This window comes from Plectropomus leopardus, chromosome 13 (genome assembly GCF_026936395.1).
Source record: "Plectropomus leopardus strain MGB_pleo_1.0 chromosome 13, ASM2693639v1, whole genome shotgun sequence".
Taxonomy (NCBI): Eukaryota; Metazoa; Chordata; class Actinopteri; order Perciformes; family Serranidae; genus Plectropomus; species Plectropomus leopardus.
In genome coordinates, this window is record NC_142188.1 from 4,952,754 (window position 1) to 5,207,414 (window position 254,661).

The 254,661-nt window shown below is 39.0% G+C and overlaps 17 protein-coding genes and 1 pseudogene across 22 annotated transcripts; 14 read left to right on the forward strand and 4 right to left on the reverse strand.

Moving 5' to 3' along the window:
- Positions 1–1,114: 1,114 nt before the first annotated feature.
- Positions 1,115–57,138, reverse strand: kif20ba (kinesin family member 20Ba). 2 transcript variants are annotated; one of them, XM_042502713.2, is made up of 35 exons: positions 57,010–57,138; positions 55,425–55,533; positions 54,952–55,041; positions 53,800–53,922; positions 53,492–53,630; positions 51,523–51,707; positions 50,141–50,195; positions 49,636–49,842; positions 48,485–48,596; positions 47,913–47,984; positions 47,567–47,713; positions 46,983–47,145; positions 46,032–46,184; positions 45,753–45,878; positions 44,448–44,587; positions 44,208–44,328; positions 43,448–43,637; positions 42,633–42,805; positions 40,641–41,117; positions 38,806–39,950; positions 37,669–37,807; positions 36,350–36,472; positions 36,176–36,230; positions 35,099–35,224; positions 34,510–34,643; positions 33,943–34,098; positions 33,074–33,250; positions 28,949–29,083; positions 27,348–27,455; positions 25,816–26,025; positions 15,101–15,142; positions 9,281–9,355; positions 8,298–8,415; positions 5,239–5,384; positions 1,115–3,197 (listed from the first exon to the last, which is right to left on the reverse strand). In XM_042502713.2, the coding sequence occupies exons 2-35, from the start codon at positions 55,530–55,532 to the stop codon at positions 3,117–3,119; spliced, it is 5,751 nt and encodes a 1,916-aa protein (XP_042358647.2). In that variant the 5' UTR covers position 55,533; positions 57,010–57,138; the 3' UTR covers positions 1,115–3,116. The 2 variants fall into 2 exon arrangements, with proteins under 2 accessions (XP_042358647.2, XP_042358648.2); XM_042502714.2 differs by lacking the exon at positions 15,101–15,142.
- A 1,691-nt stretch (positions 57,139–58,829) lies between these two features.
- Positions 58,830–68,815, forward strand: LOC121954796 (high-affinity choline transporter 1-like). Its single transcript, XM_088086797.1, has 8 exons — positions 58,830–59,029; positions 61,673–61,789; positions 62,139–62,294; positions 65,174–65,322; positions 65,449–65,592; positions 65,944–66,097; positions 66,943–67,160; positions 67,426–68,815. The coding sequence occupies exons 1-8, from the start codon at positions 58,846–58,848 to the stop codon at positions 67,981–67,983; spliced, it is 1,680 nt and encodes a 559-aa protein (XP_087942923.1). The 5' UTR covers positions 58,830–58,845; the 3' UTR covers positions 67,984–68,815.
- Positions 68,816–70,697: 1,882 nt separating this feature from the next.
- LOC148187633 (high-affinity choline transporter 1-like) lies at positions 70,698–78,163 on the forward strand. Its single transcript, XM_088086381.1, has 8 exons — positions 70,698–71,412; positions 72,900–73,016; positions 73,297–73,452; positions 74,169–74,317; positions 74,460–74,603; positions 74,718–74,871; positions 75,741–75,958; positions 76,216–78,163. The coding sequence occupies exons 1-8, from the start codon at positions 71,229–71,231 to the stop codon at positions 76,771–76,773; spliced, it is 1,680 nt and encodes a 559-aa protein (XP_087942507.1). The 5' UTR covers positions 70,698–71,228; the 3' UTR covers positions 76,774–78,163.
- Positions 78,164–79,277: 1,114 nt separating this feature from the next.
- On the forward strand, positions 79,278–85,619 carry LOC148187634 (high-affinity choline transporter 1-like). Its single transcript, XM_088086390.1, has 8 exons — positions 79,278–79,734; positions 81,025–81,141; positions 81,422–81,577; positions 82,302–82,450; positions 82,593–82,736; positions 82,851–83,004; positions 83,875–84,092; positions 84,350–85,619. The coding sequence occupies exons 1-8, from the start codon at positions 79,551–79,553 to the stop codon at positions 84,905–84,907; spliced, it is 1,680 nt and encodes a 559-aa protein (XP_087942516.1). The 5' UTR covers positions 79,278–79,550; the 3' UTR covers positions 84,908–85,619.
- A 2,942-nt stretch (positions 85,620–88,561) lies between these two features.
- Positions 88,562–91,404, forward strand: LOC148187635 (high-affinity choline transporter 1 pseudogene; annotated as a pseudogene).
- Positions 91,405–92,475: 1,071 nt separating this feature from the next.
- On the forward strand, positions 92,476–100,707 carry LOC148187636 (high-affinity choline transporter 1-like). The gene is made up of 8 exons (XM_088086394.1): positions 92,476–92,678; positions 95,616–95,732; positions 96,767–96,922; positions 97,250–97,398; positions 97,538–97,681; positions 97,803–97,956; positions 98,814–99,031; positions 99,210–100,707. The coding sequence occupies exons 1-8, from the start codon at positions 92,495–92,497 to the stop codon at positions 99,768–99,770; spliced, it is 1,683 nt and encodes a 560-aa protein (XP_087942520.1). The 5' UTR covers positions 92,476–92,494; the 3' UTR covers positions 99,771–100,707.
- A 5,931-nt stretch (positions 100,708–106,638) lies between these two features.
- On the forward strand, positions 106,639–112,182 carry LOC148187637 (high-affinity choline transporter 1-like). The gene is made up of 4 exons (XM_088086395.1): positions 106,639–107,688; positions 109,785–109,901; positions 110,565–110,720; positions 111,764–112,182. Exons 1-4 carry the CDS (start codon positions 107,505–107,507, stop codon positions 111,940–111,942), a joined length of 636 nt encoding a protein of 211 aa, XP_087942521.1. The 5' UTR covers positions 106,639–107,504; the 3' UTR covers positions 111,943–112,182.
- LOC121939355 (high-affinity choline transporter 1-like) lies at positions 112,089–115,388 on the forward strand. Its single transcript, XM_088086880.1, has 4 exons — positions 112,089–112,208; positions 112,321–112,474; positions 113,521–113,738; positions 113,973–115,388. Exons 1-4 carry the CDS (start codon positions 112,089–112,091, stop codon positions 114,525–114,527), a joined length of 1,047 nt encoding a protein of 348 aa, XP_087943006.1. The 3' UTR covers positions 114,528–115,388.
- Positions 115,389–118,785: 3,397 nt separating this feature from the next.
- On the forward strand, positions 118,786–126,877 carry LOC148187638 (high-affinity choline transporter 1-like). Its single transcript, XM_088086600.1, has 8 exons — positions 118,786–119,038; positions 121,623–121,739; positions 122,817–122,972; positions 123,350–123,498; positions 123,641–123,784; positions 123,905–124,058; positions 124,911–125,128; positions 125,306–126,877. The coding sequence occupies exons 1-8, from the start codon at positions 118,855–118,857 to the stop codon at positions 125,864–125,866; spliced, it is 1,683 nt and encodes a 560-aa protein (XP_087942726.1). The 5' UTR covers positions 118,786–118,854; the 3' UTR covers positions 125,867–126,877.
- A 576-nt stretch (positions 126,878–127,453) lies between these two features.
- Positions 127,454–136,347, forward strand: LOC148187639 (high-affinity choline transporter 1-like). Its single transcript, XM_088086601.1, has 8 exons — positions 127,454–129,138; positions 131,220–131,336; positions 132,010–132,165; positions 133,209–133,357; positions 133,510–133,653; positions 133,766–133,919; positions 134,951–135,168; positions 135,403–136,347. The coding sequence occupies exons 1-8, from the start codon at positions 128,955–128,957 to the stop codon at positions 135,955–135,957; spliced, it is 1,677 nt and encodes a 558-aa protein (XP_087942727.1). The 5' UTR covers positions 127,454–128,954; the 3' UTR covers positions 135,958–136,347.
- A 2,030-nt stretch (positions 136,348–138,377) lies between these two features.
- On the forward strand, positions 138,378–142,517 carry LOC148187640 (high-affinity choline transporter 1-like). The gene is made up of 3 exons (XM_088086602.1): positions 138,378–138,528; positions 140,353–140,576; positions 140,755–142,517. The coding sequence occupies exons 1-3, from the start codon at positions 138,393–138,395 to the stop codon at positions 141,313–141,315; spliced, it is 921 nt and encodes a 306-aa protein (XP_087942728.1). The 5' UTR covers positions 138,378–138,392; the 3' UTR covers positions 141,316–142,517.
- A 592-nt stretch (positions 142,518–143,109) lies between these two features.
- Positions 143,110–150,148, forward strand: LOC121954797 (high-affinity choline transporter 1-like). Its single transcript, XM_042502502.2, has 8 exons — positions 143,110–143,632; positions 144,233–144,349; positions 145,408–145,563; positions 147,091–147,239; positions 147,377–147,520; positions 147,636–147,789; positions 148,701–148,918; positions 149,163–150,148. The coding sequence occupies exons 1-8, from the start codon at positions 143,449–143,451 to the stop codon at positions 149,721–149,723; spliced, it is 1,683 nt and encodes a 560-aa protein (XP_042358436.2). The 5' UTR covers positions 143,110–143,448; the 3' UTR covers positions 149,724–150,148.
- A 1,278-nt stretch (positions 150,149–151,426) lies between these two features.
- Positions 151,427–157,339, forward strand: LOC121954795 (high-affinity choline transporter 1-like). Its single transcript, XM_042502500.2, has 8 exons — positions 151,427–151,700; positions 152,817–152,933; positions 153,475–153,630; positions 154,642–154,790; positions 154,880–155,023; positions 155,139–155,292; positions 156,434–156,651; positions 156,777–157,339. Exons 1-8 carry the CDS (start codon positions 151,517–151,519, stop codon positions 157,335–157,337), a joined length of 1,683 nt encoding a protein of 560 aa, XP_042358434.2. The 5' UTR covers positions 151,427–151,516; the 3' UTR covers positions 157,338–157,339.
- Positions 157,340–159,571: 2,232 nt separating this feature from the next.
- Positions 159,572–168,902, forward strand: LOC121954578 (high-affinity choline transporter 1-like). Of its 2 annotated transcripts, none has more exons than XM_088086598.1 (8): positions 159,572–159,666; positions 163,921–164,037; positions 165,421–165,576; positions 166,165–166,313; positions 166,455–166,598; positions 166,719–166,872; positions 167,621–167,838; positions 168,015–168,902. In XM_088086598.1, exons 1-8 carry the CDS (start codon positions 159,603–159,605, stop codon positions 168,573–168,575), a joined length of 1,563 nt encoding a protein of 520 aa, XP_087942724.1. In that variant the 5' UTR covers positions 159,572–159,602; the 3' UTR covers positions 168,576–168,902. The 2 variants fall into 2 exon arrangements, with proteins under 2 accessions (XP_087942724.1, XP_087942723.1); XM_088086597.1 differs by lacking the exon at positions 159,572–159,666 and adding an exon at positions 161,199–161,511.
- Positions 168,903–170,528: 1,626 nt separating this feature from the next.
- LOC121954750 (high-affinity choline transporter 1-like) lies at positions 170,529–180,425 on the reverse strand. 3 transcript variants are annotated; one of them, XM_042502443.2, is made up of 9 exons: positions 179,818–180,425; positions 177,207–177,397; positions 176,388–176,504; positions 175,760–175,915; positions 175,472–175,620; positions 174,021–174,164; positions 173,533–173,686; positions 172,244–172,461; positions 170,529–172,022 (listed from the first exon to the last, which is right to left on the reverse strand). In XM_042502443.2, exons 2-9 carry the CDS (start codon positions 177,388–177,390, stop codon positions 171,471–171,473), a joined length of 1,674 nt encoding a protein of 557 aa, XP_042358377.1. In that variant the 5' UTR covers positions 177,391–177,397; positions 179,818–180,425; the 3' UTR covers positions 170,529–171,470. The 3 variants fall into 3 exon arrangements, with proteins under 3 accessions (XP_042358377.1, XP_042358376.1, XP_087942725.1); XM_042502442.2 differs by lacking the exon at positions 179,818–180,425 and adding an exon at positions 178,266–179,668; XM_088086599.1 differs by lacking the exon at positions 179,818–180,425 and having other exon boundaries at positions 177,207–177,869.
- Positions 180,426–180,488: 63 nt separating this feature from the next.
- Positions 180,489–186,923, reverse strand: LOC121954831 (high-affinity choline transporter 1-like). Its single transcript, XM_088086881.1, has 9 exons — positions 186,816–186,923; positions 185,837–186,122; positions 185,017–185,145; positions 183,839–183,994; positions 183,325–183,473; positions 182,860–183,003; positions 182,527–182,680; positions 182,196–182,413; positions 180,489–181,788 (listed from the first exon to the last, which is right to left on the reverse strand). Exons 2-9 carry the CDS (start codon positions 186,021–186,023, stop codon positions 181,246–181,248), a joined length of 1,680 nt encoding a protein of 559 aa, XP_087943007.1. The 5' UTR covers positions 186,024–186,122; positions 186,816–186,923; the 3' UTR covers positions 180,489–181,245.
- A 3,342-nt stretch (positions 186,924–190,265) lies between these two features.
- On the reverse strand, positions 190,266–198,294 carry ankrd1a (ankyrin repeat domain 1a (cardiac muscle)). Its single transcript, XM_042502504.2, has 9 exons — positions 198,073–198,294; positions 196,399–196,581; positions 195,056–195,184; positions 194,763–194,870; positions 194,379–194,477; positions 193,781–193,879; positions 193,381–193,479; positions 192,826–192,924; positions 190,266–192,474 (listed from the first exon to the last, which is right to left on the reverse strand). The coding sequence occupies exons 1-9, from the start codon at positions 198,097–198,099 to the stop codon at positions 192,382–192,384; spliced, it is 936 nt and encodes a 311-aa protein (XP_042358438.2). The 5' UTR covers positions 198,100–198,294; the 3' UTR covers positions 190,266–192,381.
- Positions 198,295–218,367: 20,073 nt separating this feature from the next.
- LOC121954463 (polycomb group RING finger protein 5-B-like) lies at positions 218,368–240,749 on the forward strand. 2 transcript variants are annotated; one of them, XM_042501963.2, is made up of 9 exons: positions 218,368–218,608; positions 223,430–224,257; positions 225,015–225,111; positions 225,761–225,816; positions 228,452–228,511; positions 228,944–229,128; positions 229,432–229,530; positions 230,911–231,000; positions 240,343–240,749. In XM_042501963.2, exons 2-9 carry the CDS (start codon positions 224,143–224,145, stop codon positions 240,388–240,390), a joined length of 750 nt encoding a protein of 249 aa, XP_042357897.1. In that variant the 5' UTR covers positions 218,368–218,608; positions 223,430–224,142; the 3' UTR covers positions 240,391–240,749. The 2 variants fall into 2 exon arrangements, with proteins under 2 accessions (XP_042357897.1, XP_042357896.1); XM_042501962.2 differs by having other exon boundaries at positions 218,372–218,608; positions 228,941–229,128.
- Positions 240,750–254,661: the final 13,912 nt, after the last annotated feature.

Here is a 254,661-nt window from a genome sequence, read left to right on the forward strand (position 1 = left end):
GACGGCACACGTAATAACTCAAACAGTGTTCCTGGAAAGTAAAGAGGGCACCAGTTCAGACAGTAATACAGATAATTTGCTTACTGTGAAAGAGTGCTCGTCTGAGAATTACAGCCCACACTAAAAGCAGCTGCGCGGCGAGGGAGGGTTGTGTGAGGTGACAGCAGCACAAAATACTAATTCACAAAACGACGAGAATTAGAGCTTTGCTTGCATGAGCTGGAACAGTCTTAGGCCTATTCTTCGATACTTGTTTTGATCTGCAGTTTAGGGATTTTTTCAGTTAAGTGAGCGGCTTCTGATTTAAAGGGTACAAGTCAAGTTGTTTCAGGTTTTTTTTAATTTATCATGATGATATGATATGATATGATATTTTTGCTCACTGTGATGTCATTTTTTGGGGTATCTTCAAATGATTTATTCTTCTGAGGAAGCACTTCAACACTTAATGTAACATCATGCTATAGTGGTTTTTTTTTTTTAATGTTAAAGTATTTTGACCCTTAAGACCACTGTACATAATGACTGATATAAGTATTAAAAGTGTCATTAAAAAAAAAGATATGACAAAATAAACAAAAACATACTGATCGAACAGATTTCTGAATAACAAATAACAAACAACAACATATTTCCTAACGAGTTATTTGAACTATGAAGGTTGCTAAGTTTTGTGTAGAGCGAGGACTGGCCTACTTTAAGACACAAAATATGCACTAATATATAATATTTAAATATCAAAAATGCAACTTCGGGTGTTGAGCATGTATAGCAACCAAAAACCATTTTCCAATTTTGGCACTCTCAAATGTTGAAAAAGTAAACAAATATAAGTGGTATTTTCAGGGTCACAGGACGTTTCTGTTCAACAGCAATATCTGTGCAATAGGTATTTCATGATTATACTTTTAAAAAAATAGCAGCTAAATGAAACTTCTGTAAAAAGTAGTTTTAAACTGTGTTGGAATGTTTTATATAAAGCCAAACTTGATCTTATCCATTGTTTCATATTGTTCAGCTCACTTGAGGTGCAACTTTTCTATGATCAGCATTAAAAACCTTAAAGATATTTGGTCTGAAAATATGAATTAAGGAAAAACAGCAGATCTCTATATATGAGAAGCAAATGTTTGTATTTTTAATTGTCAAATGACTAATAAGACCTATTGAACAAAAGTATGCAAAAAGAGAAGAAAACATGATGATATGACAGAAACTGATGCTTTTGATGCTTTTCATAAATGAGTGAAATATAGAAAGGTGCAAAATTTCAGAAAAACAAGAAACAAAACATCAACACTTATTGCTCTTCTTAAGCAGTTTTAAAATTTTACTGTACAAAGAAAAAAACAATAAGCAATCTTTGATCTACAACAGAATAATGATCTCAGGAGCTCGACATCGAGGTCACTCGTTTATCAGTCAGAGAACAAACCTTCAACTGTCACAAGAAGTCTGCATGAAGGTGTTTCACCAACAAGTACACAGTCGAACCATTGATCATTTTGGCCTGCCTTATCGAGCTTTAGTGTACGATCACATTTTGATCTTAAGTTTGTTCAAGGCAAAAGATAAAGTGCAGTAGGAGTTTAGTGAATGTGTAGTGGATGTTTTACAGCTGAATACAGAGAATACTCGGAGGCACTGAACGTTTAAATATCCCAACCATTATGGAAATAGAAGAAAAAAGTTGCTAAGAACAATAACTGATGCTTTTAACACCCCCTTAGCAGCTTTGTTGAAATCACTTTTAGAAAATAAGATAGTTTGCGAAAAAAGGTAATTTGCATCTGCTGATAATAAACAGCAAAACAAAAGTTTGAAAAATGAGACTAAATTTTAACTGTTGGATCCAACTCACATGAAGTAAAAATAAACTGCCACACTCCAGCCCAGCCCAGATATTTCAGTGAAAAAATTGCACATCAAGGTTAAGAAAAAAAAAGTCAGCATCTTTTGTGTATAAAATAAAAACTGAGAGTGCTTACTGTTTAATAGAATATATGCGGTCATTTGATCATAAATGTGGACAACATAGCATAACTCAAAGAGAAAAAAACTTTCTGTTAGACAGAAGTAGATTTGATCGTTTGTCAGTATTTTGAGGAATAGCTCAACATTTTGGGGAACATGTCTGATGGTCACTCAGTGCTCATACACCAAGTTAGCATCCAGCTATAATGCCTCCTCATGTTAGGTCGGATGCTCTCTGGCAACGCTCATTTTGCTTAATAAGGAACGGTTCAGCCTAAACAAAACATCTATCAGCTGTGCGCTCAGAGACGGAAGAGCACTTGTTCCCTACATTTATATATTTTCTTTAACAGAAAACATGTTTTTTATTTTGATATTTAGCGGAAATGAAACACAATATAGCCAACAAAAGGTAGTTTTTTTTCAGCACTCAGCTCCCTGATGATCTCCTTCCAGACAGCTGACACCTTATTTAGTGAAATAAGTAGATATTGTATGAATAACTCCTCATTTCCGCCTCATAAATCAGCTGCACACAAGCAACAAGAATTAAATAGAAACCGTATGTTGGTTGAAAGTTCAGCTCAAAACGGCGTGCCGTGTCGCTCGGCCAGCTAGGACAGCCATAGAAAACCGTGTGATTAAACTGATTTAGTCGCTGACGCTCGTTTGTGTCGTATCCAGGTACGACACAGTGTGAAATGACATGATCTATCTTATTCATACCACTTTTAACAGCATTCATTAAAACCGCACGTCTGTTTGTATTAAACTAACAAAAGCAAGTTAGTGAGCTTTAGAGGTGCTGGGAGGTGATTTCACACTGAGCTCACAGATTTGAGTGATAACGAGCTTTTCTCTGAGCGAATAAGTGTGCTTTCCAAAATCTTAAACTATTCTTTAACTGTCATGTTATCAGCTGTATATTAGTGATTTTGCTCTACTTTAGTATTTAACTATTCAAATAGATTTTAAGATTAAATAGGATAACTTAAAAGGTATATTATGGAACTTTTCAGCCATTGTAACATAGTAATAGGGGATACATGTATAAGCAGCTAAATGCTCCCTTCATTTTAAGATAGTGTTAATTAAAAAAAGAAGAGGAAAAAAGATGGTGTACAGTACTGTAATTGGGTTAATTATTTAGCCATCCTGGAGCGAAGGCGCCTCTTAATGATCTGATGGTCACTTTCTTTCTCCTCTGGCTCTCTGCTGATGATCTACAAGAAAAGAACAAATATTTTACAATGTGTGTGTAAGTTTTAGCTCATAGACGCATAGACCCATTTTTTAACCTCCTATCCAAAGGCGGAGAACATAGTCATATTAATTACATGAGTTAGTTATTATTACATGAACGAGCGCATCATCTTCTCACACTTACGTGAAATGACAGTAAAAGGTTCCCCACTGATCCGATGTTATCTACATGAACAATGTTAAAAAGCGACTTGTTTTTGTTGAGATTCATAAATATCAACCATCTAACATGTGAGATGCACTCAACACGGCGCAGCCTGAGAAGAGGCTTGCTGCTTTTTGTTTTATTTGGGATGTCAGTGAATCCCCTCAAGGCTGCGGGGATAAATGGCATGGCACTGACAAGAAAGAGGTTAAAAGTTGAAAACGTAAACAATGAGGATAACCTTTTTCAGATGCGTAGAGACATCGTATGAAAAAAGTATGTCCCCCGCCCCAGATATTACCGAAACAAGCAAAACCTACTACTTTGCAAAAAGTTTTATAAATTGTTAAAGAATGTGCAAGCTGCTTAAGAACAACCCACCGGCGTGGAAGGAATACTTCACCCCATAAATCACCCCTAATTACTCACCCACTGTTACACTGAAGAAAACTTCTTTTTTCAGATGCCTCCAGTGAACAAAGAATCCAAAAATAGTAAAAATTCTTGAATTCAAGTCCAAGTTTAACAACTCCAAAACTATACAAACACATCCGTTTACACACTCCAACACAACTCATGCATGACAATCCCAGTCTCACTTATCCTTAAACAGAGGGGCGGGGAACTGCTTCATCAGTTTCAGATATTTTGTGATTTCAGTAATTCAGAAATGACGCTTTAAAACACTGAAGTCACACAATAACGCAAACAAACGACCGCTCGAGGCAGTGGTAATCCAGCAGCTCTTGTGATCAGTGAGGTAAAATGTCAATGGAGTCTGGCTTGAAAAAGAGCATAAGTTAAATTTCGTTCTCCCCGCAGGTAAGGGCCATCTGTTTGGGAAGTCCTGAGCATATAACTGGGTAAATGAAACTTAGATTATACTGAATTAATAGTGTGGAAGTGTGTAAATGGCTGTTTTATTATGTTTTTTTGAATTGTTTAACACAGTTACCTATGACTTTTCATCAAAACCTTTATGGATTCTTTATGGAAGTAACAGAATGAGTAATTAATATGCAACTTGTCATTTGCGTTTTAAAAGGTGTTACATAAATAAATTTTTTGTTCCTGTTCAAAGCGCTCAAGAAATTCTTTGAAAAAGTCTGGAGACTTTACATTAGGTGCCTCCCTGAGGTCAGATTTAACTGTATTATTGTAAGCTGTTATCTGAAAGCTGTTCCTGCTGTAGTTTTAGTTACTTTACTGCTCTCTAGTTTCTCATTCCTCATCACAGGCGACACCTTCGGATTTAAAAATGGACACATTTTGCTGCTAAGACTGTCCTGTAATGCAGTCCAATTTAACCTGAGTGTAAATCAGTAAGTGTTCTGATTTCTCAAACAACAAATCTGTTTCCATAAAGGATAGTTTTAAAGAAAAAGAAAGTTTATCAAACCTGTTTGGGTGATGCTTATTTGTATAGGGCTTGGTATTCTTTACACTTTCATGTGTCAGAGAGAATAGGAAACATATCATAAAATCACATATATCTCCGTACATTGCACGCTGCTGCTAGATGGCCATCTTTGTATATGTGCAGACTAATAAGTTTTAGTTATAGATCTCTCCTCAGGTTGGAGAAATGTTCGGAGGGACCTAACATTGTTTGAGCTCCAGGTGGATTTAAGTCAGCTTTAAAGCAGGACTGAGAAAACAGCACCCTCTCTGGTTGTTTTAGGAAATTGTGCCCGTTTATGTATTATACCAGTGTTTTGTATCGTTTTTTAACTGGATTTTGTGTTTCTTTATTTGTGACAGTTGGATTTTTCTGTCCTGGTTAAATAAAGAGTGTGTTTGTGTGCAAACAGGACTGTATGTGTCTGTGTAATGAGCTCATGTAAGAAGACACTTACTGGATGCGAGGGCATGTCCATGGGCGAGGAGATCTCAGGCCTGTAGAGTTTCCTTTTGTTCTTCTTGGCTCTCAGACTGAGCGACGAAGAGGAGGCTGCTGAGTCTGCATCACCCCGACCGCTCACCAGACTCATCATCTTCTTGGCTGAAGAGGCCGAGACAAGAACATGCTGAATAGAGACTTTAGACAGATTTAGTTCCTTTAATTGACTGCTTAATTTTTATGTTGGTGAACCATTTAAAGGTTATTAAATGTGCTTTCTGTATTAATCTGACTACGAATAAATCATTTTTAAAAGCAGAAACACAGCATTAGTATAATGACTGTACAGCGTTTCCACATTTTTTTTTACTAATGAATTTTCAAAACTTTTCCATAATTTTGATTTTAACATGGGGGGGGGTTTAAGTCCTACTTTACTAAAACACGCACTTCCCAGGCATTTGTGAAAAAGCAAAATGCTAGCCCCTCTGAATTTTACTTTCTCATTGGACAATCTGCAATCAAACCTGCTGCCAAATAGCAGCTCATGCCAATAGACCAAACTGCCGCATATGATCACAAAACATCAAGAGGGCCTCTTTTGGGGTGTCGAAATTGAAGATCCTATAGATAGATATCATTGAAATTTAAGGTGTGATCGGACTGTAATTTTGACAAGTTTGTAGCGTATGCATTTATTTCTTGTTAAACGGTTTTATCTACATGTCTTATAATTGTTTTGCAACCTTGCCTGAAACAAACATTTGTGAGCAGTTCTTCAAATTCTACTGTGTTCTTACTTCCTTTTTCAATGTTATTTTAAAACATTTTTAAAAAATTATTTTTAGGTAATCTCCTTGTACTTTTTACAAATTTCTTGCTAAATTTTTAGCTTTTTATCTCTCCTTTAGTTGCTAATTGCCTTCTTACCACATTCAAAGGGTTAATCAATGACATGCATATCTTTAAAAGATTCTCGCATCTGTCACATTGTTATGCTTGTAATTTACTGTTCAGGTGTTAAAAGAAATCAAAGGAAGAGTGCAATGTAAAAGGAGGAGAGAATGGAGGAAGGAGAAAGATCAGTGATGAAAGGATGGAGGAGGGAAAGGACAGAGGAAGATGGTGAGAAGGAATGAGCGATGGAAAGAGAGACGAGATTAGGAAAGAAAAGAGTGAGGTGTTGGAGGAAGTAAAATAATGAAAATAAAAGATGTTGAGGGACAGGAGGGAACTCCAAGCAGCGGAAAGAGAGAAAGAGGGAGATGGAGGGAGGATCAGATGGTGGCTGACGACTGTACCCTTGTGTTGGAACCCCGGGGCGACAATTAATTGACCGAGTGAAACTGCCGGTCCCTGAGGACAAAACTCCGAGATGACTCTGGTTGATTCCAATATGTTCCCTGTCTTAACTCCCTCCTCTAAGCCATCATTAGTGTCCAAAACTCGCCGCCCTTGCCCGGTTACTTTGTCAAACCTGTGTTATCTTTGCCAAATAACTCCGGCAGGGACTCGGAGCTTTGTCCTTGTGTGTCCTTACCTTGTTTTTCTGCACACAGGTTTTCAAGTGTGAGATTTAAACATTTCTGAGAGCCCATCTGGGCTGTGCGCTTGCCTCCTGGACTCTATCAGTAAATGACTGGAGGTGAGTGAATATAATATAATGCATCACAAAGCAGTAGGGAGGATATATTGTATATATAAGCACGCTTTGGTGTGTGTTTGTGTGTGTGGATGTGAAAAGCCCTGAGCCAGTAACCTTGGTGTTCTTTTTGATCACAGTCTGAATATTGAAGCTCATTTTAAATATCACCAAAAGTGATTTTTAGTCTCAGTAATATTGCATCAGTAAAGCGATTTCTGGAAAGGGCACGTAGTGATAGACTGACGCACACTTTTTTCATTAACAGGCTTGATTACTGCAGTGCTCACATTTTTTCCAAGATGCCTTTAGATAATTTGCAGGTCATTTAAAATGCAGCATATCGTGTGCTCACCAAGATTAAAAGAGCAGAATGCAGTAAACTTGCTTTAATAGTCGCCTGTTGGTTATAAAATAGACTTTAACTTGTGTTACTGGTCTTCAAAAGTTTCTACCGCCTGACGAGCACCCTCTAAAGAAAATATTTGTTGTCAACAAAAAGAAACAAGTCCAGAAACAACAGTGATTATCTGTCGCTAAATACTGTCTGGTCTGCTTTGTAGGTGGCACTCATGTTATTAACCCCTTAGGACCTGCTTTACACTCATATCGCTCTGCGCATAGATTGAGCTTTTCAAAATCAAGCTTTGAAAAATATTCTAAATTATTTTTTAAATACCAGGTTTTTGTCATGATGCCACTATATTTTTAGATGTAAAACACACACACACACACACACACACACACAAAGAATTATTTTCAATGTACTATTTGCAAAGTAGATTTTTCTTTTCTGATTATCACAGCCTTGGATATGTCAGTGATTTGCAGCCACATCAGGTGCACAATGTCATTGTGACAGAGCACCTTGTGGAAATAGCATATATTTTCTCCATGTGCAAAATAAGGTAAAAACAACCCCATCAGGTGAAAATAGTTAAAATTAAAAATTTCAATTTTTTTTGTGATTGATCCCAGACATTCAATGGTTTATTAAGCTATTTTTTTCATCTTGTTTTTTATTATTGTTTTCTTTTTTTAAAAATTTTTTCTTGTAACTTGTTTTTTTGGACATTGTTCTACAAACTATAATCAATAAATACAGTATATCCATAGCTTCTGAGACAGGTTATACTTAGTTTATCTAATGAGTTTGTCTTTGGTTGATCTTCTGTCTTTAATCTTTACTACATTTTAATGAACTGAATGATAAATGCACGTACTTTGGCCTGCTCAGGATTGTCATCAGCTGATGAAAAACTGTTCAAACCCTCCACTGGAGTGTGGTGTCATTTTGCGGCTTCATCGTATTTAAGCTCTTTAAGTTTGAATAAAAAGATACTCACTCTGTAGTCTCATAAATCTTCAGAGAGAAGAACCAGATAAAAGTTAAGTGTCTCCCACAGTGAGGCATCACACACTGACACACTAACCTTTGCTGCCGAGCAGCGTCGGGGAGCTCTGCAGGAAGTCTCCGATTTTCTGCAGGGTTCCCTCCTTTCTGCTGTGGATGCTGCTCTGGGAGTTATGGCGACCCGCTGAGGAAGAGATCTGATCACAGATGATAGTGAACCGTGATTACTCTGCTAGCATGTACATTATAAAAAGCAGCATGTGGTATACAGTACAAACATACTGAAAAAAGAAAAGACTTCTGTTCCTGATTTATGATGTTGAGCAAAAGTGTTTTTTGCAACACTATGACGTCACAATAAAGTTGACTTTTGACTTTTTGGGTATAAAATGTCATCACTTCATCAGTATATCTTTTTTAAAAAATGTGTGAAATGCTGTCATAATTAGCATATAAATTCTTGAGTTTTGGCCCAAAATGTGTTTGTTTTGTCATTTTTTTTTTTTTAAATTTGAAGACATTTCCACAAGACATTTTTAAGATATTGTGTTCACAAAAATGAGAGTCAAGGTCACACTGACTTTTGACCACCAAAATCGGTTCATCCTTGAGTCAAAGTTAAAGTCTGTGCCAAATTTGAAGAAATGTGCTCAATGAGTTCCTGAAATATCACATTCAAAAGAATGAGGGGCGTTTTGGACTTTCACGCTAATTTTTGGAGGCTGCGGACATGCTTGCAGCGCATACACAGCAGCACAGAGGAGGCTTTTGTTTGACATCCAGCGTCGGCAAAAAACGTTCTTTCACACTACGACCCATTGTTTCCTATCTGACATTAATGCTGCAGTCACACTGAGGCTCCTGCGGACACCTGTTAAACTTTAAAATGTGTATGGAAAACACAATCAGTCATTGAATATTTGTAGGGAAGAGCCAAATCGACTGGCATACTTCTGAGTCGGGTACAGCTCTAATCAATACATATATAGATGAATTAGAGCACATTTTTATGGTTATGCATGTGTCTGAATGTCTGTGCGTGTGTGTTTATCAGGTTGTCACCTCCTCTTGGTGTGGGGTCAGCTTTGGTGTCATTTTGGTCCGCGTATTCCTTCTGTTCTCTGCCTCCACCTCTTCCTACCAACACACAGGAGGGAGGGATACGCACAAGGACACACACAATAAGGACACACAAACAAACCAAGTATTAAAGCACTGAGTGTGGTCTGAGTCATCTGTACCAGAGGATTAGTAAGAGGCTGACGAGTAGAGAGGTTAGAAGGAGGCAAAGAGCTAAAAACAACCACAAAATGTTTCATAATGACAGGACGGTTTGGACAAAATGGGGCAGGTCATTTAGTTGACGTAGACATCAGGAGAAAAACATTCAGACACGTGCGCCGGCCTTAGTGGTTGCTCAATTCCACTTTTACCATTTTACCAGCTGGAATAATTTTCAGGGAGCAAAAACTAGCTCCAATTTAGGGTTATTTACCTGCCACAGGGGCTCGGAGAGTTGACAAGCTTAACTGCTACCAGTCAAAATATCTTGTCTGGGTGTCTCAGAAACACCCAATTAAGCTTCAGCTTTCACTTTCAAGCAAGGTTCCAACGACAGTGACAAGCTCTATTGTCAACCACGTGGAAAAAAGCCTTTCATTAAAGCTAAACGAAGAAACAAATATGAGTATATGTTATGTTTTCTGCAGTTCCTAGTCAAAACAGTTTTGAAGGGAAGCCTTTGGCTTTCAGGAAGAAAGTAAAAGAAAATCTTTAACGTTTCAAAATGCTTCTTTTTTTTCTCCTTTCATATCCCTGGCATGCCAAGGATAACTAGCTCGCCTGCAGGTATTTTTCATCAAGTGAAGCGTCTGACATTTTTCTCCCTGGTCTGCTGTCTGAGAGGTGATGAGTTGAATGACATGGTGGTGTATGAGTAAATGGAGAATGATTACACAAAAAATCTAAATTGGGACCTTTACATTTTTCACCTTGACACATTTTTCATAGCACCCTTCACTTTACAGATAAAACTTCACAGATCGTTTCACGTGTTACTTGTCTGCTCTTGCTTAAGTGTTATTATTAGATTTGCGTTTTGAGTTACAATGTTACACTCTACTGCAATGTATCAGTGAAGAACGTTTCATTGATGAATTAACCTCTTCATGACATATACCATCTTTTCAGTACGCCTCTACTGTGGTTTCACTTAAGGCATTCAGCAGAAACAGAAGAAAATCATTCAGACATCACAACTGTTACAAAGTTGGGAAGCCAGTGAGGAATTGGGAAGGCTAATAGTGGGATTCAGGGGTAACTAAAACCACAGGGGAACAGTCCACCAAAAAATAAAAGGACAAAAGTGTCAAAAATACATCTGAAATTAATTTAACAAAATACAAACTTGATAAAACCCTTTGTTAGAAATGTGATCTGTGTGTACATTGGTGCATCACTAAACAAATCCCTGGACCAATTTTGCTACTCCTGAAAATGAAGCGATTCTGACTCACAACAAGCCGATGGGGCTGAGGCTGACCTGAGAGGGTGGCTCACCAATAGGGCAGTGGTGTGGGCATGGTGGATGCCGCAAACATGCTCCACTTTAAAAAACCGAAAAAGAGTCATCAGTGACTCAGTGTATGTTTTTAAAAATAATCTGAGGAAGGAAGACAGAAGGTAACGGAGAGAGAAGTGTGGAAGTAGAGATTGATAAAGATAAAAAAAAAATGTAAAGAAAGTACACAGTGGAGCTGATGTGTGTGTGTGTGTGTGTGAGAGAGTGAGGAAGAAAGAAGTGGAAAGATACAAATGAGTAGTGATAAGTGATAGCGATAAACCGTAATTGGAGTGTGTGGAGAAAGTAAACAAGATAATATGTGCGTGTGTGCGTGCTTGTGTGTGTAAGAGACAGATGAGATGAGATGATAGAGGGAGCGTGTGGGGAAAGTAAATGAGACATGGGATAACGTGAATCAAGACTGGAGACAAAGAAAGATGCAGAGAGGATAGTGAGCAGCAGTGATGTGCTGCCACTGCAAGTTGATGGTTTTTTTCCAAATTTCAAAGAACTGATATAAATACACTCTGAGTCATGTAATTCACACTTCTGTGACCAGTGCAGCCTGTAAGTGTTGCAACGCAGCTGCTCTTTACCACAGTTTCAAGATTTTGCATGTTAACTATCATTAACGAAGAGAAGTGTACAAAACATTAAGGTAGCAGCGCCAAGGATCACTTTCCTTGGTTTAAAACACAATTGTTGCCAGGGGAAGATCACATCAGCTATTGCTAATTAATGTTAATTCCATGAATAACCTGATGACAGCAGACTAAACTTGTTTAGTTAAGTGTACTCTGTATGTGGCGACTGCACTTGTCTTAAGATTGTTTGTGACGGAAGACACTCCGCTGTGCAAGTGTGAGTGTTTCTGTAGTTACAACAAATCCAACAGGAGATGTACTCGCTTAGCATTTTTGTGAACCTTTCATTCACATCATGTTAATTATTTAATCTTACGCTCCTTTTCCAACAAATTAGCTTGTGTAAACGGGATTTTTGTAAATACGGATAAAATAATGCATTGAAAATAGGCTTTAGACTGCTCTTCAATTGCCAGTAGACCAGAGCTGTGTACACGGCTTCTTCTTCTCGAGCCAATTTAGAACAAAATTTAACTTATTGCTCAACACATTTATCTGCAATAAGCTATTACCAGCCAATACAATGAGCTAAAACAAGTACAAAAAATTTCAAACAATACCCATCTCTCTACACTTGCAGCCAAGCATGTGCTATTTATTTAAGAATAAAGTGAAATAACTGAGAGCAGATTCTTGTTTTGACAGCCACAGTCATTATCTTGGAATAACTGATGACAGACTAATCTTTATACACAGAGAACAAAAAGGGAAACAACTACAAGCTGTACTGTAGGGAAATAACTCCTATACAGTATATCAGCGTGTATGATAGGTCGACTCCGCGGTGCACTGGGCCACACCGACATCAGAATCACGAAAGCTAAAAATTCAGATAAAGATTTTCTGGGACAGAGGCGAGGTCTCTTCTAAAGAACAGCCACAACATCGTCAATAAATCATTAAGAACTCATCTGCTGAACAGACAGACATGTCTGGCTGGGAGAGTTGCAGCATCATGAGAAGGAGAACGGAGGATGGAGAGTTGGAGGAATGCCTGAAAGATGTTAAAGGACAGAAAGACATGAAGAGAGAGAGAAAAATGCAAGGCCAAAATGCAGGAGGACAAATGAGAAAACGACTGTGTGCAAAGAGTGAAAGCTGGAGCACTTTATTCGCTCGTGTTTCCACGTTGTGCCAGTTTACATGTCCTAGCCTGCCAAAACTCCAGTATGGTGCACGAGTCTGGATGGCTGATGAAATCGGTTGCTGTATCGCTGCTGGGTCACTGCCTACAGATGTCAAACTCATCAGATAAGAACCCACTTTACCATGCAATTCTCCGCCTCGGTGTCACAAGGATGAAATACGAGCACTCTGCTTAAGAGGTGGCAATTAAATTTAGATTATTCCATTGACTTTGACTATATAATTACTTTGAAAAACAAGACAATTGGCAGGAAGACTGGAACCATCTACTTTGCATTTTTTTTAATGTTTTTAAAGCATGAAGCAGAAAGAGGAACTCTTCTAATGTGACAAGCATTTGGCAAGTACTCCCTATTATTACAGTTTTATTAATGATGAATTAGAAAAAAACAAATACATAAGATCTGACTCCTGAATTAATCAAAAAGGAAATATGGATAAAATACAGCCTGTCCATTTGCGCACAAAAATGCTGACACAACTGTGTACATGACGTCTTCATGACGTTACACAACAGTAACGTCATTAAGCAGAAGATCTCCTTGAATAACCTGAGCATAAAAAGCTGTCACTCTGACCATTCTTGAGATAAGAGCTTTCATACAAAACCCGCTTGTAGACAGAGGGGGGAGCATAATGGCCTTATTTTTAAGAGGAAAAGAATGTGTTATGAATATAAAAGGTTCAGTGTGTAGGATTTAGGGGGATATACCAGCAGAAATGGAATTAAATATTCATAACCTTGTTTAGATTAGTGCATATTCACCTGAAATTAAAAGTGGCACTAGACAGGCCCATTTGGCCACTCTGATCATGCCCGTTGTACACAACACCGGCAAAAGAAACTGGCATATGCCAGCTAACATTAACCCTACACTAGACCTTTAAATTGTTTCATTTAAAGGTATTCTCCATTGAAAAATTATATGCATAGCATTATCTAGACAGCTGTGGGAATTACATGTTCAGCTTGGACTACAGTGGAACCTAATTATTACATTTCATGAGGGCGTAATTGGCAAGAGCATGTTTGTATATGCAGTAGTATAGGACAAAGTAATTCCAGCAGTGACTCCACACTCAGCTGGGAGTAGTGCAGCCTTGTGGTCTTACAAGCGACCCCGTGATAATAATTTTACACTTTGACCCAAAGTTATCAGCCTAAGTGTCCTTGAACAAGGAACAGCATCCCAACTTCCAGAAGCACTGCCCTGCGGCTCAACCTCCACTCTGACCTCCCTGTAGCAGAGAGGGGAAAGCCACAGCTAGATTGTATTCCCCCAAAGGCATCAAGAGTCTGTATCAACAACAGCACGCAAAGCTCCACTTCATTTAGTCCCCCCAAATACACTCAGCTTAACATGGTGCAAATAGAGAGAGAAAAGCTGTTTAAAAAGAGAATCGATAGAACACTTAAGAGACTGACTCCACTCTCAGTGGCTACATGTTCACGCATACCAACAATCAGGGTTCATGTACATTTTTACCGATACATTTCCATGACTTTGACATCAGATCATACATTCTCTGAAATGTACATCAATAGTCCTTATTGGTTCTTTTTTATTACTAAACAATAGGTGAAGAAAAGTGCAATTAAATGTTAATGTGATTCATGTAATAGTTACAATGGGCATGATCAGAGTGAGATATGTATTATATTTTAATGCATTTTGCTACGTACAGCAATCCAGCTGCTACACATAAGTTCTGCAAATCTCTTTTGAAAAAAAAAATATAAATAAATAAAAATCTGCTTCCCATCTCAGAGGAAAAATAAGTTTGGACAGCAGCCCTATTCTATACCACATTAGCATCATTGATGTGTTTCTGAGGGTGAACACTGGAGGGAATCTCTGACATTAAAAAATAAAGTACCGGGTGTGTCTTCAGGCATTAGTGACTTTATTATGTAGCATGGAAACGGCTAAATTAATGGAATTCTCCAACAAGCGACCCATGTAAACATCCTCATTGGTGTGATGCCTTACTCTGGTTATTGGCTATAATCACATGATGTGTGAGGAAATGTAGTCTCTCTTTCTCTCTCCCTACTGAAAAAAGCTCAGGAGACAGAGCAAGACAGTTATGCCATCTGTTTTCAAATTTTTACCGATGTGGGGAGGGTTGGATGAACACAGGCAGTGTTCTGCTTCATATCCTCATCGTTACTCATTCATTCCTGCTTCAACTGTTGGCCAGGATCCAGTGAAGAAACTGGAGGTGAAAAAACTCTAAAACGGACAAAAACTCAGGTGTCTCTTCAGAGAATGGTTTTCCCAGTGCCCTTGGCAGATTTGTGAGGAAAATTAGGGATTGAGACCTTAAACTTGCTGTACAAAATTCTTTACAAAGTGGTGTAACATATTTATGACGAGTAATGATTTGGTAGCACTGCATGTTTTGGCCTAAAAGTGAAAACTATACTGATGAGGTAAATGATGATGAACAATGTGATGAGCAATGTTTGTCTTGGGTTTACAAGTATGTAAGGATGAGAACATGACGCTGTTATAAAAAAAAAAGTACCTCATGTGTCGTTCGTCTTTTACTCCTCCTAAAAATATGAGACTTCAGAAAAGAAAAGAACTTGGTTAAAAACAAGACTGTAATGCATTCTGTTGTTGAACAATACAGTAGACCATCAAAGATCAAACTGATGATTAAATTGTTTATGAAACCATGTTTCAGGTGTGTTGTGACAATGGTGAATGCAGATATATTGCTTGAGCTCGAATGATAATTGTAACTATTACACACAGTCACACCTACGGACTGCAAAGCCCCTTTTACACTGCCTGTTCAAGTTGGATTATTGGGCTGTTGTGCCGCCTTGCCGTTTTCTGTAAAAGGTACGATTGCAGAGTGGGTGGGTGCGGGGGTTTGGGGGGTGTCTCATCTTTAAGATGGCAGCAAAAGTAGGAACAGTGCCGAAACAGTGTCTGTATCAACGGGGGCAGCCAGCAGGATGAGACAATGAGCAGGATGGGTGTGATGTTTTGACGAGGTGTTATGTGCGTGGTCCCACCGCAGGAGATGTAAAAAGCAGGCAGCGGCTAACTCAACGAACTAGAACAGCAGTCGAAAATGTCTGCAAATTGGGAAAATTATGAGATTCGGGAGCTCCTTACCCACTGTGAAGAGGATGAGATCAGCTGCCATATAACGAGGACAATAAATGATTGTTATTGCCATATTGTACCATTGTTATTGTTTATGAAATGCTGCATATAGGTATGTTATGTTGTCACAACCACAATGTTGTGTCAAATGTCATGCCTCTCTTGGTTTCATGATACCCGAATGCTGTCTAATATAACATACTCAAGTATCAGGATGCTGCCGTTGTTTGGTACCATGGAAGCACTGACATGGTAAATGTTTCATGCCCTTTTGAAAGGAAGCATTAAAAGTTTATATAGTTCATGTCCTCATGGGATTGAATCTTAAGTACCACCACAGGGTGCAGAGTCTCTTTATTGAGGCACTATTGGACCCCAAGTGTCCCACTACTCCTGCTGCATTCATGTTTAATGCTCAAAACCAGTAGGCTCTGTGTATTTGGAGATGCATATTTATCGTATATATTCTATGTTGTTTACGTTGTGTCATCACTTTCAGTGAAAAAAGGCAAAAAACAGCCACTTAAATGCCATGAGGAACATACCAAAAGAATAAAAAAAAACATTTAAAACCTAGATGGAAACAGTGGAAGCATTATTTAAGATTTAAGAGCTGATTGGTTTTCCAGGATAATTAAGGTCTATGTTCTTTAGGGCCACAAGACTTTTCTGGTGGCTTTAAAGAGAGCAAATAAGAATATAACAGCTTTAGTTAGGTCTTTATGTCTGCAAGGTAAATAGGCAAAAATATACACAATTTTGTGTATATTTTCATGGTGGTAGAAATCATGATAACAGTTAAGTTACCTGATGTGTGTGCTCTTTATTGTGATGTGTCTGAAATGAGGCGTGACATCCTCTCCACAGAAGTTTGTATTGTTGCTGTACACATGCTTCGCAATAAAAATATTTTAAATCATGGAAATCGTGGTGTTGCATGACATTTTCTCTATGTGGGGCTACAGTAAAGGTAGCTTTGTGTATTTCAGCCATTTTCTTATTTTTAAATAGTATTTTCATAGTATTTCTCATGTCAGAGAGCAAAACTTATGTTTTGGAAGTATAATCATACTGTCAGTGATGTGTTTGTGTTTTGTCCCAGCGCTATGCACAGATCTGACACCTGTACGCCTGCCTGCTCGTCTCTCTGAAGCTCTGTGCACTGCCTTTGCCAGGCACTGGCGTTGGCGTCACAGAGCTCCCTGGAGAGCGCCAGTAGACAATAACCATATATTTTTAAATGCCCCCAAATACACAAATATGTAGGATGTTACTACAGACATTCCTGTATTCATACATTGCAACGTCTGCTGTGACAGTTGTGAAAATATAAGTGTCTTTGCTCAGCCTGACACCTGTTCACTGCACCTTGCAGCTTTGATTTTGGCTATTGAGGTGCTCCCATTTGTTGAGACCAAACAAAGTTTGTCCTAGATTGGCCACCTACTTGATGTAACATGGTGCACAGCCCATATGGTCTCAAATATAAAAAACTCATATAATTTATCAAGAATCACCAATGCAGCAGCAAACAAAACTAAAAGTGAGAAACTTGTTTCATCAAAGGTACTGAAGCAAATCCATTCAAGCTCCATAAATCCTGAAGTTTATACGCAATATATTCTTATCTCCTTTCCATATTTGGGTTGATGCATCACAACCACAGCCACACAGAAACACACACACCATAAATAGTCACCTACTCTATTCAATTAATGAAGAGCTAAAGAGCGGAACAGAGAGAGATGGATGGGTTGTTGTTTTTGGTTGAGTGACCTGAAAAAATGCAAATCTGGTATTCTGGTTGAAAGCTCCGAGGACTTCACTATTTGTCTGCGTCTGTCTGTGCGCTCTCCTACTCTCACTCTCTCCCTGACCTCTGTGAGGCCCTATTAAGTGTTGCCCCATTAATCAGTGGTGAACCTGTTCTCTGCCTGTGTTTTCACCGACTCTCTGCTGGATCAAGGATAGGCCAATATCCCGCTGGCTGACAGACACAGAGCGAGAGATTGAGTGGACAGATGAGACATAGACATACTGCAAGAATCATTTTCAGGTAGGGCTGGGCGATATCGACTAAAGTCTCATCACAGTATTTTTTTCATATCAGTCGATATTGATTTATATCACGATAAACATCTAATCACTAAGTCACTAAACCTTAAAGGTTCCCTTTGTGAAGTGAGATATGAACATGGACATTAGTCCATTTAGTTGGACATTAGTCCAACTAAATGGCCTAATCAAGCTATGAGCGTAGCTCGACTAAACTGTGCATGTAAACATACTGACTGTGATGCAGGTCATAAGGCGCTACCCCCGGGTGAATACCAAATTTTATAGGAGTCAATATTTAACTATCTGAAATCCATTTTTTGTTTACCAATTAATCTTATACTTTATCTGCATAGACTTAAGTTATCATTCAGCGTTTCTGATTTGATGAAAAATATCACTTGATAGGCTTTATAGATATTCTGAGACTTCATGCAATTGTCAAAAATACTGTTTTCAAAAATCAAACACAGTTAAATGTTAAACCATTAGTCACTGAGTTACAAAATCACCAAAATCTGTGCATGCATTTTACAGTGAAAACTTAACCAACCAAAATGATCTTGGCAAGGTCTCAGGAAGATTCTTACTCTGTCAAAATGCTCCACCACAACTGGTGACGCAAGTTAAATTTCCAAACACAAGACCTCCCTGGGTGAATCTAATGCCACCACAATAGTTTATTTTTCCTGCCTGACGATCACAGTGTATATTTAGCAGTTTTTTCCATGCCCTTATTTCTCTGGCAATCCTCTGTAATGACAACTGACGCAGTTGGTAGGAGTTTTGTGATGGAAGTAGAAAGCCTCTATTAGAGGCGGTGTAGCTGGAGTGGGAGAGGGACAGTGAGAGCTGGCTGTGATCAATTACATGCTGTATGAATGGGAAACAGTACATTTCACTAAGTATAGACTGCGACTTTATACTGAGTGGTTTGGAGTACACTGACGCAAGCATGTAACCTATGCATTTGAAGACTTTGTGCACGAACTATAGGCAGTGTCACTTTAAAGAGTGTATGAATATGTGACCGAGCAATGCGGTGAGGCACTATCATGTTTGTTGGGTGTATTACAAGTTAATTAGCGCATCCTATGTCTTTTTTTGGTAATGGTGAGGTAACTTAAACCCACTGCACCATGTGTCTGAGAGTTAATAATTAGTTGCTTTCTTTTCGTTGGTATGGTAAGTATACACATCTTCATTTCAGAATGTGTAAATAAAGCGACAATGTGCCCGAGATGTCTTGTTAATGGATGTGTACATTAAATACAGGCTTTGCAGTTAGACTGCGCTCAGATCTCAACTCTCAGCAGCAACTGTCACCGCTGTGTCTGCTTCTTGTGCTCTCTTTTTACCCTTCTCTTCTGCTTTTTATTGTTTCTGCTCCTATCTAACCACCCAACCCACAATCCCCCCTCTTTCATCTTGCCATCTAACTTCCCTCTACCAACGCCCTCCCCTCCTCCTCCATCTCTGCTTGCCTGACACTTTTATCTTCCCCCTTCTCTTCTTTCCACCCTAAATTCTCCCTTTTTTCTCCTCCTAGCCTCTCCTCTCCACTGCTGTATTCCCTCTGCCGTCTTTCTCCATCTGTCCTTCCTCCCAGTCTTGTTTAATTTCACTTTCTTCCTCCCTGGCTGGCACCCCCCCAACCCTTAACCAATCTCTCTCAATTTATTCTTCCTGTGCTGCATGCACCTCCCTTTGCACCCTTTTCCACCAATTTATTTTGGCCCATTTTTCTCTTGGTTTAAAGCTCACCTTCCCGCTTCTTTTTCACTGCACCTTATACTCTCGTTTTTTCCAAATTTGGGAACTAAACGTTTCTTCATCCTTCTTTATCGGCCGCCTATTGTACGATTCACAAGACCCTTGACACTTCAACCCCCCTGTATAATATCCTCGTTAAGATAAAGTAGACTCCATTGCTTGTGAAACAACAAGAAACAACAACAAACAAAGAGAAACAAAACAAAAAGACTATCTCTATCAGGCTAATATGATTCTTTTATGATTAAAAAATATGCACGAGTGGCAATCCAAATTTTTAGGTCTAATGATTTTTTTTTTTTTTCAGTTACAGCCAAAATAAATCCTTATACCCACAGAGAATTTGTCTGGGTCTCCCGTCTTTTCTCAGTCTACTTTAATGTTTTTTTATGGAGATGTGTTCATCTTCATAAATGTTGACTGAAGTGCCCCAGATTCCCAGAATAAAGTCTGATTTAATGTCACATAACTTTAGATGATCTCCTCCTCAACACAAACACCTACATCATTTTGTGGGCTTTTTTTCACCTCACTCTACTCTTGTGTCCGTTCCAGCTCTCTCCCTTGAACCCCGGTCAGTCAGCAGAACCGCAGTCATTAGTGGAATTACTTTGGGGTTTCATCGCCGAGCTTTCACTGCTGTATAAATACTTACACTGCTGGTGTCAAAAGAGGAAATGTCATCATACCAGCAGGATACAAGGAGTCATAAGAGCCTGGCCACATCGAAGGAGTACTTGTTACATGAATACAGCCTAATATGTTCCAGCTAATGAGCTTTTGCGGGAGTGTGTAGGAAACATGCCTTCACACAGTTCTTACTACTGATGGGTTTAAATTATTGAGGAGGGAAGATATACAATATTGAGTGTCCTTATTCCCACTGCTCAAGGTCTGCTGAGAAGGAGGAAAATAAACCAAACTACCACTATGGCAAACTTATAAAACTGTTTTAATTAATATACTTTTTGCTATTTTGTTACCAAGCAATAAAAGTGACATTATTCCTCATTGCATCACAAGTTCGACTCATTCTGGTTTTTGATTTCTTTTCAGTACCACCTTAAAAATATTTCACACAAAAAAGGAATTCAAAACTACATTTTTTAACACAATTATTAGTTTTTAAGGGCATAAAATGTCTAGTCATGTTATTTAGTTATTCTTCTAGCAGATATGCAGTTAAAACAGTTTTGCTGATTTAAATCTTGATATAACTGCATAAGTTCTCGTACAGTGTTTGCATTTAAGCAATATTTAAGATAAGGGAATGTTGGCTTCTGCTTGCTTTTATTTTTTGTAAATTAAAAGACTGTGTTTGTACAAAAGCTATGTTATTTGTTAAAAGTAAATAAATATAGATAAAAATAATATATAAAAATAATGTTATGTAAAAAACTTCTTTCTTTTGCCTCTAATTGTCAAGCTTTTAATCACAAAGTTTCTGCTTCACAAAGTTGACTCATCCATTTTTTGAATTGCTGTCCTCTTGGTGCCATCTTTAAACAATCTTCATCTTTTATAGAGCAAAGTTCACTTTGCGTGGAAAGAAGATGACTGCAGTGTCAAGATGCGTCTCTGTGTCTCAAGCACATTTACATAAAGTCCTTAATTGTGAGTCTGGTTACTTACAGTCACAGAAATACCAAAGCAGCAGCTGACTACTGCAATCAAAATGCCAATCTTTCACTACTTGTACACTCTAATGTGCAAACTAGCGTTAATTTATTTCTACTGTAGTTAGTTTATTTTAATGAACAATGATCAACAACAAATTGGTAAGAGGACCTCTATTCAAAATACATCGTATTTAGGGACATTTAGTAAAGAAATAGAATGTAGGTTTGTGTTAAATTTGTGCCAGATTTTTCCCTATAATATGATGACATTTGTGACCTTTTTTTCTTTTACTCATGGTCTTTTTGCAGTTTATCTGTTAAATCACTGCAAACCAAAATAAATTTTATGAGAAAAAGTAGATTTCAAATAGACTAAAAGCTTTGTCAGTTTTATTATTTTCAACATGATAAAAACCCACACTTATTCTGTTTTGCATAGCATTCATACCCTTGCCCTTAGTTACAAAATGTTATTCAGGGAAGCTTGTTGTTGTCACTGAAGGTGTGAAAATTGCTGTCAAAATACAGCCAACAAGTCTCTGAGCAAGGCTGTCAAACTGATTTATATCTGCCAACCTGGCTGCACTAAGAGGGGATGGCACCATTACCATCGTCATCCCCAACATAGGTGGGGTTTATGCTGCATTCATGTGATGTTGGAAGGCTGTAGTTTCTGAGTTGTGAAGTCAATTTTCCGACTTTGAGGCCGTAAAGTGGCGACAAAATGTAAGTTAGAAGATCTAAGAAGATGTATTTTAATGCCATTTTAATGCCAAGAGCATTTAAACAAGAGGTCCAGTTTATTTATAATTTATATATACATATATATATATATATATATATATATATATATATATATATATATATATATATATATATATATATATATATATATATAATCTATTTTTATATCTAATGACTTTATCAGGCCTATAAAATGTGACTGTGAAATTCCAAGACTTCTCCAGGTTTTCCATGACCATGGGAACCCTACATGCAGCACGTTACTGCATGCAAATGTGTTTTGAGTGCTTCTCATGATGCTATATCACACAGGAATAACTATGAAAATCAAAGACTTGTTTGCAGGTTAAGTGTTTGCAGCTGTTAATTTAGACCTGATGAAATGAAAATATGTGGCCTGTTGAGATTGCACCATTTATCAAGTCACCACTTGAAAGCTGTTCCACTCAAAGTTTATCTCGACCATGACTATCAAGGAAAAACATGGTCTCCTTTATTTGTCCTTTTGATGTTATCGTTATGCTGTCATTCCGTCACTCTGGTTTGTCATGCACGAAATTGGCTGCTCCAAAAATGGCTTATATTGCTGTTGTTATTAAAGTAACTTTATCAGTTGTAAACTTAAAACATTGAGCACGTGCAAGTATGAATTAATCGGCATACGGTGTTTTCATGACTAAGAACTCAGAATAAACCTCCCAAGCTCACTGCCACTTGGGATTATGTGGAAACAAGGGAAATTCAGTGTTTACAAGATTAGAAACAAGAAAAATAACAGCGGAAAACTGCAATAATGATTATTTTTAATATCACTGGGCCTCACTGTGCAGCAATATGGAATCAAATACAATATTTGCAAGGCCTTTAATTGCTCTTGTATAGTTCATATTACTAATTCTACTCTTATACTAGTTGTACATCTCATGCATCTTATTTTATTTTTACTTCCTTTTTAACTCTCTATTTAAATCTCTATTTTTCTATCTTTTTGCTGTTGCAACACCTGAATTCCTCCTCTAGAGATCAATAAACCCTTATCTATCTTAATAAAAGTCAATGAAATGAAATAAGTACAATTAAGGGCGTAAAATTATTGTTGCCTTTGCAGTCATACTTTACATGTGTCGACACGGTTATTATTTTTGGTATTGTATGTTTTCAAGAGGGTTGTCAAAGTGATAAAAAGAACGGGGAAAACAGTGAAGGATTTCTAAAACAGAGGAGTCGTACAAGCTGCAACCAGCGTTAACCTTTGCAGACAGTGACAGAGGAACAGTGATGTGACAAGTGAACTGTACCCGACCTTGTGTTTCTCCGAGTGGGATGCTTGTTTAATATCTGGGGGGAGTGTATGTACATGCTATCTCTAAAGTGAGTGTGTTTCTCTTTATCAGTGGTATTTATGATTAATGAGGTTGTTTTCTCACACCCATATATGAATGGAGCATGAATATGAGTGTTTTTAATACACTGCATGCTCTACATCTACAGGAATAACATGTGTTGTGTGAACACCACTCAACATAAGTTTTTTTTTTTTCAAGAGCAAAAGAAAACTACTTTGAAAATATTCTGTCAAAAATAAGGACACATATGCATATGATACGCCTGTGTAAATATACATAAATCATAAATGTTTTATCGACAAATTTACAAATTTTGCTGTCGACATAAAGGTCTGAAAAGGTCTCTGTTGTCTTTTTATTTAGAAAACTGTATGTGCAGCTTTCTGGATCTGCTTTATAATAATTTGTGTTGTCATGTCAACCCATGCATTGCAAATGTGTATATACATGTGTCACATGCCTTCGGGGGCCAAATGTAACAGAGGCATTAGCCCACTTCCCTTGCATTAGTCTGAACAAACAAATTAACATAAGTGCAGCTCCTCTGCTGCGTTTGATCAAATTCCAGTGAGGCGGTGTCCTGAAAAAAACCTCAACCCGGCTCACCCTCCAGTGTGGCTTCACTTTTCTACAGAGTCTGTCTCATAGTCTGGGATCGTTTCTGCAGAGCCTCTTTGGTTTGTTCTGGGATCTGTTCTCAAGAAAAGGTGTGATTTGTGATTGGTTTCACAGAGCATCCATAATATCGACAAGTTCATTGGGTGAAAACTTAGTAATCCGTTTACAAATGGTGCGGGTGGGATTGGCTTGTTGACCTTGTTACTTGTACTCATCACTCATTGCCTACACTGTATGCACACTGCATTCATTGAGCTTCTGGCAACTGCACAACACTGATGAGGCCAATACCCAAAGACGACACTGAATTTTTCTCTATTTTTCTCCGCTTGTACACTAGCTCATATTTACTAAAATAAAGGTTTTCCACTGCACATGTTTTGTATGTGTTTTACTATATGTGTGACAGGGAGATCAATTTCTAAACAAACTAATTTCTCTATAACTTTTTTCAACAATGACAATTGTGCACTGCATTGTAGAATCTGCTCTGTCCAGGAAATCTTCAGCACAAAATCTCTGTCAATGACCAGTAAAACAACTAGCAGAGTATTAAAAAGACTAAAGGCTAGGGCTGCAACTAACAATTATTTTCTTTATTGGTTAACCTGCTGAATTTTTTCACAATGAATCAATTAGTCTATAGAATGTCAAAAGGTTGTTGAAATGCTCATCACAGTTTCCCTGAGCCCAAAGTAACATCTTCAAATTGACATTTTTTCATCAAATTGACAGTCCAAAACCCGAAGAATCTTTCAAAAATCTAACATCATCGATGTAAAGGACACCTCCTTCCTAAACATCCAAACAGCGCTTACAGCCTATCGGCAGACAAACAAAAGAAAATTAAGCTGTTTACTGAATCTGACTTAAGATTCCTGAACTGAATTGAAAACAAATCTCAACAGAGTTAATATATCAGCAAATATTGTATCCAAGGAACAGAATATTGCATGTGATGAAACTGCGGGGGTTTTGAGGACAGATCAAACATTGTAAAAGCAGTCTCCTGCTCCTAGTTGGACTTGTGTTGTGTTTTGGGGCACAGGCGAGCTGCGTATTAGCTACAGTTTTTTTTTTATTAAACACACTTAGTGTCAATACACTAAGTCCTTGAATGATATGGGTCATGTATTAAAAAAAAAAGCCCTCTGTCCATACCAGAAGCTACCGATCACTGCCCATATGAAGACTATGGGTTGCAATAAATATGTTTTCATTAAAAAAAACTTCCATAAAATAAGTTGTGTTTGATCACATGTACAACATGAGAGGGGAACAGATAAAGAGAAATGGGGGTAGCAAGAAATGAGGGTCTCACACCAGATTCAAAACCAAAAGTTTTGCAATCACACAATGACAACCCCATTACACAATACCTCAATTTCCCAAACCACTGTATCATTTCAAAACCAGTGCACACAAGTTCAGGGGAAACTTTCTGAGTTTGCTGTGCTCTGGTGTAGAACTTCAAAATTTATGACTGCCATTACATTTGCTGTTGCTCCATTCTCAGAAGTAACTGTTAAAGCAAACCTGCACTACCAGTGCTAGATTGATAGCAGCTAAGGGAAAGGTTTTATAGTGACATTTTCTCCACAGAACATGTGTGAAAAATGAACTATCATCTCTGAAAATAACAGAAAAAAGCCCATCTCTTAGGCTCATGCTGCACAGTTGTTTTTCAGTTATCAAGGGAGCATTTATTTTTAGGAAACAGAGAGGAACGTGGTGTACAGATGCAGGCTCATAAAGTGGGATGTTTTCATGTGCACCATGTTTTGTTGTTGGCCATAGATAGTAAGTGTGTATCCACAAAGGAAAAAAACAAGAATGTTCAATCAATTTTAAACTTGAACCACCAAAATGATTAACTCACTAATTTCCAAAATTGAGTAATATATATGGATATGTTTCAATGCCTAATGAATGTGTGGACAAGCTGCTTGTGTTTGACTGGATCTTACCTTCTCCATCTCTCCGCTCTTTCTCTTGCGTGCTGAGCGGGTGATTTTGACAGTGACAGCGCTCTCCTCTCCCTGGCGTCGCAGAGCCATGCGGTTTGGCTGCAGAGGGCTGAAGGAGATCTCCAGCTCCGGCCGCGGGAAGCGGCTCGTCCTGCCGTTCTCTGTGGAAATCTCAGAGGACTCCAGCACGGATGGATAGCCAGCTGAGCCCTGTGGGACCACACATGATTTTAAGATGAAAGGTCAGTTCATGGTCACTCAAGAGATAAATTTGTCTGGGTCTGAGGATGTAGGCTGGTCTGTTTCTTTACTACAAGGTGTCGAGGTCAGCCGCCACAACAGCCAAACTATCCACACCTGCAGATTGTTGCCGAGCAAGATGGCATCTAAAAAAGTTTCAGGCTGCTAAATGTTAAATGCCCACTTATCACTGGCAACCTCTAAAATGTTTGTACGTGTGTTTTGAATAGGTGTAAAATAAAAGCTGATGTAGAAAACAAAATCAAAACATACTGATGCCTCTGGAAGAAATGGAAATTATAGTCTCTTGCAAATAATGAAACTTTAATGGATATGAGGTTAACTGGCTCCATTATTGTCTTCTCCTGGCGTATGCTTAAAGGGGGTTATGTGTTTGGTCATCTGTTTTTGCATGTGTGAATCAGCCTGTCTGCAGCTAATCTCGCAAACTACTGGCCCAATCAGCCTCACAGTGTGTGCATATTATTGACTGTAAGCTAACTGCTGACTCTTCACTCCTCTTAAGTGGCCGGTAAGGGTTTTGTTTGCCTTACAGCTTGTTGCAGGTCACGCTTTGGCCTTTGTCTCAAAAACTGATACCCATAGAAAAGTCTGCAGATTAATTTCATACACGATTATGTTGTGATCCACTTTAGTTAGAAGCACAATACAAGATTAACTGTTTTTGTTATCTTCACCACTATCCGAACTGTAAGGTATCAGAGAGGCGAAATTCCAAAGGGCGCAGCTTTGGCGAGTTACAGCTGCCATAACTGCAAACTGGTTTTTGTTAATGTATTTATATTTCACACACAGTGCCTGTGAGCAGATATACTTACTGTGCTCTGCAGCTCTGTTAGAAAGTTGTGCATCTGCTGGAACAGAATCACTTAAATATCTGCCACCACATGATTTGTTGAGTAAGCTAATGTGCAAACAAAAATGTCAGTACCTGTGACTTCCTAAGACCACCTTATGTCAACAATTTGAAGCATTACTTTGAATAGGATGCTTGTTGTTTTTCTTTTTAGCAGGTGAAGTGATTGTAATGCATGCTAAGTGTGTGGGGGAAAAAAAAGAAAAAAGAAACCAAGCAGTAAGTTCAATTCAATCACAATGATGTGATGTTTTAAATTTAGACTAGACTGTAAAACACTGTAAAAAAATGCAAACCTCTGATCTAATTATTTGTTTAACGTGTCTGCAAACTGCATTTTAAAGTTTTTGACTTGATTCATGAAGTTTACCACAGACGCATCTTTTCCACATTCATGTCAGCTCATGAGCTTTACCTGACTGCTGACGGATGCTCTGGCGTCCCTCCTTCCACCTGACTTCCTTTTAATGGTTTCACTCTGGGGTTTCCCAGCCAATGTAGCAGGACTCTCATTTCTTTCAGTCTATTAGAAGCAGATTGAGAAATTAAAAATACTGTAAATTATGATTTCAAAAATAACATCTGGAACATGTCGATACATTCAATGTGTTATTTACTGCTCTTTCATCCTACATTCGTTTGTCCAGTGCAACCACGGCCTCTATGGTGGATTTCGAATTGACAAAGCTTTACAGATACCAGAGAACACTAACCTATGAATCTGAAAGTGAGTCACTGTTTCTGGAGTAGAGGCATCTCACATACAGATGCTGTAAAATCCATCACACAGGGAGTCAAAAAAGGTCATGAGCAACAAATCCTTGCCGCACTTTGCTGTACTAAAGTTCAAATTAAAAAAGATCAAAGTCAAAACCGTCTGTGATCTGTGCTCCACATTTCTGTTCACTTTGAGTTGGAGAGCACCCGAGGACAATCTATGAATAAACGAAGTACAAAGGTGATACCACAGCAGGCAAAGACAATTCCCTTGTCGCTGAGAAGCAACTTTGTGTTTTGAGTCTAATCCATTAATTCTGCTCTTGTCTTTTATTATATTCACATTCTCAACAAAGTGTAATTGCACCTCACAAATATTTGGAGAAGAAAATGACAGGGAATTCAAGCTAGACCACTAAGCAAACAACCAAATGCAATCATCTACCCTCCCCGGCTGTGACTGTTTCTCTATCTTGTGTGCTCTCACCTGTTCACTTCTGACTTGAGCACAAATATAAAGGCAATCAGTAAATAAAAACAAACAAACAAAAAAAAAACTATGCCACTGAAAACCCAAAGCACCTTTGGCTTCAGCTACAAAATAACTATAAAGTCCTGTATTATAAAACTTAATTTAAAGTTCCAACATGTCACTTTTTATCTTAAAGTAAAAATCCAATCATCTTCAGTATATGGTGATCTTTGATGTTGTTTGAAACATTGGATGGACAGCCTAGAAATGTATTATGATGCAGGTGTGCGTCAAGACACCTCTCCAGTTTTAAAAGATTCCTTATTAAGCATAAGTCTTAGTCGGGTGCAGCCCTAGTAGAATCCAAAACAGATCCAGGAAAACTATAAAAACAACACAGAATAACACACACAATACAAAATAACAATAATAATAATAATGATAATAAAAGAAGAATAAATAAATAAATACCACAGGGAAAAACAGAGACAATATAAACAATGCAGTAGAAACACAAAGACAAAAGGACAATAATATAGAAAGGCAACACTCATAAAAGCTAGCGAATAAAAATGTGTTTTAATACAGAAATTAAAAGCAGGCAGTACAGGGGTCACATTAATTTGTAGACTCGTTCCAGAGTTTTGGGGCCTCAACCAAAAAGATGCGGTCTCCCCAATCCCAAAACCCAGGGAGAGCCGGTGAAGGGAGGCTAGTATGGGGGAAATTTGCTCTCGGCCTTGTGTAAGGGAGGCCTGGCTAACCCCAAAATAAAGATTATTGCTGCAGTCCAGAGGGGTCGAGATAAAAGCATGTGTAAGACTCACCTGTGTGACCGTGTCGTCCTGTTTGGCTGTTGAGGCCTTGAGCTCTTCCTTCAGTCGTAGGATCTCTGCTTCCTTTTCAGACAGAGCAGCCTGCAGCTCAGCCAAACTAACGCCACCATCACCACCATCACCATCCTGTAACAGGAAGTTCATGAACACTGAGAATGTTTTCTGTCCCCACAGCCTTCGATTTCACGCTTTCCACCAAAAATGTAACCCACAGCTCGGAACTATTAATGCAATAGGAAATTAGATTAAAACAAGTAAAACTGAAACTTTACAAGCAACCAATAAGGAATCACAAAGGATTTTTTTAAACTAGGAAGCAGGTTACAGAACTGTTACTTATTGGTACGCATCAACACAATTAGAAATTTTCATCTCAAAATTCCACCAGTATGACAAAATGGTAGGCATCACACTTTGCTCAAATATAACTTGCATTTAGGGATGCATGACATTATCTGCATGTCATCAGCATCGGCAGATAATGGCTTTAAACTGAAATATCAGAATTGGTTAACATACTTATTTTATGCTGATAAGAAAAAAAAAGAAATCATTGTTTCTTATGTCTGCATCTCCATCACGATAAGAGTATGCATGATATGATGTTAACTCCTCTACAGAAGAGACTTGATCATCCTTAGAATTAGGTGGAGGGAAAAAAGGTTTGACATCGATATCAGTTATCAGTCAAAAGAGTTCTTATACATCAGCATATTGAATATTGGCAAACAATCCAATGTCCTACTTGCATCTCAGACTTTATAGAAAATACGCTCTTAAAGATGAGGCACTAGTAATTCCTTTCTATTGCATATTAGATACACAAACACACACAAATCAAAAATTGAAGGATATACAGCTCCTATTCAAGGAGATACAAAAAAAAAAAATCTACACAGACCTACACAGGCATGACAAACGTTCCCAAGCAAATGCACAAGACAGCAATCCGTGGAAAAATCCAGAAAGATTGAGCTACATGTGAAACTACATGTGAAACGATGGAATTGCCAATGCACCATGACTGTGGTCCCTAACGCTGGTCTCACCCTGAAACATGAAATGCTTTAGTTTTGACAGAAAACGGTGCGACCCTGGAGCAAAATATAAGCTAGTTTTGGCATGTAGTGATGTGTGGTTAAAGTAAGTGGCAAAAACAAAACAGAAATGTCTTTAAAATGTATGAACAATGAGACAACTCTGCTGTAGTTGTTATAAAACTCTGACATATATCTAAGTGTCTAAGCACGAGCGTTAACTCTTATCAAATGTGCACATGGGCAACAGTGCATGCTTCTCTTGCAAAATTAGCTTCTGGCCTTGAACCTGTGATGCTGTAATAATAAAGTTACCACTCTAAAACAAGTCAATAAAATATTCTGCAGTTTATACCATTTTTTCAAAGCTCATATAGATCCAATTTTTTTTGTCCTGGTTTTGTCCTGCGTGAATTTTTTGTTCATTTTTTTAGGTCACATCTACTATTACTTTGTAGTTTTGAATTACGTTTTACTGTATCAGTGCCCACACGTGATAACATCATCAAAAACAATACTTTTTTTAGTGATTTATTTTGTTGGAGACAATTTTTTTATCCTGGGGAGCTGTCTGCTCACAATGAAAAAAATTATGTTATTTTGAAAACCAAACAAAAGCTCACTGAGGACAAAACGTGAGAGAATAAAGTCCAAATAGTGAACTGCAACACGTGGAACAGAGATATAGTTTCACGTTAAAAATTCCGATTTACCTGTAAAACCTCCTGCAATTTGCAAAAGAAGGTTAAAAAGTTGGAACTAGTCTAGTCTTGAGGCTCAACTGTAGCCAGCAGATAAGCAGATAATGTATTTCCTGGCCAGGAATTCCTCTTTTGTGCAGCGGTCATAGTTTTCAGTCTGATTAGCAAGCTGACCTGCTTTACGCACACAGTCACGATACTCTATAAAGAGATACACAAATCTGTCCCCGGCAGCACAGAGGATCTATAATATCAGCACAGTGTCAAGGGGGGCACCCAAGATTAGTGTCACCAATTCAGTATCTGACCAAATGTCTCCCCTTCTGTTCCTGAGTTATCGAGTTGATCGATGGCCATAGAAGTTTTTTTTTGCAAAACAACATTATGACAAAGTGGTATCAGCCTTTGACTGTTTGAATCTACAATGTCATCACTTCATCATTTTATCCTATTATACATCAGTGTGAAATTCTGCGTACGTATTCTTGAGTAATGGCTAAAACCATGTTTAGTGAGGTCACAGTGACCATGACCCTTGACCACCAAATTTTTCAAGTCCAAGTAGGCGTTTGCACCAAATTTGAGGAAAATTCCCTCAAGGTGTACTTGAAATACTGAGTTCATGAGAATGAGACGCACGCACAGTCACAGCGACCATGACCTTTGACCTATGACCATCAAGGTCTAATAAGTTATTCTGTGACCCAAAGTAACATTTGTGCAAAATTTGAAGAAAATTCCTTCAAGGTGATCTTAAGATATCACATTCACGACATTGAGAGGGATGCAAGGTCACAATTACCTTAACCTTTGACCACCAAAATGTAATCAATTAAGCATTGAGTCCAAGTGGATGTTTGTACCAGATCTGAAGAAATTCCCTACATGGTTCTTGAGATATCGCATTAAAAGGAATGGGGACAGACAACCCGATAGCATAATGCCTCCGTCCTCCTCTATTGCCAGAGCTGAGGCCTAAAAAGCTAATAAAACTCAAAATTGTCAGATAGCCGATGGGTTTGGAGGCTGCATTTGGGGCCGGTACATTTTGCCCCTTTTGCTATTCAAATGTACTGTTTACCTACATGCAACCAAATCTGCTCAATTGTGATTTGTTAATACAACTCCGGCTACAAACAGAAGCCAGAATGTTTCCAGTACCATAATCTTGTGTTGTTGCCTACAGACTCTTCATACATATGCAGATATCCTTCTATAGAAATATGAACTCGTCACTAGTGACCCAAAAATGGATAAGAAGCAATAGTAATTGTGAATAAACAGGAAGGAAATCCAGGCACTCCAAAAATGTGGAAAATATGTTTCGGCCACTAGCAGTGGGCTTTCAAAGGGTTTTTTGGTTGTTTTTTTTTAAACCGTGATGAAGACCACTAGTGGTTGAAACATGCTGGCTTTTTTAACAATTTGGCCACTATAATAACTATGTAATTTAATATAATTCCTCTTTGTTTTCACATTTTTGGAGTGCCTGGATTTCCTTCCCGTTTATCCTGTTGGTTCTCAATTTCCATGAGAACCCAAAACAAGTTTTTGACCTGTTTGATTATAGCCGACAGAGCAACCAGTCAACTCTCTCTTTTTCTGATTAATTGTGAGTAAATCTTGTCTGTCTCTTTTTGTTTAATTTTCTCACAAGAAAAATCTATTTTTATTCTTTTTCATATCACTGTGTTCTTATTTGATCTCTTTGTGAAGCACTTTGGTCTACATTTGTCGTTTTTAAGTGTCCTGTATAAATAAACTTGACAAACTAGGTTCCGACGCTGCCCTTCCGCCCCTTGCTTTTATCGGGTGTTATTAAAGTCGCTGGCAGAGCGATTTTTTGCCCTCTGTTTTCCTGCACAACATCGGGGTCTGCTCTCCCAGTAAATCCCGTCTAAAAGTTGAATCAATGCTGCATGATATGGGGCAGAAAACTGTTGATGCATTTCAAACTTTCAGTGAAGTTTCACCTCTGGCTAAACCCCGATCGATGATTCCACAGCAGGTGTTTTACTTTGATGGATGATGAGAACAAACTGCTTTGACATCACTGGAGTGTGTCCAGAGATAAAACATACTAGGTAGTTTCAAAAATACGAGGGCCGCTACTTGTGTTAACTTTTTACTGACACTTCACTGACACTTGAATAATCAATGAAAAAGGCTCAAGAGGGATGTTATTTGACTGAGAGATGTGAGACACTAAAACTGCATATCCTTCTTCCTCTTCATCCCCATCTCCACTTTAACTGAAGCAGAACTTACATTTTAAGATATTTCACCCAAATTCTTGTGTTTTCCCTCTTTGGTGTAAAAAGTAGCCTGTTTTCAGTGTGTGGTCCTTGTATCTGTTATCATCTTTATGTTATACTGACCTCTTGTGGTGGCTGTGGGTGATTTTGGCGCAGCTGTTGGATGAGTTTGTCCTTCTCTGCTTGGCCGGTGAGGAGCTTCTGCAGCTGGACCTCCAGAGCTGCGACCAGAGTGTCTCTCTCCTTCCTCCACTTCTCCATGGCCTGCTCTTTCTCAGACAGCTGGGAGGACAAGGACTCCTGAAAAAGAAAGAAATGTACATGAATGATACATGCCAGGAAATACTGGTTTTGTACTTCATGTGTGTGAGTGAGAAATACATGGTTCCTGCAGCTTAAGGCTATTAAGAAGATTAAAGACTTTTCATGACTTTTTTTAATGCCACTTGGAATGAAATTTAAGATAAATTCAACAGAATCCAATACTAGGGGAAAAAAACAACATATGCTGATATTCATTAGTTAACATTAAGGGGGAGAACAGTATTATTTTACAAATTTATTGTAACATAAAACATGACCCCTTGGTGATGTTAATACAAGAGGCATTTGGGAAATTATCATTATTATTTTAAAGTTACCCATTATTTTGAGTTTTTTCAATGCAATGTCAGAAAAAAAAAGATTCATAAAATTTCCACCTCCAATTTTTAAGCACTTTTAAGACATCTGAGAGATTTATTTAAGACATTTTAATGGCAATTAAGGCCTTAATTTTAGATTGACATCACAAGTTTGAGACTTATGCTTGTCATCTTTGGCTTTGAGAGAGTGTAGCTCACGTTCACAAATATCGATTTACCTTCCCGTGGCCACAGAAATAACGAACTGGAATTTGTAATTAAAATTTTCCCCTTTAAGATTCTAACAAAGTGGCATGTTTACTTGTTGAAGTTAGTGTTTAGTGTGTTTGCACTTCATCCCTAGCCTACCAGCTGGCTCTGCTGTCGAGTGAATCGCTCTCTGTCTTCTGCGAACTTCCTCATTTCCTGGTTCCTCTTGTCCTCCGCCTCCTTAGCTTGGCCGATTAGGGACAGCTTCTCCTCCAGCCACTTTTTGCGTTCGGCTTGGTGTTTCTCGTTACACAGCTGTAAACAAAATGTACATTGTTATTTTAGTAATTCTTTCAGAGGATGTCTGTTTAAGTACTATATGGAACAAGTTTTTGCCCAAATCAACAAAACGGTGGTACTTGCAATTGACAGCATAAAACAAGATACCCGAATCTTACAAAAAACATCAGTCTTTGTAGGTCTTATGCAAAGGAGGTGTGTAGGAATGCTGTTGCCCAAACTTTGTGGATGACTGAGTCTTCACAAGCCCGTTTTACACAGAGATCATGCTATACGATGGCGGCACCATTTCACTTCCATATTTTCGACGGTATTTCGAGATCATGGAACCAAAACAGGCATGACACTTCTTATGTTGCAGTCGAGAACACATATTTCTGGTCCGACCATCTAATACAGCATTTGAAACTAACTTCCACTCAATACCTTCAAGCTTTCCTGAGCCTGGGCAGCTTCCAGTTTGGCCAGTTTGAGGTCATCTGATGGGCTGTCAACTTGACGCTGTGTGTCATTCCCACGTCTGTCCTGCTGCAACAGCATCCCTTTCAATGTCTCGACCTCTGAAATGATTAAAACCAAAGACCAAGACACAGAAGATGTAGTTTTAACAAATTAATACTTTCCTGAGCCTGAGATATTGCCTGGCGGTGTTTCTTTCTCCTGTCTTTGTTTGCAAGTTTTTTTGAGGTGGGGTGTGCTATACTTTGGCAACCTTTGAGTCTGTCTTCATAACGTCCAACACCCAGCTGACTCAGTGAATTGACTTTCCTATCGAATTTAAAGGTGTTGTTCCTATAAGAAAATACAAGTTTACTCTAGTCTCAGTATCCATTCAGTTTCACTTTGTGTCTTTCATGGACATTCTTGTTTCTCTGCAGTTTGCAGGGATAAGAGGATTACACTAAGCTGCCCACGAGCCAAACCCCTTTTTAATTCAGAACAATAAAATCCACATTCTTTTTTCACAATGTCTGTTTGCTTTTCATGTCCTCTCATTGATTTATCAGATTCTTACCGCTGGAGAGCTCCTGGATGACGTTAAGTTTGTCCTCCAACACCTGCTCCATCTGGTCCTGTGTCTCCTCCTGCTCCGTCAGAGCCAAACGCATATCCTCCATCACACGCTCCTTGGCTTCAAGGTCTACAAATCAACAAAAAGGTAAGGTACAGGTTTACACAGAGAATCTGTGCAGACATCTGTAACACATTGCTCCCACACAGCCATAAATGTACTTTTAAATGTTGAATCCTGAGGGAGGTGTTCTCCTTTTTACTGCCGCTCCATAGAACAGGTCAAAGATCAGCCTCACTTTAACTCAAAGATTTTTCAATAAAAAGACGCTTGGGAAATTAATTTTGGGCACAGGAAAGACATACTTGAAGCCATGTAACTATGAAGTTCTCAAAGGATATGTGGCTTCTCTGTTTCATATGATTGTAAGTTGAATATCAATGTGTTGGTCAGACAAAACAAGAAAGGATGTCTTCTTAGGCTCTGGGAACTTGTGATGGTTGTTTTTTTCCCACTTATTTCTATTTTTTAGACCGAATGAAAAATCGGACAAAAAAATAACAGATAGATTTTTGGCTGTCCCCTGAAAGGCAGAGAGTCCAATTATCATTCAGAGAAATCCCTGCTATACACACACACTCGCCAGCAAATCCATTGTTTCCCTGTGTTTTCCTTCTGCTTTCTGCTTAGAGGTTGTAATTTACAGCTCACAGCAACTTAATATTATATAATATGGCTTTTGTTTGTGATCTAATGTTGGCAAAAATTAGATCACAAACAAAAGCCAAAAGCCGTTGTTGCGCATTTCCATTGCCTGGTTAGCTTGTTTACCACACAATGCCACTGTCACACTTAACACTCCCTGAACCCCATTCAAACTCTGAAACTCTACATGAAAAAAAAGCAACAAATAGTTGAATATTCCTGTTGAACAGCCAAATCTAATTCGACTGACATAATAATCATCTGCTGCAGGCTGACAGGAATGACCATGAGGATTTCAAAGGCAACTTTCTTTCCATAAACATGACAAATGATGATTTTCCTCTAGTGGAACACACACAAAAACACATCAGTTACCTTTACAGGCCTTCAGGTAGAGCGCCTGGTCAGACTTGGTGTCAGATGATTGTTCCTAGAGGAGGAGATGAAGAGATGGGGAGTTTATGGGCATGGCACATCAATATACCAGTATGACGACTGATTTGAGATTTGATTTTGGTAAATGGAAAAGTGAATGACACATTATCTCACCACTTTGAGCTGCTGAATGGTTCTATCTCTGTTGGCAACATCAGACTGAAGCTGCTTTTTGGCTTTTTCCATGTCAGCAAGCTTCTGCCTCAAAAGCTTTTCCTCCTCTCTCATGGTTGAGATCTACAAGGAAAAGAAAAAGTCGTAAAAAAAAGTTTAAAAAGTTAGTTTTCACAAAACATTATACATTACATTAGATTATTATTAACTTAATCTGTGATGTAAACACATCTAAATGAGCTGTGAACATGCATTCAATACCATACTGTCACCAGATACAGGATTTGTGAGGCCAACACTGATATAGATGATTGAGAAATTAAAAAAAATATGATTAAGATCTATCCGCTTTTGAAACTGCAGGGCTCAACAATAAGAATTGCCCAATTCACTGTGGCACATAAATCTCTCAACCTGCAAGATCAGGCAAGTAAATGATAAAAAGATTAGAGATGATGATGGAAGTCACTAAGGAGTGAGTCATCCTGTTTCCTTCTCATCTCTGTGGAGAGTTGCACATGTGCAGTGCCGATGAGGCACTCATGAGAAAAGGGCAGAGAGTAAAGGCAAAGTTATTGGCTGAAGCAATGAGTGTATTTTAATTATCCTGGAAACAAGAGTTTAGTTGGGTGGTGTTGGAGGATGTGGGGGACACACCAAGTATGTGCTGCACAGTTTGAGAGCAAGGCAGATAAAAAAAAAAAAGGTTTTTAAGACAGTCTTTGTTATTATTTGATGATCATTAGAATTACATAGTGGAAAGTAAAAATTGACTTTGGGCAAGCACGATTCTAACACACTTGTGTGAACATATATATATATATGTGTGTGTTTTCAAATAAGTAAAACACACACATATATATATATATGTGTGTGTTTTCAAATAAGTAAGGGCCTAAATGTTGCTAAATGTAGCAACATTTAGGCCCTTACTTATTTGAAAACTTTGCAAGGTCTGTCTTAGTTTGGGCTGGTGAGGTTCAGGTCCATGACTGGAACCAAGATTTCTGGCTTGGATTTGAAGGTGAGCTCAGTCTTTTGACACCTAAAACAGTTTTAGCTGTTACTGGAGAAATTTTAATGTTTGGAAATTCATCAGACATCAGCATCAAAAATACCACAGATCAGTGTGTGACTGGTTTGAACTACAAGAATTATCCTCTTGAATTTAGCATTTTTATATGCACAGCTTTTGGAAAATATCAGCCCATTTCAGCAGAAATTTGAGCAGCCATTTGAAATTAAACCACCTCAGTGTAGACAAACTCCTCAGGTCCTGCAACCGCAAAACATTTAAAATTCATAAAAGTGACGTGTACCTCCTTCTGGACCTGCTGGATCTGCTTCTTATAGTCAGCCAGTTTCTCTCTGAGGTCTGAAGTGTCGTCCTCTTTTCTCTGAAGGTCGAGGCTGAGGCTCTTGACTTTGTCCGAGTCTTGCTTGGCACTTTCTTTTAGTCTGGGAGAGCGAGACAAGATAACAATGAGCTGCAACCAATTCTTTAAACAAGACAGGAAAGTACATTGTGGTCCAGAACAGCACTACCGCTCCTCGGACTCTTTAATGCGGTGGGTGGATGGATAGATTAATGCAACTCTCCCTGGACACCACGGCAAGGTAATACAGAGAGAATGTATTTCACAATGACAGAATAATCTAGTCAACTACAGAACTGCAAGACAAGGTAACACAGAGAGTCTCCCTTCACTGTTTTTTAGTTTTCTCTGCAACTCCGGGGGGACAGTCTCAGACAGAGGAGGATAATAAACAATTTCATAATAATAAACTCTAATTTAGAGAGACTTCTTTCTGACAGTTATATTAATTGGAATTGTTTATGATACTACATTTTAGAAATCATCCTTAACTAATTTTCCTGCAACAAGATTTGCTGACTGAGGAATAATACTTTTTTTGGTCAACATCTAGGCTGTTTTCAACGTGTTAAACACACTCAGTTGATGAGTCTTATGAGTATCATTGTCTCATCAAGGGACTTTGAGGAAGAGAGATGGTACAGATTTTATGAAATAAAAAATATTTAATGTGTAATTTATGCTTTTTTGCTTCCTTCTTTATTGAAGTGCTAAAAAGGAGAACAGCAGCAGGCAGTAATTAAAAATGCTCTAATTCTGTGGAAGTAAGACTGCTATAAAGGCTGAGACAGGATAACATAATTTGTCTAAGAAACAACATACACAAAGTTTATTCAATATCTTACACCGTACTATCCATTAATGACTTGAATTAAATTTGCAGGGTTCCCCCCAAATTTTAACCGATACATTTCCTAATTTTTTCCATAATATTTCACCCCATTTATATGAATTTAAGAGGTTGGAAATAACCTGCCTAGTTGCTACTAGCGATGTTTGAGCAGTCACACAGTCACAGCACACAGTCACAAAGTCACACAGTCACACAGTGCAGCACTAGAAAAGGAAATCAGCAGTTACCTGTTGATCTCCTTAGCTTTCTTCTCCAGCTCTAAGTCTTTCTGAGCAATGGCCTCATGCGCCACAGCCAGCAGCTCCCTGCGCCTCTCCACCTCCCTGCACCGGGCCTCCTGGACTGCCTGGCTCTCCTCCTCCTCCCGCTGCTCCTGCGCCTTCTGCAGGCTCTTCTGCAGGGATTTTATCTCTGCCTCCTTTTCCAGCAGCTTTTTCTGAAGCTCTGCCTCCCTCTCTGCAGCTGCTTTCCCCGCTTCGGCTAGCTGCTCCTCTATCTGTATGTCCGTCTTTGAAGAGGCAAGCTGAATTTCAGTCTTGCTGGAAGTTTCTTCTGTGTTGCAAAGCTTTGACCTGAGGGATGCGATCTCAGCCTGAAGATCAGAGTTCAGCCTCTTGAGATCCTCCTCAGCAGCAGAGCTGGAGGAACTGTTAGCTTTTTCTAGTTGGCTCTTGAGAAGCTCTGCAGTTTGCTCTTGCTCACTGAGCTTTTGTTTGAGATCATCTAAATGTTTGTCAAAGTTTACTTTTTGTTCACTCAGTTTTTGTTTTAACTCCTCCAACTGCTGCTGTGACACCACTTCTTGTTCTCGCAGCTTCTCAGTGACTTTGTCGGCCTGTGTTTGGTCCTCAAGTTTTGTTCTCAGCTGTTTTATTTCTTCTTTGAAAGCATGTTCTTGAGATTCAAATTTGGATTTGAGTTCATCCAGTGATTGCCGCGATGTCTCTTCTTTCTCCAGAAGCTGCTTTCTCAGCTCTTCAACTTGCTGCTTTAAAGCTGCTTCTTGCAGATTCCACTTCTCTGTTAACTGTTCCAGCTGCTGGTTGGAGATCTGCTGGCTGTGTGCTAACTCTTCTTTTGTCTGTCCGAGCTCGTGCTCCAGCGTCAGCATTTGTCTGAGCTTGCTCTCATTTTTGTCCTTTTCCTCAGACAGATTCTTCTGGAGCTCTGACACTTCCTCTCTCAGCTGATCACTGACACCATCAGATGATGCTGAAGTCTGCAGTTCCTGTTTCAGGCTCTGAATTTCCTGTGTCAGGGTCTCAATCTGAGAAGTTTTCTCCTGGATCTCCTTAGAGTGTCCGTCCAGTTGTGTCTGAGAAGTTTGTAGCTGGAGTAACATTTGTTCAGCTCTCTCTGTCTTGCTGGTCACCTGTGGTCATTTCAATAGATATCGCTTTCTTTTAGTCACGCAGCACTTAGAGCATTAAACAGACACTATATTACCATTGTTACAAGACACACTCAACAACCTTCCTGCCACAAAAAACTCAAAAGCTCATTTCATTCCTGTAAAGCCAAGAACTAAACCAATAGACTTCTTCAGATTTCAGCTTAATTATTTGAAACTTGAGCAAAGTGGCTTGATTTCTTTCGAAAACATGGGAGGGTGGCAAGCAACTTAACAAGAAAAGGCCCAAAAATGGGCAAGAAATTAGTGACAAGTTACTAGAAAATTACTGAAAAATGAGCAAAAAAAGAAAGTTAAGTAAAAAACAAACTAAACACGAAAAACACCTCAAGAAAGTGCTAAAAAATAAACATTTTTCTGTGGCATAATTTGTGTGGAGAAATGTAAATGGAGTTTTCTGGATATTTTTCCCCTGTTTTTTTTGTTTGTTTTTTTGGCTTGCCGCTTTTTACTAATTTCTTTTTCTTTTTTCTTCCCAGGTTGCTCATTTTGTTTTTCCCGTGTTTTTGAAAGAAATCAAACCAAGTTTCTCAGGTTTCAGGGGTTGAAATGATTGTGAAACGCAGCTCAGTGCTGTACAAGGAAACTGATGTCATTCCAGGTGTTAAACGGTTACTTTGACAGAAAGTGTAAAATCACACTGTGACCCACCTGCTGTTCTATGGCTTCGAGTCTGGCAGTCAGCTCACTCGCTTCTTGTTGTAGAGCATCACCCTCCTGTTGCCTCTTTTCTTTCTCCTCAACCAGTCTGCTGATCTCCTTGCGCTCCTCCTCCAGAGCAGACTGAGCCTCCTCTTTGTCCCTCCTCTCTTGACTGAGAGCAGCAGCGGTGTCCTCCCTGCTTTGCTTCTCTTCTAAATGAGCAGCAATAGCTTCCTCCTTGGCTCTTCTTTCAGCCTCAAGGTCTGCCACAGCTTTCTTGTTGATTTCTCTTTCTTCTTTAAGGGAAGCCAGCGCCTCCTCTTTGCTTTGCTTCAGCTCCCCGACTATGGAAAGGGCCTCCTCTCTTGCCTTCCTCTCCTCCTCTAAGGATGCCAGTGCCTCCTCTCTTCCCATAGTCTGGTACTCCAGAGCAGCGAGGGCCTCCTCTCTGCCCCTCTTCTCCTTCTCAAGGGCAGCCAGCGCCTCCTGGGTGATACCAGTAATGTTTATTTTAATGTTTAAACAGCATTAACCCCTAGGGCACACACTATACACACACTTTTCAAAAATCAAGCTTTAAAAAAATATTATAGATTAATAGGATTTTCTGCTTGCATTGAGTTAATTTTTCAAACATCAGTCCTAATCATAAATATCAAATATTCAGTAATTTTCAAAATTTTAACCATTTAAATGCCAGGTATGTGTCCTGATGACACTATTATTAGATGAAAAAAACAACAACAACAAAAAAAACCACAAAAAAGTACATTGTTTTTAACAGAATTAATGCAAAGTTGTTTTTTTTTTTAAATCATACTTTGGGATATGTGTCAATAATTAGCAGCAACATTGACTGTGACAGTGAACCTAATGGAAATAGCATGTATTTTCTCCTTATGCCCAATATAGTAAAAATGATGTCATCGGATGGAAAATAGTAAAAAATTTCAAAGCCCAGAATGACACACAGAAATAAAAAAATGCATGTTTTTATGCGTTCAAGGCTTTGGGATAAAAAAACTGCAGTTTGAATGGGTTTTAATGGGGCATTGTTTTGCACTTAACAGTATAAATGTAACTATTTTATTTACACAGTGTATTTTAGACCTCCTGTAGGAGCAGAGCTGGAAATCTCAAGATAAAACCAAAATACATGCTATATGCATAAACACAGCCAAAATTATATAAAAAAATGAGAAATGAAAAGTGTGTAAAATGCTCCAAACAGTCCCTAAGGGTTACATAAACTTAACAAGGGTGGGGAGTGTCACTGAAAACAGAGATCAACAAGTTTTGTTGTTGATTAAAGCATGTTATTTTAAAGAGGGCCACTCATAACAGGGGAAGGAAAAGCACTTCATATATTTGGTAATTTCTTGTTTTCCTGATGAAACCAGAAATCTGTAGATTTATTCTTGATGACTGAGTAAAATTTTACATGGTAACCTATGTGAGCTTTATATGAGTCAGCCCCGGGCGTACATGAATGGCATAACAAACATGCTAATTCTATGTGGGACAGGGACAGCCTGGGGGCCAAACAGACAGGCTTGGGAACAGGTCATTGATTTAACTCCATGAACCTGTAAAAATTTGAGTGTACAAAATTAAATGGAAACATTTTACCCTCCTGCTGTTGAGGTACCTTTGAAAAACATGCAATATATGTGCAATTATCCATGTGTAATTGGTGTAAATATTTTTTTAACTGTTGAGTTTTGCATCTTGTTTCTACTGTTGAATTGTTCTTTTCGCTTTATTTTTCTTGTACATACCTTGCTTTGATTTCCCTTTGCTGCTGTAATAATGCAAATTTCCCCATTGTGGGACTAATACAGGATTATCTCATCTTATTTTATCTGACAGACACCAAACTCCGACTGATTTAGTAGAGATGCTCGCTGGTCAGCATCACTAGCCATGACAGTATGAATTAAAGGGATATTTCTACATCAGCTCCTCATCCTGGTTATGTGCTCCTTTCCCCTGGGTTCTTACCTGTAGCTGTGAACTTCCCTCCTCCACCAGTGAGGAACGGCCCTGTGAGCCCTGCTCTGCCACCTTCTGCAGGTCTCCCACTTGTTTCTCCAGTCGGGCAATCTCTGACGACTTCTCCTGAAGCTGAGAGAGAAGCCTCCTTTTCTCCTCATCTTCTACTCCGCTGACTTCACCTTGGAAATAACAAAAACAAAAAACAAAAACATGAATATATAAAACAGGATGTGAAAAGTAGGCCAGCATTAACATGCTGGTATCAAACTCTCAAATTTGGAAGAAAGACATGTTGCCAATTTAAAACCTCTTTTTGCACTATCAGTATCTGATGATGACATTTTTCAACTTGGTCCTTCATAAAGGTATTTGAATATCTTAGTTGCTTATATGGGGATTCTAACATTTTTACATTTGTTTTAGAAAACATGACATTTCAATATATATATAAAATGCGTTGTTGCTGTCAGTGACAGGTCTTTTTCTATAAAACTGTGTTAATATTTATCTTTAGAAACTCTCTCTGTATCATTGGATAATCCACAAACCACAATGACCAGCTGTCTTTGGAACAACCTTCTAACGAGAAACAATATTATGATATGAGTAAACTGATGTGTGCTCGTTCTTTCAAAACACCCAACGCGGCTGTGAGGTTATGCCGTTTGATGTTTTGAATATATAAGTTTGTCTGTGCATCACCACATCACCACAATTTATGAGTAAAAGGTGCAGTTTGTATTTTCCTCCTCCATCTGCATCCAATGTCTGCCTTTCTGACAGATTAAGTCAGATGACGTCTTATGTTTATGGGTTTTTACCGTTGTGTTTGTGAGCCATCTGCTCTTGGACTTTTCGCTGGTGCTCATTCAGTTCCAACACCTTCCTCTCCAACTCCTCCACAGCGTCTCCTGTGCCTCCTGCTCGGCCTGAACCCAGACATTTGTGAGCAGCCTCAGCGGCCTTCTTTATTTCTGCCAGTTCAGAGGAGAATGAGTCCAGAGATGTATCCTGGAAAAATCAAAGACATTAGTCAGGGTGATTAGTGAGCACATTGCTTCAATCACAAGCTCCAGGTTTGGCTCCCTGAGGCAGTTCAACTGCACCTGTCAGAGCATCCTGGAACAGGATACTTAACTAATGCACGTTTGAGAAGCTACATACGACTTTCTGCTTGGGAAAATAATATGGGATTTCAAAAAGAGATCAAATAACTTGTCTGAATTTGTGTGAAATGTTAGAAACCTTGCAATTCCCTTTTGCTCTCAAAGCAAATAAAGTCGTTCCAACAGGAATCATTATTTTTTCAATGGCAAGCTGTCAGCAGAGGCAGGTCGAAGACAGGTCAAACTCAATAATTAAGGCAGCTCTGTTGCTGAGAGGTGGATGTGTGAAGTGTAGCACAAGAATCCTGTCACAAAGATGCAACACAATATTTATCAAGTACAGCCTCAGAACATCTGCTTTTCATTCACATTTTAATCAGCACATTTTCTTTGTTTTCACAAAGCTGTTTTAGCACTCATAGTATATGACCAACCAATAAGTAAACACACACATGCACAACACAACATATTTTACCATGACTTGTGCATCTTGACTTGGTCCAGGGGCAGCCATTTTGTCAATGAGGTCCTTGAAGATCTCGAGCCTCCTCTCTGCTCGCTCCTCCAAGATTTCTCTCTCCCTCGCCAGGCGGTCACTGAATCAGACACACACACATTCCTATTACTTTAATATCAGACCCAAACCTTGGATACATGTGTGTAGAGTATAGATTCTGTTAATATATACTGCATATGTAAACAAAAAAAGACTCACTTGTAGTCATTCTGCATCTCAGAGAAGAGCTCTGAAAACTCTCTGCTGATGTCCTCTCTGACTCGGGCCTCCAAGAGCAGGCTCTCGGCTCGCTCCTTCTTCACCTGGACCTGCAGCTGTTTCAACAGCGCCACCTGCCTCTGAGGAACAACAACAATTTTTTAAACAAGAGTTTAAGACTGAGATAAGACTACTGAATATATAAAGTCCTGCTTTTTCAAAAATAAAATGTTAAATCTGTTCTCTCTATCACACGAAACAAAAAATACAGCACTAAAAAGTACAACTTAAATCTTTGAAGAAAATTAAAACATGAAATTCAACTTCTCCACTGTTTGATGATCCTACGCAGTTAGAGACAAGTGCTCATTGCTCAGACAGTTAAACAACCGCAAACAGTAAATTATATATTTGTTTTATTTTATTTTTTACTTTAGACCCTTCATACATTTAGATCTCTTTTCTAATCAAGGGGTGAAGATGTAAAAAATACGAAATAGGACCAGTGCCTGTACAGACAGGACTCATATTCAAGGACTTTCAAGCAGTTTTTCAAGCTCTAATTTCAATTTTCAAGGATGGATTTATTTTGTCCACAAACATCTGTTGCAAGATAATTGTGTAAATGGAGCAAACATCCTGCCAGGACCTGAGATCATTCAATTATTTGTTTATTATACGCAACCGCTTATTGCTATCCCAGCTGACTGGTGCCGAATATTTACGGGTGTTTACCAACTGATTGGTGCTCAAGCCACATTAGCGAATAAACACAACCACGGCTAATCTGTGCCTCCTAGTTTAAAACATTCATCTAATATAATTCAAAAAAGAATTTATCAGTCTGAACCTCACACAAAACATGAAAATATAGTTTAGTGAAAAAAAAAAAAATTCTGCTGCAAAAGTCCTCAATTGAGTTATTTTAAATTTTATTGGGAACCAGTACTGTACAAATATCAAATAAAGTACAAAGATATGTTTCAGTGTTTTCACGCACAACCCTCAAACCCCCGAGATTAATTAAAACAAAAATAAATAAATAAATAAATAAATAAATAAAGACTATTAAAAAAATTAAAGAACAGGAAGATGGACAAGTCATTTACTTACTCTAGGTTAGGATCTACCTCACCACTCTGAAGGCCTGTCACTACTATGTTTATGTGTTTCTCTATTCCCTGATGTTTTATTAATAATCCTGCTCTATCTGCAAGTTTTTACTATCTATGTATCACTTTTAATGATGATCTAGTTGCAACTTCTTTGTTGAAAGCACAAATTAAAATGGTATAAGGGACTGACCTGGTGTGTCCTTTTATCGATGAGAATTTTATTATCACTTTCATTGACGTCTTCGTCATGGCCTGTCTGATCCATTGTGTCCTCCATCAGGCTCCTTCCTTCCTCACACTCATCATCCTCATCCTCCTGTCAAAAGATTTGTACATAATGTTGTCAAAATATATTTAGTGATAATTTAAGTTCAATAATATGACATTTAAACTGCAGCAGTAAAGTGCTGTATAAACTGTAATAAAGAAAAGCACGAGCTTCATGATGTTCCCCCCGCCTCCACACTACCTGAACGTCCTCCAGGCTACTGTCCCAGCCAATCAGGGAGCTCCTCCTGCTGCCCCTCAGAGCCTTCCTCTCAGCATTGTTGATGATGAGGGATACCTCACTGGTGGACTTTATGGGCATGATCTGAGGGGTCCTTGTGGACAGAACCACAACCTGGAAACAGACAAGAGTTAAATAAACCCTAAATAACTATCTACCCTTCAAAGTCTGGGCTAATTGGCAAGATTTCTCTGAAAAACAAAGGCAGAAGGCAATGAGCAAATCAAGCAGAAATTACCCCATAATGCAAGAAATTAGTAAAAACTAAAAAAGAAAAAATCAATCAAACAAAAACTGGAAAGTTAAATACATATATATGTATGTATGTATGTGAAAAAAAGCTAACAAATATTCTAATATTCTAATAATTCTGTAAAATAATTTCAAATATCTACTTCACCTCTGCACCATCATAACATCATGGACTACTATTAATATTCACATTCCCTTAGTTTAACAACGCACAATAACTTGGGACATGTGCAATATCTGTTCTGTTCCACCTGCTGCTTTTTATGCAGTTTTTTTCAAATCATTGTGAATTTTAACTTGTGTGTGTGTGTCATTTTGGGTATTGTGCAGCAAATTTCATTGTAAAATTATGTACAATGACAATAAAATTATTCTATTTTTTTCTTGAAAATTGCAGGACAGTTCTTGTCAAGTTGCTCATTGTCTCTTCCCTCATGTTTTCAAAAAAACAATAATCAAACTAATCTGTTTAGGGTTCAAAGGTCTAAAAAATTACACAGTGCAGCCTCACAGTGTTTTCAGTTCCTTAATCTGATGTGGGTGGAGATGTGTGTTAAAGTTGTGTGTATGTTAGCAAGGTTTGCAGTTTCATTTAAAAAGAGAGAGAATGCACTATGAGAGCAAAGCACAATAAGAAAGAAAATGTAAATCTGTATGCACCTTCTGTGCCACAGCAGAGAATTTGAGGACGTTGAGTGTCTCATCGTACATGGAGGCGCACTGGTTGATGTTGACGATCATGCAGGCTTTACCTCGACCACAGAAGAAGCCCTGCAGGTAGTGGGTCAGCTTGCTCTCCCTGAAGGGAACATGTTTAAGCAGCCTGAGGAAGAAGAGGACAGTTGACATATGTGCATTCTTAACTGTTTGTCCTACTTTAGTCATGAAGCTGAATTGAAGCATGAATTGTGCAGATTTTTCTTCATACATTGTTGGCCACTAGAGGGTACAAGAGGAACAATAAACCACCACATGCTGTAAACTCTTAAATGCATTCATCCTACACACACTGAGAACACGTATCATCTTCTGGTAAGGTCTTATCTTAATTATCTTGTTATTTAACAGCTAGATTTTAACTTTTGTCCACAGTCACAAATTGTCTGCTGAAAAGAGCTGTTTAGTCATAATACAACCATACAGTGAAGCAAAACAGTGTGGTAAAAAGAGGATTAAAAAAAAGGGTATTAACTTTCTGCAATTTCCTTTGATTTAAGAGAGTGATAGAGAGCTAAAAATCTCACTTGGCCTGCTGATTGTGTCGCAGTGCGTTGATGCATTTTCCCAGAATGAGCAGTGAGGTGTTGATGTTTCCGGCTTCTTTTAGACGTTCCCCTTTATTCTGGGTCTTGGCGCATCGCTCCGATCCAGCCAGGTCACACAGACACAACCTGAAGAGAAACACATTTATCAAAATAAAAGACGTTATAACTCAAAAATCAGACTTCATTAACTCTTGGTCCAATGCTTCATGTTTTACTAAACTTTTTAAGATCTTATTTTTCACACATGCAGCCTTGTGTCAATACCATACAGTTACAAACCTGAACCATTCTTACATATACCAGTAAAATCACAAACTTTACTCACTCACTGACTGCGTGGACCCTCGGGGTCCCAATATCTTCAATTCTCAATATGCGAATTGAGAAAATACTGTGACTGTAGAAAAAAATACAACATACATTTCAGTAACTTTAAATTAAAAAAGATTAAACAGGCTTTGAAAAGAGAAATTATTATGAGAAATAGGCACAAAAACATGCATAAAATGAGAACGCTAATGATAATGTTTAATAACTACACACTGACTCATGAACAGGTGATGCTCATTACGCTGAAACACAAAATTTACGACAGGTTTGCACACCTATTTTTTTCTTTTTATTGCTGAATGGCTTGGGGCATCTGCACAAGTAAATTTACAAAACAAGTAAATTTACATAAAAAAGCACAAGATTTTTGAAAATATAAACATGTTCTCACATGACGTCCTTGCATGAACTATATTCTGTACCAGTTGTTTCTTATTATTGCAGATTAAGCTGGTGATCCAGGAATCAACGTATATTTGACTTTAAAACTCAATGTTAAGTGTGAAAAAAAAATTATATAATCTGTAATATCTAATATCTGTAACGGCTGCAGGCTGTCGTCCTCACCTTCTGCTGGAGAGCTGGTTGAGTCGGGTGGAAGAGAAGCTCTGGTTCTTCCTGCCCAGCTTCATCACTTTGTAAGCCTCTTCTGCATTATTTACCTGAATCCAACGCAGATCTAAATACAAATGTACAAAAACACGTTATTCACATAAAATGGACAGGAAATTGTCCTCTGATTTCTTTTTTTATTTTATTTTTTCTGAAAACATTTTGACGCACATTAGAGCTATGCAACTTCATTTCGATTAGTCGACTATCTCTAGGATTAATGTAATAAATCTTATTGCACACAACACAATTCGATGACTTTTCCGAAGCTTTCATTTTGTTTTTCTCATTCTATGACTTTACCAGATCTGGAAAATGTGAAATTCTAAATTTTTCATGACCCTAGGAACCCTAGGCACTAGGTCTTGGAGGACTGAGGTCCACTTTACTTCATTAGACTTTGGAACAGAATGACTAAAAACTTATAGGCCAATGACAAAAAAGGAAGAGTCAAAGAATTTCTGATCACTGGTTTAAATTTGCCCCATTATAACCTGAGCTGTTTTTTTTTCTTTAATGTAGAGGGTTCATTGGCACAAGAGAGAAAATTACACCCATAAATGGAGCGCCTGGAGAAATTTCTCTCATTTTCAACATGAACTCCAACAATGATCATCGTTTTTACTTTGTTTTGTTTATTTTTAGAAACAGGTAGGAACTAAACCAAACTTTATAGTGCTTCAGTGAATGAAACGTAAAGCATGCTTTGGGTTTTTTTTTAAGATTTTTTTTTTTGCATTTCTGCCCTGTATTGGGCAGGACAAAATTTAAGTGTGAAAGGGGATGACACTCACAAGCGTACAGGCGTACAAGGGGCGCCTGCACTATCTGCTGAGCTATTGGACGCCCCACAATGATCTGATTTGAAAATAAATATACATTAAAAAAATATTTTTTTATGTATATTTCTCTGTTTGGCTAAGGTGGAAAAGTTTGCATAGGAATAAAGAGAAAGTGTAGTAAAGTTTGATGGAAATACACTATTCTAGTATCACAGCCTTTTCTACTGGTGTGTATTTTATTTAGCCAAAGTTCAAATATCAGCTTAAAATGTGCACCTTTAAACATAGGAATAACACACGTGTGAAATTACTGATTTTTCCAACCTTTGACAAAGGCGTTGCCCTTAACGTCTTGTGACAGGCGCAGTGCGGTCCTCTTCAGGACCCCGCTTGGTACCACCTCTAGGAGGTCATGAATGCTCTCATTATAGATTTCACAGAAAGAAACCCATACAGAGAACTTAGTGTGTGTTTCCACCTCCAGGCTGATTTTGTCCTCTGCTGCTACAGTGGTTCCCAGCATGGAGGATCCTGCAAAGACAAACATACAAAAAGTCACTGCCCTGTAAAAACACTCTCTACAGGTGTGCCTGCAGCAACAGCTGTCATTTTGTTCTTCTTGTTTATGTTTAACAAAACATGATGAGAATTTTAGGCATTATTGCCCTTGGGTTTGAAAAGGAAAAATTTGTAACTAGAGCAAAGGGCTTACAGTGCTGTCAATCAGAATTACTGGCAGTGCAGTATTCTCACAGATCTTAAAATGCTAAAAGGCAATAAAAGCAGACAAACAACCAATACTAGATTTAAAGACGAGTCGAAATCTTGCCTTCAAGGAGAGTCTTATTGGTCAAGTTCAACAGGCTGGCATTGCTCCTTTCACTCTATAAGAAAAAGATAAAGATGAAAATGTCAAAACACAGGTATATACAGACAGTTATATACTTTATTTGTAGGGCACTTTTTGGAGCAATGTTAGAGAGTGATTCACAAAAGTAAGTTCTAATAAAAAAACAATAAAAGACATTAAAAACCGTTCCATAAAAGCTCCTGAGCTGCATTTGTAAATGCACTCAGGATTCCTAGGCATTTTCATGGGCAACATTTTAGAACTTTTCTATGACTTTGAGGAAAAATAATATTTTTTTAATTTTACCAAACTTGCCTGTTCATTCTGTATACAATTCAGATTCAAACCCCATTCAAACATCACTTCAACTAGCTGGCATGCATGAAGGGAGTGGCAGAACATTGGGGAGAAAATGAAATGAATGTAATGGTAAACGAAACATTGTCACGTCAACCCCAAAAAACCTGTGCAGTAAACACTGTGGCAATTCTAACCTTGAGAACAATCAGCTGATTACAGTCTGAACCACGAGATGCTTTTACATTCCCCTAAATCTCTCACGCTTAACCTGTCTTGCATACACATTTCAGCTACATTTCTCCAGTCATCAGTCTCAAACACATCTGACAGAATAGATACACTTCTATTTGTCAATACAATTGTCTGCACATATTGAATAAAGGCTCGCATTTCACTCACTACACAATAATACAAAACAATACACAGCCTGCAATGCCTGTGTATTGGGTTGTGAGTGCAGCAAAAACACAGGGGACCTAAACTGAAGTGCTGTACCAGATTTAACCCCATGTAGACACTTCTGCCATACAAACTGCAGTATCTGCTCTTTTTTGCACCAATTGAAAGTACAATATCTGCTCTCCAATCTGGTAGTATTTTACTGTTCTACTGCTTCATTTGCCAGAGATATTGAGATTTTTAGTTTTGCAGTATCTGCAGAAATGCACTGTGAAACCAAAGCAGAGTACAATAACAAGGATCAAGTTTGAAAATGAGGCCTCTAGTTGCTGCTTTTTCATAGGTGTCATTCTAAACAAGGCGATTGGTCAAATGTAAAATCTTTGACAGAGAGAAAAAAATCTTAAAGATGGCACTAAATTTGCTGTTACGTTACATTATGTGAAATGTTATATAACAATTCCATGACTTACAACACAATTCCATGACTTTTCCAAAACCTTTAATGATTTTTTTCTAATTCCATGATTTTGCAGGCCTGGAGAATGAGACTGTTAAATTCCTTGACTTTCCACGACAGTGGGAACCCTGTGCTGCGCTGCTTAAATGCTGCCATTCTCTGCCATCGGAACCTCTACAGCAGCCTCAGACAGACGGGTTACCTCTTTAAGTTGTCTGAAGAAGTTTCTCTTGAACGCCACTTCCTCCGCCTGCTGCTCCCCGGTGAGCCGCATAAACTCTCTGCAGCGGTGAGGTTTGATGCTCATCCCAGTGAAAATCTGTTCATCAATACTGCTGAAAATTACATCGAGGGACCTGGGCAGCATCCCTGCATCAGCATCTGGACCTGGAGTGACAAGAGCAGTTATATTGATTGTTTAAAGTTAAGATATTTCTATCATTGTTAAAATCTCAAGACAGAACCATGTCATCAGAGCAATGATGCACGGACAGACAGCAGCCGGAGGGGGCTCACCGCCAAGACATGAGCATGTGTTTTTAAAGGAAAATGAACACAAGACATGCAACACCTGCAAGACTTATTGATTTGTATGGACTTTGTTAGACTTAATCCCATAATTACAGCACAAATAAAAGAGCATTGCCACTTGAAGTTATCATTATGGCATTTTTCAGAAAGGTGTACTCTCCCTTCTTTAAAACTTAAGTAAGTAACAGCAACTTCAACTACTGAAATAACCAGTTTCAGCACAGGCAGGGCAGAAATTCAAAGTCTCAAAACAAAGGGTGACCTTGAAAAGCACATTTTACTTTTGGCTTTGAAAAGTGCTCTTCAAATAAAGTTACTATTGAAACCTGAGGAAATTAGCTTGATTTTAATTTAAAAATATATTTTAAAAAAGAAGAAAAAAAAGAAAAGGCAATAAGCAACTTCACAAGAAATTACTCAAAGAAAGAAATTAGTACAAAGCTAAAAAAAAAAAAAAAAGTAAAGTAAAAAAACTACAAAAATGAACACAAACAATAAAAATGCAAAATAAAATGAAATATGTATTTTTTTCTGTAACTTTAAATATACAGTTATAGTAATTGGAACAGTTTTATGGACAATTTTGCTCATTCTTTGATCATTTTCTAATACTTTTCTCGCCCTCTACTTTTTTTTTTTTTTTTTTGCATTTTGGCCAACATTTCTTGCTAAATTGCTGAAATCTTTTCGCCATTTTTGTAAAAAAATCAAACTAATGTAATTACACTTCATTGGTTTGAATGCTTTTGAAAAGAGTCTGAATGCTGCACAAGTAAACTGATAGTTGATCTGGGTGTCAGAGTTAAGGTGCCCATACCATGTATTAATAGATAAGATATCAGCCTGAGATCTCCTGACAGCCAGATGGGCATGCTGGATACGTGGTAAGAACAGACCAAGAAAAACAGAATCCACAACAACTAAATTAAGACAGCTGTCTAAGGTGAATGAGATGTTTACTTAAAGCAGCCATAACCAACAATGAGAGACCTGAGTGTTGAAAGAGATGTTGTGAACTTGAGCTGAAATGAAAGTAATGTTACTCTATGTGGCTCTTAAACTAATCGGACACAAAATCTGACACACAGGGTGTGGTGGAGAAACACTGCAGGGAACTTGCTAGCTGTGCATTATGTTTTTGAAAGAAATCAAATTAATGTTTCAGGTTTCAGAGGTTAAAATGCAAATGAAAGGCTTCTGGATGCAACACAAGAAAATGGTGTTTAAGACTTAATTGTACAGCTCTACTTGAGACTTAACTCTCAAGCACTGATGAGGTCTAGGTAAGAGGTGTTAAGCTTTCTAAGGCTGCACCTCCAAACAGAGCAGCTACCTCTGCATCCACAAAGTATTTTATACAACTTATTTAGTAGTAATATCCCCAAGACCCGTTAACATACTTTGATAGAGTTCCTCTTAAAGTTTCTGCTCTACATTTGCAGCGATTTTTTTTCTGGAGCATTCTGTTTGGACTGGGAGTGTGTAGGCCTTTCTCTTTCTCTTCTTCTTTTTGACAGAAATCAAACAAATTAAAAGGCATCTGAATGTAGCACAAGAAAAGTGGTGTTGATCCAGGTGTTAAAGGGTTAACTTATTTTAAAAGGCAGTGTTTATTAAATGTATTCAAGAGTGTAACAGACCTAAGAATGTGAAGGTTTTTCCAGCGTTGGTGACTCCGTAAGTGAAAACCAGAGAGTTTCCCCCTTCAAGAACATCTTTTACCAAATCCTTTACGGTGCCTTGAAAGAGCTCTCTCTGCGTCGTCTCAGGACCATACACCTATTAAAGAGAAAGAGAAGGAGTTTATTATTAAAAAATAATGAAAACACTCCATATCATTCATATCTGGATTTATATTGGGAACTTTTTCTGGCCCTGCATCAATAAAATTAGCAATACACAGCAGTAAACTTTTTTTCTGCCTTCTTATCTGCCACGAAACACCAACCTGAGAGAACTGGAAGCGCTGTCCAGTCTGCGGAAGTGATTTGTCAGTGCTAAGCCTCGCTGAGAGGGACAAACTGGGAGGCTTCAGCAGAACTGTGTCAGGGGGTTCGATGGTAACGCAGTCCTGTTAAAAACAACAACAAAAAAGGGAGGGAGATATATGACAAAAACTATTTATCTCTCTTTCAGAGTGATTTTTTTTTTTTTTTTTTAAACATTTATTGAAATGATCTGCAGGAGTGGCAACCGAGTTATCAGGGGAATTCTTCATGTTTGACTTTTGACAACAGAAACTTTGAAAGATCAAACCCTGTTTTGTGAGGGTATTGAAATTTCATTAAGTGAGCCTTTTGTAATTAACACCTAGGGACTGTTTAACATGTTTTACGCACTTTTCATTCTTCATTTTTCGATCATTTTTGGCTGTGTTCATGCACATGGAATACATTTATGCAAGGCTGTGTGTTTTTGTTTGATCTCGTGATTTCCAGCTCAGCTCCTACAATAAATCTAAAATACACACTGTAAACAAAATTGTCACATTCATACTGTTAAGTGCAGAAAATGCACCATAGAAACCCATTCAAACGGTAAATTTTGATCCTACAGCCATCAAAGCATAAAAACATGCATTGTTTTTATACTGGGTGTCATTCTGGGCTTTTGCTTTGGAATTTGTAAATTTTTACTATTTTGTACCTGATTATGTCATTTTTACCACATTTGAGATATGGAGGAATGCAATTCATTGACATATCCCAGGCTGTGGTGATAAAAAAAAGCATGTAGTTTATTGAAAGTAAATACATTTTTGTGATTTTTTTTCTTTTTCATTGAAAACATAGTGGCATCATGACAAAACCTTGGTATTTAAAGGATTAAAATGATTAGGACTGATGTTGGTAAAAAAAAAAAAATCTACTTAATGAAACTAGAAAATAATATTAATGCATATCACTTTTTAAAGTTTGATTCTGAAAAGCATTTTGTGTACAGAGCAATACAAAAGTGTTTAATATTAGAGCGGGCCCCAAAAGTTAAATAGTATGACTGAGCTCTGGCAGCAACAAAACCAAGCGCACTGCTATTTATTTCTGATCAATTTCCTTCATATAAAGTATTGTATTTTCCTTTTTTTTTTTTTTTTTTTTACCTGTGACTCTCCATTATTGTTCTCTGCTGAGCTGAAGGGTCGGATGCGGAGGTAGACCTGAAGGTGTTCCTTCTCCTCTATGCTGGAGTGCTGCACAATAAATCAGGGTTGAATCAAAAACAGACAAATCCAATACATCATCTCAGTTGCCCCTCTGATTTATCGGTATCTGCTGTGGCAACAAAAATACCGTAACATACCGTATACCCTGATAAAATGTCAGGAAGATAGAGAGGTATGAGAAAAGTTACCACCCAAGCCAATTGTTTATAGCAGCATCATGCATAAATGATGAAACAGGTGTCAACATATTGCTGTGAAAATGTAAATAGCAAATTATAACGTAGTTAAAACAGCATGTTTACTTCATTACAATATATGAAATTTCTACCCACAATAACCCGAATGGAGATGATAGTGGGCAAAAGTTATTGATGGTATTTTGTGGATGTCCCTATCATTCGGAAGTTTACCTGTGGGTCTGGCACAGGGCTGAATTCTGATGAGAGATCCCTCTTCAAATCGTCGACCTCTACCTGTTCCCGTCTGTCAGCCTTGTTGTTCAGGCATGATTCCATCATCCTGCAATAATTAAATTAAGAAAAAAGAGCAAGGGGTTGTACTTGATAAACCACAGTAGTATATATATATATATTTTTTTTTTATTAATATAATGACCCTCCGCAAAGCTACAAAAAAATTTCCTTGAGTGAAAGGGGGAAAATGCATGACCTTCCATTCACTATAAATAACTACATTTTTATAGTTTCTGGCTATGATAAATTGTGTAATTTGGGAGATTTTTTACAGAGAGTGTACTTTTAAAACCTACCTGTAGGCTTTGGGGTTCTTAGGGTATTTATAATAACAACAAAAAACAACAATTTAAGGTTGAATGTCCCTCCCTTGAGGGGACACTTCCTCCACCTCCAACCAGGGGTTCTTTTTTAATTTTCTTTTTATCTCTATAATGTATGTTTTATCTAATTTATTTCCTTTTATATGTGGTTTGATGCTATTACTTGGTGCTCTTATTGTTTCTGTTGTTGATTTTCATTTGTTTCTTTGTATTAATTTCTATTGACATTGTATGTCCTGCATCTTGCATTATTTGTCCTCAGATTTAATTTTATCCTTACTCTACCCTAGTTTCTTTTCACTTGTGTTCAGAAAGACTTTTTGGCTTTCCGTTGTTGTATTTCCGTCTATGTATCCCATTTCTGCTTTGATTTGTTTGTCAAAGCGCTTCAAAAACTCGGTTTTAAAGGTGCTTTATAAATTAAGTTATTATAGTTATATAATTATAATATACTTACAGCCAATTTTTTTTTTAAAAAAAAGTAACTCTCTCCCCAGTGCTTAAATAAATTATTTGAGGTGCTACCCTAATTTTGCATAACCCCTCCCCCTCATAAATAACGAACAGTCCCTTTGCGAAAAGTTGCGAAAAAGAGTACAACAAAGGCAAAAGGTCCAAGTTTGACCTCACTTGGACAACTTTGCATTGTTACTCCAGAGTCAAGAATAGGGAGCAAGTCTAAAATCTCTAAAATGCTAAAATCTCGCGCTAGGTTCGCCTTCCTGGACAGCAACGTTAAGTTTCGTCTTTCAAGAATGGATATTGACACATTTACAAATCGACATAACTCAATCTGAATTCGACGTAAACAAATCAGCTAAATCAACTGATAGTTTGTTCCACATACCGCAACGATTTAACTGAAAATAGTGAAATTTAACGTTAATTGTAGGTCAATATTACCGCTTAACAAAATCAAAAAATACACGTATCGCCGGGTGGTGTGGCTGTTAATACTAAGTTCATGCCATATGCTGCTTTTAGTGGCACTTCGTTAACTTATATAAGTTATAATAAATATTTATCTTCACTTAACGTTTCTTGGTCAACTTAGCACACAAGCTAACTGGTTAGCTGGGTATTTTCAGCTGACAAACAGCCGCATCTGTCAACTGATAACACAGTTTAACAAATGTCACTTTCTTCATATGACTGAAATATGACACTCCAACTGGGATAACGCTCAATAAAACACTTACCTGACTGTTTTATTTGGGACATTAGGTTGTGAAACAGGATGATATTCTTTGTGTGCTAACGTTAGCGAGCTAAACACAACAACACAGGCAGCCGCGGTCTGAGTTTAAAACGGACCAATCGGATTCAAGTACAAAGAGCGCATGCGTACTTTCTATGATGCGTTCACTTGTAAGCGCTGTGGTTAGAAATCAGAGTGTCTCTCGTAACAGTCCAATGGCAATAATGCGTTTATGGCAACTGTTTATATCCAGACACGGTATAACTTGACGGTTTGTAAAGAGTTCAAATGTTGTTATGTCAACACTGTTTTATCAAGATCGCCTAATTTAGTTTAACAAAATTGCTCCCCTCATTCGAACTGAAATAAATGCAGCATTGTAAACAATATTTTGTTTCTACACGTTCCCAAATGAAAGCCCAACTTTGGATATTACTGAAATTATTCTGAAGTCCCCATTCTAAAAAACAATCACCATTCCTTACAGCTAAAATGTAAAAAAAAAAAAAAAAAAAAATATATATATATATATATATATATGTATTTTTTTTCCTTTCAAAACACTAAGTGATTAATGCGACTTGACAGGTAAATTCAAGTCATTTTTATTATATGTACAACAATTACAGGTCTATGAAAGCACATTTTCGGTAATTGCATTGTACATGTTGTTATTTTACTATAATATATTTATATTTACTATATTACCCAGACAATTCTAGTTTTTGCCAACCCAGCCTCACTGCAAAGTCGTCACATGTGACACTCGGGCAGTGGCATCCATGGAAACCTGTGATGTTTTAGGTATCCTTACCACGTCAAGCGTCGACGTTCTGAGTGGGAATGGGTTGGGTAACCACGCAATATCAAGAAATGAGTGTGCTCATAAGATGCCTGGCGGAGAAATGGATCGGTCCCACAAACAACTGACTTTTGTGCAGGAGTCTGGAGTTCGGGTCCGTGTGTGTTTGTGTGTTTTTTCTGCACCTTACCATGTGCCTTCTTTGCCTCAACCTACCCATCTGTGACTTTGGTGCCTAATTCTAACCATCATGACTGTCTGCACTGTTGTGCAAACATAGTGACTATGTCACTCACCTAACGTGCATTTGTTGATATCACAGTAATAGCCTGCACCATCTCTCCATGACATCATCCCACGACGTGCATTTGTGTAGTGGCATCCTAGTTTGACATGGCAAGGATACCTAAAATGTGATAGGTTGATTTGAAAGGCCACTGACCGAACATCACCATGTGACGAGTTCAGAGTGAAAATGTGTTGTTTTTGCTGGTATGTAACTTAGATGGGTGAAAAAGTATATAGCTACAAACCATTTATGTACTTTATTTTCCCCTCGAATGTAGGAGGTGAATAACATCATGTTACACTGTTTCTTGGTCGAGGAGCCCAAATGCAAAGACGTCACGAGACAAAGATCAACTGGGTAGAAAGATAGGCAGCAGGAATTTGGACGAGGGCAGTCCACCCTGTGTCAAACGCCAAACAAATGTTTTACCCAACAGTTGGGTAACACAAAAACTACCTCAATCTCTGCATAATAACCCAGAAAGTTGTGTTAACAGTGTTTAAATAGTTGCTACAGTCTCTTCCATTAAAGCAATGAATCTTCAAAAAATCAAAGTTCAAAATTCTTGCTGCTTGCCAAGTAAGTTAACCTGCTAAACATGAAACCAGCCAGCAGGCGTCATTGGAGGAGGCTTCTGGTTTTTTTTTGTTTGTTTGTTTTTTTGGTATGCAGTCTGTATTGTCAGTTATTCTCAGTCACTTAGTTCATTGTACATCAGCTAGTTGAGAAGACAGTTCACATCAACCATGGCTGTTAACATCCCAGGAGTGATAGTGATGGTGTTTTTCTACCTGCTGGTCCTTGGGACCGGCATCTGGGCTTCTTTCAAGTCCAAAAGGGAGCAGAAGAAAAGTGGAGCCACTGGAATGGAGATGACCCTGCTGGGAAACCGGAGCATTAGCTTGGTGGTGGGGATCTTTACAATGACAGGTGAGGAGAGCACAGCTGACAAAACTAAGAAGAAAACTCTGAATTACAAAGTCATGATTATTAAGGACATATATCTATAAGGATATACCATTTTTTAAATCTAATTTACAGGGAAGGTGCAAAATAACAGCAGTCAGGTGACAAAAAGCTTTTTTAACTTTTTACAACCTGAGAAAACTGGCTTGTTTAAAAAAAATGAGCATGGAATTGTTAGAAAGAAAACAAAAAAAATCTGAAAAAAGAAAAAAAAAATGAAATGAAAAAGTACTTCAAAATTATAATTCTGTAACATGATTTGAAACATATTTATTCAGCCTTAAATAAAATCTTAAATATGTTTCAAATTATGTTACTGCGTGATTATAACTTTTGAAATACTTTTTAATAAATAATGATATTTTTGATTTGAACCTTGTGCACACCTTCAGTTGCCTTTGTGAAAAACATAAAATAAAAATCTAAATCTACTAATTTCTTGTAATTTGCAAAAAAAATCTTGCAGAGTTGCTCTTTGATTTTTTCTTCAAGTTGGCCACAGAAATCAAACCAGTTTTCAGACGTTTACATTTTTGTGAAAGGCGTCTGAATGAGACAAGAAGAATGGTTCTGAAGCCATCTCCGCTCTCTCCGTTGTCCAACTGGGGGCAGGTACCATGGCCAGACGAGTGTCGGATATATCCGGGAAGTTGACAGAGCAGATGGACCAGGATCTGAGTACATGCAGGTGGTTTAGCATCCAGTGCGATGAGTCAGTGGACAGCAGCAGCTGATAGCGTTTATCCGAATGATGTTTGATGATTTCTCCGCAAAAAAAGAGGAACTCCTAACACTACTGCCCCTGAGGACAACAACTAGGGGAGTTGACATCTACAACGCGCTGAAGGGATACTTTGTGGAGAAAAAGGTACCATTGGAAAAGTTGGTGTCAGTCACTACAGACGGCGCCCCTGCCATGAGGGGCCGACATACAGGCTTCATTGCGCACTGCAAAGGTGACCCAGATTTCCCCAAATTTCTACATTACCACTGCATCATTCACCAGCAGGTGATATGTGCAAAAGTGACTGGCTTTGATCATGCCATGCCTTAAACACATCTACGAGACTCACAGTTGCAGTGTCAAGTTATACCCCAGATTACAGTATGCTGGTGAACAGCATGCAATGCCAGGTTTACCACTAGCATATCTTTACAGACCAATAAAGGGTTTACAGATGTCTTCTTTTGAAACATCATGGCAACGTTAAACTCAAGTATCGTACAAAAATGTTAGAAATAATTTGTTCAAAAAGTGTGAAAGATATGATTTGTTAAAAAATGTTACAGATGTGATGATTAGTTCAAATATGACATGATTTCATCAAAAATGTTACATAACTGATAATTTGTACAAACATGGGACATAGGTCATAATTTATTTTGTTGTGTTTAGTACAAATGTGAGATTGTTTAAAAATGTGATAGTTGATGATATCTTAAAATATTAGAAGTGATAATTTGTACAAAAAAATGTGACAGATGTATTTTGAACAAAATGCTACAAATCTGGTTATTCATACAAAACTAATTAAAAAAAAAGATATTTGTAAGAATATCGGAAATGTGATGAACTCTGATTTTCACATGTTAAAACAGATTGAGATATAAATATATTTGTGTTTCCTATTATGGTAAAACATTAATAAATCATTATTGTTGGGGATCATTAACAGTAATCTGTGATCAGACAGTCTCTTCAAAAATATGAATGATAACAATAATAATATAATAATAATTATTACTATTGAAGGTGAACCATGCAAGTTTTATGTTATTTAGGAAGTCTGTATCAAACAAGTAGCCCTTTGTATTCGTGCCCTTGAGGTAGCTTTCTGTTTTAAAAAGGTTGGTGACCCCTGCACTGCAGAGAACAACTGTGATAAGCCATTGGTTGGCTCCAAACAATAACTCCCTATTCTAATAAATGTTCACTTATTAGTTGAATGTAACTGTAAAGTTATAGTGGCAGATCTAATAAACCCATGCAGTCAAGATGTTGTGCCTATAATTAAAATGGGACAGAATGCTAATGACTGGTGGCTGCTTTGATGAGACCTCTTCAGGTTCAGCTGTATTAAATAGAGCAAAGTAATTCATAAAGCAATGAAGCCAAATAGAAAGAGAGATATGCTCACCTGATCTTTCCTGAAAGGCAGAATCAAAGCTCTGAGGAGGAAGGAATTACACGTTCACACGGGTGGACAGATTATAGTTTACATAGCAAATCAAAGAATAAGCAAAGGACCACAGAAATCCATTTCTTTCACAGGTTTGATCGTGTAAATGCAGACAAGAAGCTTTCTAAGTGTGTGTGCATATATGTGTGTGTGTGTGTGTGTATGTAAATGGCAGTGTTTATGTGCAGTGTGAATGTGGTGAAAACCCCGTCCAAGACAGTGTGATTTGAAACCCTCCCGCTAAAAATAAAAGGTATCAAAACAATCATCATATTGTAACTTTGAGACTGATGGAATCCAGATGTTGATTTCCTACCTGCCTACACTTAAGCTTTATACACAGTGGATACAGAGATAAATGAACATATCCTGAGATGATCCGACCGCGAAACTCCAACTGCTTACTGTATGTTAATTCATCTTGTAGCTACATGGATTGGAGGGGGCTTCATTGTTGGAACAGCAGAAATGGTCTACACACCCTCTATGGGACTTACCTGGGCAATCATGATGATGATGGCGTACAGCTCATCTTTTATTATTGGTAAGAGTTTGGACTTATATCTGACAGGATGCTGTATGCTTGTCTGTAGAAAACCAATATAGCATGACAGTCTGATATACAGTTAGTCCTGTCTCTTGAGATCAGACAGGAATAAACATGACCTGAGCTACACTACACCTTGACATTAATAAAACCTACACTTTGTTTAATCACTAAATGTATGTTTGCAGAACTTACAGATTACTTACTAAACTTCACGGTGTGGTATAATTAATGATTTTTTTCTTTTTTAAATTCATCTTGCAGCAATTTTTCCTTCTTCAGGTATTCTCCCCCTAACTGGATTAATTATGTTTTTCTAACTGTGATGTCGTCTTTCCTATTTTAGCTGGCTTGGTGTTTGCAAAGCCACTAAGAGAAAGAAAGTGTGTTACGATGCTGGACCCTTTCCTTGCCAAGTATGGAAAAGGACTATCAGCTGGACTGTCCATGGCTGCTGTTTTTATGGATCTACTGTGGGTGCCCACAATACTAATTGGTTTAGGTAAGTATTTGCGTACTTCGAAGCACCCTTTTTATATCTATACATACAGTACATTCGTAACAGTGTACACTATTAATGTATATCCATTCATCCATCCATCCATCCATCCATTTTTTATCATGGTAGCAGCTTATGCAAGGTAGTCCCGATGTCCTCTACATAGAAATAGAGCTCTAACACACTGGCACTCAGACAGCATCACAATGCTCAGAGCAATGCATAGAGGTGAACCCAACTACAGTTGGAACTGCTTTACCTGCTGCACTAACTCTGGTTCCCTCTAAACCAGGGAGGTGACAATCCACATCCCTAAAATTAGAATTTCTGCCTTGTGGTTAAATGCCTCCATGCAGTGACAGTGAAACTGAACTTAAAGTTTATATACATGTCTGTGAAAACATGTTTGCTTCACAAACATCTTTCCCTGGGCAGCAAAGAAGACATCATACAATCAGCAGTGTCAAGGTGGGCACTCAAGATTAGTGTCACTATTTCAGTAACTGACCAAATGTCCCCCTTGATATTCCTGACTTAAGAAGTTAAATAAAGGACAGAAATATTTTTTGCAGTACATTATGATGTCACAGTTGACCTGTGACCATTTGGATATAAAAAGAAGCGAATGCTCTTTTCAGAGCAAAAGAAGTTGCCCTTCATTCAGGTGACATTGAGGCATACATCACCACCAGAGCACAACTGAGAGCTGGCATCAAGCAGGGTAAGAGGATGCTGCTGGACGAGCTGAACACATTTTAGACTCACTTTGACCTCCTAAATAAGGCTCAGCTGTGAAGTCTATTCCGCTTCCAGAAGGCCAGCCACTCTCAGTGACCACAGCAGATGTTAGAAAACTCATGCTGAGAGTGAACATAAACAAGGCTGCTGGTCCAGATAATATTCCAGGACGCATACTAAAAAGTTGTGCTTATCATGTTATAAACGACTTAAAACTGACATTTTTAACATCTCACTATCACACAAGACTGTTCCCTCCTGCCTCAAGACAGCCATCATCATTGCTGTACCTGAAAAGTCTGCTGTGTGTGGTGTTAATGAATACTGCCCTGTGGCTCCTACCCCCATCCTGATGAAGTGTTTCGAGAAACTGGTTCTCCAGCAGATCAAAAACAACATCCCTGCCAGCCTTGACCCGCACCATTATGCTATCAGAACCGGCAGTTCTACAGAGCATGCCATATCTACTGCTCTTCACTTAGTCTTCACTCACCTGGAGAAAAAGAACAGGTATATCAGGATGCTGCTAGGTGACTTCAGCTCAGCATTCAACACAGTCTCACCCATGAAGCTGAATGGAAAAATTAACACTCTGGGCTTCCGTACAACACTCTGCAACTGGATACTGGACTTCCTTGCATGCAAATCCCAGAGAATTCGAATTGGCAGTCACAACTCCTCTACATTAGTGCTCAATACCACAGCCCCCCAGGGCAGTGTGCTCAGGTCCCTACTGTTCACACTGTACACCCATGACTGCACTCCCAAACGTCAGGAGAACTCTATTGTGAAGTGAAACAACAATCTTGCAGAGTGGTTCACAAAGAACAACCCACTGGTCAACGTCAGCAAAACCAAGGAGCTGAATGTTTATTTTAAAGAGAAAGAGGCAAAGATATGCACCCCTGTCTACATCAGTGGAGCCAAGGTTGAGCAGATTAACAGCTATAGGTTCCTGAATTATCATCACTAAGAACCTATCTTGGTCCTCACATCACCACCCAGGTAAAAAAAAAAAAGCACAGAAATGCTTCTACTTTCTACAGAAACTTAGGGAGGCTAAACTCCAGAGCAAGATCCTGGTTAATTTCTAGAAAGCATACCAACTGGAAAAATCACAAACTGGTATGGTTTGTGCACGGTCCAAGACAGGAAGGCTCTACAGCGGGTGATTAAAACTGCCTAGAACATCACTGGTTCCCACCTACAGAGCATCAGTGACCTCGGTGAAGTTAGTTGTCTGCTCAGAGCCCAAAGGATACTGACAGACAGCAGCCACCCAACCACAGTCTGTTCACTCTGCTCACATCTGGAAAAAGAGAAGTGTCCACTGCCAAACCACCAGACTATGAAGCAGCTTCTTGCCCCAGGCTGTGAGACTCATATAATCCTCCTTTGATGCCAAATGATGTAGCAGGATTTAGGGACAAATTTTGATTTAATTTTATTTTTTTGTGTGGAATTTGAGCATACGAATTCCTGTGTTATGGCCAAAAACATGTTGGTCACCATGATCTTGACCTTTGACCGTCGACCACCAGATTCTAATCAGTTTGTTATTGAGTGCAAGTGGATTTTTGTACCACATATGAGGTAATTACCTCTAAGCATTTTTGAGATGTCGAGTTGAGATATTGCTTTAACAAGAATGAAACCAATGCAGGGTCACTTTAACCTTGACCTTTGACCACCAAAACCTAATCAGTTCATCTTTGAGTCCAGTCAAACCTGTTTATGCCAAATCGGAAGAAATTCATTCATGAGATAATGCATTTACAAGAATGAGATGGTCGAGGTCACAGTCAAAAAAAATCTGGGGGAAACTGGGGTAAAATGACAGAAATCACAGGAGGACTGAAGATGAACAGTAAACTAATGGTGTATACAGAATAAACCAATGCAATAAAATTAAAGCATGTCACTCTTTTGGGCCCAGCTCACAAGGGAAGTCTGGGCTTCCCTTCTTAGGCTGCTGCCTCCGCGACCCGACCCCGGATAAGCGGAAGAAAATGGATGGATGGATGGATTCTTTTGGGCCATGCCTGACTGAGCACTCACTGTAGAACTTCCTTCCCAAGTCGGCACCCAGTGCCAGGAGCTGCAGCTCCATTGATAAAATTTCACAGATGCAATGTGTTTGGCAGGAGGAACCATGAGTGTGGTCCTGGATTTGTCCTACGCTGTCTGCATCTGGATCTCTGCTGCCATCGCAATTACCTACACACTGCTGGGAGGTCTCTACTCCGTGGCCTACACAGATATTATACAGCTTGTCCTCATATTTGTCAGCTTGGTGAGTTTGCTATAGTGTCAGGCTTTTATTTTGAGCAAACATTCTCACACAAGACATCAAACACTCCAAAGTGTGTCTTTAAAACTTGCGTGTGTTTATCATTTCCATTTGTATTTGTTTCTGCAGTGGGTCTGTGTTTCTTTTGTTCTGATGAACCCAAACACCCAGGACATTGGTCAGACACTGATGAACAACACCTTGCACGCTCCCTGGATTGGTGCACTGGGACTGAAAAAGACCTGGATAATGATTGATAATTTCTTATTCTTTGTAAGGGAGCAACAATGTGACCTACACAAAATGCAATTTAATCTCGACTACTCTAGACTCTTGATACGTTTCTTCAGAATATAAATAACATAAATATCCAAATACTGGACTGTTTATCATTTTAGCTAAATAGTAAGATGAAGCCTCTGTTGTAGGCGGAGGCTGTTACCTAAAACAGAATGTCTGTAAATGTCAGGTTTAAACTACCTGTCGCTACTAAATTGAAAGGATTTTCCTTTTCAACTGAGTGGATTCTTCAGTTGTGATAGCAGCCAGACATTTTGCAGCTTTAACATCATGGGAATGACACATGGGTGATTAAATCAAGTAACTACCTGTTTTATTTTTAAGGCTTTAGGGAGTATGGGATATCATTGCTTCCACCAGAGGACCTTGTCTGCTTCGTCCACATCCACAGCCAAGATCACTTGCTTTGCTGCTGCTTTCATTTTACTTGTATTTGGAATCCCTCCTATACTGCTTGGAGCAGCTGCTGCATCCACAGGTATTCACAGTTTCTGCATACTGGGGTAAACTGAAAAAAAAAGTCTAATGTCTTTCTTTACCTGTATTTTTCAAAGAACAATATCTGTAAATACCAATGGGTTTAGTCACAGAATAACTTGTTCAGTAAGCCTCATGCATGATTTCAGCAGACACAGCAAATTGTGGGTTTTAAATGCATTCTAGATCTCTGTATTTTGAAAACATTTAATCTGTTCTATCAACACGAAGCTAAAAAAAGACCCGTAGCTTTCAAATGTCTCAATAGACAGAATCAGCTACACAATATAAAACAGTATTTTCTACATAAACATAAATTTGCGCATAGGGACAAAAAAAAAAAGCTTGTCACTGGTAAATAGGAGAGGGCCCAACATTCATCCCTGTGGCACACCCTTAGTAACAGCAAGAATTAAACAAGTGAAGCCATAGCAGGCAAACAGTCATGCCAGTAGCACTGTATTGGCACAGTGATGCTTTATGCTAAATGCTTGTGAACAAACTCACATGGACAGTTCTAAAATGCTGATGTTTAGAAGGTAATGTTTACTATTCTCAACACCATAGTGTTTGATGTTATTATTTCTTAGCTAACGCTAAAGTCACAGAACAGTTGGTGCTGATGGGAAGGTTTTGCAGATATTTATCTATGAAACAAAGTACTATAAATGTTAAACTAGATTTAACTATGCGAAAAGTCAGGGGATCACCAAAGTCAGATTCATCTGCTTGGCTCCATGATTGTGCCAAATAACATTCAAATGAACCAACTGCATGAAGGTTCTGAATTCACTGCTTAGTACATACAGTAAGGTCTTCTTTCCTTCTTTTGTGTCCATGCATCAGACTGGAACCTGACTTCCTACGGTTCTCCATCTCCATATGAACGTGGGGAATCGACTTTAATTCTGCCCATCACCTTGCAGCACCTCACCCCCCCTTACATCTCCATTATTGGTATTGGATGTGTAGCTGCTGCCGTGATGTCATCGGTTGATTCTGCGCTACTTTCTGCATCTTCAGTGTTCACCTCCAACATATACAAGAACATCCTGAGGCCTCAGGTGAGTAAAATTCAGGTGTTCTTTCAGTTTGGTACATCACGACAAAAAAAGCTGACTACAATATAATTTTATTTTTTTGTGGCTTTGATATTTACTTCAAATTTTGAATGGCACAAGGGAGAATTTAAAAGGAATTAAATGGCATTAAGGAAAAAAACGTGAAGAAGAATGAATAAGACAACGAAACAGTGAAAGAGTTGTTTTAAAGAAGGACAGCCTCAGTATTTGCTGACAACCTGTTCTTCCCCTCTATGTTCATCCGCAGGCATCAGACAGAGAGACTCAGTGGGTGATCCGTGCCTCTGTGTTGGTAGTCGGCGTGGTTGGTACATCACTGACCAACCTGAAAAACAGCATGTTAATTTTCTGGTTCATGGGTGCAGAACTGGCGTACGTCGTGATCTTCCCTCAGCTTGTCTGCGTCCTCTTCATCAACATCTCTAATGGTTACGGAGCTGTTATGGGCTTTGTGGGACTTGTGTTAAGACTGCTCAGCGGAGAGCCATCATTAGGATTAGCACCAGTCATACACTTCCCAGGATGCACTCTTGAGGATGACGTTTATGTCCAGTACTCTCCAGTTAAGACCATTTCCATGCTGTCTGCCATTGCTGCCATCTTTTTGTTCTCCTACCTGGTTTCTGTGTTTTTCAACAAAGGACTGCTTCCTGAGAGGTGGGATGTTTTCAAAGTGAAAGTCCAGCACTCACCACAACCACTGACACCAAGAGACGGCACCACAGAACATAATGAGAGGGAGAAACTGAATAGAAACAACTCTCAGACCGAGGCATCAGAGCGAATGATGAACACAAGCTGTTAGAGTTTCTGTGTGAACAGCAGTATCTGATTCTTAAAGCATAAAATAAGTATAACATCAGACTAAATACTAATATACAACTCAAAAGACAGCACTCTGAAGATTCCTGCTTCCCACACAGAAACGTTTTGTTGACTAAATTCATTCATTCATTCATTTTCTGTTCACAACAAAATGCTTATTCTGCATCTTCATACTGTCCTACACAAATGCACCACATATTTTTGCATCATCAAAAACTGACCCCACAGCTAATCAAAACTGGCAAGCATTTCAGCATCAACCAGGACAAAACTCTTCAGTGTTTACTAAGATAGAAGCAAAGATTCAGGTGTGTTAACAACCATATTCTGATATGGTAATAAATCTGATCTAATTTTATCAATTTTACCTCTCAGATGATCTGCAAAGTCCTCACAAAGGGAGTCTGTTGACATCCTGCTGGACTTATTAAAATCAGGGTTAATAAGGTGATCGATGGTATAGAATAGGATTTTTGGACTGTTTTTATGGTCTGTGATGAGTTTAGAGAAGTGAGCCTTCCTGGAATTTTTGACTGCATTATAGTAAATTTTTAGTTGCTCATGGAGGATTTGGTCATTTATGATCAGTTTGTTTTTTCTCAGTTTCCTTTCTGCTATCCTACAGTTTCTTTTTAAATGTTTTATTTTTTCATTTCTCCATGGGGTATAGGATTTCTTTTCACCTTCCTTGTTTTCAGTGGGGCGACAGAGTCCAGAGTTGACTTTAATTTGCTGTTAAACTTCTCAATGATAAAGTAACACAAGGAAGGTAAAATGTCAAAACCTTAATAAAATTCACAGCCACTTCAGAAGTAAGATAGCGTTTCTGCTCCGAAGCTTCCCGCTGAATAAAACAAGTGACGTTAAAAAAGACACAGAAATGGTCAGACAATGCCAAGTCAACAACAGACGAAAACAATGGTGGTGGTGTGGATAACTGAAAGTAAACCTGAGAATTTGTTAATAAAATGAGCACAGTGTTTAGGTGGTCTGTAGATTGTCAAACATAAAATAGGAGGGCTGCTAAAAACAAAGGCATGGTATTCAAAGGTGGTGGCATTGTCGAATGACACTTCCTTAAAAACATACCGGTCTGACAAGATGGAGGCAGTGCCATCACCTTTTTTGCCACTCAGAGGAAAAAGTGAAGTTAAAATTTGGTGGGGAAGCTTCAATGAGGGCAGCTGGTGCATCTGTGCCCAGCCATGTCTCAGTTAAAAACAGTCAATCTTATGATCTAAAACAGTTTATTAATAAGGAAAGTTTTGTTTGACAGTGAACGTACGTTCAGTAGTGCCATGTTGAGGGTCACGGCAATCTGCTTCCTCTGCAGGATGGTTGTCTTTGGTTTTATTGTCTTTAAATTGTTGACGTTAGCTCCACCAGCTAACCTCCAACAATGGTGTATATATGTTTCCAGAGAGGAGCCGTGACCCTTGAAAGTTTATGTGCAGGCCCTCATTTCTAAAAGCGTCCCTGCATTCCCAGAACAGGATAAAATTGTCAATAAGAATAGCATGTGCTGCTGGCAGACAGAGGAGAGCCATGTGTGGAGGCTCAGCAGCCTCAAGAAACGTCCCATCCTACAGCCGACCAGAAATAAAGGACCTCACTCTGGCCTTTTTTAAAATGTCCAGCAACTCAATAAAATCCTGTTTTAAAATCTCTGACTGTTGTAGTGGGATGTTCTTCACGACAGCAGTCCTAACTGTGGGATTTCCCTCCAGAGCCTGGCGAAGCTGCCCTGAGATGACATGGACCTTGGCTCCGGGGAAACACAGCGTTAGGGCGGATGGAGACCTGACCTGCCTGATGGAGTCCCCGATGATAATTGTTGTATGGTCAGGTCGTGGAGCCAGAGGGGTGGAGGCTCCGGTCGTCAGAGTCCTGGTGGTCGGAGGGGACGTCCAAGGTGTGGAGGCTTGTTGGGTGGAGTCTCCAGCTGTCAGAGGCTGTGGGCAGAGCGTGAAGGAGAGGGTCGCAGTTCCCTGGAGGATGGAGGGCCGGGGAGTTGGTCTGAGGTGCTGTTATGAGGAGGTGGTGAGCGGAGGAAACTCCAGTTCATCCAGTGGACTGAACTTTTTGGACAGACAGGGGCCTGGGAGTGAGGGAGACATGGAGAAGACCTCTACCGTGTCTCTTCCTGTGGACTAGAATCCACGGTGGTGACTGACCTGGGGGCCCGGTGTTCTCTGGCTTGGCGCCGAGTTTGGCCCAGTTGTTGTCAGTCGCCCACTCAACAGGTTCTGTCGTGTCCAGGTCCATATTCATGATATTCTGTCACAAAGGCGGCACAGAAATCAAATCCTGGAAACACCCTTGCTTAAATTCCTGCAGGGTGAGTTTTAATGTTCACTTTTTTATTGTTTGAGGAGTTTGGCAATAATTATTCTTCACATAGCAAAGCAATCATAAAAGGAGTTAGTTACAGCAGGTTAGCACACCTATGTTTGATGAGTGCATTGGAGCACACTGTGCGGTTGATTCAGGAAGAGAATATTATTGAAAGCAGGTGACATTAAAGTTACAAACCAACTAACTTGTAACATTACAAATGTTATATATAGTTAACTGGTACTGGCAACTGAATTTTACATGGTATAATTTTCCTGTAAAACACATCAGAAATTTGCTATAAACTTACTGTGGATGTTTAACATTAGCCTAAGACAAGTTAAGTGTTAGGCAGCCCTGTAGAGCAAAGCAAACAAAACAACAACACTGATATGTAACTTGGGGTGAAAATGTGTATGCAAACCATTTCTTGCACTTTATTTTCCCCTTAAATGTAGGAGGTGAATAATGTCACGTTACACTGCTTTGTGGTCGAGGAGCCCAAACGCAAAGGCAGCAGGAATTTGGACGAGAACAGTCCGCTCTGTGTCAAAAGCCAAACAAGTGTTTAACGCAACAGCTGGGTTACAAGAAAACTACCTCAATCTCTGCACAATAACCCAGAAAAATGACCCAAGGGATTAAACAAAGCATTTAGCTTTGTGCTCAAAATGATACTTCACAGCTCTTGCTGCTTGCCAAGCAAGTTAACCTGCTAAACCTGAAACCAGCAAGCAGGCATCATTGGAGGAGGTTTTTGTTCTTTTCTGTGTTTGTTTTGTTGGTTTTTTTTTTTTTTATTACTTCCGGTATGCAGTCGATTTTGTCAGTTATTCTCAGTCACTTAGGTCATTGTACATCAGCTAGTTGAGAAGACAGTTCACATCAACCATGCCTGTTAACATCCCAGGAGTGATAGTGATGGTGTTTTTCTACCTGCTGGTCCTTGGGACCGGCATCTGGGCTTCTTTCAAGTCCAAAAGGGAGCAGAGGAAAAGTGCAGCCACTGGAATGGAGATGACCCTGCTGGGAAACCGGAGCATTAGCTTGGTGGTGGGGATCTTCACAATGACAGGTGAGAAGAGCACAGCTGACAAAACTAAGAAGAAAACTCTGAATTACCCAGTCATGATTATTAAGGACATATATTGATAAAGATATACATTTTTTTTAAATCTAATTTACAGGGAAGTTGGAAAATGACATTAGTCGGGTGACAAAAAGCTTTTTTAACCCTCCACAACCGGAAAAAAAAACAAAAAAACTGGCTTGTTTAAATAAAAAAAACAAGGGAAGAGGACGATGAGCAGGAAAAAACAAAATGACTCAAAAATGAACATGAAAATTATTAGAAAGAAAACAAAAAAAATCTTAAAAAAAGAAAAGAAACAAGGAAATGAAAAATTACTTTAAAAGTTGTAATTCTGTAACACATTTTGAAACATATTTATTCAGCCTTAAATAAAATAGTTATAGTGATTATAGCTTTATTTAAGTAAAGGCGAAGCAAGGTGATGTTAAAATGCTCAACTATACAACAAAAAATATACATGGGTACAGCCTGGCAAATAAAACAGTTTTGTTCTCTATGGTTAATTTTGTCCTTCGTGTAAACTGACACGTGTATACGTCTTATTAAGGCTTAAAGCTATTCATATTTGAAGGAGGGGCCACTTCAACAACAGGCTGTCTGCAAGATGTCACAGTCTTAATCAGATTCACACCTCACTCCTCCACCCTGTTGCCTGGAGACCTAAAAATGGCAGGCCACAATCCAACAGATGACGCTAAGATAGCTTCATTCAACATTTTATACAGTCTGTAGGTGTAACACCAAATAGAATGAATCTGGGGTTGAAGTTTACTGTCACTTACATAAAGAGTGTGTTAAACAGTAACCAACAGTCCTGCATGGTAAAGTTAATTAGCTGTTCGTCTCGTGTTGTTTTCTTTTGCATTTTATTTCAGTTTACATCAATAAATGCTATAATCTATCCATCTTCCTCTCTTTATTTAAGTTTTTAAAATGTAAAACTTTCTCTGTGAGAGCCATGCAGGAGAGAAAATTAACTGAACAAGCCATAAAGCAAAATAGAAAGACAGAAGATTTGCTCACCCAATCCTGCCTGACAGGCAGAGTCAAAGGTCTGAGGAAGATGAAATTGCAAAGAAGACATTTGCAAAATAACAAAAACATTTAAATTCATGCAATGAACTCTCTTCCACTGTTAGGTATTACCTCAGATAGATCTTTAAATATTATTTTCTTCTTCACACTGTCTATTGTGGTACAAGTTACAACCCTGTATAAAGGTGAGTGCATGCACAATGTGAGTTGTCGTTGTTGTATTTGTTGTTGTTGTTGTTGTTGTTGTTGTTGTTGTTGTGATGGTGGTCATGGAGTCCTGGCTGCATAAAAAGTTGGTTTACTTCTTGAACATAGTGTTTATTAGATGTACCAGCTGCTTCTAAACTAATAATATGGTAGAAGCATATCCTGAGATGACCCCACTGCAGTGTTTTTTTGCTAATTTACTTGCTGCATGTCAATTGACCTTGTAGCTACGTGGGTTGGAGGCGGCCTAATCGTTGGAACAGCAGAGATGGTGTACACACCCTCTATGGGACTTACCTGGGTAATCGTGATGTTTTTGGCATACAGCTCATCTTTTATTATTGGTAAGAGTTTGAAATTAAATCTGTCAGGATGCTGTATGTTTGTATGTAAAAAAACACTATCTCCTACTTTGACATTACACATACACGTTGTTTAATCACGCTATGCTTATAGAATTTACATGTTACTAACTGAACTTCAGCCTGTGGTTTAATAAAATTCAAAAAACAAAAACAAAAAAACAAAAACAATTAATCAAAAACAAAGAAATCTAAAAATGCATCTTGTTTTCCTTTTTTTCTCCTCCTTACTGGATTAATTCTGTCGTCTTTCCTATTTTAGCTGGCTTGGTGTTTGTAAAGCCATTTAGAGAAAGAAAGTGTGTGACGATGCTGGACCCTTTCCATGCCAAGTATGGAAAAGGACTAACAGCTGGACTGTCCATGGCTGCTGTGTTTATGGATCTCCTGTGGGTGTCCACAATACTAATTGGTTTAGGTACAGTATATGCATACCTCGAAGCACCTCACTTACATATACATATAGAAATTACATTTATTCCAATCTACATTGGTGTATATCCATCCATCCATCCACTTTTTGTTGTGGTAGCAGGTTAAGCAACTTAGTCCTGATGTCAAAAATAGAACTCTAACACAATGGAAATCAGCCAGCGTCAACATACTCAGAGCAATGCATGGAGGTGAGCCCAACTACAGCTGAAACTGCATTACCTCCTGCAATAAATCTTGTTTCTTCAAAACCAAGGAGGTGACAATCCACATCCCTAAATCTAGAATTACTGCCGCATGGTTATATTTTCTGTGATTGGTGGGCCAAGGCAGAATGATGGCTCAAGACAGGCCAACTTTATTTTCAGAGCCCAATATCAGAAATCAGAAATTTGCCTCCAGGGAATTTACAATCTATACAGTAGATGACATGCCTTGTCCTAAGACCCTTGATTTTGATATGGGAAAATCTGGGAAAAACTGGGGGAAAATGATAGAAATCACACAAAGAGAAACTGAAGACAGACAGTAAACTAATGGTGTGTACAGAATAGTCCAATGCAATAAAATTAGAGCATGTTGTTCTTTTGGGCCGTTCCTGACCGGGCATGCTCACTGCAGAGCTTTCCTTTCTGGGTCCACAAGGGGCCCTGGATTTCTCGCGCCATGGTGCTGATTTCATTAATATAATGTGTTTGGCAGGAGGAACCATGAGTGTGGTCCTGGATTTGTCCTACACTGTGTGCATCTGGATCTCTGCTGCTGTTGCAGTTACCTACACACTGCTGGGAGGTCTCTACTCTGTGGCCTACACAGATATTATACAGCTTCTGCTCATATTCATCAGCGCAGTGAGTTTGCTATGTTTGAAGTTTTTCCTGTGTCAGGCTTTTTGTTTAAAGAAAACACTCTTATACAAGGAATCGCAAACTCCAAAGTGTGTCTTTAAAAGTTGTGTGTGTTTATCATTTCCATTGGTATTTGTGTCTGCAGTGGGTCTGTGTTCCTTTTGTTCTGATGAACCCAAACACCCAGGACATTGGTCAGACACTGATGAACAACACCTTACATGCTCCCTGGATTGGTGCACCTGGACTGAAAAAGACCTGGATAATGATTGATAACTTCTTATTCTTTGTAAGGGAGCAACAATGTGACCTACACAAAATGCAATTTAATCTCAACTACTCTATGGTCAAAGGTTTTGAAGCATAGATGATTGATTACGTAACTAACTGTTTTACTTTAAAGGCTCTAGGGAGTATGGGATATCAGTGTGTCCACCAGAGGACCTTGTCAGCTTCTTCCACATCCACAGCCAAGATGACTTGCTTTGTTGCTGCTTTTATTTTACCTGTATTACTGACACCTCCTGTACTGCTTGGGGCAGCTGCTGCATCAACAGGTATTTACAGCTTCTACAAACTGGGTTAACCTGGGTTAACACTTATTTTAAGCCAAGCCATTTTTAAACCAATTTGAGTGCTTTTGTTGCCTAAACCTTTGGAAGTAAACCTGAAAAGTAAGTTTTTTTTCCTTTGAAACCAGAAGTGTATTTTGAAAAAACACAAATGCATGCACTGAACATAAATTGACACGCAGTCTCAAAATACCCCAAACTGACGCTTCAGTGGTATCTAGAATGTCATACTTTTACATGTTTTGTTGCCTAAACCTTTGGAAGCAAACCTAAAAAGGAATTTTTTTTCTTTTTCTTTGAAACTGGATTTCATTTTGAAAAAACACAAATGCATGCTATCAACATAAAGACACGCAGTCTGAAAATGTCCAAAACTGACACTTCAGTGGTACCTAGCATGTCATAGTTTTACATGTAGGACCACTGACCAAGCGCTGGTATTTGACGAGTTGGGAGTAAGAATGTTGGCTAGAAAGTAAATAATAATCAACTGTATGAAAACCTTGTAATAGGGATTATAATCAGATGTGGTGCACATAACAATATGTTACTTGACCCATAATATAGCATTATGCATCACACCACTTTTTTGATAAATGGATCATTGTGTCTAGTTATAGTTTACTCACTGATCAATACTTAAGCTTATCAGAGGAGTATAATCTTAGATTCTGTGTACCATACTAGATGTCAAATGCTCAAGGGTCTATATTAGTTCCTATAATATTCAAATGAACCAACTGCATGAAGGTGCTCAATTCACTACTTAGTACATACAGTAAGGTCTTCTCAAAAGAACAAACAAATAATGTGACCATTTTTTGTTGTTTCCTTCTTTTGTGTCCATGCATCAGACTGGAACCTGACTTCCTACGGTTCTCCATCTCCATATGAACGTGGGGAATCGACTTTAATTCTGCCCATCAGCTTGCAGCACCTCACCCCCCCTTACATCTCCATTATTGGTATTGGATGTGTAGCTGCTGCCGTGATGTCATCGGTTGACTCTGCTCTACTTTCTGCATCTTCTGTGTTCACCTCCAACATATACAAGAGCATCATGAGGCCTCAGGTGAGTAAAATGTAGGTGTTCTTTCAGTTTGGTACATCACAACAAAAAAAGCTGACTACAATAGAGTTTTGTATTGTGCAGCCTCGATGTTTATTCAGAATTTTAAAGAGACTGCAGGAGAATTTAAAGGGAACAAACTGACATTAAGAAAAAAACAATAAGAAACATTGAAAGTGGTGAAAGAGTTATTTTAAAGCAGGAGGGCCTCAATCATTTGCTGTCAACATGTTTTTCATCCTTTTTACTTTCTTCTTCAGGCGTCAGACAGAGAGACTCAGTGGGTGATCCGTGCCTCTGTGTTGGTAGTCGGCGTGGTTGGTACATCACTGACCAACCTGAAAAACAGCATCCTAATGTTTCTGTTCATGAGTGCAGAAGTGGCGTACATCGTGATCTTCCCTCAGCTTGTCTGTGTCCTCTTCATCAACATCTCTAATGGTTACGGAGCTGTTATGGGCTTTGTGGGACTTGTGTTAAGACTGCTCAGTGGAGAGCCATCATTAGGATTAGCACCAGTCATACACTTCCCAGGATGCACTCTTGAGGATGATGTTTATGTCCAGTACTCTCCAGTTAAGGCCATTTCCATGCTGTCTGCCATTGCTGCCATCTTGCTGTTCTCCTACCTTTTTTCTGTGCTTTTCAACAAAGGATTGCTTCCTGAGAGGTGGGATGTTTTCAAAGTAAAAGTCCAGCACTCATCACAACCACTGACACCAAGAGACGGCAACACAGAACATAATGAGAGGGAGAAACTGAATAGAAACAACTCTCAGACCGAGGCATCAGAGCGAATGATGAGCACAAACTGTTAGAGTTTCTGTGTGAACAGCAGTATCTGATTCTTAAAGCATAAAATAAGTATAACATAAAATCAGACTTAATACTAATAGGTTGCAAGACTATCACATATAGACAGACAACCATACACACTCACAGTCACACCTAAGGGCAAATTAGTGTCACCAATCAACCTGACCTGCATGTGTTTGGACTGAAGCCAGAACCCACGCAGACACGGGGAGAACATGCAAACTCTGCTCCAACTGGGTTTTGAATCAGGGACCCTCTTACTGTGAGGCAACAGTGCTAACCACGACACCACCGTGCTGCCCACTTAATTAATTAGCTTTTGCTTTGCGTGGCTCAGTAAACATACACAGTAACTTTTCAAGGCTCTGAGAAAGTTCATAACATATTCAGGCTCCTAACAAGACTAACAACAGCAATAATACAACCATTATACAAGGAATAATGATTTTCTGTTTGAATTCAGGTGTTTTCTGTTTTCTGTCAGATTTGTTGTTGTAAAAATGTTTTTTTGTTGCAATGCCCTTGTTGGCCACCAGGACAAATTAGCAGGAAGGTTTAATGGCTGTAAAATTATTACTTTAAAGAATGTGATCACAATGCAGTATGTTGTGTGTCGATGTGATTTGGTCGTCATGGTATCAGGATATACAAAATTGCTACATTAAACATTGTAACCATGTGGTAGACCACATACTTCAAAGAATGTGATCACAATGCAGTATGTTGTGTTTGTTGTGGAGATAGCTGGGGCTGCCCCGGTCCTTGAGCAGCATCGCCCTGTATGGCCATTCCAACAAGCTGCACCTTCCTTTCACTGGGCTAACAGAGGAGTTTAAAGTCACCTGTTCCAGAGAAGTGATGATGTACAGGGACTCTGCAGACACCAAAGTCACAGAAGCCGGAATCCTCGTGAAGACCGGGAGGAAGTGGCGAGCTCAAGAAGCTGTCACTAAGTCTGAGGCGCGACTAAGGCATAAAATGTCGGTGTTGTTGTTGTTGTTGTTGTTGTGATGGTGGTCATGGAGTCCTGGCTGTATAAAAAGTTGGTTTACTTCTTGAACATAGTGTTTATTAGATGTACCAGTTGCTTCTAAACTAATAATATGGTAGAAGCATATCCTGGGGGGCGGCCTAATCGTTGGAACAGCAGAGATGGTGTACACACCCTCTATGGGACTTACCTGGGTAATCGTGATGTTTTTGGCATACAGCTCATCTTTTATTATTGGTAAGAGTTTGAAATTAAATCTGACAGGATGCTGTATGTTTGTATGTAAAAAATACACTATCTCCTACTTTGACATTACACATACATGTTGTTTAATCACGCTATGCTTACAGAACTTCCAGATTACTTATTGAACTTCTGTGTGTGGTTTAATAAAATTTGTAATGTTGCAAATCAAAAACAAATACATTTTTATGGATCTCCTGTGGGTGCCCACTATACTAATTGGTTTAGGTACAGTATATGCATACCTCGAAGCACCTCACTTACATATACATATAGAAATTACATTCATTCGAGTCTATATTGATGTATATCCATCCATCCATCCACTTTTTGTTGTGGTAGCAGGTTAAGCAACTTAGTCCTGATGTCAAAAATAGAACTCTAACACAACGGAAATCAGCCAGCTCTACTAAACTACTTAAACTATATGAAAAAACAACAAAAAAACCCACAAAAACCAATGTCTTTTTGGCAGTGAAGAATACTATATAACTATATATCTTGTGTTACTTGCTCAGTGGGTTTTGATGTATTTTATATCTCTTTGATTGGATTACCATGACCCTGATGACTAAAAACTTCACCAATGACAAACAGTCATTTTAAGTCAAGCCACTTTTTAAATGATGGCTAAAAAGTAAATAATGATCAACTGTATGAAAACCTTTCAATACAATTACAATCAGATGTGGTGTATGTAAAAATATGTTACTTATTCCATAATATAGCATCATGCATCACACCACTTTTTTGATAAATGAATCATTGTCTCTAGTTCTAGTCAACTCATTGATCAATACTTAAGCTTATCAGAGGAGTATATTCTTAGATTCTGTGTACCAGACTAGAGGTCAAATGAACCTGAAGGTGCTCAATTCACTACTTAGTACATACATTAAGGTCTTCTGTTACAAACCTGGCTCACTGGTTTGCAACAAAGAGAGAGTCCACACAAAGTTTGCCAGGGAATAAGGAGATGTTTATTTAACTGAACATAATTAAAAGGAAAATAAGGTGCATACCCGTAGATCAGTGTGTGAGGTGGAATGAGGTGTGTGTGTGTGCGCAACAAACAGAGAACAAACCAAACTAACTTAACCATGTCGGCCATGTGGCGTCAGCTGCTCAACCACCAGAGAGAGAGCAGAGTGACTCCAGCAGCCCTTTTATAGAGGTAGGCCCCGCCTATAGGTGTGGCCAGCCATTTAGACGGCCCAACTACTCTGGGGCTGCAGCAAAGGAAGAAGCTGAGGAGAGAGGCACAGATTAGTGAGGCCGTCACACTTCTCAAAAGACCATTTTTTATTGTTTCCTTCTTTTGTGTCCATGCATCAGACTGGAACCTGACTTCCTATGGTTCTTAATTAATAATTAAAAGTTCTCTATGCTTGCTCAAGTAGGCTAAGTAAACCTGCTAAATCTGTAACCAGCCAGTGGGCATCACTGGAGGAGGTGTCTTTCTTTTTTTCTTTTTTGTTCCCTCTGGTATACAATCTGTCCAGTTCTCTGGACATTAGCTAGTAGAGAAAACAGTCCACATCAACCATGGCTGTTAACATCCCAGGAGTGATAGTGATGGTGTTTTTCTACCTGCTGGTCCTTGGGACCGGCATCTGGGCTTCTTTCAAGTCCAAAAGGGAACAGAAGAGAAGTGCAGCCACTGGAATGGAGATGACCCTGCTGGGAAACCGGAGCATTAGGTTGGTGGTGGGGATCTTCACAATGACAGGTGAGGAGAGCACAGCTGACAAAACTAAGAAGAAAACTCTGAATTACACGGTCATGATTATTAAGGACATATATTGATAAAGATATATATATATATATATATATATATATATATATATATAAAAAGAAAAGAAACAAGGAAATGAAAACTTACTTAAAAAATTATAATTCTGTAACACATTTTGAAACATATTTATTCAGCCTTAAATAAAATAGTGATAGTGATTATAGCTTTATTTAAGTAAAGGCGAAACAAGGTGATGTTAAAATGCTCAACTATACAACAAAAAATATACATGGGTACAGCCTGGCAAATAAAACAGTTTTGTTCTCTATGGTTAATTTTGTCCTTCGTGTAAACTGACACGTGTATACGTCTTATTAAGGCTTAAAGCTATTCATATTTGAAGGAGGGGCCACTTCAACAACAGGCTGTCTGCAAGATGTCACAGTCTTAATCAGATTCACACCTCACTCCTCCACCCTGTTGCCTGGAGACCTAAAAATGGCAGGCCACAATCCAACAGATGACGCTGAGATAGCTTCATTCAACATTTTTACAGTCTGTAGGTGTAACACCAAATAGAATGAATCTGGGGTTGAAGTTTACTGTCACTTACATAAAGAGTGTGTTAAACAGTAACCAACAGTCCTGCATGGTAAAGTTAATTAGCTGTTCGTCTCGTGTTGTTTTCTTTTGCATTTTATTTCAGTTTACATCAATAAATGCTATAATCTATCCATCTTCCTCTTTTTATTTAAGTTTTTAAAATGTAAAACTTTCTCTGTGAGAGCCATGCAGGAGAGAAAATAAACTGAACAAGCCATAAAGCAAAATAGAAAGACAGAAGATTTGCTCACCCAATCCTGCCTGACAGGCAGAGTCAAAGGTCTGAGGAAGATGAAATTGCAAAGAAGACATTTGCAAAATAACAAAAACATTTAAATTCATGCAATGAACTCTCTTCCACTGTTAGGTATTACCTCAGATAGATCTTTAAATGTTCTTTTCTTCTTCACACTGTCTATTGTGGTACAAGTTACAACCCTGTATAAAGGTGAGTGCATGCACAATGTGAGTTGTCGTTGTTGTATTTGTTGTTGTTGTTGTTGTTGTTGTTGTTGTTGTTGTTGTTGTTGTTGTTGTGATGGTGGTCATGGAGTCCTGGCTGCATAAAAAGTTGGTTTACTTCTTGAACATAGTGTTTATTAGATGTGTTAGAAGCATCTGAGATGACCCCACTGCAGTGTGTTTACTAATTTACTTGCTGCATGTCAATTGACCTTGCAGCTACGTGGGTTGGAGGCGGCCTAATCGTTGGAACAGCAGAGATGGTGTACACACCCTCTATGGGACTTACCTGGGTAATCGTGATGTTTTTGGCATACAGCTCATCTTTTATTATTGGTAAGAGTTTGAAATTAAATCTGACAGGATGCTGTATGTTTGTATGTAAAAAAACACTATCTCCTACTTTGACATTACACATACACGTTGTTTAATCACGCTATGCTTATAGAATTTACATGTTACTAACTGAACTTCAGCCTGTGGTTTAACAAAATTCAAAAAACAAAAACAAAAAAACAAAAACAATTAATCAAAAACAAAGAAATCTAAAAAGGCATCTTGTTTTCCTTTTTTTCTCCTCCTTACTGGATTAATTCTGTCGTCTTTCCTATTTTAGCTGGCTTGGTGTTTGTAAAGCCATTTAGAGAAAGAAAGTGTGTGACGATGCTGGACCCTTTCCATGCCAAGTATGGAAAAGGACTAACAGCTGGACTGTCCATGGCTGCTGTGTTTATGGATCTCCTGTGGGTGTCCACAATACTAATTGGTTTAGGTACAGTATATGCATACCTTGAAGCACCTCACTTACATATACATATAGAAATTACATTTATTCCAATCTACATTGGTGTATATCCATCCATCCATCCATCCATCCACTTTTTGTTGTGGTAGCAGGTTAAGCAACTTAGTCCTGATGTCAAAAATAGAACTCTAACACAATGGAAATCAGCCAGCGTCAACATACTCAGAGCAATGCATGGAGGTGAGCCCAACTACAGCTGAAACTGCATTACCTCCTGCAATAAATCTTGTTTCTTCAAAACCAAGGAGGTGACAATCCACATCCCTAAATCTAGAATTACTGCCGCATGGTTATATTTTCTGTGATTGGTGGGCCAAGGCAGAATGATGGCTCAAGACAGGTCAACTTTATTTTCAGAGCCCAATATCAGAAATCAGAAATTTGCCTCCAGGGAATTTACAATCTATACAGTAGATGACATGCCTTGTCCTAAGACCCTTGATTTTGATATGGGAAAAGCTTGGAAAAACTGGGGGAAAATGACAGAAATCACACAAAGAGAAACTGAAGACAGACAGTAAACTAATGGTGTGTACAGAATAGTCCAATGCAATAAAATTAGAGCATGTTGTTCTTTTGGGCCGTTCCTGACCGGGCATGCTCATTGCAGAGCTTTCCTTTCTGGGTCCACAAGGGGCCCTGGATTTCTCGTGCCATGGTGCTGATTTCACTAATATAATGTGTTTGGCAGGAGGAACCATGAGTGTGGTCCTGGATTTGTCCTACACTGTGTGCATCTGGATCTCTGCTGCTGTTGCAGTTACCTACACACTGCTGGGAGGTCTCTACTCTGTGGCCTACACAGATATTATACAGCTTCTGCTCATATTTATCAGCGCGGTGAGTTTGCTATGTTTGAAGTTTTTCCTGTGTCAGGCTTTTTGTTTAAAGAAAACACTTTTATACAAGGAATCGCAAACTCCAAAGTGTGTCTTTAAAAGTTGTGTGTGTTTATCATTTCCATTGGTATTTGTGTCTGCAGTGGGTCTGTGTTCCTTTTGTTCTGATGAACCCAAACACCCAGGACATTGGTCAGACACTGATGAACAACACCTTACATGCTCCCTGGATTGGTGCACCTGGACTGAAAAAGACCTGGATAATGATTGATAACTTCTTATTCTTTGTAAGGGAGCAACAATGTGACCTACACAAAATGCAATTTAATCTCAACTACTCTATGGTCAAAGGTTTTGAAGCATAGATGATTTATTACGTAACTAACTGTTTTACTTTAAAGGCTCTAGGGAGTATGGGATATCAGTGTGTCCACCAGAGGACCTTGTCAGCTTCTTCCACATCCACAGCCAAGATGACTTGCTTTGTTGCTGCTTTTATTTTACCTGTATTACTGACACCTCCTGTACTGCTTGGGGCAGCTGCTGCATCAACAGGTATTTACAGCTTCTACAAACTGGGTTAACCTGGGTTAACACTTACTTTAAGCCAAGCCATTTTTAAGCCAATTTGAGTGCTTTTGTTGCCTAAACCTTTGGAAGTAAACCTGAAAAGTAAGTTTTTTTTCCTTTGAAACCAGAAGTGTATTTTGAAAAAACACAAATGCATGCACTGAACATAAATTGAGACGCAGTCTCAAAATACCCCAAACTGACGCTTCAGTGGTATCTAGAATGTCATACTTTTACATGTTTTGTTGCCTAAACCTTTGGAAGCAAACCTAAAAAGGAAATTTTTTTTCTTTTTCTTTGAAACTGGATTTCATTTTGAAAAAACACAAATGCATGCTATCAACATAAAGAGACGCAGTCTGAAAATGTCCAAAACTGACACTTCAGTGGTACCTAGCATGTCATAGTTTTACATGTAGGACCACTGACCAAGCGCTGGTATTTGACGAGTTGGGAGTAAGAATGTTGGCTAGAAAGTAAATAATAATCAACTGTATGAAAACCTTGTAATAGGGATTATAATCAGATGTGGTGCACATAACAATATGTTACTTGACCCATAATATAGCATTATGCATCACACCACTTTTTTGATAAATGGATCATTGTGTCTAGTTATAGTTTACTCACTGATCAATACTTAAGCTTATCAGAGGAGTATAATCTTAGATTCTGTGTACCAGACTAGAGGTCAAATGCTCAAGGGTCTATATTAGTTCCTATAATATTCAAATGAACCAACTGCATGAAGGTGCTCAATTCACTACTTAGTACATACAGTAAGGTCTTCTCAAAAGAACAAACAAATAATGTGACCATTTTTTGTTGTTTCCTTCTTTTGTGTCCATGCATCAGACTGGAACCTGACTTCCTACGGTTCTCCATCTCCATATGAACGTGGGGAATCGACTTTAATTCTGCCCATCAGCTTGCAGCACCTCACCCCCCCTTACATCTCCATTATTGGTATTGGATGTGTAGCTGCTGCTGTGATGTCATCGGTTGACTCTGCTCTACTTTCTGCATCTTCTGTGTTCACCTCCAACATATACAAGAACATCATGAGGCCTCAGGTGAGTAAAATGTAGGTTTTCTTTCAGTTTGGTACATCACAACAAAAAAAGCTGACTACAATAGAGTTTTGTATTGTGCAGCCTCGATGTTTATTCAGAATTTTAAAGAGACTGCAGGAGAATTTAAAGGGAACAAACTGACATTAAGAAAAAAACAATAAGAAACATTGAAAGTGGTGAAAGAGTTATTTTAAAGCAGGAGAGCCTCAATCATTTGCTGTCAACATGTTTTTCATCCTTTTTACTTTCTTCTTCAGGCGTCAGACAGAGAGACTCAGTGGGTGATCCGTGCCTCTGTGTTGGTAGTCGGCGTGGTTGGTACATCACTGACCAACCTGAAAAACAGCATCCTAATGTTTCTGTTCATGAGTGCAGAAGTGGCGTACATCGTGATCTTCCCTCAGCTTGTCTGTGTCCTCTTCATCAACATCTCTAATGGTTACGGAGCTGTTATGGGCTTTGTGGGACTTGTGTTAAGACTGCTCAGTGGAGAGCCATCATTAGGATTAGCACCAGTCATACACTTCCCAGGATGCACTCTTGAGGATGATGTTTATGTCCAGTACTCTCCAGTTAAGGCCATTTCCATGCTGTCTGCCATTGCTGCCATCTTGTTGTTCTCCTACCTTTTTTCTGTGCTGTTCAACAAAGGACTGCTTCCTGAGAGGTGGGATGTTTTCAAAGTAAAAGTCCAGCACTCACCACAACCACTGACACCAAGAGACGGCAACACAGAACATAATGAGAGGGAGAAACTGAATAGAAACAACTCTCAGACCGAGGCATCAGAGCGAATGATGAGCACAAACTGTTAGAGTTTCTGTGTGAACAGTAGTATCTGATTCTTAAAGCATAAAATAAGTATAACATAAAATCAGACTAAATACTAATATACAACTCAAAGGACAGCGCTCTGAAGATTCCTGCTTCCCACACAGAAATGTTTTGTTGACTAAACTGATTCTTCTTTTTCTTTCTTCTTTTAGCTTTTGCTTTGCGTGGCTCACTAAACATGCACAGTACATTTTCAAGGCTCTGAGAAAGTTCATAACATATTCAGGCTCCTAATAATACTAACAACAACAACAGAGATAATACAACCATAATACAAGGAATAATGAACTTCTTCTGTTTGAATTCAAGTGTTTTCATTTTTCTGTCAGATTTGTTGTTGTAAAAATGTTTTTGTTGCAATACCATTGTTTGCCACCAGGACAAATCAGCAGGTTTAATGACTATAAAATTATTACTTCAAAGAATGTGATCACAATGTAATATGTTAGGTGTCGATGTGATTTGGTGTCAGGATATAAAAAAAATTGCTACATTAAACATTGTAACCATGTGGTAGTCCGAGAGACAAAAGACATGTAAATTATAAGGGGCTGGGCAGCTCTGCTAAATTTCATAACAAATCATCTGTATAGCCTACAGCTTTGCAGCTTTAAACTGCAGGCCCAATTGTAAGGATACTTTTGTAAATCCCAACCTAGTGCACATTATGAAGTCCATCACTCTGTTGTTATCAAAATCTGTAAAACTAATTCAAACTTATGAAACCTATCTCATCCTCCTCTTTTTAAAATCACAACAAAATGCTTACTCTGCATCATCAGACTGTCCTACACAAATGCACCACATATTTTCGCATCGTCAAAAACTGACCCCACAGCTAATCAAAACCGGCAAGCATTTCAGCATCAACCAGGACAAAACTCTTCAGTGTTTACTAAGATAGAAGCAAAGATTCAGGTGTGTTAACAACCATATTCTGATATGGTAATAAATCTGATCTAATTTTATCAATTTTACCTCTTAAATGATCTGCAAAGTCCTCACAAAGGGAGTCTGTTGACATCCTGCTGGACTTATTAAAATCGGGGTTAATAAGGTGATCGATGGCATAGAATAGGATTTTTGGACTGTTTTTATGGTCTTTTTATGGTGATGAGTTTAGAGAAGTGAGTCTTCCTGAAATTTTTGACTGCATTATAGTAAATTTTTAGTTGCTCATGGAGGATTTGATCATTTATGATCAGTTTGTTTTTTCTCCATGTCCTTTCTACTAAGTAAATCTGAGAATACATTAATAAAATTAGCACAGTGTTTAGGTGGTCTGTAAATTGTCAAACATAAAATAGGAGGGCTGCTAAAAACAAAGGCATGGCAGTGCCACCACCTTTTTTCCCATTCTTAGAACGAAAAAGTGAAGTTAAAATTTGGTGGGGAAGCTTCAGTGAGGGCAGCTGGTGCATCTGTGCCCAGCCATGTCTCAGTTAAAAACAGTCAAACAGTTTATTAATAAGGAAAGTTTTGTTTGACAGTGAACGTACGTTCAGTAGTGCCATGTTGAGGGTCACGGCAGTCTGCTTCCTCTGCAGGATGGTTGTCCTCTGATTTATTGTCTTTAAATTGTTGACGTTAGCTCCACCAGTGTAATTGTTATGACGCCTGTTTGTGGTTACAACAGTAGGAATAGTAAAAGTGGTGTGACTGGTGGTGAAGTGTCCACCTAGATCCTGTTTGGCTGGGAGTCAGTCATATGATGAGGTGGATGATGATGAAGATGATCCGGGGTAAACTGCAGCCTGTTGAGTGTCCATGTGGTGAACAACGGTGTAATATGTGTTTCCAGAGAGGAGACATGACCCTTGAAAGTTTATGTGCAGGCCCTCATTTCTGCGTTCCCAGAACAGGATAAAATTGTCAACAACAACAGCAATGTGCTGCTGGCAGACAGAGGAGAGCCATGTGTGGAGGCTCAGCAGTCTCAAGAAACGTCCCATCCTACAGCCGACCAGAAATAAAGGACCTCACTCTGGCCTTTTTTAAAATGTCCAGCAACTCAATAAAATCCTGTTTTAAAATCTCTGACTGTTGTAATGGGATGTTCTTCACAACAGCAGTCCTAACTGTGGGATTTCCCTCCAGAGCCTGGCGAAGCTGCCCTGAGATGACATGGACCTTGGCTCCGGGGAAACACAGCGTTGGGGCGGATGGAGACCTGACCTGCCTGATGGAGTCCCCGATGATAATTGTTGTATGGTCAGGTCGTGGAGCCAGAGGGGTGGAGGCTCCAGTCGTCAGAGTCCTGGTGGTCGGAGGGGACGTCCAAGGTGTGGAGGCTTGTTGGGTGGAGTCTCCAGCTGTCGGAGGCTGTGGGCAGAGGGTGAAGGAGAGGGTTGCAGTTCCCTGGAGGATGGAGGGCCGGGGAGTTGGTCTGAGGTGCTGTTATGAGGAGGTGGTGAGCGGAGGAAACTCCAGTTCATCCAGCGGACTGATTTTTTTGGACAGACAGGGGCCTGGGAGCGAGGGAGACACGGGGAAAACCTCTACCGTGTCTCTTCCTGTGGACTAGAATCCACGGTGGTGACTGACCTGGGGGCCCGGTGTTCCCTGGCTTGGCGCCGAGTTTGGCCCAGTTGTTGTCAGTCGCCCACTCAACAGGTTCTGTCGTGTCCAGGTCCATATTCATGATATTCTGTCACAAAGGCGGCACAGAAATCAAATCCTGGAAACACCCTTGCTTAAATTCCTGCAGGGTGAGTTTTTAATGTTCACTTTTTTATTGTTTGAGGAGTTTGGCAATAATTATTCTTCACATAGCAAAGCAATCATAAAAGGAGTTAGTTACAGCAGGTTAGCACACCTATGTTTGATGAGTGCATTGGAGCACACTGTGCAGTTGATTCAGGAAGAGAATATTATTGAAAGCAGGTGACATTAAAGTTACAAACCAACTAACTTGTAACATTACAAATGTTATATATAGTTAACTGGTACTGGCAACTGAATTTTACATGGTATAATTTTCCTGTAAAACACATCAGAAATTTGCTATAAACTTACTGTGGATGTTTAACATTAACCTAAGACAAGTTAAGTGTTAGGCAGCCCTGTAGAGCAAAGCAAACAAAACAACAACACTGGTATGTAACTTGGGGTGAAAATGTGTATGCAAACCATTTCTTGCACTTTATTTTCCCCTTAAATGTAGAAGGTGAATAATGTCACGTTACACTGCTTTGTGGTCGAGGAGCCCAAACGCAAAGGCAGCAGGAATTTGGACGAGAACAGTCCGCTCTGTGTCAAAAGCCAAACAAGTGTTTAACGCAACAGCTGGGTTACACGAAAACTACCTCACTCTGCACAATAACCCAGAAAAATGACCCAAGGGATTAAACAAAGCATTTAACTGATAGAACAACGCAGCATTTCTTATGCTAACAGTGTCTAAAAAGTTGCTACAGTCTCTTCCATTAAAGCAATGTATCTTGCTTAGGATGCTCAAAATGATACTTCACAGCTCTTACTGCTTGCCAAGCAAATTAACCTGCTAAACCTGAAACCAGCAAGCTTTTGTTGTTTTTTTAAAAAAATTTTTTTATTACTTCTGGTATGCAGTCAGTTATTCTCAGTCACTTAGGTCATTGTACATCAGCTAGTTGAGAAGACAGTTCACATCAACCATGGCTGTTAACATCCCAGGAGTGATAGTGATGGTGTTTTTCTACCTGCTGGTCCTTGGGACCGGCATCTGGGCTTCTTTTAAGTCCAAAAGAAAACAGAGGAAAAGTGGAGCCACTGGGATGGAGATGACCTTGCTGGGAAACCGGAGCATTAGCTTGGTGGTGGGGATCTTCACAATGACAGGTGAGGAGAGCACAGCTGAGGATCAACTAGGATTATTAAGAAATGAATGTATGGGATCTAAATATAATAATAATAAAAATGATGTCTGTATTTAAATCATGCAAAGACAAACTTTACATAAACAGTCAAGAAAGACTGTCCATCTGGAAGGTCTTTGGCAGCCATCTTATGCTCTGCTGAGGTGTCTTTGAGTAAAGCTTTGATGTCAACACTGGTTTCTGATCTCTTTGTGAGGTACAAGAGTTTTTTTGACATCCAGTGTGTCCCAGCAGATAAGTGGGGCTTGAATTTCGTAATTTGGTTATGGTAATGAGTTAAATTTAAACTTAAAATGTGAGGTGAAATGTGAAGAGGGAAAAAGGGCGGGCCAAGAACAGAACCCTGAGGTAATATAAAAAATATATATGTTATGCTATGTTAGACAACAAAGTGTTTTTTTTTCTTTTTTTCCCCCAGAAAGCTCACTCTTAACCATCTCAGAGCCAGGACAGAGATGCCAAATTTGTTTTCCAGTCAATCCATGAGTATGCAGTGATCAATAGTATCAAAAGCTGCTCCAAGATCCACTAGCAGAAACACAGAGGTGGAATCTGAATCCATAGTAAGCACAAGATCATTTACTTTTCTGGTAAGCGCAGTTTGGTTGAAATGACCGGCCCTGAGAGTATCCTTATTGAATGTGAATGCATGGATTGGCATTCACAGCTGCCAATCATGGTGGAAAATCCCCTTTTTGTAGAATTACAAAAGTAATTAACTTAGTAATTAAAGCTGGAAATTATATATATATAAATTCACTTCAACAAACATCAGGGTAACGAGAACTACCTTCACTGACAGAAACCACTTTGGGAAAAATGTATTTGGTGTTTTTAGTTTTCCTTGTCACAAGCATAAAGGGGGTGTGGCTTAGGACCTATATTGCAGCCAGACATCAGGGGGCAACTGAGATTGAAAAGCTACACTTTGGAGGAACTGTCATGTTTTCCATGTTTATGCACAGTCTATGGTACTCATGTAACCACATGTCCCTATTTTTCTACCTTTCCTTCTTTTTGTACATGCCTCAGACTGGAACCAGACCACCTACGGTTCTCCATCTCCATATGATCGTGGGGAATCAGCTCTGGTCCTGCCCATCACCCTTCAGCACCTCACCCCTCCTTACATCTCCATTATTGGTATCGGGTGTGTCGCTGCTGCCGTGATGTCATCAGCTGACTCTCTGTTGCTCTCTGCAGCTTCTGTCCTCACTTCAAACATATACAAGAACATCCTAAGGCCACAGGTGAAAAAGGCATGAGAGCTGTTGCCATTGTTGCTGTTTGCTGTTGTGAAGATGTGGTATTGATTTTAAAAGAAATGGAACAAAGTACTGGGAGTATAAATGGAATAAAGTGACATGAATGAGAAACAAACTGAGAATACAAGAAAGATGCAGGGAGAGAGTTCATTTTAAGCAGGATGGGGGCCAATCATTTGCTGTCAACCTGTTTTTGTCCCTCTCTACTTTCTTCCTCAGGCATCTGACAGGGAGACTGAGTGGGTGATCCGTGCATCTGTGTTGGTAGTGGGCTTGGTTGGTACTTCATTGGCCTAACCTAAAAAATAGCATCCTATTGTTCTGGTTCATTGGTGCTGAAGTGGCTTATGTCATAATCTTCCCTCAACTTGTTTGCATCCTTTTTTTCAACATCACCAACGGTTACGGGGCTGTTATGGGCTTTCTGGTTGGAGTTGTCTTAAGACTGCTCAGTGGAGATCCATCACTAGGGTTAGCATCAGTCATACACTTCCCAGGATGCACCCTTGAGGACGATGTCTTTGTCCAGTACTCTCCAGTGAAGACCATCTCCATGCTGTCTGCCATTGCTGCCATCTTGTTGTTCTCCTACCTGGTTTCTCATCTTTTCAACAAAGGACTGCTTCCTGAGAAGTGGGATGTGTTCAAAGTGAAAACCAAACCACAACCACTGACACCAACAGATGACACCACAGAACACAATGAAAGGAAGAAACTGAATAGAAACAACAATTATGGCAGGGCGTCACAGCCAATGAAAAGCTCAAGCTGTTAGTGTCTTTGTGTGTACAGTAATATCTGTTCCTTGGTGCATAAAACCAGTATACAGATTTCTGAATTTTAAACATTTGAATGTTAATAACAAAGAAGATGTAGGTGCCACCACTTTGAAACTTTCACTAAGAATGTAGCCCCAAATGACAAGAAAGCAGGAGTTATGAAGTTCATCAGTGCTCTGTTTTCCTCAAAAACTGTAAAAATTTTGAACTTATCCTCTCCAACATTTTAGTCTCTGTGGAAACCAAATTCATTACACAGCCTCTATAGACGATCCTTCACAATGATCCAGATGGATTTTTTCAAATAGCAAACACTAAGTTCATATTTTGATGCGCAAAATGTTTGTTGTAAAAGATATTGCAAGGAGCTATTGCAAATTCTTGCAAAATAAATCCCAAAATGTTGGTTATACTGGTGCAAGTAATGGAGGTGGTGGGATTTTTGACAATATTTTGAATTCTGTCCTAATACTATTACAGTCAATGGAAATAAGAATGTCTTGTTTGTCACTTATGGTGCAACCAATCCTGTCAAAATAAATTACAGACATCTTTATGTTGACGAGATGAAGTATAAAAAAATCTCAGACTTTTGTCTTAATAACAGAATTGTGATGGAAGTGAAGTGTGGCGACATGCTTCTCTCTCCGTCTCAGACCGACAAAAGCCCACAAAGCTGCAGAACTGATACTAACTAACTAATGAAGATTGACAGGTAAGGGAGGATCGTGATTGGTGCAAAAGTTGATCGATCCTAGCAACGTCTGTTTGCGTGAAGTACGCATGACAAGCGGATGGCCTTTTGCACAAGAATTTTTGACACTTGTTTGAAATCTGCCTTTATTTGCAACCCTTTTGTTCTCTATTTCCTACATTATTAGTAAATTTGTGGGAAAAATTGCTGTTTGGTAAGATATCACGAACCTGTAAAAAACATATCTATGACAATCACAACACAAATCACATTCAATAAACTAATGAATCAGAAACTGGTGCAGCCAGTTACAGAGTGTCTAATGGTGTATTGCATTTATCTGCAGAAGATGCCTTCAGCTCACAGAAAGTCTGCAGATATTTACTTTATTATTACTTTCTGATAGTTTGTAAAAAAATAAATACAGTGTTTATCTCTTCTCTATGTTATGAAAACAAAACAACCCAACTCAACAAAGAAACAACTCAACAAATATATTGCAAACTGAAGTCAAAGTTCATCTGACAATGAAAAACTGAAGCTCAAATAAAAGTGTCTCAGAGAACTGGGGTTACAACTGACAAAACATCAAACAACATAAAATGTTACAACATAATGTGGGCAAAGGGGGGGATTGGGGAAGATTGGATAAAGGTACTGACGACACCACATACCACATAGGGGAATAAAACAAACACAAGTGAGGCTGCATTCAACAGCACTACATAAGCAGACAGCTTAAATAGGCTAGCACCTCACCGCAATTACATTTTAAGTTGCTACAATCGTTCTGTATTCTGTATGTCAAGTGTCTGTATGTCACTAAACTTGCTAAACTTGAAATTGCCCGTTGGGCATCACTGGAGGAGGTCCCTTCTTTTTTTTCTTCTGCTGAAAAGGCCCTTTTTTCTATCATTCTCAGTGACTCGCTTCATCATACATAAGCGAGTGAAGAAGACAGTCCACATCAACCATGGCTGTGAACATCCCAGGAGTGATAGTGATGGTGTTTTTCTACCTGCTGGTCCTTGGGACCGGCATCTGGGCTTCTTTCAAGTCCAAAAGAAAACAGAGGAAAAGTGGGGCCACTGGGATGGAGATGACCTTGCTCGGAAACCGGAGCATTAGCTTGGTGTTGGGCATCTTCACAATGACAGGTGAGGAGAGCACAGCTGACAAAACTACTGTTATTGTTAGAGAAATGTATTTATAAGAACGCATTGATATCTTGGGGAATCACCATTGTTGCAGCAGGACAAGGACAGAAACAAATACAGTCGAATGAGTCGAGTACAGTCACTGCTGCGAGAGGATCACACTTTCTGCAACCTTAATTCCATTAGTTGAAACAAATGCAGGCCAAGTGTGTTAAGTGTGTATGTGTGTGTTTAATTTGGTCTTCATTGTGATCAACAGCACATCCAAAAGTGTTAGCAACTTAGTCACTGTTGCATCTTCTATCTCATTATCAAACCCTGTTTACTGGTTCAATGTGTGTATGAAGAACAACACACACATACACACACACACACACACACACACACACACACAATGACACATAGTGATTAGTTAGTACTTATGTGTTTATTATTTGCTTTATTGTGAAATAACAGTATTGGAGTCATACTTGCCATCAGTTTAAAAATGTGCAAGAGTGAATGAATCACTGTATCAAGAACTGCAAATACTTCTTCCTTTACTACTGATATGGTCATTTTTGTCATAGTTGTCGCTCTAATTATTAATTAGACTTCCAAATTGATGGTGTAGTCTTTTTTTTTTGTTAGACAGTTAACTTTTTCTTGATAACCATTTCAATGTCTTAAACCATGAGTTACCAACAAAGAGTGATAATTTACTTTGGTTTATCTTTAGTTGTCTTGTCTTTGTAAAAATCTTTTAGTTGCAGTACTGCAGTTTATCTTTGGTCAGGTGTGACTCTGTCAATGCAAAGAGTGTGATTCAAATGAATTGTGTTGAGCACAGAAATTATTATGTTGCTTATGTGACACATTTTCACTGGGCACTCAAACACAGCTCTACTTTCTTTTTTCCAATTCCAAAAAAATTGTGACCCTTTATAACGGAAACAAAAACAGAATGCAATGAATTGTAAATCATACTTAGATAACTAATGTTCAAACTCAAACTTCATTATTATTTTTGTCTTTTTATACATATACAGTCATTCTGAATTTGATGACTGGAGCAAGTTCCAAAAAAATTGGTTTGAACTGAAGAAACTAATTGTTGAAGTTTTAAAGGTAAAATGCTTGCCAGTGTTTGCTAACATTCATCCTGTTAAACAGTTTGCCTCATAATGTGCCACACCTTTCCACTGGTAGTCAGGACTGTAGGCAGACCAGTCTAGTATTGATTTTGCTATGAAGCCACCCTGTCATTAACATATCTACACAATGTGGCTTCACGTTGTGCAAACTTAATAAGCAGGAGTGTCCCTGAAAAAGACATCTGGATGGCAGCATATATTGCTCATTGGCTCATACCTACATCATCAGTCAAACTTGTGAAGATAGACCATAATCTCTACATTAGGTAAGCAAAAACAAAGGCTGAAGAACTGAGGTGGATGTAGATTTTGCAATTTTGCAGACTGCTAGGAATGAGTAGGGGTGAACCAGTGTACCTACTGCAAGGCTGATTTTTTGAGCAGGGAGGGTGATGCAATGAACACAGGTCAGGAGGAATTGGCTGGATTTGCAATGACAGAGAGAGATAATACATATTGTAGAGTAGACTGCAATATAGACCGCTCTGCGCACATCTTCACAGAGACATGGTTAACTTCTAACATCCTGGATCAAGCTATTGCACTGGATGGGCGGACCTTGTTCAGAGCCAACAGTACACAAGACAATTTCATTTTCAAAAAATGCACTGCATAAATTGTGTGATGCAATCAACAGCAACATGTCCAAGCAACCGGATGAAATTTTCATAGTAGCTGATATTTATTGTCAATCATCCAAAAACTCAAATGGTGTGGCAAGATCAAGGACATATTTGAATTTCATAAATCTACCTTCTTGTACCTTCAAAATGGAACAAGCATCATAATGAATGTTCAAAAAGAGGATTCTAACTTTCGTGGGTAGGAATGATTGCAGGCAATAAACAGTATCTGACAAAAAGGAACATAATTGCAAAAAAAAAAAAAAAAAGGACTTTATATTCATGCAATGAACTCTTCTACTGTCGTATACTACATCAAACAATTCTAAAAATACAAATGTGTGAAACATAAACTGTAATGAACAATTTTGTTTTCTTGATTCGATTTTGATTCGATTCGATTCGATTCGATTCGATTCGATTTGATTCACTCCATTCAATATTGATCCAGTTGCTTTGATATTGATTCAGTTATGTGTGTTGATATCAGAAATAACCAGATAATCTAAACAAATACCTTCTGATATGTGTTCAATAAAGCGTGCATTATCTGTATTGATTCAGAGAAAACTGACAGCAAAACTTATTTTACCATTACATTATTCTTTATTAAGTAAAAATTAATATTAAAATAAATTGAAAGTCCAGAAAAGTGCACATTTTTTTCTGAGCCAAACTTAACAAAAGTAATAAACATTTATGCAGGATTTATCTGCCTGTGTTTGTGTGTGAGCCACAGTTTTAGTGTTAGCAACAGGTTGTAAAACATTTGCGTGGTGTCGGCTCAAATGGTTATGTAGGTTTGTCGTAGTGTTGCAGCATTTTAACACTGACACGCGAGGCTCACACAAGACGTAACTACTATTGACTTCTGAATCCAAACATCGACTTTTACTGTTGACAGCGCTGATTTTAACACACTGCTATCCCGTTCCAGTGTCGCCATTTTAATGAATAAACAACAGATGTTTTGGTGTCAAGTGGGGCCTCTGAACAACGTCAATCACACTCTGGCGGCAGTCACACTGCCCGCATGGGAGCGGGACATCATCACAAAGGAAATAATCGATTTCAGGATTTTATTTAGTATGGTTGAAGATACTGTTGTGTGATGATCCACAGAAAAATGATATATGATGATGAAGTATTCCCTAATCTTGTTGTGTCAATTCATCCCGTAGCTTCTTGGGTCGGAGGAGCCTTCATTGTTGGATTTGCTGAGATGGTGTACACACCCTCTATGGGACTAACCTGGACAATCTTGATCTTATTGGCATTCAGCGCATCTTTTATGATTGGTAAGAGATTGAAATTACATCTGACAAGATGCTGTATGATTTAATGTCTTTGTATGTAGATATGTATGTAAAAATGTCTGATTTAAAGACAAGAATGACTGTATATTAGAGGGAACTAACAATGATCTGGGCTACCTCAATCCTTGACGTAAAAAAAACCTCCAAAATATCACTTTAGTGTTACCATGTTGTGTGTCTTCCATCGAGATTGCCAGGCTATATAATTGCAAATCACAATAAGCCACTGTTGCTCAGACTGGGATAATGTCAAATATGTTGGGAGAAAAAAAATGTTCCAGACTTTAACCTTCAGTCTGCAGTCCACTTTACATTTTCAATGGGACTTAAATATTCAACACGTTCTCGTCCCATCTCGTCACATGGTGCCACTCTATCAGTGACTGTCGTGTCTTCTCTGTTAACACTCTGGGATGCCGATACCTTGATGTCAATAAATGCACATGGTGGGATGATTGGACGGGAAAAGTTGCTTTTGGCGTCACGCTTGTATGGCGAAAGCGCTGAGAGTGGCATTATTTGAATAGTTCAGAGTGAGAACGGGCTGACCTGAAAATCACTTTTATAAAAAGGAGAGAGAAAGAGAGAGACAGGGAGAGAGAGAATTTCTGGAAGCTAATAGTTAAAAAAGAAAAAAGAATAATGTCACACATTTTGTATTATGCAGAAAAGTTTGTGCAAAACTCCCGCAGAGATGGTTTGCAGGACTTGCTGACAGCTGTAGAGACACACCAAATACCTCCTGAAAAATGTGACAATGGGCCAGGTATTGCAGCCACTGCAAAGATTTATTTTGACATTTGAGTGGAGAGGTGGTATTTCAAGAAAGGTGCCTAACATTTGTTACACCTTCAGAAGTGTAAAATACACGTATACACTACACAATACACTACAGCAAACCTCATATTTGAACTGTGATGCAATTTTTCCTCTCTGTTATTTTAAAGATTCACCGTCATTTATAGATTTTTTGGTAAATTGTTGTCTAATGATTTTGTGCCCTTTTTTACATCAAGCTGGCTTGGTGTTTGCAAAGCCAATGAGAGACAGAAACTGTGTGACGATGCTGGACCCTTTCCATGCCAAGTATGGAAAAGTACTAACAGCTGGACTGAGTATGGCCTCACTTTCTGTGGATGTCCTCTGGGTGCCCGGTACACTAACTGGATTAGGTACGGTGTACACAAATGCACTACTTAAATATATATATATATATATATATGAAAAATCAATTCATCAATTCATCATATATATATATATTTTTGTAACTTTTTCCTTTAATTTTATAATGTTTGTTTGTCTGTCTCCTTCACATATTTTTGACAGAAATCAAGACAATTTGCTCAGGTGACTAACTTGCCACCCACATGCAAATGACAGAGACAATATTTGGCAAACAGCTTATCAACTTGCATCGGGGCAACAGACAATCAGCTCCGCTTGGTATTTAATTTGTGGCACTTCCATTGCCAAAATATTTTGTACAATATGTTTGACAGGAGGAACCATGAGTGTGGTCCTGGATTTACCTTTCACTGTGTGCATCTGGATCTCTGCTGCCGTCGCCATTACCTACACACTGCTGGGAGGTCTCTACTCTGTCGCCTACACAGATGTAATACAGCTTGTGCTCATATTTGTCAGCTTGGTGAGTTTGCTATGATTTGAATTTTTTGTAGTGTCAGGCTTTTTGTTTTTGGAAAAACTGCTGCATATGCATCAAAAACTCTACTATGCCTTTACTTGTTGTGTGTGTTTATCATTACCATTTGTATTTGTGTCTGCAGTGGGTCTGTGTTCCTTTTGTTCTGATGAACCCAAACACCTTGGACATTAGCCAGACGCTGATGAACAACACCTTACACGCTCCCTGGATTGGTGCACCTGGACTGAAAAAGGCCTGGATCATGATTGATGAGTTCTTATTTTTTGTACGAAAAAAGCAAATAATTAGACAAACAGTATATTGAATGCACTGTTTACCAGCCTTGATAGAAATCTTTAGAATGACACATTTTTACGTACATGAACAAAGTCTTTTTTTTTTTGAAGGCATTGGGAAGCATGGGATATCAGTGCGTCCACCAGAGGACCTTGTCAGCATCTTCCACAGCCACAGCCAAGATCATTTGCCACATTGCTGCTTTAATCTTACTTGTATTTGGGATACCCCCATTACTGCTTGGGGCAGGCGCTGCATCCACAGGTAATAATTCTGGTGGCCAACAGGGGCAACTGCGCTGCAGATAGATAAAACACAAGCAAGTTCATCAATATCAAGACACGTGCACAGCATTTGGAAAACACATTGCAAATCACAGAACACAGCACATTGTGTTTCCAGAGGACACTTAATAAAGATGCATACAGATGCTTTAGTTAGACAGATTAGATTTGAACCAAATGAGAGCCAAGACGGAGATGCCAAAATTGTTTTCCATTAATCAAAGAGTATACAATGAGTGCTGTTGTCATTGTGCTGTGTTTTTATTCCCCTGCTGTACTTCCAGAACACACGTAGCATCTTTCAGCTTTCAACACCATCATCAAGTTTGCTGCATCACAGTGGTGGGCCTGATCACAGATGAAGAGGCCTAACTGAGAGTAGAGGACAGCAACCTACACTTGAATGTCTTGACTAAGTAGATGATGATGGAATTTGTAATGAAGCAGGGAAGGAAATGCATCCCCCTTAATAGCAATGGAGTCATAGAAAACATGAATAGTTTCTAGCGCCTTGGTGTGCATATCGCCAAGGGCCTGGCCTGGGTGCTTCATACTGGCTCAGAAGAGAGAAAGTCAAGGTAGAAAGTGTTTCATCTCAGAGGCTTGAGAAAATGATTATTATTAATTATTAATTATTAATTATTAATTAGGTATGACCTCAAATACTAAAGAAGTCCTTCCTCTGCACCCTTAAGAGCGTTGTAATGAGGGACATCACACCCTGATATGGAAACAGCTCCAAACAGCCAAAAGGCTGTTCTGTGCTGTAGGGAAGTATGGTGTGTTACAATATGTCACCATTTTTCAGTGTTTCCTTCTTTTGTGTCAATGCATCAGACTGGAATCTGACCTCCTACGGTTCTCCATCTCCATATGAACGTGGGGAATCGACTTTAATTCTGCCCATCACCCTGCAGCACCTCACCCCATCTTTCATCTCCATTATCGGTATCGGATGTGTGGCTGCTGCTGTGATGTCATCTGCTGACTCTGCACTGCTTTCTGCATCTTCTGTGTTCACGTCCAACATATACAAAACTATCCTGAGGCCTCAGGTGAAATTTGCTTCCTTACTATTAGAAAGAAATAAAGAGAAAGAAGTACAGGAGAGTATACATGAAGGACAAACAAACTGAGAGAAGAGTAACTAAGGAAGCAGTGAGAGTTTTTTTTAAAGCAGGACAGTCTCAATCATTTGCTGTTTACCTGTTTGTCCACCTTTTTCTTCTTCAGGCATCAGACAGAGAGAGTCAGTGGGTGATCCGTGCTTCTGTGTTGGTAGTGGGCTTGGTCGGGACATCGCTTACCAGCCTGAAAAACAGCATCCTGTTGTTCTGGTTCATTTCTGCTGAAGTGGCCTACATTGTGATCTTCCCTCAACTTGTCTGCGTCCTCTTCTTCAACATCTCCAATGGTTACGGAGCCATTATGGGTTGCCTAGTAGGATGTTTGTTAAGACTTCTCAGTGGAGAGCCATCATTAGGATTAGCACCAGTCATACACTTCCCAGGATGCACTCTTGAGGATGGTGTTTATGTCCAGTACTCTCCAGTTAAGACCATTTCCATGCTGTCTGCCATTGCTGCTATCTTGTTGTTCTCCTACCTGGTTTCTGTGCTTTTCAACAAAGGACTGCTTCCTGAGAGGTGGGATGTGTTCAAAGTTAAAGTCCAGCACTCACCACAACCACTGACACCAAGAGACGGCAACACAGAACATAATGAGAGGGAGAAACTGAATAGAAACAACTCTCAGACCAAGGCATCAGAGCCAACGATGAACACAAGCTGTTAGAGTTTCTGTGTGAACAGTAGTTTCCAATTCTACAAGCATGAAATAAGACTAAAGACAAACAAAAGAAGACTAAACACTAGTATACAGCTCAAAGTACATCACTCTGAGGATTTGTGCATCCAACACAGAAATGTTCTGTTGTCCTTTAACTCTTGCCTTGCATTGCTCATTATACATGCACAGTACCTTTTCAAGGCACTGAGAAAGTCTTAAAAAATCTAATTATTATTATTATTTGGCATTTCTGCTATAGTTGACATCTTTGACAGCCAATCCATGTGCTTGTGTTCAATGGGGCTGCTCACGATAGGTAAGACAGGTATTTCAGTGGGAACTCCCCTACCGTGGATATCCTTACTGCGCTGAGTCCAGCTCTGAATGACATCACCAGGGCAAGATGGCAACGGCTTTATCTTAGATATTTTAACCTTAATTAAGCATAACAGGGATAAGTGGGGACGTGTCATCTGTCTTTATATGCAATCTTTGATTTGACAAATAGATTAAAAGCAGTGTGTTTTCTCCACTACATAAAGTGTTAAAGTCCATGTAAAGTGATAATTAAAATGTGTTCTAAGTTTGTCACATCACAGAAAGATGTGTTATTAAACATCTGACCAAATTTGAATGACCAAAAAAATCGTCAAGTATGTAAAAGAAGGTCTCAAAATCCTGAGAAAATGCACAGTATTTTTTGATCTGAAACACTGGGGGTGTGTTTCCTGGAGGAGCTGAAGCAACACCCAATCACAGGATTATGCTAATAATGCTTCTCGTTTTTATACTGCTACATCATGATACGTCAGGGGCGGGGTTATGCTGAGTATAGCTCCAGTGCATCATCAAGCTATGGTTTTAGGCCCGCTAAAAAAATCTTAATACAGGAAAATGGTGAACAAACAGGCAACCCTGACTCCACAGTTTAGTACTATATAGTAGTACTAGTTTTGAAATAAATTTCTGAATTTACTTACATAGACTTAAATGCTTCAGCTAATGTGTAAGGAAGTGTACTTTATGTAACAGAATGGCAATGCTTAACCAACCACTTGTCTTGTTTGCTTGTTGATAAGTTGAACAAAACACCTCGCTTTTGCACAGATTTCTGCAACAGAAATTCAGTAACCAAATCGACTTTTTTTCCTGTGCCTCAATTGAATGACTGTATTAATGAAGTAGAATCTGCCATGTTTGTTACAAAGTTTAAACTTTTAACAGGTTACTGGCAGGTTCGTCTTTGTCAGCGAGCTTGTGAAATCGCTGCTTCTGTGACACTTATAGATTTATGTCAGTGTATAGTCATGGTTTTTGGAATGTGGAATATGCCTGCCATATTTCAACGTCTAGTTAATAAACTGATAAAAGGTGTTGCTGGATGTGAAGCACACCCTGATGACATGGAAATTTACAGCTCTAGCTTGTCCTGACATGTAACCCACTTAAATGATGTGGTCCATAGGTTAGCTGCAAACATAACCCTAAATCTTGCCAAGTGTAAATATGGCTTTCTGCACCTAAGTTCTGCAACCAGTGGCACTACCAAGGGCGCCATCCTGAGCGGGGTGCTAAAAGTCAAGTAGATGTCAGAGAGTCTTTCTTTAGCTGTTAACAGTATAACCACCTATCAACAAAAAAGCTACTGAAATATATAAATACTGAAAATATGAATAATATATGTCGACAGAGGAAAAAAAGGAAAAAAAACAACAATAAACAAACACAAACAAAAAACAACCAACCCAAAACACAAATACCTTAAAATCAGCAGGAGGAGAGTATGAAACGGGCTGTGTTAGAACCCAGATGCAGTACGCCAAAACTCAAAGTTAGTTGGTAATGACTTTTATTATAACCAACACAAACGAAGATCAGCTCACAGAATTTCAGTTCGTTCTTCGGGCGGTAAGCCCAAACAATGTCTCCGGGAATCCCACGAAGCGAAGACACAAAGCTTGAACCTACTGTGGCTGGAGAACAGGAAACCCTGTAGCTCGACGAGCCGCCAACACGTGTGGGAACGTTGTCGGGGATAGCGCTGAATCGTGGTCGGGGACAGGCAGAGGATCCGTAGCCGGGAAAACAGTCCGAAAGAACAACGGTACCGTCGAGGAGCAGGCAGGAGGATCGTCGTGGTCGAGTGGTGAGGTCTTTGCCAGTGGAGCCGTCAGATTTCCGTAACGCCGGAGCGAAGCACGTGGTCGGGGACAGAAGGCAGGTAGGTACACGGGGAGTCAGGCACAGAGAGCAGGTCGGGAACAGGCTGGGTCGGCAACGGTAAATCTGGCAGGAAAACGCTGGAGAGTCGTGCATAGTGCAGAGGAACAATCTGGCAGTGAGTGAATGTGTGGGAGTGTCTTAAATACCGGACTGATTGGAGATGAGCTGCAGCTGAGGGAGAGCGGGCTGCAGCAGTGGGCGTGGCTGGCAGGTAGAGCAGGTCAGAGTGAGGTGAGTGGAAAAACACTGGCGGTGGGGAGGAGGAGAATGCAGGAGCCATGACAGAACCCCCCCCCCAAGGGACGGCCCATGACGTCCCAAACCAGTGTCACAGAAGCCGGGTGGGCGGAGGGGGCCCAGAGGAGGGTCAGAACTCCTCGGAGCCGCCAGAACCAACGTCGTCGTCGTCATCATCAGAAGGAGGACCACCCTCCAGCGGCGACGCGGAACCCATCGGGAAGGACCCCAACCCAGAAGGTCCAGGAACAGGAGACGAAGGACATGCAGAGATGAAGGACCCACGACTGGGAGCAGCACGGGACGGCTGATCTGGATGGAGACGATGAAACTCCTTGATGAGCTGGTCGTCCAGGATCTGCCAAGCTGGAACCCAGGACCGCTCCTCCGGACCGTATCCCTCCCAGTCTACAAGGTACTGGAGACCCCTGCCGCGGCGCCTGGAACGAAGGAGCCGACGGACCGTGTAAGCCAGAGCCCCCTCGATGAGTGAGCGAAGAAAAGGGCCCAACGGGCCTGGCGAGAATTGAGTCTTTTGGCAGTGCGGATATACTCTAGATTTTTGTGGTCGGTCCATACCAGGAAGGGTACTCTGGCGCCCTCCAGCCAATGTCGCCATTCCTCCAGTGCCAACTTGACTGCCAGTAGCTCGCGGTTGCCGATGTCGTAGTTGCGCTCTGCTGGAGACAGTCGTCGGGAGAAGAAAGCGCATGGATGCAGCTTCCCATCTTCAGCCGAGCGTTGGGAGAGGACAGCTCCCACCCCCACATCTGAGGCATCGACCTCCACCACGAACTGTCCTTCAGGATCGGGAATGAGGAGAATGGGAGCAGAACTGAAGCGCCCCTTGAGATGTTGGAAGGCGTCATCAGCTTCACGAGACCAGCGGAATCGAACCTTGGATGAGGTGAGTGCCGTGAGGGGGGCTGCCACCGTGCTGTACCCACGAATAAATCTTCGGTAGAAGTTTGCGAACCCCAAGAACCGTTGCAGCTGTTTGCGGGAGTCAGGAACAGGCCACGAGGTCACGGCGGAGACCTTAGCGGGGTCCATCTCCATCCTATTGTGGCCGATGATGTAGCCCAGGAAGGAAACAGAAGATGTGTGGAAGTCACATTTCTCCGCCTTCACAAACAGGGAGTTTTTCAGGAGAAGCTGCAAAACGGTCTGGACATGGTGGATGTGTTCTTGTCTGGACCGGGAGAAAATCAGGATATCGTCCAGATACACAAAAACAAACTTATTGAGGTAGTCTCTGAGAACGTCGTTAATCAGGGATCGAAAAACTGCAGGAGCATTGGTGAGCCCGAACGGCATCACCAAATACTCGTAATGTCCCGTGGGAGTGTTGAAGGCCGTCTTCCACTCATCCCCCTCTCGGATGCGGACCAGGTGGTAAGCGTTGCGAAGATCGAGTCTAGTGAAGATGGTTGCCCCTTGAAGTAATTCAAACGCCGAAGCTATGAGGGGGAGGGGGTAACGATTCTTCACAGTGATCTCGTTCAACCCCCTATAGTCAATGCAGGGCCGCAGGGAACCGTCCTTCTTGCCCACAAAGAAGAACCCAGCCCCGGCGGGAGATGAGGACGGCCGGATGATACCGCTAGCCAGAGAGTCTCTGATGTAGGTGTCCATGGCCTCTCTTTCTGGTGCGGAGAGAGAGTAGAGCCGACCCTTAGGAGGAGCCGCTCCGGGAAGAAGATCAATGGCGCAGTCATAGGAACGGTGGGGCGGCAGAGAGGTGGCCCTGGCCTAGTTAAACACCTCCCTGTAGTCGTGGTACTCTGTGGGGACCCCTGAGAGATCTGGGGTGGCGCAGGAGTGGGTGATCGCCCCAGGAGGTTTTCGCCACTGAAGACAGATCTGTTTACAGGAGGAACTCCATGCCACAATCGAGCCGGTGGACCAGTCTATGTGGGGATTGTGACGACGGAGCCAGGGGTATCCGAGGATTAAAGGCAGTTCAGGGGACCTCAGGATGTGAAACTGGATGGTCTCGTGATGTTCACCGGACAGGAGCATGGAGACGGGAGTGGTCTGATGAGTCACGGTTCCCAGGAGATGACCATCCAGAGTGTTGGCTGGGACGGGACGTGGTAGTGGGACCTGCTTTAATCCCAGCTGACGGGCAAGTTCCTCATCGATCAGGTTTACGTCAGCCCCAGAGTCTATGAATGTGGCGAGGGTGTGAGACTTCTCTCCCAACAGAAACTGCACATGGAACAGGGGACGGAGACTGGGGGCAGAGTTCTGGGAACGGCTCAGCAGAATGCCCCTCTCTACTGCTGAGCCGGCCCTTTTACTGGACAACAGGAAACAAAGTGTCCAACTTGTCCGCAGTAGAGACAGAGCCGTCCCCGACGCCGTCTCTCACGCTCCTCAGAAGACAACCTGGTGCGACCCACCTGCATTGGCTCCGTCCCTCCCTGGCTCGGGTCCGCTGGAAGCGCTGTGGTGGGTGGAGGACCCCGCTGGTGACCAGGAAGCCGGTGGGAGCCTCCCTCCAGGCGCTGCTCCCTCCTCCTCGCCTGAATCCGCCTGTCCAGTCTCGTAGTCAGTTCAATGAGACCGTCGAGCGAATGGGGAAGGTCAAACGAAACCAACTCGTCTTTGATGTACGGTGCGAGCCCATTAAGAAAAGCGTCACACTGGGCTGCCGAATTCCAGTCACTCTGTCGAGCTTGCGTTCTGAAGTCGATAGCAAAATCAGCGACTGTCAGACTTCCCTGTCGCTGATTCAGCAGTCCCCCGGTGGCGTCAGGACCCAAAGGCACGGGACCAAACACCTTCCGTAGCTCATTAGCGAAGGCTTGAAACGAGACACAGGCTGGTGTACCTCTCTCCCACTCAGCTGTTCCCCATAGTCGTGCTCGGCCAGTGAGATGATTAATGGCGAAAGCCACCTTGGCTCCCTCGGTGGCAAACGTGTGCGGCTGCAGGGCAAACAGGATGGAGCAGTTAGTCAAAAACGGATTGCAGCCCTCTGGATCTCCAGCGTAGCGTTCGGGTGCCCCAACCTGGGGTTCGGGAGCGGAACTGGGAGATGGCGCCGGGTTGGGAGCCGGCTGAACAGGACTCGAACCAGGAACGGCGTGTTGGGTTAACGTGGTTGCCATCTGTTGCACTTGGTTTGCCAGCAGGGTTAATGCTCGTTCCAACGCCGAAGCAGAATGACGAGCCTCCGCCGCGTTAGAGGAAAGCTGAGCCTCGTGCTGCTGGAGCATTCCCTCAACACGGGCTAGACGAGACTGTAGTGTGTTGGAGTCTGCTGGGTCCATGTTTGGCCAGATTGTACTGAAACGGGCTGTGTTAGAACCCAGATGCAGTACGCCAAAACTCAAAGTTAGTTGGTAATGACTTTTATTATAACCAACACAAACGAAGATCAGCTCACAGAATTTCAGTTCGTTCTTCGGGCGGTAAGCCCAAACAATGTCTCTGGGAATCCCACGAAGCGAAGACACGAAGCTTGAACCTACTGTGGCTGGAGAACAGGAAACCCCGTAGCTCGACGAGCCGACAACACGTGTGGGAACGTTGTCGGGGATAGCGCTGAATCGTGGTCGGGGACAGGCAGAGGATCCGTAGCCGGGAAAACAGTCCGAAAGAACAACGGTACCGTCGAGGAGCAGGCAGGAGGATCGTCGTGGTCGTAGTGGAGCCGTCAGATTTCCGTAACGCCGGAGCGAAGCACGTGGTCGGGGACAGAAGGCAGGTAGGTACACGGGGAGTCAGGCACAGAGAGCAGGTCGGGAACAGGCTGGGTCGGCAACGGTAAATCTGGCAGGAAAATGCTGGAGAGTCGTGCATAGTGCAGAGGAACAATCTGGCAGCGAGTGAATGTGTGGGAGTGTCTTAAATACCGGACTGATTGGAGATGAGCTGCAGCTGAGGGAGAGCGGGCTGCAGCAGTGGGCGTAGCTGGCAGGTAGAGCAGGTCAGAGTGAGGTGAGTGGAAAAACACTGGCGGTGGGGAGGAGGAGAATGCAGGAGCCATGACAGAGTATGTTAATGTTCGCTTTAAGAAGCAAGCTCTATTCAGTAAAAATACGTTATTGACAAGGTAAATTATAACATCCACATAAGGTGTTAAGTTTTATCCTGAAAAAAGTATTTTTTCAAGAAACTTGAAAAAATACAGTTGTTTGAAAGATAAGTTATTGCAAATCCTCCTTATTCATCATATCTAATGCTGTGCATATGTGTACAAGAAATTCAAAGTACTACAAATACATTTTTAAAAAAATGTAGCCTTTAAAAAATGTAGGTTTCATTGGAAAGACCATTTTGCGTGCAAATGGAATGACACTGGATGGCATCAGCTGGACAGAACTGGCTGTGGTATTTTTATACATTATACACAGAACCCGGCGCATGTGCATGACATGTGGCAAGATGGTGTCACGTTAAAAACTGCCGGTAATGATGTAATACAAGGAGCACAGGGGCCCTATAGAGCAGGCGGAGGGGGAAATGGATGGGTCTGACAAACCTGCACTTTAATGCTGGAGTCCAGAGTCTACTTCCCATTTGAATGTGATGTTTTTTTTTACTAAACCTTTCCATGTGCCCTCCTCCCCTAATCCTAACCATTTGTACCATTGTGTTTGTTTGTTGACATTCTGGCATGGGTTGCCATGTACTGTTGTTGCCTAAACATTAGGATGTGCAGCGTCATTCTACCTTGTGCATTTATTGACATCATGGTAGTGGCATCCCAGGATGCAAATAGCAGGTAACATGTAACAAGTTGGGATGAGAGTGTGTTGTAGATTAACTTGCATATTTGTGTAGTCAAATTTGAGTAATATTTTTTTGCTATAAAATTCCAAATTGAGTGAAAAAGATAACAAAGGGTCAAAGATTATTATTTTTCTCATGTAGTTAAAGACACTAAGGGACCTCAACAAATATCTTGTCAACTAAAGTCTGTCTAACTTCACCAAACTGAAGCTGAAATAGAATTGTTCCTGAGACGACCGAGGTTTTTAACTGACAAAGTGTCAGAACATAAAGTGCTGAATGTAACAGTGAATAACTAGTTGCTACAATCTTTTCAAGTAAAGTAAGAAATCTTGTGCAAGATGCTCAAAACCACACTTCAAAGTAAGTAAACCTGCTAAACCTGTAACCAGCCAATGGCCAACATTGGGAGAGGTTTCCGTTTTTTTTCTGGGGGTTCCTCTTGTTTTTTTTCTCTGGTGTGTGGTCTGTCTTCATCATTCTCAGTCACTTAGGTCATTGTACATCAGCTAGCTGAGAAGACAGTCCACATCAACCATGGCTGTTAACATCCCAGGAGTGATAGTGATGGTGTTTTTCTACCTGCTGGTCCTTGGGACCGGCATCTGGGCTTCTTTCAAGTCCAAAAGAAAACAGAGGAAAAGTGGAGCCACTGGGATGGAGATGACCTTGCTGGGAAACCGGAGCATTAGCTTGGTGGTGGGGATCTTCACAATGACAGGTGAGGAGAGCACAGCTGAGGATCAACTAGGATCATTAAGAAATGAATGTATGGGATCTAAATATAGAAATATATTAATATCATTTAACTTATTTAGAGCATAGGTGTTATTTGGCCACAAAATGACAAAACAAAAAAAGTTTAAGATACACTTTTATCAGGGAAATTCAGTTGTTGCTGCCCAACAAGGACAGAAATAAAAAGTCTAGTGACCTTGCTGCAGCCATGTCTTATTTTTTATGACTATACTTTAAATGGTTGTGATGCATTGGCATTGCCAAAATTTGTTTACAGACGGACAGACACAGAAACACCTGGCAAAATACTGATAACCACTTCTGATGCAGTTCCTGCTAAAATAGGTGTCACCAGGAAAGTAACAGAGATAATCCATACGATGTGGGTACACATAAAAATAAGAAATAAGAATAGAATAAGGATAAAATAAGACTTCATTAATTCCACACTGGGGGCATTCACACATTACAGCAGTTGAAGAGTATAGAGTTGATATTGAGTTTTTTTCCAGGGCCGATACCAATTATTAGTAGGTAATGAGACTGAAAACCAGTATTTGGAACCGATATGCATTTACATCAAAATTTTGAATCTTTCTGTCAATATTTAGAATTTGGAATATAACAAACTCCAACACAAAAGTTATTTAGTGGCCTTCAGCAAATGTTTCATTAAAACTGAAACATCATATACAACAAATTTCCCAGCAACTTTTTTTTAATAACCTCAAGAGAAAATTTAAATAAAAAAAAAAATAAATAAAAATCGCACCTTGAGGTTTAACAAAGCAAATGTTCCTCCCATACTGACACTAAATCAAACTTTTTAATTAGTTAATTTTATCTGCGATTATTACAATAAAATGCTGATACAGATAATTGTGATGCAAATGCAAAACGCCATATAACTGCCCCAATAATTGGCCAATTATTGGATAACCTGTCGGCCTCTCCTCTACTTACTCCAGCTGACCTTCCCTAGCGCCTTTTGATTCTGCTGGCCTAACCAGCCCAGACCCTACCATCCCAGCAATCTACAGCCAAGAACAGTGCTCTGGCTACTACAGACTGGTAAAAGTTTATTTAGGGGCCACACACTGATTTTCATTAAGCAAGAAAATAAATAGCTCAGACAGACAAAAACCTTAAACCCATAAAACAACAACAAGAGGAAAAAAAGGTTCTCAGGTTCTCACTAAAACATGTCCTGTCCGGCTCGTGAGGGCTGTGGAGGAATGTCGCTGCATGTAATTATGAACGAGACTGAACTAGTCACTCTGTGTCTATGTTTCAATACATTTCAGATGGAAATGTTGCACTTTGTACTTCACAACAGTTATCCAACAGCTTTAGTTACTTTACAAATAAGACTTTTGCACAAAAAAAACATAGTTGATAAAATATGCTTTGTTATGAATTAAATCACCAATGAGTTTACACAAGTACAGCTGCAGAAACTGTCAGGCACAAACAAAGTCTGGAAAGCCAGGACAGATCAGACGCAAACTAAATAAAAAGACAAGAATGAGTGGATGTGGTATATATACTGCAAGGCTGATTAGGGAAATGAGAAGCAGGTGAGTTTGTGAGCAGGGAAGGCCATGCAATGGAAGCAGGGAGTGGCTGAATCTGCAATCACAGAGAGTTACTATAATGCAGAGTAAATGGAGCAAGCAACAGAATGAATTTTCAACAAGTGCATTATATCTTTCATGGGACAGGAATTATTGCAGGACTCACTATATTTCATAATAATGGAGATATTTGCAAACAATAAATAAATAAAATCGATTCTTGGAATAAACTTTCTTTTACTGTTGGATATTACTTCAGACAAACACCTCTGAAGGTGTGAAACAAATCCTTTAATTGGCCCCTTTGTTGTCTTTTAATTATAATTTTCATAGAATCATTCATTTGGACAACATAATTCTCTCAACTGATATAAACATAATATCCTGAGATGATCCCACCGATAGCTGAACAACAATTAATCATTTCCCAGCTGTTGTTGTCTTGTGTTTAAATAACTGCTGTTTGTCCGCTAAATGACTTGCTGTGTAACAATTCATCCTGTAGCTACGTGGGTCGGAGGAGGCCTCATTGTTGGAACAGCTGAGATGGTGTACACGCCCTCTATGGGATTAACATGGGCAGTAATAATGCTATTGGCATACAGCGCATCTTTTATTATTGGTAAGAGTTTGAAATTAAATCTGACAGGATGCTCTACTATCTCATACTTTGACAACCTCATACACATTGTTTAATAGTACATCTGACAGGATGCTGTGTGCTGTATGTAGAAAACAAATACACCCTTACAATCTCACTCACATTGCTCTTATTTTGAAAACCTCAAATATGGCCTTTGTTCACTCCTTTTTATGCTTTCAAAAGGACTTCCGAGAGGTTAAGGAGTGTTTTAACAGTTTAATGGAAGTCATCTCTAACTTATTTGTGTCCTGTAAACGGCAGCAAATTGTAATTGCCACACTATTTGACCCACAAAAGTGACTGAATTTATCCATGATATTACCAATAATCTTGAGTCAAACACTATGGTATGGAATCAAATTTATAACATATTTCTAGGGAATACAGATGCAAATCAACTCTAAAACATAATCTGGTACGGTGTATCAAATGGTAACATTTATGTTTTAAACTGTGCATGGTTCTTTTTAAATCAATAGAAAAATAAAATCAATAATAAATAATGTAGTAAAGTAAATTGGCACAGGCAATTATACAATTAAATGAAAACTGAATTCAATAATTGTGCCTTTAATTTACATAAATACGTGAACAATATATCTGGTTCTAATTGTGGTGTCTTCTGATTTTGTATAAATGAAGCTGGGTTGCTGTTTGCAAAGCCAATGAGAGAAAGAAACTGTGTGACGATACTGGACCCTTTTCATGCCAAGTATGGAAAAGTGCCAACAGCTGCATTGAGCCTGGCTTCACTTTGTATGGATGTGCTCTGTATGGCTGCAACACTAATTGGTTTAGGTAAGATATTTTTATGCACTTTACTCAAGTATGTATACATTGAACCGTCTTGCAACTGTGTTTGCAATTCCTTCTTCTAATGAGTAAAATAAATCTATAAGCAACACGTTTCCATCCCAAGTCATCACATGGTGCTGCTCTGTCAGTGACCTTCTGCGTCTACCTATGATGTTTTAGGTATCCTTCTGCATCAGCTATTTACACTCCCGGATGCCTTTATCGTGATGTCAACAAATGGCAGGTGGTGGGATGACGTCATGTCGGGATGACGCAGCCCATTACCAAGGTGTCAACAAATGCACATGGTGGGATGATGTGACACATCGTTACGTTTACACAACATAAGCACATAGCAACCAACACGGACCATCACAACGGTTAGGATTAGGCAACAAAGTCATGGATGGTTAGGTTTAAGCATGTGAGGCACGTGGTAAAGTGTAGGAGAAAAAAGCCCTCACATCCACGGGAAGCAAACTCCAGACTCCCGCACAAAGTCGTTTGTGGGACCCATCCAACTCCTCACCCACACACCCAATAGGCACACTCGCATACCATATATTACTGTCTTACTGCAGCTCCATCCAGTCATGTTCTCAAGCCTGTGCATATTGCATGTGGACACATCTGGTGTCGTCCAGCCATCTGCCAGCGTATTATAACATCTCGGCCGGTTCTGTCTGAGGACACTCTCATCTGACGCTGCCCAGTCATGTTGCGGTTGCACATGGAAGGTGGCTTTTGGCGTCACATTTTCTGCCAAAATAACTGCAGAAGTGGCAGTATTTGAGGATTTTGGAATGAGAACGAGTGGATCATCGGGGCTTTTTTTAGGTATGACATACTCTTTAGGTAGTGGCTTCTCCTTTACTGCACTGAGATGAGCATTAGTATTTAGCTGATCCCGTAACAGGTCATTTTCCTTCTGTCCAGAACTACATGCATTTGTTCATAGTGACTGCAGTTACAATTTTTTTAAAAAGTACAACTACTACAATAGTAGTACTTGCAAAATTTAAAGCGGTCCATAATGTGTTTGGCAGGAGGAACCATGAGTGTGGTCCTGGATTTATCCTACACTGTCTGCATCTGGATCTCTGCTGCTGTGGCCATCATCTACACACTGCTGGGAGGGCTTTACTCTGTGGCCTACACAGATGTAATACAGCTTGTGCTCATTTTCCTCAGCTTGGTGGGTTTTCTATATTTAAATTTTTTATAGTTTTAGGTTGGATTAAGAGAACACTTCCACACAAGGTATCAAGAACTCCAAAAAGCATTTTTTAAAACTTGCATGTTTGTCATTTCCATGTTAATTTATCACTCTGTCTTTTTTTCCTGCAGTGGGTCTGTGTTCCCTTTGTGTTGATGAACCCGCACTCCTTGGACATTAGCCAGACACTGTTGAACAACACTTTACACGCTCCCTGGAGTGGTACACCAGGGCTGAAGCAGGCCTGGATATTGATTGATGATTTCTTGTTCTTTGTAAGGGGAAAAAAATGGGCCTACTGAATATCAAATGCAGTTCTCACTAGTCAAAATGGATATCTTCAGAATGACACACTGGTGAGTAAATTAACCTGTTCTACTTTACTAGGCACTAGGGACTCAGGGATATCAATGTATCCACCAGAGGACATTGTCAGTGTCATCCACATCCACAGCCAAGATCACTAGTGTGGTTGCTGCTCTCCTTTACCCTTTATTTGGGATACCCCCTATACTGCTTGGGGCAGCTGCTGCATCCACAGGTAATAACAGCATCTTTATATTTGAATTAACTGTGAAAAATGATGTCTATATTTAATTCATGCAAAGACAAACTTTACATAAACAGTCAAGAAAGACTGTCCATCTGGAAGGTCTTTGGCAGCCATCTTATGCTCTGCTGAGGTGTCTATGAGTAAAGCTTTGATGTCAACACTGGTTTCTGATCTCTTTGTGAGGTACAAGAGTTTTTTTGACATCCAGTGTGTCCCAGCAGATAAGTGGGGCTTGAATTTCATAATTTGGTTATGGTAATGAGTTCAATTTAAACTTAAAATGTGAGGTGAAATGTGAAGAGGGAAAAAGGGCGGGCCAAGAACAGAACCCTGAGGTAATATAAAAAATATATATGTTATGCTATGATAGACAACAAAGTGTTTTTTTTTCTTTTTTTCCCCCAGAAAGCTCACTCTTAACCATCTCAGAGCCAGGACAGAGATGCCAAATTTGTTTTCCAGTCAATCCATGAGTATGCAGTGATCAATAGTATCAAAAGCTGCTCCAAGATCCACTAGCAGAAACACAGAGGTGGAATCTGAATCCATAGTAAGCACAAGATCATTTACTTTTCTGGTAAGCGCAGTTTGGTTGAAATGACCGGCCCTGAGAGTATCCTTATTGAATGTGAATGCATGGATTGGCATTCACAGCTGTCAATCATGGTGGAAAATCCCGTTTTTGTAGAATTACTAAAGTAATTAACTAAGTAATTTAAGCTGGAAATTATATACATATAAATTCACTTCAACAAACATCAGGGTAATGAGAACTACCTTCACTGACAGAAACCTCTTTGGAAAAAATGTATTTGGTGTTTTTAGTTTTCCTTGTCACAAGCATAAAGGGGGTGGGGCTTAGGACCTATATTGCAGCCAGACATCAGGGGGCAACTGAGATTGAAAAGCTACACTTTTCTTTTCTACACTTTGGAGGAACTGTCATGTTTTCCATGTTTATACACAGTCTATGGTACTCATGTAACCACATGTCCCTATTTTTCTACCTTTCCTTCTTTTTGTACATGCCTCAGACTGGAACCTGACCACCTACGGTTCTCCATCTCCATATGATCGTGGGGAATCAGCTCTGGTCCTGCCCATCACCCTTCAGCACCTCACCCCTCCTCACATCTCCATTATTGGTATCGGGTGTGTCGCTGCTGCCGTGATGTCATCAGCTGACTCTCTGTTGCTCTCTGCAGCTTCTGTCCTCACTTCAAACATATACAAGAACATCCTAAGGCCACAGGTGAAAAATGCATGAGAGCTGTTGCCATTGTTGCTGTTTGCTGTTGTGAAGATGTGGTATTGATTTTAAAAGAAATGGAACAAAGTACTGGGAGTATAAATGGAATAAAGTGACATGAATGAGAAACAAACTGAGAATACAAGAAAGATGCAGGGAGAGAGTTCATTTTAAGCAGGATGGGGGCCAATCATTTGCTGTCAACCTGTTTTTGTCCCTCTCTACTTTCTTCCTCAGGCATCTGACAGGGAGACTGAGTGGGTGATCCGTGCATCTGTGTTGGTAGTGGGCTTGGTTGGTACTTCATTGGCCAACCTAAAAAATAGCATCCTATTGTTCTGGTTCATTGGTGCTGAAGTGGCCTACGTCATAATCTTCCCTCAACTTGTTTGCATCCTTTTTTTCAACATCACCAACGGTTACGGGGCTGTTATGGGCTTTCTGGTTGGAGTTGTCTTAAGACTGCTCAGTGGAGATCCATCACTAGGGTTAGCACCAGTCATACACTTCCCAGGATGCACCCTTGAGGACGATGTCTTTGTCCAGTACTCTCCAGTGAAGACCATCTCCATGCTGTCTGCCATTGCTGCCATCTTGTTGTTCTCCTACCTGGTTTCTCATCTTTTCAACAAAGGACTGCTTCCTGAGAAGTGGGATGTGTTCAAAGTGAAAACCAAACCACAACCACTGACACCAACAGATGACACCACAGAACACAATGAGAGGAAGAAACTGAATAGAAACAACAATTATGGCAGGGCGTCACAGCCAATGAAAAGCTCAAGCTGTTAGTGTCTTTGTGTGTACAGTAATATCTGTTCCTTGGTGCATAAAACCAGTATACAGATTTCTGAATTTTAAACATTTGAATGTTAATAACAAAGAAGATGTAGGTGCCACGACTTTGCAACTTTCACTAAGAATGTAGCCCTAAATGAGAAGAAAGCAGGAGTTATGAAGTTCATCAGTGTTCTGTTTTCCTCAAAAACTGTAAAAATTTTGAACTCTCCCACATTTTAGTCTCTATGGAAACCAAATTCATTACACAGCCTCTATAGACGATCCTTCACAATGATCCAGATGGATTTTTTCAAATAGCAAACACTAAGTTCACATTTTGATGCACAAAATGTTTGTTGTAAAAAATATTGCAAGGAGCTATTGCAAATTCTTGCAAAATAAATCCCCAAATGTTTGCAAAAAAAGGACAAAATGTTGGTTATACTGGTGCAAGTAATGGAGGTGGTGGGATTTTTGACAATATTTTGAATTCTGTCCTCAAATACTATTACAGTCAATGGAAATAAGAATGTCTTGTTTGTCACTTATGGTGCAACCAATCCTGTCAAAATAAATTACAGACATCTTTATGTTGACGAGATGAAGTATAAAAAAATCTCAGACTTTTGTCTTAATAACAGAATTGTGATGGAAGTGAAGTGTGGCGACATGCTTCATTCTCCGTCTCAGACCGACAAAAGCCCACAAAGCTGCAGAACTGATACTAACTAACTAATGAAGATTGACAGGTAAGGGAGGATCGTGATTGGTGCAAAAGTTGATCGATCCTAGCAACGTCTGTTTGCGTGAAGTACGCATGACAAGTGGATGGCCTTTTGCACAAGAATTTTTGACACTTGTTTGAAATCTGCCTTTATTTGCAACCCTTTTGTTCTCTATTTCCTACATTATTAGTAAATTTGTGGGAAAAATTGCTGTTTGGTAAGATATCACAAACCTGTAAAAAACATATCTATGACAATCACAACACAAATCACATTCAATAAACTAATGAATCAGAAACTGGTGCAGCCAGTTACAGAGTGTCTAATGGTGTATTGCATTTATCTGCAGAAGATGCCTTCAGCTCACAGAAAGTCTGCAGATATTTACTTTTTTATTACTTTCCGATTACTTTCTGATGGTTTGTAAAAATTAAGTACAGTGTTTATCTCTTACGTTATGAAAACAAAACAACCCAACTCAACAAAGAAACAACTCAACAAATATATTGCAAACTGAAGTCAAAGTTCATCTGACAATGAAAAAGTGAAGCTCAAATATAAGTGTCTCAGAGAACTGGGGTTACAACTGACAAAACATCAAACAACATAAAATGTTACAACATAATGTGGGCAAAGGGGGGGATTGGGGAAGATTGGATAAAGGTACTGACAACACCACATACCACATTGGGGAATAAAACAAACACAAGTGAGGCTGCATTCAACAGCACTACATAAGCAGGCAACTTAAATAGGCTAGCACCTCACTGCAATAACATTTTAAGTTGCTACAATCGTTCTGTATTCTGTATGTCAAGTGTCTGTATGTCACTAAACTTGCTAAACTTGAAATTGCCCGTTGGGCATCACTGGAGGAGGTCCCTTCTTTTTTTTCTTCTGCTGAAAAGGCCCTTTTTTCTATCATTCTCAGTGACTCGCTTCATCATACATAAGCAAGTGAAGAAGAGGTCCCTGCTTTCCATCACTATCAGTAACTCAGGTGAGTTGAACATCAGCAAGTTGAGAAGAAAGCTCACAACCATGGCTGTTAACATCCCAGGAGTGATAGTGATGGTGTTTTTCTACCTGCTGGTCCTTGGGACCGGCATCTGGGCTTCTTTCAAGTCCAAAAGGAAACAGAGGAAAAGTGGGGCCACTGGGATGGAGATGACCTTGCTCGGAAACCGGAGCATTAGCTTGGTGGTGGGGATCTTCACAATGACAGGTGAGGAGAGCACAGCTGATGAGATGATTGCTAAGTAAATATAGTGGAGTGGCCATTTCAAAATCCCATAGTTCCTAAGCCACTTTTTCTGTAAGGTGGCGTACAGAAAAATACATCAGGGAAAGTTCCATAATTACATATAATCTGGCCCACTACTGAACTGATGGCTTATTCATATTTGACATCAATCAGTTAAACCTGTTCCTACACAGTCAGAAACTTGTATTGCTCAACACTTGCATAGACGTCTTGTTGTCTTCTAATATGATCTCATACACACACATGAACGTGCACACACACACACACACACACACACACACACACACACACACACACACACACACACAAGCACACAGTGTTCATGTTCTGTGTACTCATTACAACTTTAATGTTTGACTGAGGATTTTCCCCTTCGGTCATTTTCAGATAACCAGTCAAACAGGTAGGTGAAGAGCATAAATATTTACATAAGGCAAGCAGAAACAAAGGCTGGAAATTTTACAGACTGCCAGGAATAAGCAGGGGTGAAGCAGTATAATTATTGCAAGGCTAATATTGAGAGCAGGGAGGGTGATGTGCTCAACCTGTGCAACATGTAGGTAGAATCACGCACAAACAAAAAGACAGTGTGGATATGGGCTTGTATTTATACATCAAAGCTGATCAGATAAATGAAAAGCAGGTGAGGTTTTGAGTAGGGAAGGTCATGTGATGGAAACAGGGCAGGAGGGAGTGGCTGTTTTTGCAATGACAGGGAGAGGCAGTGTAATGCAGAGTAGGTGTGTGTGTGTGTGTGTCTACATAAGTTTGCATGTGTTTGTGTGTGTTTGAGGATGTGAGATTGATGAACCTCAAAAAGGAACAAGGGTAAATAGTTCATCAGAATACTGTCATAGCCATAAACCCCATAGGAATGCGTGGAAATCCATTGTCACAGTGCCTCACTTCTCATACTTTCTTACTAAAAGTGCATAGGAAATCTTTTTATAATGTATTCTTGCATGCAATCATCAGAACTTTTTGAGGGACAGAAATGGCTGTCTCTCAAAACATAGGCTGCATTAAACAGCACCGCATAAGCACACTGACAACTTAAATATGGGCAATAATGTCTTCTGTTGCTACAATTGCTTCAGTTTAAGCAGTAAGTCTTGATCAATGTTCAAGATAGAAGTTTTGCATGCCAAGTCATGAAACTTGCCAAACTTGAATCTGCCAATTGGCATCACTTGCCAAGGTTCCTTTATTTTTTTTTTCATATGATATATATTCCTAATATGAATATATATCATATAAAAAAAAAACAAAAAACAAATACAGTCGTCTTCTATGGCTAAGTAGCAGCATATTAGCAAGAGGATAATAAATAGCATATAGGCTACTGTTTCATTACATGCACAATTAACGTCACTCATAGAGACCTGCATACCTTTATCTTTTGCCCGTTTCTCCTCTTCTTCTTTCCTTCTCTTTCTAAACTGTGCACCTGATGGTTTCTTCGGTCTTTTGTCCATGTCCCCTTGACTCAACTTAACATTATCAACTTCTCCGTCCGTCAAACCCCCAGAGTCAAGATTGACGTGATGTAAACAAATTCACGTTGATGCAGGCACATATTTGTGCCGGCTTTTTTTTTTTTTTTTTTAACATTTTCACAAAAACCAATAAATTTAATAATATCGATGTTAATTTTATGAATGAAATTCAATGTATTTGGGAGCAGAAGTTTGTGTTGTGTGGCCTGGGATCATAACAGGTCAGTCTATCCCTCGCCCCCCTCCTTGCTTTTCCTCTGAGAGTGAGACTCAACCTGTTCTCAACCTCTGCAGCTGCGAGTTGATCCCCCTCCGTCTCCCCCCTTTTCTTCTGACACACACAACCTGTATACATGACTCTCAGCAGCAAGTCGACATGATAGTAGGGGCGCCCCAGCACCTACTCCATTAACGTGATGTGGAAATGCGCATTATTAGCCTAGAAAACTGGCGATTTTTATTATTAGTATTATTATTTATTTATTTATTTATTTATTTATTTATTTATTTATTTATTTATTTATTTATTTATTTATTTATTTATTTATTTATTTATTTATTTATTTATTCTTTTGAGGGCACTCCTGCGCCCCCAAATAGATTGCGCCCTGGGCGGTTGCCCACATTGCCCATTGCAAAAACCGTCCCTGATTCCTATCATCCTCAGTAACTCGCCTTATCATACATCATCTAGTGAAGAAGACAAACATGGCCAAACTTGAAAATGCCCGCTGGGCATCACTGGCAAAGGTTCCTTCTTTTTTTTCTTCTGTTGGAAAGGCCCTCTTTTCTATCATTCTCAGTGATTTGCTTCATCATACATAAGCGAGTGAAGAAGACAGTCCACATCAACCATGGCTGTTAACATCCCAGGAGTGATAGTGATGGTGTTTTTCTACCTGCTGGTCCTTGGGACCGGCATCTGGGCTTCTTTCAAGTCCAAAAGAAAACAGAGGAAAAGTGGAGCCACTGGGATGGAGATGACCTTGCTCGGAAACCGGAGCATTAGCTTGGTGTTGGGCATCTTCACAATGACAGGTGAGGAGAGCACAGCTGACAAAACTACTATTATTGTTAGAGAAATGTATTTATAAGAACGCATTGATATCTTGGGGAATCACCATTGTTGCAGCAGGACAAGGACAGAAACAAATACAGTCGAATGAGTCGAGTACAGTCACTGCTGCGAGAGGATCACACTTTCTGCAACCTTAATTCCATTAGTTGAAACAAATGCAGGCCAAGTGTGTTAAGTGTGTATGTGTGTGTTTAATTTGGTCTTCATTGTGATCAACAGCACATCCAAAAGTGTTAGCAACTTAGTCACTGTTGCATCTTCTATCTCATTATCAAACCCTGTTTACTGGTTCAATATGTGTATGAACAACACACACATACACACACACACACACACACACGCACACAATGACACATAGTGATTAGTTAGTACTTATGTGTTTATTATTTGCTTTATTGTGAAATAACAGTATTGGAGTCATACTTGCCATCAGTTTAAAAATGTGCAAGAGTGAATGAATTACTGTATCAAGAACTGCAAATACTTCTTCCTTTACTACTGATATGGTCATTTTTGTCATAGTTATCACTCAAATTATTAAGCAGACTTCTAAATTGATAGTGTAGTCTTTTTTTTTTTTTTTTTTTTAGACAGTTTTTATTAAATGGTCATAATTTTTCCCTTTTCCAGGATTGTGCTCCACAAGATGATTTGGTCTAAATGAAATCATACTATTTGACACAAACAATAATAATAATCATAATAATAAAAAATATATTTTAATAACTATTAACTTTTTCTGATAACCATTTCAGTATCTTAAACCATGAGTTACCAACAAAGAGTGATAATTTACTTTGGTTTATCTTTAGTTGTCTTGTCTCTGTAAAAATCTTTTAGTTGCAGTACTGCAGTTTATCTTTGGTCAGGTGTGACTCTGTCAATGCAAATAATGTGATTCAAATGAACTGTGTTGAGCACAGAAATTATTATGTTGCTTATGTGACACATTTTCACTGGGCACTCAAACACAGCTCTACTTTCTTTTTTCCAATTCCAAAAAAATTGTGACCCTTTATAACGGAAACAAAAACAGAATGCAATGAATTGTAAATCATATTTAGATAACTAATGTTCAAACTCAAACTTCATTATTATTTTTGTCTTTTTATACAAATACAGTCATTCTGAATTTGATGACTGGAGCAAGTTCCAAAAAAATTGGTTTGAACTGAAGAAACTAATTGTTGAAGTTTTAAAGGTAAAATGCTTGCCAGTGTTCGCTAACATTCATCCTGTTAAACAGTTTGCCTCATAATGTGCCACACCTTTCCACTGGTAGTCAGGACTGTAGGCAGACCAGTCTAGTATTGATTTTGCTATAAAGCCACCCTGTCATTAACATATCTACACAATGTGGCTTCACGTTGTGCAAACTTAATAAGCAGGAGTGTCCCTGAAAAAGACATCTGGATGGCAGCATATATTGATCCAAAACCAAAATGCACCTTCAGCATTATGTGTAATGTATACTGGCCATGTCATAGACATCAGCTGTGGCAACTTTGATACTGAGGTGATACTGAAGTTGTGAACAATACAACTCAAGCTGCATTAAAAGCATCTGCTGTTGTTATTTTAGGGAAAGGGCCTGTTGCAGGTCAGTCCTTTTACCTTGCTCTCTCACGACTTAAGCTTGGAGAGGAGCCTTTAAGCCCATCCTGAGTTGATTGAAAATGAGCTTCAGCTGCCTCTTGCCGTGATGTGAGGTTCTGATCAGCCACTACAATCCCCAGCTGGTATCTATTTCTACAGAGCTGTTATTCCCTGCCCTGGCTCCATCTCCTGGGGACTATTGCACAAAAGCTAGATAGCAGGTTAAGCCAGGAATTTCCAGGTATCAAGGCTGAATTTAGCCACTTGCATGAAAACAGAGGCACATAAATTACCATGGGGGTTTATTCTGTGCAGGTAGCCTGCTCCTGACCATGCTAACAGCCAGGCTTTTTTAATCCTTTTGCCTAATTTGTTCAGGCAGCTGTCACTCTGAGTGGAAATAGATATGGTTTATAATTATTCCATGGTCCTTATTATGCATGGTATTTTTGTTACTTTTTATTAGCCTGCATTAAAATATGCTTCCTCACTGTTATTAACCCATAATCCAACCCTATTAAAGTAGGCCTTTTCATTATAAAGTTAAATGTACATGCATGCCATGAGTGAGACTTGGACTTGGACCAATCATTTAAAAGCCAACATTCCTAACCACAACACCTCCTAACCCCGAATGTTATTTGTGTCAAGACTTCTATTCATGGTGCTCTTAGAAGTTCAGTGAATATGTAGCTGCCAGTCGGCTATTATTGCAGTTGCTGAGATAAATTGGAATGGCCAATGAAGTTGCAAAGGTGGTTTCCATGAAGGTTATTGCCCTCATCACCATCACCCTCTGGCCTGTGCAGCCTTGTGTACAACATCAACATCAACATAATTTTCTACACTGATAGTATGGTTGAGGATATCACCCTGAGATGATAACACTGAAAGCTGTTCCATGATGATGAAGTATCACCTGATCTTGTGTGTTAATTCATCCTGTAGCTACGTGGGTCGGAGGAGTCTTCATTGTTGGATTTGCTGAGATGGTGTACACACCCTCTATGGGACTAACCTGGACAATCACGATCTTATCGGCATTCAGCGCATCTTTGATTATTGGTAAGAGTTTGAAATTACATCTGAGAGGATGCTGTATTATTGTATATGTTTGTATGTATGTATGTGGAAATTTCTGATTTAAAGACAAGAATAACTGTATATTAGAGGGAAATAACAAAGATCTGGGCTACCTCAATCCTTGACATAAATGGAACTCCAAAAAATAACTTCAGTGTTATCACGATGTGTTTCTTTCCTTTAGATTGCCAGGCTACATAACTGCAAAATATAATTAGCCACTGTCACTCAAACTGTGACAATGTCAAATATGTCAATAAATGTTCCAGACTTTAACCTTCAGTCTGCAGTCTTCTTTACATTTTCAATGGGACTGAAATATGCAACACGTTCTCATCCCATCTCATCACATGGTGCCACTCTATCAGTGACTGTCGTGTCTTCTCTGTTAACACTCTGGGATGCTGATACCTTGATGTCAATAAATGAACATGGTGGGATGATGCAGCACAATCTTTATGTTTACACAACAGCACATGGCAACCAGTGTGATTGTCAGTGTGATTGGGATTATGCAACAAAGTCATGGACAGTTAGGTTTAGACAGAAGAAGCGCATAGTAAGGTGTGAAAAATAAACACATCCACATCCACATGGGAAACACATGCCAGACTCCCACACAAAAGTCAGTTTGTCATCACACGGTTACTGACAGTGCTATCACCTGACGCCTCCCGTCAGCATTCTTGAGTGATGCCATCCATGTGTTTTGCATGTGGACATGCCCAGTGCCATCTGGCCATCCACCAGCATATGATAACTCCATCGGTTTTGGCATCATCTCTCCAGCTGCATTCTGGTTGGACGGGAAAAGTTGCTTTTGGCGTCACGCTTTGACATTTGAGTGGGGAGGTGGTATTTCAAGAAAGGTGCCTTCCAACATTTGTTACACCTTCAGAAGTGTAAAATACACTTATACATTACACAATACACGACAGCAAACCTCATATTTCAACTGTGATGCAATTTTTCCTCTCTGTTATTTTAAAGATTCGCCGTCATTTATAGATTTTTTGGTAAATTGTTGTCTAATGATTTTGTGCCCTTTTTTACATCAAGCTGGCTTGGTGTTTGCAAAGCCAATGAGAGACAGAAACTGTGTGACAATGCTGGACCCTTTCCATGCCAAGTATGGAAAAGTACTAACAGCTGGACTGAGTATGGCCTCACTTTCTGCTGATGTCCTCTGGGTGCCGAGTACACTAACTGGATTAGGTACGGTGTACACAAATGCACTACTTAAATATATATATATATATATATATATATATATATATATATATATATATATATATATATACTTAATTATATATATATGAAAAATCAATTCATCAATTCATCATATATATATATTTTTGTAACTTTTTCCTTTAATTTTATATTGTTTGTTTGTCTGTCTCCTTCACATATTTTTGACAGAAATTAAGACAATTTGCTCAGGTGACTAACTTGCCACCCACATGCAAATGACAGAGACAATATTTGGCAAACAGTTTATCAACTTGCATCGGGGCAACAGACAATCAGCCCCGTTTGGTATTTAATTTGTACCACTTGTATTGCCAAAATATGTTGTACAATATGTTTGATAGGAGCAACTATGAGTGTGGTCCTGGATTTACCTTTCACTGTGTGCATCTGGATCTCTGCTGCCGTCGCCATTACCTACACACTGCTGGGAGGTCTCTACTCTGTCGCCTACACAGATGTAATACAGCTTGTGCTCATATTTGTCAGCTTGGTGAGTTTGCTATGATTTGAATTTTCTGTGGTGTCAGGCTTTTTGTTTTTGGAAAAAACTGCTGCATATGCATAAAAAACTCTACAATATGCCTTTAATTGTTGTGTGTGTTTATCATTACCATTTGTATTTGTGTCTGCAGTGGGTCTGTGTTCCCTTTGTTCTGATGAACCCAAACACCTTGGACATTAGCCAGACGCTGATGAACAACACCTTACACACTCCCTGGATTGGTGCACCTGGACTGAAAAAGGCCTGGATCATAATTGATGAGTTCTTATTTTTTGTACGAAAAAAGCAAATAATTAGACAAACAGTATATTGAATGCACTGTTTACCAGCCTTGACAGAAATCTTTAGAATGACACATTTTTACGTACCTGAACAAAGTCTTTTTTTTTTCAAGGCACTGGGAAGTATGGGATATCACTGCGTCCACCAGAGGACCTTGTCAGCATCTTCCACAGCCACAGCCAAGATCACTTGCCACATTGCTGCTTTAATCTTACTTGTGTTTGGGATACCTCCTATACTGCTTGGGGCAGGCGCTGCATCCACAGGTAATAATTCTGGTGGCCAACAGGGGCAACTGCGCTGCAGATAGATAAAACACAAGCAAGTTCATCAATATCAAGACATGTGCACAGCATTTGGAAAACACGTTGCAAATCACAGAACACAGCACATTGTGTTTCCAGAGGACACTTAATAAAGATGCATACAGATGCCTTAGTTAGATAGATTAGATTTGAACCAAATGAGAGCCAAGACAGAGATGCCAAAATTGTTTTCCATTAATCAAAGAGTATACAATGAGTGCTGTTGTCATTGTGCTGTGTTTTTAGTCCCCTGCTGTACTTCCAGAACACACGTAGCATCTTTCAGCTCCAACACCATCATCACGTTTGCTGCATCACAGTGGTGGGCCTGATCACAGATGAAGAGGCCTAACTGAAGGAAGTAGAGGACAGCAACCTACACTTGAATGTCTTGACTAAGTAGATAATGATGGAATTTGTATTGAAGCAGGGAAGGAAATGCGTCCCCCTTAATAGCAATGGAGTCATAGAAAACATGAATAGTTTCTAGCGCCTTGGTGTGCATATCGCCAAGGGCCTGGCCTGGGTGCTTCATACTGGCTCAGAAGAGAGAAAGTCAAGGTAGAAAGTGTTTCATCTCAGAGGCTTGAGAAAATGATTATTATTTATTATTAATTATTAATTAGGTATGACCTCAAATACTAAAGAAGTCCTTCCTCTGCACCCTTAAGAGCGTTGTAATGAGGGACATCACACCCTGATATGGAAACAGCTCCAAACAGCCAAAAGGCTGTTCTGTGCTGTAGGGAAGTGTGGTGTGTTACAATATGTCACCATTTTTCAGTGTTTCCTTCTTTTGTGTCCATGCATCAGACTGGAATCTGACCTCCTACGGTTCTCCATCTCCATATGAACGTGGGGAATCGACTTTAATTCTGCCCATCACCCTGCAGCACCTCACCCCATCTTTCATCCCCATTGTCGGTATCGGATGTGTGGCTGCTGCTGTGATGTCATCTGCTGACTCTGCACTGCTTTCTGCATCTTCTGTGTTCACGTCCAACATATACAAAACTATCCTGAGGCCTCAGGTGAAATTTGCTTCCTTACTATTAGAAAGAAATAAAGAGAAAGAAGTACAGGAGAGTATACATGAAGGACAAACAAACTGAGAGAAGAGTAACTAAGGAAGCAGTGAGAGTTATGTTAAAGCAGGACAGTCTCAATCATTTGCTGTTTACCTGTTTCTCCCCCTTTTTCTTCTTCAGGCATCAGACAGAGAGAGTCAGTGGGTGATCCGTGCTTCTGTGTTGGTAGTGGGCTTGGTCGGGACATCGCTTACCAGCCTGAAAAACAGCGTCCTGTTGTTCTGGTTCATTTCTGCTGAAGTGGCCTACATTGTGATCTTCCCTCAACTTGTCTGCGTCCTCTTCTTCAACATCTCCAATGGTTACGGAGCCATTATGGGTTGCCTAGTAGGATGTTTGTTAAGACTTCTCAGTGGAGAGCCATCATTAGGATTAGCACCAGTCATACACTTCCCAGGATGCACTCTTGAGGATGGTGTTTATGTCCAGTACTCTCCAGTTAAGACCATTTCCATGCTGTCTGCCATTGCTGCTATCTTGTTGTTCTCCTACCTGGTTTCTGTGCTTTTCAACAAAGGACTGCTTCCTGAGAGGTGGGATGTTTTCAAAGTTAAAGTCCAGCACTCACCACAACCACTGACACCAAGAGACGCCACCACAGAACATAATGAGAGGGAGAAACTGAATAGAAACAACTCTCAGGCCGAGGCATCAGAGCCAACGATGAACACAAGCTGTTAGAGTTTCTGTGTGAACAGTAGTTTCCAATTCTACAAGCATGAAATAAGACTAAAGACAAACAAAAGAAGACTAAACACTAGTATACAGCTCAAAGTACATCACTCTGAGGATTTGTGCATCCAACACAGAAATGTTCTGTTGTCCTTTAACTCTTGCCTTGCATTGCTCTTTCTCAGTACCTTTTCAAGGCACTGAGAAAGTCTTAAAAAATCTAATTATTATTATTATTTGGCATTTCTGCTATAGTTGACATCTTTGACAGCCAATCCATGTGCTTGTGTTCAATGGGGCTGCTCACGATAGGTAAGACAGGTATTTCAGTGGGAACTCCCCTACCGTGGATATCCTTACTGCGCTGAGTCCAGCTCTGAATGACATCACCAGGGCAAGATGGCAACGGCTTTATCTCAGATATTTTAACCTTAATTAAGCATAACAGGGATAAGTGGGGACGTGTCATCTGTCTTTATATGCAATCTTTGATTTGACAAATAGATTAAAAGCAGTGTGTTTTCTCCACTACATAAAGTGTTAAAGTCCATGTAAAGTGATAATTAAAATGTGTTCTAAGTTTGTCACATCACAGAAAGATGTGTTATTAAACATCTGACCAAATTTGAATGACCAAAAAAATCGTCAAGTATGTAAAAGAAGGTCTCAAAATCCTGAGAAAATGCACAGTATTTTTTGATCTGAAACACTGGGGGTGTGTTTGCTGGAGGAGCTGAAGCAACGCCCAGTCACAAGATTATGCTAATAATGCTTCTCGTTTTTATACTGCTACATCATGATACGTCAGGGGTGGGGTTATGCTGAGTATAGCTCCAGTGCATCATCAAGCTATGGTTTTAGGCCCGCTAAAAAAATCTTAATACAGGAAAATGGTGAACAAACAGGCAACCCTGACTCCACAGTTTAGTACTATATAGTAAAAGGTCTTTGTAACATGTTTTCAACAATCAGTTTCCAACATTTATAATGTGTTTTGAAATAAATTTCTGAATTCACTTACATAGACTTAAATGCTTCAGCTAATGTGTAAGGAAGTGTACTTTATGTAACAGAATGGCAATGCTTAACCAACCACTTGTCTTGTTTGCTTGTTGATAAGTTGAACAAAACACCTCGCTTTTGCACAGATTTCTGCAACAGAAATTCAGTAACCAAATCGACTTTTTTTCCTGTGCCTCAATTGAATGACTGTATTAATGAAGAAGAATCTGCCATCTTTGTTACAAAGTTTAAACTTTTAACAGGTTACTGGCAGGTTCGTCTTTGTCAGCGAGCTTGTGAAATCGCTGCTTCTGTGACACTTATAGATTTATGTCAGTGTATAGTCATGGTTTTTGGAATGTGGAATATGCCTGCCATATTTCAACGTCTAGTTAATAAACTGATGAAAGGTGTTGCTGGATGTGAAGCACACCCTGATGACATGGAAATTTACAGCTCTAGCTTGTCCTGGCATGTAACCCACTTAAATGATGTGGTCCATAGGTTAGCTGCAAACATAACCCTAAATCTTGCCATGTGTAAATATGGCTTTCTGCGCCTAAGTTCTGCAACCAGTGGAGCTACCAAGGGCGCCATCCTGAGTGGGGTGCTAAAAGTTAAGTAGATGTCAGAGAGTCTTTTTATAGCTGTTAACAGTATAACCACCTATCAACCAAAAAGCTACTGAAATATATAAATACTGAAAATATGAATGATATATGTCGACAGAGGAAAAAAAGGAAAAAAAAACAACAACAAACAAACACAAACAAAAAACAACCAACCCAAAACACAAATACCTTAAAATCAGCAGGAGGAGAGTATGTTAACGTTAGCTTTAAGAAGCAAGCTCTATTCAGTAAAAATACGTTATTGACAAGGTAAATTATAACATCCACATAAGGTGTTAAGTTTTATCCTGAAAAAAGTATTTTTTCAAGAAACTTGAAAAAATACAGTTGTTTGAAAGATAAGTTATTGCAAATCCTCCTTATTCATCATATCTAATGCTGTGCATATGTGTACAAGAAATTCAAAGTACTACAAATACATTTTTAAAAAAATGTAGCCTTTAAAAAATGTAGGTTTCATTGGAAAGACCATTTTGCGTGCAAATGGAATGACACTGGATGGCATCAGCTGGACAGAACTGGCTGTGGTATTTTTATACATTATACACAGAACCCGGCGCATGTGCATGACATGTGGCAAGATGGTGTCACGTTAAAAACTGCCGGTAATGATGTAATACAAGGAGCACAGGGGCCCTATAGAGCAGGCGGAGGGGGAAATGGATGGGTCTGACAAACCTGCACTTTAATGCTGGAGTCCAGAGTCTACTTCCCATTTGAATGTGATGTTTTTTTTTACTAAACCTTTCCATGTGCCCTCCTCCCCTAATCCTAACCATTTGTACCATTGTGTTTGTTTGTTGACATTCTGGCATGGGTTGCCATGTACTGTTGTTGCCTAAACATTAGGATGTGCAGCGTCATTCTACCTTGTGCATTTATTGACATCATGGTAGTGGCATCCCAGGATGCAAATAGCAGGTAACATGTAACAAGTTGGGATGAGAGTGTGTTGTAGATTAACTTGCATATTTGTGTAGTCAAATTTGAGTAATATTTTTTTGCTATAAAATTCCAAATTGAGTGAAAAAGATAACAAAGGGTCAAAGATTATTATTTTTCTCATGTAGTTAAAGACACTAAGGGACCTCAACAAATATCTTGTCAACTAAAGTCTGTCTTCACCAAACTGAAGCTGAAATAGAATTGTTCCTGAGACGACCGAGGTTTTTAACTGACAAAGTGTCAGAACATAAAGTGCTGAATGTAACAGCGAATAACTAGTTGCTACAATCTTTTCAAGTAAAGTAAGAAATCTTGTGCAAGATGCTCAAAACCATACTTCAAAGTAAGTAAACCTGCTAAACCTGTAACCAGCCAATGGCCAACATTGGGAGAGGTTTCCGTTTTTTTTTCTGGGGGTTCCTCTTGTTTTTTTTCTCTGGTGTGTGGTCTGTCTTCATCATTCTCAGTCACTTAGGTCATTGTACATCAGCTAGCTGAGAAGACAGTCCACATCAACCATGGCTGTTAACATCCCAGGAGTGATAGTGATGGTGTTTTTCTACCTGCTGGTCCTTGGGACCGGCATCTGGGCTTCTTTTAAGTCCAAAAGAAAACAGAGGAAAAGTGGAGCCACTGGGATGGAGATGACCTTGCTGGGAAACCGGAGCATTAGCTTGGTGGTGGGGATCTTCACAATGACAGGTGAGGAGAGCACAGCTGAGGATCAACTAGGATCATTAAGAAATGAATGTATGGGATCTAAATATAGAAAGATATTAATATCACTTAACTTATTTAGAGCATAGGTGTTATTTGGCCACAAAATGACAAAACAAAAAAAGTTTAAGATACACTTTTATCAGGGAAATTCAGTTGTTTCTGCCCAACAAGGACAGAAATAAATAGTCTAGTGACCTTGCTGCAGCCATGTCTTATTTTTTATGACTATACTTTAAATGGTTGTGATGCACTGGAATTGCCAAAATTTGTTTACAGATGGACAGACACAGAAACACCTGGCAAAATACTGATAACCGCTTCTGTTGCAGTTCCTGCTAAAATAGGTGTCACCAGGAAAGTAACAGAGATAATCCATACGATGTGGGTACACATAAAAATAAGAAATAAGAATAGAATAAAGATAAAATAAGACTTCATTAATTCCACACTGGGGACATTCACACATTACAGCAGTTGAAGAGTACAGAGTTGATATTGAGTTTTTTTCCAGGGCCGATACCGATTATTAGTAGGTAATGAGACTGAAAACCAGTATTTGGAACCGATATGCATTTACATCAAAATTTTGAATCTTTCTGTCAATATTTAGAATTTGGAATATAACAAACTCCAACACAAAAGTTATTTAGTGGCCTTCAGCAAATGTTTCATTAAAACTGAAACATCATATACAACAAATTTCCCAGCAACTTTTTTTTTTATAACCTCAAGAGAAAATTTAAATAAAAAAATAAATAAATAAAAATCGCACCTTGAGGTTTAACAAAGTAAATGTTCCTCCCATACTGACACTAAATCACACTTTTTGATTAGTTAATTTTATCTGCGATTATTACAATAAAATGCTGATACAGATAATTGTGATGCAAATGCAAAACGCCATATAACTGCCCCAATAATTAGCCAATTATTGGATAACCTGTCGGCCTCTCCTCTACTTACTCCAGCTGACCTTCCCTAGCGCCTTTTGATTCTGCTGGCCTCACCAGCCCAGACCCTACCATCCCAGCAATCTACAGCCAAGAACAGCGCTCTTCATTAAGCAAGAAAATAAATAGCTCAGACAGACAAAAACCTTAAACCCATAAAACAACAGCGAGAGGAAAAAAAGGTTCTCAGGTTCTCACTAAAACATGTCCTGTCCGGCTCGTGAGGGCTGTGGAGGAATGTCGCTGCATGTAATTATGAACGAGACTGAACTAGTCACTCTGTGTATAGACACAGAGTGACTAGTTCAGTCACTAGTTCAGTTTCAATACATTTCAGATGGAAATGTTGCACTTTGTACTTCACTACAGTTATCCAACAGCTTTAGTTACTTTACAAATAAGACTTTTGCACAAAAAAAAACATAGTTTATAAAATATGCTTTGTTATGAATTAAATCACCAATGAGTTTACACAAGTACAGCTGCAGCAACTGTCAGGCACAAACAAAGTCTGGAAAGCCAGGACAGATCAGACACAAACTAAATAAAAAGACAAGAATGAGTGGATGTGGTATATATACTGCAAGGCTGATTAGGGAAATGAGAAGCAGGTGAGTTTGTGAGCAGGGAAGGCCATGCAATGGAAGCAGGGAGTGGCTGAATCTGCAATCACAGAGAGTTACTATAATGCAGAGTAAATGGAGCAAGCAATAGAATGAATTTTCAACAAGTGCATTATATCTTTCATGGGACAGGAATTATTGCAGGACTCACTATATTTCATAATAATGGAGATATTTGCAAACAATAAATAGATAAAATCGATTCTTGGAATAAACTTTCTTTTACTGTTGGATATTACTTCAGACAAACACCTCTGAAGGTGTGAAACAAATCCTTTAATTGGCCCCTTTGTTGTCTTTTAATTATAATTTTCATAGAATCATTCATTTGGACAACATAATTCTCTCAACTGATATAAACATAATATCCTGAGATGATCCCACCGATAGCTGAACAACAATTAATCATTTCCCAGCTGTTGTTGTCTGGTGTTTAAATAACTGCTGTTTGTCCGCTAAATGACTTGCTGTGTAACAATTCATCCTGTAGCTACGTGGGTCGGAGGAGGCCTCATTGTTGGAACAGCTGAGATGGTGTACACGCCCTCTATGGGATTAACATGGGCAGTAATAATGCTATTGGCATACAGCGCATCTTTTATTATTGGTAAGAGTTTGAAATTAAATCTGACAGGATGCTCTACTATCTCATACTTTGACAACCTCATACACGTTGTTTAATAGTACATCTGACAGGATGCTGTGTGCTGTATGTAGAAAACAAATACACCCTTACAATCTCACTCACATTGCTCTTATTTTGAAAACCTCAAATATGGCCTTTGTTCACTCCTTTTTATGCTTTCAAAAGGACTTCCGAGAGGTTAAGGAGTGTTTTAACAGTTTAATGGAAGTCATCTCTAACTTATTTGTGTCCTGTAAACGGCAGCAAATTGTAATTGCCACACTATTTGACCCACAAAAGTGACTGAATTTATCCATGATATTACCAATAATCTTGAGTCAAACACTATGGTATGGAATCAAATTTATAACATATTTCTAGGGAATACTGATGCAAATCAGCTCTAAAACATAATCTGGTACGGTGTATCAAATGGTAACATATATGTTTTAAACTGTGCATGGTTCTTTTTAAATCAATAGAAAAATAAAATCAATAATAAATAATGTAGTAAAGTAAATTGGCACAGGCAATTATACAATTAAATGAAAACTGAATTCAATAATTGTGCCTTTAATTTACATAAATACAGTTAAAACAGTGAACACTAAATCTGGTTCTAATTGTGGTGTCTTCTGATTTTGTATAAATGAAGCTGGGTTGCTGTTTGCAAAGCCAATGAGAGAAAGAAACTGTGTGACGATACTGGACCCTTTTCATGCCAAGTATGGAAAAGTGCCAACAGCTGCATTGAGCCTGGCTTCACTTTGTATGGATGTGCTCTGTATGGCTGCAACACTAATTGGTTTAGGTAAGATATTTTTATGCACTTTACTCAAGTATGTATACATTTAACCGTCTTGCAACTGTGTTTGCAATTCCTTCTTCTAATGAGTAAAATAAATCTATAAGCAACACGTTTCCATCCCAAGTCATCACATGGTGCTGCTCTGTCAGTGACCTTCTGCGTCTACCTATGATGTTTTAGGTATCCTTCTGCATCAGCTATTTACACTCCCGGATGCCTTTATCGTGATGTCAACAAATGGCAGGTGGTGGGATGACGTCATGTCGGGATGACGCAGCCCATTACCAAGGTGTCAACAAATGCACATGGTGGGATGATGTGACACATCGTTATGTTTACACAACATAAGCACATAGCAACCAACACGGACCATCACAACGGTTAGGATTAGGCAACAAAGTCATGGATGGTTAGGTTTAAGCATGTGAGGCACGTGGTAAAGTGTAGGAGAAAAAAGCCCTCACATCCACGGAAAGCAAACTCCAGACTCCCGCACAAAGTCGTTTGTGGGACCCATGCAACTCCTCACCCACACACCCAATAGGCACGCTCGCATACCATATATTACTGTCTTACTGCAGCTCCATCCAGTCATGTTCTCAAGCCTGTGCATATTGCATGTGGACACATCTGGTGTCGTCCAGCCATCTGCCAGCGTATTATAACATCTCGGCCGGTTCTGTCTGAGGACACTCTCATCTGACGCTGCCCAGTCATGTTGCGGTTGCACATGGAAGGTGGCTTTTGGCGTCACATTTTCTGCCAAAATAACTGCAGAAGTGGCAGTATTTGAGGATTTTGGAATGAGAACGAGTGGATCATCGGGGCTTTTTTTAGGTATGACATACTCTTTAGGTAGTGGCTTCTCCTTTACTGCACTGAGATGAGCATTAGTATTTAGCTGATCCCGTAACAGGTCATTTTCCTTCTGTCCAGAACTACATGCATTTGTTCATAGTGACTGCAGTTACAATTTTTTTAAAAAGTACAACTACTACAATAGTAGTACTTGCAAAATTTAAAGCGGTCCATAATGTGTTTGGCAGGAGGAACCATGAGTGTGGTCCTGGATTTATCCTACACTGTCTGCATCTGGATCTCTGCTGCTGTGGCCATCATCTACACACTGCTGGGAGGGCTTTACTCTGTGGCCTACACAGATGTAATACAGCTTGTGCTCATTTTCTTCAGCTTGGTGGGTTTTTTATATTTAAATTTTTTATAGTTTTAGGTTGGATTAAGAGAACACTTCCACACAAGGTATCAAGAACTCCAAAAAGCATTTTTTAAAACTTGCATGTTTGTCATTTCCATGTTAATTTATCACTCTGTCTCTTTTTCCTGCAGTGGGTCTGTGTTCCCTTTGTGTTGATGAACCCGCACTCCTTGGACATTAGCCAGACACTGTTGAACAACACTTTACACGCTCCCTGGAGTGGTACACCAGGGCTGAAGCAGGCCTGGATATTGATTGATGATTTCTTGTTCTTTGTAAGGGGAAAAAAATGGGCCTACTGAATATCAAATGCAGTTCTCACTAGTCAAAATGGATATCTTCAGAATGACACACTAGTGAGTAAATTAACCTGTTCTACTTTACTAGGCACTAGGGACTCAGGGATATCAATGTATCCACCAGAGGACATTGTCAGTGTCATCCACATCCACAGCCAAGATCACTAGTGTGGTTGCTGCTCTCCTTTACCCTTTATTTGGGATACCCCCTATACTGCTTGGGGCAGCTGCTGCATCCACAGGTAATAACAACATCTTTATATTTGAATTAACTGTGAAAAATGATGTCTGTATTTAAATCATGCAAAGACAAACTTTACATAAACAGTCAAGAAAGACTGTCCATCTGGAAGGTCTTTGGCAGCCATCTTATGCTCTGCTGAGGTGTCTTTGAGTAAAGCTTTGATGTCAACACTGGTTTCTGATCTCTTTGTGAGGTACAAGAGTTTTTTAGACATCCAGTGTGTCCCAGCAGATAAGTGGGGCTTGAATTTCGTAATTTGGTTATGGTAATGAGTTAAATTTAAACTTAAAATGTGAGGTGAAATGTGAAGAGGGAAAAAGGGCGGGCCAAGAACAGAACCCTGAGGTAATATAAAAAATATATATGTTATGCTATGATAGACAACAAAGTGTTTTTTTTTCTTTTTTTCCCCCAGAAAGCTCACTCTTAACCATCTCAGAGCCAGAACAGAGATGCCAAATTTGTTTTCCAGTCAATCCATGAGTATGCAGTGATCAATAGTATCAAAAGCTGCTCCAAGATCCACTAGCAGAAACACAGAGGTGGAATCTGAATCCATAGTAAGCACAAGATCATTTACTTTTCTGGTAAGCGCAGTTTGGTTGAAATGACCGGCCCTGAGAGTATCCTTATTGAATGTGAATGCATGGATTGGCATTCACAGCTGCCAATCATGGTGGAAAATCCCCTTTTTGTAGAATTACAAAAGTAATTAACTAAGTAATTTAAGCTGGAAATTATATATATATAAATTCACTTCAACAAACATCAGGGTAATGAGAACTACCTTCACTGACAGAAACCACTTTGGGAAAAATGTATTTGGTGTTTTTAGTTTTCCTTGTCACAAGCATAAAGGGGGTGGGGCATAGGACCTATATTGCAGCCAGACATCAGGGGGCAACTGAGATTGAAAAGCTACACTTTGGAGGAACTGTCATGTTTTCCATGTTTATGCACAGTCTATGGTACTCATGTAACCACATGTCCCTATTTTTCTACCTTTCCTTCTTTTTGTACATGCCTCAGACTGGAACCAGACCACCTACGGTTCTCCATCTCCATATGATCGTGGGGAATCAGCTCTGGTCCTGCCCATCACCCTTCAGCACCTCACCCCTCCTCACATCTCCATTATTGGTATCGGGTGTGTCGCTGCTGCCGTGATGTCATCAGCTGACTCTCTGTTGCTCTCTGCAGCTTCTGTCCTCACTTCAAACATATACAAGAACATCCTAAGGCCACAGGTGAAAAAGGCATGAGAGCTGTTGCCATTGTTGCTGTTTGCTGTTGTGAAGATGTGGTATTGATTTTAAAAGAAATGGAACAAAGTACTGGGAGTATAAATGGAATAAAGTGACATGAATGAGAAACAAACTGAGAATACAAGAAAGATGCAGGGAGAGAGTTCATTTTAAGCAGGATGGGGGCCAATCATTTGCTGTCAACCTGTTTTTGTCCCTCTCTACTTTCTTCCTCAGGCATCTGACAGGGAGACTGAGTGGGTGATCCGTGCATCTGTGTTGGTAGTGGGCTTGGTTGGTACTTCATTGGCCAACCTAAAAAATAGCATCCTATTGTTCTGGTTCATTGGTGCTGAAGTGGCTTATGTCATAATCTTCCCTCAACTTGTTTGCATCCTTTTTTTCAACATCACCAACGGTTACGGAGCTGTTATGGGCTTTCTGGTTGGAGTTGTCTTAAGACTGCTCAGTGGAGATCCATCACTAGGGTTAGCACCAGTCATACACTTCCCAGGATGCACCCTTGAGGACGATGTCTTTGTCCAGTACTCTCCAGTGAAGACCATCTCCATGCTGTCTGCCATTGCTGCCATCTTGTTGTTCTCCTACCTGGTTTCTCATTTTTTCAACAAAGGACTGCTTCCTGAGAAGTGGGATGTGTTCAAAGTGAAAACCAAACCACAACCACTGACACCAACAGATGACACCACAGAACACAATGAGAGGAAGAAACTGAATAGAAACAACAATTATGGCAGGGCGTCACAGCCAATGAAAAGCTCAAGCTGTTAGTGTCTTTGTGTGTACAGTAATATCTGTTCCTTGGTGCATAAAACCAGTATACAGATTTCTGAATTTTAAACATTTGAATGTTAATAACAAAGAAGATGTAGGTGCCACGACTTTGCAACTTTCACTAAGAATGTAGCCCCAAATGAGAAGAAAGCAGGAGTTATGAAGTTCATCAGTGTTCTGTTTTCCTCAAAAACTGTAAAAATTTTGAACTCTCCCACATTTTAGTCTCTATGGAAACCAAATTCATTACACAGCCTCTATAGACGATCCTTCACAATGATCCAGATGGATTTTTTCAAATAGCAAACACTAAGTTCACATTTTGATGCACAAAATGTTTGTTGTAAAAGATATTGCAAGGAGCTATTGCAAATTCTTGCTAAATAAATCCCCAAATGTTGGTTATACTGGTGCAAGTAATGGAGGTGGTGGGATTTTTGACAATATTTTGAATTCTGTCCTCAAATACTATTACAGTCAATGGAAATAAGAATGTCTTGCACTTATGGTGCAACCATTATGTTGACGAGATGAAGTATAAAAAAATCTCAGACTTTTGTCTTAATAACAGAATTTTTGACACTTGTTTGAAATCTGCCTTTATTTGCAACCCTTTTGTTCTCTATTTCCTACATTATTAGTAAATTTGTGGGAAAAATTGTTGTTTGGTAAGATATCACGAACCTGTAAAAAACATATCTATGACAATCACAACACAAATCACATTCAATAAACTAATGAATCAGAAACTGGTGCAGCCAGTTACAGAGTGTCTAATGGTGTATTGCATTTATCTGCAGAAGATGCCTTCAGCTCACAGAAAGTCAAATATTTACTTTATTATTACTTTCTGATGGTTTGTAAAAAAATAAATACAGTGTTTATCTCTTCTCTACGTTATGAAAACAAAACAACCCAACTCAACAAAGAAACAACTCAACAAATATATTGCAAACTAAAGTCAAAGTTCATCTGACAATGAAATATATATATATATATATATATATATATATATATATATATATATATTTATATATATATATGTATGTATGTATGTATATCTGTGTTTTAATTTTTTTATATATAACTGTGTTTTAATTTTTTTTATTTGTCTAGTAATATAAATGTTAACATAGATTTAAATTCCTATCAACGCTGCATAGATATAACTTACCAATTAACATTAATCAACTGACAAATTTTGACATGGAGCTATATCACATTTTCCACACAGTTGATAATCTATGTGGGTGTATACTTATTAATTTAATTTAATAATTTATATCCTCAAGATGCTGTTACACGGCTCCATTAACTGCTTGTAACCGCTGTCAATTTTGGTCGCTGTCTGCTCTGCTGAGCAATTAGCAAATTGTTAGAAACGATTTGATTGAGGAAATCATTTTTAAAAAAGCAAGGGAAAATAATCTCAAAACAATAAATATTATTTTATTAATTATATATGTAATTAGTTTTTGTTTTTGCTTGTTTGTTTTTTGTTGTTTTTTTTTTTTTTAATAATTTTTTTCTTTATTTTTATATTGTTTGTTTTTTCTGATTGCTCATTTTAGGTATATTTCAAGTCCTTTATACAATTTTGGGTTGTTTTTGCAAATTTTGGGGTAATTTCTTTTTAAATTGCCTATTTCCTCCTTCACTTGTTTTTGACAGAAATCAAGACAATTTGCACAGGTGCAATATGGTTAAAAGAAATACTAACTTGCCACCCACATGCAAATGACAGAGACAATATTTGGCAAACAGCTTATCAACTTGCATCGGGGCAACAGACAATCAGCCCCACTTGGTATTTAATTTGTGCCACTTCTATTGCCAAAGTATTTTGTACAATATGTTTGATAGGAGCAACCATGAGTGTGGTCCTGGATTTACCTTTCACTGTGTGCATCTGGATCTCTGCTGCAGTCACCATTACCTACACACTGCTGGGAGGTCTCTACTCTGTCGCCTACACAGATGTAATACAGCTTGTGCTCATATTTGTAAGCTTGGTGAGTTTGCTATACCTTTAATTTTTATAGTGCCTGGCTTTTTGTTTTTGGAAAAAAACTGCTGCACAAGGCATCCAAAACCCTCAGTATGCTTATGAATGCTGTATGTTTATTACTTTAGTTCCTTTTTGCCGTTACAGTGGGTCTGTGTTCCTTTTGTTCTGATGAACCCAAACACCTTGGACATTAGCCAGACGCTGATGAACAACACCTTACATGCTCCCTGGATTGGTGCACCTGGACTGAAAAAGGCCTGGATCCTGATTGATAAGTTCTTATTTTTTGTAAGAAATAAAAACAATCAATAATTAGACAAACAGTATATTGAATGCAGTATTTACCAGCTTTGATAGATATCTTCTGAATGACACATTAGTAATTATATTAACCAAGTGTTTTACTTTCAAGGCACTGGAAGGTATGGGATATCACTGCGTCCACCAGAGGACCTTGTCAGCATCTTCCACAGCCACATCCAAGATCACTTGCCACATTGCTGCTTTAATATTACTTGTGTTTGGGATACCTCCTATACTGCTTGGGGCAGGTGCTGCATAGGTAATAATTCTGGTGGCCAACAGGGGCAACTGCGCTGCAGATAGATAAAACACAAGCAAGTTAAGAAAAAAGTCTTCATCAATATCAAGACATGTGCACAGCATTTGGAAAACACATTGCAAATCGCAGAACACAGCACATTGTGTTTCCAGAGGACACTTAATAAAGATGCATACAGATGCTTTAGTTAGACAGATTAGATTTGAACCAAATGAGAGCCAAGACGGAGATGCCAAAATTGTTTTCCATTAATCAACGACTATACAATGATCAATGGTTTGAAAGGCTGCACTGAGATCAACAAATAGGAGCACCGAGACAAAATCTAAATCTGTAGGAAGCACTAGATCATTGTCGACTTTGGTAAGTACAGAGTCAGTGGAGTGGCATGCAGACTTAAATAGGTTTAAAAGAGATTACTATTAAATATACATACAATAATCATAGTTGCCTTTATAATTACTTTCGGACCAAAAGGCTGGAGAGACTGACAAGCCAGAAAAACCATAACTTGATCCACGCCTGTAGTGTGGCATACATATCAATCAACTGAATCAAAGACTTTTAATATTGTGTGCAATCATCTTTAAAACTAGAGGACCCCAGGGCTGTGTTTTTAGTACTCCCGGTATACACGTCGTGTCTTTTAGCTCTAACACCTTCACGTTTGCTGCATCACAGTGGTGGGCCTGATAAAGATGAAGAGGCCTAACTGAAAGAAGTAGAGAACAACAACCTACACCTGATTGTCTTGACTAAGTAGATAATGATGGAATTTGTAATGAAACAGGGAAGGAAATGCGTCCCCCTTAATAGCAATGGAGTCATAGAAAACATGAATAGTTTCTAGCGCCTTGGTGTGCATATTGGTCGGTGGGGCTGACCTGCCCTCCATCCAGGACCTTTACCGGTCCAGGATCAGGAAACGGGCAGGCACCATCTCTGCAGACCCATCACACCCCGGTCACAAACTGTTCGAACACCTCCCCTCTGGAAGGCGTTACAGAGCACTGTATGCCAAGACCACCAGACACAAAGACGGTTTCTACCCCCAGGCTGTCACTCTGATGAACTGTAAATAGTCAAAGTGTCAGGAGAGAAAAACAAACAAAACAAAACAAAACAAAACAAAACAAAACAAAACAAACAAAACAAACAAGCAAAAAAAAACAAAAAAAAAAAAAAAACAAATATATATATATATATATATATATATATATATATATATATATATATATTCATACTACCTCATGCACAATGGTTTTTGCACTAACTGTATAAATTTGAATTACATACTGTACATTTGTATATATTCCCTATCTCTTCCTTTTGTAAATACAATTACATGTCTATGTCTGTCTTTTTTCTATTTTTCTTATCCCTAACTTATTTCCTCCCCTGTACTGTGAGCATTGCCAACCCGGAAAAAATTCCTTGTTCCTCATTTGTTGAACTTGGCCAATAAACGTGATTCTGATATCGCCAAGGGCCTGGCCTGGGTGCTTCATACTGGCTCAGAAGAGAGAAAGTCAAGGTAGAAAGTGTTAAAACTCAGAGGCTTGAAAAAATGATAATTATTAATTATTAATTATTAATTATTAATTATTAATTATTAATTATTAATTATTTATTATTAATTAGGTATGACCTCAAATACTAAAGAATTCCTTCCTCTGCACCCTTAAGAGCGTTGTAATGAGGGACATCACACCCTGATATGGAAACAGCTCCAAACAGCCAAAAGGCTGTTCTGTGCTGTAGGGAAGTATGGTGTGTTACAATATGTCACCATTTTTCAGTGTTTCCTTCTTTTGTGTCAATGCATCAGACTGGAATCTGACCTCCTACGGTTCTCCATCTCCATATGAACGTGGGGAATCGACTTTAATTCTGCCCATCACCCTGCAGCACCTCACCCCATCTTTCATCTCCATTATCGGTATCGGATGTGTGGCTGCTGCTGTGATGTCATCTGCTGACTCTGCACTGCTTTCTGCATCTTCTGTGTTCACGTCCAACATATACAAAACTATCCTGAGGCCTCAGGTGAAATTTGCTTCCTTACTATTAGAAAGAAATAAAGAGAAAGAAGTACAGGAGAGTATACATGAAGGGCAAACAAACTGAGAGAAGAGTAACTAAGGAAGCAGTGAGAGTTTTTTTTAAAGCAGGACAGTCTCAATCATTTGCTGTTTACCTGTTTCTCCCCCTTTTTCTTCTTCAGGCATCAGACAGAGAGAGTCAGTGGGTGATCCGTGCTTCTGTGTTGGTAGTGGGCTTGGTCGGGACATCGCTTACCAGCCTGAAAAACAGCATCCTGTTGTTCTGGTTCATTTCTGCTGAAGTGGCCTACATTGTGATCTTCCCTCAACTTGTCTGCGTCCTCTTCTTCAACATCTCCAATGGTTACGGAGCCATTATGGGATGCCTAGTAGGATGTTTGTTAAGACTTCTCAGTGGAGAGCCATCATTAGGATTAGCACCAGTCATACACTTCCCAGGATGCACTCTTGAGGATGGTGTTTATGTCCAGTACTCTCCAGTTAAGACCATTTCCATGCTGTCTGCAATTGCTGCCATCTTGTTGTTCTCCTACCTGGTTTCTGTGCTTTTCAACAAAGGACTGCTTCCTGAGAGGTGGGATGTGTTCAAAGTTAAAGTCCAGCACTCACCACAACCACTGACACCAAGAGACGCCACCACAGAACATAATGAGAGGGAGAAACTGAATAGAAACAACTCTCAGACCGAGGCATCAGAGCCAACGATGAGCACAAGCTGTTAGAGTTTCTTTGTGTGTTTCAGCTCAACAATCAGATATCACCAGTGGGTGAACATATAAATATATATATATATATATATATACATGTTCTGGTTCTGTTACATAGCATTGTGTCATCTGCAAATAGAGATTTTTGTATCTGGTCATTTTTATCTTCAGTCCTATAATGCTTATATTGTCCCATACACATGACACTAAAGGTTTGACTCCCAAAGCAAAAAGCATTGCTGATAATGAGCAGGCTTGTCTTGTACTTCTACTTCAAGAAAGAGAGGCAGAGTTTGCAGAGAAGAGTTTGCATCTTTAGTGATAACTGCAACCTTATGATTTTCATAAACTGACTTGATCAATTCAATTCAATTAGTGCCCACATTAAAACTATGTAAGACAGAAATAGAAAGTCCAGAAGAGAAGAAGGCCATGTTCAAATATTGTTTTGCATTTAAGAGTCTCCATATATTGTCAGCACTCTGTCCCCTTTTATAAAACCTGATTGGACCAGGTTAAGTATGTTAGGCAACATAGATTCAAGTTTTTTACCAAATAAATTAGTAGTAATCTGTTATCATGGTCCAGGAGTGTTATAGTATCTGATTTTTAAATACAATCATATAGAATATACTAAATACTAGTATACAGCTCAAAGAATAGCACTGGGTTTTCCTGCATCCCAAACTTTCTTTTCTTTTCTTTTTTTTTCCCCGATGAGCTTTTTCCTTGCATGGCTCATTATACTTAAGCAATACGTGTTTGGGGCTCTGAGAAAGTTTTACAAATATTCAGTCATGACTATTAAAATATTACTGAGTGTGTATAGATATTATTTTGGTGTAATGGTCTTATATTATAAAATATTATCACATTATTCCTTTGAAACTTGAGGAGTGTCATCACTTTCTTGTGCTGCTTTCAGAAGCCTTTCACAAGTATTTAAACCTTTGAATCCTGAGCAAATTGTTGAGATTTCATTAAAAAAAACAAAAAAAACATGGATAATGGGGCAATAAGCAAATAGGTCATAGATGTTCCGCAAATTTTACAAAAGAGGTAGAATAAAATGTGTTTTTTTCAGATCTAGGTAAAAATGTCTAGGGGACAAAGGAGAAAAAGCTAAAATGATCATAATTACATAATTAAAATTACATTTTAGAATGACTACAAATTTTAATCACTTTTTCAGGCAATTTCCCTGTTTTTGTTGCTTTTTTTTAAACTAACTTTCAAATAGTTTTCCTATACTTTTTCAGATGTCAAATGAAGGGACAAGCAGACCTTAGGGGAGCGCTTAGCATAAGAGTAACAGAATATAAAAAACAAACAAATAATGCAGCGTTTCTCTTCTCTTCTCTGCTTGCCTTCCCTTTACTTGCTGCCTCCTCTTCTTCTCTCATCTCTCACTGGGCTGTCCAAGGTGTGAGTGGAAAGTTACAGAGGGGCTGATGGTGAATTGTTTTCAAAAATTATCTGTTTTCAAAAATTTGGTGCTAGTCGCCAAGTTTTTCAGACACAACATCCTGATCACATGTGATCTTATTCAGCTTCTGACCTTTTAACAAAGTAACATTTGGAGCAGAAGACAATCAACAACTTACAGTTCACCTCTTTGTTTTGCTTTCATATGTCGGTTGCTATTCGGTGGTAAGAAAAATGAAAAAAGTACTGAAGTAAAATGATAATAAAACATGAATAGGTCTTTTTATTTTTCAGTATGCTATGCTACAAATATTACAAATCAATCTGGGTTGCATTCAGGCAAGCAGTCGATGACAAATATAGTACATGGATGATCAAATGAAGACTTTTACATACAATTAAAGTAACTAAACTTAAGAACTTAGGTTAAAAAAAGACAAAAAAGAGCAACAATTGACTGACAAAAAAGTTCTGCATGTTAACTATGTATAATGTAAAGCAGAAAAAAACTTGCTTTTAGTGTCAAAGATACTCAAGATGCATGCATAAAATTTCTGTATGCTTCTAGACCTGATAAACCTGTAACCAACTATTTTACCAGAGGACATCAGTGGACAGTTCTGTTTTTCCTGTTTCTCCTCTGCCATCAGGTCCCTGTTTTCCATTACTATCAGTAACTTAGGTGAGTTGAACATCAGCAAGTTGAGAAGAAAGCTCACAACCATGGCTGTTAACATCCCAGGTGTGATATCAATGGTGTTTTTCTACCTGCTGGTCCTTGGGACCGGCATCTGGGCTTCTTTCAAGTCCAAAAGGGAGCAGAGGAAAAGTGGAGCCACAGGAATAGAAATGGCCCTGCTGGGAAACCGGAGCATTAGCTTGGTGGTGGGGATCTTCACAATGACAGGTGAGGAGAGCGCAGCTGACAAAAAAAACTGTTAAAAGAATGTATAGATGTATTTTAAACTTATATTGAGTGTAGGAGTTATATGGCTGCAAAATGACAGGAGCATTTGAAAACAAGATGCACCTTTATTGGGGAAATTGGCATGTTTCAGCACGGACAGAAATAAATACAGTGTAGTGACCAAGTGACTTTTTTTTTTCATCTGCACGGGTAAGGTGCCTTTTTGCTTGTGACCTTAGCCAAAAGCACTGTCAATGCAGCAGAATATTACAAGGTCGAAATGAGAACAGGCTGGACTGACCAGTACATGCACCGCAGGGTTGACATTGTGAGCAGGGACATTACATGTCATTACATCAGACAAATCTCTTTGAATGTGTGAAACAGAGCCTTTAATAACCAATTTTGTTATATTTTCTTGGAATCATTAATTTGGAGGGAATTATTTTTTAAACTGACAAAACCGTATGAAAATATCATCCTGAGATGATACCACTGAAAGTTGATCACTGATGAATTATTAACAAAATAGCTGCCTTCTGTCTAAATAGCGGCTGTTTATCCACTAAATTACTTGTTGTGTTTTACCTCATCCTGTAGCTACGTGGGTCGGAGGAGCCTTCATTGTCGGAACGGCTGAGATGGTGTACACGCCCTCTATGGGATTAACTTGGGTGATGGTGATGTTATTCGCATACAGCGCATCTTTTATTATTGGTAAGTGTTTGAAGTGTTTGACTGGATGCTGTATGTTTCTATATATGTAGCAAACCAAAACCAAAAGAAAAGCAATAACTGTATAGCAGACAGGAATAATAATGACCTGGGTTATCTCATACCTTGACATTATTGAAACTCCCCCAAATAACATCCCACGCATAATGCTTGTATGCCTTAAACACTGACAAAGCGGCACTATTTGACAAGTTTGAAGTGAGAAAACAGGCTGCATCAACAGAGGGTGCACAATCAAGCTGTGGGAAACTAAGGGCAATTATAGAGCCACATTGAAGATGCATGTAATTTGTGTAAACCTCAATAGCAGATTTTGCTCTGCTGTTGTTACCATGCTAAGTGGAATCCATCACATGCCTGGCACTTGCAAAAAGTACCTGCACTAGCAGGGTCTTGCCTCTCATTTGTTTATCAAGAGGAGAAAAGAAAAGACACACGAGAAAGACAATCTAACATAAAAGTAAAAAAAAAATGAAACACATCACTTATAAAACATGATAAAAAGCTACACACAATTGCTCAAATCAAGTATGTGAAGTGAATACTTGACATATTAAAACCAAGTTATAAAGTCCTGAGTCCAAGGTCAGTGAGTACAGATTGAAGCAGCTTTTAACCATCTTTTCAAGATGTGTTTGTCTAATTAAGATGCAGCTCCTCACATCATCTAATTTGTAATGCTTACAGAAAAAGCTGACTGCCCAAAAGCAGTGTGACAAACTTGTATGTTACAGTCCCGTACAGAGGCTAATCTGGAGGATCTAATAGAATTTACTGAGCAGGTTTACACAAAGTCACATAGTAAAGGAAAAGTAGAATTTTATAAACAAGGCATAAATTTGAAAATATTCTAAAATTCTCAAAGCTCAGTAAATTGTATTTCTCTAGTGTCCTACAGTGACTTAAGTGCAGTGGATTTTTGTCCAAAGTTTTTAAGGTTTGTTTGTGCATGCCTCCCTTTCTGTTGTTTTAATTTCCCCTGTTACTTGGTGGGTTTTTTTCCCCTAATTGCGATGTTCTCTGACCTCTTTCAAATCAAGCTGGCCTGGTGTTTGCAAAGCCATTGAGAGACAGAAAGTGTGTAACAATGCTGGACCCTTTTCATGCCAAGTATGGAAAAGTACTAACAGCTGGACTGAGTATGGCTTCACTTTTTGTGGATGTGCTCTGGGTGCCCACCACACTAATTGGATTAGGTACAGTATATTCATATAATTCATATATATATATATATATATATATATACAGCTCACTTGAATATATACTCTTGGAAAATCTCTGGAAAATATTTTCAAGCATTTTAGCATTGAAGTTTGTTCTACTGGACTTAGTTAGTGTAATCACCTTATAAAATCAGTAAATACAAAGATTTATATCACAGAGGTCGAATCATCATCAGGTCAAATTGTTATGGCCATGAAACTGGAAAAAACAAAACAAAACAAAAAAAAAAAAACAGATGTGATCCTGATTGAATTGATTTGATTGAGTTGTCAGTAATTTTGTTGGTAATATGATACAAAAAGTGTTTGTTCAGATTTTTTGGTTCTGGCAGCTTTTGGATGAGTAAAGATGAACCCAGGTTAGGCAGATAGAGTGCCAGGTTAACCCTTTAAAACCTGAAACAACATTGGTTTTGTGGCTGCCTTCAAACTCTTTAAGATGCTTTTAAACCTTTGAAACCAAAGCAAATTTATTTAACTTCTTTTGAAAACAATGCATGAATGAATGGATTCTTCTATTTTATTTTAATGCCCCATGGGATAATATGACATTTTTACAACAAAAAGAACAATAGTCCACAGTACATAAAATTGGCTTAAAAGGCAATGAGCAATTTGGCAAGAGGTATACTGCAAATTGCAAGAAATTAGGAAATGGCCTGAAAATTTGCTTCAAAAAGAGAGAGATTATTGGAGGTTAATAACAAAAATAGGGACAATGTCTAGAAATCTATATTATAATCATAATAATTATCATTATAATATTTTCTATTTATTTATATGTATTTTTAACTTTCCCTGTTTTTTTTGGGTTTTTTTTAGTTTTTTTTTGCTAAATTTTAGGTAAATTTCTTTAAAAAATATTATTATTATTATTATTATTATTATTATTATTAAAAATTAGATCACTGTTTGGATGCAATCACAATGTTAAAACATAACAGGTTCAGGTTTTCAAAGGGTTAAAGTTCTGGTTAGGCAAACAGAAGGCTTGTAAGCCAGATCACACAGCTGCAAAACAAGAAATAATCTATCAGGAAGTGGCAACAAGTGTATGGAAAGGGCCATTTATAAAGTGCAGGTCTGATGAGAGGAAGTGGAAACAGTTAAGAACTGGCGGGGAAAATAAAGTAGCTGCAGGGCTGGTAATTATATTAGGAACAGGTGTGTAGTTGGAAGGAAATGTCAGGTGACTATGACTGGCAAGAGAGTCTGAGGGCATCTAGTGGACTGATGAAGAAAGGCAGATGTGGGGAATGGAGCAGGAACAAGGGTGTGTGCTAAGCAAACAAAACACCTTGTCTGAAAGCTGGTGGTGACTGCAGTCAATCTCCTTTAAAAGGAATAAAAACTTCTGCCACCTGCAAGCCAATGACAAGAACAGTATTTAGAAAACAACTAATCAAATTGCAGCAGGGCAACAGGCAATGAGCCCTGCTTGGTATCAAGTATTTGCAAATTCCATTGCCAAAGTATTTAATTATAATGTGTTATGTGCAGGAGGAACCATGAGTGTGGTCCTGGATTTGTCTTTCAACATCTGCATCTGGATCTCTGCTGCTGTGGCCATCATCTACACACTGCTGGGAGGTCTCTACTCTGTGGCCTACACAGATGTAATACAGCTTGTGCTCATATTCTTCAGCCTGGTGGGTTTGCTTTTATTTTTATAGATTCAGGCTTTTTATTTTAAGAAAAAAAATCTCACACAAGGCATTCAATACTACAAACTGTGTCCTTATAAGTTGCGTGTGTTTTGCATTTCTATATCTGCTTTTCCCTGCAGTGGATCTGTGTTCCCTTTGTTTTGATGAATCCAAACACCTTGGACATTAGCCAGACACTAATGAACAATACCTTACACGCTCCCTGGATTGGTGCACCGAGCCCGGAAAAGGCCTGGATCATGATTGATGATTTCTTATTCTTCGTAAGGAAACAACAATTAGTACAACAGTAGACCGGACTCAGTTTTCACTAGTCATAATGGATATCTTCAGAATGAGACACTGGTGATTAAATTAACAAACTGTTTTACTCCTAAGGCACTGGGCAGTCTGGGATATCAGTGTGTCCACCAGAGGACACTGTCAGCTTCTTCTACATCCACAGCAAAGATCACTTGTTTTGTTGCTGCTTCAATCATTCTTATATTTTGGATACCGCCTATACTGCTTGGGGCAGCAGCTGCATCCACAGGTAAAAAAAAAAAATGCTCTGACATATTGGTTAATTGTGAAAACTGATGTGTAAATTCAAATCATGCAATATAATAAAGATAATCCATATTGATAAGCACAAAAAGCTGAGTATTTAAGCCTAACAGTGGAAATTGATTCAATGACTGCGTAGAATTTGGCAAAGAATTGAAACATACAGAAAAAAAAGCAGATGGTAAAGAGCAGAGTCCAGAGGTACCTCATATTTCACATAAGAAAATAATGATGTACTATTATAGGAAACACTGTATACCTTCATAAAAGTTAGATGCCATACTGGAGCCAAGTCAGATTTGCCAGATTTGTTTTCCAGTCAGTTTAAGAGTAGAGAAAGATCAATAGTAGGGGTCCACTGATTTTTTTTCAGGGCCGATATCGATTACTAATAGTTAATGAGACCGATAACTGATATCTGGAAAATGATATGCATTTACAATAAAAATGAAAATCTTACGATATTTAGAAGTTGTAATACAATAAACTCCAAAACAAAACTTTGTTTAAGTGACTTTAGCAAATGTTAAATCAAAACTGAAACGTTCAACATCATATATGTTCCTAGCAACTTTACAAAAAAATAATAAAGTCAAGTAAAAATTCACATAAAAATGAATTATTAAAAATAACTCTGAGGTTTTACAAAGTAAAAGTTCCACCCATGCTGACACTTTCTTTGCACCTTTTAATAAAATAACTTTATCTGCGATCATTAAAATTAAAGATACAGATACAGATAATCAGCAAATATACACCCCAATAATCGTCCAGACGGGTAATCTGTCGACCCCAAATCAGTAGAGTCAAAAGTTGCTCTGAAGTCCAGAAATAGAAGCACCAAAACAAAATCTGAATCTAAGTAAGCATGTGTCCACATTTGTGTCCATGCCTCAGACTGGAACCAGACCACCTATGGTTCACCATCTCCGTATGAACGTGGGGAATCAGCTCTAGTTCTGCCCATCACCCTGCAGCACCTCACCCCCACTTACATCTCCATTATCGGTATCGGATGTGTGGCTGCTGCTGTGATGTCATCAGCTGACTCGGCGTTGCTTTCTGCATCATCTATCTTCACCTCCAACATATACAAGAACATCCTGAGGCCTCAGGTGAAAAATGCTTGCAGTCTTTCAATTTTCTACATGATTTCAAAAAAGCTGTTGAAATTGTTGCTGTCAGCTGTTGGGAATGTGTGAAGTTTATTTTGAAAGAAAATGAGGTGCAGGAGAATATAAATGGAATAAAGAGGCATGAAGGCAAAACAAACAAGGTGGGAAAGTGAATAAAATAAGGAAATTATTTTAAAGCAGTCAGTCTCTATTTATGTGTTTTTCTTCCTCTCCACACTTTCAGGCATCAGACAGAGAGACTCAGTGGGTGATCCGTGCTTCTGTGTTGGTAGTGGGTGTGGTTGGTACATCACTAACCAACCTGAAAAACAGCATAATAACATTCTGGTTTACTGCTGCTGAAGTGACCTACATCCTAATCTTCCCTCAACTCATCTGCGTCCTCTTCTTTGACATCTCTAATGGTTACGGAGCTGTTATGGGATTGCTGGTAGGATTTTCGTTAAGACTGCTCAGTGGAGCTCCATCACTAGGGTTAGTACCAGTCATACACTTCCCAGGATGCACTCTTGAGGATGGTGTTTATGTCCAGTACTCTCCAGTTAAGACCATCGCCATGCTGTCTGCCATTGCTGCCATCTTGTTGTTCTCCTACCTGGTTTCTAATCTTTTTAACAAAGGACGACTTCCTGAAAAGTGGGATGTGTTCAAAGTGAAAGTCCAGCACTCGCCACAACCACTGACACCAACAGACGGCACCACAGACCATAATGAGAGGGAGAATTTACATGGAAACAACAATCACTATGCTGCATCAGAGCCAATGATGAGCACAGGCTGTTAGTGTTTTTGTGTGTACAGCATAAAACTGATTAACTTACCTGCATGCAGCTCAGAGAACACCACCCTGGAGAATCCTGCACCCAAAACATTTATGTTTTACATATATTTGTTGTCTAATTAAATAATAAAAAATATTCAGTGTCTTTAATTTTAAATTAAGTATTTAACTTTAAATAAAAGTGAAAAGAGATGAAATAAGCAACTTGTATCTGCATTCATGTTTGTTTTTTTGTACAACAGTTGGTCCCTGGGACAAAATGGTAGCATGGTGTAATGTCTGTTAAAATATAACTTCGAAGAATGTGATACCAATAAAATGTGTTGTGCATCTGCAACACTTCTTCATCTCTACCTGTCACATTGTGATGCTTTTTCATTCATGTGTACTTATGACATTTTAGATATCCTTCTGCAACAGTTATTTATGCTCCAGGATGGCGCTCTCACAATGTCACCAAATGCACATTGTGCAACAAAGTCACAGATGATGAGGTTTTAGGCATTAGAGGCACCCTATAGGCACACTTGTGCTCCTTATATCACGTCCTCACTGGCAGCTTTTTAATCTGATGCCCTGCCTTTGTTTCTTGCGACAGCAAAGGTGCACGCAAGGTGTCATTTCACATCACGCACTTACGCTGAAAGCACTGACAAAGCGAAGGTATTTGACATGTTTGGAAAGAGAACAAACTGGTATCCAACATCTCTTAAGCCTTTTGAATCGTGATTTATAGGGCACCTTTTTCTTTGTTGTCTGTATTTTTTCTGTTGTATGGATATAGATTCTTGAAATTCATCAATTGTCTTTCCTTAAAGCTGCGTTCTATGCTGTGCAAATTGTATCTTTTCTAGCTAATACTACAACAGTTACTTCCGTTATAATGATGACAATGTTCTTTTTTTTGGCTAGAAGCCAGTGCTTTTTCTCCTTTGCTTATTTAAATTGTCTGTGAAGCTGTGCAAGAATAATATTTTGAACATATACAAACATAATGGAAAAATAAAACAGCAAATGCTTGTATAATGACCACAGGTCCCCATGTTTTTCCTTATCAGCCAAGGTAAAGGTCTTAGGGCAGATTTTAATTTAATGATTTTGAAAGAGATATTCTGTAATATGGGTTTACATGCATCCTGTCTTCACTGAGAGGATCGTTTTCCAAAATAAAGCATTTTAGAAATAAAGGGTACATTTTACAGACATTAAGGCAAAATTTAGCTTGAGAGTAAATAAAAGAAATATATAAACACAACTGTGTGTCTCCTCTCCTCTCCTGCTTGTCTTTACTTTACTTGCTGCCTCTTTTTCTTCCCCCATCTCTCACTCAATGGCTGAAAAGTGAATGGAAAGTTACAGAGGTGCTGATGGTTGACTGATTATTGTTGAAAGATTATTCATTGTTCAGATGTAGGCTAGATAAGAACACCAGGAAGCTCAGCTAAGATTTTGTAAAAATCTCTGGTAAAAACGAAGCTAAAATGAAATTATTTCTCAGACGTTTAAAACTGACAAAACAGATATATCAAATATCAAACATTACACCCAAATTCTGTGTTAATGAAAACAATATTGTGACAAGTTCAGTGTTAAAAAGGCTCAAAATGTCTTCACAGAATTTCTGTACACAGTCCAAGTAACTAAACCTGCTGAACCTGTGACCTTTTTCATCAATGTATCATTTACAAATGTCAGGCTCAGCTTTTCCTGTTTCTCCTCCGCTTTTTGGTTCCTGATTTCTATCATTCAGTTGTGAATCGTGCATCAGCTTGTGCAGAAGTGAGTTAGCATCAACCATGGCTGTAAATGTCCCAGGAGTGATAGCCATGGTGTTTTTCTACCTGCTGGTCCTTGGGACGGGCATCTGGGCTTCTTTTAAGTCCAGAGGGAAACAAAGGAAAAGTGGAGCCACTGGGATGGAGATGTCCCTGTTGGGAAACCGGAGCATTAACTTGGTGGTGGGCATCTTCACAATGACGGGTGAGGAGAGCATAGCTGATAAAAAAACAGGATTATTAAAGAAATATATTTATAAGACCACATTCATTTCTTTCAACTTATTTAGTGTGTGGTAGTGGCTGCAAAATGACAGACACAGTTTAAGATTGTGTGGGGAAATTTAGTTATTCAAGCAGTAAAGGATAGAATAAATACAGACCTTGTTATGATGTTATGACACAAGCCACCAACTTAAAACAAATATGTGCCCGGGTGGATGTGTGTGTGTCCCCGCTTCCCTACTTCCCTAATGGTAAGTGGGCATGGTTTATAATAGAATCCACATGAAATTGGGGGAATGTTGTATTCACTAGTTGTCACTAAAGGTGACCAGGATTTTGCCTACAGAGCCCCTATACACTCTGGCTCTCTGCCTGAGGAGATTAGGCATGCTAACACATTGCCTGTTTTTAAGTCAATGTTTAAAACATATTTTATAAGAAAGCTTTTCATTTTACTGACTGATTTGTACATTAGTGATATGATGATGATTTTTTTTTGTTTTGCCCTAGTGCACACTTTTATCTTAGATCTTACCATTGTTTTATTTATTGTAACTGTCTATTTCTATTTATTCTCATGCACTTTGTGAAGCACTTTGTAACTTTGTTTAGATAAGTTCTATACAAATAAAGTTATATTTATTATTATTCTCCAAAGGTAATATTCATTGACATTGGCATTTGCAAATGCATTTTACTACACAATGCAGTTCTTAGACAGGACAGACGTAGCGTAATGGGGGGTATGACATGCAGTAAAGGGCCGAGGCCGGAATTCGGACCCACGGCTGCTGCGGTGAGGACACAGCCTCTGTACATAGGGCACCCGGTGGCTCGGTTGGTAGAGTGGGCACCCTATGTACAGAGACTGCCCAAATTATACAATGAAATTTACTTGAACTTTTTAGGAACTCACTGCGGGCAAGTAAACAATGGGTCAAATGGCCACAGTTGGCCCTCAGGCTGTAGTTTGGGCATCCTTTTTTTAAGCTCAAAATTTGGTGTGAACATATCATCCTGAGATGATCCCACTGAAAGATGAGTAATGATGATAAATTATCACCCAACCATTTGTCCTCTTTTTATCATCCTGTAGCTACGTGGGTTGGAGCAGGATTTCTTGTTGGAATAGCTGAGATGGTGTACACACCCTCTTTGGGACTAACCTGCGCGATGGTGATGATAATAGCGTTCAGCTCATCTTTTGTCTTTGGTAAGAGTCTGAAATTGCATTTGACAAGATATTGATTGTATGTGTAACAAAACAAATATATCCTGACAATCTATTATCAAATTAAATGAGTAACTGTATTAGACAGGAACAATATTGAGGTCGGCTACCTCATACCTTAACATTACTGAATCCCCCAAAATCACATCAGTTTCAGTACGATCCGTGTCTTCCCTTAAGACTGTCAAGCTGCATATTTACAGAAAACAATTAGCCACTCTAATTTTTAAGACCTACAATATAGCTGCTGTACAAAACAAAAAATTAGTCTTCCTGTAAGACTTTCCTTCCAGACTTTGGCCTCCAGTTTTGAAAAAGGACCTATACAAGGGGAAGTGAGGATGTGTTTAAACAGTTAAAGAGATGTCTTGAGTCATGATTGGTAGAGACTGAAGTATGCCACCAGAATAATTAACAATAACAAACCTTTACTTGTTATTTCAAATGAGGTGTTACCTTTTATAAAACATTTCTGTTTTTGGTTTCCTCCTTCACTTGATTATCTGACCTCTTTGAAATCAAGCTGCCTTGGTGTTTGTTAAGCCAATGAGAGACATGAACTGTGTGACGATGCTGGACCCTTTTCATATCAAGTATGGGAAAGTACTAACAGCTGGATTGAGCCTGGCTCCAGTCATTATGGATGTGCTCTGTGTGGCTGCAACACTAATTGGTTTGGGTAAGCTTTATACATAACCACTTCACTTATATGTATACATTTCTTTACGACTGTGTTAACAATGTATTTATCTGTTAAGCAAAGTAAAAGTATATGGATATAAATTCCTATATGGATATAAATTCCTATCAATGCTGTGTAGATATGACTTTAACTGTCCTCTTTGATCCCCTTTGGATTTCATGCAATCATTTTAAATATTCAAATTATATTTGAATATTTATTCTCTATATTAGTGTATTAATATTATTTTCTATATACCAATAAACCCTTTTTTACAACAAAGATGTCAAATGTAAGCAACAGAAGTATGATGGATTGGCTTGTCAAACCATTCAAGGGCATAAACCAACAAAGATTGCAAATGCCGCCTAAAAAATTGATTTCGTAAATTGTGACAGACTTCCAAATCTCAGTGACTTTACATTAGTAATTTGCCCAATATATAGTGGCCAGACACATATTTGTTGGAGGAACCTACTGAGTAAACCAGTGGTTTATTATGAGCATAGTCACTGAATGCTTTTGACTTCGTAATCTTTTGGTATGTACAAAACATTATATGAATTTGGAGTCCTGAAATTAAAAATCAGACATAGGAAAATACAAGGACATAAGACAAATGGATGGTGCTCTTGAGGCTTGAGTTTTGTGAATACAGTTCAAGGGTATTATTTTGCGCTGTTGGCATGTTGTTGGCAAGTATAGCTCAGCTGATATAACTGTTATCCAAACATAAATTCTGCTTTTGTTTTACTGGAACATTATTAAATCTTGATTTTCTTCCCTCAGAAGGCAGATTTTCTAATGTGTGCTGTAAAAGATAATCCACATTGTTCATAGTTAACATAGTTACTATCTTCTTTACAAAAAATCTCAAATTCTGTCATCTACAAGTGAATCAAGAAACAGTACTTGGCAGTAATTGATCAATTTGCGAGGGACCACAGGCAATCAGTCCCACTCCCAACATTTTAATTGCCGAAGTCTTTGAAATAATGTGTTTGGCAGGAGGAACCATGAGTGTGGTCCTGGATTTGTCCTACACTGTGTGCATCTGGATCTCTGCTGCTGTTGCAGTTACCTACACACTGCTGGGAGGTCTCTACTCTGTGGCCTACACAGATATTATACAGCTTCTGCTCATATTTATCAGCATGGTGAGTTTGCTATACTACATGTTTTAATAGTGTCAGACTTTTGTTTGTGTTTATCATTTACATTTGCATTTGTCTTTTTTTCTTTGCAGTGGGTCTGTGCTCCCTTTGTATTGATGAGCCCACACACTTTGGACATTGGTCAGACATTTATGAATAACTCCTTACACACTCCCTGGATTGGTACACCTGGACTGGAAAAGGCCTGGATAATAATTGATGATTTTTTGTTCTTTGTAAGAAAAAACAACTACATCTGCAGTATACTGACTACAATTTTCAATTGTCTCAAAAGATACCTTCTGACAAACTAATGATTAAAATTAACCCACTAACTGTTTTACTTTTAAGGCACTGGGAAATATAGGATATCAGTGCTTTCATCAGAGGAGCTTGTCGGCATCTTCTACATCCACAGCAAAGATCACTTGTTTAGTTGCTGCTTTTACCTTACTTGTATTTGGGATACCTCCTATACTTATTGGGGCAGCTGCTGCATCCACAGGTAAAAAATAGCTTGTTCATACTGGTGTAAATTGTGAAAACTGATATCTATATTCTAATCGTGCAAAGACAATCATGACATAAACAGTCAATGAGGATTGTCCATATGGAAGGTCTGTGGCAGGTGCTTTACCAAGAGAGTGTTTTTGCATGAGGCTCTGCTGTCACTGCTGGTGTCCAATATCTGTGGAGGGGCAAGAAATTCCTCAAATTTAATAGTTTGGTAATGACAGTCCACCATTATAGGAACATAGAGGTGAGAATCATCAGCCTAGCAGTGGAGATTAATTCCATGACTGCATATAATTTGGCCAAGAGGTGAAATATAAAGAGAGAAAAGTGGAGGGCCAAAAAACAGAGATCTCCATATTTTACACCAGAAAATACTATTATATTATGATAGAAACTGTGATGTCTTGAGAGGTCAGGAGCTTTCAAGGTGTGGGTGAAGGAAATTAAGCCAATCAACTGTTGCTCTCCAACTCAGACTCAGTGTATTCAGTCTTCTTTAAACATCAACTTCTTTCTTTGAGACAGAAGTTAAACAAAACAAAAACAGATATGTAAATCACAACTCTAGTTCGCTGTCTTCTGGGTAACATAACTGAAAACTTTGCTATTCTCTTTGTGTCTCAATCATTGTCTTCTCTTCCACATGCACTGACTTTCCATCAGCTCCCTCAATAGGGCAATCAGCTGATTTGTTTCAGCTGGGCAACAATCAGTGTCCTGGCTGCCTGCCTGATGGCTTATGGTGGATCTTGTAGTCTTTTACTGGACGCCATTATGGTTTGTAGTCCTTGCTGCAACCACGGAGGGAATACATCTCCCCTCAATGACTTTACCTCTCACGGCATCACAACACGCACAGTAAAGTTTCAGATAGGTCACTTTTTAACTAGAGCCACATCACAGACGCTAAAAATATTTTCCAATCAATCAAACAGAATCCGATGTTCAATACTGTCAAAAGTTGCACTGATATTTAAGGTGGAATCTTATATTCATCATAAGAACCTCTTTTTAGGTTTACAGTTCACTGAAATTAGATGATTTCATGTGAAAAATTAACTGACTGATAATTGGGATCTAACAGCATGTTATAATTTTTAAATGCATCCTTCTTTTTGTCCATGCCTCAGACTGGAACCTGACTTCTTACGGTTCTCCATCTCCGTATGAACGTGGGGAATCGGCTCTAGTTTTGCCCATCACCCTGCAGCATCTCACTCCATTATTCATCTCCATAATCGGTATTGGATCTGTGGCGGCTGCTGTGATGTCATCAGCTGACTCTCTGTTGCTCTCTGCAGCTTCTGTCCTCACCTCCAACATATACAAGAACATCCTGAGGCCTCAGGTGAGAAGAGTTAATATCTTATTTCAATCTGTTACATCACAACAAAGACAGTTGCCGAAAACTTGTTTGCTACTGTCAGTATTTGCTGTTAATCTGTTCTTCTTCATCTCTACTTTCTTCCTCAGGCATCAGACAGAGAGACTCAGTGGGTGATCCGTGCTTCTGTGTTGGTAGTGGGCTTGGTTGGGACATCACTTACCAGCCTGAAAAACAGTGTCCTTGTGTTCTGGTTCATTTCTGCTGAAGTGGCCTACATCCTAATCATCCCTCAACTATTTTGCGTCCTCTTCTTTAACATCACCAATGGTTACGGGGCTGTTATGGGCTTCCTGGTAGGATTTTCGTTAAGACTTCTCAGTGGAGAGCCATCATTAGGATTAGCACCAGTCATACACTTCCCAGGATGCACTCTTGAGGATGGTGTTTATGTCCAGTACTCTCCAGTTAAGACCATTTCCATGCTGTCTGCCATTGCTGCCATCTTGTTGTTCTCCTACCTGGCTTCTGTGCTTTTCAACAAAGGACTGCTTCCTGAGAGGTGGGATGTGTTCAAAGTGAAAGTCCAGCACTCACCACAACCACTGACACCAAGAGACGGCACCACAGAACATAATGAGAGGGAGAAACTGAATAGAAACAACTCTCAGACCGAGGCATCAGAGCGAATGATGAACACAAGCTGTTAGAGTTTCTGTGTGAACAGCAGTATCTGATTCTTAAAGCATAAAATAAGTATAACATAAAATCAGACTAAATATTATTATACAACTCAAAGGACAGCACTCTGAAGATTCCTGCTTCCCACACAGAAATGTTTTGTTGACTAAACTGATTCTTCTTTTTCTTTCTTCTTTTAGCTTACTCTGCATCTTCATACTGTCCTACACAAATGCACCACATATTTTTGCATCATCAAAAACTGACCCCACAGTTAATCAAAACTGGCAAGCATTTCAGCATCAACCAGGACAAAACTCTTCAGTGTTTACTAAGATAGAAGCAAAGATTCAGGTGTGTTAACAACCATATTCTGATATGGTAATAAATCTGATCTAATTTGATCAATTTTACCTCTTAAATGATCTGCAAAGTCCTCACAAAGGGAATCTGTTGACATCCTGCTGGACTTATCAAAATCAAGGTTAATGAGGTGATCGATGGCATAGAATAGGATTTTTGGACTGTTTTTATGGTCTGTGATGAGTTTAGAGAAGTGAGCCTTCCTGGAATTTTTGACTGCATTATAGTAAATTTTTAGTTGCTCATGGAGGATTTGGTAATTTATGATCAGTTTGTTTTTTCTCAATTTCCTTTCTACTAAGTAAATCTGAGAATACATTAATAAAATTAGCACAGTGTTTAGGTGGTCTGTAAATTGTCTGCTAAAAACAAAGGCATGGTATTCAAAGGTGGTGGCATTGTCGAATGACACTTCCTTAAAAACATACCTGTCTGACAAGATGGAGGCAGTGTCATCACCTTTTTTGCCACTCAGAGGAAAAAGTGAAGTTAAAATTTGGTAGGGAAGCTTCAATGAGGGCAGCTGGTGCATCTGTGCCCAGCCATGTCTCAGTTAAAAACAGTCAATCTTATGATCTAAAACAGTTTATTAATAAGGAAAGTTTTGTTTGACAGTGAACGTACGTTCAGTAGTGCCATGTTGAGGGTCACGGCAGTCTGCTTCCTCTGCAGGATGGTTGATTTCGGTTTTATTGTCTTTAAATTGTTGACGTTAGCTCCATCAGTGTAATTGTTATGACGCCTGTTTGTGGTTACAACAGTAGGAATAGTAAAAGTGGTGTGACTGGTGGTGAAGTGTCCACCTAGATCCTGTTTGGCTGGGAGTCAGTCATATGATGAGGTGGATGATGATGAAGATGATCCGGGGTAACCTGCAGCCTGTTGAGTGTCCATGTGGTGAACAACGGTGTAATATGTGTTTCCAGAGAGGAGACATGACCCTTGAAAGTTTATGTGCAGGCCCTCATTTCTGCGTTCCCAGAACAGGATAAAATTGTCAACAACAACAGCAATGTGCTGCTGGCAGACAGAGGAGAGCCATGTGTGGAGGCTCAGCAGCCTCGAGAAACGTCCCATCCTACAGCCGACCAAAAATAAAGGACCTCACTCTGGCCTTTTTTAAAATGTCCAGCAACTCAATAAAATCCTGTTTTAAAATATCTGACTGTTGTAATGGGATGCACTTCACGACAGCAGTCCTAAATGTGGGATTTCCCTCCAGAGCCTGGCGAAGCTGCCCTGAGATGACATGGACCTTGGCTCCGGGGAAACACAGCGTTAGGGCGGATGGAGACCTGACCTGCCTGATGGAGTCCCCGATGATAATTGTTGTATGGTCAGGTCGTGGAGCCAGAGGGGTGGAGGCTCCGGTCGTCAGAGTCCTGGTAGTCGGAGGGGACGTCCAATGTGTGGAGGCTTGTTGGGTGGAGTCTCCAGCTGTCGGAGGCTGTGGGCAGGGCGTGAAGGAGAGGGTCGCAGTTCCCTGGAGGATGGAGGGCCGGGGAGTTGGCCTGAGGTGCCGTTATGAGGAGGTGGTGAGCGGAGGAAACTCCAGTTCATCCAGCGGACTGATTGTTTTTTGGACAGATGGGGGGCCAAGGAGCGAGGGAGACACGGGGAAGCAATGTATCTTGCTTAGGATGCTCAAAATGATACTTCACAGCTCTTGCTGCTTGCCAAGTAAGTTAATCTGCTAAACCTGAAACCAGCAAGCAGGCGTCATTGGAGGAGGTTTTTGTTTTTTTTCTGTGTTTGTTTGTTTGTTTTTTTTTTTTTTTATTATTACTTCCGGTATGCAGTCAGTTTTGTCAGTTATTCTCAGTCACTTAGTTCATTGTACATCAGCTAGTTGAGAAGACAGTCCACATCAACCATGGCTGTCTTTTGGCTGTTTGTCCAAAAGAAAACAGAGGAAAAGTGGGGCCACTGGGATGGAGATGACCTTGCTCGGAAACCGGAGCATTAGCTTGGTGTTGGGGATCTTCACAATGACAGGTGAGGAGAGCACAGCTGACAAAACTACTGTTATTGTTAGAGAAATGTATTTATAAGAACACATTGATATCTTGGGGAATCACCATTGTTGCAGCAGGACAAGGACAGAAACAAATACAGTCAAATGAGTCGAGTCGAGTACAGTCACTGTTGCAACAGGATCACACTTTCTGCAACCTTAATTCCATTAGTTGAAACAAATGCAGGCCAAGTGTGTTAAGTGTGTATGTGTGTGTGTGTATAACTTGGCCTTCATCGTGATCTCAACAGCACATCCAAAGGCCTTTGACTGCACCTTCTCACTATCAAACGCTCTGGGTGTTGGGGATCTTCACAATGACAGGTGAGGAGAGCACAGCTGATGAGATGATTGCTAAGTAAATATTGTGGAGTGGCCATTTCAAAATCCCATAGTTCCAAAGCCACTTTTTCTGTAAGGTGGTGTACAGAAAAATGCATCAGGGAAAGTTCCATAATTACATATAATCTGGCCCACTACTGAATTGATGGCCTATTCATATTTGACATCAATCAGTTAAACATGTTCCTACACGATGAAGCACAGTCAGAAACTTGTATCGCTCAACACTTGCGTAGACGTCTTGTTGTCTTCTAGCATGATCTCATACACACACATGCACACACACACACACACACACACACACACACACACACAAGCGCACAGTGTTCATGTTCTGTGTACTCATTCCAACTTTAATGTTTGACTGAGGATTTTCCCCTTCGGTCATTTTCAGGTAACCAGTCAAACAGGTAGGTGAAGAGCATAAATGCTTACATAAGGCAAGCAGAAACAAAGGCTGGAACTTTTACAGACTGCCAGGAATAAGCAGGGATGAAGCAGTATAATTATTGCAAGGCTAATATTGAGAGCAGGGAGGGTGATGTGCTCAACCTGTGCAACATATAGGTAGAATCACACACAAACAAAAAGACAGTGTGGATATGGGCTTGTATTTATACATCAAAGCTGATCAGATAAATGAAAAGCAGGTGTGGTTTTGAGTAGGGAAGGTCATGTGATGGAAACAGAGCAGGAGGGAGTGGCTGTTTTTGCAATGACAGGGAGAGGCAGTGTAATGCAGAGTAGGTGTGTGTGTGTGTGTGTGTGTCTACATAAGTTTGCATGTGTTTGTGTGTGTTTGAGAACGTGAGATTGATGAACCTCAGAAAGGAACAAGGCCATAAACCCCAAAGCCATAAACCCCATAGGAATGTGTGGAAATCCATTGTCACAGTGCCTCACTTCTCATACTTTCTTACTAAAAGTGCATAGGAAATCTTTTTATAATGTATTCTTGCATGCAATCATCAGAACTTTTTGAGGGACAGAAATGGCTGTCTCTCAAAACATAGGCTGCATTAAACAGCACCGCATAAGCACACCGACAACTTAAATATGGGCAATAACGTCTTCTGTTGCTACAATTGCTTCAGTTTAAGCAGTAAGTCTTGATCAATGTTCAAGATAGAAGTTCTGCATGCCAAGTAACAAAACTTGCCAAGCTTGAATCTGGCCAATTGGCATCACTTGCCAAGGTTCCTTTGATTTTATTTTTTGTTTTTACATGATATATAGTTCCTCATTCCTATTATTCTCAGTAACTCGCCTTATCGTACATCATCTAATGAAGAAGACGAACATGGCTGTGAACATCCCAGGAGTGATAGCAATGGTGTTTTTCTACCTGCTGGTCCTTGGGACCGGCATCTGGGCTTCTTTAAAGTCCAAAAGGAAACAGAGGAAAAGGGGAGCCACTGGGATGGAGATGACCTTGCTGGGAAACCGGAGCATTAGCTTGGTGTTGGGCATCTTCACAATGACAGGTGAGGAGAGCACAGCTGACAAAACTACTGTTATTGTTAGAGAAATGTATTTATAAGAACGCATTGATATCTTGGGGAATCACCATTGTTGCAGCAGGACAAGGACAGAAACAAATACAGTCGAATGAGTCGAGTCGAGTACAGTCACTGCTGCGAGAGGATCACACTTTCTGCAACCTTAATTCCATTACTTGAAACAAATGCAGGCCAAGTGTGTTAAGTGTGTATGTGTACAATGACACATTGGGATTAGTTACTACTTATGTGTTTATGATTTGCTTTAGTGTGAACTAACAGTATTGGAGTCATACTTGCCATCAGTTTAAAAATGTGCAAGAGTGAATGAATCACTGTATCAAGAACTGCAAATACTTCTTCCTTTACTACTGATATGGTCATTTTTGTCATAGTTATCACTCAAATCATTAAGCAGACTTCTAAATTGATAGTGTAGTCTTTTTTTTTTTTTTTGTTAGACAGTTTTTATTAAATGGTCATAATTTTTCCCTTTTCCAGGATTGTGCCCCGCAAGATGATTTGGTCTAAATGAAATCATACTATTTGACACAAATAATAATAATCATAATAACAAAAAATATATTTTTAATAACTATTAACTTTTTCTGATAACCATTTCAATATCTTAAACCATGAGTTACCAACAAAGAGTGATAATTTACTTTGGTTTATCTTTAGTTGTCTTGTCTTTGTAAAAATCTTTTAGTTGCAGTACTGCAGTTTATCTTTGGTCAGGTGTGACTCTGTCAATGCAAAGAGTGTGATTCAAATGAATTGTGTTGAGCACAGAAATTATTATGTTGCTTATGTGACACATTTTCACTGGGCACTCAAACACAGCTCTACTTTCTTTTTTCCAATTCCAAAAAAGTTGTGACCCTTTATAACGGAAACAAAAACAGAATGCAATGAATTGTAAATCATATTTAGATAACTAATGTTCAAACTCAAACTTCATTATTATTTTTGTCTTTTTATACATATACAGTCATTCTAAATTTGATGACTGGAGCAAGTTCCAAAAAAATTGGTTTGAACTGAAGAAACTAATTGTTGAAGTTTTAAAGGTAAAATGCTTGCCAGTGTTTGCTAACATTCATACTGTTAAACAGTTTGCCTCATAATGTGCCACACCTTTCCACTGGTAGTCAGGACTTTTGCTATAAAGCCACCCTGTCATTAACATATCTACACAATGTGGCTTCACGTTGTGCAAACTTAATAAGCAGGAGTGTCCCTGAAAAAGACATCTGGATGGCAGCATATATTGATCCAAAACCAAAATGCACCTTCAGCATTATGTGTAATGTATACTGGCCATGTCATAGACATCAGCTGTGGCAACTTTGATACTGAGGTGATACTGAGGTTGTGAACAATACAACTCAAGCTGCATTAAAAGCATCTGCTGTTGTTATTTTAGGGAAAGGGCCTGTTGCAGGTCAGTCCTTTTACCTTGCTCTCTCACGACTTAAGCTTGGAGAGGAGCCTTTAAGCCCATCCTGAGTTGATTGAAAATGAGCTTCAGCTGCCTCTTGCCGTGATGTGAGGTTCTGATCAGCCACTACAATCCCCAGCTGGTATCTATTTCTACAGAGCTGTTATTCCTTGCCCTGGCTCCATCTCCTGGGGACTATTGCACAAAAGCTAGATAGCAGGTTAAGCCAGGAATTTCCAGGTATCAAGGCTGAATTTAGCCACTTGCATGAAAACAGAGGCACATAAACCCCCATTACCATGGGGGTTTATTCTGTGCAGGTAGCCTGCTCCTGACCATGCTAACAGCCAGGCTTTTTTAATCCTTTTCCCTAATTTGTTCAGGCAGCTGTCACTCTGAGTGGAAATAGATATGGTTTATAATTATTCCATGGTCCTTATTATGCATGGTATTTTTGTTACTTTTTATTAGCCTGCATTAAAATATGCTTCCTCACTGTTATTAACCCATAATCCAACCCTATTAAAGTAGGCCTTTTCATTATAAAGTTAAATGTACATGCATGCCATGAGTGAGACTTGGACTTGGACCAATCATTTAAAAGCCAACATTCCTAACCACAACACCTCCTAACCCCGAATGTTATTTGTGTCAAGACTTCTATTCATGGTGCTCTTAGAAGTTCAGTGAATATGTAGCTGCCAGCCGGCTATTATTGCAGCTGCTGAGATAAATTGGAATGGCCAATGAAGTTGCAAAGGTGGTTTCCATGAAGGTTATTGCCCTCATCACCATCACCCTCTGGCCTGTGCAGCCTTGTGTACAACATCAACATCAACATAATTTTCTACACTGATAGTATGGTTGAGGATATCATCCTGAGATGATAACACTGAAAGCTGATCCATGATGATGAAGTATCACCTGATCTTGTGTGTTAATTCATCCTGTAGCTACGTGGGTCGGAGGAGTCTTCATTGTTGGATTTGCTGAGATGGTGTACACACCCTCTATGGGACTAACCTGGACAATCACGATCTTATCGGCATTCAGCGCATCTTTGATTATTGGTAAGAATTTGAAATTACATCTGAGAGGATGCTGTATTATTGTATATGTTTGTATGTATGTATGTGGAAATTTCTGATTTAAAGACAAGAATAACTGTATATTAGAGGGAAATAACAAAGATCTGGGCTACCTCAATCCTTGACATAAATGAAACTCCAAAAAATAACTTCAGTGTTATCACGATGTGTTTCTTTCCTTTAGATTGCCAGGCTACATAACTGCAAAATATAATTAGCCACTGTCACTCAAACTGTGACAATGTCAAATATGTCAATAAATGTTCCAGACTTTAACCTTCAGTCTGCAGTCTTCTTTACATTTTCAATGGGACTGAAATATGCAACACGTTCTCATCCCATCTCATCACATGGTGCCACTCTATCAGTGACTGTCGTGTCTTCTCTGTTAACACTCTGGGATGCTGATACCTTGATGTCAATAAATGAACATGGTGGGATGATGCAGCACAATCTTTATGTTTACACAACAGCACATGGCAACCAGTGTGATTGTCAGTGTGATTGGGATTATGCAACAAAGTCATGGACAGTTAGGTTTAGACAGAAGAGGCGCATAGTAAGGTGTGAAAAATAAACACATACACATCCACATGGGAAACACACGCCAGACTCCCACACAAAAGTCAGTTTGTCATCACACGGTTACTGACAGTGCCATCACCTGACGCCTCCCTTCAGCATTCTTGAGTGATGCCATCCATGTGTTTTGCATGTGGACATGCCCAGTGCCATCTGGCCATCCACCAGCATATGATAACTCCATCGGTTTTGGCATCATCTCTCCAGCTGCATTCTGGTTGGACGGGAAAAGTTGCTTTTGGCGTCACGCTTGTTTGGCGAAAGCGCTGAGAGTGGCATTATTTGAATAGTTCAGAGTGAGAACGGGCTGAACTGAAAATCACTTTTATAAAAAGGAGAGAGAAAGAGAGAGGCAGGGAGAGAGAGAATTACTGGAAGTTAATAGTTAAAAAAGAAAAAAAGGAATAATGTCACACATTTTGTATTATGCAGAAAAGTTTGTGCAAAACTCCCGCAGAGATGGTTTGCAGGACTTGCTGACAGCTGTAGAGACACACCAGATACCTCCTGAAAAATGTGACAATGGGCCAGGTATTGCAGCCACCGCAAAGATTTATTTTGACATTTGAGTGGGGAGGTGGTATTTCAAGAAAGGTGCCTAACATTCATTACATCTTCAGAAGTGTAAAATACATGTATACACTACACAATACACTACACCAAACCTCATATTTCAACTGTGATGCAATTTTTCCTCTTTGTTGTTTTGATTGATTCCCCGTCATTTATAGATTTTTTTGGTAAATTGTTGTCTAATGATTTTGTGCCCTTTTTTACATCAAGCTGGCTTGGTGTTTGCAAAGCCAATGAGAGACAGAAACTGTGTGACGATGCTGGACCCTTTCCATGCCAAGTATGGAAAAGTACTAACAGCTGGACTGAGTATGGCCTCACTTTCTGCTGATGTCCTCTGGGTGCCGAGTACACTAACTGGATTAGGTACGGTGTACACAAATGCAATATTTAAATATATATATATATATATATATATATATATATATATATATATATATATATATATAGTACTTAAATATATATATTAAAACCGTGACGCTGTTACTCGGCCCCGTTAACTGCTTGTACTTGTATACGCTGTCAGTTTGGGTCACTCTTCTGAGCAATTTGCAAATTGGAAGAAATTTGAAGATTTAGAAAATATTTTTGATAAAACCTGAGGAAAATTATCCAAAAATTAAAGCGATTTTTTTACAGAATTGTTATTTAATTAATAAACAGAAGTACAAATTTTCCAGGTTATGTTTGTCTGTTAGTTGTTGTTTTTTAGTTTTTTTGTAACTTTTTCCTTTAATTTTATAATGTTTGTTTGTCTGTCTCCTTCACATATTTTTGACAGAAATCAAGACAATTTGCTCAGGTAACTAACTTGCCACCCACATGCAAATGACAGAGACAATATTTGGCAAACAGTTTATCAACTTGCAGCGGGGCAACAGACAATCAGCTCCGTTTGGTATTTAATTTGTACCACTTGTATTGCCAAAATATTTTGTACAATATGTTTGATAGGAGCAACTATGAGTGTGGTCCTGGATTTACCTTTCACTGTGTGCATCTGGATCTCTGCTGCCGTCGCCATTACCTACACACTGCTGGGAGGTCTCTACTCTGTCGCCTACACAGATGTAATACAGCTTGTGCTCATATTTGTCAGCTTGGTGAGTTTGCTATGCTTTGAATTTTTTGTAGTGTCAGACTTTTTGTTTTTGGAAAAAAACTGCTGCATATGCATCAAAAACTCTACTATGCCTTTACTTGTTGTGTGTGTTTATCATTACCATTTGTATTTGTGTCTGCAGTGGGTCTGTGTTCCTTTTGTTCTGATGAACCCAAACACCTTGGACATTAGCCAGACGCTGATGAACAACACCTTACACGCTCCCTGGATTGGTGCACCTGGACTGAAAAAGGCCTGGATCATGATTGATGAGTTCTTATTTTTTGTACGAAAAAAGCAAATAATTAGACAAACAGTATATTGAATGCACTGTTTACCAGCCTTGATAGAAATCTTTAGGATGACACATTTTTACGCACATGAACAAAGTCTTTTTTTTTTCAAGGCACTGGGAAGTATGGGATTTCAGTGCGTCCACCAGAGGACCTTGTCAGCATCTTCCACAGCCACAGCCAAGATCACTTGCCACATTGCTGCTTTAATCTTACTTGTATTTGGGATACCCCCATTACTGCTTGGGGCAGGCGCTGCATCCACAGGTAATAATTCTGGTGGCCAACAGGGGCAACTGCGCTGCAGATAGATAAAACACAAGCAAGTTCATCAATATCAAGACACGTGCACAGCATTTGGAAAACACATTGCAAATCACAGAACACAGCACATCGTGTTTCCAGAGGACACTTAATAAAGATGCATACAGATGCCTTAGTTAGACAGATTAGATTTGAACCAAATGAGAGCCAAGACGGAGATGCCAAAATTGTTTTCCATTAATCAAAGAGTATACAATGAGTGCTGTTGTCATTGTGCTGTGTTTTTAGTCCCCTGCTGTACTCCCAGAACACACGTAGCATCTTTCAGCTTTCAACACCATCATCAAGTTTGCTGCATCACAGTGGTGGGCCTGATCACAGATGAAGAGGCCTAACTGAGAGTAGAGGACAGCAACCTACACTTGAATGTCTTGACTAAGTAGATGATGATGGAACTTGCCTGGCCTGGGTGCTTCATACTGGCTCAAAAGAGAGAAAGTCAAGTTAAAAACTGTTTCATCTCAGAGGCTTGAGAAAATGATTAATTATTAATTATTAATTATTAATTATTAATTATTAATTATTAATTATTAATTATTAATTATTAATTATTAATTATTAATTAGGTATGGCCTCAAATACTAAAGAATTCCTTCCTCTGCACCCTTAAGAGTGCTGCTGTAGGGAAGTATGGTGTGTTACACTATGTCACCATTTTTCAGTGTTTCCTTCTTTTGTGTCAATGCATCAGACTGGAATCTGACCTCCTACGGTTCTCCATCTCCATATGAACGTGGGGAATCGACCTTAATTCTGCCCATCACCCTGCAGCACCTCACCCCATCTTTCATCTCCATTATCGGTATCGGATGTGTGGCTGCTGCTGTGATGTCATCTGCTGACTCTGCACTGCTTTCTGCATCTTCTGTGTTCACGTCCAACATATACAAAACTATCCTGAGGCCTCAGGTGAAATTTGTTTCTTACTATTAGAAAGAAATAAAGAGAAAGAAGCACAGGAGAGTATACATGAAGGACAAACAAACTGAGAGAAGAGTAACTAAGGAAGCAGTGAGAGTTATGTTAAAGCAGGACAGTCTCAATCATTTGCTGTTTACCTGTTTGTCCACCTTTTTCTTCTTCAGGCATCAGACAGAGAGAGTCAGTGGGTGATCCGTGCTTCTGTGTTGGTAGTGGGCTTGGTCGGGACATCGCTTACCAGCCTGAAAAACAGCATCCTGTTGTTCTGGTTCATTTCTGCTGAAGTGGCCTACATTGTGATCTTCCCTCAACTTGTCTGCGTCCTCTTCTTCAACATCTCCAATGGTTACGGAGCCATTATGGGATGCCTAGTAGGATGTTTGTTAAGACTTCTCAGTGGAGAGCCATCATTAGGGTTAGCACCAGTCATACACTTCCCAGGATGCACTCTTGAGGATGGTGTTTATGTCCAGTACTCTCCAGTTAAGACCATTTCCATGCTGTCTGCCATTGCTGCCATCTTGTTGTTCTCCTACCTGGTTTCTGTGCTTTTCAACAAAGGACTGCTTCCTGAGAGGTGGGATGTGTTCAAAGTTAAAGTCCAGCACTCACCACAACCACTGACACCAAGAGACGGCAACACAGAACATAATGAGAGGGAGAAACTGAATAGAAACAACTCTCAGGCCGAGGCATCAGAGCCAACAATGAGCACAAGCTGTTAGAGTTTCTGTGTGAACAGCAGTATGTTTCATGAAATACACTAGTATACAGCTCAAAGTACATCACTCTAGAGATTCCTGCATCCAAAAACATTTTTTTTTTGTTATCTAAAATGATTCCCCTTTTCCTGACTAGTTCTTGTATTATATTCAATCTGTTTTATAAGAAAAAAAACACCAAAAAAAAGTATCTTATCTTTGAAAAAAAATACATTGTGATATATTGTGTTGTGTATAGCTATTATTACATTGTCATGGTGGTGTGATATAACGAATGTGGGTATGTGATTGACAGAGTGACACAATAAACATTATTTGTTATTAATTGAATTTTCACTATGACGAGTGGTAAATTTCTTCCTGAATGAGAAAAGTAACAGTTACCCTTTCCATATAGGCCTTGAATTTAAGGATTAAAACAAATGGGGTGAGACAACCTTCAATCTGCCCGTGTGCGACTGCTGACTCCTTTAAAGTAGACTAAGATATTTTCTTTTGAAGAAAAACACGTCCAGTACCTTGCTGCCCTTGTCATTTGTGATAAACAGGACACCTTTGTCTCTGTTGTTTGTATTTTTTCTGTTGTATTAATTTTCCATATTTTTATTTAAGCTATGTAGTTTTTTTTTGTTTTTTTTTTAATAGTCAAAATGATGTCTTTTCTAGCTTCAAATTCTACAAATCACTTTTTTTATGATGGGAATGTTCTATTTTGATCTATTTTATTTATTCATAATAAAGGCCATCTTAGACTGTTGTCACATATTGTTACTTTAGACTTTGATCTGGTCTTGCTTATCCTCTGCTTGTTCCTATTCTCTCTGAACACACATGAGGGAAAAGTAAAATGGCAAACGATTGCAAAATGGCCAAATGTCTTAAATGTTCTTCTCATCAACCAAGATAAAGTCTGCCCTGGTAAACTTTAGTTTACCAGGGCAGACTTTAATGCAAATTAATTTGAACCATTTTGAAAGAGATAATCTGTGATGTAGTGTGGCATGATTTCTGTTGTCACTCAGTAAAAAGTTATCCAAAATAAAGAAGATTTTTAAAGATAAAGAGTTCATTTGCAGACCTTGATTCAAAGTTTAGTCTGAGAGTAACAGAATAAAAAGACAATGAGAAGTTTCTCGTCTCTTTAATGCTTGTCTTGAATTTCTGCTGGTTCTTTTTCCGTCACTCACAACCTTGGGCAGCTCCAAGGTGTGAATGGAAAGCTACAGAGTTATGAAATGGTGTACTGTTGCCAAAAAAGAAAGACATTCCTTGAGTCATTTAATCTCAAAGATATAACAATGCGATCTTGTGATCCCATACAGTCTCTAACCTACTTTAGAAGCAGTAGAAACTACCTGACTCCTTGTTTCATTAGAACTACTTCTGCATTCATATGCTAGTTGCTGTTGCTTCAATAGATATTTGGAAATATTACCTCTCCTTTAACACTTTGTAATACTAATTATAATACTACTGTATTATATTATAATAATACTGTAATACTATTTCTGTAAACACTAATATTCCACTATTATTCTGAATATGTCATTATTCAGAATCTGCTACAGGTCAGGTAAACAGCATATTCTGTTTGGATATTCCAAATTCGGCCTGCAATAAATATGCTGAGGTTGTTTGCATTTTAGACACATTCCTGAACTTGTAGCCACACAATGTATTGCAACACCCTGTGCATGGTCAGGAATGTGTTGTACACAAACCAATGAGCCAGTTGTTTCAAAATAAAATAAAATAAAATAAAAAATTCTGGTCAGAAGAAGAAACACTCCTGCATTTGACATTATGAAAGACTTGAATATCAACAAGTTTTATGAAATGCATCACAATGCCAACCACAGTGGGGGTTTCAGATTATTATTACTATTATTATTTATATTATTATTATACACTTGATTTAGAGTGCCTCACATGAAAATAGACATAATGGACATTAAAAAAAGACCAATGAGGCAGTTTATTGTAAAATGATATATAAATACAATTATAAACAAAGGTTAAGATGAAATAGAGTACAAAGAAGGCATCATAGCTCAGTATCAACAAAACCATAAATCTTAAAATCCTGAAACAACATTTTTAAAGGATTACAGCAGTGCAAAGTGTAAAAAGAGAGTTTCAGGCCTGTATCAGGAAAACCATAGCCATTTAAAGGCTTAAGTGAGGAAATACATGTTTAGCCTTCTTTTCTAGTCAGTTTTAAAGGATCAAGAAGATAGTATTCTTTGTCAGTGTGATTGCTATTCAGACACTCACTGAAACTGTTTAAGATAGTCATACATGTTTATGTATTCGACAGTTATTTGTCTGTGTTTCATTTTATCAGGATGTTCTGCTTACTTATTTGTAATGTGTTGTTAGTGGGCTTGGTATTTATCTGCTCGTGGTTGTTGTTAAAACTATTAGCTCCCTTAGCCACATTGCACTTAAAAAAACTCAGTGGCAGTGACACATAACTGATAAAATAAATTATATATTTATAAAAGGTTTGGCAGGCTATTCATTTTCACCAGTAACGTAAAAAGTCTATCAAGACTTTTTTTTTAAAAAGTGGGCAAAAAAAAACAACATTATTTTGTGCATAAACTGTTGTCACTGAGAACAATTAAGCATTTTGAAAAATACCATGTTGTTGTTTTTAGAGCTTAATCTGTAAGCCCTAAAAACATTAGGATCCACATTACTGGCTACCAGGCAAATCTGGAAACGGGCTGTTTTTTAATCTTGTATAAAGACTATTTTTTGACATTATGTCTTCTTCTAGTCAGTTTGTATTTGTCTATTTTCTTTTCAATTTTTTGTTTTAACCCTTTAACTGTCCTTGATGATTTTGTGTTCTTTATTGTGTTATTATCAACATATGTACTGCACATGACACATTTAACACACAGTGGAAATCATTGGCTCTGAGGCATCTTGATTGGATTCTTCTTTCTCAAATTCCTTGTCACTGTATCCTTTTGCATTATCTGTTTGTGGTTGTGGTGAGTGCTGGACTTTCACTTTGAAAACATCCCACCTCTCAGGAAGCAGTCCTTTGTTGAAAAGCACAGAACCCAGGTAGGAGAACAACAAGATGGCAGCAATGGCAGAAAGCATGCAAATGGTCTTAACTGGAGAGTACTGGACATAAACACCATCCTCAAAGGTGCATCCTGGGAAGTGTATAACTGGTGCTAACCCTACTGATGGTTCCCCACTCAGCACTCTTAACACTAACCCTGTCAGGAAGCCCATAATCGCCCCGTAACCATTGGAGATGTTGAAGAAGAGGACACAGATGAGCTGAGAGAAAATCAATATGTAGGCCACATCACACCCAAGGAACACCATCATAATGATACTGTTTTTCAGGTAGGTGAGTGATGCACCAATCAAGCCTGCTACAACCACAGTAGCACGGATGACCCACTGGATTTCTCTCTGTGATGCCTAAACAAAAATAAAATAGCAAGAAAAAATGAGTTTCAATGAAGCATGAAGATAAGGTTTTATATTGTCTTGATCTTGCCCATTCATTTTAATTTATTTATATTTTCCGATAGTCCTTTTCACCAATTTTAGGGTTTTTATTTCAGTCTTTCAAAAAGGAAATTAAGTTTTGTCTCTTTCTTTGCGTAGCAGCAGTTTAAGAAAGAATCTTATGGTCTCACCTTGGGCCTCAGAATAGTCTTGTAAATGTTATACGTGAAAACGGAGGCCATAGAGAGCAAAGCAGAGTCGGCTGAGGACATAACAGCAGCAGCGATGGCTCCAGTGCCAATGACAGAGATAGCAGTAGGGGTGAGGTGGTGCAGCGTGATGGGCATGATCATTGCTCCCTCACCACGTTCCAATGGAGACGGAGAACCATAAGAAGTCAGGTTCCAGTCTGGCATTGAGACAAACAGGAAAAACAAAAGGATTCTTTAGACTAAAGGTGATTCCTTCTGTTATTTCAAACCAGCTTCACTATTTACCTAAGTTAAGACATTTTCACTCCTTTGCATCAAATTGTACCTAATTCAATCTGAAATAAATAAATATATCTTAAGCATCACTTAGGATCCATTAGAAGTGCATGGTGATGCATCTATCTGCAGAGACCCTGTCCACTGCCTCAGTTTTCTTATTTTATTTTTATTTTAGTGCTTTTGGAATTTTCCTGGGCACAGCATGCAGTGTAGATCAGAACTTTAAAAAAAAGTTAGCAACGGGGTGCCAGAGGAAGCCATGAAAATTGTGGACACAGGGCCAAAAGAACACAATATGAAACTTGTCGCATCTGCATGACATGCTGCTGGACGGCATTGGGTTTTATCGCTGCCAGTAATGACGTAATGTAAGGAACACAAAAGTCTGTATAGGGTGGGCAAGAGGGGTGTTGAATGGATCCAACAAACCCTGGACTTTCATGAGGGAGTCCTGTGTTTGCTTCAAGTGAGAATGTGATGTTTTCTTTTCTATGCCTAACTGTGTGCTTCTTTTTGCCTAATATATATCCTTTATTTAACCAGGTAAAAGACTCATTGAGATTTAAAATCTCTTTTCCAAGAGTGACCTGGCCAAGAGGGCAGCTTAAAACAAAGTTACAACAATAAATACAGCCAGACAAATACAACTATCAAAGAAATACAACTATCATACAATACAAATAGCAAGCACAATCGTAAGCATGTGCTTTTGCTGACATCCCGGCGTTGGTTGGGGCATCTCGAAATATCAACAGCAGACGCAGAAGGATACCCAGAGTGCAATGTGTGGATGTGGAAGTCCACTGACAAAGTAACAATATGTGACAACAAATTTTTGGGGGGATTCTTACCTAAAGGTTGAGAAGCACAACATTAAATAATTAAACCTCTGGGAGATCTGGTTTAAGGAAGTTATAACCCATACAACGTGTACCTAATTTAAATTAGGTTACATTATTTGCATGTTTTGAATTAACATCAGTTACTACCTGTGGATACAGCCACTGCCCCAATTAATATGGGAGGTACTCCAAATATCAAAATAGTGAAAGCAGTAATGAAACATGTGATCCTGGCTGCAGATGAGGAACTAGCAGACAAGGTCCTCTGGTGGAAGGCTTGGAATCCCAGACTTCCCATTGCCTTGAAAGAAAGCAAAAATAGTCCTATAACATTTTTTGATATTTTGAGTCATTGCTTCCTTGATCAGCATTGGCAAAAAGAGCAACAGAAAAATATTTAGAATGTCATTTGTTTAAAAAGCAAACAAGTGCCCATATGCTGTTGAGAGGACTCAGCCATACTAATGCATGAACCTACAAAAAGTTATTGCAGTGGGTGATGAATAATCTAATACTTTGCAAGTTTTCTACCTAAATTTTTCTCTGAACCTTCACGTACACTATTTTTGTCCCCTCCATTTTCAGAGTAAAGAAGTAGAGAATTCAGAAAAGCACGTTATGCTTCTAGAGCTTACCAGTGACAGGAAGGTATCAATGTAAGTCCAGGCAAACTTCCTCTCCAGGTTACCAATCCAGGGAGCCTGAAAGGTGCTGTTCAGGGCTGTCTGGGTAATATCCACAGAGGAGGGGTTTCTCAGCACAAAGGGGACACAGATCCACTGCAAAGACATAGGAACACATAACAACAACTAACGTGAAAAGATGTGTTCAGATTTTCAAGGGATTTCAGTTTAAAAGTGCTTTAACTGCAAGGGGTAGAGTAATGAAAATGTGTGTGTACTTTTCAATAAGAATTCCTCCTGAAAATATAGACAAAAATGCCATTCGTGTTTGATACCTAACGACCCACATGCTGGCCAGGTCGGTCAGCGACTCACATGTGACCATAATGACTCTGAAACTCAGAGCCCACATGTGACTTTGACGGCTCTAAAGGTATGTTTCCACTGTGGGAACTCAGGGTAAAACCTAGTAGGCAGGAACTTTTACAAGAGCGGCCAGTCCTCTCAGTCTTTGTGTTTCCATTGCAGTAGGTCCCTGGTAGGACACACTGGACTCCGGAGTTGACATAAGCATTCTTCTTCTTCTGCTGGGTTTTATGCTATGTTCATATGATGTCGGAAGGTTGGAGTTTGCAAGTTGGAAATTTGTTCTTCCAACTTTGTTATGTTCATATGCCTTGAGGTCATAAAGCAGGTTGGGGGAAGACTGGTTGCATTTTAATGCAAAGACTTTCTGACCATTGACCTTTTTTTTTTTGTTTTTTTTCCGACATATGAGGCAATTCATGTGAATTTTCCAAGTGGGAAAGTAATTAGTTCTGTTATTCAGACATCACATGAGTGCAGCATTAAAAATAGTTATGTTTTGTTGACGTCCCACCCAACAGTTTTGCGGGATACACTAAAGTACTTCGCCCAAGGCAGGGACTTGTTTTGCTCATGTAGACGTTCTCAAAAATGGTCCTACAGTGGCAGTTCCAGCAACAGTTCCTGCAGTGGAGACATGCACCAACCAGCAAGACCCTGTAAAACTACCCCCCAAGTTCATGCAGTGGAAACGGGTCTAAAGGGTCCATACCCACCAAGGGTTTAAAACCTGTGACTCCTAACCAGTCTGCTAGAACTGACGAAGCCTCTTGGACGAGAGATGAAATGTTTAAGAAGCTCAAGCAAGTCCAGTCGATGACTGAAAATCTTAACCGACTCATAATTTGTTTTTGGGCTGTGTCACACAACTTTCATTTATAAGGTACTTTAGAAATATGTTGTCAGCCTAATTTAGGAGCAATATGACATAGCCCAGTAATACATCACATACTACACAGTGCCGTTTATGAACCACACAACTGCTGTGTTTGATTGCAGTGCATTTTTTTGTTTCTTTTGAAAAATGTCTGTTCAGCTTGTTCTGAATGCAGCCAACAGAATGTTACAATACCGTAGTGAAAGCATAGTATCCTTACCATGGTGACGAATATGAGGATGACCTGTATGATGTCTGTGTAGGCAACTGAGTAAAAACCTCCCAGCAGTGTGTAAAGAATCACCACAGTGGCAGAGGTCCAGATGCTTGTGGTGTAGGGCAACTCCAAAATCACATTCACGGTAGCACCTGTAACGCACACATGCATCTGAGGATATTGTGCTGACTAATATTATTATCCTGGAGACATAGTCTGTCCTATATGGTCTTGACTGCATCTCTATAGAAACCTGAAAGTAGCTTTAGGTCCAGTGCTCTCATAACGTACCTAAGCTAATTAGCGTTCCAGCCAGCCACAAGATATCGATTAGAAGGGAATCCAGAGACTGGATGGCCATCACTGCTTTTCCATACTTGATCTGGAAAGGGTCCAATATTGTCACATATTTTCTGTCTCTCATCGGCTTGGCGAACACGAGGCCACCTGACAAAACACGCAGATAGAGCCCATTTTCCAGAAGAAAATATTGGCACTGTATGTTTCTGCTCATCTCTAATATGTTATATTTGCATGTTTCATTTGTATAATCATCAACATTTCTACAGTGAAAAAATACATGAATCAGCTACATAAAAACCTGCAAATGTAACATATCCAGAGTTTGCAGAAATAAAAAATACTAGCATTTTTTTTTCTGGCAGTTGGGTTAGGCAAGGTGCTTACATTCAAGAGAAAAACAGCAAAAAAATACATACCAACAACCTGTAATGAGCATGTTATCTGTAAGATATGTTATCTGAATCACAGCATCTGATCGATCGATCTGATCTGAGTAAGGCAAAATATGACAGATAACAAAAGGCATTCATAGGTTACCTTAAGTAGCCTTGAATATCTTTTGATTGAAGTGCAGACATTATCAAACTTGTCTTTATTATAATACTTTCATGCTTACCAAAAATGTATGAAAAAGAGTAAGCAGCTAACATCATAACTGCCGACATTAGTCCCATAGAGGGGGTGTAGATCATTTCACTTAAGCCCATGATAAAGCATCCTCCAACCAACGTGGCTGTGGAAATACAAACACATAAATTAGTTCACAGGATAAACATACAGTTAAAACAAATCATACACAAAAGTGAATATTTCTCCCTTTGTCTCAGAGAGCGGCTTCGATGGTGGAACTGCAAAGCTCGTGACTTTGATGCTGAAGTCCAGGGATTGTGTCTCAGCTGTCTCAGTGAAAAGATATACTTTTGGACACCATCACACACTGCTACCGGGTCATGTGTGTTTATTAAGAGGAATTACTTTTGTGTCACTCTGTTTATCTTTTTTTATGCTTCTACACCAGTGACAGCCAAAGCCGTAGGCGGTATGTTTTCAGGTTGCCTATCTAAACGTCCACATGTACGCCAGCCTCTTGTGAATGTAATATCTCAAGGGAATTTCTTCAAATTTGGCACAAAAGTCTACTTAGACTCAATGGTGAATTGATTTTATTTTCAAGGTCAAGATCAGTGTGATCTTGTATCCGTCTCATTCTCATAAATGCACAATCTGAAGAACACCTTGAGGTAATTTTTTTTAAGTTTTGCAGAAACGTCCCCTTATGCTCAGCAATGAACTGGTGGTGGTCACCATGACCTTGTCCACCTCAATCTTGTGAACATGAAATCTCAAGACACCTCTAGATGATTTTTTTTTCACCTGTTCTCCCTGTTGTCATGAGTTTAAAAAGTGCAGCAGAATCCACAATATAATGCTTCACCTGTCATTGTGAAGACCCCCACCACTTTTTTAATGCCTCTGTTTCCCAGCAGGGCCATGTCCATTTTGTCAGCTGCACTTTTGTTCTCCTCCCTCCTGGACTTGATGGAAGCCCAGATGCCAACTCCAAGAACTAGCAGGTAGAAAACCACCATTGCTATCACACCGGGTATGCTGACAGCCATGGTGAACCTGAGAACAGGCAAAAACAGCTGAAGACAGGAAAAAATCAAATGCTTAAAGATAAAATGATTAAACATAATACAGTGATATAATTTCTGCGTAAATCATAACAGTAGACAACGTTCACATTATTTCTGCATTAATAGTTTTGATTTTCTAATTATATTGAAGGTTTGAATTAAACAAACACAAAGTTTAGTTACTATAACAAAGGTTGCTTTTCTAAAGAGTAATCTCTTTTGTAAACTCATTTCATGACAAAGAAAATGTGCAATAAAAATTTATAAAATAAAAATAAACAAAACAAACTGGAAAAAAATCTTAAACAGGTTGTTCAGTGCATGCATTTATGTACATTGAGTTCACTGACATAAATGCAGACATATGTGTATACTAGAGGTAAGATCTTAAGCCGGAGCCCGAGTCAAAATGTCAGTTATTATGTTCGGGTCGGGTCGGGCGGGCTTCTCTCTCGCTAACTTTTTTTTAAATAAAAATATATTTATATATTATGTATACTAAAACGATTTATGGATATTAAACTAAGGAATAATTGTTATAAAATAAATAATTTGGATAAAACAGAGAAGGCGATGTATGGTAATTGCTATTTAACTACTAAACAGGAGCCGCAGACTGTACACACTCACAGTCAAAAGCATACTAGGAAGCTTTAGGGCTTCGCTTTTTCAACCAGAGGCAGTGGCACCTGTTTCAGGAGCCATTGCTGACTGTCTGTAATAACCAAATACACGGCTCGGGACACGCGCGCGCTTTACGCAGCGCTCAATGCCAGATGTTCAAGAGGACAAGACCCGAGACTGAACTCCCGCACAATACGCACTTTACACCGAGATGACCGCCCTGGACCACCTACCTCAGCAGGTCTGACTTCTGCAAACAGCAGCTGGTCCAGAAACATGTATGAATGGATTTATCCGTGCGCGCAGTCTCCAGCGGAGGATTTTTAAAGTCTGTTTGTTTCCGCCTTTGGTAACGAAGACTATAGTGAACCTGCTGCGCTCTGGAGGCTTTACCCCGTGTATCTCAGATGACTCAGACTTTTCCAGCGTTATTTCATTGTGTAAATACATTTATAATGATCATAAAAATTATGTAGATCTTAACATTAAGAAAATTTGCGTTTTTTTCTGCCAACTCGAAGAAATTAAAATAAATGTCAAATGAGCTGCTGCATTTTGCCAACGAAATGAAGCATGAACTATCACACCTGATAGCAGGGACGGTTTTTGCTATGGGCAATGTGGGTGACCGCCCAGGGCGCAATCTATTTGGGGGCGCACGAGCACCCGCTAAATAAATAAATAAATAAATAAATAAATAAATAAATACATAAATACATAAATAAATAAATAAATAAATAAATAAAAAAAAAAAAAAAAAAAAATCGCAAGTTTTCTACCGCTCATTTCCACGTCACGTTAGTGGAGTAGGTGCGGGGCGCCCTTACTATCATGTCAACTTTCTGCTGAGAGTCATGTCTACAGGTTGTGTGCGTCAGAAAAGGCAGCAGGGAGACAGGAGGGCGATCAGCTCACAGCTGCAGAGGCTGAGAGCAGGCTGAGTTTAACTCTCAGAGGAAAAGCACGGAGGGGGGGAGGGATAGACTGACCTGTTATGATCCCAGCTGCTTCCAAATAAATTGTATTTCATTCATAAAAGGGGTTAAGCCGAGTATAGCTCCAGTATATCATCGAGCTATGGTTTTGTTGCATAAATGTTTAATTTATAACTGTAAAATAGGAAACTGTATTTTCCTATTTCTTTTGTTAACAAAAGCAGTGGTTTGTTGATATTTGCTAGACACAGCATCACATCATCAGCATGAAGTATGTGGCTTTGTTGTGACACCAACACACAAATGTTCATGCTGGCCACCCGACAATAAATTCCACTTTAACAACTAAGCTTCATCCTTGAGACTGATTAGAGAGCTGGATGGTGCCATTAAAACAAAAAAAATGCATCATCTGTTGACCCAAAGCATGGGGTTATTTTGAAATCTCACAAAATCCAACTATCCTGACAGTTAAAGTTCACAACTTGTCAACTTGCCATCAAATTGAAAATATACAATGTCTCGTCAACTGATGGTGTCAACCCATTGAGTCTTAAATCAGCTTTGTGTGAGTTGTCATGAACATGTAAAGCGTAAATTTTTACAATCTCTGGCATACTCGAAGGGATAAACAAGATCACCTTGGTATGCTGCAGACAGTTTTGACTGACAGTTTTTAAAAGCAGCATTTGAAATGCATTGTTGTATCTGTTGAGTAAAGCAGCCAAGAACTATTTTTTAAAGCTTCCATCCCCTTTTTAACTTTCTTTATGAACTGACAACAGCAAAGAGAGTTTAATCCATGAGAATTAAAAAAAGAATATCAATTGGCAGCTAAGTGCTTTCTTACCTTTAGTGCTGATATTGCTTAAAAAGTTGGTGAATCTTCTTTGGCTGAGTCAATGATCTTGGATCACGTTTAAAGCATATGACTGTGTACTTACTTGTTTGCCACACTATCACATAATGCATTTTTACATCAGCAATGACTAAACGTGTTACATGTCAATCATTTATTTTTGAGGACATGATTCAAGCCTTCTTAGGTCCTTAGAAAGAATCTGGACAAACCAGAGATCTGTGTTTCTGGTTCATAAGAACAAAGGGTGAAACAGTGCAGCAATTTATAGCAGTTTGTTGGCACATCACACTAACTTTGTTTTCACAAAACAGGACTTAACGTCACCAAAAATTGTCACAAAACTCTTTGCATGTTTCAAGGTTGTTCTTTAGCCTTTTTTCTGTGTTTTTAACCACAAACATATCTGGAAAATGGGAGAAATAATCAGAAGAGTGATTATGTGTAGTTTCCTCTGCAAGCGTTTAGTGGAATGAGTGAAAAACGCAAAAACAATCGATCACAGATACGCTAGCTCACCCTACTTAGTAGATCACAATAAGTGCTGTTATATCTCGATTTTAACAATAAAGAATGAAATAAATCATGTATATTAAACACTCTTTCAGCCTCTTAAACATTTATTTTAACATAAAACAGGTTTTAAAATGTTATCCCTTTTATCACTCTTACAAGGTATGTTTGCAGAGCTAAATTACTTGCACATGGTAGTGTAAGATCTTGATGACAGCTGAAAAACAAGGGTTTCTTGAACTAAATACAAACATTTACAAAGTTCCTCACAATGATAAATAATGATGTTTAGCAGATAAAATGTTTCAACACTTTTTCATCCCAACCTGTCACATGTTGCTGCTTTGCAGTTGACTGCAGCAGGTGCTGTCTGGCTACGTTCTCGGCTGATGCTGTTAGGGGGCTGTCAGGTGGATGTGAAAGGTGGCTTTTGTTGTAGGGGTCATACACAGAAAGCACTATCAAAGTGGCAATACTTGATGACTTCAGAATGAAAATGGCCTAAATAACCGCAATGCTACAGGTTTGATTCCAGTCAGCAGCCATTGCTACATGTCATACCTCTCTCATTTCCCTGTTTCCTGTTTGCCTCTATAATGTCGAAACAGGTAAAACTGCCAAAACAAACAAAAAAACAAACAAAAAATAATAGTCTGAAAAACAAACAAAACTTGTGTCAGCAGGTTCACTAAACCTCACTTGCAGTGTTTTTTGTTTCTTTTGGGGGTTTTTTACCCTCAGAGATATGACATCAGAAGAGAAACAGGAAAGGGGAGAATGAGGAGGATGACATACAGCAAAGGGCAGTGCGTTGAAAAACAAATCCAGGCTGCTGCTAAGAACTCAGTCTATACAGGTAACACACTTAACCAACTGAACCAGAGGTCTCCTAATGCTTTTGCTTTCTTAGCACTCTGTGCTCATCATAGGCTCTGAAACTTCATTTTCACAAATATACTCTGCGTTGCCCTTGACGCTGTCTGTTGAGGTTCGTCGTTTTGGTGACTGTTGGACTCTCATGTTTAATGTATCCCATTTCTCAGGAAGTAGTTTTTTGTGGATGACCAGAGAAAACAGGTAGGAGAACAAGAGAATGGTTGGTAAGGTAGCACACATGCAGATGGTATTCACAGGGAAACGTTGCACATAGACACCATCTTCAAGGGTGCATCCAGGCAAACGGAGGACAGGTGGTAGCCCTATCAGTGGCTCTCCACATAAAAGTCTCAACAGCAACCCCAACAGCAAACCCACAACACACCCATAACCGTTGGAAATGTTGAAGAAGAGGACACAGATCAGTTGAGGGAAGATAATGTTGAAGGTAATGAGGTTGCTAAGAAACCATAACATTGCAATGCTGGTTTTGAGATGAGTGAGTGATGTGCTGACCGAGCCTGCTACCACCACACAGACACGGATCACCCACTGGATCTCTCTCTCTGATGCCTGGAAAAGAAGAAATACAAAGAAGACATGATGACTACTTGTCCCTGTGGCTGTATTCTACAATCTCTCTCACCTGATCCCTATTTTGACTTTTTCTTTCCATTACCATATGACAAATTACTTTTTTTTTCTTTAAAGAACAGTGTAAGCTGCATTACTGCAAGTGATTTGACCACCGTCATGTTTAGATGTAAGTGGCCCGGCTACAAACAAAAAAGTCTGTCCTTTGTTTGTTAAAAGAATCCGCATTCATATGTTAACATTGTGTGTGTGTTAACGGGTGTCATATGAATGTCAGGCTCTATGTCACCGTTCTCACAGGATCTGTACAATGATAGTGGGGACACTTAAGTAGCTCATAGCTATTTATCAGGAGAGAGATGACTTAAAATTTGTAATGTTGTGACCTGGGTCCTCAGGATATTCTTACAGATGTTGGAGGTGAAGATGGACGCTGCAGCCAATAAGGCAGAATCAGTCGAGGACATCACGGCTGCAGTGACACATCCAATACTTATGATGGATACGTAGATTGGCGTGAGGTGTTGCATGGTAATGGGCAAGACAAGAGCTGCCTGCCCTCGTTCAAATGGGGATGGAGAACCGTAAGAAGTCACGTTCCAGTCTGAGGGACAAACGGATACAAACAGCTTAAATTTTGAGACACAAAAAGAAGTCTGAAGGGAAGTTTTATGCTTTAACAGGTAGAAAAAATAGTTTGAACAAGGAATAAGTCACCTGTTGATGCAGCCACTGCACCAATCAGGACAGGAGGAATAGCAAAAATAAGAACAATTAACGCAGCAATAAAACAGTTGATCTTGGCTGCAGCTGAGGAACTGGCAGACAAGGTCCTCTGATGGAACTCCTGATAGCCAAGGCAACCCAGAACCTTCAAAGAGAAAAATACCAATTCAATTCAATGTCTAATCATAAAAATCCTAACCATTGTCCAAACTGAGATATAGAGTAAAACCCTTCCAAGTAAGAAACTTGGTAGGGCTTAGAAATGCAGGTGGTGCATGCTCAACACTAAGCCTTTTAAAAACAAGGATTTGATCTCGCACATACCAAAACAACTGTACTGTCAATCCATCTCCAGGCTTCATCTGCTTTCAGTGTACCCACCCAGGAAGCCTGTAAAGTGTTGTTTACGGCTGTCTGAGTGATGTCCAAGGAGAAGGGGCTCATCAGAACAAAGGGGACACACAACCACTGCAGAGACAAGCAACATGATAGTACCATGGCATCAACAGAGATCACATGCCCTCCAGAACAGTACAAGCAGTTCTTGTATTGGCAGGACTGCAGTTGTCAGCAATTAAAATGTGACTATTTCAGTTGTGCATATTCCACAGCTACTCATGCATCAGCTGTCCAAGTTATTTAACTGCACTTCTGATGAAATATTCTGGCAACTTGGAGATGCATGTTTGTGACTGGAAGGCTACCAGTTCAATTAAAAAGTTGACACTGATTTGAAGCACGACACCATGTTAATTACAAAACCTGCCACAAGGACGTGAGGAAACTTACCAAGCTGATAAACATTAGGACAAGCTGAACAACATCTGTGTAGGCCACAGAGTAGAGACCTCCCATTAGTGTGTAGAAAATCGCCACAGCAGCAGAGATCCAGTTGCATGAGGCGAACGGTAAATCCAGAATCACACTCATGGCTGCCCCTTTGGATACAGGCAATTAAACATGATCCTACAAATTACATTAATTTGCAACTATTTGTACCATGTTTTGTACACCTTTCATTTTGTATATATCTGCCAAAAGTTTCATGCCTATGAAGCCAAAAAGAAAACAGAGATATAATGTCTTTGGAAGGCACTGACAAAAAAGTTTAAATCTTTCCTATTGGGTATAACCTCTAACCTTATAAATATACCCAACTGTATTGATGTGCCAGATGAATTATGTTTAGGATGACCATTTCATAAAATTTAAATTATAATACTAGTAGATCAAACGTATTTGTATTTTGTTTTTAAATTGTGGTTAATCAGTTATTTGTGATGTGATGTAATGACTTACATACCTAAACCAATCAGTGTTCCTGTCACCCACAAAATGTCAGTAACCAGTGAGGCTAGAGACAAGACGGCCAATGGTACTTTTCCATACTTCATCTGGAAAGGTGCCATCATCGTCACATATTTTTTTTCTCTCATTGGCTCAGCAAAAAAAAGGCCACCTTAACAATGAGACAAAGACATATTTTCAGTAAATCATGACACTTGTTTTTGTTTTTTGAACATTACTTGGTGTCCTTATCTTTGTGACAAACGTAAAGGTATTAGGATATAAAAAGTTCTAACTCAAACAAAAAATACTCTAAAAATACTTTAATGGCACTGACTATGTACATCTTCTAAGAAAATGTGAAACAAAGAAAAATATGACGTTCCAATTATGAAGGCTCCTTCTATCCATGTAGCTGAAAAATAAACAAATGTTACGAAAGTACACTCATACATTGCAAGATTCCCATAAAATGTATCTGTACAATTAGAGCTGTCGCAGTGTAAGAATTTCCCCTGTGGTCAAAGGTAGCTCAACAGCGTGATATGCCGTATTACTACCATTATTTGTTGTTTTTGCAAATTTGTTTATCTGGATTTTAGTGCTTTGTAAAAAAAACCTTTATTGTTAGGGTCATATTAGGTATTTTGTTGATTTTTAAATGACGAAGAGGACAGTTTTTAAACAAATAAAATACTTATTTATTATTAAATGCAAAACTCACAAGGGCAACAATACATAAGACGATGCATAAGTGATGCAGCAACTTTGGCTTTCGATGTTTTGGTTATGTTACAGAATATCCACAGAAGAAATAATATTGGCACAAGGTAGAGTACTTTCTCTGGATAAAGAGAAGATTGAAGCATGTAGGGAGAGGGGACAGACCTGTTGGTCTGTTTGCATTCAGTATAAATTTCTCTGCCATCGTTATTGTTTTTCTCTAATATGATGGTTGGTCTTTGCTTTATTTGTCCTGTTCCTTCTCTAGTATGATTGATTGAACAACTGAGTAAAAATTTGCTGGGTAAAAAAGTTGAAAATATTTCAGCTGTTGCGACAAGAAAAAAACCGCCAGCACGCAGTGCTCAGTGCAGACCGTACGCTCAGTGCCTCATCACACTGCTGCAATTTGTAATTTGCCGTGCTCCCATTAAAACATACACACAAAAACAGGTGAAAAAGTGATTATTATTATTATGGCAACCGTGTGCCATCCCACACAGTTGGTTGTACAGGAGCCGGGAGCCCAGACAAGGCCCATAGAGGGTTGGTACTCTATGCCTATTATTCCAACGATGAAGCCTCCTTTAGTCCATGTAACTCAGAAAGGAACAGTTGTAACACAAGAAACGTTTGCCACTGGGGCCACAAATTATAATTACAGGATAGAGGTACATTAAATAACCTGATATCTCGCAAGATTCTCATCAGTCACTTAAATGGCATCACCCTAAGACAAAGTGATGAGTAAAACAGGATGAAAAGAAACCTCTTCCACTTAGGTGTGGTGTGTTGACACCCTTTTCCTCTTTGAATAAAACCCCTGACATGTTTATTTATGATGTGCTAAAATGTATATGCACAATTAGCACTGTCAGGGTGGAGGAATTTCCCTGCGGTCAAGAGTGGCTTAACAGCGTGATAGGTGATATTACCACCATTTTTGTTGTTTTTGCATGACAACATGCATAACCAAAATCGTGTTGTGCAAGTGAGTGTGTTTCATTGGAAGTCAACTTTGTATTTGTTTGGAAAACAATGTGCTGTTAAGAAACAAGAAAAAGATTTGCATATCTCTAAAGACAATGCAAATAAACTGGATTTCAAATGTGTTTTAATGTAGCGGTGGGCCTGGATTTTAATATAGAAGGTGATATCAAGACATTTTAACTAAAAAAGAAACAAAAACGCTGCAAACAAACAAAATAATAAAAGCACCATTACTTTTACTGTGAGACTTCCCCAAGCCATCTTCTCTTCCTGTTAACATGCAGCCTACAATATACCTCACCTGCTGTGGTAAAGATCCCCACAACTCTGCCGATGTTTCGGTTTCCCAGCAGGAGCGTCTCCAAACTGTCAATTGGACCGTATTTGTTCCTTTGCTTTTTGGACTCGAAAGACGCCCATATGCCGACTCCGAGGATGAGCAGGTAGAAAAACACCATCGCTATCACTCCTGGGATATTGACAGCCATACTGAACCTGTCTGGTTTGGTTAAGTTTGTTGTTTGGTTTGATTCCTTTAGGCTGATGTAAAAACTCTCAAATGTGGACCAAACAGGACCGAAGACAACCTGGAGGCGATATTAGCAAGAAATCCAAAGATAAACTATTATCAAATCTATCTACTTATTAGAAACTGTCAAGAAAATAACCTTCTACAAGACCAACACGTTCTCATCCCAAGTCATCACATTTTTCCGCTTTGTCAGTCAGTCAATCAGATTAGTTTATTTATGACTGCGTCTTACTTCATTTTCATGTCTCTTAGACATTTCAGAGGTAATTCATAATTTGTCAAAGATGACTTCCTGTTAAAATGCACTGTAGAATTGTTTGGTATCACTCAGGTTAATTTACCAATGATATGGCCAAATCTTAAAGATTTGTTATTACAATAGTGAACAATCAAAAACATTTTATGCGCTGTACATATTATTGCTTAACAATTGTCATTAGCATGCAAAAACAAGCAGACGTGTTTATAATCTGTTATTCAGTAGAAATTAAATTGTAAAGGAAAATTAATTTCACACATCAATAAGTCATGAAGAGTGAATCTTAACTTCATAATATCCTCAGAGTCTGATTTTGAAATGTGTTACACCTTTGGTCATGGAATTTCTTGGTGTGGCAAAATAAAAAATGCAGTATGCGTATACATTTCACAGATGCAGTGAAAAACAGCCCAAAGAGAGTAGATTAGATTAGGATTAGGGAAGAAATAAGATTAATACAGAGCATCTAATGGTTCAGCGCTTTCTTACCTTAAAGGGCTGTTAACTCTTGTTCTGTGGAGACTGTCTAGCCTTTATGTCATATACCAAACTCACAGATGAAAGAAAATTATGGATAAGGATCAATGAGGATCTTGTTTTTGCTCCAGCATCTGAACATGACGAATGCCGTCATACAGGGTGGAACGATGACTCACTGGTTTATGTTCCTTTGTGCTGTGATCTGTTCTCCGTCACGTTTGTAGTTTTCCCTTGTTCTCCCATTATATTGTACCTGTTCAGCACTTTGATCAGCTGAGGTCATTTTAAATGTGATCCACAGATAAAGTTTGAATTGATTTGAAAAGTGATAGACTAAACCGGAGGAGGAAACATAGTTCCTAAGTAAATAAATCTTGCCTACTGTAACTGATATTTATATACTCAGGCCTTAAAGCTCCCCGGTACTCTGCTCTGCTGTGGCTGTTTTAAATCTTGTAAAACTGGAAATATGTAGATAATTAATTTTTTTTTTTTTTTTTTTCTCTTTCACAAAACAGTAATATGGCTATATATGTGTGCACAGCCACAAGTAACTAGTTTGTTAGAATCCATGGTACAATGTTACGTAATGTGTGGTCATCTAACAGAATTGAGCAAAGGATCTTCAGAGTCATGTGTTACGTTATAAATTGCCTTTAGGTCTCCTAACATGTATTTGAAATTATTGTGATGAGACTATAGTGGTGATGAGATATGTGAATTTATACGCAGCGGGTTAGATCGCGTAATTCATCATAAAGTACAGAGAAATAAATGTCTCCGAAATTATATTAGGTCTTTTAGAAACTAATACCAGATGTGCGATTGCTTGGCGCAAAAGTTCGCTAACTCCGCCTTCCATCCGCATCCCAAATTGAAAGATAAAAACTGAGTGAGCTCAGCTCAGAGCTTCTCTTTGCCTCTTCAAGCCTCTTCAGGCTTCTCTTCAGGCCTCTCTGCAATTCATTTTCAGTAAACTCAAATTAGTAATTTAAAGTGACGCCGTCAGACCCATGGGACTACTTTTGATTATATCTGCCAGTTTTAATTGAGAAGGACACTCTGCAATTCGCCATCAACTCTGCCACGGATCTAGAAGCAACACCTGCTGCACAAACTATCAGCATCTGTTGCCCGCCCTTAAGGACTTTATTTAAAGACTTTTACCGGTTCTCTGAGGCGAACACCGAGGCCAGTTTGTCTGTCAGACGCGTCGCAGCTCTCCCCTGGAGTGAAGCGACGACCTGGACCTCCCCGGAGACGTCTAATCAAGTCTGCAAAACCAGGCAAAATAATATAATATAATATAATATAAATATTTTCATTTATCACCAAGTCATTGTCTGTGGATATTATTTCATGAGAGAAACAAGATCAATGTATACAGGATAAACGGTACAGATTGCGAGATTGATTAAAGTGATGACATGTTTTAACAATGTCATAATTTAAGATTTAATTTTCTCCTGGATGGAGAATGATGCCCCTTTTACTTTAAGAGTGCAAAGTCCAAATTCTAACATAGTTATTAATAACCGCTACATTTCCTTGTGCTGCAATTTGTTCTCTGTTACGGTTATTGGGTTTGAACACGAAAGCCGATAATAACACCCAATAGTAAAGATGTACAATAACATAGAGTACACATAACAGAGAACAAATCACAGCACAAAGGAACATAAACCAGTCAGTCATCATTCCATCATGTATGAGGGCATTCTTTATTTTTAGATGCTGGAAAAAAAACAAGATCATGATTGATCTTAGACAGTTGGAAAGATTACACTGAGAAACAATCTTTTTATTTTTTTAATCTGTGAGTATGTTCTTCTACATCTTTATAATTATTATTCTTCAGCCCACTTTTTTCGGCGCTTCATAACTTCAACAGACTTCAACCTTCAAACTCCATTCAAACTTTAAAATATTCATCTCATTTAGGACACAACTGCTGTCACTTTAACTTTTTCATATCATTCATACTTTCTGAAATATTCAATGTTTTTCGAGCATTTGTCCCTCACACCTAGAGTCACACCACTACAGATAAAGTTTTAAAGTCTTTGGCATGAGTAAGTAAGTCAGTAATATGAATTAATGCGTTTGCACACACCATAGAGGGGCAGGGAGATGCAGCAGCAAAGTGGAGGTTCAGCCACAGACGGAGCTACCAGCTGCACACAGACTTCAATTACCTGGAACACTCTCAGGTGTTCCTGATTGGTCTCATGATCACCTGCCTGCAACGAGAGAGCGCACAGACAGGGAAATCAACAGCAAAGAGATTACACCCTCGGATTTGTCACACTAAAGGAATGCCTGGAGCCCTGGTGGAGAAAAATATGGGGCAATAGGCAATGAGCAACTTGGTAAGAAATGTCCCACAAATTGCAAAAAAAAAAAAGTAAATGGTGACAAAAGTACGGAAGCCCTAAGCGGACGTGTTTTTTTTTTACAAGCCGTTGTTTTCCTGAGATATTAAGTCGTTATCTCGAGAAAACGAACTTTGTTTTTTGGTTTGTTGAATGAACGTCAGAAGAAGAAGTGGCGGGTGGATGATGTGACAGCAGGTGCCGTGCGGTGTTCAGCGCGGACAAATGCGTGCAGGTTCTCGCCCCTGCACGTACCAAAAAGCACCGGAGCAACAGTATAATAATCTAGTTATGATTACTGATGAATTTGGGTGATGTGTTCCTGTAATAATCATCTTACCTTGCGCATTTGTCCGTGCTGAACACCGCACGGCACCTGCTGTCACATCATCCACCCGCCACTTCTTCTGACGTTCATTCAATAAAGTTAAAAAAAAAAAAAAACAAAGTTCGTTTTCTCGAGATAACGACTTAATATCTCGGGAAAACAAAGTTCGTTTTCTCGAGATAACGAGATAATATCTCAGGAAAACAAACTCCGTTTTCTCGAGATAACGAGATAATATCTTGTTATAACGAGATAATATCTCGTTATATCGAGAAAACGGCTTGTAAAAAAAAAAAAAAACACGTCCGCTTAGGGCTTCCGTACAAAAGATCCAGAACCAGAGAATAAGTTTTACAAAAGGGGGTGGATTATTAGAAATTCTGATAAAAATCAGGGAAAAAGTCCAGAAAACTGTATGTACAATTAGCAATTATGTATTAGGAATTATCTTACAGAATCTTTTTTAAATTATTTATTTATTTAATTTTTTCTTTTCTTGGACCTTGTTAAGTTTTTGCTAATGTTTGAGCAACGTTTTAAGTTGCTCATGGCTTTCTCCCCATGTGTTTAAAAGAAGTCAAACCAAATTTGTTCAGGTTTAAAGAAGTTAATATTGTCTTTGGCATGAGAATCTTGCTTCTTCTCCCTGAAAAATATAAGTAATATGAATTAGTAATGTGTTTGCACAAATAAGCTTCATACAATTTTTCTCTTGCTCCAGAATACTCTCTCTCTCTCTCTCTCTCAATAAAAGAAAACTTAAATTCAAAATCAATTTTATTTAATCAGTCCATAAATACAAGGCAAAATGTACATACATTCTTCCCAATACAAAATAAATGATAAACAATCAAGACCTGTTTTATTAACATAAATGCTTCATGTCAAACATCCTCTGAACCAACAGACTTTCCAGCATTGTTCCTCTCACTCTTTGTGTGTGTGTGTGTGTGTGTGTGTGTGTGTGTGTGTGTGTGAGTGTGTGTTTTATCCTAATCCTAACTAGAAGTCTGGAACAAGGAGCCACCACATTCCCAGAATATTTGCACTGCGGCAAAACAGAAAAGTGGCCTGCAGCTGGGTTGTCAGGATTAAACTGGGGCAGAGCTGGGACCAGTTAGAGCTTTTTTTTTTCACTGAGGTGACCTTTGGTGAGTCATTTGGACCCAAGATGCTCAAATTTATCCTCAGTGGGAGAAACTGGGAAAATGGGTACAAGATGAACTCAGTCTGAAGGTTGTCCTTCAAACAGATGCCTCATCAGTGTTTGGGGTAAACAATGGGGATTTTTGGATGGCAACTGTTTTTAGCAGCAGAAATATTAAACTGAAACGTATTTCCACAGTGATAAATTGTGATTGCAATTGAAAAAAAAAAAAAAAAAAACTTTACTGCAGCCGAGACTAAGACAGTCCAAAATAACTGAAACTTGATCTGGCAGAGTGTGAATATCATGCAAAATTACTTAGTTCCTGTTTCACAGCACATGAAGGACAACTGATTTTGTGTCTTATATGCATGTTGCTGCTAGGGTTAGAAGCTAAAACTCAAATAAAAAAAAATCAAAGTACCAGGTAGCTATAAAAATTGGATTTGGTTTTTCTTATTGGTTCCTAAATAACTACACATTGCTGCCCCTTCTGGATGGGAAATAGTCTAATATAGTTTTGCAGTTTAGGCATTTGCCCTTGTCCACAGAAACTAAACACAAAAACATGGTTAAGGTGTAAATCTGCAGGTCATCATCATAGAAAAGCTTAAGTGGAGGTATTCTTTCCATCCTGATCAAAAAACGTACTTCATCCTGTCACATCTCTCAATCTTCATAAGACCAAAAAACTTGGTTTGACTCATCTGAATGTTTAAGTATAATGACACACATCTTCTACCAGTAGGAGGAGGTTCATCTCATCCATTTTACAACTGTCACACTAAGCTGGTGTCATTTTCAACAAATAAACAACTTCAGTTTAACACTGAAATTGATCCACAGAGTGCTGATTTAACGGGACTACAAAGAAAGTGTGAACCAGGTGATGTGCATCTGGTAAAACTAAAGAGTTATCTCCCAGTTGTTTCCATTAGTTAGTAAATGAAAATCAATACATTCTAAGTTTATATAATTGGTTAAAATCTGACCATAAAAATCATCAAACCAACTACAGTATAACACTAGAAAGTCACTCAGTTATTCGGTGTACGACATTGAAATGAATCAATCAAACCCAATAAATAGATACCAGTTATCAGTTATTAATCAATAAATATGTCATCATCTCAATGTAGTATCACTGACTTCAACTCAGCTTAGAGTAAAAATTAAGAAAAAAAAACATCCTCACGTTGTCAGCCGAGACATTGTCCAGCAATATTTGGCAATCAATGAATCTAACAGTGCTAATAATAACATTATTAACAACATACTGATTAGACTTCACATTGTTGATCAAAGTTCAAGTTCCTGCTGCTTATGTGACTGTAAGATGTGTTAAGAACATGTCATTTGAGAACATGTGACCCGGCCAACAGCCTTCAGGTACAATTCCTGAACCAGAAAATGCTCTTTGAATTAAGATATCTTCCAGTTCTGACTGAGCAAAGTAGATCTAATCTCAGTCGTTCCCTGAGGGGGTCGATATCTGTCACTCAACATGTGACACGGTGTGAATGTGATGTGAACACTCGGCACAGCCTCACCAGATAAATAGATGTTTATAAACAACTCGTGCTTCATGAACCCCAGTCTGGAAATGTCTAGAATGGGCTAGAAAATTTGATCTTTCTCTTTTCTAACACTTTTTTTTCCTGCTAAACCAGCAGAACCTGTGGCTGAATGTCATGTTGACTTCCTGCTTTTACTGGAATGTGTCTGGTTCTACTGGTTGGGCTTATCCTGGCTGAAGTTACACAGGAGGCTCTTGGCTCCATTCTGCCATGAATACAGCGTCTCCAGTGGTGTTTTTCCATCCTGCACAGGATAAATAAATACAAAAGGCCAATTACAGAACTGGAACATTTAAGCAGTAGGCAATTAGAGTGCAGTAGTTAGGTCTTTAGCCCCAGCAGTGGTTGCCACTGAGGCGGCTTTATTGTGTTCTTGTTGATTGTCACACCTGTAGCACACTTTTCTGATTACAGATGTCTGTGCTTGGTATTTGACTAGTTTATTTTGGTTTTGTTTAGTTTGTTATTTGCACATTCAGATATGAAAAAAATCTAAAAAAAACTGAAAAAGTATATAAAACCATTTACACCTGCATTGCTAACATGCATTTTGGAGGATTATTGAAACTCTGCGGAGTGGTTGCTCTGTACTTACACAGTTCTTGGTGTTGAGACTGGCCCCATACATCATCAACAGCTTGATCATCTTGAATCTGTTTATTCTGACAGCATCGTGCATTGGCGTGTCTCCATCCTTCAGTAAGGGAGGAAAACAAATATTCAGTGTAGGCAATCGTTTCTCAAGCCAAATGAGAAACACTTAAGTGCAATGAGATAATGAGCAACTTGTCTTTCTTTAACTGTGTAATACACAGCATCTAAAAGCATGTGGCAAATATTGGGTCAGACTTTTTGATGTTTTGTGGATGAATGAGTAATTTGTGCTCTAAACGATTTTGCTATATGTTGACAACTATATTAATGTGTACAAATTATCCAAATATTCACCCTAAGATGAGCTAAACGTTTATGTTATTACTTTTTTTCTTTTATGATTTGAAGGATTAAATACAACAAGTGTGCAGTACCACATGTTGCCTCAGTCTGCCTGCAGCAGTTAGTATTATCGAAATAGCTTTATGTCCTGTTGCAGGTGATTTCATGCAGCTGTAAGTAGACTGGCGATGTCTGCATTGTGTTAAGTCCTCACTCTGTCTTTTGCGTTGACGTCTGCTCCACAGTGAATGAGGTGCTCGGCACACTCGCAGTGTCCTGTCCTCACAGCAACATGGAGAGGAGTGCTGTGCAGCTGAGGAGAGGAGAGGGTTTCAGATTTCTCAATTAATGCAAGAAAAATGTCAAACATGTAACCAAAATATGAAAGGCCCAGTTTTGTCCACAACTGTAGATATATTCATGAATTATCAGACACTGTTGTTGTTGTTTTTTCCAATACCACCACCTGATGGTGCCAAAGTAAGGGTTTTCCATAACCTGCACATACTGCCAACAGTGTGTGTGTGTGTGTCTATGTGTGTGTTTGGTGTGTGGGTACCCCAAAAGACTTCATAAGTAAGTACATGTGTAATTGTGTGTGTGTGTGTGCTAACCTTGTCTCTGTAGGTGAACTTGGCTCCCTGGTCGAGGAGGAGCTGCAGGGCCGGCAGGCTGCCTCCCCTGCAGGCCCAGTGGACTGCTGTGGCCTCCAGCTGAAACACATAAGCCACACTGTTGGACGGATGATGTTTGCATGTTTTAGGCTACATTTGAGGACCTACATCTAGCTAAAGACAAGTGCATGCATTTGTGAGAAAAAGCATACTTTTTCTTTTCTTTTCTTTTTTTTTTTTTTTAATAAATGTTTTTTATATCATCAGTTTTGAAAAACTGAGCCATCTAAAAGCGTTGTTACATTTTCAGGCATTATTACATGTTCAGAATATTATTACATTATTAAGTGCAACAGACCAGTTAAAAGTGGATGGCTTGTCTACATGGGGACAAAGGCTGTATCTCCAGTTTTGGAAAAAAAAATTTTAGTCATTGGTAATTGTTTGGATATGGTTTAGGGTTTGGATATAGGCAAGGAGAAGTTATGATTAGGTTAAGTCTGTAGGCATGAATATAAGTCTATGTAATTTCCCCCAAAGCAACCTGAGTAAATGTATGTAAATGAGAGATTGAGATGAGAGTTTTCAAATGTTTCACCTTGTCTTTTTTCTCGATGGCAGCTCCAGCCTCCAGGAGTCTTTTCATGACCTCCACGTGTCCTTTGAATGAGGCTTTGTGCAGAGCTGTTCTCTGGAACTGGACATTAAATAAAGAAAGAACAATTCCTTTACTAAAGCAGCTAATAAATGAAAAGTCTTATAATGATAAGAGCAAAAATAATCATTTCTACTCCTCCTACAATATTACAGTTCCAGTCTTTTTATACTCAGTTCCTTAAGTATTTTTCATTAAAGTATGATCATTTGTCATATGTTGACATTTCTTTTACATGTCCACTAGCATATTTTGATGAGACTGTGACCAGAGAACCAGGACGACACTAAGAAAAACAGAAAAACTCTATTACTGTGTGATACTTACATGATCAGCTGCATTGGGGTTTCCTCCGTCAGACAGGTACTTCTCCACCACAGCCATTTTGTTGTCCATGGCTGCTGTCAGAAACATCTGCTCATCCACAAACTCTGGCTGAAAGATTTTTTTTTAAAAAATGTACATATAAACTGCAGGTACAGGAACATTTCAGGGCCAGTTCCCGGCACCTCAACTTTCTGCAGCATGTGGATTTTTTCACATTTAAACATTTAAAGTGATCTTCAGAGTTACAATATAATATTGTGTCATATGTGTTGAAAAGAAGTATAAAATCTTACCACGGTCTCAGGCTCTGGCTGTTGCTTCTTATGGACGGGAGTCTTCCTCTCCCTTCTCTTCTTCCTCAGCTGCAGGATGTTGAACAGGTCATCCACTGTCTCCAACTTCAGCCTGCCGCTTTTATCCGTCTGACAGAGCAAAGACAAAACAGAGGGCTCATTGGATAATAATCAGGTGAAATGGTACAAAAACTGCAATCCTTGTTTTACATGCTAAACAGGTGCTTAGCAGTAAAGTGTGTTCAAATATTAAAAGTAAACTCAACTATTTATTTAGCACCTGTATTTAACCCAAACATTTGGGCTGGCAATCAGATTACTGGGGTTGAGTAAAAAGTGCAATGTTTTCCACTAATTATCAGAAGAAACAAAATGGAAACACCAAAGTTAAGTATTGCAATCTTACAATCTTAATTGAAATATCACTCTTATTAAGATCTTGTTACTATATTATGATCCATTACTAAAAATCTCTAGGTTTGCAGTGTTTTCACTTATGTGCTATCTTTCACCAAAATATGGTTATGTGTGAAAAAAAGATCATGAAAAATGAGCAATGCTGTTATGAAGTGAATATGATGTTAGTGTTTTACATACTGAAAATACAAAAAATAAAAATAAATAAAAATGAAAAAATAGTATTTTGTTATACCCCCAAACACCTTCAGATGGCAGCATGTACCAAGAGACAAACTCTGAGGAGGTTACTACAGACCATTTTAAGAGTAACATTAGCTGTGGTCCACACAGGCTGCATATTTTAATGTAACATAACCGAATAACTACCATTGGTGGATTGAAACAGTACAGTTATGCAAGAACTGTACTCATGTATTCATTTAAAGTACTCAAGTATTTTCATTTTATGTTATTTTATACTTTTTCTCTCCCATCTTCCTCTGCAGAAGAAGATATTGAAATTTTAACTCTAAACTACAACATTCAAATACGTTTTACATGACAATGCATGAATACTATTGATCCAATAATATAATAATATAACACTATCAGGATCTATTCTGCATGACAAACGCTTATACCTTAATTACACTTAACTTGACAATTCTCATGTACTTTAACTGAACTCACTCTACGCCTTCAATACCTGTCTCCACTCCACTGCCTTCCCAAATTTGACCTGTCATAACCTCTGTATTTTGTATTTATATTATTTTCTTTGTATTTGTTCTGTGTTTCATGTACACTTCTTTTAGTATTTTTTTTTTTTTTGCTTTTTATGTAAAGCATCTCAAATACTTAGAAAAGTGCTATAAAAGTCCTATCAATCATTCAGTGAATTACAGTTCCCTTGATAACAACAGATAGCAGCACTGTGTTCTTACATTGAGAGCTGCAACACTGACTTCCTCCTGTTCATTGCCGCTGTCGCTCTCCTCTGACAGATCTCCGCCCACCAGCTCCCTGTGGGACCTGCGATCATCCTGCTTCTCTTGACCGACAGCCGCTTCGTACTCGCCCCCTTGGAAGTCGTCGGCCTCCTTGCCCTCTGACCTCTTACCGGACACCTGAGGGAGGAAGAGATGGAGATGTTGTACACTCAAGCCTGAATTACGTGGGTACAAGTGGGACATGAAAAAATCTGATTTAAAATACATTACACTGAAAAGACTGTCATTTTGGAGTGCAAACAACATAAGACCTGAGTTCCTTTCATAAAAGGTCATGAAAGTCGAAAATATCTGTCTTGAGCTTTTAAGAAAAGAGCACTTTTTGTAAGTTAGTTAAACTTCTCTGTATTTTGAGTTTGGGGAAGAAAAAAAAGTAGAGCTTGCAAGGAGAAGTCAATAATATGAGAAAATCATTTTCAGAAAAAGGTGAAAATGTTATCAGACTCCCACACAAACATCTTAATCTCAGTTTTTGTTTTGTGTTGTTTAAAGTTGCATCCATAAACAGCTCTCTGCATTCAGATGACTAACTGCTAACAGAGGAATGTAAACACACCACAGCTCAAACACATTAACAAACACTTAAGCTGTTTAAGGAGTTACAACTGTTTATATGTCCAATTACTGAATCACTCATGAAATAATTTGAACTGCTAATGCATCATTTGACTTGACTTTTGGGGAAAAATCTTTGGTTTAGGTATTAAATGTAAATGTGCATTAACAACAATGATGGGTAAGATAAGTGATGAGAGATTGCCTTAACTTAAATGCAGTTAAGCAGCCTGCTCTATAAGCTTGAAGTAAAGGAGAAATTCAGTTTGGTCATTTAAGGAACGCTAGGTTTAGTTAAGTGGAGATAACTGAGGTAATTCTAAGTTGTTTGGGAGGATTGTTGGTCCTGATTAGTGTTCTGACATCACATCTTAAAAGTTCCCTTTACTATTGAATTAATCAGTTTATTGGTGTTATATGTTGTTGTTTTTTTCTTTTTACATCTTACAAGGTCTGTTGTCTTCATGTTTTTACCTCTTATTATATGCAACAATATAATAATTGTTAAGTGATAGCAAGTAAGGGAAATCCAGAAAGTCAATGGAACTACCACATGCTTTACATATAAATGGCCAAAATTTCTAAAAGATCAGTCCATAGTTGACTTATTCTAAAAACCATACATATCCAACTGAGTACCATACATTATTTCATTGCATTTTCATAGCATGTGAAGGTTTAACTTTCTTTCTTTTATTTATTTATTGTAGGGTAACACATTTTGAGAATTGTTTATGAATTTACAGCAAAGCAAGCAAATAATAATTGTTGCATGACAGAAATGGTAGCCTCGTATCTGTTACTTTAAAAATTTGTCATTTTCTGTAATTGAAAACATGCAGCTTCATTTTGGTAACTCTCTGCCTCCTGGTCTCTCTGGTAATAATAATAATAATAATAATAATAATATGAAAATAACATGAACTATTTAAATATTTCATTGCAACTTTTAAACTGCAGTAAGGACCCAAGTACACATAGTACACAGGAGGCAAAATTTAAAAAAAAAAAAAAAAGCTATAATTTACATGTTCACACATCAGCAGGTCTTACCAGTTCCTCAACACTGTGCAGTCCCATTCTTCTCCTTGATGTGATGTAGTCAAATAGCTCTGAGTGTAACTGGAGGTATAGAGTAAAGTCCACTGGTCCTCTGCTGTGATGGTCAGCGTCTCTCTGTCTGTCTGTCTTCTGCCTGCAGTTGGAGCCTCAGTCTCTTTTATAGCCCTGTCAAACCTCTGCAGAAAAAAAATAGGGTCCCTGTCACTCAGCTCAGATCACATTACTGTCTTCATGTGCTCATTTGGCATGCTCTGTGCTACCAGCATCCCCTCCATACCCAGCCCCTCCCACCACCACTGCTGCCCCGTTTGGGCTGCTGCTGGTTTCTCCCTGTCACCGTACAAAGATGGAGGTGAGGTAAGAGGAGTCACTCTGCCTTTCACTCTTATAGTGTTCGCTAACATTTTGTTAGAGAAGCTGGAAGGTTACATTTGTGTACTAAGGGAAAAGGTTTCATAGTTTGGGTCGTTGTTATGTTTACATTTTCTGTAACATGCCAACTTCGTTATTTTTATCTGAAGACGTTAAAGAGTACAGGTAATATACTAATGGACACTTTGAATAGTCTTGATAAAGAGGATTTGTTTCTGACTGCTCCTGTTACTTGCTCTAAAAAATAGCTTGATGTTCATCAGTATAACTACAAAGAAATTGTTTCAACTCATTTTGTTTATTTCATGCAGTCCTCTGACAAGGTGCTATTTAACATCAGTGACACTGCCATACAAACTTACTTCTGGAAATGACTGTAACATGCAAGTCTATGGTTGAAAAAGCAAGTGTCAACCTCCAGGGCTAAAAAGTGAAGCCAACACCAAAGTGCCAAAAACTGCAGTTCCTCTAACGGCCACTTGAGGCTTGCTCCAGAAGCCAGTCTGTCCCCTTAGACCAGCAATCTAAAATGTCAAACTTTACAGCAGAAATAAACACAATTACAGCCAAAAACAGTTTTGGTCTCTAAAGCTAATTACAACATTTATGACAGCTCTACAAGGGTGATTTTTTTCATAACTTACCAATATAAATGTTATTGAGTCTTAAAGTTACACATATCTATGGGTGGGCCACTTTGAGAGACAGGCTGTCTGTGAGGCTTCTACACTCTATGAGTCAGATCCACTCCTCACCCAAACAGCTCATTATGACCTTGCATTAACCTGAATCCCTAACTTGGAAGGACAAGTTAACAAACTTTTGCCTAAAAACAAGCTCCTTGGGAAAAATGTGACTTTGTCTCAGAAATGCACCAAACTCGACCTCCCTCTACAGATTGTAGAGCTAAGATGTAAATGTTTAATGTTGGCTAGTTTTTCTTCAAGTGTCCAGGAAATACTGAGCAAGGTGCATAAAATCAGAAAGAAATTAAACATTCACTGAATATTAGTGAATAAAAAAGCCTGTTTTTTTTATATGTGATCAGTTGTAGAAAGAGAGCACATGCAATAAGGTGAATGTCCTTAAACCGTAAACTAGTTTGCCTTTTCTCTGAGCTGCAGAGTGATTCATCTTCTCAAACATAGATAGTCTTTGGCAGCGTCTCGTCACGCTGGGCATGTGGCCACAGAAATGCAGTGATATCACTGTGAGAAGACAGGTTCATGGTGGTCGAGAAATAAATAGTCACACTTCCAAACATCCTCTCAGTGCGCTGAAGCCAATCATAGACCAAGGTCAGAGGTCAGCAGCATGCCTTACTGTTTGACTGACAACGTCATGTCACGTACGTTTTGTCCCGCTGTTAAATATGGTCAAACTGCATATTACACATCTCAGAGTGATGTACAGTACATGCTCTGACTGGCAGTGATGACACCTGGCGGTATGTGATGGTCACAAGCTGCGTGAGCTCACTTCTCACCAATCAGAGGCCAGAGAGCGAAGATGTCAGGTGTTATGCATCAAAATATTTAACTATTGAAATGACTAAAGAAAAAAAAGCGGCATGCAGACTAATGTAATTAAGATAGTAGTCGGATATTAACATGTTTTTCCAGAATAATTACCACATTTGCAAACTTTATCATGTTTAACATGATTCAGAGGAAGGCTCTGATCAGATCTGCCAATGTTCTCCTGTATATCTAATTATTTCTTGATTATTTTCTTGATTATTTCTTGGCATGATGATAATTTCCTGGCCTTGAACGCGACTAACACGAAGGAGTTGAATATTGATTTTAGATGAGACACAGCCAAATAAAGCATTATTCACAATGAAACTATGTAAACAGTTAAGACCACAGGAGTAACACAAATGGACTTGATCATTTTTTGGCAAAGAACAAGTCTTCCAGTAAGCAACAAGTATTTTAGCTTGGCTTTAGACCTTTCACATAAAAATTGAGCCGTCACTCAGATGTTTGCAGCTGCGTCGTCCACTTGTGACCTTTCAATTACTCTTGAAAGTGAATTCATAGCTGCGAGCTATTTTTGAAAACTGACCTTGTGACTGAAATAGATGGTAAAAGGGGAAACTGTTTTGGATGGAGGACTTCAGAGTTATTGCACAATACTTCTAACACTCAGCTGTAGATGTGCTTGCAGAGTCCTTCTCAGGTGCTCTAAAGACAGAATGTGTTGAACTGAAGTGACACGAGTGAAGGAATTATGGAGCAAGAACATGAGGGTGACTAAGACAGCACCTTATAGTAAAAGTATTCAGTCAAAGGACTTTTTTTAAATAACTGTGTAATTTTTACACAAAAGGCTCAACATCTGTACTGTCTTTGCATCATGTTCAGACATCAGTGGCTCAGTCTAAAAATGAATCTTTTTTTGATCCCAGGAGTTTAAATCTGAAACGCAGGCCTTAGATTTTATCATTGACAAGGCAGCCTCTTCATGCTTTTGGCATACAAGTGAGACGCCAAAAGTCACCTTCCGCGTCCACATTAAATGCGCACAGATGCGTCAGATGAGAATGCGGCTGGACAGAACTGTCAGCGTTGTTAATATAGGCTGGCGGACGGCTAGATGGCACTGGGCGCGTCACTTGAGAACGCAGCCGGACGTTACCTGGTGCATGCACATGAAACACTGAAGGACAGTGTCAGGTAATATCGCTGCCAGTAACCACGTAATATAAGGAGCACAAGTGCGATTATAGGGCAGCCAGATGGGGAGGTGAAACAACTGACTTGTGTGGGTCTGTACTCCCTTTCCTGTGTGGCTGTGTGTGTGTGTGTGTGTGTGTGTGTGTGTGTGTGTGTTTTCTACACTTTCCTATGTGCCTCGTTTGCCTAAACATTGAAAAGTAACGTGACAAGTTGGGTAAAACATGTTGAACAAGGAAACCTGAAGTTTTACTAAATGATGATATGATTTCAGCTGTATTACAGCACAGATTAGGTGATGATTTAGAGCACTAGGGGACACACCTGAGGTTCAACCAGCTGATGCTCAGCAGAGGAACAGACTGTCTTTCCCACTGCTCAACAGATGTTGGCTGTGTTGTTGCTGTTGTTTCTCAACCAAAACTAGACAACAAAGAAGAGATTTGTCTTTCAGTGTAAACAGAAATGTGACATACACAGGAACAGTGCTTTTCAAACAGCCTGCTTACACCATAGTTGTATAATAATACCTAGATGCTGTACGCCTATACAGTTAATGATTCTGAATAGTAGTGTTTCTCCCACTTTTCTCACCCCCATGAGTTCCCGTTTAGTTCATAAACATAATGACATCATGGATTTTTAAATCACTTTTCTCAACTTGAAGAAAGTTTTGCAAATATAAAACCACCATGGATGAAAAATTCATAACAGAAGGGTCATAATTGACCTTGTTTGCAGTCCGAGGTGTCTTGTCAACAGTTTTACAGACCTCTCTTTTATAATGATGGTCTAAGGAGACAACGCATTTTGGGCCGGATGGGCTGTTTTTTGCTGAATATCATGAGTACATACCTTGGAAACAAGGCTGAGCAGCCCTCCTGGGGTTCTGACTAACACCTACATGTTCACTGGATCCCAGTGTGATGCGTTCTGGTTGTATTCTGGCTCAGTCACAGTTTTGTTGTGGTTCCATTGTCCACAGGAAACATTTCAGACACACAGCATCTGTTCTTAAGCAGCCACATTTCTAATAAAGTTTTCTTGCAAACTTCTATTTGTGTGTTGCTGTACAAGCATATTGAATACATTGTTGCACAATATTCAGATGTGGCAAGATGCTTTGTGACTGTACTTTAATTTATAACCTTAAGATTCACTAATGTTCTCTGTGATCACAAATTTTACACAAAACAAATACGCATGTGTGCTGTTGAAATGATCCAGTTTTATTTGCTTCAAACACAATTTGCAACAACTCCATATTTAGCCTATTAAGTATTCTCTGCCTCAGCAGCACTGACCTTGAAGTTAAAAACAGACATGAAAAGCAACGACTTTGATTCAGTTATTTTCGTGCCATGACAGTCTGTGATTGTGCTACTGACAACCTCACAGCTCCAGCAGGAACAGCACAGTGTTGCAATGAGCACTTGGCGCCAACAGCAAGACTAAATAAAAAAGGTGCAGTTCATTAAAGTAAAGTCCCGTGTGCCTATTTCAGCCGCCACTCCCTCCTCTCGAGCACACACCTCATATCCTTGACTCATATTTGTTAGCAGTCTAAAGTGACAGAGTGTGAAGATGACACTATCTTTATACAGTGTGTGTGTGTGTGTGTAGTCCAAGACCAAGGGATACATCATAGGGTTCTGTAATTATAAATAAACCCCGTGCAGAATTCCTTCTCTGGAAATATATCTAGTTTACTCTATTATTAGCTGCATAAATCCTCCCCTCACCCAGAGTTGGGTGGGGGCTGCATCTGTGAGATCAATTGCAGCGCCTCAGCACTGTTTACGAGTGTGTCATCGTATGAAGATAATCTTTCACTCCTAGAGACAAACCGTCCGGTCGTAATTCACAACGCTGTTTGCTTTCTGACAAGCGCAAGCAGGCCCCCGACCGACTTCTATCCATCTGTCTGAAAGAGCTGTAACTCTGACAGGGATGAAGTTTAAAGGTAATTTGTCACGCTGATGCCACGATCTTCAGAACAGACATGGAGGCGAATGACAGCAGAGAGATAAAATGTGACATCAAACTTATTGGTAGAGAGATAGCGCTCAGTTTTGTCCATGTATGGTGCTGTGCATAAATGGAATAGCCCAATATCCAAAGGAATTACAACACCTTCTCATCCCCAGTCGTCACATATTGTTGCTTGCAGATGCAGTTGACTGCATCTACATATTAATCGTTCTGTAAATACTAAAATTAGCAGTTCTCAGGCTAAATTCCCAACAAACTATCTAACAATAGTAATGTAAAAGAAAGACAGGACAATGAAAGTAATAACTTTTACTGAATCTGCATAATTTCTGAATGTTTACATGCAGTGAGTTACCTTTTTGTAGCACAATCTGCATGTGATTCGGTCCACAGGGAGAAACACAATGAGCCAAATGAGCAGGTATGCAGGATACAAGGAAAATCAAAGCAGCGAAATCAATTATTTCATTATTTACACCTGTGCTTTTCCTCAAAATCTCTTCTGTAAAAAAGGTGTGCTTAGCTTTGATTCTAATGAAGCTTGCCATTTTCAAAAACATTTTAACCCTTGTTGACAGCATAGAAACGCCACTAAATGATATTTTGTCCATTTGAAATTTGATGTCTTCTCCTAGAACGATCCCAAAATGAGAAAAAAGTGAAACATTGAAAGCTGCACACCAACACGGTAAAAAATCTTGTCTTAGGGGTCATTTTTTAAACGGTAGTTAGAAAATAGTTTTCATACCTCAAAAACCTCAAAAGCCACAAAACACACACACATTCTTGTACTTATATCTTTGTGAGGACCCTCATTGAAATAATGCATTCCCAGGCCCCTTAGCCTAACATTAACAATCACACACAGATCACTGACAGAGCGTCACCATGTGACAAGTTGGGATGACAACGTGTTGCACGTTCAGGTCTGGAGATAACATAAACCACAACTAAGGCAATAATGAAGTTGCAGAGGTGAAAATGCATCAGTGCTCAATAATTTGCAGCTTTATAACAAACTCATAACGCCACAGCAACATAACTGCCTCCATATCAGTATTTTACACATGGAGACAAAAACGCTGTGAGTGCAGTGTTAGTCTTTTATCCACTCTACAGATGTACAGAGGTGCTTCGGGACCTGGTGGTTGAGGTGCTCCCTCCAGGAAACGGCTCTCCAGGAAATAAAGTTTGTTGCTAAGCAGCACTCACCAAAACTTGGTTTACCGGAAAATACCTTATTTGTTGCCATGCAACATTATCTCATCGGCTGTGCTGGGACCCGCTAGGAAACACTGAGGTCTTCAGTATTGAGAATAAAACTGTGTAAGGGTTTCAGGTTATGACTCATGCTTATTAACATGTTCATCAGCGGGTTAATTGTAGCATGATTCACATTTATGTTATTATTTATTATGTTATGTTCAGTAAAGACCAGGAAGGAGCGGAATAAATGCATTCATGGTTGAACCTTTTCCCCCTTAAAGCAGCTATAATCAATATGTTTTGATAATAACAATAATAATAATAATAACAATATATCAATCGACATCTATGTCAGCTGACATTGCTAATCTATGTCATGAACCTACAGAGAATTATTAGCTAAATCTGCAGCTGCCTTCAAGCCTATGAAGCTTTATAGTGACTTTAAAATCATTTTTAAGTTGTCCGGTTACATTCTTACAATTTTGGCACAGAGAGAGACTTGTGGAGTTAACAGCAAGCAACAAGTCACTTTGTTGGATTTAAAACTACTGAGTGTGGGGGAGGCCTCTGGATAGCATGTTAACACTGCCTTGAGCTCTCGTTAGTCTTACGCAAATGTGCATATGTGAACGCGGCTCCCACACTAGGAGCTACAGGCTACAACAAGGCTAAAAACATGACATTAGTGACGTTTTTCAAAATAACTTGACATGTTGAGGCTTCAGGTCACTTGAATTAAGGATGGAGATGTTTTGTGGCTTTATTATGTACTTTTTTAAAGTTTGAATCCTGGTCACCATTTGCTTCGATTATTTGGAAGATGAGTGCGACATCTTTTCCCTGTGAACCTCCAGCAGAATTTTGCAGACTATAAAACCTCACCCGACTTCCCATCAGCACGAGGGGTATATAATGACTGAATTTTCATTAAACTATCCCTTTAAGCTCTTTTGTTTTTTATTCTTCGTGCAGATACCTCTGTAGCTTTTTGTGTTTACACAAAGTGCAACACAATGCATGGAGAGAGAATGTCAGAAAGTGTGATAACTGCATCATCAATATTATTATAACCTTTAATCAATTTGGTAAGGCTAGAAAATAACCCTCTAAACTGAATCCAAACTGGAGCACATGCTTCCTTTTTTGGGCACTTGTAATGCACTCTGAGGGACACTAATGTAGAAAATAACAGGTGCAGTGGAGTAAACATCATCTGCTTCATCACTCTACATTTTTCTTCACTGTATCATCATGTGTTATAGCATCCATAGGTCACTGTACTTATTTGTAGATAACTGAAAATTTTACAGCCATTTGTTTTAAAGGCTTAATTTTAAAGCTTCAGAGAAATCATATTCCACTGATAGTTGAAACTTCAGTTAAGAGATTTATTTGAAAATAGAAAAGAAACATCTCTACATTTTTAGCCACATTTGTACAAAAATACATTCATGTGTGTTTTTGAATGGAAACTGTGCGTGACACAGTTTTGATGCTTCAGTTTATGACAGTTTCAGAATGAGGTCAGCTTGAATGTTGTGACACGAGTCCGAAGAGATACAAGGTATCGGTCACTCCCTATGACCTGATCCTCAACCGCGCCAAGAAAAAACACCATAAACACTTCCTGTGTGAGCACTAATAGAGCTTAAGAGCGAAGCATCTCGGAGTGTATTAATAGACACAGAGAGCTCGATGGCAGTAATGAGGGTATTTAAGATGGTGGAGATGTGTTGAGATTTAACACAAATGTCACACCCATATACATACCATCACACACATCCATATACTATACACACACACGTACACATGAACACATCAGCATATATGGACGCTCATAAAAATTGTAGAGAGATTCACCCCTCAAGGTCACAGGATAATTGTGTGTGTGTGTGTGTGTGTGTGTGTGTGTGTGTGGCCTCACGTGTGCACATGTGATCATCCTCATAAAGCTGGGAGCAAGGGTCAAGTGCAGTGAACCAGCACCTGCTGTAACCAGACACATACACACACACACACACACATATTGCTACATAAAACCCTATACAAGTTATTTCTGTCTGACACCTCTGATGATAAACAATCCATAATCCTCCTCTAATCTCCTTCATGCCTCAAATAAAGTTACACTCTGCAACAACAAAGAGCAGCTTGACAAAAGGAAATTCAGATGTGGAGCGAAATACTCGAGGACACTTTATCAGCTGTTGGTCAAAAGTCAAAGAATGAAATAAGAAGCTGAAGACTGACTGATTCCTTATTAAGTATACATATATGTTTTGTACATAAAACTATTATAATCAAGAATGTTTTCTTTTTCTATGAATTACACCCAAGTGCAATTTGTGATGTTGTTTTATGTTCACTGGTAATATCTGGAACAAACACCTAACACATGGCCACACAGCTTAACCCTTTGAAACCTGGATCAGCATCAGTTTTCTTGTGCTGTGTTCAGATGTCTTTCACAAGTTATTTGGGTCAATAACCAACTTGGTAATAAATGCCCACAAATTGCAAGAAATAAGTAAAAGGTGACAGGAAATTAACCTAAAAATTAGTTTTAAAAATTGGATGATTATTAGAAAATTATCCAAAAAATGGAGGGAAAATGTCAATAACTTGAAATTTAAAACTGTGTTCCCAGCACATTTTAAGGACATTTTGTTGTTTGTTATTGATTTTTTTTGTTGCTTATTTTATTTATTTTTTGTTACCTTTTAAGGTTGTTTTTTTTTTTTTTTTTTTTTTTTTTTTTTAGTATTGTAGCTCATTGCCTTTTCCCTGCATTTACCGAAAGAAACAGAAAACATGGGGAGAATTTTCTTCTTAATTTTCTCTGGTGTCAAAGGGTTAAATTAACAACAAATGAACAAAAATTCAAACACAACACTTGTTTTGCTTCAAACTTTCAAAAAACTTTGAAAGTTTGTAAAATTGAAGTTGGTGAGCACCTGTCCTTTTCCAGGATAATCCATCCTCCTGACAGGTGTGACATATCAAGATGCTGATTAAACAGCATCATTACCACACAGGTGTGCTTTGGGAAGGTTCCAATGAAAGGTCACACTACAGATGTCCCAAGTTTTGATTGAGCGTACCATTTGCATGCTGACTGCAGGAATGTTGAGAGTCGGGAATGCTGACTGCTGTTGCCTATGAACTGAATGTTCATGTCTCTACGGTAAGCTGTCACCAATGTCATTTCCCCTGAATTTGGCAGTGTTTCAAACTGGTCTCACAACTGCAGACCCCGTGTAGCCACACCAGCCCAGGACCTCCACATCCAGTATTTTCACCTACAGGATCATCTGAAAGCAGCCACCCGAACAGCTTGCACAACCACAAAATCCCTGCACAAAACTTCAGAAACCGTCTACATGCTCATCATCCTCATCAGGTTTTGACCTGACAGCAATCTGACATCAAAACCGGCTTGTGCGGTTGTGAGACTGGTTGATGTACTGCCAAATTAAGGGAAATAACATTGGAGAAGGCTAATAGTCATGAAATGAACATTCAGTTCACGGGCAACTGCTCTGGTGGACGTTCCTGCATCTGATGCTGCATTCATGTGATGTCAGAAGGTCATAGTTCCTGAGTTGGGAAGTCGTTCTAACGACTATGTTGCGTTCATGTGCTTTGAGGTCATAAATTGGGATTTTATTGGGATGACATGGAAGCTACAAAGAAGATGGGTTGCATTTTAATGCTAAGAGCGTTTAAACAAGAGGTTTATATATTATTCTATTTTTTTTACATATTTTATATTTTCATATATTTTAATATTTAATCCAGGCCACTCTACATGGACAGCAGTTAATACTACATATTACACTTGTGATCAATACGTAAATTAATATAAAAGTTTCTTAGCATTGACCAAACATTGAGTTTTGCCCGTCATGTTTATGCATTTACAATTTCAAGTCAGCAACACATGTTATAAAATAACATAACGTGTGTATCAATGTTAATATATTTGCCTGGCATGCTTTATAGTTAAAAAGTTTGCTTGCTTGCCTCAGCTATATGCCAAAAATAGATATGTTATTTCATATATGTTCATAAAAGTATTAGATTTTTGTGCTTCTACAAAACTTTTGAGTGTATTTTTACACAGAATGAGGACTTCGTCCCCCCTGCCTTAAAGTGAAGTCATACACTGGAGAGAGACAATTAGCAACAAATCACTCTTTCAATCTAAATGCTGGCATGTGAGAATTGTATTAAGATGGATGTGACAAAATGTGAACTTGTCCTTTTAAAAATAACCCATTTATAGCTGCTCTGAGTGGCTTTTGTATCGGCACACACTGAAGATGCTGCTCCACATGCTGTGAACAGACAATGATGCTAAACCAGACATGGAGGCATGTGTGTGTGTGTGTGTGTGTGTGTAGGTGTGTGTTTCATGGACATGTGTGCACAAGAATGCCAACTACTCGCCATGAACAGGTGGAGTGGGCACAATGATGGGGCATCAGATATCGTGTGGTGAGGAAACACCAAACAGCAGCTTGAGAGGGATCAGTGCTGATTCTACAAGTTCAAGGTTGAAGACAAGAGGGAGGGGGGCTAATAATGATCAGATTAATAAAGTCATGCTGGAGGAATATGCTTGTCATGTGACACGCCTCTGCAGTGTAAGAGTCACACTGTTTGAAGAGTGATTTGGATTTATTCCAACTTTGGTTTTAATTATGATATAGTCTGTTCATTTTGCTCAGCGCTCTGAGCAACTGCACAAAAAAGCTGAAGCTCTCTGAAAAAGAGATGCCTTTTCTCTACCACGTAGGCTCCCTCCTTATTGGGAATAACTGAAAGAAGATGCCGGCTCCCAGACAAAAAAAAAACAAAACAAAACATTATTTGGACACAGGCCCTTTGGGCTAGCTCAAGGATCCACAAAATGGGTTTCTCTAAGAGAAACTTAATGTCAACATAACTTTTGCTCCTTTTCTTGAAAACTCAGCAGGCCGCTTTTAACTTTTCCCAAAGTCTCTTGAGTCAGTGCGAAGATATTATCATGTGATGACTAAAGTGAGAGTGCTGCAACTCCTCCTGGTGATCTACACTGTGTTTTGTTCTTATTTAACTTTCATAATAAAACTGTTGAAATGTACAACTTTATGTGTACCTCCATCCAGCTTTTTATATGTGACTTTTAAATTTGCGCAGTTAGTATTGATAAAAGGAAGCTTAAAACACATAGCTGCAAAATGACTTGTGCAAAACTCAATTTCAGTTGTCCAGTTTGCTCTCCATTATTATACATCCACTGATTTCCTTCATTTGAGATTTGACTGGCAGCCTTTTAATTACATCACTGCATTGCGCCCTCCTCTTCTTTAGTGGCACCTAATTAGAGAATTAGCACCAACTGTGTATCTTGAGGATCCAACTCCCAGTATACACATAACAGCAGTGGATGGAAAAGAACATTAAAGTGCATTTGATTTTGCAGATTTTCTGAAAGTTCAATTAAATTTGTGTTACATTTGGATGGAAACTAAAATTTAAACAACTCGGCAAGAGCTGGTGGACATTTATTGTCTTGCTCATAAAACACTTTATCAGTGTGGATGTTTGGTCCCTCCTCTGCTGCACTGACTCACCCAACAGGCACGAGCCGCCCTGCTGCCCAGCAGCATATCTGCGGTCAGAGCTGCAGTGTTGAGGAAACTCCATGCACTGGTGCCCATCACACCCTGAAAATAATCCCACTTTGGTATTTTCTGACTCAGCTGCTGTTCAGCTGCCGCACGCCTCATTTAGAGGGTTGGGCACTCAAGCCCAACATTTGGTAATATTGAATATGAAACAAGGCTAATTTTAAAGGGAGCAGATAACCAACTGTGAATACAGCTTGTTGGACCACAGTGCTGCAGTTTACGTGAATCATCTAGAAACAAATCAGCATGAACGTGGTCTTACAGAGTAAAAAATGAACTGCACAAAACTCCCAGACTACCACAAGAAAACACAGACTAGAAGTAACAGAGTTACAACTGAACATTGGCATCTGAGTTTAGACCTCTGCCTGTAATGTAACTGCAGCTCTTTCGCGCTCTACTGTAAAACTTGCTTGAGTTTCACTCTTCAATTACTCACGAATCTACTCATCCACAACATTGCTTGTAAATATAAGAGTGTGTGACTGGTTTAAATCATGAGCAGAAAAGAATGATAATGAGTCATTCAAAGTGTAATAATCACTGAGGATGAGTCAGTCAGTCAGTCAGTCAGGAACCTGCTGAAAGAGAGACAGAAAGATGAGAGGAGGGATGAATGAGGAGATTTAATAAATGAGAACGAGCACTGGAGAATTACTTTTAAGAGACTTTAGAGGTTGAGAGTTAAACAGAGGAGAAAAATAATGAAAAAGCAATATGACAGAAGGACAAGATATGGCAGAGAAAATCAGAAGAGAAGCGGAGTGTGGGCTGAAACGGCTAAAAGAGAAAAATGAGAAGAACAGAGCACATCGAACAGAAAGGAGAGGGGAGTTCATAAAGCAGTGGTCAGTAATTGGGGGGTTCAGAAGTGGATCCACATTCCAGTAGAGTGAGGATATAGAGCAATGGCTGCCAGCAGTGTGTGCAGGACACAAAGACACCCTGGGATCCCGTTCAAGATGAGAGAGATGAGGAGGACAGATGCTTCTTTCTCATTTTTCATCCCATACAATTTAATAAAGTAAAATTATGTTAACATATCGTGTCCATCTTTTCTGCAATCAGTAAGTTATCAGTTATTAGTTAGTCATCTTTATCTTCATCTGAAATCCTTTTTTTGTGGTCATGCTACTGGCAAGACTAATAGGACTGTAGGCAGATCCTGTCTGGTTTCACTCCCGGGGCATCAACATACATTGCTCCGGCTTAAGAACCTTGCACTTCTGCATGACACACACTGCGCTTTCAATCAGCTCCAATGTAAACCCATGCACTTCATAAATAGGCAGTTGTAGCAGTAGATGTGGTATATAGAGCAAGCAAGTCTGCTTAGGGCAGTTGGGAGATGGATGGTTCCAACAAACGCAGGACTTTAACCCAAAAGACTGATGTTTGTGTCCCCTGTGAAACAGTCAATTTTAGTCATGGGACTAACATCAATCATGATATTTTTTACCAAGCAGTTTTGTGGCCAAACCCCTTCTTCTTCATGTGTGTTAAGCACTATGGTTGAGAGTGAAATATCTCACCAACTATGGGATGGATTGTTATGAAATATTGGACAGATATTCATGAGAGTCCAACCAGTTTTTATTCCAAAGTCATCAAATACCATCGCTTTTGCAGTAATTTTAATGATCCTGATGCCAAAAGCCACCTTCTGTATGATATGCCGCTGGGCGGTGTCAGAACCAGTCACAGTGTTATGGTACGCTGACAGACGACCAGACTCTGTCACATCTGCATGATATGCCGCTGGATGGCGACAAATTAAAACACTGTCAGTAACAGTGTACTATAAGGACCATAAAGGTCTCTGTAGTGCAGGAGTGGTGATGGATGGATCCAACAAACCCTGGACTTCCATGCCGGAGTCCCGTGTTTGCCTCTCGTCTGAATGTGATGGGGTTGTTTTTCTCTGGTTACTATGTGCTGTTGTTGCCCAAACATGACCACGTGTAGTGTCATCCCACCATGTGCATTTTTTGACATCATGGGAGCGGCATCCTGGAACGTCAACAGCAGATGCAGAAGGATACCTTGAGTGTAATAAGAAGACACAGAGGTCCACTGCAAAGCGGCAATATAAGACGATTTTGGATGAGAGCGTGTTGAAAGTACTTACCACCTCTGCAGTGGTAAGACAGAATATATAAGAATCACAACAACCACTCCCCCCTCAAATTGAAAAATACATAAACGCACAGGCGGACAGTCTCTGAGACTCACATGCACACGCAGATATCAAAATGATGCATATATTTTTAGCTCCTGTATCTATGAAGACTAGTGTGCACGTTACACAATAGATGGAGTATGACACTGTGTGATTTAAATAAACAGATAAAAATACAAACTGGTGAAACTGTTGCCATGTTATAACTATCCTAAGAAGACAGCTGAGTCTCTCACACTCATTTTCTCTCCACTTTTCTTTGTCTTTCAGAATCTACATTTTCTTTTCTTTCTTTGCAGCTGTCTTCTTTTTCTCCCTGTTATCTGTATCCTGTCACTATTTGTCTTTTTTATCTCTCTCTATTTGACCCTTCTCCTCTTCTTATTTTTCTCTCTTCATCTCTGTTCTGCCCTCAATTCTTCCACGATACTTCTCCTCCTTGGTTTCATTCCTTATTATTTTATATATGAGGTATAATCTTTCTCTTCCATCATTTTCACTTTCGTTATCTGTCTGTTTTTTCACCTTTTTTATTCTCTGCTTTGTCTCATCAGTTTATCCCTATCTGCATGTTTTTCTGTCTCTATGTGTCTTTCTGCATCCTCCTGTCTCACCCTTGCAGTTTTAACTTAATATCTCTCTGTCCCTCTCTCTGTCTTCTACTCTAGATTTCATTATAATTTGGGCGAACAAAAACCTCGCTACACTAATCACTACAGCTGGCACTAATTGGTCTAATGAGAGCCAAAATTACTGGTCAGTTACAGCAACTAAACATTAAGACCAGAGACCGCTAGTTATTCTAAGTCACAACAGAAGAATGAAAAAGAAAATACTAGTCTTTTAGTTTATGGCTTAACAAACATTGAATGATGGGAATTAGAAACTCTATCTATCTATCTATCTATCTATCTTTTTTTCTTCATCTGTGGTCATTCTTCAGCCATGAACATGAACAAAATATAAATTCACACCAAGGTTATCTAATGATTAGTATAGTATATGATAAGTTTTTGATCATGATAAGAGTTTCTCAAGCTAATCTAAGTAATCACATTTTTTTACATGGTCTATTAATCTAATTCTATTATTTTTCATTTCTAAACAGTTTTGAAGTTCATATTATTCATACTAACAAAGATAAAGCTGATTTTCTTTATTGGGAATCAAATTATTTCCACAATATGTACTGTATGATCTTGACTTTTAGATTAATTTCTTTCAAATCAGTGCTGAACAGTGTGGTCTTGAAACCATTAAAGCATAGGGGGGCAATGTCCAGTCAGTGTCAGTATGGTGTGCAGTTACTCCTAGATAACTTTGATTGTCCACAACAGTAAAGACGTGACTGGTCAGTCTTCCACGTTGTTTCCTGGTCTTCAGTCAGTTTCCATCCATTCAGCAGTGATGTAGTTAACTTCTTTAGTTTAGTTTCATCCACAGCTCTGTGGCCATTCATACACTCCAAAATTGTGCTTTTCCAGTTTTGGAGATAAGGTTGCTGCACCTGTGTGCTCAGCTTGTAGGTGGTGGCTCACACTCAAAGCACGTTTGTGACATTTTAATTTCATTTGACACAAGGTGCATATTACTTTTGAATTGTTGACTGAGTCGTCTGGATTTTTTTAAAAAGATGAGATTAGCCAAAAGTGCGTGGATGTCATTATTTCCCATCACTACTGAAGCAGGAATCTGCTGCGATGGCTTAACAACAAGTAAGCAGTGTGTCAAAGGGGCAAAATAGCAGCATGTGATTAATAGGATTAATAAAGAAAGAACATGTCATGTTCAGACCTTAATCGCATCACGAGTAACACGAAAACACTGACAGCTCTGATTCAAAAAACAGTTCTGAATTAACAGTTACTCCCTCTGCCCTAAATCAACACAGTCTCCCTTACCCTCCTTCACTTTCATCACTGTATTTATTATTTTTTATAGTAAAAGCCCTCTAAAAGTTTTGGATATATAGCCCCATATTGTTTTGGACCAAAACAATATATTGCTGTATTGTAGTTCAGTGGAAGAACTACAGTTACCGTCAACTTTTCAAACTTTAAAAACCCATAACTGTCCCTCTCTGTCTCATTTTCATGATCTATCTAGTCACTGATCGACCTATTTGGAGCCAGCATCATTCACAGAGGACAACCTGTTTACTGTTGCCTCATTATAGTAACTAGAAGAGAAAAAATGTAGCAAGCAAGTCACTCTCCTTCCTGAAAACAGGTTTTCTTTCCATTTTGTCAAGTCGTTTGGCAGGTAGGAAATAATGCATGAAGTCTGGGCCAACTTTAATGAGGACTACCTGCACCTCTGGAGACGGTGCGATACGAATTCATTCAAACGATCGCGGCAATTGTCCCTCAAGACAAAATGACACTGAAATTGTTGCAAGGCAAAATTTTCATTTTGGAATTTACAATCTCAAGGGCCGTCCAACTGTGTGACCGGGGACTGCGTTACCATGGTGATGCATTCCACTTCCCAAAACAAGAGGTCATATCCCACGGGGTGATGTCACTGAAGACTTTGTTTTCTCTACAGTGGCCCCTTATATGTGTCAGAGCTGGACCAAGAAGTCTGCTAGAACAGAGAGGCATCTTTCAAACTCTTTTTGATTTAATATCTAACAAGAAGGAGGAGGATAGGTTTGATTCCAGGCTAACAAGAAGTGGTATCAGGTACATGTCACAGACAACACTCCAAACACACAAAGAAAGGTCTGCACATTGAAAAAGAACTGCAAGACTCTCCTCAGCTCCAAAATAAGAATGTAGCTCACATCCAAAGATGTCAAATACTGCCGCTTTTGCAATGCTTTCCGCACAAGATGCCAAAAAATAAATAAATAAAGCCACCTTACGTATCCACATGATATGCTGCTGGACAGCGTTAACTGAGAACACAGACAGTAGTCTACCAGTCTACCAGTCGCTGTGTTATTATACACCTGCGGACGCCACCTGCTGCTGTAGCCTGATACGCAGACGAGCGGCATCGCTTCAGAGCACAACTGGACGGGATCTGTCGCATGCACATGATACACATAAGGACAGTGTCAGGTAGAAATGTACTGGTAACAGTGTAGCATAAGGAGTGCAAGGGTGCCTGGAGGGGAGGTTGATGGGTCCAACAAACCCTGGACTTTCATGTGGGAGACTGGTGTTCACTTCATGTCTGAATGTGATGGCTTTTTTTCTACACCTTACCATGTGATGTGCCTCCTTCCCCTAAACCTAACCATCCTTGGGTGCATGTGCAATATTTTTTGTAATCTTTATTTCGATAGCACCTTTCATACATAAGCAGCTCAGAGTGCTAAAAATTAAAACCTAACAATATCTGGAAAAAATATATATTTATAAAGTCCAGTCAGCAAATTTGTCACATGATCGCAGGCTTCCAAAATATGTGGGTCCATGCACAAATTACTGCCTCATGATTGCGTAGGATAACAGATAAATGTACAAACAGTTTATGAGAACAGCCTGACTGTGAATTTTAGGCCAAAACATGATCTTCTCCTACCATAACAAAGTGTTTTTTAATGCCTACATTGTTAAAATATTAAGCATGAGGAACATATTGAAAATAGACCCTAAATACTGCATCTCCTCGGGGGCTTAATGCTCCTGGAAGGTCCTGTCTGTACTTGATGCCCGATAAGCATTTTGTATGTGTGGTTAGTCACATGTGCCACATTCCTGATGAAGATGTAATGGCAAAACATCATGTACCCAATAAATGTTTTATGGCAGCACAAGTTCAGTTTGCTGGTGCTGGATATTGTTTTGCACCTTCTTGCTCACTTGACACGACACATAGTTTACTGGGAAAGTTACTATACAGCTGTGATCATGTTGATGACTGAGATAGCTGTCATCCAACCGAAGCAAAAAACAAAATAAAAAAAAAACAAAAAACACAACCCCACCATCTGAGATGATAATGATTGTTTTGTGATAATGGTTTTGTCATATATTGCAGGTGTCAGTGTGTTAGTTCTCATGCCATATTACTTTGTTGTTGTTTATTGAAGACTTTTGTTGGTTGTTGTGACCAAAATAACTTCTTTATTTATTAAATGCTCAGAGCTGCTCTACCTGATGCTGTCATCCATATGTGAAACCTGATAGCTTGGCTGGTTCAGACAATTTGTGGAATTGATTCTAATTGACAGACTTGATTAATAAATGATTTGCTTTCTGCATTAGAAAAGTAGAAAATAACATTTTGACAATAGAATCTCGTGCAACATGTCACAAGCTTCATGCAGTAATATTAATGAATAATTTCACAAAGAAAAAGCATAAGATGTTGCTCACTTTGTTGAGAGATGTGTAAGTGTGAAGAAGACATTAAAAAAAGAACAAGTGTTTCCCTCTTTTGGCCCCCCTCCTCTTTTTGCTCCAGCTGAGACTGAGATGTCAGGGAGAAGAAAAAAAACACCAGAGGAAAAGAAAAAAGGAAGACGTTGACGTGTCAGGAAGCTCAGAGACAGGCTGAGTATGAGATGCAGTGACAAGTTTGATTTATACTTCATCACTCTCTGCACTTTTCTTTCAACAAATTCAGGTTTATGTCTTAGAAGCATGTTGAAGTAGAAAGACAGACATTAAACTGAGTGATCACACTGTTGTGTCTGTCATCACTATGTAAAGGGATAAATATTCAATTTCATCTATAAAGCAACAAAACCAAGAGTCTCAAGCCACATTAGCATTTAGCTCAAAGCACTGCTGTGCCAAAGCAACCCAATTACTCAATTGTCATGTTGCAGATACGATAAAAACTTAAGTTGAATCATTCTACCCAACACGTATTCATCCCAACTGGCCTTATGAGTTCATTTGTACTCCTTTTATTACATGTGAGATATAAAGTAAACATAACGTATCTTTACACATTGCACATGTTTGCTCCACTGTGAGATTTTGCACATCCCCTGCTTGACTTGACATTACAGCCTATTCAGATACAACTAAACTGAGAACATTTGCTACATTAAAGTGATTTTTAAAAAGTATCTTTCATTTTTCATTGTAAGTTTTCTATTCTAAATTTAAGTTCTTGAGTGTTGCAGTATGTCTCATTTTTATTTCTCTTGATATGTTGTATGTATGTTTAACTGTAAAATCGGACAAGTTGAACCTACTTAAAACATTCTTGGAAACTAATTGCATAAAAAAGGAAAGAAAATATCACTACAAATCGTACGTGTACCTTATATCTAATTGTTCAGTTTACTTACAATTTAGCTGTACTTACTTAATTTTGTGAAGTTGTTGCAACTTAAAATTAAATGATGTTGACATTGTCGTGTTCTTTCTAGGTGTTCAGCTGCCGTAAACCAAGTTAGTCTGCGAAAAAGGATTTTGCTATTGATGATGTTGGGAAATCTGCAAGTTCTGTTTTGTTAACCTGTTCAAGAAAATACAAATATGATTTGCTACTATGCAACTAGCAGAATACAGAATAAAGCACAGTAAATTTGGTTTACTGAAGTTGCTAAAACTTCGAAAAGATTGATTTAATTAAACTTGTCATTTTTAAGCTGCAACAACTTCACAAAGTTCAGTAACTATATCTAAATTTAAGTAGACTTAACAACTGGACATAAAGTAAACATAAGTGAAGATTAATACTCATCCGTACTTATATTTTTAAGGCAGTTTCCTGGATGTTTTTAAGTAAGATCAACTTGTCAGATTTTATAGTGTGTATGCACCAAAATACCAAAGCAAATTTTACTGTAGTGAAATCTACTTCAATAATTTTCTGATTCTGAGAAATTTGACTTCTAATGAGACAACCCACTCAAAAATATGATTAATTTATGACTTGTTACTACAGATGAGAAACTTTTCATCATAAATATGAGAAGACGTCAGTTATAGTGCTCCATGAGTTTGTGTGTGTGTGTGTGTGTGTGTGTGTGTAGGCTTACAATATGGTATCTATATGTATTAGGCTATGTAAACACTCCTTGTGCCTAAAATGTTTGTAGTTTATCTACTGCGTTTGTATTTGATATTAAAATGTTGTTGGGAAATCAAACCAAACTCATCGCCGTTTATCACTACACACAGCAGTGCGTGCGTGTGTTTGTGTGCGCGTGCATGTGTGTGTGTTGTAGGCCAGTAGTCACTCAGTTACACAACCGCTTTCAGTTTCCGAGCCCTGCCTGCCTGCCTGGTGGCTCCCCGCCCACCGCTGCTCTCTGCTGCCTGCCGCCTGCCTGCCTGCCTGGCTGCTGGGCGGACTGGGGCAGATCCGAGCCGACCAGTTCCGTGTTCTCTCCTCACCCAGTGCACGGACCGGAGCTGAACGGGAGGACCTGGCAGTGTCATGGTGGACATTCCTGCCCAGCCGCGGCATCCATAACTCCGGGGGCAGGGGGGGAAGTGTGGACGGAGGTGAGGAATGTGTTATTATTTCTTATTATTTCTGCGCGGATGGCGAATTCATCAGTCGACGTCGGTCGCGATACGTTTCAGCCAAACTTTGACGCTGCTGGCTGGACCTCCTCTCTCTCTCTCTCTACCCCTCCCTCCCCCTCTCGCTCCTGAAACGCAAAGTGCGTCGCCGTGCACACTCACATGCGGGATCACGGTATGTTCACGCAAACGGCAAATAACAGGCGTGCGCTTCCCGTCCGTGTCGTTAAAAGGCCGTGACATGAAGCTCTGCAACTTTTACTGTCGATACGTGCTGCGTGCGTGTATCCGCGCGCGTGTATGCGTGTGTAGATAGATACAGTTACGAGCTGCGACATGCGCGTATGCTCGCGCGCGTATGCTTCCGCGAACGTTTTAACATGTATTCTATATCGGCGTGTGTCACTGTAATGTGCGTGTGTCGTCCATTGATGTTGTTTTGACACAGGTGACGTAGAGCGTGACGCGCCTTAACGATGAGATAAGCAGATCCGCTCTGCGTGTGAATAAATAGCACGCCCGTGCGCGCGCGAGAGTGTGTCTCATTGACGGACACTGAGGGGGATTTCTAAGCTGCGCACTTGAGATTTTTCTAGCAAAAAGCGACCCACGCTGAAAGAAGCAGGAGTCTGGAGTGAAGCACACACTGTTTCCTCTGTCTGTAGTTTGTTTCTGCAGTGAGTAAGCTGCCTGCTTCCAGCTCTGCATGTGTTCAACACTGTTTACGCACCTGACGCACACACAGCTTGTCAACATGCAGTTTATGTGACGTCATTTCATAATGATGGAAGTTGCACATGAGAATAAAGTACACAACTAATTAAAAGCAGGTCGTTTTAACAGTTTATTCTTACTTTATTAATATTTCTGTCGGATTTATTCAGTTTGCAGCATACAGCAGGTGGATTAGATATCAACTGCAGTGTGATCCAATAAAAAAACATCACAAAGTAGACCCTGCATTAGCATTTTCATTTATTCATTTGGGCTGATCAAAACTCTTGTACATAATAAGTAAAAATAAATATAAGTTTACATGTTCTAAAATGTAAAATTCCATTAATATTTCATAAATATATCAGTATCAAATAATGATGACAAGAAAAATGTTTAAAAAGTGTCATAATTAGCCTATCGCATTGTCAAAAATGAATGCAAATGATAGGTTTGATAAGTCTGACTCTAAGTCAAAAGAGTGAGTTACTTATAATTATGTAATCATGCAGCTCTGTTGTTGAAGCTTTAACACGAGAGCTACTCATCACTGTAAGACAGTAAGTTTATGGTTATACCGACAGTTTGTTTCTCTCTTGATAGGTGAAAATCTGTTAGATCTCAACAGATTCATTTTTTTTATTTGTTAGGAAGTTTTTCAGTGGGCCCAAGGAAGAGGTGATTATATTTTGAATTTTTTCAACCTTTACTGAAAATAAGGTGCCAGAGTGCATGGCAAGCAAAATAGAACATTTTTTAACTCAGAATTTGTCCTAGGGTTGGATCCTAATGCTAAGGTCTTAATGTCCTCAAATCCTAGAAACAGCCCTGCGTACACCTGACCTGTGCAGGGCTGCTGTGACCTGTGGCTCCTGGCTTTCTGTCATGTTGCAAAAATGTCCCCTGGGAAAAGCAAGTTGAGTATCCCTGATCTAGATGATCTATTACTCTGTGTTTTAAGAGTCTGACTTTATGATGAAACATTTCTAAATATCTTATTTTACCATATTAAACTAAATTTCAAGGGTTGTGCAGCCTTGGAAAAGTCTGAGCAGTTACTTGAATTCAGCCCATTGGAAATGTTTATTGCAAGGTTTGGCACAATGTTTTAATTCATAAATATGAATTGAAATATTGGGAAAAAAAACTTACGACAGAAAAAATACTTTGTATTCTAGACTTTATTCTTACATAATTATACACAATATACTTTACATATGATTTAATTCATGTTAACTAATGCTTTGTTACAGAGAAACAGTTGATGTAATTTTGACATATAACAGCAAAATAAGGTACTATTTATTGTCTTTATTGCTTGGTCCTGCAAAGATTTAAAGGTACTTTATATTATTCTGGGGAATGGAAGCTGTTTAGTTTCATTTCCAAATTGTCAAATACTGACACTCTGGTTAGTAGTCAGACCAAACCATCAACTCAAAGCGTTGTTATGTGACAACCTGGTAATGAGACTCAACATAAACTGTTTGTCTCCAGAGTTACATGCAACACTTCTAAAAATAAGTTGTCAAAGAAACAGACATATTGGTAGATATATTGGTTATTGGTGTTGAAATTTCCACTTTTATCTCCCTTTAATGTATGGCAAACATAATGTTCTATTTGGTATCTTAATTTCATATTTTGTCTTTATACTATGCATGCAGTATTCACAAAGACGCTGCAGTATAACACACTTTATTTACATAATATTCCTACAGTAATGTTTGTTTGAAATACACAGTGCTGAGTTGACAGGGAGTTTTTCCTGTTTTGTTGTGTTGACTTCTAACCATTTATATACGAGCTAATTATGGCCATTAATGATGGCAGGTCAACCCACCAAAATGCAGAGCGACTCATTTTGACTCTGGCATTAATTGCATATCACTCACATTTATAGCAAACATCACAGTAAGAAGTGTCAAACTCAGCCTATCGAAAACAAAACAAACTAACTGTTTATTGTGTAACTGTTATCACAGTCATTTGCATGATGATTAGATGGTGACGCGTTATCAGGTAATGGAGAGAGCGCTGTGTGTTCTTAAGGATTGATTCAGACCTGAAAACGGTGACTAATCCCACATCCAGAAATGTTTACCGGCTTGCTCACTTCATTTACCGTAACAGCACCGTGGACACCAACCCATTTAAATAAAGCTTTAAAAAAGGCTTTGCACTCAAAGTACAAAACCGTTGGAGTGCTGGACTGCAGCCACCACTATGAGGCTTTATACTCAGCCCAATATCTATATTTGAAGTAGGGAACCAAAATTCATTCAGATCCATCAAAGCGGGGATAGAATGGGGGCAAGTTGGAGAGTTAAGCTATTCATAGTGATAGTAATCCAGAGACAGATTCATGTAGGTCAGACCTGCAACTATTCTGTTGGATTAATGTTCATGTCGCTGTTAGTTAATGATAATTAATTACATGAAACAGGTGAGAGAGAGCAAACCAAGAAGGACAGTGGGGAAAACAATGCAGACCAGCTGCTGTAAAATAAGTAAAACTGGGCGAGTGACTTTGAGTTAACTTGCCGAGTGTGTACATCCTGAACATTTGCAAAAACATACACAAACAATTTCATTTAGTTCATCTTACAATATAACAAGTTTTAGTCTCGAAAAACCTTGTCATAAAACATTAGCTTGTGGCAACCTGTATGTTTCAAGGGTCATGAAAATTAACCCTTTGAACCCTGGAGTGACTACACTTTTCTTGTGCTACTTTTAGACGTCTTTCAAAAGTATTTAAACCTTGAGGGTGAAAAGGTAACATGAATTGCAAGATAGTAGTAGATTTAGAAATGATTTCCTAAAAAGCTCTGGAAAAATGTCTAGGGAAAAAACAAAAAAGCTAGGGGAAACTGTATTTATAATTATCACAATTACATATTTCAAATTATGTCACAGAATTCTTCTAATTTTTAAAGCACTTTTCAAAGGTCATTTCCTTTAAAAACAAATCAAGTCATTCTCTTCTACTTTTTACTAATTTCTTGCAAATTAGGGGGTCATTTTTGTTCTGTTGCAAAATTCCCTCTTACCATGTTTTTGAAAGAAATCAAACCAATATGCTCACATTTCAAAGGGTTAAGAAGAATAAGAGATTGACTAAAAAATAATATTGGTGATTTGTCCAAAGACCTATAATGACCTACGTTTATGCTTGACTGACATACAGCTTCTTGTTGTTCTGCAAACAGTGACTGTTGTCTCTCAGAGGTAAAAAACTTGATGAGTTTAGGAAGGGATCGAGGTGGTAACGTAAGGTTAGGGTTAGGCACTGTGTAATGATCACCTCTCTGTGTACTGTTTCTTTAAATGTTTTTGGTAACCATGGTGTGAAGGACGTAACCTGGACACACTGGGGTCAGACAGGAGTCACCCCCTGGATTGACACGCTGCTTTTGCTACAAGCTGGGACTCTAAACTTTATATTTGATTCTGCTTTTACAAAAGTATGACCTGTGAAGAATGTCTGAGCTTCCCTGCAAACATTAAATATGCAGTGTGACCGTAAAGAGCTGTTTTGAGTCATATTTGTAGCTCTTCTGACCGGTGGAGACCCCCCGGATCTCTACAACTGACACGGGTTTATGCACTTTGTCTCACATCTCCTGCCAACAGTCAGCACATTATTTCTCTTTTCTTTTTTTTAACCATGACTGTGATCTTTCGTCAGCCTTTCCTTTTGGCACTGCCAAATAAATCAACCCTAGAAACATTTTAGAGAAAATGTAAGCAAAACAATGCTTTTTATAATTTCTGACAACAAACATTTTTTTTTCTTTTAAATGTGTGTGTCCCTTGTATCATTCAGTGTCCCCTCTCTAAATTCTGAGGTTTTTATGGCTCCGTGAACGCAGCGCAGGAAGAGCTCTTTGTGAGTTTTTTTCTTCCTCAGCAGCAGTTTTCTGACTCGCGGGGTGGATAACTGATCTGTCGAAACTTTCCTTACTTACCTCTTGTACATATGGAGTGTTGCAGCACCAACCTTCCCATGTTTTTTTATCTTGTTTTTTTAATCTGTCCTCTGCACATGGCACAATCCCTTATTTCTGTTTTTATTCTCTTTAGGTAACTTAAGTTTGTGGTTAAAAGGTCATCAGACAATCCAATGTCTCCGTGCGCCACCTGACAAATGAAGACGTCGACAGCAGCAGGACCATTATGGTAAATGGACAGACTGGGACGAAGCAGACTGCACAGAAGTCTCTGGCCTCACTGTCGTCAACTGACCTTTAACCCCCTATGGATTAAAAATGGCACTTTGTCTGAGACATGGAGGGAAGCGAGACATCTTAGTCTCCAGGAATTCTGGGAATTTAACAAACGTGTTTGTTTGAAATAGGATTCCACAGACTGGACAAGTTCAGAGTCTTTTTTTATCTAAATGGGACTAACATGGGTCAGTGAAGATGGAGTAAAACCTCAGTGGGCGATGTTTGTAAAGAAAATCTAATTACAAAACAGACTTTTAGTCAAGGATGGAGCAGGATTTTACACAGGTGGATCTCTTTCCTCTCTTATAAATTGTGCATAGTGAACACTTGTATGCACTAGCCTGGATTAACTTTAGCCAGTGTCGGTGAACATCCCTTTACACTCAGTTTAACTTGAAAACTTTAACCTCTAGCAGGCAACAACAGCTTGTTAGTGCAATCTTTTCCATTCCTCAGTGTTGTGAATGGACGTCTGAGTCCTCTAAAGCTAGAGGGTGACTTTTCCCTTCAGCCCTGAACGGTAACTCTGACTCCTGGTCCTGTAGTGTCAGTAAAAACACTCCAAACATGGCTTCTACAGGAAGGAAGCACTTGGTGAGAGACTTCAACCATTTCATCACCTGTTACCTGTGTCGAGGTTACCTGATTAAACCGACCACGGTCACCGAGTGCCTGCACACCTGTGAGTGAAAACTGCACACAGACACACCTGCAGATTTCTTCGTTACATATTGGCACTGCACTGATTTCAACAAGTGCAAATAAACAACCAAAGTTAGTCAAGGTAGTTTGACGTCATCTGGTTTGCTTGGAGTACTCAGTGTCCCACAGTGCATTGTGTGAATGCATCATTTGCTTGTGAACACATTCGTGTGAACGCAGTATCTCAAGAAATCCTTGAGGGAATTTATTCAAATTCGACACAAATGTTCACTTGAACTCAACAATAAGCTTATTAGAATTTGGTGTATAAAGGTCAAGGTCACTTAAATTCATCTAATTTTCATGAATGCAATATCTGACAATGACCTTGAGGGAGTTCCTTAAGTTTTGCATGTAACTGCGTAGCGGTATATCTAGTTTTGTATATGAAACATTGAATGACTTTTTCTTTACATCAAATGTCTTAATGATGCAATATGCTATTCCTTCATTTAGTACATTGATTTAAAAAGTGGCAGATGCAATCTTTGAGTGGCAGGCAACAAAAAAAATCTGTGAAATAAGTTCATGTCAGTCCCTGTGAGTGAGCAAACTATCTGCTCTAACTAACCAGCTGGTTCTCAACTCCTAACCCTAACCCAAGGCAGGTCTCATTTCTTTCCTTTATTCCTTTGGGAAACTTAAACAAGATGACGTCAAACTGTCTGGACAAAGAGCTGCCTTCAGATATACCAATTTAACCCCAATAAAATTTGATGATGTTGTTTCCTCTGCAGTCTGTAAGAGCTGTATTGTGCAGCACTTTGAGGAGAGCAATGACTGTCCAAAATGTGGCATTCAGGTCCATGAGACCAACCCGCTGGAGATGCTCAGGTAAGATGCACTTTTTCTTTACTGACTTTGTTCTCTCTTTTATGTGACCGATCTTATTTCTTTTCTTTTTTTTTTATCGGTAGTCCTTAAGGTTCGTTCTCTTCATCTTAAAATATACTCTGTTGTATAAACGGACATTTTCATCACTCCAAGTATTACAGACTTAAATCTATTCACCTCCATTTGTATTAACAACTCCCCGGTCCACCTGTTGTTTGTGTCGTCTTTCTATCATTTTATCTCGTCCTTTTCTCCTGAACAATCTCTGTCTCCGTATCCGTCTGCTTCTCTTTTATCAAATTTTCCAACTCGTCTCCATTCTCATTTCATTTGTCATCGGCCTTGACTTTACCATGTTTTATCTTTTAACCATCACTGTGTTCAACAAGTCATATTTTATTCCTCCACCTTTGTACCAACTAATTTTTCAGTTATTTAATCTTCTCCATCTTTCTCTCATCTTTTATTTCTATTTTTGGGCTTTCCGCTCACCTGATCCTTTTCTCCTCTACCCTCCTTACTGCTCACCCACGTAACTCTTGTCAATTTTAAATCTTTCTTGCATCTCATACAACTTCATCTTCACCTCCTTACCATCCTCCTCTCCCTCCACCGCCGTACTCACACTCTTCTCTCACCATATTCTCAGGTTGGACAACACTCTGGAGGAGATCATCTTCAAGCTGGTGCCTGGACTCAGAGAAAGTGAGTTTGCCAGATGGTTTCATCAATCTGTCGCCTCCGTTTGCAGTTCCTGTGTAATTACGTGACTTTTTATGTAGGATAGGAAACTAGTTGAGTAAACTACATGCAAAGAATAGATTATGAAGCACAAATGGCCTTCACCATGCACACTAGCAAATATGTTGTTAATAAAAACCAGAAAATGTCAAGAAATGCAAATAAGAAATACACAAAAAACATCTTTGTGTAGCTTTCTATTGACACTGATAGCGATTTATAAGTGTCCTTGCTTTGGCAAGTCACTTTTTTAGTATATAGCATACTTATTATTCTTCTTCTCTCTGGGTGTTTTTCATGCAGTACTCTTTTAAGAAGTTTTTAGTGCCACATAGACACATGATACATAGGCACTTTGGGCTTACTGACAAGATGTGAATGTGGTTTTTAGCAGCAATCTGTAGCAACCACTCAAGCACCAAGAACATCTTAACAACTACTTGTCAAAACCCCAATAATCACCACAACATCTTAGCATCTATAACAGCATCACTGAGAAAGCCTTTGCAATCATTTAGCAACACTATAGTAGCCAATCTAGACACTAAGACTGTGCCAAATGTCATTTTTTTGTTTGTTTTTTTACTTTTGCAGCTTTTATTTAGGTTTTTTTGAATGAAGCCTTGGATAGCTGTCCTTACATGACATCATCGCCATTTAAAACATTAAAAAGTCCTTGAACAAAGCCTCAGTTTGAATGAAATGGTTCATGAGATCACATTTATGGTTTGGTTAGATTGCTGTTAGCCCATCCTGCTAATACAGGTGTGTGCCTCCTGTTGTGTGCAGCAAGCAGGAGAGCAAACAGTTTTTTGACACAGTGAAAATGTTGTTTTTGAAAGGCTGAACACCGACAAATATGGATTTCACATACATTTCCATACATATAAACAAGTTGTAAATTTTGGAAATTATTACATCTTTCCTTTTATAATACACTCTGACTTTTAGATTGCAACATTCTAGAGATATTGAAAATGTCTGGATCACAAAAATTGGAAAATATGCTTCTACAAAGAGTATAATGTGTAATATTAGTGCTGCCTAATCTTATCTGCAACAGTGCAGAAATACCAAGTTTAAACAGAATCAACAGATGTGTGAAACAAGAACAGCATTCAAATATTGAGTTAGAATTTAAGTTTTAACATTATGAATTTGAACTTAAAACTATTTGGTACATAACTACTAGACAACCGAGCAAGCACATTGAAATGCCCTAATAACCCCCCAGAACAGCCTGAGAATTATCGCACCAGCTCAGTGCAAACATTCAAATTATCCATTTTTTTAGAGTCCTTGCAACTTCCATAAAAGGCAGAACCACCAGCACATGGTCCACTGCAATAAACTCTACTTACATACTGTGCAAAGCAACATCCTGCTTTGCATTCAGTTACTCCTATTTGGGCATGGTTGTTTTATTGTCAATTTTACCGTTTGCTAATTCTGTAATAAATGCATTGCTCCCCATTTCTATCCACGTTAATTATAGAAGTCAGTAATTAATCTCTTCCAATGACCTCAAATGTTAGACCTGAGTTTAAAACTGAATGGCTGAAATCATCCATCCCTCTGTAGTGCTCATGAGCAAAGTAAAATCCCCCGGGTGCTACAAGTTCCTCCTGAGATCAGTCAAGTACAGTATCCATTTGTCAGTGTCACATTCTTTTTAGAGAGATGGAAACTGAAGACTTTAATGAGGTGAAACTGCATAACCTCCTCTCTGCAGCGAGGCCAACAAGAAGCCAAGTCAACATGTCTAACTAAAGCTGAGATGGTGCTATAATTTAATGGCTCCATAACTTCACCTCTGCTGACAGAGCGTTCTGGCAGCTGAAACATGGAACAAACATCATATATTTTAGTGGGGCTCGTACCGCTCGGCCAAGTGGTGTAGAAACCACTGTCATATGAATTCTGTTTTATGGTTTTTGAAGAGCAGACACGTGTCACGTCCATGGAGGATTGATTTGCACCCTAGATTAAAATTAAGCTAGCCTGCAGTGATTGTAACCTCGTTTGACATAACACAGTGTATCTGCTGATTGTCTGAAGCATACTTCAAATGTGGAATTATAAAAGTTTAATTCATAGACATCAACGTGAACATGTCATTGCAGTGTGACTGACTAGTCACAAGTTTGAAGCTCATAATGTGACGACATAACTTCAAATAACCAATAATATGGTTTCAAGCAGTTCCAAACACTGGTCCAAATTACTTGTCACGTGATCGCAGTTTTCCTGATTACATAGGTTTATACATGAAATCCTGGCTAATGATAACGTAAGTTATATATGAATTGTGCTGCATTATTTTTCGTAGGTATATGTGCAAAAAGTGCATAAGAGAAACCTGCAAGATTACAGAAAAACTAGTGGCCTGATTTTCGTGAAACTTGGTGGTAGGGTGTAGCATGGGCCAAGTAAGAACTCATCAAATTTTGGAGCTGATCCAAATCACAGGGCGGATACATGAATTACTGTTAACTTTTGTTAACATCACAAAATAGGGAATTTGGCTTTGCTGGAGGTCGACACTCTCAGTGCACTTCTGATTACAAATGTCTTTCTATCTGTTTTTCACATGAACCAGAAGAGGAACAGCAAGAAGTCGAATTCTGGAAGAAGAATCAACCCAGAGAAAATGGCCAAGGTAAGCTGTTTATTGCTCAGTCTGTAAACATGGAAATATAATCTGTATTTTGATAAATACAGTTACTTCATCTTTGGCTGATAGTACCAGGATAAAACCTGTGATATGTAGTAAGTTTAGTAATAGTTATGATTTCCTGCTCATACATCATACAGCCTTTATAAACTTTGTAGAGGGCAATAATTCATCATGTATCGTCTTTTAATCATATTATTATGACAGTATCTAAATAATGTGTGTAAATTGATAAAGTCACTTTTTTCTATTCAAAGACAGATTTGAATGGATACTTGGAGTTTTGTGTGACTTCACACTTTTACTGTTAATGCTAACTGTAAACCCACTGACTCAGCAGAGCATTGATATCACTCAGTAATGTGTGTGTGTGTGTGTTTGTGTGTGTGTGTGAATGTTTGTCTCAAACCACAGCAGAAAACGTGAGGTGTCAGAGGCTCGGGCTGCCTGCTGATGTCGGAGGCGATTATGGTGGTGGTGGTGGTGGTGATGATGATGGTGACGATGGTGGTGATGAAGATTACCACAGGAGTGACCCTCAGATAGCCATCTGTCTGGACTGCCTACGCAACACGGGACAGTCGGGGGAGAACACTGTCACGGTGTGTGTTTTAATAATAATGATATGTGTAACTTTTTCATCAAGAAGTATTAAGTCATTAATAAATCTTGAACACAGGCAAGCTTTTTTATAAACTTTTCTCTAAAATCACATATGGGGAAATGATTTTTGGAACTGCTGCTAAGTTTATAAATGCTTCCAAGCTTCTAGGACAGTCAGTAACTAATCCCCTGTAAAAGTTTAAATGTGTTTTTTGGGTCTTTTCCTGCAAAAATGAACAATCATCTTTAAGCTGCCTCTCATTAAGTCTGGGTGTAATAGAATTTGTCTCCCGTCCAATTAGGATTTGATGAAGAGGTTTATCCGCTGCTCCAGTAGAGTCACGGTGGGAACAATTAAGAAGTTTCTCAGTCTTAAACTAAAGCTGCCTAGCTCTTACGAGGTAAGGAACCCATTCAGAAACTTAAGGGGAAGCACAACTTTATGGGATGTATTGGGTTTTTTACTTGACCAGTCTCAGAAAAATTCAGACACCTTTTTGTTTCGGTACATTATTTGAAGGTTTATTGATCAGTAGTAATAGCTTAGCTTACCTCAATTGGATGATGGATTTCTAGTAAATACCAACTTTCCTCAAACACCTGGAAATTATACATGTAAAGTCTAAATTGCAATAATTAAGTTGCTAAGTTAACTATTAAAAAAAGCATAGTAGTATGTTGATAGTGAAGTCATGCTGCTGAGGTAGTTGCATGACTGGTGCAAATTTATTTACTCTTCTACACAATATACAAATGTAGACTGTGGCTTATTACTGAACACAAATTCTGTTTATATTTGATTGATTTTAAGATTGAACATTTCTTTCAAAAACATGGGTAGAAGGCAATAAGCAACAGAAGAAGAAATAACACAAAAATTAGCAAGGCATTTGTGAAAAGTACCAGAAAATTATCTGGAAATTAACAATAAATACAAAAATAAAAAAAAATTAAAAAAGAAAGAAAACAAAAAAGATGGCAAACAAGACTTGGAAAAAATGCAGAAAAATATTATGATAATTCTGTAAAATTATTTTAAGTGTGTAATTTTGCTGATTATAAATTAAGTTTTTCCATGCTTTTTCTTTTTTCCCTAAACAACTAGACCCAGTAATTACTTGCAATTTGTGGAGCATCTCTTATCAAGTTGCTCATTGCCTTTTTTCCCCATGTTTTTACAGAAAGCAAGCTGATTTTAGATTACAAAGGATTAATGGTGCTTGTGTTGTAAAGCACTTTGAGTTGCTACTATGACTAGAAAAGCACTATATAAATGCAGTGTATTGACCAGGCTTATGCACTCAGGACCCTTTAGCTCAGCAACTCCCTGAGTCACGTTAAACTCTAACCAAGTTGACTCTGACTCTCAAACCAGTCGGTGTTTGTGAAGCCAGATGCTCATTAATATTCAAGTTATAATTATCATCAGTCAGATTAATCATAGGATTAGAATTGTTGCTAAAGACTGAGCTAAAACTGAAACTCACACAGTCGCTCACACACTCACACATTCGGTGCAGCCTCCCACACATTACCACAGTGAACTTCCTTTCATTTCATTTCGTGCATTAGGATCTACATTCTTTTGAGTTTCATTTCCCTTGTCAGTGCTATATCTTGTCATCTTTTGACACGTTTTTGCACCACACTTATCATTTTTACCCTGTTATTAAATTCTTTATTAAATTCTTTATTTTTCTTTTGTTCTTTCTTTCTTTCTTTCTTTGGTAAAAACAGTTAAATTTTAATTTTTGGTCATTAATTTTTTCTGCTGTGTCCAGCTGGATGTGCTGTGTAACGGAGAGATCATGGGCAGAGATCACACTCTGGAGTTCATCTACATGACCCGATGGAGGCTACATGGAGAGAACGTAAGGCTGTCACCCTCACTTCCTGTCTGTGTGTGTGCGTGCGTGCGCTCATGTGTGTGTTCTGCATTCATTTACATTGTGGGGATTCACCTCGCCAAGGAGGGACAAAAAGCTCATCCCCACATGGTTAAACTTTTACATCATGGTTAAGACCTTGTTCTAGATTAATGCTTAGCAAGTAAAGATCAGGGCTGTGGTTTGAAACTTAGTACGGTCAAGAAGTGTTTATGTGTGAACTTGTGTGAAGACTAGCACTGGTTGAATGGCCCCTCTATTCTGCATAGTCTTGCAGGAAGAAAGTTTTTATTTAAATAATCTTCCATGACACAGATTCTGTGAAAGGGGATTTCTGAAACAAGCTGGCTGAGACTTTTCTGTCGTTGTGTTCTCAGTATGAAACCATTTTAAAGTTGACACCTTTTTTTCTTTCAAGATGCTTAAAAGAATGTTTTACTTCTTCTTATTGATTATACTGTGCCTCTCATATCAAAGCTCCACTCATAACACTTACAAACTGTCATATCTCAAACATGTAACCCTGTGACTAATTCAAGGCCCTAATCATGTCCTTCTAACCTGACACTGTATACTCGCGTGCCACATGTTTCCACACCACTGTGAACACTGTACACTCAGAAGGTCACAAACTGTAAATCTGTCCACTTGTTTGTGAAGACCCCTGTGAAGACTGGGTTTTGGCTCCCATATTATTGTTTTGTAGATTATGTTGGAAATGTTTAGAAATGAGTATGTGGTTCCTATTGGATGCACTAGTGAATAATATTCATCATCATCCCAATAATGAATGACTTCATCTGATTATGTAAGTTACATTTTGATTAGATGTGAACAGATTCACAATAGAACACCCCGCCTAAACCTAATGATGCCCAAACCTTGCCCAAAGCCTAACTGTAACCTGAACCCCGAAGAAATGGGGACTTCATAAAATGTCCTCAATATCAAGGTCTACCATGTTAATTGGTCCTCACAAAGATAGAAGTACAAGAACACGCACACACGGTGCGAGGAAGAGATGTCCTGGTTTTGTCTCGACGACACTCTCAGCTGCAGGCTTTCAGGTCGTCAGTCGACATTGTGGTTCACTGGGCCAGTGTGTGTAAAAGTGTGTGTGTGTGTGTGTGTGTGTGCGTGTGTGTGGCCGTAACCTTGATCCACAGTATACTGTGTTCTTGTTTGTGTGAGAGCGTTCATTCCTGTACACAGTGACTTGTTTATCTGCACGTGAGTGTGTCTATGTTCACATGAATTATTGGCTAACGAAAGGTCCCGTCCACTTGAAGACGGCGACTGAGGAGCGCAGACAGCCGGCACCGCAGGAGGCATCAGATACCAGGTCAGGGGGAGAGAGAGGAGGGGGAGCAGGGGGAAGACGAAGGGAAAGGAAGTTAGGAAGAATTGAGACACTCAAAATGTCTGTACTTCAGCTCCAGCTGTGCTCACATGTCCACTTAATGGGAAAACTGAAACAGGCATTTGCTTCCACATAAATTCCCATACATCCTTTCCACAGTGTATATGTAGGCAAAATCTCTTTTGGAAATAGATGGAAAAAGAAAAAAAGTAGGGTAAAGTAAAAGTAGGGTTATTATCAGTAATTATTATTCCTACTCATTTACATAATCCTATGGCAAAATGACCAGGAAACTACACAACCTAAACTTGTAACAAAAGTAAGTATTACTTAAAAGTGTCCTTTGGGGATTTTTGTTTAAGTATGGTACTACTCAAGCAAAAACAAATCTGGGCTTATGGGCATAAAACCACAGAGCAAATTGCTGCCTGTTTTCCAACAACACAAACACTGTTTGACCTTAATATTCCAGTTTAAACTGACATCCTCCTTATATAATAATGAGATACAGATTGTGTTTAGCGTGCACAGATTGTCAGAATTGTAGGTCATGTCATTTTTTTCCGTCTGGGCCTTAATCCCATATGGAAAGTTGTGGACACACATTATGTAAACATTGTGTTACACTAGTGATTATTGTGAAAAAGACTTGTATTGATAATACTCAGACGAAAAAGGCTGCTGGGCAGCTGGAGCAGAAAGCAGAGAGCAACTTTATAAGATCTGTCCAGTTCTATTGTGTTGGTCTTTCTCAGAAATTTGAACTGAAAAACCTGATTTTTTTTCATGCTTCAGTGCAGTAGCCATGGCTGCAGGCCTTGTGTTTTCAGGCTGTCAGTCCATAGATACAGAAGTATGTCTGTCTGTTTGTCCATCCCATTCTCCTGAAGACAATATCACAAAAACACCATCAAGGAATTTCTTGAAAATTGGTACAAACGTCCACTTGAACTCAAAAATGATTGCATTAGAATTTTTGTTCAAATGTCAAGGTCACTCTGGCCTTGCATCCATGGCCTTGCATGATTACGCTCACCTGGGCCTTCCCAGCTATAAAAGGTGGCCCAGGAGTTGACTCACTCCTCCAGCAGACATCCACCCTGTATTGTTAGTTTGGTTTGTTTGTTTTTGCACGTCTTAGTTTAAGAAATTATAATTGTTTTTACTAAATCTCTTGGGTGGAGTCCCTCCTTGTCACATCCACTGAGCCAGTTTGTGTTAAATGGGGACTTGTCCGGGATCAGATCCATTTGTTAAGGTTAAATCTAAGCTTTAATGTGACAATGTATGCTTGATATTTATGTTTGACCAATCTGGTTTGTGACTTTTGAAGGCTAAATTGAGGTTTTATTAGGAGTACAGACTAAAGTGCCGATGATGTTAGCATTGTGTCTGAGATTTTTGAGATTATAAATTAAACATTTTCAACTTTTTGTTTAGATGTTTTTAGACCTGCTGCAAATCTCAAAATCTATTATTTCAAAGACTGTGATGACATTTTACTTATCATGAGTGCAGATATACAAACATGCCGACCCGGCTTAACATACTTCACGTGCCGACTTGGTGGATTTGTATACAATGGCACACGCTGTGAAACATCCACTCAATGTTAGGGTTGTGAATTGAAATGTATTTGAAACACTGCGTTTGAATTTGTGAAGATGGTTTGGCTAGATCAAAATATTCTCTGCAGTGTTTCCTACACCTCCACTCTGCCCACCACTGTCATGTTCCAAAACAACAGACAGAAATCAGTCCGTCAAAATTATTTATGTTCCTCCTGGTGAGTCAGAAGGGTAAACACAGAGAAATTATTTTTGAATCATGTTGGAGCCCTGACTGGTTAAGGACGAGGTAAGGAGAGGAGTGACAGAGTGAGAGGGACAGGCTCGAAGCATGAGAGTCAGGAATGGAGACAGAAGAGGGAGAGAAAGAAGATACGAGTCATTCGTCAGTCTCATCCTTCTGACAACTCTGCGGCTTGACTTCATTTTCTCCCTCCAACGCCAAGGCACACAGAGGCCGATCAGGACGGCTGCACTCACAGGGGAGCGAAAAAAATAAGCCCGTTACCACTCGGCATATCGAGATGTCATTAAGTCAGACCAGGAAACTGCCTTCTGATTGCCACCGTGGTGATTTTTAAAAAACATGAGACTCAAAATGTATCTGGGAAATACTGTTGTCAGTCCTGACGGGGTAATGAATACGCTCTGAGGGCTTTTATCGGTGACTGGCAGTTAATTATATCGCTCAGCGGTGAGGATGTTTGCTCAGTATGGTAGATTTCTGTTTAAATGAACTGTCAAAATTTTCTGTCAGAAATATTTGATTCAATAACTTCATTGTCAGACTACTTTAAATTGCATCACAAAGACTCCCTACCATCGCAACAAACAAAATGTTTCTATTAAAAAGATGATGTTTTGGATAAAATGTTGGTTTTAAATTTGGCCAAGTATTAAGTGAGACTGCTGCAGTTACATTGGCAAAACGGGTTACAATGTAATCCTATGTCCAGAATCATTGTATGTCAACTACAAGTGCTTGTTTCTCAGTCTGAGATTGTTACAAGTGTCTGACAACATCCAAAAAGGATCCTGACAGGGAAATTAACCATTTGTCTGTACCGTGCATTGGTCTATTTGTTGTTGTGATCAAGTTTCACTCAAGGACTGTTCTGAAATCTTGCAAGAGGTGACTTAATGCAGGAAAAACAACGATGAAAACATTAGTGAGAGTTGGAGAGAGGAGGGTTGGGAAGAGTTTGTTTTGTTGTAATACAAAAAGCATAGCTTAGTGTTATCTAAAATTTACAATTTTCAATTTCATGGCTGGACAATTAGCTGTTTTCAACAACAGTGTGGCAAAATCTGTGTTATTTCACAGCAACACTTCGCTTTGAGCGAAACTTGGTTACACACACTGAACAGACCACTTTAGTGAAAAGTATATTCCATTTCTTTGTAGGGTCTTTCCCGTAATGTTGTCAGACCCTAATAATATCAATGTGAGCATGTCAGTGGCAAAAACGAGCACTTTTAGTAGGCATATATTGATGATGCACAATTGTCCATAGGGATTACATTGCAGCCTGTAGGGAAAGATGGTGATTAATGTTAAATACTAAAAACGTTTTTTTTTCTCAGGGACCATCTTTCAATTAACTTAACCAAGTGCTTTGAACTGCCCAGCAAAAGCAAAGAACTGTTCATCGTGCTTTAGCAGCCAGTAGCAGATACTGCAGAGAGAACAATAAAATGCAATGAAAGTGAATGTTTTGTAGAAACATTGAATGCAAACATTCCTTGTTTTGTTGATTTAAAGAAAAGATCTCAAGGTGGCATTATGTTTGCATATTAGTTGGAGTATTTAGAAAACTAAGTTTGTTTAAAAAATTTAAAATTCCCTCACAGTAGTTAATTAGTACATTTCTGTGAAACAAAATAGTGTCACAGTGAAATCAATTTAATTTAACCTGTTGGAGATATTAAAATCTCACTTCGCACAACAGTTTCTTAATAATACTATTCTTTGAATGATTTTTGGAGTGAACATGTTCCACTGGTTTTACCCATTAAGGACACATCACAGATGGCATATTTGACTTTATGAACGAACAGTTTTATTTGATTGGATTAAAATTGGACACGTGTACCTCATAAAGTGGAAATTGAGTGTATAAACAGCCTGTGATGGCAGTGTTGTAAGAATAATTGAACAGAGCATCAGTAAAAGAATTAACTATGCCAGTAATGTCAACACAATGCAACAAATCCCACACTTATATCATGCCCAAATCTTTATAAATGAGTAGAGAGAATGTAGTAAATAAACAAACACGTATAATAAATACATAATAAACATGTATTAAAATTGATAAACTACTACCCACTAATCTACTTAATATGTCTAACAACCTTGGATTTAACACCCCCCACCCCCCACCCCCACAGTAGTAGTAGATAGGTAAAAGTAAGTGATGACACAAAAGAAATTTCTGAACTGAACCAGCCTAAATGTCAGATGTTCGTGTTGGATAGACGGAGTCATCCCATATCATCCCTCCATGTTTATTTTATTCAGAAAATGGTCTAATCCCTCTCAGATTCGATTAGAAAGAGTAATCGCATTGTTTTTAACCGCAAAATGTATTTCTCTGATGAGCCAAAGTCGTTCCATCGCAGCTGTAATTGAGAGCCAGTGGATTCACCTCGTTAGCACAAATCAGTTTCAGGTGTTGGCTCCGTTTGTTCAGAAGCAGGAAAGTTTCTGGCCTGAATGACGGAACAAAACTCAAGAATGAAACCCAAAACTTTTTCCTAAACACCTTCAAGCAAGTGCTCCATCCTGAGAAAGCTGAACCTCTTCACCGCCTCAAACACACACCACTCTCAAGATCAGGAGATAAAGAATGAGGCTTTTTTTTTCAGGGTTACGTTTGAACAACAAAATATCTCAATGGAAACGAGTGCCTCTGTTTGCATTCAGTATGATAACCACGTTTTCCAGTAGAATATGAATGTAAAATCATTTTATGTACTTTTTTTTGGCTGTACCAAACTCCATCACAGCACATTTAGTTTGTTTTTTTACTTTTTTGTTCCTTCGTGGAGTTTTGCTGGTGCTGCAGGTTGAACGATTCTACATCTCTGTCATTTGACACCAGAACAAAATCCCCTAAAAGTAGCTGACAGCCGTACAGAATGTGTGTCAGTGCAGTATAATTAAAGTGTTTGGAGACAGAAATGCTGAGTGAAAGAGTGTCAGAGATGCAGATACAGAGGCCCAGTTACAGTCTGGTTGGATTGGATTCAGTGTTGTTCTGTTTTTTTTGTTTGTTTTTTTTTCTGTGGCATGATGCAGCAAAATGCTGAAAGCCGGAGGAGATGACAGCAGCTGTACTCTGCTGCACCAGCAGCCTCAAGCTGCCAGAAATAGGAGACAGACTCCAAAAACAGGAGACACACGCTTCACTTTGCAGCTGCTCTGACACAAACACTCATCTTTTTTCTTTTTGAATTTTTTATTAAAAGGGCAACTCACATCATTTGACTGTTTCAAATGTGTTTTACAGCCACAGGAGGCAGGAATGTAGAAGTAGTCAACATTGACATTTCTATCATTGACGCACTATGATGGATGAGTGAATGGCCGACAGGCCACAACCTCGTGCAGGAGCCTGAGGGGTCAAAGGTGCCCTTAGCCAATGCACCTAAAACTGAAGGTACATCCTAAACATTCACCATGAGGATGCAACATGACAGATGGTGCTATCAAGATCACACAGTTTGTTTGGCCTGTAGCACTCTGTATTTGCATGTTGCAATTGAGGCTCCGTGACTTCCTAAAGTTGCAGAGACTGCTATTTGTTGACCTGTTTGGACTTTACACTTATTGCATTGTGGCATGGCAGCGCTGTGACTAGGTCATTTGCATTTGTGGCAGTAAAGACTTAAAAATAGTTCAAGTTTTGTGGAACCGGGATCGTCTGACAAACCTTATTGGGCAACCAGTGAGTGAAATTCATCTCTGAAACCCAATCTGTATTGCAACTCTTTTATAGTTGTTGATTCAAACTTTTCTCTTCCCATCTTACAACTCTGTCTCCTCAGAATTCTGTTTTTATACTTCTGCAGTGTAACTGATGCCTGAGTTATGCTCGCAGGCAATGTTTTTCTATCGGAAGATGCTCTATATTTATGATGGAGGTTGGTTGAGCAAAGCACTGGTCATGTAAATCATGTGGTTAGGTTTTGGCAACAGATGCGCTTTGGTCAATGTCAGGGAAGAGATTATGTTTTGATTAAATACTAATAAACGTTTCTATGTCTTTTCAATGTTAAACCAAAATCAGCATATTTGAACCTCAACCAAGAGCAGTGAGTGAATAAACATAAACATAAAAGAACCAAAACCAGTCACAAAACCGTAAAAGCTACTACAAGCATGTTGGGCGTGGGCTTTATTAAGGTATATCAGGTATTTAGAAATCTCAAATGTATGTTCCTCAATACCATCATAAATACAGGCATTTCTCTTTCTATTAAACTTATTGTATGTAGTGCACAGCACTCATCACCACTAAATTTGATGTAAGTCTGTTGTGTTCATGTTCGCCATTCTCTGATTTGGATGGGTTTTTTTTATCCCCTAGCTGAACAAATTAATAGCAATGGATTTATCTGTTTTTCCAACATAATTTTCAGTCGACGTGAAAGCGGTTACTGGATCAGTAAATATGCCATGTTGATCAAAGAAATGTGTCAATTAAAAGTTATTCCAGTCACTAAAGAAATCTGAGACTATCAGTTGCTCTGAAAGCACCAATATGTTAAATTAATTTTGACATGAATTAGCTGAAAGTAACACATTGACGTCACCATTTTTCAATGTGATTGTCCTATTTCTTTAGAAAAAATTGTGTAATGAGAATAATATGAAAGATGAACCAAACATGCACACATTGATAAGATGCTACATCAATTGTAAAAGAAAGAGTGGCTTGTTATACATAAGACAGTCTCAGCCACACTCAGTTCCCTGTTTCCATAGATATCGAATGATAAACTTTTCAATTGAGCTTCAGCAGAGCGAGCAGCAGCCAGGCCTTTATTACTTTTTTTTTTCTTATATGGCTCTTCTGCATCAGACACTTGGCTTCAGTCCCTGCAGAGCAGAGCCGGGTGGATGCTGGATGCTTTAATGGAAACGGGTTTACATTCTTCTGTAGCTCCAAATTCAGGAAACTTGCAGTTTGACGTCAGATGAAATAGGAGTTGCCCAGTCTGTCACTCTCTGTCAGTTTGACTTGATATGGTTGTAAATCTAAGCACTGGAGATTTATCCTCCACAGGCACTTTTACAGGCTCAAAACTAAATGTAATACTTCATCAGTGAAGTCCTCCTTATGTTTTCTCAATTTTTCTAAATAAATTTGACAACCTTTTGGCCTGAACAACTCAGAGGGAAGAGTGAAAGGGAGAAATATTCAGTATCCATCTCTTTTTTAAAAGATTTATCTCTCTTCAGTTGCTCCTGTTGACTGCTCTGTTTTCAGGGGTATTTAATAGGATTATAAAATAATCCAGCCAGGGATTATTTTATAATTTTGTGGTATGGAACTGAGTTTGTGTGACCAAATATGAGATCATAAAGGATTTTTTTTTTTTTTAGAAATGAACAAATGGTGTAAATGTTTTTTTGTTTTGTTTTTTACCACCAATCAGTTCTATAAAAATAGAACTGTATTTATTCTTGTATCCCACTATTGTTTCACTGATTTTTTTACAGTTAACAGTTATGTTACATCTAGACAATTTAAAATGGCCAAGTGAATTTAATTAATGATGAATATTTAAATATGACACACAAATTCTGACACTTAGCTTACATAAACCTCATTCAGGTCCTATTTGTTGTTTCTGGACAAACTGGAGTTGAGGGCTTGAGTTTTGCCTAATGTGTGTGTTTTTGTACTTGTTCTTGCTACAAAGTGAGGAGCACAACTGTTAACCAATTGAGCAAGGACATTTTTGGCAGTTCCCATTTCTTCAAAGGCTCATGTAAGGGTTTGGGTTAGAACTGGAGTAAGATTATAACAGATGGGATAAGGCATTTAGTTGTGATGGTTAAGGCTAGGGTAAGGGGCGCGGGAACGCATTATGTCAATGGTCCTCATAAAGATATAAGCACAAGAATATGTGTGTTTTTATGTTACATTCTATGTGGCTAAAAAAATACAAATTGTTGATGTAACAACTGTTCTTGTACCTTTTAAAAACTTTCTAAATCTTTGTTCAGTATATGATAAGCTGCACACGGGCTGTTTTAGCTGCTGTGATTCAGTATTTGTATTTCATTACTCCTCAGTGTTACAGTAGCAGCAGTGTGGTGGATGTTTACAGCATGAAAACCAAAAGATTGATTCTCTCTCATTTCTCCTCTTTCTGTCTCCCCCTTAGACGTACCCCATGGTTCTTGAGTACCGGCCACGTATCGACTTTGGCTGAACTACAGCTGCAAGAAGAGGACCACACACACATACTATATGCAGACATACATAACAAGTATAGAAACATTAGGAACACCTACACTTGCAGGTGGACAAACACATAAACACACACATGCCAACAATGTGCAGAGAAAGAGAGAGATTTAAATGTATTTTTGTACAGCCGATGATGAAGTGCATACGTTGTCATGGTAAAGAGGTTTTATGCTACATAGAATAATATATGCTATAATATATGATATTTTTAAATGTATATGTCCCTGTGCCTAAAAACCTGTTGAGATCAGAAATGAAGTACGACCATATCTTCACTTTGCCTGTCTAACTCTGTAGATTAAATGTTGATTTTCTACTGTTGATGGCTGTTTTATGGTTTATTTGATTGCATTCACTCTCACTATCTGAAGATTGCAAACACAATCAACAGCAAAAAACATGTATGGTTTATTTGGATCAGATACTCCTCTATACATCAGATCATTTAGGTATCTTTGCTTCAGAAGTCTAACTGAGTTTAGTTTTATTCGATTGTCACCCTCTATGCAGATGATGTACAGCTTGCAAAGAAGTGACTTACAGTTCTTAGAAGCAATTATAAGAACCTAAATAATAATTGTAGTTATTTTGTTAAAGAGAGACAGTAAAATGTCACTTTTTTTACCTTGAAATTAACAATTTGAGTGCTTCCTTTATGGAAATGTCAGCAGCCGTAATTTCAGGGGTGTCATTCATGCCGAGTGTCAGCCGAGTCGGCAACCAGACGTATCCCTGACTTATTTCTTTCAGCTTGCCAAGTGTGGCCCAATGCTGGATCAGGTCATTTTTGACAACAGTCCAGTGATGGCAGTGTCAGCAGCCAGAACTTGCATGCCGAGTTTATGCAGATTGTGGTCACTGGTTATACCCCATCCTAAAATACACACGCACTCACACACACATCACACACTGACGTGTTTTATGTGTTGTGGAGCAGAGGTGGACAGTGTGTCTGTCCACTAAAACAGTCACCAGGTGAAATATGTCAGTATCCAAATTTACAAATGAAGAAAAACAGGAAGGAATGTTAGTAATGAGACACACAAACCTCATTACAACCTACTACCCCGTCAATGATAACTTCCATTCCACTGTGACGCTTATACTGGTGTGAATGCATAGATATCATGACAACAACGACGTCTTTGACAGTTTTACACACTCACACAGTCACAGGCTCATATCGACACTGAAACATTTCCTCACACACTCGTCCTTCCAGCTGTTCGTCTTGCCCCTGTAGTTTTTTCAGGTCAGAGTTAAGTAGGCCAGAGGTCCCTGTGGTTCTTTACCGACTCACAGTGATGCTGCTGACCCCTCAACACTCTTAATATCCTTTGGGTTTATATGAAACATGAATGGAAGGCAACAACAGACAAATCTTCTCTATATGAGTCGTCACCGACTACCTCTCTGCGACATTTCAACGCTGCCAGTTGGTCAGTTAGTGCAAACTCAAGCTGTGCAATAGGGTTCAAATCAAAGAAATTCATTTTGAATGTTCCCAATGATATAAACTATGTTACGCTGATTATTGGATAAATGAGTACATACATTAAGCTGAAGATATCTAAAATCAGCCTCGAATGACATAAGGTCTTTGGTTTTTAAGAATTTACATAAAACATGAAGAAAGAACATGCTGATATAGAATACATATAATAAGAGCAAACAAAAGGTAAAACAACAAGGTCAGAATGTCTTACAGTATATCAAAATGAACATGTGCTCAAATACAAATACCTGATCTGTCTTTTATTAAATTCCATTTTTATTTATAAAATCATCCAATGATTCTTATTATAATGTAGTCATTTATACTATTTTAAATATCCCCCTTTCCAGATACCAAGGAAAATGAACATTAAATTAAATATAAAGAGATTTCTTACAATTGTCTTTAAACATTTATACACAGGTTTGAACAAGATATTTTTTGTCTTTAGAATTATTTTTGCTGTATTTTACAATTTCTCATTGTTAACACTTGAACTTACCATTTTTTGCCATTCCTTCTTTTGCAGGGTCTCACATTGAAAGACAAAACAGAATTTGTGGAATCATAAGCAATTAATAAATGCCTTTTTTTAATATATATCAAATAAATTTAGTTTGCTTTCTGCAAATCATCATTGGAAATACATTTCCCAGGATACAACTGAACAACCTGCTGGAGTGGTGATAACTGTCTTTCTGCTCTGGGTTCGTTATCTGTGTGGGTGGAGAGAACACAATGAGTGTTATCAATACTGAAAGTAACAACAAGAGGTAGTTTTTTTTCCATCTGAGAGAAAAAAAAAGTGAGAGTTTCTGTCTCGCTACTCAGACAACACAACCTGCACTCTGTACAAAGACAAATGAGTTTCACTTCCTCGTATTTGATTTATTACAGGTTGTCAAACAGAAAACAAAAAGGACTGGGTGAAAAACTGTAACAGACACTTTGTACCAACGATGTAGGAGCACGGTCATCGTTACCACTGTGAGTTTCTTTACCATTTTGTGACATAGTAAATTCAAGTCCTGTTAAAACATTTATAATACTTCATTCATGCAGTATTAATAAACAAGTCTAGATTTACACAGTCATAAGTCAGTATCTCATAACATATATACAGCAGCTCAATATCAATACAAAACAAACAACACAGTCAGAAATAATTGATTGGATATGGATTTAATTATTAATAAATAAATGTTTTAGAATCCACCTTGCACTTTATAGGGTTGAAACACAACATTGTAACTTAGCACAAAGTCCATTAACACACTTTTTTCCAAGGGCTTTCAACCTGATCTCATGAGCAGATTTTCCTGTTGTCAAAATTACATTTTATTGCTGATGAGATGACGTAAAGCAAACATCAGCATACTATTATAAATAAGTCATGATCTTGTGCGCATACAGACGCTCATTCTGGTAATGTTTGTCTCAACACATTTCTCTTGGTGCAAAGTCAATGACTGTTTCCAAGGTCAACAATGAACTTTAGATTTCAATGACACATAAAGTATTCAGCCTCACGCCTACAGCAGAATCACACTGAGGAGTGTCCTTCCAGGATAATAGATTAATAATAAAAAGGACATGTTTGGATCCAAGGTTGAAGCTCAGATGTGGCTGCTGCTGCTGACAATGAGCCCACCTGAGCTGCAGGGATGAGACATATCCAAATCTCATGCCAGACGCTGTTTGCATTCAATATCACTGATGTCACCGCACCGTGTCCCTCTGTCGGCATGCTGGCAGGAGTCCAGAGCTGAAGGACTCAGAGGAAACAGCATGATGTGACAACGGATGTCTTTAGAAACCAGACTGAATTCAGTCTAAAGAATTACTTCATCAGAGCAGATCGATGAGTTTGTGGTTGGACAGAGATTTGATGAGGGGATTCAGTCCATCCTTTAACCAGATTCACACATTGTATTTGTGTTGTTCAAAGTCAAAGGTAGAAGAAATAACTTTGTTTTGTATCTGGAAATATGCAATTTATTCTATTGCCTCCTAATTCTGTGTCAGAAAACAAGGTAACTAATGCACTGCAAGTAGCTTTTTTAATAGTTGCTTTTTTGTGCTTTGATAATGCATTTAATGATATGTGCATGAATTGTTGGCTCCCTCTTGTAAACAGTATTGCCAGTGAAAGTGAAAGTGAAAGTTAACCCCAGATTCACTCTGTCTGGCATTTCACTTCGCTATATGTGCTTTTTGTCGGCGCTGTGTTCATGACTTTCGTACCTTATACTTAAATGTGTGCTACTTATGTCTGGCACCTGGTTACTACCCAAGAACATGTATAATATACAGTATACTGTTGTATACAACTGAAGAAATTATGTGAAATAAGATTTTTTTTTAATAAATCTAATCTCAAGGTCAATTTACCAGATTTCTCTTACAGTCTTCATCACCAGCTGAAGTTTAACTTCAGCTGGTAACTAAGCTAGAAAACGTGTTAGCTTAGCATAGCCAAATATGCCAACAGCTTGATATTGTTTAACAGTGTCAGTTTTATTGTGAAAGTTCACCAATCCAAGCTGATTCATTTCGCCCCTGCGAGCAAATCCACTAATCAGAACTTTTACATTTAAATTAATTAAAGTCGCCACGAAATTCAGCTGTTTTAAATCCTTAAATCAACTTCAATCAATTTCAACCCACCTGATTTAAGGACATTCTCATTTTGTGCATTGGGAAACTGTGGTGGAATTGCCGGGAATATGACACACTCATATTTCAGAGTGTATCATGATTGCAGCTTCATGATACTACCTCACCCTGATACCATCCCACCACCCAGTATCAACACTCAACTGAGATATCAGTGTGTCAAAGGTTGGGCCAAGCTAAACAGCAGATGGCGCGGGACGTCCCGCAGCGAGAGGGGAGCTGACACCAAGTGTGCTCAGACAAACAGCAGCCGGCAGATTCCTGCTACTGAGGCATCACGAATCCATGTTCACACTGTGAACAGTATGTGTATTTCGGACCAAGTGAAATTAAAATTGCATATACTCAGTTCTGATCAAGTGTCACTGTGTTGATTATTCATATATACCGTTATATCCTAAATATATGTCAAACAATCTTTTAATATCATGTTTTAATTAAGATTTGTTCTCTTTTCTTCTCTTGAAATGTGATCTGGGGTGCTAGCTTATCCTGCCCATTGTAGGCATAAATGTATTAAAAGATCTGGATACAGCATTCAAGGCAAGGACCTATTTCTTCCTTTGAAAGTAGCTCAGTAGCACACAAGGACAAAAATTTACTTACTTTCGTCCTTTGCTCATCCTGGGAGCATAGGTCTTTGACAAATGTCTTTCATTTGTGCTATGAAATTGCACAGATCTTCCACATTAAGGGACCCATACGGCATACGAGAGTCTTACAACAGTGGCTGAGTGCCTAGCTTCCACCAGCTGAGGTAACTTTTAGTGCGCTGCTAACTTGAATGGGTATAAAAGTATTATAGGACCAAAGACATTTCAAGGAGAGGTTGAGGATTTAAAAAAAAAGGATCCAGTAATTTACAGACTTCTTTTTAACATTTTTAGTCTATGGGGGAAATGTCTTTTTGAGCCCTATGGCATAAAGTAATTCCGCTTTTGGCCATTGCAAGAATTGGCTTTAAAGCCTGGCGCTGTTCCTTGGGGCCTGATTGTAGGTGAGCTAAGTCATAGTTGATGATTCCTGCTGGCGAACTTTGCTTACATTTTTGAAGAATGTGGTTGAAGTCTATTTTTCAGTTTCTTCTTCATCTTTCTTCTGATATAACAATACAGGTGTATGTAGAGGCCACAAGGCAAATTTGCATTTTCTAAGATAGTAAAGGCATGACCTGCCCTACTGTGCCTCTGATTGGCTTACTCTAACATCCTTACCATTTTCACTCCTCTTCCGTAAACGTAACCAATCCAACCTACAAAGGCAACAAGTGCCAGCCAATCATAGTAAAAGTACGGCAGATCATGTCCTCATTATCCTGGGAAATGCAATCTGTATCAAGCTGTAATTGCTGAAAGTTTTTTAGCAATCCAATCACATATGTTATTAAACATCGTCCACATATTCTGTCACAGTACTGAACCTAAAGATGCTCTCACCGTGACGTTAAGGTACTTTTTTATAGTAGATTAATAGCAAACAATAAGTGAATGTAACTGCATCAACAACAATAAAATAATGAGACCACTCTCTACCATCGATTTTAGAGTTAGAAGGACAGACTACAGTTGGGAGATTCATTATCGTTCATTGAAAGTGACATTAGTGAGCAAACTCAAAGGCAAAATGAACACAATCATCTAGATTGTAGATAACATTAATGGTAGTTATTTTCATTTTCAGGTTTATTTGCAAAACCCAACAATTCCAAAATTTAGTTCTCCCCAAAAATCTTAGGTATATAGAGTTTACTACCCTTCTCTAACTTTTAATTTTTGTGGCATTTTACACAAATAAACCTGCAGTAATGTGTTAATGCAGTGGCAGTGTGTATTCTCGTACTGATGGTGGAGAGTTATAAATATTTGCCTTTGACCACAGCAGTTTGTCACAGACAACTGATGTCACCACAAAGGTCATAAATATTTATATACTTTTATTTCAGGTCATTTCTATAATGAATTAATGCAAATTCATTTAGAAATATTCCATATCATTTTCTGATCGAAGGTCAAAGAAATAAAAGATGGCTAGATCATACTGGTGAGATGATGTATGGGCTATTTATAATATGGACATGTAAGTTATTTTTATAAGTGACATTACAGTAGATGGTGTGTGTGTGTGTGTGTGTGTGTGTGTGTGTGTCTGTGTGTGTGCGTGTGACTGTGTGTGTGTGCACTTAAGAAAGTGTGTATGTGTGGTATTATTTACAACAGCAGCCCCACCTGCAAATTTTGTCACCTTCTCCATAGTCACATGTTGCTTTCTGCTGGCAGAGGCAAGTTGGCGATCTAACATGCAAACACCAATTCACGTGTCTGACCACAGGCATAACTAAGCAACTGGAGCCTGTTTTTGGATATTATTGCTTAGTAGACAGTCTGTTAGAAAGTTAGTTCAATCTTGGGACCAATCGGCTATCAGTCTGACGATGATAAAGCCTCTGAGGCCAATGAGCAATACTTTGGCAGATTCACTTTAGCCAGTGGATATCTAGGTCAAGACTTCTTCCTCTATGTGCTAGTTATTGTCTATAAGTTAATGAGCTACTTGAGACAGTTCCAGACAATATTTTGTCTAATCTGTAGGCCCATAAAACCTCAAATACCATTGTTTTGCAGTAGTGCCAAAAGCCATATTCCTCGTCTGCATGATGCACCACTGGATGGCATCACCTGAGAGTGCGGCTGAACAAAACCATTTGTGATGTTATTAGATGCTGCAATACACATAGGAGCAGTGTCAATTGAGAACATGGTCAGATGGAACCTATTGTGTCCACATAATACAACACTGGATGGCGTCAGGTTGAAACGCAGCCAGTGATGACGTAAGGCAGGAGGGAGGATGGATGGATCCAACAAACCCTGGACTTTCATGCAAGAGTCTGGTGTTATTGTGTGCCTCTTTTACTCAGTCCTAACCATCCGTGCCAACATGTGCGTTTCATGTTCACATACTTTCGATGGCATCATGGTAGCAGCATCATGGAATGTAAATAGCAGACGCAGAAGGATACTTAGAGTGCAATACGTAGATGTGGAAGTCAAAGCGACAATATTTGACAAATTGGGATGAGAACATGTTAACCTTTATGATATCTAAATGCAGATTAATTAGAAAAAAAGCTAAAATAAGGCTAGATCATCAGCAGACAAGATCCAATGGGTTCATTTTAATAAATTCATTTTGCCTCTTTTGCCACATGGACTGTTTACCTGAAGGCAATCAACGCCCACTCAAACCTGATTGATCAATACTATTCAGGCTATCTTAGTCATTACACTTAGCTTTAGTCTTATCCCACTTGAGCTCCAGCTAGGCTTCACCCCTTCACCCAAACTTGGACTTTCTGACAAAAGCAGTTGAAGATCGGTAGATTCTTCTAGAGTCTTCTAGTGAGCTCAACAGGTGGAAGAAATAAAAGGAACAAACACTTAACAACCTCATGCACTCTATTACAGCAGCTTTATAATAAGACCTTGATAACCAAAAGGGCCAAATACAAGAGTGGCCTAAATGTGGCTCCCATGGTAGCCAAAGACATGTCATACTTGTGATGGATGATGCACCAGAATCGTCCCGAGCATACTTGGGCTGGTTCCATGTTTGATCACTGGCCCAAAGCTGGCTGCTAACTGGAACTGATTTCCACACTGAAATCAGTCATAAACGACATGCTTCCTGTATGTGAAGGGTTTCTTGGAAATACTAGGAGTGTGTTACTGATGATAATGATGGTGACATGTAAGGCTGTCAACTCAGCACATGGCTCAGCAGCAGCGGCCATTTGTGGGAATGTCGTGTTCGTGTACTGAGCCAGCTACTTGTAGCTGGTGACACATGAGGATGCCAGAGAAGTGACTGCATGATTGCAGACGGGCTGCGGGTCAGAGGTCGTTCACATTTAACGAGGTGGGAGGGTTCAGGAGACAAGAGTATATCGTATATAAGATAGCCTGCCGTGTGTGTGATTTTTGATACTGTTAAGTGCATGTATGGCTTATGGAGTGTGTATGAAGAATGTTAACGAGAACTTAAACTTTAATGATAGGCTTGCAGTTTTTCAAGTCTGTCTTTAAGCTATAAGTTCTCCAATTAGCATTGAACAAGGTTTTGCTTGCTTTAATCATCCCTCCTATTCATAGCTGACATTCAGAGATCCCTGCCCAATGTGCTTCCCCTTTAGGTTTTATAATCACAATGACCAAGGTAGCCCAACCATAGAAAAATCAAAATTTTAAAAATATCAACATCCCAAATGACCATTTGTATATTAATTACATTAAGTTTATGAAAATGTTTGTTTCTGAACATTAAAACAGTCAAGATGCAGAAGGGAAGGGACTGCAACATCACACAGTCTGGACACTTTGTTGTGTCTTTTCATGAATTCTCATTTGCTTGCTATAAGTTGCAACACACATCCTTAACCTTTTATATGTGCTGCTTCCTAGCTATTTGTCCTCTTACGGCTGTATATGTAAGAAAAGGTCTTGTTGGTGTTTGTGGTCTCAGAGGAGCTGCTATCTGTCCTTAGAGTCCGAAATGAATTATGCAAAAGTGCCTTTCTAGATTCTGCTTCAACTTAATGGGAGCAGCAGAAGCAGGATGATTTAAAGTTGAAAGAGCTGCTCTCTCTTGGTGAGTTTAAATTGTGAATAAAGGACCTTGTGGCAAATTCAATAAGGAGCTGTCCTTGCAAAATGTAAATGAGTCTGGCCTGTGAACCAGCTGATTTGATGCTGGACTGCTGCCTTCCAGAGAACCCCTGTGGAAAGATTTGCTTTGTTAATTCTTTGACGCGACTTTAAAACTGTTTGTTTTATTACATGAAGTCACTTTTGTTTTATTTCATGTGACTTTTGAATGGGTTATCACAGTTTACTTTGCTCTCATTATTATTCTCTTAATGTTAGGTTTGGCCTGGTTTTCATAGGCAAAGAGATGCAAATGCTCTCCTCAGAGGGGACTCATCATGTTTTTAACATAAGAGTTGTGACAGTCTTTTTCATTTTAGGTTTCATTATTCATATAAGACATGTTTATTAACTAAGGTTCATTAAAGCTCTCTAAAATGCAATAAATACAGTACAGAACATTAAAAAGGAATACAGGCTCAAAAAGGAGTATGTCTCTCATAATAAAAAGAGGCAGTATAAAGAGAACTAAGAAAGAATTTGGGATACAGATGACATAAAGACAGCAATAAAGACACAATTAAATTTGTATTTTGTAATTGTCAGTTGTATTACGTTGATATTGGCTTTGTAAATGTTGCTATTTCTAACTTGAATGTTACAATATCGACAATTGCATCTTTCATATTAGTATGAAAATGAAATGAGAGTGTTTCCAGCAACAGACAAACAGTGTGTGTTTTACATGGTGCACATGCTCATGCATTAAAACTGTTCCTAAAAATAGAATTTCAAGCCCCCTTTACACTGCTTGTTCAAGGTGGGAATATGATGCCTTTAATGCCACCTTGCCAGTCTGTATCAAAGGTGTGATCCCAGAATGTGGGACAGAGATATCGCACCTTTAAGCCACCACAGGAGATAGTGACAGCACTGAAACGGTCTCTGTATAAACAGGACATTTGGCAGGACAGGATAATGGGCAGCACCAGTGTACTGTTTTGATGACATGTTATGTCAGCATGATGCTGCCATCATTTGGCTCTGTGTTAAAATGTAAAAATGCAGCATGAAGACAGCACTTTGAGGTGGTCCTATAGTGCCATGTCCGTGTTAAAAGGGCTTTAGCAAATGCTGACACCATGCAACTTGTCCATAAATGGTATCTCTCTGTGTTTTCTGACATCACGCCAAGAAAAGAAATCAGAATAACAGCGAGCCGTTTTTAAACATGTCAGTGCACATATCACAAATCTGTCAGATGACTTTGAGAATGCCATAACAGAGGGTCGTTCATATGTGTGGTCTAAGAAACCTATTGCCTAAAGAAAGTGCCCACAATCCCAAAAGGGACTATTAAAAAAGATCAAATATTACAACAAATATGCAAGTCTTATTGCAGAGAGACAGTGACAAAAGTAACAATGGACAGAAATTAGCTGAAATAGATTCACATCTTGGTCTCAAGTATGTGGAGGAGTGGTGTGTGTGTGTGTACGTGCGTGTGTGTGTGTGTGTGTGTGTGTGTGTGTGTGTGTGACTGAGCCACAGGTGTTTTTCTGGAATAGAAATATGACATAATGCTCTAAGAGGCCGCCTCATGACAGAACTGAAAAAAAACCTGAAAAAGGAGAGGGGGAATGTGTGAAAGTGTGAAAATAGGGCAGGTAATGAAGTGTGTGTGTGTGTGTGTGTGTGTGTGTGTGTGTGTGTGTGTGTGTGTGCGCGTTCTATATGGGAATCTATATGGTAATTTGCGTGATGTATGTATCAGTATGTGGGTGGGTGTGACCGTGTTTTATGGCAGCAGGTGCGTGACAGCATGTCATACAGTATATATGTGAAATATGCTGTTACTTCATCGTCCATGTAACTTTGTCTGAGCAGGCCATTGTGTGTGTGTGTGTGTGTGCGTGTGTGTGTGTGGTCTGGGATTCATATTACTGAATTTGTCTTGAAAGAAAAACCCATTTGACTTCATTTCGAGTTAAATCATGACTCTTTATTTTGTGACAAGCCTAGGCTCTTATATATGCATAACTTTGGGCCCTAAAAGAATGTAAATGGATGAGTTATATTGAAAGTCACCATCCATACAGTTGCCATGAATTTTCAATTAGCTTTAGAGACCAAAACCGTCTGTAAACATGTTTATTTCAGCTGTAAAATGTAATACTTAAATGTACAAACTGATTTTGAGCCAGCCTTGAGTGGCCATTTGATGAACTGCAGTTTTTGGCACTTTTGCGTTTATTCTCTTTTTGCCACCTTTGATGTTCGTTCCTATGCTGTAGTGTGCAAGTAAAGTACTGAATGTTGGATCTTTTACAGCCCTCTCCACACATCGAGCTGTTTGCAGTGACTTATGGCTGCTGTGTTATCAGGTTTCAGCAGCAGAGACCCGTCCTCCATGTAATCGTCTGTAACTGGATCACCTTACAAGATCTGAACATCTTAGCTGAACATACCTGCACACGCCTCTTTCCTCAGGTTGCTGTAGCTGTGAATCATCGACATTGTGAACATTCATTGCTAAACAAATCTGTGACATCAACACTTGTGAACAGAATGTGACTGGTGTCTATATTTGGACTGAATGGAAAAAAAACTGCTGGTAATTTTCTGCTTGTCTTTTATCTGGTCATGCATAGGTTGGTGTTAGTTTGGCTGGTGTTTGTTTCCCAGGTGTTTATATCTCTGTGACATTTCTGACTCCACACCAACTTAATGGAGCTGAATAGAATTTGTGCCACTCACTCAGTACGACTTTCACGCAAGTCTCCTGAGTTTGTGTCTCTTTATCCAACTCGTTGTCATTCCCAGGTGGTCAAATCGAGACGCATTGTTAGGCGCCTCAGCATGAACTTTTGGCATCTCTATAAGACACTTCAGGTTTTCAACTGACTGAAATGTAAACCTGTAAGAAGCAATATTTCATGCTCAGAGCAAATAACATCATATAAAGAGCAAGAAAGTCCATGTAAGAAACAAGATTTTCACCCAGGATCCCGCTTCCCAGATTCCATGTGAACCAAAAAGTCAGTGTTGTTTTCATATAATGTTACGTAACTGACGACTATCTATCACGTACTGATGTCACTCACGTGACGTATTTACATCATGTTACATACTTATTCTGTCCCAAAACATGTTTCTTTCTCAACCTAACCAAGTAGTTTTGTTGTCTAAAGCACAACCGTTTGACAGCTTTCGCCACGTTATGAGTTTCACCTCCAAAAGATGTTAAAGGTTGCCATCAGCATCAGTATCACAGTCTGAAAGCACAAGAAATCATTGGTATATAAAGTCCTGGAATAACATACGATTTTTATCTCAGGGATGGTTTCTTCAAAAATCAACCAAATAATGTTAGATTTGCCCATCCTCGACCAAACTGTAGTTGTGGTGTATAATAAAATCACCTAGATATTCTCTATTGGCTTCAGTACGGCACAGCAGTTGTATAATCCTACACTTTGGAATCGACAAGCATGTGGGTTTCAGCAAAAGGCAATCTCATATAAAAAGCACAGGGCTGTCAGGCAATTTCGGCATAGTTGTCCCAATTGCAGCTTCCAGCAGCATCACATGACGTGCACCGGCCCAAAATGCTTTTTTTCCCCATACACAGTCATTAGAAAAGAAGCAGCTTTAAAACTGTGAATACATTTTTTTTCACACACCTTATCGATGAGCCACGAAACATGGATGTTTGTTATCACTTTTCTGACATAAACACAGAGTGAGCAAATAGAAATTTTATAAATGACATCTTGAAACGTATCCAGTTCCCCTTTAATGCATCCATGCTGATAATCTGCACAAGCTACAAACAAATAATGTCATAGCAGCACAAGTTTAGACTTGCAGAGGTAGAAATGTTGATGATGCCACCAAAAACACAAGGAAAGCAAGAACTACCTGAGTTAAAAACATTTCAACACCTATGCTCAAAAGAGTAGGTTTCATTTAGTATTGGGGGGACACGTTTGAAACAGGAGGTTTTGGTGGTCCTCTGCCAATTTTGAGCAGAATCTCATTTTTTTTAGTCAATTTGTGCTTTTATGTATCAATTTATGGTGTAAAGGTATTTAAATTTGTCAATATTTATGTTTTTTGCACCTGATTTAGATATTGAGGAGAATATCTTCCCTGTGTCAATCACATTTTATTTATATCTGTTTTTATTTAGCTTTTTTTTTAGTCCACTGTTAGGTTACAACAACATGTGAATTGCAAACCATAAACACCCAAATGCATCAGAATTTGAAACATGAGCCATGGATGACACACATACAGTCACATAGTGCATGCTGACCTGGTACAACTAAAGTATAGGGCAAGACACCTATAAACAGTATACGTATCGCACTATAATTAGACCTTCGACATACTGGGGAAAGTCGTATAGTTTTATGGTCAACAGCATATGTTTTCTTCACGTGAGTGACTATAGGAATCCGGGACAATGAAATTTGAATTTCTACTAATAAAACTTAATAGAGGGTCACGTTTAAATTAATGTCTGGCTGTAGCAGGTCGAGTCAGGACAAAAATGTGTTTACACGTCTCTGAGGTAAAATAAATGTGCTTTACAGCAGAGTGACAAAAGTAGCTCAGCATTAAATTCTGCAGCATTTTAAAATTTGTCCAGCTCTGGTGTTCTGGTCAGCTACGAACTTTTACGGTTTTGGCTTTGATATTTAAATGTATTTCTCATGTGGTAAAAAACACACTCCAAATGTTGAGATTTTGACTTTGGATGGTGCAGTTTGGAATCGCCTCCTCAGTTACACTTCTACATCTACTTGAAGTTCACAATGAAAAGTTAAATTGAATATTTGATATCAAAAGTTACATTCTAATTAAATGTTCAATTTTCAACCTCAACCAACTGTCTGTTCGGTTTATGGAAATGTTTCTGTCTCTTTTTGGTCTATTATGCAGTGTAATAATGCATGATATAGTTTAAGTGTGACCATATGACATGATACAGCTGCTTTATCGTGTGAAAATCATGTTTAATGTCAGTGTTTTATGAAGAAAAAATGCAAGCTTGAGCAGAAACATTGATTTTGGAAATCGTAATTTAGCTCCAAAAACTACATTTTCTGGATCTTTCAACCACATTTCCCCATACTCATTGGTTGTAAACTCCATCTACTGACATCGTGTCCTAACTGGATGTAACGCAAGCTTGTGTCAATGACTAAATCAGTTTGATTACATTGTTTTCTGTTTGGTTGTCCTAACTGCCCACAAGTGATGCAGGGCGATGAGTGAATCTTTTGTTAGACATCCCATTTCTATTTTAATCTTGCAAGGCAAATTTATTTATATAGCACCTTTCATACACAAAGGCAACTCAAAGTGATTTACAAATTAGCCAAGTCAAAATTCACAGTAGCCCAATCACAAAGCT

Excerpts from the sequence above, each read along its gene's own strand:
- LOC121954463 (XM_042501962.2), top strand. The coding sequence starts at position 224,143 with ATGGCTTCTACAGGAAGGAAGCACTTGGTGAGAGACTTCAACCATTTC. Across the intron at positions 224,258-225,014 it reads CACCGAGTGCCTGCACACCT|TCTGTAAGAGCTGTATTGTG; the intron begins GTGAGTGAAAAC and ends TTTCCTCTGCAG. Across the intron at positions 229,531-230,910 it reads AGCTGCCTAGCTCTTACGAG|CTGGATGTGCTGTGTAACGG; the intron begins GTAAGGAACCCA and ends TGCTGTGTCCAG.
- LOC148187638 (XM_088086600.1), top strand. The coding sequence starts at position 118,855 with ATGGCTGTTAACATCCCAGGAGTGATAGTGATGGTGTTTTTCTACCTG. Across the intron at positions 119,039-121,622 it reads GGGCATCTTCACAATGACAG|CTACGTGGGTCGGAGGAGTC; the intron begins GTGAGGAGAGCA and ends TTCATCCTGTAG. Across the intron at positions 124,059-124,910 it reads GGCAGGCGCTGCATCCACAG|ACTGGAATCTGACCTCCTAC; the intron begins GTAATAATTCTG and ends TCCATGCATCAG.
- LOC148187640 (XM_088086602.1), top strand. The coding sequence starts at position 138,393 with ATGGGATATCACTGCGTCCACCAGAGGACCTTGTCAGCATCTTCCACA. Across the intron at positions 138,529-140,352 it reads GCTTGGGGCAGGTGCTGCAT|CATCAGACTGGAATCTGACC; the intron begins AGGTAATAATTC and ends TTTGTGTCAATG. Across the intron at positions 140,577-140,754 it reads AAACTATCCTGAGGCCTCAG|GCATCAGACAGAGAGAGTCA; the intron begins GTGAAATTTGCT and ends TTTCTTCTTCAG.
- LOC148187634 (XM_088086390.1), top strand. The coding sequence starts at position 79,551 with ATGGCTGTTAACATCCCAGGAGTGATAGTGATGGTGTTTTTCTACCTG. Across the intron at positions 79,735-81,024 it reads GGGGATCTTCACAATGACAG|CTACGTGGGTTGGAGGCGGC; the intron begins GTGAGGAGAGCA and ends TTGACCTTGCAG. Across the intron at positions 81,578-82,301 it reads CACAATACTAATTGGTTTAG|GAGGAACCATGAGTGTGGTC; the intron begins GTACAGTATATG and ends TGTGTTTGGCAG.
- LOC148187636 (XM_088086394.1), top strand. The coding sequence starts at position 92,495 with ATGGCTGTGAACATCCCAGGAGTGATAGTGATGGTGTTTTTCTACCTG. Across the intron at positions 97,399-97,537 it reads TGCTCATATTTGTCAGCTTG|TGGGTCTGTGTTCCTTTTGT; the intron begins GTGAGTTTGCTA and ends TTGTGTCTGCAG. Across the intron at positions 97,682-97,802 it reads TTGATGAGTTCTTATTTTTT|GCATTGGGAAGCATGGGATA; the intron begins GTACGAAAAAAG and ends TTTTTTTTGAAG.
- LOC148187639 (XM_088086601.1), top strand. The coding sequence starts at position 128,955 with ATGGCTGTTAACATCCCAGGAGTGATAGTGATGGTGTTTTTCTACCTG. Across the intron at positions 133,358-133,509 it reads TGCTCATTTTCTTCAGCTTG|TGGGTCTGTGTTCCCTTTGT; the intron begins GTGGGTTTTTTA and ends TTTTTCCTGCAG. Across the intron at positions 135,169-135,402 it reads AGAACATCCTAAGGCCACAG|GCATCTGACAGGGAGACTGA; the intron begins GTGAAAAAGGCA and ends TTTCTTCCTCAG.
- LOC121954797 (XM_042502502.2), top strand. The coding sequence starts at position 143,449 with ATGGCTGTTAACATCCCAGGTGTGATATCAATGGTGTTTTTCTACCTG. Across the intron at positions 143,633-144,232 it reads GGGGATCTTCACAATGACAG|CTACGTGGGTCGGAGGAGCC; the intron begins GTGAGGAGAGCG and ends CTCATCCTGTAG. Across the intron at positions 147,521-147,635 it reads TTGATGATTTCTTATTCTTC|GCACTGGGCAGTCTGGGATA; the intron begins GTAAGGAAACAA and ends TTTACTCCTAAG.
- LOC121954578 (XM_088086597.1), top strand. The coding sequence starts at position 161,253 with ATGATATATAGTTCCTCATTCCTATTATTCTCAGTAACTCGCCTTATC. Across the intron at positions 165,577-166,164 it reads GAGTACACTAACTGGATTAG|GAGCAACTATGAGTGTGGTC; the intron begins GTACGGTGTACA and ends TATGTTTGATAG. Across the intron at positions 167,839-168,014 it reads AAACTATCCTGAGGCCTCAG|GCATCAGACAGAGAGAGTCA; the intron begins GTGAAATTTGTT and ends TTTCTTCTTCAG.
- LOC148187633 (XM_088086381.1), top strand. The coding sequence starts at position 71,229 with ATGCCTGTTAACATCCCAGGAGTGATAGTGATGGTGTTTTTCTACCTG. Across the intron at positions 71,413-72,899 it reads GGGGATCTTCACAATGACAG|CTACGTGGGTTGGAGGCGGC; the intron begins GTGAGAAGAGCA and ends TTGACCTTGTAG. Across the intron at positions 73,017-73,296 it reads CAGCTCATCTTTTATTATTG|CTGGCTTGGTGTTTGTAAAG; the intron begins GTAAGAGTTTGA and ends TTCCTATTTTAG.
- LOC121954795 (XM_042502500.2), top strand. The coding sequence starts at position 151,517 with ATGGCTGTAAATGTCCCAGGAGTGATAGCCATGGTGTTTTTCTACCTG. Across the intron at positions 155,024-155,138 it reads TTGATGATTTTTTGTTCTTT|GCACTGGGAAATATAGGATA; the intron begins GTAAGAAAAAAC and ends TTTACTTTTAAG. Across the intron at positions 156,652-156,776 it reads AGAACATCCTGAGGCCTCAG|GCATCAGACAGAGAGACTCA; the intron begins GTGAGAAGAGTT and ends TTTCTTCCTCAG.
- ankrd1a (XM_042502504.2), bottom strand. The coding sequence starts at position 198,099 with ATGGGACTGCACAGTGTTGAGGAACTG. Across the intron at positions 192,925-193,380 it reads ACGTCAACGCAAAAGACAGA|GATGGAGACACGCCAATGCA; the intron begins GTGAGGACTTAA and ends CCCTTACTGAAG. Across the intron at positions 192,475-192,825 it reads GTCTCAACACCAAGAACTGT|GATGGAAAAACACCACTGGA; the intron begins GTAAGTACAGAG and ends TATCCTGTGCAG.
- kif20ba (XM_042502713.2), bottom strand. The coding sequence starts at position 55,532 with ATGATGGAATCATGCCTGAACAACAAGGCTGACAGACGGGAACAGGTA. Across the intron at positions 27,456-28,948 it reads AGGACGACACGGTCACACAG|ACTGAAAGAAATGAGAGTCC; the intron begins GTGAGTCTTACA and ends TGCTTCTAATAG. Across the intron at positions 8,416-9,280 it reads TGACCCCACACCAAGAGGAG|ATCTCTTCCTCAGCGGGTCG; the intron begins GTGACAACCTGA and ends ATCTGTGATCAG.
- LOC121954750 (XM_088086599.1), bottom strand. The coding sequence starts at position 177,465 with ATGTTTAATCATTTTATCTTTAAGCATTTGATTTTTTCCTGTCTTCAG. Across the intron at positions 175,916-176,387 it reads CTCTTTTTCATACATTTTTG|GTGGCCTCGTGTTCGCCAAG; the intron begins GTAAGCATGAAA and ends GTGTTTTGTCAG. Across the intron at positions 174,165-175,471 it reads TCCTCATATTCGTCACCATG|TGGATCTGTGTCCCCTTTGT; the intron begins GTAAGGATACTA and ends ATGTCTTTGCAG.
- LOC121939355 (XM_088086880.1), top strand. The coding sequence starts at position 112,089 with ATGAACCCGCACTCCTTGGACATTAGCCAGACACTGTTGAACAACACT. Across the intron at positions 112,209-112,320 it reads TTGATGATTTCTTGTTCTTT|GCACTAGGGACTCAGGGATA; the intron begins GTAAGGGGAAAA and ends CTACTTTACTAG. Across the intron at positions 112,475-113,520 it reads GGCAGCTGCTGCATCCACAG|ACTGGAACCTGACCACCTAC; the intron begins GTAATAACAGCA and ends TACATGCCTCAG.
- LOC148187637 (XM_088086395.1), top strand. The coding sequence starts at position 107,505 with ATGGCTGTTAACATCCCAGGAGTGATAGTGATGGTGTTTTTCTACCTG. Across the intron at positions 107,689-109,784 it reads GGGGATCTTCACAATGACAG|CTACGTGGGTCGGAGGAGGC; the intron begins GTGAGGAGAGCA and ends TTCATCCTGTAG. Across the intron at positions 109,902-110,564 it reads CAGCGCATCTTTTATTATTG|CTGGGTTGCTGTTTGCAAAG; the intron begins GTAAGAGTTTGA and ends GTATAAATGAAG.
- LOC121954796 (XM_088086797.1), top strand. The coding sequence starts at position 58,846 with ATGGCTGTTAACATCCCAGGAGTGATAGTGATGGTGTTTTTCTACCTG. Across the intron at positions 66,098-66,942 it reads AGCAGCTGCTGCATCCACAG|ACTGGAACCTGACTTCCTAC; the intron begins GTATTCACAGTT and ends TCCATGCATCAG. Across the intron at positions 67,161-67,425 it reads AGAACATCCTGAGGCCTCAG|GCATCAGACAGAGAGACTCA; the intron begins GTGAGTAAAATT and ends GTTCATCCGCAG.
- LOC121954831 (XM_088086881.1), bottom strand. The coding sequence starts at position 186,023 with ATGGCTGTCAATATCCCAGGAGTGATAGCGATGGTGTTTTTCTACCTG. Across the intron at positions 183,004-183,324 it reads TCCTAATGTTTATCAGCTTG|TGGTTGTGTGTCCCCTTTGT; the intron begins GTAAGTTTCCTC and ends TTGTCTCTGCAG. Across the intron at positions 181,789-182,195 it reads AGAATATCCTGAGGACCCAG|GCATCAGAGAGAGAGATCCA; the intron begins GTCACAACATTA and ends CTTCTTTTCCAG.